Here is a 281037-nt window from a genome sequence, read left to right on the forward strand (position 1 = left end):
AGGAGCCTCTGGGACAGCTTCAAGTGTACCAACATCCGAATTATAGGGGTGCCAGAAGAAGAGAGAGAGCAAGATATTGAAAACCTATTTGAAGAAATAATGACAGTAAACTTCCCCTACCTGGTGAAAGAAATAGACTTACAAGTACAGGAAGCGCAGAGAACCCCAAACAAAAGGAATCCAAAGAGGACCACACCAAGACACATCATAATTAAAATGTCAAGAGCATAATACAAAGAGAGAATCTTAAAAGCAGCAAGAGAAAAAAAGTCAGTTACCTACAAGGGAGTACCCATACGACTGTCAGCTGATTTCTCAACAGAAACTATGCAGGCCAGAAGGGAGTGGCAAGAAATATTCAAAGTGATGAACAGCAAAAACCTACAACCAAGATTACTTTATCCAGCAAAGCTATCATTCAGAATTGAAGGTCAGATAAAGAGCTTCACAGATAAGAAAAAGCTAAAGGAGTTCATCACCACCAAACCAGTATTATATGAAATGCTGAAAGGTATTCTTTAAGAAGAGGAAGAAGAAAGAAAAGGTAAAGATACAAATTATGAACAGCAAATACATATCTATCAACAAGTGAACCTAAAAATCAAGTGAATAAAAAATCTGATGAACAGAGTAAACTGGTGAATATAATAGAACCAGGGGCATGGAAAGGGAGTGGACTGACAATTCTTGGGGGGAAAGGGGTGTAGGGGTGCAGGAAGAGAATGGACAAAAATCGTACACCTATGTATAAGGACAGTGGGAGGGGTAAGGGCAGAGGATGGGGTGGGAACCGGGTGGAGGAGAGCTATAGGGGGGGGAGAGGAACAACTGTAATAATTTGAACAATAAAGATTTAATTTTTAAAAAGCATAGTGATTAATCACAAAAACAATATGTAATTATATATGTGTTTTCCGATGGTCTTAGGTGACCTCTGTGAAAGGGTCATTTGACCCCCAAAGGGTCGAGACCCACAGGTTGAGAACTGCTGTCCTAAGCTCTAAAGCAAGCATGTCAAACTCAAAGGCTAACACGGGCCAAATAAACAAGGTTTAAGTTTATGTGGGCCACAGAACAAACCAAAAGCTTCAATTTTCATAGAAACGTAGGTTTATTTCGATAGAGACATGCTGAATACAAAGGGCTGAAATAAATGAGTAACCATTAACATAAAATAATAGAACATTTTAATAAAAATTCATATCTTTTCTTGAACATTAACTTACCAGATACTGAATGGCTGCACAAATTAATAAGCGTAATGCAAATAAACCTATTTTTCTTGTTCTCCAAAAGTGAAATATTTCCTGATGCACACTCTAAACAAGTCAGTCCAAGACTAATGATGTGGCAATTGGCTGCTAAAATATTCACTGCTAGTATTAGTGGAGAGAAATGGTACACCTGTGCATAAGGTGCGTAAGGGAAATAAATGCAACACGATTATAGTAATCAGTCATTAGTGAATGTTGTAGTTCATTATTAATAACTAGAGGCCGGGTGCACAAAATTTGTGCAAGAGTAGGCCTTCCTTCCCCCGGCTGCCGGCACCTGCTTCCCTCCTGCACCCGGGACCTGGGCTTCCCTCGCAGCCCTGGCTTCATCCAGAAAGACGTCCAATCTAATTAGCGTATTATGCTTTTATTATTATAGACTAGAGGCCCAGTGCACAAAAATTTGTGCACTCGGGAGGGTGAGGGGGTCCCTCAGTCCGGCCTGTGCCCTCTCGCAGTCTGGGACCCCTCGGGAGATAACGACCTGCTGGCTTAGGCCTGCTCCCGGGTGGCAGAGGGCAGGCCCAATCCCTAGGTGCAGCCCCTGGTCGGGCTCAGAGCAGGGCCGATTGGGGAGTTGGGGCGCTGCCCCCTGTCATGCACAGAGCAGGGCGATCGGGAGGATGCGATGCCACCCTCAGTCACGCTCAGGGTAGGGCCGATTGGGGGGTTGGGGCACCATCCCCTGTCACACTCAAGGCGGGGTCGATGGGGAGGTTGCGGTGCCACCCCGTCACGCACAGAGCAGGGCCAATCAGGGGGTTGGGGCACTGCCCCCTGTCATTCACAGAGCAGGGCCCATCAAGGGGGTTGGGGCTCTGTACCCTGTCACGCACAGAGCAGGGCCCATCAGGGGGTTGGGGTGCTGCCCCCTGTCACTCACAGAGCAGGGCCCATCAGGGGGTTGGGGCGCCGCCCTCTTTCACCCACAGATTAGGGCCGATCAGGGGGTTGGGGCACCGCCACTCTCACACTCAGGGCAAGGCCAATGGGGAGGTTATGGCTCTATCCCATCACACACAGAACAGGACCCGTGGGACAGGGGGGGAGGAGGTTGGGACACCCCACCCTGTCACACACAGAGCCGCAGGGCAATCAGGGGGTTGGGGAGCTCCCCCCTATCAGGCACAGAGCAGGGCTGATCAGGGGGTTGGGGTGCCTTCTCCTGTCACGAACAGAGCAGGGCCCATAGGGAGATTGTGGCCCCGTCCCCTGTCACACACAGAGCCACAGGGCAATCAGGGGGTTTGGGCGCTGCCCCCTGTCATGCTGATCCCGGTGCTGGGAGGCATATTACCCTTTTACTATATAGGGTAGAGGCCTCGTGCACGGGTGGGTGCCGGCTGGTTTGCCCTAAAGGGTGTCCTGGATCAGGGTGGGGGTCCCCACTGGGGTGCCTGGCCAGCTTGGGTGAGGGGATGATGGCTGTTTGCAGCTGGTCACACATCCTTCAGGGTAGGGGTCCCCACTGGGGTGCCTGGCCAGCCTGGGTGAGGGGCTGAGGGCTGTTTTCAGGCTGGGGATGACTGAAGCTCCCAACCACTCCTTTTTTTCTTTTTCTTTTTTTTTATTCTGGGCCAGCTTTAGCTTTGAGGCTTGGCTCCAGCTCTTAGGCCTCTGCTGCTGAAAGTAGGTTTCTGGCCTTTGTTTACAATGTTGCGATCCTGCTGGCTGAAGCCCGGGACTAAAGCCAGTTTCTGGGGTTTGGTTTAGCTTCTATATTTGTTACATAGTTGCTTAGAGTTGCAGGTCAGAAGCCTGCAGCGGCAGGCGGGGAACGTTGGAGTCCTCCGTCACTGAAGTAAGCGAGCCTCATGTTAGTTTCAAGCTGCCTGGCTGCCGGCCGCCATCTTGGCTGGCAGTTAATTTGCATATTGCCCTGATTAGCCAATGGGAAGGGTAGCAGTCGTACGCCAATTACCATGTTTCTCTTTTATTAGATAGGATTATGTATAACAGGTTATTGTAAAAATTAAGTTATGAAATTTTTATTAAAACATTTATTAACAGTTTCTTACATACCATTATATTGGCTGGGCCTCAAAAATATTTGATTTGAGTTTGACATGCTTGCTCTAGAAGGCCAAGGACTAGTGAGAGAGAGGAGTCATAGACAGTAAACCTCAGTCCCAGCAACAGAGTCATGACAAAGTCCACAAGGTGACATAAGAGAGAAAGTCTTTGTAAGTTCTCCATATCCATAGGGAACCAACTTTAGAAGACAACCGCATCCCACAATGACCAGGAAAGATTGCTCTTTCCCCTAACCCCTTCTCCTGTGCCAAACCCTTGGTGTGTGTGTGGGGGGGGGGGGGGGGGGCGGGGGGACCGGCTGCAGTGGGAGATGGCGACATAACCACAAAACGAGGTAACTGAGGACTGCCTGTAATTCCATTCACATCCCATAGTGACTGGAAGTAGTCAGATGGTCCCCTTTCTGAAAGGGGAAAGGAAGTATCCTCCTGCCCAGAATGAGAAGAGAACCAGATATCAGGGAGCCCTGGTAATGTGTCTTAGATTTCCTAATTGCATCAACCCAGAGAAGACTAAAATAAAGTTCTCTAGACCAAGCATGTCAAACTCACGGCCCACAACGAATATTTTTGCAGCCCAGTCAATGTAACGGTATGTACAAAACATTTTAATAAACATTTCATAACTTAATTTTTACAATAACCTGTTAGACATAATTATTAATAACAAACTACAACGTTCGCTTATGATTGATTACTATAATCGTGTTGCATTCATTTCCCTGACATGCCTTACGCGCAGGCGCACCATTTCTCTCCACTAATACTATCAGCATATATTTTAGCAGCCGATTGCCACGTCATTAGCCTTGGACTGACTTGTTTGGTGTGTGCAACAGGAAATATTTCCCTTTCGGAGAACAAGAAAAATGGGTTTATTTGCATTATGCTTATTAATTTGTGCAGTTATTCAGTATCTGGTAAGTTAATGTTCAAGAAAATATATTAATTGTTATTAAAATGTTCTATTATTTTATGTTAACAGTTACTCATTTATTTCAGCCCTTTGTATTCAGCATGTCTCTATCGAAATAAACCTACGTTTCTATGAAAATTGAAGCTTTTGTTTTTTTGCGGCCCACATAAACTTAAACCTTGTTTATTTGGCCCGTGTTAGCCTTTGAGTTTGACATGCTTGGTGTAGCGGTTCATCCCATGTATAAAGTTCAGCCTCCTGGAGCCCTTTCCTCTCTGGGCACCCCGCTTGGGAAGGATCCTTTTTAAATTACTCCAGGTCACTTTCCTTCTGTTTATACTTGATCCACAGGGCAATGCATGCATCTTTGCCCTGCTGGCAAGGGCAGTGCAGCTTACGCTTCATGCCTCCCACCTTACTCGCCACCCAGGATGGATAGTCAGCCAATAGCTTGCTTTTGGACTTCATCAGGTGGAATTAGGACATCAGTCCCTATAGACTTCCAAGCCCCAGGATACATAAGCCAAACATTCTGAGATGCACTAGTGGAGGCCTCTATCTCACATGGCCTTAGGCCAATGGAATGCCTCCCTCTTTCTTCCTAGCCCATGGCTAACTCCCCAACACAATCCTCACTCTCTTATATAGACTCAGTGTGGATGACTAGTAACGCTGGCCGGCTGATCTGTAATCTCTTCCCAGCTCTCTTTGAGGTGGATGAGGGAAAGGGCTACTTGGCTACTTTGCTTTCTGCTTTTGAAGCCTTTGCTGAAACACCCAAGATAACCGGAAGAATCTAATTACTATCCTGCCACCACTGTTGTCTGTCATCAGTTCAAGAAACTCTTACTAGACTTGTAATGAAAATAATGAAAATGGGCTAAGGCTTTCCTAGACACACACACACACACACACACACACACACACACACTGTAGCAGACATATAGCAATGACAAATAAAACCTGATAAGAGAAGGTAGAGACCAAGGCTTTAAAATAAGATAAACGCCCTGTGACTATACAGAAGCCCCAGGCATCCTGGGCTTTGAAATAAGTCTCGAAGCAAAGACAGCAGTCAGAGATTTGGCTCCTGTGGAAAGAGATGTAAGTGCCTTCCAGAAGGTGGAGGACGTGGGCAGGTTTTCAGCTTGAAGCCAAGGACACCCCAGCCACTACATGGGAGCTGAACAAAACTATTGCCAAACTTCCGCTTGGGGCTATACCTTTATGGGAAGTAGTTTGCCAAGTGGGTGGGTGGACAAAAATGTTGACAATCTTTAGATGGGAACTGAGCATAGGCATTCCCTACTCAACAGCTGGAATGGCAATTCCCTGAGAGCACCCATGTTTCTGTACACCGTTAATAACCAACTAGAAAATATAATTTATGTTAAAGACGGTAGATTGAATCCATGCATTTATCACTACTAAGTCTCTAAACTCCATTAAAATGACAAGTAAAGAGTTTTGTTTCTCTTTTTTTAAGGTATAAACTAATATGTGCAACCTGAAAGTGTGAAGGAGATAATGCCCTGGGGAGTGCAATTTTGATCAATGGGAGACAGAAGCCAATATACTAGTAATTCGCCCCCACTTCTCCCCTGGTCTCACTTCTCTCAGGATGGTCTTGAGATGAAGTTTGTTTATTGAGGAAGCAGTCCCTAGATCCAGCAATCAGTTTAATGTCATGGCAGCCAGGATGACGAAACATCCTGTTGTTTCTCCTTTCTTTCCTGCTTTAGTCTCCTTGTCACTCTCACCTGCTCCCTGGACTTTCTAATAATAAAATGAGGTTCTGGTTTCTGGGGAACCGAGGCTAACACAACTAACAAGACAAATTTGACTTCATGAAAATTAACAACTCTTGTTTATCAAAAGATACCATTAAGCCCTAGCTGGTTTGGCTCAGTGGACAGAGCGTTGGCCCAGGGACTGAAGGGTTCCGGGTTTGATCCCAGTCAAGGGGACATGCCGGGGTTGCGGGGTTGTGGGCTCAGTCCCCAATAGGGGGCATGCAGGAGGCAGCCAATCAATGATTCTCTCTCATCATTGATGTTTCTCTCTCTCTCCCTCTCCCTCTCCCTTCCTCTCTGAATAAAATATTTTTAAAAATAAAAATAAACCCTTTCAGAAGAAAGTCCATTTTAAACTCATATCTCAAAATTTTTTCACAGGTAAGATGAAGTGAGCATCACTTAGTAAAAGTACACAAGGGAAAGGCACCGTGAATGAAAGCTAGCAAAAAAAAAAAAAAAAAAAGTAGGAGAATCAGACGTTCAAAAACTTCAGATTTTGAAATTATCAGACCCAAAATATAAAATAAATATGTTTAACATGTAGAAATAAAGTAAAATAAGAGCTCTCAAACAAGAGTAATTAACAATGGAAACCCTACTCAGTGTCATAAGATTTTAAAAAATAAAATACTTGGAAAGGAAGAGATAAAACTTATTTGAACGTAACATGAATGTGTACATGGAACACAAAATAATTTACATATCATAAATGTGGAGTATTTATTAAAGTCACTGATTATAAGGTCAATATAGAAAAATTAATTATATTTCTAAATATAGCAATAAGCAATTAGAAGATGAAAAGTTTTTTTGTTTGTTTGTTTGTTTTTATAGGAAGGGAGAGGGAGAAAGAGATAAAAATATCAATGATGAGAGAGAGTCATTGATCGGCTGCCTCCTGCACGTCCCACACTGGGGATTGAGCCCACGACCCAGGCACATGCCCTGACCAGTAATCGAACTGTGACCTCCTGGTTCATAAGTCAGTGCTCAACCACCAAGCCACGCTGGCCCAGTGAAGATGAAAAGTTTTTAAATGATGCCATTAACATTATCATAATAAAACACTAAACACTTAAAAGATGGGCAAGACCATTCAACTGAAAACTCAAGACATTCATAAAAGAAAGTTTAAAAGACCGAAATAAAGCTTAAGGTTCATAAGAATTAATATTATAAAGATGTTAATTCAATGCAATTCCAATCACTATTCCTGCAAATTTATTTTGTGGACATTGTCAAGTTGATTCTAAGGTTTATATGGAAATGCAAAGACCCAAGAATATCTTAGACAATCTGGAAGAATAATGAAGTTATATCTTATACTTTCAGATATAAGACAACTTATAAAGCTACAGTACTTAAAGCAGAATGGTCAAGTATGAAGATAAACAAATAGACCAATGGAACAGAAAAGAGAATAACATACGTGTGGTCACCTGATTTACAACAAAATTGCCACTGCAATTCAGTAGGAAAAGGATGAAGTTTTCAATAATTGTTGCTGAGTCACCAATAATTGGATGTCCATATAGGAATAAAAATAAAGAACCTTGATCCTCAGGCTAATACTACATACAAAAGTCAGTTTCAGATGGAGTTTAAACCTAAGTGTGAAAAAGTAAAATAATAAAGCTACTAGAAGACAAAATAGGATGATCTTGATGCTCTTGAAACATCTAGGAAGAATATACATGATATGAGCTGCATTGTGTCCCTGCCCCCCAAATTTATATTGAGGCAGGATAGTAAGAAGCCAGGAAAATTCCTTGGCAAGTGGAATGGGGATACTGAAACAGACAGCTGATTCAAACTGGGCCCACCCAGCACCCTGACTCGCCTGCCTCCTTCTCCCTTGCATGACCACCCCCTTAAGTATGAAGCCCTCAGGACAATGAGGTTCTTATCTGCATCAAATAATCTTAAGAACAAAGCCTCAGATCTGTTGACCACAAAGACAGAGTTTTGGTCAAATTGGATATAGCATCCAGGCCTCAGCTGTGCTTCAGCTCCAGGCCCAGAAAAACAGCAAAACCAGATGAAGTCATGCCATAGTTGGCATCAGGACCAGATGCAATGACCAATGACCCCCTACCCTAGTGCCAATCAATCAGTAAAGACCAAGACCCTGACCTTATATGCTCATTTTGATACATCAGCATAATAAAGGACATATCTGGAAAGCTGATGAATATTCTCCCCTGAGACCTTCTCTAAAATTTCTGCCTTTAGAAAACAAAGGACCCAGCAAGCTACTCCCTAGAGCACACCTGGGCCTTCCCCTCCCCACTTCTCTCCTCAGGCACATACCTTTGCTTTCTTTCTCCTAAGTTCCAAAGGTTCCCAGGAGACCTGCAACCAGGGGAGCAATGGGCAGCAGCAGCTCCTCCCAAGCTAACCCTCTGAACCTGTCTCCAAGGGCCTTTCTTTTGCCTCTGTAACTTGTTTCCTGAGTCCAAGCTGACTCATTTATCCTGCCTCTGTGCCTTTCTCTCTAAAAGGCCAAGGCAGCTCTCTGAGCAGCCCACCTGAATATTCTCTCCCAGGGCACTTTCATTTTGCACGCTAAACAAACTTCCTCTTGTGTTCGAGCTCTTGGCTCTGAATTCCTTCTTTGTTGAACTCAAGTACCCAGAGCCCACATCACTGCTAACAATATGTTGAAGCCGTAAACCTCAGTACCTTGTAATGTGACTGCATTTGGAGATAGGGCCTTTAAAGAGATATTTAAGTAAAAATGCTGTGGTTAGGGAGCCCCTAATCCAATATGACTGGTGTTCTTATAAAAAAAAGGAGATTAAGACACAAAAGTTCAGCTTTATAAAACATTTTTATTGATTGATTTGCAGAGAGGGGGAGTGGAAGGGGGGAGAGAGAGAGAGAGAGAGAGAGAGAGAGAGAGAGAGAGAGAGACCGTCCAATTTGTTGTCCCACTTACTAATGCATTCATTGGTTGATTCTTGTCTGTGCCCTGATGAGGGGATCAAACGCACAACCTTGGCATATCGGGGCAGTGCTCTAAACCAACTTAGCTACCCAGTCAGAGTTGTCATCTTCATTAGTAATCAAAACACATCAGATAGTTTTTGTGATGATTACCAGAGACAAACATTTTCAATAGTCTCAATACCAGATTCCTGTCTTTATACTCATTCTCTCCATGTAATTGGCTTCTACCTTCACACTCGCCTGAAATTAGTGAGGTCACAGGACACCCCTCTGTATTCAAATATGAAGCCCCTCATATTCTTTCTAGAACTTTCCGAGGCACTTGGCCCCTAACCTTTCCTTCCTCGAATGCTCCTCTCAGGTTTCTTCAAAGGCTCATTCCCACTGCCCTGGACCGTTTCTTGATCTCTTGACCAACCATTCTCCTCCCCTTTCCTTCCCTCTAGCAGCCATGACCAACTGTAAGTAGACATTTATTTTTGGGAGAAGGGATATGGAAGTGGAGGCTGCTCAGTATCTGAGAATTTCCCCACCTTACGAAATCCTTTATGCAGCAGACCTCACTGTAGAAGCCGAAAATGCCAGATACTTGCTTTCCCCGCCCCCTTCTGCACTGGTGCTGACACTAAGCTTGGCTGGGCCAATCAGGTGCAGCTACCTTAGGCTTTTACTCTGGAGTTATTGGTGAAAAGAAGCAGTGTCAATAGAAGAGCGTTTCTGGCAGCTGCAACTCCCTGTTTCCATGGCAGCTGTGGTAACTGTGCGGCGCTCAGGTCCCCAGCCGGCCGATGTCAGTGATGTGAGGCCTGCCATCTAGTGGACAGCAGTGTCCTCACCAGACACTGTTTATGGTTGAGCTGTGGTTATAGCTGTTTAGGCTCAGAGCCTAGGTCTCCAGCTTTCCCAGTGATTCTGTGAGCTATTTATAGCTTAACTTAAAATCAGAATCTATTTCCGTTGCTTGCAACTGAGAACGCTGACCAATATAGCATTTCAGAAAGCTGTCCTCAGTTCTCTTTATCCTATACCACCTAAGACCACACTTATACCTGTATTTTCTAAACTTCTATTGCAGTATTAAAGAATCCATGCAGATTAGCACACTATCATTTGTTATGTTATACTTTAATTTTCCATTTTCATATATTTAATTAGAGGTCCCATTGTGTCTATAAATTATGTCTCTCCAACAATACCACGAACCAGCCTGACTGGCGTGGCTCAGTAGTTGAGTGTCAACCTATGAACCAGGAGGTCACGGTTCCATTCCCAGTCAGGGCACATGCCTGGGTTGTGGGCTCTGTCCCCAGTGAAAGGTGTGCAGGAGTCAGCCAATCAATGATTCTCTCTCATCATTGATGTTTCTATCTTTTTTGCTCCCTCTTCCTTCTTCTCTGAAATCAATATAATCAATAAAAAAAAAATTTTTTTAAATACCATGAACCATGAGAACGATTACATATGAAAGATGCTCTGGCTAGCTTTGCTCAGTGGTTAGAGCGTCCACCTTCGGACCAAAGGGTTTCGGATTCAATTCCCAGTCAAGGGCATGTACCTTGGTTTCAGGTTCCATCCCCAGATCTGGGGGGGGGGGGGGGGGGAGGCAATTAGTCAATGTGTCTCTCTCATGTCAATGTTTCTCTCTCTCTCACACTCTGTCTGAAAATCAATGGAAAAAAATATCCTAGGGGAGGGTGGGAGTACAGGGGAGAGATCAACTAAAGGACTTGTATGCATGCATATTAAGCATAAGCGATGAACGCAGACAACAGGGGGTGAGGGTGAGGGCAAGACTGGAGGGATGAGGGGACAATTGGGGGGATAAAGACACATTTGTAATACCTTAATCAATAAAAAGTTAAAAAATATATCCTTAGGTGAGGATTTTAAAAAAGAATGGAAATAACATAGCCTTACATACTTGATGGAAATGATGGGAATAAGAGAAATTGAAGATAGAGGGGTGAATGGCTGGCAGGCCCAATGTCCGTATTTGAGAGGAGAAAAGGTCTAGACCCAATCAAAGAGTTGGCTTGGAAGCAGAGACAGACCACTTACAGCAGGGGAAGGGCAGGCAAAGCATAGGGGTACAGACTGTCAGTGGGTAGATGTGGTGGTGGGTGCTTTAATTTTCTCTCTGGATGAGGACGCAATGTTATCAGTAGGGAATGATAAGGGAAGAAGGTGTAGGAGGTTGGAGCAGGTGTGGAACAGTCATCCAGGACAGCAGTCTAGGGCACAAGGCAACTTTCCAAAAAGTTTACAGTATGGATAATTTTGAAAGAATCTGTTTCCAGATACTCAATTTTCAAATGCTATTTTCCTAAAATTGATCTTTTTTCCTAAAAAGAACGTTACCTTCCCAATCTCAATTGCCCTTCTCTCACTTTACAGAAGTCATACTTCCCACTCAGCCCAAATCTTAGCACATAATTAGGCAGTATAACATGGTAATTACGATTCTCAACACTGGGGCAAGATTGCCTTGAGCTGAATCTCAGCTTTGCTATTTACCTGCTCTGGTAGCCAGTCTCCAAGATAGCTCCCAAGGATCCTGACTCCTGATATTCATGTCCTTGAGTTGTTCTCTTCCTCACTGAATCAGGTCTGGTTTATATAATTAACTAGAGGCCCGGTGCATGAATTCATGCATGCGTGGGGTCCCTTGGCATGGCCTAAAGGGATTGGGCTGAAACCGGCAGTTCAACACTGCCTGCGGCTCCTGTCTGCCGCTCCCACTCATTCTGGCCCCACTGTGCCTGCCATGGGCTTGTGTCCAGTCAGTCCTGATTGGGAGAGGCTCGCGCTGCCACAGTGGTGCTCGCCAGCCGAGAGCCCTGTGTCTGGCACTCATCCTGCGCTGGTTGTCAGGAGCTACCTGGCAGCTGCTTTTATATCGTTTCTTCCTTGCAGAGCATCTAGGGAGGGGAAGCAGCCACGGTGCCCAAGGCTGACTTCCAGGAGGCCGGCAGTGCTGTCGGGATTGTGCCCGGAGCGCCAGTCCGCCGATGCCTGGCCTGTTCTCCGGAGATCGGACTTGCAGGACTACTGAGGGAGTGAGTGGCTGCTGCCAGGCTGGTGGGCCACTGGGGACAGGTCAGTTAGCTGAGCGGCACTCCCACTGTGGGAGTGCACTGACCACCAGGGGGCAGCTCCTGCATTGAGCATCTGCCCCCTGGTGATCAGTGTGTCATCATAGCGACCGGTGGTAACAGTCACTTAGGCTTTTCTATATATAGACTAGAGGCCCAGTGCATGAAATTCGTGCATGGGGTGGGGTCCCTCAGCCTGGTCTGCACCCTCTCCAATCCTGGACCTCTTGGGGGATGTCCAACTGCCTCTCACAATCGAGGACTGCTGGCTCCTAACCACTCACCTGCCTGTCTGCCTGATCGCCCCTAACTGCTCCCCTACTGATCTGATCGCCCCTAACTGCTCCCCTTCTGGCCTGATCACCCGGGTCGTGGGTGTCTGCGACCGGCCGGAGGAGGGAATCTTGGGTCCTGGGTGCGGGGCGAGGCAGAGGTGGTTAGGGGAGTGTGGCTTGTCCCTCTCCTGGGCCGCAGGTGCAGCTGCTGGCACCTGGAACCGCAGCCGCAGGCGCTGGCACCCAGGACCTCAGGGTGGGCAGCTTGTCCCTCTCCCGGGCTGCAGGTGCAGGTGCAGCCTCTGGTGCCCAAGACCGTGGGGCAGGCAACTTGTCCCTCCCCCGGGCCGCAGCCTGGCTGGTCCCCATTCCTCTCTCGCAAGCTCATTTGTGCCTGGCTGGTCCCCATTGCTCTCTCCCCAGTACTGAGTGTCTGAGCCATTAAGGTGTGACAGCATGAAGGTGTGATGACCATTTGCATATTAGCTCTTTATTATATAGGATGTGTGATGACCAAGGCTGGGTCATAAAGGGCATTGCAGCTTCCACCTTGCTCTTTTGGGTTGTTTGCTCTTGGGAAAGCCAACTACCCCGTCATAAAGACACTCAAGCAGCCTAATAGAGAGGCCATGTGGAGAGGACCTGAGACATCCTACAAACAGTCATTGCCTGCTTGCTCACCATGTGAATGAACTACCTTAGAAACAGATCCTCCAGCTCCAATCAAGTATTGAGATGACTGCAACCCCAGATAATATCTGACCAAAATTTCATGAAAAACCTCCATTCAGAATCTCACAGCCAAGTCATCTTTGAATTACTGATTCACAGAAGCTGTGAGAGAACTGCCTGAAAGCTGGATGAATGGAAGTCCTACAACTAGAGAAATAAAGAAGAAAGCACATTGAGACTGGTAGGAGAGGCTGGTCCTACACCCATATGTGCTGTTTTTTTTAATCAGGAGGGCCATCTCTCTTCGGAGGCTGCCCATGAGGAGCAAGGGGTCCCAGCCCCACACCAGGTCCCCATCCCAGGGTTCCAGAGCTGGGAAGAAAAGTCCCCACAAATACAGGCTGTAAAAACCAGCAGGGATTGTGGCTGAGTGACTTGGAGGCTGCTGGAGTCCCAGGTGTTCCATTTAAAGGGCCGGTGCACAAACTTACTCAGACTCTCAGTACTGGGAAGCTATGGGGGACCCAGACACATATGGGGAGGAACTGGATTGTCTGGCATTAGAGCAGAAACTTGGGGGCAGCTTTCTCTCAAACAGGGGTGCTCACAGGGGTCATTGTTCCTATGCTGGGATCTCCTCCATCCCAGGACTGACTGACAGCCATGTCTCAGTCTCCATCAGCCTGAAGCACACTGTTTGCTCTGCCCTGGAGATTCCCTGAGACCATTCCCCATCCAATTCGAAGCCCTACCCAAGCTGTTTGCAGCAGCTTGTTCATATGAATGGCCTGTCCTGGCTCAGGCTTCAGACTTTGCTAAAATCTCTCAAACAAGCTGCAGCTGGTGACTGCATGCCCAAAACCTATCAACAAAAGGCCCAAGACCCGGCACTAGCACCAGCCTGCCTTGCTTCATAGCTGGGCTTTGCATGGGCAAAGCAAAGTCCAATACAAATAGAAAATAGCAGCCATCTGCAGATCCCTCTGTAGCTCCTGATGGGTGGCCCCAGGCAGTGGCTGACTTTGCACTTCCCTGATGGCCCTAGAGCCAATGCACCTGGTGGACAGCCACCCACAACCACATCAACAATTCAACTAAAGCCCCACTGGCATGGTTCAGTGGTTGAGCATCAACCTATGAATGAGGAGGTCACGGTTTGATTCCCAGTCAGTGCACATGCCCAGGTTGCAGGCTCAATCCCCAGAAGGGGGCATGCAGGAGGCAGCCAATCAATGATTCTCATCATTGATGTTTCTATCTCTCTTTCCCTCTCCCTTCCTCTCTGAAATCAATAAAATTATACTTAAAATTTTTTCAACTAAAAAACAGAACATAGCAGATTACAACTGTAACACCCACAAGTGATACACTCAAGAGGCAGACTCAGTGAACACCAAAGCCCCACTGGAGCAAGTCCTGCTCTATAGGGGTGTTTCCTGCACAGCAGCTTCCTACTGTAGTCACAGCTGTTTCTCACAGCCAATTGACCTGGAGGTCAATTCCTCCCACAGAGTCTTGGCGGGTCAGTTGGGCAGCTCGGCGAGCGATGATACTGGCTGGGTTGTGGTTTGGGTGTGACTGAGGGACCTGAATTCCTCACCTTCTCTGCCCATCAGAGATCTGGCGGTCGCTGTGGCGATGCGGGAGCTGGTGGAGGCCGAATGCGGGGGGTGCCAACCCGCTCATGAAGCTGGCCGGGCACTTCACCCAGGACAAGGCCCTTCGGCCTTTCGAGGAGGGACTGAGGCCCGGTCCCTGGCCACCGGGAACCCCAGCCTCCGAGGCGGTCCCTAAGCCTTTGGGGGTAGCCTCTGAAGATGAGTTGGTGGCCGAATTCCTCCAGGACCAGAATGAACCACTTATATCACGTGCCCCTCAGGCCTTCAAGATGGATGACCTCCTGGCAGAGATGCAGAGATTGAACAGTCAAGTTTCCGCCAGGCACCCCAGAGAGCCCCTGGGGTGGCAGACTTGGCCTTGTCTGAGAACTGGGCCCAAGAGTTTCTTGCAGCTGGAGATGCTGTGGATGTAACGCAGGATTATAATGAGACAGACTAGTCCCAAGAATTCATCTCTGAAGTTACAGACCCTTTGTCTGTGTCTCCTGCCCACTGTGCTGAGGAATATCTGGAACAGTCAGAGGAGGAGCTGTGGCTGGGAGAGCCCGAGGGAACAACTGCCAGTGATCGCTGGTATGATGATTATCATCCTGAGGATGATCTACAGTATACTGCCAGTGACTGTGTGGCCAAAGTGGATGACCCCAAATTGGCTAACTCTGAGGGTACATCAGATGCCTGGGTTGACCAGTTCACAAGACCAGGGAACACAGCTGCCCTTGATATGGAGTCTGATGTCGATTTCTGGGACAAGTTGCAGGCAGAGTTGGAGGAGATGGCGAAACGGGATGCTGAGGTTCACCCCTGGCTTTCTGACTATGATGACATCACGACTGTTTCCTATGATAAGGGGTACCAGTTTGAGGAGGAGAACCCCCTGCGTGACCACCCCCAGCCTTTCGAGGAAGGGCTGCGGTGACTTCAGGATGGGGACCTGCCGAATGCTGTGCTGCTTTTTGAGGCGGCTGTGCAGCAGGATCCTAAGCACATGGAAGCTTGGCAGTATCTGGGCAGAGAATGAACAAGAACTATTAGCCATCAGTGCATTATGGAAGTGTCTGGAGCTAAAGCCAGATAACCAGACAGCATTGATGGCACTGGCTGTCAGCTTCACCAACGAGTCCCTGCAGCGACAGGCCTGTGAAACCCTGCGAGACTGGCTGCGCTATACACCAGCCTATGCCCACCTGGTGGTGCCCGGGGAAGAAGAGTGGCACAGGACTGGGCCCAAGCAAGCGCATCCTGGGATCTCTGTTGTCTGACTCCCTGTTTCTTGAAGTGACAGAGCTCTTCCTGGCAGCTGTGTGCCTGGACCCTACAAACATTGACCCTGATGTGCAGTGTGGGTTAGGGGTCCTTTTCAACCAGAGTGGGGAGTATGACAAGGCAGTGGACTGTTTCACAACTGCCCTCAGCGTTCGTCCCAATGATTATTTGCTGTGGAATAAACTAGGGGCCACCCTAGCCAATGGAAACCAGAGTGAAGAAGCAGTAGCTGCATACTGTCGAGCCCTCGCGCTACAACCAGGCTATATACGGTCCTGCTATAACCTGGGCATCAGCTGCATCAACCTTGGGGCTCATCGGGAGGCTGTGGAACACTTTTTGGAGGCCTTGAACATGCAGAGGAAAAGCCGGGGCCCTCAGGGTGAAGGGGGCGCCATGTCAGAGAACATCTGGAGCACCCTGTGTTTGGCATTGTCCATGTTAGGCCAGAGCGATGCCTCTGGGGCGGCTGATGCCCGGGATCTGTCCGCCCTCTTAACTATGTTTGGCCTGCCCCAGTGACAGTGGGATGGGCTGCCCTGTGAGTGTCTGCCTAGAGGGGTCCCCGCTCTGGATGTGACTCCCTCTCCCCAAATGGGCCTACCAAGGGGGTAGGCTGATGATCAAAAGCGGTACGGCCTCTCAGGAGTGGCCTCAATGTAGGGGTGGGTAGTCTTTGTTCTAGTTCCTACATAATTGTAGGAAAATGAGCTGTATCTCTTGAGTCCCTTGGTAATTAAAGGGTGTACACCTGGCTACAGATCTCTGCATATCATGCCCTTTCTTAGTGCTGCTTTTTGGGTAGGACCCAGAGATAATAGGGTAACTGTTGTCATCAGCTGCCATTTCTCATAGGGTCTACCACATTTGTAATGTCTGTCCCCCCTCCCCCTTTTACTGGGAATTGATAATAGTACAGCTTCCTTGGGCAGTTGTGTGTAGGCCATTCTTCTACCAGGCACCTCTGTGATGACCATAGCCAGGGCGGGATGGCAGGAGTTGGCCTGTTGGACTTAAATGTTGATTTGGCTCAGCAGAGTCAAGTTTTGGTAGGGGTGCTCATCGTTCTGTCATTGGACCTCTCCTGGCTGTTGCTCAGATTCCCTGGGTACGATGCTGCACACAGGAATGCTGGCCTCACTATCTGGGGGTCCTCAAGAGCTGCCAGGGCAAATTGCTACACAGTGTTTGGGTGTTGGGTAGCAGGAAGGCTCACTTGTGGAATTAGCTAGCCTAGAAGGGACCTGATGGGATCAGGCCAAGGGCTGTGCTCTGTGCCCTTTGGTGGAAGGATGACATCGGGACGTGCGAGGTGAGTGCAGGAGTCCTTCCTCCTCTTAGACCTGTGAGTAGGAATTGAACTAGTAGCTCTTCTAGAAAGTTGCTTCAGAAATTGCCGTCTTGCCAAATTCCTAGCAAAGAGATGGTTCAGTGTTACCTTAGGACTTTGCTGTACGTCTTGAAGTGTTTCTAGGGGAGAGTGTAAAATAATCCCTTTCCCCTATAGTACCTCTGCAAGGTGAAGATTGAGGGAAGAGGAGGGAGCCTCTTGGATTCTTCTCACCTGTGCCTTGCATGGGGAGCTACATTAATCTCCAGAAATGACTGTTGAGCCTCTTGCCTTGTCATTAGTAGCTAATGATCAGAAATTTTTTTTTAAACTACGAGGGTCCCAAGGTTCCATTCTGAGATTTATTTTTCTTTGTATGAATATGTGTAAATTATTTTAAAATAAAACTGTAAAATATTTGTAGGAAGAAAAAAATTCCTCCCCCAGACACCAACAGCAATCAAGGCCCTAAAAGAATGTGCACACAGCCCACACAGGGGAGTACCTAGAGTGCCCAACTCAGGTGACTGAGAAGGCTGAGCCATTGGGCCCTACAGGACACCTTTTACACAAGGCAACTCTACCAATTCCAGGAGACATAGCAGCTCTACCTAATACTTAGAAAAAAACACAGGAAAGCAGCCAAAATGTGAAGACAAAGAAACATGTCACAAATGAAAGAAATAGAAGCAAGCAAACTACTGGATACAGAGTTTAAAACCATGGTTATATGGTTACTCAAGGATCTTCATGAGACTTTCAAGAATCTTAGTGAGAATGTCAGAGACATAAAAAAGGACCGGTCACAAATTAAGCATACACTAACCAAAATAAAGAATAATTTACAGGGATTCAACAGTAGAGTAAAGGAGTCCAAGAACCAAATCAATGATTTGAAATATGAGGAAGCAAAAAATACATAAGCAGAAGAGCAAAAAGAAAAATAGAGTCCAAAAATATGAAGAGCGTGTAAGGAGCCTCTGGAACAACTTCAAGCATACCAACATTCGTTTTTAACGGGAGTGCCAAAAGAAGAGAGAGAGCAAGATATTGAAAACCTATTTGAAGAAATAATGACAGAAAACTTCCCCTACCTGGTGAAAGAAATATACTTACAAGTCCAGGAAATGCAGAGAGTCCCAAACAAGAGGAACCCAAAGAGACCCACACCAAGATATCATAATTAAAATATCAAGGGTTAAAGACAAAGACAGATTCTTAAAAGCATCAAGAAAAAAACAGTTAGTTACCTACAAGGGAGTGCCCATACAACTGTCAGCTGATTTCTCAACAGAAACTTTGCAGGCCAGAAGAGAGTGGCAGGAAATATTCAAAGTGATGAATAGTAAGAACCTACAACCAAGATTACTCTACCCAGCAAAGCTCTCATTTAGAATTGAGGGTCAGATAAGGAGCTTTAAAACAAGAAAAAGCTAAAGGAATTCATCACCACCAAACCAGCATTACCTGAAATGTTGAAGGGTATTCTTTAAAAAGAGGAGGAGGTAGAAGAAGAAGATGATGGTGATGATGAAGAAGGAGAAGAAGAAAGAGAAGGAGGAGGAGGAGGAGGAGGAGGAGGAGGAGGAGGAGGAGGAGGAGAAGAAGAAATAAAATATATGAACAATAGCCCTGACTTGTTTGGTTCAGTGGATAGAACGTCGGCCTGTGGACTGAAGGGTCCCAGGTTCGATTCCAGTCAAGGGCATGTACCATGGTTGTGGGCACATCCCCAGTAAGGGGTGTGCAGGAGGCAGCTGATCGATGTTTCTGACTCTCTATCCCTCTCCCTTCCTCTCTGTAAAAAATCAATAAAAAAAACATTTTAAAAAAATATATGAACACAACAAATACATATCTATCAACAATTGAATCTAAAAATAAAAATAAATGAACAAGCTTTAACTGGTTTGGCTCAGTAGATAGCACATCGGCCTGCAGACTGAAGGGTCCCAGGTTCGATTCTGGTCAAGGGCACATGCCCAGGTTGTGGGCTCGATCCCCAGTTGGGGTGGGGGTTGGGGGGGGCGCGTGCAGGAGGCAGCCAATCAATGACTCTCTTATCATTGATGTTTCTATCTCTCCCCCCCTCTCACCCTTCCTCTCTGAGATCAATTTTATATATATATATATTAGCCCTAACCTGTTTGGCTCAGTGGATAGAGCGTCGGCTAACGGACTGAAGGGTCACAGGTTCGATTCTGGTCAAGGGCATGTACCTTGGTTGCGGGCACATCCCCAGTAGGTGGTGTGCAGGAGGCAGCTGATTGATATTTCTCTCTCATCAATGTTTCTAACTCTCTATCCCTCTCCCTTCTTCTCTGTAAAAAAATCAATTAAAAATAATAATAATAAAAAAACAAATGAACAAGAAATCTAATGAACAAAACAAACTGGTGAATAAAATAGAATCAGAGGCATGGAAACATGGAAAAGACTGAGGAATCTCAGAAGGGCAGGAAGAGATTAACCAAAGATCTTATCTATAGACACATATAATAGAGTGGTGAAGGCCTGGGGCGGGGCAGGAACTGGGTGTAGTGGGGTAATGGGGGGAAAATGAGGGTTATCTGTAATACTTTCAACAATAAACATTTAAAAAAATAAAAAATAATAAAAATAAAAGTTTAGAGGAAAAAAAATATATATCATAAGAAAAACACATTGTGGAGAAACTAAGATGGCGGCATAGATAAACACCGGGAAATAGTCGCCTCCCACAACAATTGAAAATTAGCCTAAAGGACGGAGCAAACATCGTCCAAAACAACAGGAAGGCTGGCTGAGTGTAATTTCTACAACTAGAAGAAAAGAAAAGCACGCTGAGAGCCAGAGGAGCTGCGGAGGCTGAGTGCAGAGGTACGCGGCGGCTCGCGCGCGCGGAAAGGGGGTGGCACCTGAGGACGCGGCTGTCTTTTTGAATCACAAGCTCCCGACTGCTCTGAACTCCGGTTCCGGGAAGTCTCTGGGGACCCAGGTCTCATACGGGGAGAGGCGGCTCTCTCAGGCGGCAGCGGGCGAACTTGAGGGCCGCTTTCCCTCAGAGGTGCTTGCAGCCGTTACCGGGACACTGAGACGCGCGACTCCGGGCGCGGAGAATCAGCCATTGCTTCTTTCTACGCCCTTTGACTACCTGAGACCACGCCCCACCCGGGCTGCAGCAGAGGCTTTTGCATGTGAATGCCCCAGAACTTTGCAACCTGATAATTACCTAACTGCAGCCGGGCCAGCCAGACCCGGAACTTCCAAGAGAAGGCCCAAGGCCCCGCAGCGGCTTGCATTGCTTCACAGCTGAGCCTCTTCGTGGCCCGGCTGTGAGGCCTCAGGCAGGGGCTGAATTAGCACCTCCTTAGATCCAGGAGCCACTGTACCCAGTGGTCAGAGGGGGACCATTCTCCCACTTCAGACACAGCTGCTTCCCACAGCCAATTGGCCTGGAGGTCAATTCCTCCCAGTGATCCTACAACTAGCGAGGCACCAAGAGTGCACCAAGAGTGTCCACCCCAGGTAACTGGGGAGGCTGAGCCACTGGGCCCTACAGGACACCTGGCGCGCAGGCCACTCTATCAACACAGGGAAGCAGCCAAAATGCGGAGACAAAGAAACAGGTCACAATTGGCAGAAACGGAGGAGGCCAGACGACTGGATTTAGAGTTCAAGGCCACGTTTATAAGGTTTGTCAAGAATTTTATGGAAACCGCCGATAAATTTAATGAATCCCTCAAGGAATATGGTGAGACCATGGAGGTCATGAAAAAGGACCAATTAGAAATTATGCATACACTGACTGAAATAAAGAATACTTTACAGAGATCCAACAGCAGACAAGAGGATCCCAAGAATCAAGTCAAAGATTTGAAATGCAAAGAAACAAAAAATACCCAACCGAAAAAGAAAAAAGAAAAGAGATTCAAAAAATATGAAGATAGTGTAAGGAACCTCTGGGACAACTTCAAGCGTACCAACATCAGAATTATAGGGGTACCAGAAGGAGAGAGAGGGCAAGATATTGAAAACCTTTTTGAAGAAATAATGACAGAAAACTTCCCCCACCTGGTGAAAGAAATGGACTTACAAGTCCAGGAAGCGCAGAGAACCCCAAACAAAAGGAATCCAAAGAGGACCACACCAAGACACATCATAATTAAAATGCCAAGAGCAAAAGATAAAGAGAGAATCTTAAAAGCAGCAAGAGAAAGACAGTCAGTTACCTACAAGGGAGTACCCATCCGACTGTCAGCTGATTTCTCAACAGAAACCATGCAGGCCAGAAGAGAGTGGCAAGAAATATTCAAAGAGATGAATAGCAAGAACCTGCAACCAAGATTACTTTATCCAGCAAAGCTATCATTCAGAATGGAAGGTCAGATAAAGAGCTTCACGGATAAGAAAAAGCTAAAGGAGTTCATCACCACCAAACCAGCATTATATGAAATGCTGAAAGGTATTCTTTAAGAAGAGGAAGAAGAAAAAGGAACTCTTACCATTTGCCACAGCATGGATGGAACTGGAGAGCGGATAAATACCACAAGATCTCACTTATTTGTGGAATATAATGAACAACATAAACTGATGAACAAGGACTGATCCAGAGACGGAGAGGCATTGATTGGACTGTCGGGCCTTGGAGGGAAGGTAGGGGAGGGTGGGGGCAAGGGGGAAAGATCAACCAAAGGACTTATATGCAAGCATATAGGCCTAACCAATGGACACGGAAAACGGGGGGGTGAGGGGGTGAGCGGGGAGAGGGGGGGTAGAGGGTACACATATGTAATATCTTAATCAATAAAAAATATTAAAAAAAAAAATGAGATCATCTATTAAAAAAAAAAAAAAGAAAAAGAAAAACACATTGTGCCCTAGCCGGTGCAGCTTAGTGGATAGAGTGTTGGCTGGCAGACTAAAGGGTCCCAGGTTCGATTCTGTTTAAGGGCACATACCTCACAATCCCTGGCCCCAGTTGGGGTACATGTAGGAGGCAACCAATCGATGTGTCTCACAGCGATGTTTCTCTCTGTCTCTCCTCCTCCCTTCCACTCTCTCTAAAAAAAAAAGTCAAGGGAAAAATATCCTTGGGTAAGGATTAACAAATAAGAAAGAAAGAGAGCCCTAGCTGGTTTGGCTCAGTGCATAGAGCATCAGCCTGTGGACTGAAGAGTTCCAGGTTCAATTCCAGTCAAGGGCACATGCCTGGGTTGAAGGCTGGAGCCCCAGTAGGGGGCATGCAGGAGGCAGCCAATCCATGATTCTCTTTCATCACTGATGTTTCTATTTCTCTCTTCCTTTCACTTCCTCTCTGAAATCAATAAAAATATATTTAAAAAAAGAAAGAAAGACACATTGTATTGTAAACATTTTTCAAATGTGCTATATATCATAACATCTTAAAAAAACCTTTCTGGCTGGAAAGAAGCTGCCCTTCCCAGGGTAGCTAATCTATATTAATAAAAGGCCTGTGGTCGGGACACCGTAATGCCATCATGACCAAACAAGCAGCGGCTCTCACAGAGGGCAGGGCGGGGGCGCAAGCTACTAGTGGCAGAGAGCTACCAGCAGCAGAGGGCTAGGAGCGGGGGAGGCTGGGGCGGCCAGCTGAGGCAAGTGGAAGCGAGCTACTCATGCATGATTTCATGCGCGCTGGGCCTCTAGTTCCGAAATATAATAACAACTAGCCTACACACATGCCTTTCATATGCAAAACAACCAGTCCAGAGTGTATATCAGTAATGTGAATATATTTAATACCACTGAACTGTATGCTTAATTTTTTTTTTTTAGTCCTCAGTCATGGACATGCTTAGAAAGAGGAAGGGAATGAAAGGGGGAGAGAGAGACAGAGACAGAGAGAGAGAGAGAGAGAGAGAGAGAGAGGGAGGGAGAGAGAGAGAGAGAGAGAGAGAGAGAGAGAGAGAGAGAGAAACACTGATGTAAGAAACATCGATCAGTTGTCTGCCATATGAGTCCCCACTGGGGATTGAACTCACAACCCAAGTATGTGCCTTGATCAGAATCAAACCAGCAACCTTTTGGTTCACAGAACAATGTTCAATCAACTGAGCCACTCCGACTCTTTCTAAAAATCAATAAATAAAAATTAAAAACAAAAAAAAAGAATGAAGTACTGATGCAGGCTACAACTTAGATGAACCTTGAAAACATTATGCTAAGTGAAAGAAGCCAGTCACAAAAGTCCACATATTATACTATTGGCCTGGTGCATGAATTCATGCACATTGAAAAGAAATTAATTAGAAGGTGGCCACTGAGGTGGGACTCAGTGAGACGGTATCTGCAGAAGAACCAGGTCCCTCTGGCAGATGGGGTCCCTCGGTCTGGCCTGTAGGGATGGGGCCGAAACCAGCTCTCCAACATCCCCGAAGGGGTCCTGGGGTGCGAGAGGGCACTCTGCAAAGTTGCTGTTGTACAGGGTGTAGAACGCAAACACAAGTGTGCAGTAAACCAGATTTGGGGCTGACAGTGCCTCAGCAACATCACCCACAGCTGAAGGTGGAATCGGGTGGCCCTTTGAGGAATCGGGCTCCCTCCTCTCTGGTTTCGGGGTGTGTCACCCAAGAACCACAGCTGCCATGTCACTGCAGCTCGGCAGCTCCTGCGTTGAACGGCTGCCCCCTGGTGGTCAGTGCGCATCATAGCGACTGGTCAGACAGTGGGAGGGGCACTTAGCATATTAGCCTTTTATATAGAGAGACTAGAGGCCCGGTGCACAAAAATTTGTGCACTCGGGGGGGAGGGGGGTCCCTCAGCCCGGCCTGTGCCCTCTTGCAGTCTGGGATCCCTCGGGAGATAATGACCTGCTGGCTTAGGCCTGCTCCCGGGTGGCAGAGGGCAGGCCCAATCCCTAGGTGCAGCCCCTGGTTGGGCTCAGAGCAGGGCCGATTGGGGAGTTGGGGCGCCGCCCCCTGTCACACTAAAGGCAGGGTCGATGGGGAGGTTGCGGCACCACCCCCTGTCACGCACAGAGCAGGGCCAATCAGGGGTTTGGGGCACTGCCCCCTGTCACTCACAGAGCAGGGCCCATCAGGGGGGTTGGGGCTACATACCCTGTCATGCACAGAGCAGGGCAGATCAGGGGGTTGAGGAGCTCCCCACTGTCACTCACAGAGTAGGGCCGATAGGGGAGTTGGGGCACCGCCCCCTGTCATACTCAGGGCAGGGCCGATGGGGAGGTTATGGCTCTACCCCGTCACACACAGAGCAGGGCCCATGGGGGGGGGGGGGTTGGGGCACGGCACCCTGTCACACACAGAGCCGCAGGGTGATCAGGGGGTTGGGGAGCTCCCTCCTATCAGGCACAGAGCAGGGCTGACCAGGGGGTTGGGGTGCCTTCCCCTGTCACGAACAGAGCAGGGCGGATAGGGAGGTTGTGGCCCCGCACCCTGTCACACACAGAGCCACAGGGCGATCAGGGGGTTTGAGCGCTGCCCCCTGTCACGCTGATCCTGGTGCTGGGAGGCATATTACCCTTTTACTATATAGGATAGAGGCTTGGTGCACGGGTGGGGGCCGGCTGGTTTGCCCTGAAGGGTGTCCTGGATCAGGGTGGGGTCCCCACTGGGGTGCCTGGCCAGCCTGGGTGAGGGGATGATGGCTGTTTGCAGCTGGTCACACATCCTTCAGGGTGGGGGTCCCCACTGGGGTGCCTGGCCAGTCTGGGTGAGGGGCTGAGGGCTGTTTTCAGGCTGGCGGGTGACTAAAGCTCCCAACTGCTCCTTTTTTTCTTTTTTTTTTTATTCTGGGCCAGCTTTAGGTCTGGCTCCACCTCTGAGGCCTCTGCTGCTGAAAGCAGGTATCTGGTTTGTTTGGGTTCTATAATCGAAACACTGTATCAACTCCAGCTCTGAGATCCTGGTGGACTGAAAGCAGGTTTCTGGAGTTTTGTTTAGCTTCTATATTTGTAACAATGTTTCAAACTGCAAGCTCAGAGGCCGGCAAGGCAGGCGGGGAACGTTGGATTCCTCCTTCACTGAAGCAAGCAAGCCTCATGTTAGCTTCAGGCTGCCTGGCTGCTGGCCGTCATCTTGGCTGGCAGTTAATTTGCATATCGCCCTGATTAGCCAATGGGAAGGGTAGCGGATGTATGGCTAATTACCATGTTTCTCTTTTATTTGATAGGATGATTCCATTCACATGAAAGTCAAAAATAGGGAAATCTATAAAGACAGATAGGAGACTAGGGCTGGGGGGTCAAGGATGATTAGGAATAAAAGACTGATAGCTAGCCTGGCTGGGTTACTCAGTGGTTGAGCTTCGACCTATGATCGAGGTCACGGTTTGATTCCAGTCAGGGCACATGCCCTGGTTGCAGGTTTGATCCCCAGTAGGGGGCGTCCAGGAGGCAGCTGATCAATGATCCTCTCTCATCATTGATGTTTCTATCTCCTTTCCCTCTCATTTCCTCTCTGAAATAAATAAAAATATATGTTTTTTAAAAAAGACTGATAGCTAAACAGTATAGGATTTCTTTTTGAGGTGATGAAAATGCTACAAAGTTGACTGTGGTGATGACTGTGCATATACTAAATTTTCTCTCAGTAAAACTGTTTTTCTTTTTTTCCTTATGTCTTCAGTAAAGCTGTTTTGTTTTGTTTTTTTGTGTTTTTTTTTTTTTAAAGAGGAACAAACTACTGACACTTGCTACAACATTGGTAAACCTCAAAAACATTATGAAAGAGGGCAGGCACCAAAGGCCACATACTGTATGGTTCTACTTATATGAAAGGTCGACTCTGGGGGAAAGAGATGACAGGTGGTCCGGGCAGACCTAGCTCCTGCTCCCATCCCGGCCTTAAGATTAGCCCCACTCCAAGAGACCTCTCCATTGACAGCCGAGCAGGAAGACGGTGTGAGCTGACTCAGCGTGTGGGTGTGGCAGGGGCTCAGCCGGGACTCAGCTCTAGCCACACTTGCCCATTGCCCTCCAGCAAATCGCCTGCTGATATCTATGGAGCAAAGTGTAGGGAGAAAGGCAAAAGGAAGCCAGGAGGAGACCTGGGAGACAGAAAGGCACCCAGGGAGAGCTCGTCTTCATTCCTCCCTCTCCTCCCCGCTCCTAGGCCTTCAGCTCAATCTGCCCACCCGCACTCCCACCTCTGCGAGAGCCTACCGCTGAGGTCAGTCCACGTGCGGTGTACCCGGCCGGGGCGCGCCTGCATAGCGGCCATCCGAAGCCCCGCGCGGGGAGCACCAGCGCAAAAGCTCTGAGAACAGGACGGCGACCCGCACCCGAGCAGAGCGGTCATCCGGCCTCTAGGGGGCGCCAGGCGAGCGTGGCGAGCAGCCCCGGCGGCAGCACGCTCCTCGGCCTCCACCGGTGCTCGGGATCTGAGATCCGGTGAAAAGCAAGTCTTCTGGTTACAGGTTCCGGATCTCACGGGCCCCCGGACGCCCGCCCGCTCTAGGCAGCCACACCGCCTCCCCTGGCCCCTTGAGGTAACGCGAGAACGGACGGGGTCTGGATTCTGGGAGGTTGCGAGGGGAGATCCCGGTGCAAGGGCGGGGTTGCAGGTCGGAAGGCGGCTGGGACGCGCTGTCAGTGCCTGTTGACACCACACTTCCTGGTCAGCGTCCCAGCTCCCCCGCTTCCCCAGCTTCCGGCGCCCTGCGCGGCCCTCGCCCCCCGGGGCGTGGACTAGCCCCCCTCTGGGAGGAGGAACCTTCCCTCTCTCCACCCTTGGCTTTCCCCGCAGGTGAAGCCTCCATGGAGCGGCTCCTGGCCCAGCTGTGTGGCACCAGCGTGTTGCAGCCGCTTCCGGTGTGGGAGGGGGACACCACGGGCCACTGCTTCACCCAGCTGGTACTCGGCGCCCTGCCCCACGCGCTCCTCGCCGTGCTCAGTGCCTGCTATTGGGGGACCCCTAGGTGCGTAGAGACGGGGTGCACATACGTCTGTCCGTGTGTGCCTGCAGACCTCTCCCCGAACCCACATCCGCGCGGCAGTGTAACCAGAATGGTGAGGTCTCTGGAGTAGGGCAGACGTAGAATAAAATGTGAGCGTACCACTTCGCAGCAGTGTGGCTGTTTTGGAGCAAGTTGCTTTTCTTTGGTGAGAGGTTTAAGTCAAGTCATGCATTTAAGCATATAGCGCTAGTGCATTGCACATTTTTTAAAAATACGTTTTTATTGACTTTTGGAGAGAGAGGGGTAGAAATATGGATGAGGGAGAAACATGGACCAGCTGCCTCCTGCACGCCCCCTACTGGAGTTGGAGCCTGAAACCCGAGCATGTGCCCTGACCTGGAATTCAACCAGTGACCTCTTGGTGCGTGGGAGGACGCTCAACCCATTGAGCCACATCACATTTTTAAAGGCCCAATGCATGGTAGAAATCATCACTTTTGTAGATTTTCAGATGTTCAAACACAACTGTCATGAACGAGAGGTATGATTGGGTGAACAATGCTTTTAGCCAAAAAGGGTAACTTGTGTTCTAGTTGTGGGACCAGTTCTCACCTCTTCCATCTATGAAACCTTGGTGTTCCTAGGCTAAGAAAAGCACATGTGCTCAGCTGGAAGCAGTAGGCAAGATTTGAAAAGAGCAAAATTAAACCTTTACCCTGCCTGGGGTTGGAGCTATACGGTGCAATTGATAAACTCACCTTGGTTTTGTACTTAGGTCCTCTATGGCTGTATAAGGCAAAGTTAGTCCTTTTTTTTTTTTTTTTCTTGTGATGAGAACTTTTTTTTTTATTGCTTAAAGTATTACAAAGGGTATTACATATGTGTCCTTTTTTTTTTCCCCGCCCTTGACAATCCCCTGGCCTCCCCTACCCCCCAGTGTCTTATGTCCATTGGTTATGCTTATATGCATGCATACAAGTCCTTCGGTTGATCTCTTACCCCCCTCCCTCCTGCCTCCCAACCCTCCCTGGCCTTCCCACTGCAGTTTGACAGTCTGTTTGAGGCAGCTCTGCCTCTGTATCTATTTTTGTTCATAAGTTTATAATGGTCTTTATTATCCATGAATGAATGAGATCATGTGGTAGTTTTCCTTCATTGCAAAGTTAGTCTTACTCTGGCGACTGACAAGGCAGGAGGGCAAGGTAGTCCCTGCCTTTGGGAGTCCTTAGCCTGATGGATGGGATGTGTTCCTATCCAAGATGAATTAGGGAACTGATGAATCCCTCCTTGGGTAGGAGAAGCTTTGGGCTGGGAGGAATCCAGTTTTGTCTCTTATGCAGAATGAGTTAAAAGAAAAGGAAGGGTTAGTCAGCACAGACACTCACAGTCTACTCAGAGGAGTATCTATTAAAAATTGATACAGTCCTTTGGGAACTCACAGTCTAAGGAAAAGGCAAGAAAGAATATTATGTAATCAATACAAATGGTGGTTATCTCACTTCACTCATCAGACTTTCTGTTGTTTTTTTATTGATTTTTTTACAGAGAGGAAGGGAGAGGGATAGAGTTAGAAACATCGATGAGAGAGAAACATCGATCAGCTGCCTCCTGCACACTCTCTACTGGGGATGTGCCCGCAACCAAGGTACATGCCCTTGACCGGAATCGAACCTGGGACCCTTGAGTCCGCAGGCTGATGCTCTGTCCACTGAGCCAAACCGGTTAGGGCTGTGCATTTCTTAAAAAGAGTTATAAAGATCCAGAATCTCATACAGGAAAGGTCCTCAGAGAGCTTTGGGTCTAGAATCTTCACTGCTCACTGTATTGATGAGGAAAATTAGGTGCATAGAGGGAAAGAGATTTGCCCAAGGTCATGAGACTGGTTGATGGCCAACTTGGAGCCAGTATATCGGCCTCCAAAGTGTTCTTTCCTCTGTTTCCACAGCTTAAGAAACAGAATTATTAAAGGTTGACTTTTAGTCCAATATAAACACCTTCATATTACTGATCATCTGGACTTTTTAAAGGAAATGCTTCAGATTTGAAGCATTTTAATCTGCAATTAAACTTTTTTTTTTTAGTAACCCACCCCTACCAACAAAGGAAATACAGCACAAGGACATGCGGTTAAGGTGAGGGGCTGCTTGAGGTCCCTCCACAATTGCAGACCCTCACCCAGCATCCTGGTCCCAAGGTCCTCTCTTTTTTTAATCCTCACCCAAGGATATGTTTCCATTAATTATTTTTTATTGTCTAAATATATTTTTATTGATTTCAGAGAGGAAGGGCGGGAGAGAGAAATAGAAACATCAATGATGAGAAAGAATCATTGATCGGCTGCCTTCTGCGCACCCCACACTAGAGATCGAGCCGCAATCAGGACATGTGCCCTGACTAGGAATTGAACCCTGACCTCCTGGTTCATAGGTTGATGCTCAACCACTGAGCCACGCCAGCCTGACTGCATTAATTTTTAGAGTGAGAGGAAGGGAAGGGAGGATAGGGGGGAAAGAAAACTAGAGAGAAAGAAAACTAGAGAGAAAGCAATATCAATCAGCTGCCTTCCATATGTGCCCCAACGGTATCAAACCTGCAGCCTAGGTATGTGCTCTGACTGGGAATCAAACCTGCCACCTTTTGGTAACCGGATGATGCTCCAGCCAACTGAGCCACCCGGCCAGGGCTCAGCTCTCTTTTTATATGAACTTTCAAGACATTCTAATATTCACTGTTGTAGGTGTGTTTTCCGATGCTTGATTTTTAATGCAGACAGAGCACCCTTTTGTTTATTAAAAACATGTTTCCCGTGCAAGAATATATAGACAAAACCGGAAAGAGTTTTGTGTTTCAGCAAAAGGAGTCACAGGCATGATTTATCCCACCCTCTACAACCACTGGAAAGACAGAATATTCTGAGGCTTCATAACATTTAGATTATAAGAGTATAAGAGGTGTATGCCAGTCAAATTTTTATTCACCTAATTGTGCTTCGGGTGAACTTAAGGGTTATTTTAGGTAGATATTTCTGTGAAAGTGAATATTCATCCTGAAGTGGTTATCAGTATGAAAATGTAGAACTTTTTTCTAATTAGAGCCTTCATATTTTCTATGACCTTAACTCAAAACTGTGGTGAAAGAATGATCAGAAATGGCGTGGGTAGATTAGAAAATGGATTCAGTTAATCCAGGAAGACTTCCAGGGAGAAAAGGCCCTAGGTTCCTGGGTAAAGTGGGGTAGGAATAAGGTGCATAGGGCAGGAAAGGGATTCAGTTCCCTCCAGGGAAGTGAGTTATTGGAGGTCTGTCTGGGCCCTGAGTCAACCATGATGTGCCTCCTTTTCTGTTTCCCCCCTCATCCCCAGGAGTCCAGATTACAACCTGCCCTGTAGTCCCGGCTGGCGCCTCCGACTCACAGCCTCCTTCCTGCTCTCCATCTTCCCACTGTTAGACTTCCTTCCGGCTGCTCTGCCACCAGGGGCAGGCCCAGGGCCCATAGGGCTGGAGGTGCTGGCAGGGGGTGTGGCAGCTGTGGCCTGGATCAGCCACGGCCTGGCTTTGTGGGTGTTGTCTCGTTCCCCTCATGGCCACTCCCGAGGGCCCTTGGCCTTGGCTCTGGCTGCCTTCCTGCCAGCCCCAGCCCTCGTGCTCACCCTGCTGTGGCACTGCCAGCGAGGCACACTTCTGCCCCCACTCCTCCCCGGGCCTCTCTCCCGCCTCTGCCTTCTCATCCTGCAAATGGCTTCCCTCGTGGCCTACGGACTAGGCTGGGCAGTCCCTGGGCTGCCGCGGGTACCCTGGGAGCCCCTCCTGCCCGAGGGACAGGAACCTGAGATAGCCGAAGATGGAGAGAGTTGGCTGTCACGTTTTTCCTATGCCTGGCTCGCACCCTTGCTGGCCCGTGGGGCCCGTGGAAATCTCCAGCAGCCCCAAGACGTTTGCCGCCTTCCCTACAGGCTGCACCCAACCTACCTGGCCCGTGTCTTCCAGGCACACTGGCAGGAGGGGGCCCAGCTGTGGAGGGCCTTGTATGGGGCCTTTGGACGGTGCTACTTGGCACTTGGACTGTTGAAGCTGGTGGGGACCATGCTGGGATTCTCAGGGCCCCTGCTGTTGTCCCTACTGGTGGGCTTCCTGGAGGAGGGGCAGGAGCCCCTAAGCCATGGCCTGCTCTATGCCTTGGGGCTCGCCGCCGGGGCTGTGCTGGGCGCCGTGCTGCAGAATCAGTATGGGTATGAGCTACGGAAGGTGACACTTCAGGCACGGGGGGCCGTGCTGAACATCCTGTACCGCAAGGCTTCACAGCTGGGTCCCCAACGTCCGCCTGTTGGGGAGGCCCTGAACCTCCTGGGCACTGACTCTGAGCGGTTGCTGAACTTTGCTGGGAGCTTCCATGAGGCCTGGGGCCTGCCCCTGCAGCTGGCCATCACCCTCTACTTGCTGCACCAACAAGTGGGTGTGGCCTTCGTGGGTGGTCTGATCCTGGCCCTGCTGCTGGTTCCTGTCAACAAAGTGATTGCCACTCGCATCATGGCCAGCAACCAGGAGATGCTACAGCACAAGGACACGCGGGTTAAGGTGAGGGGCTGCTTGAGGTCCCTCCACAATTGGAGACCCCCACCCAGCATCCCGGTCCCCAGGTCCTCCCATGCACAGCCTGAGGGAGGGAGTGTGACCTAGAACTTGAGAGCTCAGACTGGAGAAGGACATGGGTGCACATCCCAACTTTGCCAGGTACTAGTTTAATCACCTCAGGAAAGTCACTTATCCTCTATGGGCCTCCATTTCCTCATCTGTAAAATGAGGGTAACAGTTTGCCTCATAGGGTCATTGTGAGGTTCCTATGAGGTAATGCCAGTCACAAAATAAGCCCTAAGTAAACATGGCTCGTTAGTAATATTATTAGTTCATGCAGCCCTAGGAGGAAGGAAATAACCTGTCTGGGACCAAATGAGTTTTTAGTGATGGAGCCAGGCCCCAAGCCTCCTCTCTCCTCATGTAGGGCCCAGAACACCCCATGGCTGCATGTGGAGAAGCCCAGGGGAACCCCAGCTGCCTCTTAGAGGTGGACTCTGTAGAAGGGAGAAGCTCACTTGCCCACCGGGCCAGCTCCAGATGTTAAGCATCTGGCTGAGTCAGTCCTGGGTTTTGCAGTGAATGTAGGGGGGATGGTAGGCCTGGAGGTCCATACAGCACAATTGTCAACATCTTTTTAAAAAAATATATTTTTATTGATTTCAGAGAGAAAGGAAGAGGGGGAGAGAGAGAGAGAGATAGGAGCAATGATGAGAGATATTAGATATCTAATTCATTAGATATCTCCTGCACGCCCCGCCCCCTATTGGGGATCAGACCCGCAACACGGGCATGTGCCCTGACCAGGAATTGAACTGTGACCTCCTGGTTCATAGGTCAACGCTCAACTGAGCAATACCGGCCAGGCAGTTGTCAGCATCTTTGGTGCTAACGGAGAGGGAGCTGTCCCTGACAGCTGGTTATAGCATGAGGCCTTTTTTCCTACTCATGACCGACGAGGTCTCCAAGGCCATCTGTGAAGGCTCCCAGTGCCTCCGTGGCTCGCAGGCTGTGGGTGTATAACAGGATCCAAAGAGTTCCTCTGGCCCTTGCCCATCTTGCCTGGGCCCCTCGGCCCGTCTAACCCCAGGCTGTGGTGTGGCCTCCTGCATCTGTATTCTACCGGCACAGTTCCCATACCACCTAAGCCGTGGGCCAGCCTGGTGACCAGGCCGAGAAGCCCTCATCTCCTGGCTTTGGGAAGCAGTCCTTCCTCCCTCATCTAATGCAGAATGCTTGTTCCAGTGTGGTAACCCTCTGCACTTTCCACCAGCTCATCTCTTAGGGGGGCCCAGCTCTGCCCTGTCCCCAGCTGGAGTGGATGGAAAGTAAAAGACGGGGAGGGGAAGCAACCCAGGGTTGAAAAGGGCTTTAGGGCAGGACTTACAGAAAGAGCTGAGGTGAGGAAGGAAACTGGGGCTAGGAAGGATCCGGAGGCTCAGGGCAGTCAGCATCCTCTACTCCGAGCCTGGGGAAGACGAGGCAGAGGAGACACACGAGCAGTGTCTCCACCTCACACGGCTTTCCTGTTCCCGTCCTTAGCTCATGACGGAGCTGCTGAGTGGCATGCGGGTCATCAAGTTCTTCGGGTGGGAGCAGGTGCTGGAGGCCCGAGTAGAGGCCTGGCGCGCTCAAGAGCTGGGGCGGCTCCGGGTCATCAAATACCTGGACGCAGCCTGTGTGTACCTGTGGGCTGCCCTGCCCGTTGTCATCTCCATCGTCATCTTCATCACTTATGTCCTCCTGGGGCACCAGCTCACTGCCACCAAGGTAAGGATGGGGGGTAGAGGGCAGGGAGGATGGAGGGAGACAGCAGCAAGAAGACAGCAGTGGGATGGGGAGGGGCCTCAGCCGGTGGTTCTGGCTGGGAAGGAGGGAGGAGGATCCCTGGCTGCCTTTTCTGTTCCAACTGAGGGCAGTTCTCTGAAGGGACCGTTTGCTGGGGCCTCCCATAGGTAACCCTTCCCTCTGTGAAGGAATTCCTTTTTTCCTCTCCTCTTTCTTCCCACCTTCTGGTCAGGCCCAAGCTCTGTTAGGTCCCTTTTTTCTCATTTTGATGGCCTTGGAAAGAGGAAAAAATCCATGATCCTGTACTGCTTCTGCCCCGGGCCAGAGGCTTACCACTTAGAAATTCTGAGAAGGTCTGAGAATGGGCTAGGCCTGTGTGCCTAAGGTACACCCTGGATCCCTGGAGGACCATCTGGGATTCTTGGAATGGCTACCTTTGCCAGCTCTGATCCAAGGATTATCCAACCAGCCCCTCAGTTCTGCTGCTGCCCTGTTCTTCCCTCCGCAGACCCGTCCACAGGGCCACCATACGGCAGGCCTTCACTATCCTCCCCGCGTCCCCCCCCCCACCCTAGGTATTCACAGCCCTGGCACTGGTACGCATGCTCATTCTTCCTCTCAACAACTTCCCTTGGGTGATCAATGGCCTCCTGGAGGCCAAAGTGTCCTTGGACCGGATCCAGCGTTTCCTCGACCTTCCCAACCACAACCCCAAGGTCTACTACAGCCAAGGTAATGGGGAGCGAGAGGGTAACAACTGGCACAGGTGAGGAGGGAACTGTAGCCCCCTGGGCACTGCACATAGATGCTACCAAGAGAAGCCAGAGGCAACAGGGTCCAGGTGGAGCAGGTGGCCGTTTCCTGGGGGAGAATCCTCAGACTGAGGCAGAGGCTGAATTAGCCCTCGGCAAGTAGATATGGGACAGGCAAGCTAACGGCCTGCCCCTGGTTTACCCGCCGCCCCAAGCAGATAGGTGGTGGGTTCGAAGGCCAAGTTGAGTGGCTTCTTCCCTGTTCAGATCCCCCCACAGAGCCATCTACGGTATTGGAGCTGCACGAAGCCCTGTTCTCTTGGGACCCAGTTGGAGCCAGCCAGGAGACCTTCATCAGGCACCTTGAAGTGAAGAAGGTTCGTTGTCGTTGGTCAGACAACCTAGGAGCGTCCCCAGGCTAATAAGGAAGATGGGGACTCGGTGACAGATAAGCAGGGATGGAGCCCATCGTGGCTAGATGGCCTTGTAGCTCTAAATACCGAGGGGAAGGCTGGAGAGGTTTTGGTGAGCAGGCTCTAATTGAGGAAGAGATGCCACCTCATTGAATGTCATTCCTCCCCACACAGCTTTTACGTAGTCACATCTCTCTGTGGTCTTCAGACAGCTCACACCCACCCAGTCCAGACCAGCAAGTGTTTTGTCTCCTGGATCATCCATGTCCGCTAGAGGGTATCTAGTTCAGAACCGACCCCAGAGCTGATCCAGCCCCCAGGCTGAGCACCGGGAAGAGACCCAGCAGCTCCTTCTGAAAAGGATTTTGCAAATGAGAGAGCGAGTCCTCTCTTTAGCTTGGCGAAAGGAATCGCACCCTGTGGTTCTCACCACCACATACATTCGCACAGAAGCGCTGGAAAGAACATTCCTGGCAGCACAGTGACTCCTGTTTACCCCAGTCCCCAGTTTTCATGCTCCCCTGACCCCATCCAGCCCCTTGCCCCACATCTCAACCCCGCATTCCCTGGTGGTGGCTGAACCGTCTCCACCACATTCGGCTCAGGTTTCCGGCTTGGGCTGTATATTTTGTTTTTCCTCTTAGTTCAGGCAAGATAAGGCTGGAATTTTTCAAAAGAATTTTACTAATGTGTCAGTTGGGGCTTTTTTGGATGTAAGTGGTAGAAACCCAGTGGAGCTCTCTTAAGCAAACAAGAATGTATAGGAAGGATATGCAGATGAATTGCAGAATCCGAAAGCAAGCATGCAGCTCCGTCTTGGGAGCAGCCCAGAACCAGGCCTCGACTTGCAGAGAGCTCTTTCCTTCTGTCCGCTTTCTCTCTGCTTGCCTCTGTTTGCTCTCTCCGTGGATCCACTCTGCATTGAGCAGAAGATGTCAGGCAGAGAGCCCTCCTACTTGCCGGCGGTAGCCAGAAAAAGGGAGCATTTCCAGGGGAGAGGCTCACGTTGGTTTGGTGCCTACCGGTAGATGAGTCAGAGTCTTGGCTGGCTGGGGAGCGGGGGAGGGGGGGCATCACAGACAGAGCTTCTGGGAGCTCTGCCTCTTCCTAGAGAAGGATTTTTTTTTTTTTCTTTTTGTACAGGGAGATAGCTCAATGAATGTGTGTTACAACTAAGAAATGAAGGGAACGCACCAAATTTTAAACTGCAAATGACAGAAATAGGCACTTCTGAAACACTGCGATTTGCCCTGAGATACAGAAGTCCAGCCACAGGTGGGCTTAGCCAGCCCAGCACCCAGGCCCCAAAGCCTGGCGTCCCTTCCTCCCCTCTCCCCATTCTGGGATGCCTGCCTCAGAGCTTTCCTTGGAATTTCTTAGGCTGTGCCCCTCATGGCGAATTCTTTCCCTACAGACTCACTGGGGCCTAGAGAGAGGCCTCCGTGGGATGGTGAGCAGCCCGGGGCCTCAGGAGGCAGACCCGGCACTTAACTGTGTGGATTTTTTGCAGGGTCTCCTGGTGGGCATCGTGGGGAAGGTGGGCTGCGGGAAGAGCTCACTGCTGGCCGCTATCGCGGGGGAGCTCCACAGGTAAGCAACCTCTGGCGCCCCATCCTCAGCTCTGCCCTCAGCCACGCTCACCTAGCCCGTGCTACCTGGTGGGCCTTTTCTAGGGGCCAGAGCTGCCCCGTGAAGGAGACATAGTCCCTTTCTTGGGAGAGGTTCAGTCTGGAAAGGGGGAAACGCTCAAGAAGAAAGTGAGTTCTCATCATAATCACACCAGAGAGTTACAAGCGCTATATTAGTGAGCGAAAAAATAAATGGAAACATCCAGCATCAGCTGCTCCTTGAGAATATGTGGTTGTGCAGGGAAGGGGTCCAGAGAAGAGCCGAGGCGTGAAGGAGGCTTTCTTCTTTTATGCTTAAGTCCAGGGTAGTGGCCATGCTCTCTTCTGAGCTTCTGAGAACATCTAGATGTGACAGCTGCTTGGCTTCCGTCAGAGAGCAGTGTTCCCCTTCCCCGTCCAGAAAGAGCCCACAGCCTCATTTAGGGCTTCGTGGCTGCCAGTCCGGAGAGCCATGTGACATGAAGGGGGACCCTGTGTAGAAGACAGCAGTCTGGAAAGGCTGCTTGGAGGCAGGGGCTGGGCACGGAGAGACTCCTTCTGGAGCCGGCCCCCATGCTGCCGGCCTGGCTCTCTGCAGGCTGCGTGGACGCGTGGCCTTGTGGGACCTGTCCCGAGGCTTCGGCCTGGCCACCCAGGAGCCCTGGATCCAGTTTGCCACCATCCGAGACAACATTCTCTTCGGGAAGACATTTGATGCCCAGCTGTACAAGGAGGTGCTCGAGGCCTGCGCCCTCGGGGACGACCTCAGTGTGAGTGCCTGGCCCTAGAACCTCTTGGCCACCTGTGTGCTCGTGTCCCTGACACCTCAAACCAGAGACTTACTCTGGGAGGGGGTGGCTTCCACTCAGACATCACTTACCTAGGACTGGCCATCAGGTTTTGCTCCTCCCAGAGTGTGAGCTGGGAGGGGGAGGGAGGGGAACGGGCTCCACACAGCCGCTGGGGGGACCCTGAGTCCCCTGGGGCTAGGGAAGGAGTCCCTGTGAGACTGAGATCTACATAGGTCTGGCCGGTGGTTCTTATTCAGGAGGCCCTCCCTCACCTCCCAGTGGGAAGACTTGGGAGAGTCAAGGTCACTGTAGGGAAGCCCGGAGAGCCCTTTAGGTCCCCCACATCCAGAATACTAAATTTAGGGGGGATGGGATTCCGCATTTCTCCCATGACTTCCCCACCCAACCCCCATATCCCTGCGGGACTGCCGTCACCACTCCCTGTCCAGGTAAATGTGGCACTTCGCTGGAAAGGAGGACCTTTGACTGTGCCCATGGGTCATCCTCTGTCCATCTATTTGCTTGCTTCTTTGTCAAGCATCTATAGCAAATGTCTACCAGGAACTGTTCTAGGCAGTAAGAAAAGAGGAACAGCAAAGCTTTTTCCTTGGACTCACCATCGGGTGGACCACAGGCACCTACTCTGGTGTTGGGACCCCCTAAGGAGGTCAGTCGTGAGGCCACAGGAAGCCTCGAGGCCACTCCTTGAAAAACCTTCACAGTCTTCACATTGAGTTTGCCCATCGCCACCCGTGCCTGTTAGAAAGGTGCGGCAGTGTGACGGAGTGGCTAAGAGTCTGTGCTCTGGTCCTGCCCTCACGAGGTGTGGAACAACCTTGGGCAAGGTGGTGAGTCTGACTGAGCTTTGATCTCCTCTGTGGAAAGGAAATAATACCATCTTCATAAAGTTGTCATGGAGATTGGATGAGATGACGCCTGCAGAGTGCTAAGCACATAGTAAATGCTCAGTAAATGCCGGTTGTTATGGCTTATCTCCTCTGGCTTGCCCCCCACACCTCAGTTCAAGACCAGTCTTTTCAAGCTCCCTGACTCATTTCTATGCAAAGGGATAGGAAATGGGGTAGAAAGTATTGGGGAGCTTGCTCAGAGGCCTGTCCCATCAGATCCTTCCTGCTGGAGACCTGACAGAGGTGGGGGAGAAGGGTGTGACGCTCAGCGGGGGACAGCGGGCCCGGATTGCCCTAGCTCGTGCTGCCTACCAGGTAAGCTACCGGTGGGCAAGCCCAGAGCCTTGGGAGCTTAGCTGGAGGGTGTGGGATATTGTCATCAGCATCTGGTTCCCCCTCACCCATGCTCCTGAGTTGGTAGTTCCTTTACCCCATTCCCCTTTTGCAGATTCAGGGCAGAATTAAAGGCCCTTTAAAAACTATTATGTGCCTTGCCCTGGCCAGTGTGGCTCAGTTGATTGAGCATTGTCCTGTGCACCTAAGGGTCACCAGTTCGATTGCCGGTCAGGGCATGCCCAGGTTGTGGGCTGATCCCAAATTAGGATGCATGCCAGAGGCCGATCAATATTTCTTTCTCTCTCTCTCTCTCTCTCTCTCTCTCTCTCTCTCTCTCTCTCTCCCTCTCTCTCTTTCTCTTTAAACATATTTAAAACATAAAAAAAAATCTATTATGTGGCTTGAGGCACTGGGACCCAGCAAGGCTGAGCATTGGCCCTGGGGCACTGGCCTTATTTGACTAGAGGGAAGTCCACCTCAGGTCTCACCTCCTTCTCGCCTGCTTGAGGAGTAGCGCCCAGAGTTCCTCTGAACCGTCTTCTCTGAGTCCCTCAAGATCACGTCCTAGGAGAGGTCTGGGTTCTGGCCAGAGGACCTGGGACTTGGTGTCCACGGTGCCCCTACCACTCTCTAGGAAAAGGAGCTCTATCTCCTCGATGACCCTCTGGCTGCTGTGGATGCAGACGTGGCCAACCACCTGCTGCACAGGTGCATCCTGGGGGTGCTGAGCCACACCACGCGGCTGCTCTGCACCCACCGCACCGAGTACCTGGAGAAGGCTGACCTGGTGCTGCTGCTGGAGGCCGGGCGCCTGGTCCAGGCGGGTAATGTGGGCTGCCAGGGCCGGAGCCCGGCCAGTGAGGGACCACCTACCTGGGGGTAACTGGGGAAGAGGGACAGATGGATTGTCAAGTGCGGACTCTGCCACCCCTCCGTGTGTGGCCTGGGCCCAGCCATCCTTCTGTCTCGTGGGAGCCCCTGTGCTGCCTTCACAGAACCGATGTGCGTAAACGGAGAGCAGGAGGGAAAGCAGACGCCGCAAAATGCCAGTGGATTGGGGACTTGGGCTTTGTGACCGAGCACATTAGGAACTTACAGTCCCTGGAACTCTGGGAACAGTCTGATGTCCATGGAGAAGCGGAAGCAGTTTTAGAACAGTCTTTTTTATTAAAAAAAAAAAAAAATCCTGAAGGATTATTATCCAGAGGGGCATGACTGTCTGCAGGTTCACTGGGAGAGGGGCAGGAGGAAATGAGGCTCCACCAGAGTGTTGGGAATTTTGTGAGGCGCCAGGAAAAAGCGTGGCGGCACTGAGAGGTGACGCTGGGCGGAGTGCTCACGGGCTGTGACTCTCCCAAGGGCGAACATTTTCTGTCTGTGCTGATTGGGCTCCCGACACAGAGGGTGGACTCGATGGTCCTGCCCAGAGTCTCGGGGTCTCGGACAGAGCCCTGCCAGAGTGGGTGCAACGAGAAGGGTGGTGGGTGAGGGGGCGGGTGAGTTGACACACATTTTTAGAAAAACCTAGTGTATTTCTGGAACAGTCCCCTCCTAATTTCACCTGCTACCTTGCAGGGCCTCCCTCTGAGATCCTGCCATTGGTACAAGCCGTCCCCAAAGTCTGGGCTGAAGATGGACGAGAGTCTGACTCAGGTACGGCCCAGGGATAACAGGAAGTGGCTTGCTCCTCACCACAAGACAGTAGGCATACGGTTTTCACAGAGCTTGCCTGCCTCTCTGAAACACTGAGGTTTTCAGCTGTCATCCCCCTGGCCTCCTTGATCCTTCCAGCCACAGCACAGTCAGTGTGGAGCCCAGAGAAGACGAAGGAGGGACCGGAGGTGGAGGAGAGCGCATCTGGCCGCCTGCTGCAGGAAGAAAGCAAGAAGGAGGGTGCTGTGGCCTTCCGCGTGTACCGAGCTTACTGGAGGGCCATCGGCCTGGGCCTGGCCCTGGCCATCCTCTCCTCGCTGCTCCTCATGCAAGGTAGGAATAAACCCCGGAGCCCTTATCCCACCCACAGCCTAGTCTTCTAGGCCCATCACATCCTTCCCTGTGGACTAATCCTTACAAAGCCCAAGACTCACCAGGCATGGACGACAGCCGAGACAATAGGCCTGTCCCCGGTTCTGAGAGAGTCCCAGAAGCCAGACAGATGCACTCTGTAGCCATCTTCGGATCTGCCCCATTCTGCACATTTGAGATCAAGCTCCCCGCAGACCTGAGGAGTGATAGACCCAGGAAGGAGGCGCACACCGGGGAGGACCTGGAATAGTGGCAGGGTGGCCGGGCCAGCAGGGTGAAGCAGGGGAGAACTAGCCGGGGGCAGAGGATTCGGATAAAGGAGGTGAGGCTCTCACAGCTTTCTCTTTCCTGTCGCCACGCAGCCACAAGGAACGCTGCTGACTGGTGGCTCTCCCACTGGATCTCTCAGCTGAAGGCAGACAAGAATAGCTCCCAGGAGGTGTCAGTCCAGACCCTCCCGGACCCTGCTGGGCTCCTCTCTCCCCAGCTGCTCCTCTTTTCCCCCAGAAGCTTCTAGTGAGTGACTGGGGCTGGGAGCAGGCCCGGCGCTCTCTGAGTGGTTGCCAGACAGAGTGAGAGTTGGGGGGGGGGGGGAGAGTAGGGCTGGTGTTCCCGGGGCTGTCTCTCCGGAGAATGGGGAGAGGTAGTGTGGGGGAGGGGACGGGACCCCCCCCCCCCCCCAGTGGCTCTACTGTTGGAGACCCACAGCCTCCTCCCCACCACCCAGCACCTCAGTGTTGCTGCTGCCCAAAGCTGCCCCCAACGGCTCCTCAGACGTCCGTTTCTACCTCACCGTGTATGCGACCATTGCTGGTGTCAACTCCCTCTGCACCCTCCTCCGGGCAGTGCTCTTTGCAGCGGGCACCCTCCGGGCAGCCGCCATCCTGCATCGCCGCCTGCTGTGTCGAGTCCTTCTGGTGAGGGGATGAGCGGGTGGGCACGGCATGTGGGAGCCCTCCCTATGCTTGGGCTCCATCGAGGGCCCCATCCTGCTTCCTGGTCCTCAGGAGAATCTAGCCCCTCACAGATGAGTGCAGCACTTGACAGCTTGTGACCTGGAAAGGCCGAGAGCAGAGGGGCCGCCTGGGTTCAGACCCAGCTACTTAACCTACAGCTTCCTCCGCTGTCACATGGGGAGAAGGGGATCGTCCTCAGAGTCACTTCCGTCCTGGACTTCTAAAGGGCTGGGGGTTGAGCTAAGCACCCCTTAGTCCATGCGAAGACCCTTTTGTGTTTTACTTATTTATCTATCCATCCCTTTCTCTGCATACCCTATCTCCATTTCCCCTACTTTCCTTGACAAGCAACATTCTAATTGTGTTTAATGTGTATCTTTTTGGGATTTTTTTTGTGTGAAATGCCCGTTTTGTGTTCATGTATTTTTATAAGTGAAATTTTGTTTCTTTCGGTTTATATTTAGGGCTGTTTCTAAGATCCATCCTGGTTGCTATGTGTATATCTATTCTAGTCTTTTGCCTATCCATATACTTAGTATGAGGATAAATTAATTGGTTATGGAAAGTGCTTAGGATAGCCCTAGCCAGTTTGACTCAGTGGATAGAGCAGAGATCCTCAGACTACGGCCCGCGGGCCACATGCAAATACAAATATTGTATTTGTTCCCGTTTTGTTTTTTTACTTCAAAATAAGATATGTGCAGTGAGCGTAGGAATTTGTTCATAGTTTTTTTTTTAAACTATAGTCCGGCCCTCCAACGGTCTGAGGAACAGTGAACTGGCCCCCGTTTAAAAAGTTTGAGGACCCCTGGATAGAGCATCTTCCTGCAGACTGAAGGGTCCCAGGTCAAGGGCACATGCCTGGGTTGCGGGCTCAATCCCTAGTAGGGGGCGTGCAGGAGGCAGCCGGTCAATGATTTTCTCTCATCATTGGTGTTTCTATCTCTCCTCCCTCTCCCTTTCTCTCTGAAATCAATAAAAATATATTTTTTAAAAAAGAAAGAAAGTGCTTAGAATAGTGCCTGGCACATACTAAGTGCTCAATTGGCAATTATTATTAATGTTATTGTTACAAAGCCCATTCTTATCCGTTGTCTTATTTGGACCTCATAATTACCCTGTGAAGTAGGTATTATTGTCCCTATTTTACAGATGAGGAAACTGAGGCTCTGAGAGTGTCAGTGACCGAGGCAAGGCTGTTTCCCCAGAGAGCAGGCTGTGAACCCAGTCCTACGTGGGTCTATCCATTGCCGCTCAGGGAGCAGCTGCCTGCTGTTCTGCTTCTCCTCCGGAGTCAAGGAGGGGACATCTTCAGGCTGTGAAGAAATTCATTTCTCTTACTCTGGCTCTGAGAGATACTTCAGAAAGTCCTTCGACCTAGTCTCCTGCCTTAAGATAGGACTGTCGCCCAAGCAAAGGCAGAGAGTTGGGGGACGGGGAAGGGGAGCGGGGGCTGCCCTTGAGACTGCCTCCCAGTAGTAGTCCGATATCTGGCAGTCACTGAGCCCTTCACCATGCCAGGCAGCCTGTGCTGAGCACCTGGCTGCTATGTATATACCTTTAATCCTACCGGTAGCCCTGTAAGTGCAGTTCCATTAGTCTCATTTTTTTTTTTCATGATTGATTTCTTTTATTTTATTTTAAATACTTTTTATTGATTTTTTACAGAGAGGAAGGGAGAGGGATAGAGAGTTAGAAACATCGATGAGAGAGAAACATCAATCAGCTGCCTCCTGCACACTCCCTATTGGGGATGTGCCCGCAACCAAGGTACATGCCCTTGACTGGATCGAACCTGGGACCTTTCAGTCCGCAGGCCGACGCTGTATCCACTGAGCCAAACCGGTTAGGGCTTTTCATGATTGATTTAGAGAGAAGCACCAATTTGTCGTTCCATTTATTTATGCTTTTTTTTTTTTTTTTTTTTTTTTTTTTTTTTTTTTTTTTTTTTTTAAATATATTTTATTGATTTTTTTACAGAGAGGAGGGGAGAGAGATAGTTAGAAACATCGATGAGAGAGAAACACCGATCAGCTGCCTCCTGCACATCTCCCACTGGGGATATGCCCGCAACCCAGGTACATGCCCTTGACCGGAATCGAACCCGGGACCCCTCAGTCCGCAGGCCGACGCTCTATCCACTGAGCCAAACCGGTTTTGGCTATTTATGCTTTTATTAGTTGATTCTTATATGTGCCCTGATTGGAGATGGAACCTGCAACCTTCGCGTATTTTTTTCATATATTTTCATTGATTTCAGATAGGAAGGGAGAGGGGGAGGGAGATAGAGACATCAATGATGAGAGAGAATCATTGATTGGCTGCCTCCTGCATGCCGCCCACTGGAGATTGAGCTCGCAACCCAGGCATGTGCCCCTGACTGGATCAAACCTGGGACCCTCCAGTCCATAGGCCGACTCTCTATCCACTGAGCCAGGCTGGCTAGGACATCCTTGGTGTATCTAGATAATGCTCTAAGCAACTGAGCGGCCCCGCTGGGCTATTATCCCTGTCTTTGAAATGAGGAACAGGGGCCTTTTAGAGATTGAGGGGTTTCACATCTAAGTGGCAGAGCTGGAATCCCAGCCGCAGTCTGACTCCAGAGCCTGAATGCTACCAGGAGACAGTACTGACTTGGAAACCTGCCCTCACCGCTCTGTCCAGCCCTGGCGATCAGGATGTCCCTCCTGACATCTAACTGAAGCTCACTCACTGGCCTGAAGCCCCACATTCTGGAGAGGGACGTAGGCATGTCTAGCACAGGGGTAGAAGAGTGGCCAGCAGGGCCTTTCAGGGTCACCACTGGCCAGAGGGACAGTCTCTATCCTTCCTACCCTGCGATAGTCTTCCTCCTGGCCCCACCTGTTCCTCCTTTCTGCTCCCAAACTCTGGAGACACTTTACTTCCTTCCAATTCTCTACCTTGGACCTTCCGCACCCCACCACCCCCAGGGTGGCCCCCAACCCCTTTTGTGCCAGACCCTGCCCTTGCCCAACCACATCCCTTCTCCCAGGCACCCATCACCTTCTTCGACTCCACGCCTATGGGCCGGGTCCTAAACCGCTTCTCCTCTGACGTGGCCTGTGTGGACGACAGCCTGCCCTTCATCCTCAACATCCTCCTGGCCAACGCGGCAGGCCTGCTGGGCCTCCTGGCTGTGCTGGGCGCCGGCCTGCCCTGGCTGCTGCTGCTGCTGCCGCCTCTGAGCATCATCTACTACCGCGTGCAGCGCCACTACAGGGCTTCCTCGCGGGAGCTGCGGCGTCTGGGCAGCCTCACCCTGTCTCCACTCTACACCCACCTGGCCGACACCTTGGCCGGCCTCCCAGTGCTCCGGGCCTGCGGGGCCACTGACAGGTGTGTGGAGTCTGCCTCTCCCAACCAGAGCAAGGGTGTGAGGTGCTGGGTAAGGGGACAGAGGATCCCCCTTAAGAAGAAAAGCACATGGGAGAGAGTGGCGTCAGGTCTCCTGAGAAGGGAAGGGTGGGTGAAGGCACTAAGGGAAAGAGGAAAGAGACAGAAGAAAGGGATGGTGGGGCAGAGCAGACCCCTGTGACAGAACGCACTGACCCCTCCGTACCCTCAGGGAGGCCTGTGGGGGTGCTGATCAGCTCCACGAAGAAGGCGTTCTGTGGGGGAGTCTGGGCAAGTGATTGCAACCGTGGGTGGCCTTGCTCTCCCCCCCCACCCCCCCCTCGACCTCCCCCAGGTTTGAGGAGAAGAACCAGAGGCTCCTGGAGCTAAACCAGAGGTGCCAGTTTGCTTCCAGTGCCACCATGCAGTGGCTGGACATTCGGCTACAGCTCATGGGGGCCGCAGTGGTCAGTGCCATCGCAGGCATCGCCCTGGTGCAGCACCAGCAGGGCCTCGCCAACCCAGGTACCACCCGGGAGCCTTCACTCACCTCAGAAGCATGCGACTCCCAGCCCCTGCCCCATTTCCCCCACCTTCCCTCTCGCTGCACCGCCCCCCAGCGTTTTCACCTGCCACTCGGGTCCCCGTGAGTGTGCGTCCTAATTCTCCTGCCCCTTGTTTTGGAGTTGAGGACCCTGAGTCTCAAGAAGTGACTTTACCAGGTGGTGCTGGGTCTGGACTAGATCCAGTCTTCTGGTCTCTGCCCTGCCCTGCCCCCCCGTCCCCGGCGCTCTGCCAGCCCCCGTCCTCCCTCAGAGCCCCTGCGGACCCACTCCACTGCCTGGCATCTAGCGTCCTGTGGCCCCGGGTCTGCTGCTGGCATCTTCCTGCTTCTCCGCGGCCTCCTTTCAATGCCCGCCGTCCGTGGCTTGAGATCCTCCCGTTCGGCCTCAGTCCTCCTCACCCAGCCTCCCCTGGTGCCTGGTGTTCCTCTCCTGCCAGGACTGGTGGGCCTGTCTCTGTCGTATGCCCTGTCCCTGACGGGGCTGCTCTCGGGCCTGGTGAGCAGCTTCACGCAGACAGAAACCATGCTGGTGAGCGTCGAGCGGCTGGAGGAGTACTCCTGCGACCTACCCCAGGAGCCCCAGGGCCAGCCGGGGCAGGTAGGCCTGCACCTGTGCCCAGGCCTGGGCACTGGAACCCTGAAGGACCCTCCCAGTGGCCCCAGTCATTCCCCAGGTTCCTTTCCTTTCTCAGCTCCTCCAATGTCCCCGCACGATCTCCCCTTCCTTCGCTGTGTCCCTCATCTTGTGTCTGTTCTCCCCTCTCTCCTTCACGTGTCCGCATTTCCCCCACCTTCCCTCTCACGCCATCCATTTCTCATTCCCCCTCCTTCCACTCTCTGACCCCCCTTCTCCCCATGTCTCCCCGTCTCACCCATCTCCTCCACCTCCCACCCACGAACCCCACCAGCTAGGCACCGGCTGGCTGACGCAGGGGCGCATGGAGTTCCAGGATGTGGTGTTGGTGTACCGGCCAGGGCTGCCAAATGCCCTGGATGGGGTGACCTTCTGCGTGCAGCCCGGAGAGAAGCTGGGCATCGTGGGCCGCACGGGCTCTGGAAAGTCGTCCCTGCTGTCCGTGCTCTTCCGGCTGCTGGAGCCCAGCTCGGGGCGAGTGCTCCTGGACGGAGTGGACACCAGCCAGCTGGCGCTGGCTGAGCTCAGGTCTGAGGGAGCGAGGAGAGGAGGACCAGACTACCGGCACATAGGGGAAGCCTAGCCGAGAGGCTTTCCATAGACTCGGGGCAGCAGGGCCGATTGTGGGGAGAAGGCAGCTAGGACAGCAGGCAAGGATGGCGAGCTCCCAGTGCTCGCTATCCTCAGGTCCAGGGATGTAGCTGTGGTCTCAGGACTTTAATCTGACGCAGGCCCACCTTTCCAGCTTCGTCTTTCTTGTACTTCCCAGTATACACCTTGCACTCTAGATCAATGGTCACTGCGTCCTGAATCAGAGCCTCCCGGTGCTGTGCCCAGGATAGTCATCCTCTTGGCCCTCAGGCTTGGCAGGTGATGCTCAGGGCACTGGAGACCTGGGCCAGTTGCCCCTGGCAACAAGAGGCCACATCTGGTGCTAAACAACTCCCTCCACCAACCCCAGGTTAGCCTAGTGTCATTTTCTCTGATGTGGAAAAGGTAGGGGAGCTCTGTTCCAAAGCCTATTATTGATCCCAGGCCCTGGCCCTGCCTTTCCTGCCTTCTCTTCTAACTTGTGGTGGTGGCCTTTCATTACAGCTCCACCATATGGTTCCTCAGGACCCAATTCCAGGCCCTCCAATCTTGACACATGCCCTCCCTGCCATTCAGACTCTCTACTCATTCCTCGCCACCACGGCTGTCACAGTGACTGCTGGAGTCAGTGCCACACTGCTACCCCACTCTTTGTTTTGTAGCTTAGTGAGATGGAAGCTCCTTTAGGACAGAGTGTGGGCCTTTGGTTTCTCTCGTGTCCCTCATGGCACCTGCACAGTTCTGGGAACACGCTGAGCAGCGGGGGAGCTGAGTGAGGGTTATGTTCAGGGCTCCTCCCCAAGCTTCTCTGAAGGCGTAGACCTATAGCTAAAACCTGTGCTGGGGGCAGAAGTGACCACATCTCCAGCCTAGACCCATGTCCCTCCTTGTCCCCCAGGTCCCAGCTGGCTATCATCCCCCAGGAGCCCTTCTTGTTCAGTGGGACTGTTCGGGAGAACCTGGACCCCCGGGGCCTGTATGAGGACAGGGCCCTGTGGCAGGCTCTGGAGCAGTGCCACCTGAGTGAGGTGATCGGGTCCATGGGTGAGTTCCAGGCCCGAGCCTGCAGGGTGGAAGAGGAGGGAGCAAGCAGGGAGGGGGCAGAGAGAGACCTAGGACCCAGGGGTGAAGATGCTGTGCCTTGCAGGTGGTCTGGATGGTGAGCTGGGCGAGGGGGGCCGGAGCTTATCACTGGGGCAGAGGCAGCTGCTGTGTCTGGCCAGGGCTCTCCTCACAGATGCCAAGGTAAGGTGAGAGGAGGAGACATTCGAGAGGGCCGGGAAGAAGGCAGGGGCATGTGAGGGGTGAGGGAGTGAGTAGGGAGAAGTCTCAGAGGACCGGGTTAGTTTTTCTTTTAGAGCTGGAGGTGGGGAGCTGTGGGCTGGGCCCCGCCAGAAGGTGGGGGCTGGTGCTTGGGCAGGAGCCAAGGCTAACCTCTTCTCTGTCCTCCTGCCCACCCCCTCCACATGGTCCAGATCCTGTGCATTGATGAGGCCACGGCAAGTGTAGACCAGAAAACAGACCAGCTGCTCCAGCAGACCATCTGCAAACGCTTCGCCAACAAGACAGTGCTAACCATTGCCCACAGGTGTGCAAGCATCCGGCATGAGCCTCCAATCCGGGGACATAGTGTCAGGGACGCCAGGGGCTAGAGCCCTAGAGAGTCCAAACTTCCATGAACCTCAGCTCCTCATTCTCATAGCACATTGTCTGAAGGCATCTGTGGTCCCCAGCACAGAGCCGGGGTAAAGCCTGGGGCAGAACTGTGCTGTCTAGGGGAGGAGAGGGAATGTGGGTCAGCTTCCTGCTTTAGGGCAGCGGTCGCCAACCTTTCGGACCTCACGGACCATCAGTTGGCGAGCGCTGCTTTACGGTCCTGCCCTCCATCCTCCACTGACCAGCTCCTCTCACACAGGCTCAACACCATCCTGAACTCTGATCGGGTGCTGGTGCTGCAAGCTGGGAGGGTCGTGGAGCTGGACTCCCCTGCCGTCCTGCGCAACCAGCCTCACTCCCTGTTCCAGCAGCTGCTGCAGAGCAGCCAGCAGGGAGCCCACTCCTCCCCGTGAGGACCCCACCCCCTGGGTGGCCCCTGTCTCGCCCTCTGCTGGGTGGCTGCAGAGCTGTTTGTTTACATTCTCCTCCATGGCTCTACCTCACTGGCACTCTCCCGGGGGGAGGTGTCATGGGTTCCTCTCTGAGAACCAGGCTTCAGGCAAAGCCCCAAGGGTTCCCCAGAAACAGGCCTCTGCTCAGCCCTCGTCAGTGATGCCAGGCAGGTTTTTCTGGAAAAGGAGTCCACTGATGACTTCATAGTTTTATTGAATAAGATTCCCATCTTACATTCTGTGTATTAAAAAAATAATATTTCTTGTGTGAAGCCGCTGAGGGGTGGCAAGTGAGGACCATTCCAGTCTGAAGGACAGAGGAGGTGGAGGCGGCACAGAAGCCCCACCGCCATCACAGTGCCGTGGTCTTTCCAGGCTCAGGGGGCAGGTCAGGAGGCAGGGGGAGCCCTGCAGGCAGCATGCTGACCTGACATTCTTGGTCCTGGCGTGCGGGGGCGTAGTGCGGTGCAGAGTAGCAACAGGGTCCAGGGGGACAGACACCCCGGCGCCAGGCCCTCAGGGTCAGCAGCACCGTGGACAGGACCAGGGTGGCAGTGAGGGCCCCGAACACCACCACGGCCACCAGGCTAGACTCACCCAGCCTGGCCTCTTGCCTACGCACCACCTCCTTCACTGAGATGCGCAGCAGACCAGCCCCTGCGCTGTGGGGGACAGGCCCCGTGGCAGGCACCACCATAGCCGAGGTGGGCCCCACGGGCATGTCTGCCGTGGTGGCTGGGGCTGGGCCAGGTAAGACGAGCTCACAAGTCTTGCCGCCATAGCCGCTGGGACAGAGACAGTCGAAGTCATGGACCCGGTCCCGACAGCGGGCCCCTCTCTGGCATGGGCGGCTGGCACAGTCATCCAGGTTGATGGTGCAAAAGCGTCCAGCAAAGCCCTCAGGGCAGAGGCAGGAGAAGCGGTTTATGCCATCCAGACAGGTGGCGCCGTTAGCACAAGGCCGCATCAGACAGTCGTCCACATTCACCTCACAGTGGGCACCCACAAAGCCTGCCAAGCAGCGGCACGTGAAGTTGAGGGCAAAGCCCTGGTCATCCTGGCACTGGCCGCCATTCTGGCACGGGGAGCTGGGGTGGAGGTGGGAGAGGGCTTTGATACGGACTCACACCTGCAGGGTAGCCTAGGTCAGCATCCTGACCACTGCCGTCCACCCCCCTCCCAGCAACGTCACCTTGAATCACATTCCGAGCCTACAATATCTCCTTTTAAAAACGGAAATGGAAGTAGCATCCAGCTTCCACATTGTGAGGGTTAAATGAGGTAACCCAACGTCAAGCAGTTAGCATGGGGCCTGGCCCAGAGGCAAGGCTCAAGGCGAGTGTGTTATTACCTTGGTAGGCGCTTAGGCCTGACACAGAAATGAGGGCAGGCCCCGCCCTACGGGCCCATTTCCTCACGCACACGAGGCTAAGGCTGCTGTTAGAACATATTTAGGGGCCACAGGGGCAGCTTTCCTGGGAGGATGAGGGGAGTCCTAGGTCTTCAACCCCTCCCCCTACCCCCCCCCCCCCAACAACAGCCAGAGCAATCACACATTGATCTGTTACATCTCCAGTTCCTGTAGATTTTTGCTGAAGAAATGGCCCAGATGGTATAAAAAAGCTGAGAAACCCCGAACTACGGACACTGGCAAGCTGGGGTTTTATCCTCCGGTGCCCCCAGTGGGGCTTCTGACCTTCAGCCCTGTTACCTCATCACCAGCCTCCCAACAGTCCTGCCTCCTTCCGTCACCAGTTCTCACCTAACCTTGAACTCACCCCACGGGGCCGTACTCACCCTGCCTGCTCACAGGGTCCAGTCTTGCGCTCACAGTCCCGTCCGTGGAAGCCGGGTAGGCACACACAGTGGTACTCGCCGCCCCCGTCATACACGCACTGGCCTCCATTCCGGCAGGGGGACTGCGTGGTACAGATGTGCTCATCTAGAGAGACAGGGAAGGTTCTGGGATAGCCCCTTACATCTGGCACCCAGACCTGCCCAGGCCCCATCTAAGGCTCTGCGGGTGCAGCTCATACTGCCACCCCCACCCCCACCCCAGCTGGTATGTATGGTGGGGAAACAACACTGAATTCGGAATCAGGAGGCTCCTAGCCCTGGCAATGTCAATCTGTCTCAGTGACTTCAAGCAAGTTGTCGCTCACCTATGAGTCTCAATTTGCTCATCTGTAAAATGAGTACCATTTGCCACAGCTGCCTTGCCTATCTCATGGGGTTAAGTTAAGGGCCAATTCAGACAGCAGATAGGTATGACGTCTAAAATGATCAAATGCTGTGTATGGGGGCTGGACACAATAAATAGGCGTGGGCATTCTCCCAAGACACATGGGGTCTCCAGACCAACAGCCGCCCTCTCTACTCCCCTACCTTTGTCACAGAACTTGCCCGCCCAGCCACCATGACAGATGCACTGCCAGGGCTGGTGGCAGGAACCATGCTGGCAGCCAGGCATCCTCACACAGCGCTCACAGTGCGGCCCCTCCCAGCCTGGGTCACACCTGATGGGGAGAAGCACAGGGTCAGGGCTCTGGGTGGGGGATGTGAGGAAGTGGAGCAAGACCAGAGCATCTCAAAAACAAGAAGACATGACAGTCCCCAGGGGAAGCAGGCCCATCCGAGATAGGTGTGGGCTGTGCAGGGTCACGTATGTGGCATCAGATCATCTGACACCAGCATTCAAGTCTTGGTTCTGCACTTTGTCTAATCCTTATGAGCCTTCGTTTCCTGATCTGTGAATTGGGAATGCACTTTCCAGGGATGTGTTGAGGAAGAAGCTACGATGATTGTAAATACTCCCAGTATCAGTCCTGGCATATCGGAGACTCAGAAATGTGTGTTGTTTTTTAAAGAGTGCCCTTGATTCCAGGGCAAAAGCCTGACCTGTGTGTTTTTTTAATCCTCACCCAAGGAGTGAGGATATTTTTTCCATTGGCTTTTAGAGAGAGTGGAAGGAAGGGGAGAGGGGGAGAGAGAAACATTGATGTGACATAAACACATGGATTGGTTTCCTCCCACACAGGATCCGATGGGGGCCAGGGATCAAACCTGCAACCCAGGTATGTGCCCTTGACTAGGAATTGAACCCATGACTCTCCAGCAGGCCTGCACTCTAACCACTGAGCGCCCTGCCAGGGCCTGACCTATTTTTTTTAAACAGCCTTCCATCCTTGAGTCCAAAACACCCCCAGCTTCTCCAGCAGCTTGCCCTGACAGTCATTTCCTCATGTCCATCCAGACACATTTCCCTCCAGCTATTGGATTTGCCCCACCCCCACCCCAGTGAGTCAATTACTCAAATTCATCAAGAAAGATCCTCTTCCATAAGGTCTTCTACCGGGCAACCCGCCCAGCAGCCTTTCTTTTACAGGCCAAACCAATTCTCTTTATATCTTGCCTATCTCTCCCTTTCCCCCAGGCTCCCACTCTCCAGACGCTCTCAAGCTCCAGGCCTTTCTCCTGGTCTTGAGGAGGAATGTTACAGAATTCCTGGGTCAGATTTGGGAGAGTAAAACAGCGGGGAGGCATAAGCTGGAAGAAGGAAGAGTCAAGGCAAAGCGGGGTGGGGGGAGGCCGGCCAATCCGCCCTGTGTGCCGTGGGGGGATGGGGAGGGAACAGTAGAGTCTTAAGCCCCTAGACACACTGCCCTGGGGCTTGACCTGGTGATGGGTGTGAAGGGCTGGGAAAAGAGCAAAGGGTTTAGGAGCACGTGCTCAGAGGTACCTGCAGGAGCCGTCAGGCGCACAGCAGCCGTGGGTCAGGTCACAGTGGGAGCTGCAGACATCGGCTGCAAGAGATGGATGTGGGAGGGGTGAGCCCGGGTCCGGGTTGGGCTCCCTGAGATGCTGGGCTGGGGAGGGTGCGGGGCCCCAGTAATTGGGTGGGCTCAGCTCTGGGGCAGGGCCGAACAGACACTCGTCCGAGGGATGACTTGGGTCTCACCGACCCCGCGGGTCCGAGAGGCTGCAGTGCCGTCTCTGGCCGGCAGAGGTCAACGTGCAAGCGGGGGACGTCGGGAGAGGGCCGCGACCTGCGTCCGGGGTGCGCTCACCTACGGCATGCTGAACCGGTGCCCCCAGGACGCACAACAGGCACATGAGATGCAGGCAGCGGCAGCCGCTGGGCATGGTCAGCGCCGGCCCCAGGAAGGACGGACGGATGGAAGGCCGTACGTGCGGACACCTGTGGGACGGCACAGGCTGGGAGGCGGTCGGGTGCGGAGATAAGCTGCACGGATTGCGGTTCTGAGCGATAGAAGCCGAGGGCGAGAGGGGAGTCCGGACAGAAGAAGGGGGTGAAGGCAGCGGCCGAGCGGGGGCGGGGAAGGGTTGAGCCAGCGAGGGGGTGGGTGACACGGCCCGGAATCAGGCTCTGTGGGAAGAAGCTAAAGGATGGGCAGCGTGGAGGGGCCGGGGCTAGGGGCGCAGCAGAACGGAGGAGCCCGTGGGGATGGGGATCGCGCCGAGGGGAGGCCTTGAGCACGGAGCGGACGCGGGGTCTGGTTCCCAGCAGCGAGCAGTCTCCGACCCCACTCCGGACTTCAAACAGGACTTGCCCCCTTCCCGTCTCAGCCGCGTTCGGCTCGGCCGCGACGCCGGGCCTGGAGTCCCCGAGCGCCCCTCGCCCTGAGCGCCCCTGCCCTCGCCGTCCTCACCTCGGGCTGCGAGGCGGCGCGCTCCGGGCGCAAGGCGAGGCCGGATCCGACGGGCTCCGCCGTGGGGCCGAGCTGGGGCGCGGGGCCGCCCCTAGCGGGCCTCGGGGCCGGGCGCCGAGGCGGCTGCCATGAGAGCCGAGCGCTCCGGAATCTGGGGCTCAAGGCGATCCCGGGCGGCGGCGGCGGCGGCGGCGGCAGCGGCAGCTCCTCGTGCGCGCTCGGGCCGCCTGCCAGGGGCGGCGTGTGCCGGCCGATCCCTCCTCCCCACTCCACTCCCCGGCCTGCCGCCGGCCCGCCCCCGATCCTCCGGCGTCCGCCGCCCACCCCCCTGCGGCGCGCAGCTCACGCCTCTTCTGGGAGCTCAGCGCTCGCCCCTTTCTCCGCTGTCGCTCTCTCCCCTGGGCCCCCACCCTCCGCTGCCACCTAACCTATCCGAACCTGGCTTTCCTCCTCATCGAAAGGAGGAAATTATGGGAATCTAAATGAGAGGAGACTGCAAGTGCCGGCCAGATGTGCGCAGCCCGATTATTCTCCCATCGCGAATCGCAGCCTGGCTGACCTGCGCTTCTCACCCCCGCCCCACCTCTGCTCTCACCAGTCCGCGGCCCATCACGCTTCTCACATGTATCCCACACACGCTCAGGGCGCGGCGCGCTCCCCGCCCTCCTCCTGTCATCAAGCCCACGCCTCCTCCGTTAGTAAATCCTCCATCACCTGCTTCAAATGGCTGCGTCTCTCCTCCGCGCCCTCCGCTCCTTTCTCTCCTCGCTGCCGTGCACAGCCTTCCAGGATCAACCCATGCCTACCTAAGTATCAGCCCCATCCCCCACCCCATCTCTGTCACCACCACCCTCTTCCTTTCCGCGACCGCTGCTGGGACGCCCCTCTGGACTGGGAACGCCCCTGACACTGTAAATGCGCCCCCCGCCACCCACCCCCACCCCAGCTCATTCTCCTGTACCCGGATCACATCCGTTCTTGAGCTCAGGCTAATCGTCCAAACCCAGAGCTCTGACTAGAAGGGGGGGGTGGGGGGGGGGAGTAGGGGAGGACTATTGTCCAGGCTAATGGCTCAGAGACACCTGTGCAAGGCGAGGACAGGAAACAGTTCTCTTGCTTGCGCAGCGCAAGAGGGCAGAGGCTAGCTAGGAACACCACCTAAGCCTCCAGGTCAAGATTTCACCATCTTTAAACTCCATAGATCGGAGGGGGGAATCTCTAGCCCCTGCAGAAGCTTCCTACGGACGCCCATCAGGGACGGAGCCCCTGGACTAGTTTTTCCTGCCGTCTCCATTGAATGCAACAGCCACACCCACCTCATCTCTCTAGCCACTTCCTCTTCCCTAAAGAGCTTTCTGAATTTGAGTAATGCCACAGCTCTAACCATTTATTTTATTTTAATTTGTTTTTCAGTGAAAAATTGCAATCTATGATGTCCGATTAGTGTAGGTCAAATAGATTATGTGACTATCAAAAGTCACCTTTTTGAAGCCTGAAGATGTAAAAAAAAAAAAAAAAAAAAAAGCTAAGAGTATGTTAACTTCCAGCAGGGAGAGACAACCCCGAACATTCCTCAATTACCAGTGACTTTTGTTCTGGATGATGGGATTATAGGTTATCTTTTCTTAAAGATGCTTTTCTGCATTTCCCCCTTTTCCACAATGAACGTGTACAGCTTTATTATTATGAAAGAAATGCAATAACACTATAGATCCTTTAGAACAGCGGTTCACGACCCCTTTGGCGGTGGAACGACCCTTTCACAGGGGTCGCCTAAGACCATCCTGCATATCAGATATTTACATGACGATTCATAACAGTAGCAACATTACAGTTATGAAGTAGCAACGAAAATAATTTTATGGTTGGGTCACAACATGAGGAACTGTATTTAAAGGGCCAGAAGGTTGAGAACCACTGCTTTAGAATGAAGTGAAAAGAAAAAAAATCACCCATGATCCTCCTAGCATGAAAAAAACACTATTGTGGTGGGTTTTTTTGGTTTTTTTTACCTCCGTTCCTACCCAGATGTTTTCACACAGTTCCTGTAATATTGTATCCTGACTTTTTTTTACTCCACATAATGTATTGATAGTCCTCAAAAGCATAATTTTTATGGCTGCATAATAGTCCATTAAGGAGATATATTAACAGCCCTCATGATGGGATTCTCACCATTGGATCCTTACACAATTGTGTTTATTTTTTTGCTATTATAAATTCATTAACAAATATTCCTGAGCACCTATGTGCTACTCCTTTGTGCTGGACATCGTCCTGGGCCCTGGGGACTGTGTCTAGTAGCACCACACGTTTCCATGCATGTGTTTTCTCCATGGTTTGGGATCCTTCCTTAAGGCAGATTCTGAATTGGGGAGCGACTACATCAAAGAAGTTGTGGAAGCCGAAACCGGTTTGGCTCAGTGGATAGAGCGTCGGCCTGCGGACTGAAGGGTCCCAGGTTCGATTCCGGTCGGGGGCATGTGCCTGGGTTGCGGGCACATCCCCAGTAGGAGATGTGCAGGAGGCAGCTGATCGATGTTTCTCTCCCATCGATGTTTCTGACTCTCTATCTCTCTCCCTTCCTCTCTGTAAAAAATCAATAAAATACATTTAAAAAAAAAAAGAAGTTGTGGAAAATGAACAGTTCCTTCTCATGAATGAAATTCATTGACCTTCACTGATGAGACAGTGAAGATGGTTAAAACTTTGGGAAGCTGATAGCATCGGACTCTATCACTTACTACTGCTCCCTCATGCTGTAAAAATTTTAGCACCGGGGTTGTTTCACTCTTCTCACTCCCACTTCTGTCAAATTCTTGGAGATTTTTGATGATTCAGTACCATCCAGAGACAGTTCTTCCAATAAATGCAAAGATGGCCACTACACTTCCTCCTCTCCCACATGACCCTTTGCAGTGATTTTGCCGCTCCTCTCAGCAAGGCGTGGAGTCTGTTTGTCAACCCCTTGAATCTGGGCTGGCTTTATGACTTGCTCTGACTAAAAGCATGCTGCAGAAATGATACAGTGTGAGTCCCCAGAGTCTGGGCCTCAAGAGACCTTGCAGCTTGCCCTTTTGCCCTCTCAGAATACTTCCAACATCATGGGAAGAAGTCCAGTGTAGCCTACCGGAAGATGAGGAGCCCAATGGAGAAGAACTGAGGTACCCTGGCCACCAACTACCAGACATGTGAGGTCCCAGCCCCAGATAAGCTTCCAGATGACCACAGCCAGATGATGATGCCTCAGCAAGACGAACAGAATGCTCAGCTGAGGCCGGCCCATGTTACCAAACAGTGAGCAGATAAATGGTGGTTAAACCACTAAGTTTCGAGGTGGTTTGTTAATATGGCAATAGATAACTGATAAAAAACCAACTTCCCATGTCCTTGATTTCTTCTCCACTAATGAGGAGGATTGTCTCAGCCAAACCTTGTTACTACGAATTCTTTCTTTAAAATATATTTTTATTGATTTCAGAGAAGAAGGGAGAGGAAAAGAGAGATAGAAGCATCAATGATGAGAAAGAACCATTGATCGGCTGCCTCCTGCACACCCCCTACTGGGGGTCAGGGCCACAACCCAGGCATGTGCCCTTAACTGGAATCGAACCTGGGACCCTTCAGTACACAGTCTGATGCTCTATCCACTGTACAAAGCCAGCGAGGGCTTACTACGAATTCTTCACACACTCCATAATCCCAATTTCCTATTATAATCACTCTTTCCTATTACCAACTTGTATCTTTTCAGCCTATGCCCTCTAGTACCTAGACTCAAACAATTCTGTGTACTTAGGTTGTATGCTTTTGCCATTATAAATGCATTTAACATATGTTGAATTTGGATCCACAAGGATCACTGGGCTACATTACAACTTTTGTGGGTCCTATGCACTTCATCTTCATGGCCCTCTTCTGCCACAAAAGAATAGTAAGACTATACTCTATGGTTGCATTGGTGTAAAGACAAGTATAATCCAAGCAAGATGCATTATTCTACAGTAAGTCCTCACTTAATGTTATCGGTAGGTTCTTGGAAACTGTGACTTTAAGTGAAATGACATACCTATATTGAAACCAATTTTACCATAAGCTAAATTGATCTAAACAAGAGTTAAGTTCTTATGGCATAGGGGGGTTTGGGGATGGGTAAAAAGGTGAAGAGGTTAAGAACAAATTACAGATGTTATTACGGAATAGTCATGGGATGTAAAATACAGCATAGGAAATATAGTCAATAATATTCTACTAACTATGTAAATATGCACGATTTATTGGGACGATCACTTAGTAAGTCATGTATGTCAACTGTAACTGAAAATTTTAAAATGATAAAAATAAAATATATTTTTAATGTTCCTATGGGCACCAAAACAAAACATCATTAAACTTTGAAATAAAGAACCAAAACACTTCTAATGTTAAACATTGATATAAATATTAGCAATACATACATTTAAGAAAAATTAATAAAAACAAGTAAGATTATTTTCCAACCTACTTATTCCAGTTCAGGGTCCCAGGTGGCCGGAGCCAGTCCCAGCAGCTCAGGGGATGAGGTGGGGACCCTGGACAGGATGCCCTTCCATCTCAGGACACACTCACACCCACACTCACTCAGACTGGGGAATGTAGATACTCAATTCCCCTCATGCGCATGTTTGGGAATGTGGGAAACCAGGGTCCGCAGGAGAAAACCCATGCAGACATGGGGAGAACATGCAAGGGCCACACAGACAGTGGCCCTGGCCAGGAAATTATTTATTTTCTTTTTCTTAAATTCTCACCCGAGGAGCCCTAGCCGGTTTGGCTCAGTGGATAGAGTGTTGGCCTGTGGACCAAAACGGTCCCGGGTTCGATTCCAGTCAAGGGCACATGCCTCGGTTGTATGCTCCTCTCCAGCCTGGGCCCTGGTCGGAGCGCTCTCAGGAGGCAACCAATCGATGTGTTTCTCTCACATTGATGTTTCTCTCTATCTTTCACTCTCTCTTCCACTCTCCCTAAAAATCAATGGAAAAATATCCTCAGGTGAGGATTAAAAATAATAATAACAATAAATTAAATAAATAAATTCTCACCTGAGGAGATCTTCATGGATTCCAGAGGGAGAGAGGAAGTGATATATATATATATATATATATAGAGAGAGAGAGAGAGAGAGAGAGAGAGAGAGAGAGAGAGAGAGAGAGAGAGATCAATGTGAGAGGGAGGCATCAATTGGTTGCCTCCCGCATGTGCACTGACCTGGGAATGAATTCACGACTTGGGTATGTGCCCTGATCTGGAATCAAGCCCTTAACCTTTCGGTGTACGGGATGATGCTCCAACCACTGAAAAACACTCGCCAAGGTGCCATTTTTTTTTTTTTGACTCATCAACATTATAGTGAAATGATGTCAAATGAAATAATGTTATTTCAGTACCTGCTGTATATTCATTATTATTATTATTTCCATTTTTTTCTTTTGATTTTAAAATACATTAAAATTAAAACATTTTGCAGGTCCCTGAAGGAGTTGTGGGAGTTTTGCACAGTGCCTCCTGTAGATAAGTTGGCCCTGTCTCTCACCCATTGATCTTACCTCCTTTTCAGTGTCCCCTCTCATCACATCTACCCTTTCCTCCTTACCCAGTTTTGATTCCAGGACATCATTCTAATCGGTCCATTGCTTATAACAACTCCCTGGCACCTCTCTCCCATCCTGTTCATCTGGTAAAACCCCTCTTCTGTGTCCTCTCTAGCCTGCACCCCAGCAACTGGACGTGACGGAAAAAAACTCATCTCCAGGCTGACTGGTCTCAGATTCATAGCTTCAAACACCCTTTGTGTTGCCCATCAATATGCATCAATTCTGTGAACTCTCCCGTCCTCCTGATGGCTATTTTTACCTTCTCCTCTCTCCTTTCTTCTCACTCTGCTGGTGGTCTTGCTTCCAACTTCATGGAGAAAATAGAAGCAATCTGAAGAGAACTTCCCCACGTTCCGCCCACCCACTTCCATCTGTGACTGCAGGCTCCACCACTTCTCCCAGGTCATCTGCACCATCAGTTCGCTTGTCTCTAGGGCAGTGGTTCTCAACCTGTGTGTTGCCACCCCTTTGGGGGTCGAACGACCCTTTCAGAAAACACTATCAGAAAACACATATATAATTACATATTGCTTTTGTGATTAATCACTATGCTTTAATTATGTTCAATTTGTAAGAATGAAATTGGGGGTCACCACAACATGAGGAACTGTATTAAAGGGTCGCGGCATTAGGAAGGTTGAGAACCACTGCTCTAGGGGATCATTTTCCTCATCCTCTCTCCCATCTGAAAATAAATGAGCTCTCTCAGTCCCATATTCTCTTCCAGCTCCACTTTTCTGCTCCCTTTACTGAAAACTCTTCAAAAATATTGGTCTGGACTTGCTTGTCTTCACTTTCTCTCTTCTCATTTTCCCGTGAAACCACTCTCATCCCACCACTCTGTCATCAAGGTCACCTGTCAAGGTCACCGATGCCCTCACCAGTGTCAAATCCAACAATTCCTCCTCAGTCCTCATCTCACTGACTCTGTCAGCTGCATTTGACACAGTGGTTCACCGGGCTTCTAGGATCGCTCACTAGCTTTCCACCTACCCTCATGGCTATTCCTCCTCAGTCCCGATTTCTCCCATAGCCCAGGGCTCCATACTCAGACCGCTTCTCTTTTCTACCTTCACTCACTCCCTTCATGATCTCATCAGCCTAATGGCTTTAAATAGCAGCTATAAGCCAAGGACTCCCGGGTTTACATTTCCAGCCATGGTTTATCCTTGAAATCCCCTCTCATGTATCCGACTGCCTACTCAACATCTCCACGTGGTCCAACAGGCAACTCAAACTTAGCACGTACAAATGCAGACGCCTGGTTTCCATCCCACACAGTCTCCCTATGTCACTCTTATCTCCTCTCAGTAAATGCCTGTTTTAAACCAAAATCCTTGGTATCATACTTAACTCTCCTCTTTCTCTCACATCCCATGTCCTGCAAAACCTGTTGGCTCTGCCTTTAAGTTCATCCAGAATTTGACCACTTTTCACAATGTGGCTTCAAGCCCCTTTCCTCTTGCCTGGACTAAGGCAACAGCTTCTTAAGGGGTCTGCAATGATGGAGCAGCCAGGGTGATCCTGCTAGCATGGAGGCCAGCTGAATGTATGTGGTATTCTAAACTGAAACAAACAAAGATCAATAGTGAAAAAGCTGGTGAAGTCTGAATAAAGTCTGGAGTTTAGTTTACACTAGGGTACCGATGCTGGCTTTTTAGTTTTGACAACCTACCATGGTCATGCAAAGTGTTACATCAGGGGAAACTGGTTGGTATATAAGAACTCTCCATAGTATCTTATCAACTTTCCTGTAAATCTAAAATTATTCAAAAATAAAAAGTGTATCTCAACGATAGAAGTCAGACTATGTCACATCTCTGCTCAAAACCTTCCAGTGGATCCCCTTTGACCTTAACCCAGCCGTGGGCAAACTACGGCCCACAGGCTGGATCCAGCCCATTTGAAATGAATAAAACTAAAAAAAAAAAAGACCATACCCTTTTATGTAATGACTAGGGGCCCGGTGCACGAAATTCATGCACTGGGTGTGTGGGCGGGGGGAGAGTGTCCCTCAGCCCAGCCTGCCCCCTCTCACATACTGGGAGCCCTCAGGCATTGACCCCCATCACCCTCCGATCGCCTGATCGGCCCCTTGCCCAGGCCTGATGCCTCCGCCAGAGGTGTCAGGCTTGGACAGGGGACCCCCATCTCCCCCCGATCACTGGCTCTGGCCCCCACCCAGGCCTGAGGTCTCTGGCCCAGGTATCATGCCTGGGCAGGGGACCCCCATCTCCCTCTGATCGCTTGCTCCACCCCCCGCCCAAGCCTGACGCCTCTGACCCAAGCTTCAGGCCTGGGCAAGGGGACCATCATATCCCCCCAATCCCCGGCTCCGCCCCCCACCCAGGCCTGATGCCTCAGCCAGAGGAGTTGACCCTCATCACCCTCCAATCACCAATCACCGGATCGGCCCCTTGACCAGGCCTGAGGCCTCCGGCAGAGGTGTCAGGCCTGGGCAGGGGACCCCCAGCTCCCGCGGTTGCAGGCTCCACCCCTGCCCAGGCCTAATGCCTCTGGCCTGGGCGTCCGGCCCGGGCAGCGGGGACCTGCAGCTGCAGCGGCCCCGCGATCGTGGGCTCCGCTTTAGGCCCAGGCAAGGGACCCCTAGCTCCCGGGACTGCCAGCTTCGACCGTGCCCAGCTCCCATCATCGCTGGCTCCACCCCTACTTCCTGCTATCACTGGCCAGGGTGGCAAAGGCGCCTGATTCTCCGATCATGGCTGGGGGGCAGGGCAAAGGCGGCCCCAGGGCCGCCTTTGCCCTGCCCCCCAGCTCTTAGCTCCCCCCTGGGTTTCCGATCACTGTCAGTGGCAGGGGGCTTCTTCCTGCTTTCCCTTTCGCCTCCCTGCATTGTGCCTACATATGCAAATTAGCCGCCATCTTGTTGGCAGTTAACTGCCAATCTTAGTTGGCAGTTAATTTGCATATAGCCCTGATTAGCCAATGAAAACGGTATTGCTGTACGCCAATTACCATTTTTCTCTTTTATTAGTGTAGATGTTTACTTTGAATTTATATTAGTTCACACAAACACTCCATCCATGCTTTTGTTCTGGCCCTCCGGTCCAGTTTAAGAACCCATTGTGGCCCTTGAGTCAAAAAGTTTGCCCACCCCTGCTTTAACCCCTATGCTCTCCCTGCCTTATTCTGCTCTGCTAAACTAGCCTCTATATCAGCCGTGGGCAAACTACGGCCCGCGGGCCAGATCCGGCCCGTTTGAAATGAATAAAACTAAAAAAAAAAAAAGACCGTACCCTTTTATGTAATGATGTTTACTTTGAATTTATATTAGTTCACACAAACACTCCATCCATGCTTTTGTTCCGGCCCTCCGGTCCAGTTTAAGAACCCACTGTGGCCCTCGAGTCAAAAAGTTTGCCCACCCCTGCTCTATATTGATCCTCAAACACATCAAGTCTGTTCCCTGCCTCACGACCTTTGCAATAGCTATTCCTTCTTCCTGGACTGCTCTTACCCATATATTTTCATCGCTCAAACCCTCATATTTTCATTCAGTTCTCTGTTCAAATTTCATCTTAGTAAATAGACCCTCCCTGATCAATCCATATATTAACCCCGCCCTGACCCTTGGAATATTTCCCTTACCTTTATTTTCCTCCACAGCCCTTTTCTCCACCTGACATAATACCATTAACATATTTATATGTTGACTGGTTCCCCTAGATTATAAGATCTCTGAAGGCAAGGACTTTGTTTTGTTTATTGCTGTAATTTAGTTCTCGATTTATCATTTCATGTCTTGTACTGTTTAGTGGTGAATGTGTACTCTCATTTATCTTAGTTTCTCTTTTTTATTTTTATTTTTTTATTGATTTCAGAGAGGAAAGGAGAGGGAGAGATGAAACATCAATGATTGAAGAGAATCATTGATTGGCTGCCTTCTGCACATCTCCTACTGGGGATCAAGCCCAAAACCCAAGCATGTGTCCTTGTCTGTAATCAAACCTAGGACCCTTCAGTCCACAGGCCAACACTCTATCCACTGAGTCAAACCGGCTAGGGCTCCCTGCTTTATTTGATACTTGGGTCTGCTTCATGGGCAGGGTGAGGCAATTAGGTTGATGATGTGTTCACTGCTGTCTCATAACTTGGAAGAAGAAAAAACTCTTTTCCTGTGGGCCAAGCCATCCCACTTAAATCTCACCACAGCTCCGCAAAGCAGGTATTATTATCACTCCCGTTTTATGGATGGAGAAGGAGAGGATACAAGGGGTTAGGTCACAGAGCTGGTGAGTGATGAAGCCAGGGTTCAGACCAGGACTGTCTTTCCTCTGTGCCTTGCAATCAATCTAGGTGATTGAGCAACTGCCTGGCAGACTGGATTTTCCAAAGAGCTCCCATCCCACATGCACTTCTATTTGTGTGACTTTGACATTCCTCCCTTTGAGAGGCAGGGTCCATCATCCCTTCCCTTGACTTGAGGCAGTCGGCTGTGGTAGACATGACGCTATGTGACTTCTGAGATTAGGTCACAAAGATGATTCAGCTTCCACCTGATTCTCCCAGGACACGTGCCTTTGGAGATCTGAGTTGCCTGGTAATCTGACTGCCCACCTGACCTTACCCTATGAAAAAGCCCAACCAGTCACATGGAGAGGACCTGAGACCACCTGGAGAGAGAGAGGCCCGGACAACCCGCCCACAGCAGCTGCTCCAGCTCCTGCCATTTCATCTTCAGCCACCGATAAGATCAGAACAGCCCAGCTGAGCCCTTCCTAAGTAACTGACCCACAGGAATCTGAGAGATTAGAAAAAAGATTGTTGTCTTAAGCCAGGAATTTTGAGGTGATCTGTTAAGTGCAATGATAGATAACTGGAACAGAGCATGACAATATGTCAGAGGTACTCAGCAGGCAAGTCCCATCTTCCTGGGTTTAAGTTTTCCTTGCAAATAGCATGCCCTAACTCAGAGATTTCTAAGGATGGCTCCAGCCCTGATGTTTGATATTTATCCATACGTTGCCACACACCCCACTGTCCATTTTCACTGCCTCCTTAATATCAGTCAGTACCCCACCATTTTATTATTCCCACAGAAAAAAAATGAGTGCCCCCGGGGAACCAAGAGATGTCAATGGATCTGCTGAGGAAAGGAGGTGGGCACCCGAGAAAGTCTCATAACCTTTTTGGGCCTCAGTTTCCTTATTTGTAAAATGGAGCGAATAGTGCCAGCCTTAATCTCTAACAGGGTCACTGTGGGGGTGGAACGAGACACTGCGTGTGAAGTGCAGTTCCTTTTACGGGGAGGTGGGAGAGTGGGGGCTGGGATGAGTGGCTGCTGAGGCTTCAGGGGTAGAGTCCCGGGTTAAAGCCAGTTTCCTGCCCCAGAGTAGAAGGGGGATCGGTGACAAGAGTAATGATGGGAAGTTGAACTGTGCTGTTCTGGGCTGTGCTGAGGTTTGTCCCTTAGCAACAGTTTCTGTTTAAATATCTTTCAGAATCCATCCACTACTAGGGGTGGAAACCCCTCCATGTAAAAGGCATCATGTATGTAGTCCAGGCTCTGTTTCTGCAAACCTGTTTCTAACACACACAACTTCCCCCTTTAACAATCACCCAAGACAGAGGGCTTGTCTCATTGCTTGGATTTCCAAGAATATCCCCGTCCCAATCACCTGTCTCTGCCAGAGGCCTTACTATTCCCTGAGTAACTGATGCTAAAGCCTTAAGGCCATCCCTGCCTCCTCTCTTGCCTCCATTTCCTTGTTCCGGCTGCTCGCCAAATGTAGGGCGTGGCTATAGGGTTAAGCCTCAGACTGACCTGTTGGCAAAGCCACAAACAAGTCCCGGCTTAGAGGGCACAGTCCTCTTTGCATAATTAGGCTTGACCTTATGACACTCCCTAGATCTTATCTGGGAAGCTAATGGGCTGAGGGAGATGCAGCAAGTGCTGCCAAAACAAGTGAAACTCACAAGAACATTGTAACTATGGTGACCACTACCTTGTTTACCTCTGGCTATAAAATAAAGGCTCAGCTTGCCTGTGGATCTCTCGCTGTGGCCTCAGCCAGGCACAGGAAGATCCACCTAGACCCAGCTTATTCTCTCTGTCTGTCATTTCTTCATCCTTCACTGCCCTCACTCAGGCTTGCGGAACCCTTGGCCGAGCTGGCTCGGCACAGCCAAATTCTATCTGATCTTCCTTCCCCCTGGCCCTGGGGAGGCCATGGGAGTTCTTTCCTACTGCCTCGGCCCTTGTCAACCCCTTCTTCACCACACCCGACTTCTGGCAAGCGTTTGCTACATGATCACTCGGCTCCAGGCCCACCCCTTTCACCTGAGCACCCATCTGCAGGAGGCCTTGAGGTTAAACATTCTGCCCCGCCATCTTTGTCATCTCATTTCCTGTCTCATCAGCCTGGGACCACGCTTAGGACTCTTCAGGCTGTGGTGTCAAGGCAAGAAGATCAAAAGCTGCTTCAAATCCTGGCTTCCCCATCCATAGCTGGGTGGCCCTCAGGACACATCTAACTTCTCTGAGCCTCAAGGTCCTTGCTAGTAAATAGATGGATGTCCTATGTGCCAGGCACTGTTCTAGCACTTTACAGACATGAACTCAGTGAGCCTCACAACAACTCTGTGGAATAGGCACTACGCTTAACCCGTTTTCTAGATGGAGAAACTGAGACACAGAGAAGTTTATCATTGCCCCGTGCTCACGCAGCTAGGTAAGTGACACAGCCTCCTAGCCGTCTGCTTCACAGAGACCCTGGGAAAGGAGACTGGTATGGGCTGTGTGGCGAGAGCCCCCTGGCTGATGCTAATCAACTCTGCTTCATGTGGAGGACTTTGGGAACAGACTGGGCTGGAAGCCTGATGACTTTAGGGTCCTTCCTAAGCCTGCCTCAATAGCGGCCTCCGTTTTGGAGGGACCACTAGACAGATGAGGCTCATTTCCAACTTTGATTCGGAATAGTAACTACTGCTCTCCTTGGTCTCCCCATCCTCAGGATTCCCCACTTCCCTGAGCACTTCTTTTCTGCGTACCTGCCAATAAATCCTTCCTCCACAGCCACAGGGGTTCATCCTTCCTGGCCTCCCCACCCCTTTCCTGGGTTCTTTTTCTCAAGTTCCCCGCCTCTCTCCCTAGCCTCCTTTTCAAACAAAAAGTTGCGTGTGTTACCAACACCAAATGAGGGTGCAGAGACAAGAGAATGGGGAGGAAGAAGAGAGCCTCATTCATTCACGCGTTCATTGACCCACCCACTCCCTGTGAGAGCCCAGCATGATAGTAAGCTCTGTGGTCAGAGCAGGGAAGTGACCCCAGACACTCAACAAGCATTAGTTGAATGAGTGAATGAATTAATATGAATGAAAAAAAGGACTGGGCCTTGATCTCAGGCAGCTTATAGTCTAAGAGGGCAGGCACACTCACTCTCACTGTCCACACACTACAAGTAAACAGGGGACCGGGTGTACCTCTGGGCTCCGGACCCCCTGAAGGCCAAGGGGCATGCAGGCCTGGCCCTTGTCCTCACCAGATAAGGGACAATCACCTACCTGCTTGTTTTGTGCTGCCCCTGTCTCTCCAAGCCAGTTCTTGTCAGCCCAACCAGTGGGGCCCAGGTGGGAGCTGAGTTGGAGCAGGTAGGAAGTCGGGCAGGCCCAAGTCGTCCACCCTTCCCTGGGCTTTCTGCCAGCACAGGGGCCTTTGGGTCCCGAAACAAATGTCCTCCCTCTCCTCCCCCTGCTTGTTTCCTGTCCTCCACCCCCACCCCTACCGCATGCAGGAGTTGGAGCCAGCTGCTGCAGGGCTGAAATCCAAACCAGGCATTGTGCCCCACCTTTTGGCTGTGTTTGACTCGCGTGTACGTGTGTGCATGTGCGTGTGTGTGTTTGTTTGTGTGTGTGTGTGCGTGTGTGCGTGCGCGCGCGGGGGCAGGTCTTATTGTGCGCCTCAGGGGTTGGAGTGCCAGGTCTCAGGCTCTACATGCCATGCTTGGGAGATACCTGCTCAAGGAAAGGGCGGAGGCTGGGCAAGGATAGAGACTGATTGTGGGTTTGGAGGTTAGTTGAAAAGTGACGGAGCGGGACACTTTGCCGGCTGATGCGTCCAGTGTTCAGTCATGTAGCTAGTGTCCAACATGTCAAGTGAGGGAACATGTCCATTTGGGACCATGAGAGTGTGCAGACACGTGTGCACAGGCCTGGAAGGGCAAAGTTTCACCAGAACGAGAATTCTGAGTGTAAAGCACAGCAGTACCAAGATGCCACGTGCTTGGAACCGGCCTGGAACCACCCAGCACCCAGAGGGGGTGGGGGAGGCATCAACAGGCAGGTCCTGTTGCAGCCTCTCTAGCAGCTGCTGAAGGAGCCATCGAAGGTTTACATGAAGTTCCTGGGAGCTGAATCTCCTCTGTTAGCCTCTTATGTATAAACAGTTGCTTCATCTCTTATATTCAGGGCCCACATTTCAGGTAACCATCCGTGATGGAGCAAAGCCCTTCCGATTCAGCAAAGAGACTTGGGTCCGCAGAACCACCCTGCCTCTGCCAGGTCAGAGCGAAGCAGGACCTGACGAGGGAGCCGCAGTGCAGCCCAGAAGAGGGAGGTGAGCTGTTCCCGCTGTACTTTCTGAGCTTCCCCAAGACCCGAAATGGAAGTCTGAGAGGGGAGGCACAGGTTTTCACCTCGGGGCTCCCAGACTCTGAAGGGGGGAGACAAGCCCTGCCTTAGAATTGGGAGAGGCAGAAGCCAGAAACAAGACTTGATATCCTATAAAGATGTATGCGATGTATATTTTAAGTATTTTTTTTACAGGAAATCTTTTTGATCGTGGGTCACATTTACCATTTTAACCACTCTGAAGTGTACGGTTCCGTGGCACCAACATTGATGGCCAACATGCACATTGCTGGACCACCATCACCCCCACCCAGCATCAGAACTTTTTATCTTCCTGAAGTGAAACTCTGTACCCATTAAACACAACTCCACATCGTTTCTTCCCCCAGAACCTGGCAACCACCACTCTACTTTCTGTCTCTATGCATTTGACTACTCCAGGTCCCTCATATAAATAGAATCATACAGAATTTTTCCTTTTGTGATTGGCTTATTGCACTTAACATAATGTCCTCAGTGTCCATCCATGTCATAGGCTGTGTCAGAATTTCCCTTTTGGGGCGGGGGGGGGGGCGGCTAAAATACATTCCTTCGCGTATAGATGCCACATTACGTTTACCCATCCATCAGTTAGTCGACAGTTGGGTTACTTCCTCTATTTGGCTATTGTAATAATGCTGCTATAAATAGCATTATTGCATATATGGGTGTACAAATCCCTGTTTGGGTTCCTGTCTTCATTATCTGTTACGGTTTAAGTGGTTTTAAGAATATTAAGGAATGGAACTTTCAAGGTCATTTAAATTACATTTCTTGGGCTCCCATCAAATGCAACATCCCGAGTTATGAAAAAGACATTTACACATAATAAGGTTATCCCCCAGGGCGGCAGCTGTGGGTTTCTATTAATAGAAGAATCAGGAGCTGTGTATAACTTAAATCTACGGAAGCAGGCTAAGTGATCCCTCTTGACGTTTTGAAATCATTGTCAAAACAGCTATGTAACTAGGGTACAGCATGCCCAATCGGGGTCACAAATAAGAATATAGGCAGTTGCCCTCACTGGTGTGCTAAGTGGTTAGAGCATTGGCCTTCAGACCGAAGGGTCTCGGGTTTGATTCCAGTCAAGGGCACATACCTCAGTTGCAGGTTCCATCCAGGCCCCCTGGTTGAGGCATGTACAGGAGGCAACTAGTCCATGTATCTCTCTCACGTTGATGTTCAATCTCTTGCTCTCCCTCTCCCATCTTTCCACTCTCTCTCTAAAGATCAATGGAAAATTACCCTCAGGTGAGAGTTAAAAAAATATATATATATATATATATATATCTTCCTGGCTTCGAACTATTAGTACAGAATGTGCAACCAAAAAGGTTGCATATGGCTTTAAGACCCTTCTAGCTGTCATGATGAACAGTTCAAAGGTCTATGGAGCTGAGCCTAGGATGGTTTCAACTTTTTTTTTTTTAAGGATTTTATTTTAAGAATATTTTTTTTAGTATATATATTTTTTATTGATTTCAGAGAGGAAGGGGGAGAGAGAGAATCACTGGTCGGCTGCCTCCTACACACCCCTACTGGGGATCAAGGCCGTAACCTGGGCATGTGCCCTTGACCGGAATTGAACCCGGACCCTTCAGTTCCCAGACCAACGCTCTATCCACTGAGCCAAACCAGCCAGGGCGGTTTAAAATCTTTAGCGGTTTCCTCCAATACCTGGAGCTCAAATTTCTGTCTTTGTCCAGGACCCACTTCTATTCCAAGGTCCTTTTCCACCTACATAGTCTGTCACTCCAAGCCCAGACTCCACAACAACACTTCTATTCCAATTGGGAGACTAAGTCCACATAAATAGAATCAGGAGAAAGAACTGTCTTCAATCTGGGTCAAGCAGCTTGTGTTCTGGGAAGTACTTGACCATTTGTGTGCAGGCAGTCCCTGCAGTCACTGCAGCCCTGTGGACACCTAGGCACAACCACATGAAAACTGCTATCAAAATGCAATGAGCCTACCGCAGCCAGTTTGGCTCAGTGGATAGAGCATTGGCCTACGGACCAAAGGGACCTGGTTTCGATTCTGGTCAAGGGCACGTACCTTGGTTGCAAGCTCCTCCTGGCCCAGGCACTGGTCAGGACCAATCGATGTATTCCTCTCACATTGATTCTTTCTGTCTTTCCCTCTCTCTCCCACTCTCCCTAAAAATCAATGGAAAAATATCCAACTTCCTTAAAGGACTTAAAAAAAAATGCAGTTAGCCTGACTCTTCTGCAAATTGCAGCTACTTCATAAAACCCCTAAAGCCTAGAAGAGGTCTTTAATCTTCACCACCTTCCTCACAGTTCTCTTCCAGTGATGGTGAACGAGTACGTGATCGTTGACCTATGAACCAGGAGGTCATGGTTTGATTCTTAGTCAGGGCATATGCCTGGGTGGTAGGCTCGATTGATCCCCAGTGTGGGGCATACAAGAGGCAGCCAATCAATGGTTCTCTTTCATCACTGATGTTTCTATCTCTCTCTCCCTCTCCCTTCCTCTCTGAAATCAAAACATATACATAGGTATACGTGTATCCACAGAGGGAGTGATAAGGTAACTTCCAAGTAAAAACATCTTTATCTCACATATCCTAAAAGTTAAAAACTCTGGAGGACTGATTTCCTTTCTCTTCAAAGGCATGTTTATATTTGCTGATGCTTTCTGTTTACAAAATATGAACTTGGATCACTTTTCAAATTTACATACCATACGTGTGTTTACCTATAGTCCGTGGGCTTTCCTCCCTCTGTGGATCACAAAACAATTTCAGGAAAGGTAGAGAAGAGGTTGGGGAGGGGGGGGGGGGTCTGGGGGACAGTCCTATTTAGAAAAGAAAACCAGCTTCTTCATTTCTTCTTTCAGGCAGACTCCTTTTAGTAAACAGTAAAAGTGGTATTTCAAAAAAATCTGAATTTGTGGTCTTATATTACAATGAACATCACAGTTTGAAAGTACTGTACTGGCAATTTAAGGGGAACCTTAAATTGTATAATGACTGGGAGCCCTTATTTTAAACTCTGCAAGAACCAGTACGATTGTTTCATTTAGTGAGATTTTTATTAAATTAGCAATAATAAAAAGTTGTATGGGATTGAAAGGACCGGATGGGAAATAAAGGTGGTTGACCTGTAGCCTCTGGGGACCTGGGGTCTCTGCAAAGGTTTTATTTGTGTGTGTTGGTGAAGTTAAGTGTTTGAGGCCAGCTCCACCAAGGGACAGGCCCAGCCCCCATTCCCTAGACCCGGGAAATGGGACACCTCTCTGCTCTGAAATGTTGATGAGCTGTGGAGGGGAGAAGGACAGGGGAGCAGATGGAATTCCTGGACAATTGTTCCGGCTGTCACCAGAGAAGACAGGCAGAAGGGAGCACTGGATAATTTACAGAGGAACAGATGCCGAGGCTCCTCCGGAACCATCTGGCCAAGAGGGGCCTGGGCTCGGGGTGGATGTTGTCTTTAGATCCGAGTACACTTCTCCGCGGCCTCCAGCCCACCCCACTTCCTCTACCTGAACTGTAGCTTTCCCAGGAGGACTCTGTCCCTGAGGACCCGCCTCCCGAGTTCCACCTGGCTCTCATTCTACTCCTTTCTTTTCTGAGCCTGGGTTCTCTGTCGCCTACCATTCCTGATAGGGCCACATCTGGCCTTGGGGGCCTGTAAAACATTTTTCTATTCTGTAGTATTTTAAACCTCTCCTCCTTACTTCTATATTCCAAAATTCCTCTATCAGCCCTACCCCAGCCGGTTTGGCTCAGTGGATAGATCGTCGGCCTTCAGATGGTCCCAGATTCAATTCTGGTCAAGGACAAGTTGCTACCTCTTGCCTGGGTTGTGGGCTTGATCCCCAGTGGGGGGGCGGGGGGCGTGCAGGAGGCAGCCAATCAATGATTCTCTTTCATCATTGATGTTTCTATCTCTCTTTCCCTTTCCCTTCCTCTCTGAAATCAATAAAAAAATATTTTTTTAAAAAGGATTTTAAAAAATGTCTCTATCACTCATCTCCATGCCATTTATTAGTTCAATACACATTTATTGAACATCTATGTTGGGATTTGTTTTCGACACTGGGGCTACAGTGACGAGTGAGAAAAAGTCCCAGACCTGTTAGAGTTTGCATTATAGTGGGAGATGGTAAATATACCAAGAAATATTTCATATGTCAGATAACAATAAGTTCTATGAAAGAAAAAATTAAGGCAGGGTAAGGGAGAGTGGCTGAAGATGCTGTTTTAGATAGAGTGGCCAGGGAAGTCTTCTCTGAGGTGGTGACATATGAGCAGAGACATTCATGGGAGTGAATATCTGGAGGAAGAACATTCCCCTCACAGGGAACAGCAAACCTAGAATCCTGAGGCAGAAGTATGCTTAATGCATCAGAGGTTGCCATGCTCTTTAGTCATTTATTTTTTTTTCCAGGTACCTGCTGGGGAATGGGGAATATGAAGATGCAATCAGACAAAGTTTTTGCCTTGAAAGAGCGTAAGCTTAGTGAGGGATACAGCATGTAAACGAATAATTACAGCACAGGTTAACTACAATGAAGTTGCGTGTACTAGTAAATGCAAAAGGAGCACAAATCCAGTCTGGGGGGGAGCGGGGGGGGAGTTGGCAAAGGATTCCGGGAGGAGGTGACAATTTGAGCTCAGGGCTGGAGGCGTAGGAATTGGTAATGCGAGGGGAGAACAGAGCTTGGGCATTTTAAGACCTGAATACACAGGGCAGTTGGGAGCCTGAAGTCCCGGGGAGAGGTGGACAATTAGGCTGGTGAATGTGGAGGAGGCTGCGCCATGCGGATCTCTCCGTGACAATCTGAGAAGCTGCTTTTATCCTTCGGATGATGGGAAAGCAGCGCTAAGACTCTCCCACCATATTTTTGTGCTGTTTCCCCCTATTCTGTGTGTGTGTTTTGGGTTTTTTAAAAAATATATATTTTATTGATTTTTTTACAGAGAGGAAGGTAGAGGAATAGAGAGTTAGAAACATCGATGGGAGAGAAACATCGATCAGCTGCCTCCTGCACGTCTCCTACTCGGGATGTGCCCGCAACCCAGGTACATGCCCTTGACCGGAATCGAACCCGGGACCGTTCAGTCCACAGGCAGACGCTCTATCCACTGAGCCAAACCGGTTTCGGCAAGGGTTTTTTTTGTTTTTTTTTTGAGTACCAGAATATTCCCCCATCCTCCCCGCTACTTCCCTACTGCTACGCCCCCTTCCTCCTCCAGCGGCCCGGCTTCCGAACCCCGCTCCGAGGACATCCCCATCATTCCCCTCCACCCGGGGCCCGGCCGAGGCCACGCCCACCGCCACGCCCCCCGGTGACGCAAGGCGCCCGGTGCGTGGGGATTCCCAAAGCCGTGGCCACTACCCGGCCTGCCCCGCGACAAGATGGCAGCCTGAAGGCAGCGGGCCGCGGAAGAAAGTTTGTTGTGGGCTTGGAGTAGTCGGGCCGGGAGGCCGGAGTTCGGGGAGGCGTGTGGGGGCACCGGCCTGGAGTCGGGGCGGAGGAGGGACTAGCTCCAGGGTGGCGGAGAGGAAATGGAATGGAGGAAGGTTTGGGGCAGAGGGAAAACAAGAGGGAGCTTGGGTAGGCAGCGAGGGACCCTAGGATCCAATGGCAGCCCTGGGGGAGGGGTGCAGGGCGGGGGAGCCTGAGGTAGGCATGCCGGTCCTGGAGAAGCAGGGTCACGATTTGCAGGGGGCATTTTTCAACTGAGAAGTAAAGACACCTGGAGCTCGTGGCCGAGGTCCGACTGCATCAGGCCGGCGGGGGAGCCATGGGGTCTTTCCTGTGGGGAGCACAGTGGGGACGGGGAAGCCTGGAGGGTGCTGGGCAGGTTTGGTGAGGAAGGGACTCCAGCCAGATGACCCTTACAGACTTAGACCAGCCTTTCCACAGTCTCTGTAGGAGCATCTGCCCCAATTTCAGCTGAAGACTCTGGGGCCCCAGGGACTGGAAGCATCACAGTGCCCGCCTGGAGGAAGAAGCGGTAGCGACCTGCCCAAGCCCACCCCCAAAGCGGGTAAGGTGGCCTCCGGAGACAGGCTGGCATGCTCCCCGGAAGCAGGATGCATGGGCTCGGAAGGATGCTGAGAATCACTGACTCTGAGGAGGGCGCTGTTCCATAGAGGTTACCCTGTGCCTGTGGTCCCTAAATTAGTATTCTGCTTAGATTGCATGCTGATTTTTCGAGAGTCGGAGGTAGAATTGTGTGCCTTCACCTGTGCAAGCGAACGTGGGCAAGTAGCCCAGAGATCAGGCTGTAAATATTTTAACACACCCCTGTCACAAGCAGTTTCCTACATGTTCACTATCTTCTTCAGTTTTCCCATCACACCTTCAGTTTGGTATCCTGCCTGAAGTGGAGATTTGTGGGTGACAGGTGGTGGGGAGTCATGAGGAAACAAATTTCTGATGGTGTTCACTGACCATTTAGGCACCTGCTGTTACCAACTCCTGAGTTCACTCTTGCAGCATTTCACTTTCTTTCTCTCTCTCTCTCTCTCTCTCTCTCTCTCTCTCTCTCTCTCTCTCTCTCTGTGTATGAAGGGCTCCTTAGGGTTCTTGGGGGTGTGGATTTGGGGGTAGGTCTGGTCAGAGGAGGAGGAAAGGCAGAAGAATCCAGATGGATTGATGGTAAGAGGTCAAGCTGACTAGTGTAAAGCTCTGGGAATGTTTATTACATAGCTCTCTGAGACACCCCACCCCCCCAATATTTTGAGAACTGCTTTACAGCCTGGACAGTGTGGTGATGGAAGTAAAGGATTGTGGAACTTGCCCTTTTCTCTTCTGGTAGCTTGCTTCTCTTCCTTTGTGCGCTCCCCATCAAGTCACATTTTAAAATAAATCAGTTTCTTAGCCAAACTAAACCTGGCTTTAGAGATAGTGGACTTGGGGTTAAGGTGTCTGGAGCCACGGAATGCAGTGAATATGGTCCCCCCTTGCTTTGATGCCCTGTGGTTATGCCCAAGCCAAAGTTGGGAGTAGGCTTCTTACTGAAGCCAGTTTCAGGGCTGACCTCTGCTCCATGCCTGGACTGGGAGGTCTGGTTTGGTCTTGGACACCTCACTAACCATCTCCTGATCCCTGCTCTAACCGCTCCCTCCCCCCCCCCAAAAAAAAAACACAGGTCTGACTGCAGACACACCAACCCAAATCACTGTCACTGGGCCAGCTTCCATACCTTCAGGTACCTGAAGCACTGATGCTATTTAGCTGTGCCTCCATGAGAAGGTTAGGAACCTTTTCTTTCTGAGGACAATGTGTGGATGCCCCCTTGGAAATTGTGATCAGCAAGGACAGTGTGGTGAGTGTGTGTACAGGTTAAGAGCATTGACTCCAGAGCCAGACTGTGTAGTTCATATCCTGGCTTTGCCGTTTTCTAAAGCTCTGTGACCTTTAGAAATTACATAGATCTCCCTGGCTGGTGGGCTCAGTGGTTAGAGCGTTGACCTGCACACCAGAGGGTTGCAGGTGCAGGAGGCAACCAGTGATGTGTCTCTCACAGCAATGCTTCTTCCTCTCCTCTCTCCCCTTCTCTTCCTTTGTGCTCTCCCCATCAAATCACATTTTAAAATAAATCAGTTTATTGGCCAAATTAAACATGGCAGTCTCTCCCCTCTCCCCTCTCTCCTCTCCCTTCCCTTCCACTTTCTCTAAAAATAAAAAAAATCCTTACTCTTTGGGGATATTTACAAAAAAGAAAGAGTCCCGCAGCCATGGCTCAGTGGTTGACCTATGAACCAGGTCACACGTTCAGTTCCTGGTTAGGGCATATGCCTGGGTTGTGGGGCGTGCAGGAGGCAGCCAGTCAATGATTTTGTCTCATCATTGATGTTTCTATCTCTCTCTCCCTCTCCCTTCCTTTCTGAAATCAATAAAAAATATATATATATATATATTTTTTCTTAATATATTTTATTGGTTTTTTACAGAGAGGAAGGGAGAGAGACAGAGAGCCAGAAACATCGACGAGAGAGAAACATCGACCAGCCGCCTTCTGCACACCCCCCACTGGGGACATGCCCGCAACCCAGGCACATGCCCTTGACCGGAATCGAACCTGGGACCCTTCAGTCCGCAGGCCAATGCTCTATCCACTGAGCCAAACTGGTTTTGGCGAAAAATATATTTTTTTAAAAGAAAAAAATTACATTGCTCTCTATGCCTCAGCTTTTTCATCAATCAAATGGGTTTGGTTATTGTATCTCTTAGGATTGTCTTGAGGGTTAAATAAATTAATATATTAATGCATTTAGAACATTACCTGACCCTCAATATGTATTTGTTGTTATTATGCTAGTCAGATCTCAGCACTAATCTCTGCTTCATGATCAAACCTGGAGTCTCTCTGTGCAGGACCTGTACTGGTTTGGGCTGCTGTTCTGATGCTAGAGAGATGAAGGACAGCTTGTTAAACTATTTAAAGTGTTGTTAAGCCCTGGCTGGCGTGGTTCAGTTCACTGAGTGTGGTCCCATTCCCTGAGAGGTTGTGGGTTCAATTCCCATCAGGACACATGCCCAGGTGGAGGCCTCGATCCGCAGTAGTGGGCATGCAGGAGGCAGCTGATCAATGTTTCTCTCATTTGATGTTTCCCTCTCTCTCTCCCTCTCCCTTCCTCTGTCTCAGATCAGTAAAAACATAGTTTAAAAAATAAAGTGTTAAAAAGCCAGTTACTTCCTGCTGAAGCTTTGAGGCTTCTTTGCAGTTGAGTGATAATGATGATGATGGTATAATAATAATAGTGCTTATCAAGCACATTTTATGTGCCTGGCACTGTGGTGAGTGCTTTAAATGTATTAACTAATTTTTATAACAACCCTATGAAGTAAATACTGCTATTATCCCCATTTTACAGATGAGTAAATAGAGGTACTGAGTGGTTAAGTAATTTGCTCAAGGTTACTGAGCTTGTAAGTGGCAGATCTGGAATTTGATTCTAGACAATCTGGCTTTGGCAATTGAGCCTTTTTTTTTTTTTTTTTCCAGTATGAAGTTAACTTTAAAATATGCCTAGTGGCAATTTGTATCGCTTTGTTTGTTTGTTGTGATGGTTAGATGTATACCCATATTGCAAGTAAAATTTTTTGGTTATTTAAAAAATGTTTTAGGAGCTGAGCTCTTCATCACAGCTCCCTCCTTCCTCTCAGAAATAATAACTGGTGCTGGGACCTTGGTGACGGAGCCCTCTGTGCCATATTAGCCAAATCTGGGCTCTTTCTTCATGATTCAAGTTGGCCTTTGCAAAACCTTGAGCCTGGGTTGGATGAGCAGAGTGACATTAGGATATTAGGACATTAGGGGAGGGGGGGGGGAGAGAAAGAGAGAACATATTAATGTACATGTAAATATAAGGCTCATTTCTGACTTTGATTACCGACATGAGCCATTGAAGTAGCCATAGTGTTAAACTCATGGACAGACTGGATGCATCTTTCTTTTAACAAGCAAGTAACAGCACTGAATACAACGGAAATACTTTGCTTCTGATGCATACCAATGATCAGAAATGGGAGAGATCATGTTTCCACTTGGCCTATGGACTTGGGGATGGGTGTGCAAACCTGAAAAAGAGTGATAAACCAAACCAAGACAGCAAAGGAAAACTGCCAACTTTTCATGTTCTCCTTTAGCCTGTATTTCAGAAGTTCTTCCATGGGCTGAGCTATTATTATTACTATGGTGGGAGCCAAAGGTGACAAAGCACAGTTCCACTTGGCGGTGGTAGTGTCCCTGTTTATTACCGTAATCTTTATATTTTTTCTGTGTTTTCTGTTATCTGAGCTCCCATTTGGAAGAGACAATCTACTTACAAGTTTGTGCTTCTGTATTAAGTACTCACTAGTGAGGTTTTTTGCTTCCAGCAGTAACAAGAGCTTCTCTGTAGGATTTCTGAGGGCACGTTACAGAATTTTGTACCATGAATTGACAGAAAGTAAAAGGAAAAGGGTCATTTGGGCAGAATTAACAATAAATGATATGCAGTTTGTAGTCTCTTTATTTAAAAAACAAAACAAAAGAAAAACAAGCAAGTAACAAACTGCAGAGGAAAGACCCACACAACATGGCGTTTTAAGCAGTTCCTTCCCCAGCTTAAGAGGAAAATGGAAAACAAATGCGCTTCTGCTGAAGCTTGTGTTGCTGAGGAAGACCCTGGCTCAGCACTCAGGTCTTTTCCTTTAGCCTGGCAGGCCTCTGGCAGCCGTGGGGCAGAGGTGTGCCCACGGTGTGGTAGACTGGCTTTCCTTGGCCCTGCATTTAAGACTCACTCTTCCCCTCCTTCTGAGTCATGCTCTGTCTATTTAAGTCACCCTCAGGGCCCATCTTTTTCTTCCGTAAATGACTCTCCACCCTGCCATCAGAGTAGGCACGCGCCTGGTGTCTAACCAGATTTCAGGGAATTGGGGGTTTAGGAATTAGGGCTTTCCTTGGGAATTCCTACCCAGCCCTGTGATGAACTTTTCTGTTTTCAAAATCACCTGTGGCACACGTGATTTTGTCAGTCTCTGCTGGTCTCCTCCATTAACTGAGGAGCCACGTGTCTCAGGATAGTGTACTTTACATCTCGTGTTGCAGGCAGCGTGCTGAAACGCGTTATCTCCGTAGGGTACATCTTTGTGTTTTGGTTGAAGTACTCAGACTTTCTGGATGCGGATCACATTTTAGCAAATGATTAAACTGCAGGGTGAAGTCTGATGGGTTTTGAGTTGATTCTCCTCCTTTATGGTTCTCTTTTACTTGTCTAAATCCATTTCTTCTCAGACACTGCCTATTCATGTATTATCTTTCAATCTACTCCCTTCACATCCTTACCACCACCTTTTGAGTGCCGAGGACCTCTGGGTAAAACCAGGCCTTCATTTCTCACCTGGATTCAGTCTCTTAACAGCACTCTGAATGTACTTCATTCTAGCTTCTGGGCATCTGCAAGGGCTGGTCCTGCTGTCCGGGATGCATTCCCTTCCCCGCCCCCCTCTTCCTTCCCTTTTGGTCCTTCACATCAGTTTAAATGTCACTTCCTTTCAGGACCTCACCCCTTTTAGCGCCCTTCTTCTGTGCTTCTATTTTCACACTTATCCTTTATTGTAATTGCCTGTTTACTTGTCTGACTCTTCTAAGGCTGAGAAGAAGGACTGCATCTTATTCATTATTGCGTTCTCCCATTTAGGATAGTGCAGGGCACAGAACAGGTGCTTTATAATGCACCTGTTATAGGTGCATATAGGACAAATGAAATGTGATGGCAGTCTCTCCCAACTCCAGTCTAGCTTCTCTGCTGAAATTATTTTTCTATTAAAAAAAACCATGTTTCTTCCCTTAGAAATGCCATGGGTTCCCCCTTTTTAGGATACAGTCATAGCCAAAGGTTCTTTACATGCTAGCCCAAACCCAACCCTCTAGCCTGAGTTGCTGCCACTCCACTTCATCTGTCCTGTTCTTCATCACTCCTCCTATTTCCTGCTGCTCCTGAACTTGCTGTGGCCGTCCATTTACTGTATTCTTCTTTGCTTGCGCACTGTACTCTCTTGATAATGCTCACCATGTCTCTGAAACTGCTTATCCCCTAAGACCCAGCTCCCCTGTCACCCATGAGAAGACTGTCCTGCTTTCCGTTCCTCCTCTTGGCCCCCACAGCACTGTGTTTGAACCTCTGTTCTGGAACTTATCTTGTGTGGTGAGTTTAATTGTTCATCGTTTTCACTGAGCTGACCCCCTGTGGAGGACAGGAGATTGGGAGGGTGGGTATGTGGAGAATTGGGAGTGGGTGAGCAGTGTGAGAGAGTCTGATTTTGGAGCTTGGCACACCTGGTTTAAACCCAGACTCTGCCACTCATCAGCTGTGGGACTTTGGGCAAGTGGCTTAACCAGTAGAATCCTTGGTCTTGTACCTTGTAAAGCAGCGGTTCTCAACCTGTGGGTCGCGACCCCTTTGGGGGTTGAATGACCCTTTCACAGGGGTCGCCTAAGACCATCCTGCATATCAGATATTTACATTACGATTCATAACAGTAGCAACATTAGAGTTATGAAGTAGCAACGAAAATAATGTTATGGTTGGGTCACAACATGAGGAACTGTATTTAAAGGGCCAGAAGGTTGAGAACCACTGTTGTAAAGTGAGAGTGACATTATCTTTTATGCAGGGGTATTGAGCATTAAAGGTAATGAGTTTACAGCATATAGCACGGTGCCTGGCAAGTGAAAGATACTCAGTAAATATTTGTCGAACGAACAAATTCCATTTTGAAAAACTCAGTGTATAAGAAAAGGCTTTGTTTTATTCAAACTAGAATAAGCCTTTGGCTTTCTGCCAGGTAGCCAGGAGCATTTTTGAAGTGGGAGTAAAATTGAGAGTCTCCTTTCCTGTGATGAAGCAATAAAAAAGGTGAGGTTGGGGACATCGTCAGTGAGCAGCCTGTTAAAAAAAGATTGTTGATGCTTCTCCCCATGCTTGTGTTGGAATGACTCCTTTGATGGGTCGTGACATGCATTCGAGATTGGTGGTGGCTTCGGTGGATACAGGTGGGGGCAGGCAGATTTGTAATGTAGTTAAGGCTGGGGATGACTGCATGGTGTGTTTGAGGATCCACATCTCCTGGTGTTTTTCTGTTTTGTTTTGTTTTTCTCCTGGTGTTTTATGAACTGAAAAGTGTTGGGTGAAGCTGGTGGAACACATCTAGGCATTGAGGAAGCCAGACTTTTCGGGCCCAGTTTTCTTAGGGCTTTGATGATCTTGTGCCACAGCACTGGCTTAACTTGGATACTCCCCAGAAATGGGGCTGGTAGCTGAGAGAGTTGCTGTCTTCTCTTTGCCTTTTTATTTTTAGTGTAGTTGATGGAGGCAAGGGGGTTGTTCTTAGACACCAGTTCTCAGCAGACACCGAAGGAAGTTGTTTCCAGAAGTCTAGACCTCTTAATTGTATAATGCCAGGTGGTACTCCAGTGTGAGTTTATAATCAGATGAGGAAGGTATGTCTGTGTTTTCAGGAAGACAGCCTTCTTGTCTGGCCCTCCCCCAGCCAGGCACCTCTCCTTTGTGCCCTCAAAGCACTCCCGCTCTCTGATGCTAGTGGCTCTTCGCCTGTCTCCCCCACTAGGGGCAAGGTCTTCTATCTCTGAAGCTGCTAAGGGCTCTGGTCCTTCAATGAAGGCACTTAGGCCCTACGCCAAGCATGTCAAACGCAAAGGCTAACACGGGCCAAATAAGGTTTAAGTTTCTGTGAGCTGCAAAAAACTAAAAGCGTCGATTTTCATAGAAACGTAGGTTTATGTCAAAAAGTATACTATACAATAGAACAAGAGCAATGATAAAATGAATGTTTTCTTACATACCATTATTTTGGCTGGGCCACAAAAATATTCGTTGTGGGCCGCATGCGAACTTCCGGCCACAAGTTTAACATGCTTGCCCTACATAGTCCGAGCTGAGCCATCCGGGTTATTGTGTGACCCCCACCCAGTCCTTCCTCAGGGAGACTAAAGCAAATAGGATTTATCTGGCAAAACCTTTTGAATGCTTAGGAAGGCAGGCCCTGCATAAACAAAAGCGATAGTATTAAAAATAGCGTCACTGATTGTTTTTCAGGGTTGCGTTAATGTGGTTAAATGATCTTCCAGGTGCTTCGCTTCAGCTGTCTCCCTTTTCAGCCTTTTTGTTCCATAAAACACCCCTAAGGACGGGTTAGAAGAGGAGGTGAAACACGCTGGTCTATTTTCTTGCTGAATTAGTCTTTGGCTTCTGGCATCCTCTTTGTTATTTATTAAGCTTCTTTTAGTGCGCCTATAGCCTGCTTTCTTTTCTGGTTGTATCACTAGTCTTATCTAGGTGTGCTCCAAGCTCACAGCCAGGAGCAGTAACCTTGTTAATGCCTAGACAATCAAAAGGATGAAGCCAATAGCTAAAAGTGAAGGACTTTTACCTGGGTGCTACTCCTGGTCTCAGTTTGGGGCTGGCATGTCTTCATTGATGGCCTCTTGATAGGAGTGAAAAGCTACCTTTCATGTTAAACAGATTTGAGAGGAGACTGAGTGAGTCAGCTGGCCTGGCTGTGAGTAGAAGAATGAGACCTCTTCTTTGTTAGTTACTGTCTTAAAAGTGTCAACTGTCTGCTCTCAGTGGCATTTGGAATCCATTAAGGTCATGACAGAATTGTCATGGCTTTTCTGTGCCTCCCTAGAGAAGACAGCTTTCCATGTTTTGACTGGAATTGGAAACAGAGGGCTCTGTCCCAGTCTGTGGTCTTGGGCGAGTCACTTGTCCTTCTCTGTCACTTCAGAATGGGAGAACGCCACCCGTTCTGTGGGCCTCACTAGGCTATAAGGATCCAAGGGCATATCATATCGTGGAAGGGAAAGCTCTTCCAGACGGCAAAGCACAGTGAGGTGTAAGGCTTTTGTCTGTCTGGGATCTGTATGTTTTTATCATAAACATAAGTCCTTGTATAAAATACCAATCATCCAGAAAAATACACAAAATAAAAAGTAAAGAGATCCCCCAAAGATAGGAAACTATCTAACAGTTTTAACAACTGTTAACCATTTATCATGTACCCTTCTAATTGTTTTGTGTCCTTCTAGACATTGCTAATAATGTATTACTTATAAAACTCAATAGTAATACTGGTCTTCAATTTGCTCTGTTCACCTTACAAGCTACCCAATGTCGAGTGTCCCCGTTGGAACCTGCGACGAGCCTGGTTGTGCCTCTTCCCCAGCCTGGGGTCCTCCGGGCTTGCTCCTTGGGAGGTGAACAAGTTTCCCTATAGGTTCAGGCCGCTGTGGCCCCGCGGTTCTCTCTGAGGGACTGTTTTTATTCTGAGCTGAAATTGTACGGCAGGAGTGCCCTTGAGTGGGAATCAAAATGGATATAAGCATGATGTGGGCATCAACCCTGCATCTTACCTGTTTCTCCCCTTCGGTCCTCTGTCATCTTTGGCTGGGAGGAGAGTAAAGCTACCTGATTTTTCAACCTCGGTTTCAGTGCAGAGAACGTCCCTGGTTTCAACCTTGGATTAGGCAGGTCACTTGCTTCTCTACTTTTTGAAAGCAAACCAGACCCAGCTGGTGTTTTTTGTTTTGTTTTTTATTATTGTTATTATTTTGTGGGTGAGGATTCTGAAGATTGCTTGTTCATGACCTTCCTTCCTTCCTTTGTTTCTTCCTCCCTTCCTTCCCTCCCTCCTTCCTTCCTTCCTCCCTTCCTTTCTTTCTTCCTCCCTTCTTTCCCTCCCTTCCCTCCTTCCTTCCTTCCTCTCTTTCCATTGTGGATTTTTCCCCCCATTGATTTTTACAGAGAGAGTGGAAGGGAGGGAGGGAAAGAGAGAGAGAAACATTGATATGAGAGAGACACATCAATTGGTTGCCTCCCACACGCGCCCTGACTGGGGCTGGGGATAGAACCTGCAACCTATATACGTGCCCTTAACTGGGAATCGAACCCGTGACCCTTTTACCCTGATACTCTAACCACTCCTCAGTGGCTGGCCATGCTTTCTTATCAGCCCAGGGAAGAGGTCAGAGCCCACAGGAAGAATTCTTTCTCTTCTAGATGTTTATCTCGCCCTGCATGGTCAGGCCTTGGCCTTTTGAGCTCTGGGGCTGTTGTCACAGCATTATGGGGATCCCAGAGAGTAGGCAATTGGAGGCTTTCCCTGCCTGCGTTAATCATTAACCTGGGCTTGGGAGAAGGGCCAGGCCCCTCTGTGTGGCTAGGGTGGTCACTGGTCTCCCTTCTCTACCCCAAGTCACCTCCTCTTCTGCAGGGCTATCCAGGCAGAAGGGAGAATCCCTCCCTGTTCCCCTGACAGCATGTTGCCTTTCCTTTAGCACAGCAGTATGTGCTGAAGCTCTCCTGTCCTGCTGCCCCAGAGCCATTTCTTGTGGGGTCTCTGGGCTCCACTGCTGTGGCTGCATTGCCTTGATATAGTAAGCAAGGGCATGTTACCTCCCTTAGGGTGGTTCTGCAGGATCCAGGAAAGTGTGATGCTTGTCTTTCTGCCATGGCTCGTTCTGAGAGGCTGGACTGGTCCCTGTTGGAGCCTGGCTATAGCATAGCCTTTATCCTTGCTCTGTGGGTTCCACTGGGCCAGCTCCCTGGGAAGAGCCATCCCCCTGGCCCTTTCAGAAACTCAGAGGCAGCAGTGTGCTGCCCTCCCCTTGACTGGCCCAGTGCTGGGCCGGGTCGCACACTGCCCCATTGTACCGTGCTTTCCACGCAGCTCTTGTTGCAGCTTCTGATCCCTGAGCCAGTTCTCTCCCAGCCCCTTTCCTCAGAGCCTGTGGGTGGTGGTGGGTGGACTCTGCTAGCACAGGCATGGGCTGGGTGGCAGCTGCAGCTGTGGGTGGCTTTGTTCTGACAACCCAGCTTTTCGGGCTCTGGTGTAGCCTGGCATCAGTGTTCGGGGAATAGGTGAGAAAGGAGCTGCCCCGCCTGGCAGCAGCAACCTTTCCACGACAGCTGACCTCTCTGTTGACCGACCAGAGAGCCTTGTTACATGGGGTCAGTGAGCTGGACTCACTGGGTGGCAGGGCGGTGCTGTACCTCTGCCTGGCATGATTTCCGGGTGGGAGAAAGCCCCCGAGGGCCTGATGCTAAGTCCGGAGGAGCCTTGCCTGTCAGGAGAGTGCAGTGTGTACCCTGGGCATTGCAGCTTGGCATTCCTTCTGTTCTCTCTTTGCAGCTCCGGAGTTGGGCTGCTCACAAATCAAGCTGTCTGTTTATATGGAGTGCCTGGAGGGTGTCTGCCATGAGTCTGTCACTAACCGTGCTAACCAGGAGAGCTGGCTGGTTGGGGAGAAGACACTAACCCTGTGAGTCTGACCTGGGCCAGCTAACCTGCTCTCGGAATACCACCAGCGGTGCCTCTGACCTCTCTCCCTCCCCGGAGCCTGGCCACCTCCTCCCCCTGGCTTACCTCATGCCGTCTCCTGTTCTCTGGTGCTTATAACTGGGTTCCCTCCATCTTCCCAGTCTCCTTGCTCTGGGTGGGATGTGTCCCCTTCATGGCCAGGGAGGAGGGTTCCCTAGGCACAGCCACCTGCTCATCTGCCAGCCTGCTGCTGGACTTGGCCTCCCCTCAGTCTGTACCATGCCGCCCAGATCTTTCTTAAAACAGAATTGGGTCGAGTTTCTGTTTAATATGCCTGTAGCACCATGGAGTGGGAGCGTGTCCCTCGGTTAGCCTGCTGTTTCTTTTTCCTGCCTCAGAGACAGGTGGAGATTTTCTTTTAGACTGAACCGTTTCCTTCCTTTTTCAAGAGGAGGATTGAATGGTATCCCCATTAGTCTCACGCCAGGGTCATAATTTAAGATTAGCTGCAAGGTTCTCCTTGGGGTTGGGGAGGTTGAAGAAAACCTTGGCCTGGTTGTGAGAAATTCCCTGGGCAGAAGAAGTGGATACCAGAACCAGGTACCCACCTGAGATGTAGCTCCCATTGGTGACTGTCATTCTGGGAGGTGGAGTGGGTGGAGTTTGACCCCCTCCCCCCAACCCCCACCCAGCCTCCCACAGCTGGAACTTCAGGTGGACTTTAGCCGAGAAGAGCTGGGAAGGGCGCCTTAGCCCAAGGGAGCAGGACTTGCTTTGGATCCCACAGTGGGCCTAGGTGAGGCCCTGGCCTGAGATTGGGAGGCTGGTGAACGGCCCTTTAGGTTTGGAAAGGAGAAGGGGGTTCCCGAGACAACAGGAAGGCCGACTGCTTGGAGCTCCCTGGTGTTATGCACAGGTAACTATTTTATTTATTTATTTTTTTTAAAAAAATATATATTTCTTTATTGATTTCAGAGAGGAAGGGAGAAGGAAGAGAGAGAAACATCAATGGGAGAGAATCATTGATCGGCTGCCTCCTGCACGCCCCCTACTGGGGGTCGAGCCCGAAACCCAGGCATGTGCCTTGGCCAGAATCAAACCTGTGACCCTTCAGTCCGCAGGCTGACCTCTATCCACTGAGCCAAGCCGGCTAGGGCCACAGGTAACTCTTTAGACAGACTATGTCTCCTGCCTCTGGAGGCCGTGCAGTATGGGGTAGGCTGGATAGGGAAACTTGAGACCTGCAGGCCCGCACAGTGGTTCTGTACTCTTGGGCTGGGAGGGAGAAGGTAGTGAGCTCTCTACTAGTGTGGGGTGGGGGTGGGGGGGTGGAGGGGTGTAAATGTGAGAGCTGGTAGATGCTACTCAGACGTTTAGGGACCCTGAGTTAGCAAGCTGGAGGGGTTTGTGGCTTGGCCCTGACCAGGAAAGCCAAAGGAAACTGGAGGGGAGGCTTAGTTCAGGGCCACCCCTCACTTGGTTCTTGCATCTTAGGAGAGGGCATGGGGACCACTGTCAGGTGCTGCTTATGATCTTGGGGATATGTTGGCCCTCTCTTTATAGGAGGGGGGTTGGTTTGGTTGGATCATCAGTCGTCTTTAGCCCCTTTCTTCCTGTCTAGTGTTTGCTTGAATGAAGTCAGGTGATAGACTTGAGGTATTTGCTCAGGTGGGGAGCCAGGTGAGCACTGAAGGTCACAGCCCTAGTTTTGAGTCCTCAGGATTACTCTGTGACAGAATAATACCCACCCATTTTGGCTTTTAAAAACCTGTCAGTCTGTTCCTCTTTGAGCAGGCATGAGGCCAGATCAGGGCCCCAGGCAGCTTGTCCCAAGAGGGTGAGATTGTACTTGCCCAGAGGGGTGGCAGCATGGCTGTCAGAGGGGCAGCAGGGCCAGTCTGGGCACAGACTGGCATCTTCCAGCCGAGTCATCAGCCCAGAACAGAGCCTGCCCAGGCCCCACTCCATGAGCTGCTGGATGCTTGCCCGCCACGCGCCCAGGATTGCTGAGGGCTTTGCTCATGTATTGCAGGAACAGCTGCATGCCGGAAACTGGGGGCTGGTTGCAAGTGGGAGGGGCACCTGGGGCCGGTGTGGGGAAAGCTGAGCCCCAGCAGCTCTTTGAGGACCCGCTCACTGACAGCCCCGGGGGAGGGGGCCTTCCTCATGCTGGTGGAGCCCCTGCCCAGTCACCTGGTTACAGGGCTGGCCCTTGCAGGGGGTAGTCTGTATTTCTTGGGCCTCGTTTGGAGGCAGAGGCTGGCTTTCAGGAGCTTGCGGTGCAGCTTTCTCCAGGCTTACAGAGTTCAGAGACTACGGACAGCTGTTAGCTAACAATTAGCTGTTAGCTGAGGACAGTTCTCACAGAGGAGGCGCTAGTTCCTGTGTGATCAGACATGCATGTTTTAGCAGTTGATTGGGGGCTATGGAAGAGCCTGTATTTATTTCTATTATTTATCTCTTGCTGGATTCCAAGGGAATTAAGGCAGAATACAACAAGGCTAGAGTATGCTAAAGAAGGGCTGGTTTTCCTTTCATTTTAAAAGCAGTAGTGATTGCTGACTTCCGTTAGCCTTTTCTTGGGTGAATTATGAAGAAGAGCTTGAATGATTTTGGTGGTGATGTGGGGCCCTTGGTAATTGAGAAGTTGGGTTCATTGACCCACTTGCTTGATTCAGTGCCAGCTGTGAGCAGAAAGGCGTATCATCAGGTTCAGAAATAGTCTGAGCCCAGATAAATGTCGGGGCCATAATTTCCTGACAAGAGCATGGGCGATGGGGGGTGGGGGTGGGGGTGGCAGGCTGCCTTTCCAGGGCAGGGCAGCTGAACTGGGCAGTGAAGTTGTAGAGAAGAACTTGGAACTGGGGGAGACATCTGGTGAGGGAAGACAGAAGTTTGAAAAGCCAAAGAGCCACACCCGTGTTGGATTCAATTCAGTCTCCCTCGCTGGGCCATGTTGAGGGGGTGGCCTCTGAGCCCTCAGAGGAGGTGCTTGGACCTCTCTTCTGCACCTTTGACTTTGCCCTGGGCCTTGGGGAAACCCAGAGAAAGGATGGCAGAAGGAAGCGAGAGGGCGTCCTTGGCTCTTGAACGTGCACCTTCCTCTGGTGCCTCCTGTGGGTGTTTGGTGGGAGGAGGAGTAAGGATAGTGGTTTGGAGAGAATCAGGATTCTGAAGAATTTTCTCCAGGAAACGACTCCATCTGCAGCAGCGGTGATCCCTGATCACAGTGAAAGTCCCTGGTCACTACACATACTTCACATCCACACAAAAGGAGCAGGTATGAGTCCCACTTCCTGGTTAAAGAGTGAAGCTTGGCGAAGTTTTTGTCCTTTGATTAAAGGATACTGCTCGGCCAACTTCTGGCACACATTTCTCCTTATATCTGTCTCTGTCTACACTCTCTGCTCAGCTGTTCAGGTTCACAGTGCGGGTTCACTGTGCGTGAGAGTACCGTTTCCAATGAAAGCAGATTTTGTTCTCCGGAGGCAGCTAATCATGCCCCATGGGCTGTAATCAGGGAGAAGGTATTTAATACAGGGCAGGTGGCAACAGGCGGCCTGCACTGACTGGCAGATTGCAACATGGCAATTAGGAAGCTATCACCACCCCCCACCCCAGCAGATACGGGGTTGAATCTCTCCTCCAAACTGATTCTGAGTAAGTGAAGAATGAATACTATGCAGAAGAAGGAGGAGGAGGCTGGTTGGTGGGGGTGGTGAGGGGTGAGGAGAGCTGCTTTTTCTTCTCACCTCACCTCCCTGAGGTAGGGAGGAGGGTTTATTGCTGCTCTGGGTATCTCCCTCAGCAGTGCCTGCAGGTCCAGCCCAAGGAGCTTCAGACTAAACTGGGTCAGCCAGAGGTTTTATCATCGGCCTCAGCCTTTCTCCCGGAGCACAGCTGTACTCGTACAAACCAAGCATGTGATCTGGTAGCTGCACATCCTTAGTCATCTGCCCCAGTTCCTTGAAGCTGAGGGAGTTTTGGAGTTAATATTCTTCCCCCATCAACTTCTAGACCTTCCAAGGACCATTTTCCAGAGCTGGGCACCGGGAGGCCCGGAGGCTGCTCGCTTGCTCATCGTGGCCCGTGGCCCATTCCAAACGTCCAGCTGTGTTCCCTGGAGTCCTTTTCTCCATGCAGGGCTGGAGACCGCCTTGGGCTGAAACACTGCAAGGCCACCTGGGAACTCTGGGTGGGGATTGGCCAGTGGAGGCTGTCCCTGGTAGCTGGGCTTTCTGGGGGGTCTGCTCTGCTGCCTTTCAGCTTACCTTTCATCTTCCTCCAGCTTGTGGCCTGGTGTCCCGCGGCTTCTTGTTCTGTCCTCCACACCACCTGGCACCGTTCTCCCCCCGGGTCTGTCCTTCCCTGCGGCACTTCTAGTCCAGGACAGCGGGCGACCAGGCCCAGTGTGTTCCTGTTCAGTGCCGGCATCGTGGGCCCCTAGACGCTGAATCTGGGGCACTTAGCGGATCTCAGGAGTTAAAGCGAGGGCTCCGGTATTTATGGACATGGGGCAGGGAGTGGCACAGACTCTCCCCCGTGGACTTAGGTTGGGGATACTGCAGGCTCCCTGGTGGGCATTGCCCTGTGTTCCCCGTTGGGAGTGGCTCCCCTCTCTGTGACTGACGTGCATGAAGAGTCGGCTCTGGCTGGGAGAGAACCAGCCCATCTCCCCACCATCCGTCCCAGAGTGTCCGTGCCTGCATCTACTCCCCATTTCACTGCCACCCACATCCACTCTGTCTGCCCCCTCAGCAAGCCCGACTGTCTGGCTGCGGAAGCTCCGGGAATATGTGCTGAGGGGCTGGGGTGTGGGGACTTGAGGTCAGGATGAGGCAGGATGAGCTGTGGGATGTGTGGCAATTAGAGTGAGGGCTGCGGAGTGCGGCATGAGGCTGCTCTCCTTACAGGTAGAATTACCAGATACCTGAGCAGTCAGTGTCCTCCCTGCCCATACGCATGTCCTGGCGCCTCGGGGACTGCGTGGGCATCGGCAGGAACAGGGTAGGGAGGGAAAGCAGCAGCTGAGAATAGAGGAGGGTACGTAAAGGGGCCTGCAGGGAAAGGGGGGCTACCCAGCTGACTGGGGATCAGATGGGAGCTGGGGCCTGGATTCTCCATAGAAAAGGAGAGAAGGCAGAGGCGAGCACAGTAGCCTCCCTTGGGTTTTGTAGAATCTCTTTGGCTGCATGTAACACTTATTCCTGTGTTTCTGGCTCTACACACCTTCCCAGCTCAAATACACACCTCCACTTACACCCCCTGTGTGTCAGAATCCAGGTACCCAGGCTGGTTTGGGCTGCCCGGGCCTCTCCCCCAGGCCATAGGAACTCTCACCCTGGGGCCCTCTGGAGGGGTAGCCCTGGGGAACCTGTGGGGGTGACTTGTCTGCTCCCCACACCCCAGGAATGTACTGTCCTTTCAGGCCCGCCCGGATTCCTGTGCAGGGAGTCAGCTCGACACAGCATGCCGCTTGTGCCCTGTGGGGACACGTTCTGCTTCACCATCAAAGGGGTGGAGGTTGGCGGCTCGTGCCTGCTGTCACACCCCAGCTCCCCGAGAACCCCAGGCCAGAGACCAAGCTGTTCAGACAGAGGAGGGAGGCCACTCCTGCTTCGCCGCCCTCCCTACACCCTCACCTTCTCCCTGCCTCAGGCCCTGTTGGAATGTGACAAGAGTCATGGCCAGGGCATGTCCCAACAGCAGGAACACACGCTCTAGCCCGCAAGGCTTCCCTCAGCCCCGAGCTCTGTTTAGGTGAAGGCAGCGGGAAGATTGTTTATGCCCAGAAGGCCACCTAAGGTTACTGCCTCCGCTGGTCCCTGTGGTGGCTGCTGCCCCCCTGCTGCAGCCTGGTTTATTACAGATGGGGGCAGAGCTCAGAACCCCAAGAACTTGGAGGGGACCACAGGTGATTCAGTCCCGCCACCGGGGGCAGGTGAGAAAGGCTTATCCAGTGAGGAAGGGCCACACAGTGTGTCAGCATCACTGAGCCTGGGACCCCAGCATCTCAGCTCCCCAGACTTGGGTGTCTACACCAGGGTTTCTCAGCTGTGGCACTGTCAACATTGTGTGTTGATCATTCTTTCTCGTGGGGGTGTCCTGTGCCTCACAGAATGTTTAGCAGCAGCCCTGGCCTCTACCCACTACATGCCAATGGCACCCACTCCTGTTGTGATAACCAGAAATATCTTCAGACATTTGCCAGATACCTGAGGAGGCGGCGAGGGGGGACCAAAGTCACCCTGTTTGAGAACCATCATTGCTCTAAACTGCCTTTTTTAGATTTCCTCTCCTGTGCCTTCCCCTCCTCATCACAGAGTCTGTTTACCATAGTGTACACGGAGGTAGCCTTTGGGTTCCTTCTGGAGACTGCTAGGAGCCTTCTTTCCAGCATCTTCTTACACCTCTACGAGGCTTTTCCCTGGTATTCTCTTGTGCAGCCCATGTTCTCCAAACCTCTTAGTTGTTTGCAGATGCTGAGAGATGAACAGGACAGATGTGGGGTAGGAGAGGGACAGGACAGGGCCAGGCCTATTTCAGAATTGCGCATGTGTGTAAGCCACGGCCATGAACAGTACACAGACACGCATGACTCTTCATGGAGCAGGCAGGAGCCCGTGCTCCTAGTCCTCTCCCGCCTCCACGCTGCCCCCTCAGACCCTGTCCCATGGCTTTCCTGCCTGACTCTCCCTGGGGTGCCTTCCAGGTCCCAGACTGGGCAGGTGGCCGGTGGCACTGACAGGCGGCTGACACCCGGTTTCCACTTTCTTCCCTTCTCCGGTTTCAGGAGCTTTTGGCAAGAGGAAGTGGAGGGGCCGTGGGATGCGGAGAGCGGAGGGCTAGCGCCCGGACAGCGGAACAGAGCAAGCTGCTGACAGACCGACGGTATGTCCTGGTGAGGCCTGCACCCCCACGTGGCTCTCTCCTGGGGAGGCTGGCAGGTGAGGGGCAGGCAGGTGGCGCCTCTTGTCCGGGGGCTGGTGAAAGGAGACTGATGGAGGCTAGTGGGGCTTGGTCTTCAGGACCCTGTCAAGCTCGGAGACCCGCTGAGGAGCCTGGGTTGGGTGAATACCCTCAAAACCTTACTTTCTGGTTACAGTTATTTTATTTTGCCGTTATATTTTTTAAGGTAACGTTTAGTAACCATTGCCTAAGTGCCAGGTGCTGCTCTCAGTGCTTTACCTAACCCCACAGTCACCCTGTGAGACCAGCGCTGCTCTTGCCCCATTTCAGAGCAGAGGGAGCTGATATGTGTAGAGGGCAGCTTTCCCTTCGAGGCCTCCTTCTGAGCCCACACAGGACAGGGTGGCAGCCTTCACACTCGCCGCCCACTCCTCGGGCAAGTGCATTCTTCCTGGTGCCAGGCCCCAGGTCTTGCCTTTCCCCCCCTCTGTTCCCCTTGGACCCATGCCCCCCTCAGCACTCCCCTGACTCCTTGGGCGCTGACACACCAGCACCCAGCCCTTCTAGTGACCCCAGCCATGCCCGAGTCTGTGGGCCTGCCTGGTGGCTCCTACCTTCGTTCCCCTCACCGTCCTCTTCCTCAGTCCAGAGGCCACTTGCCCTCATTTCTGAGGCTCCTCCTCCCTGGCTTCTCCTCAGCAGGTTGAGGAGCCCTCGCCTCCCAGAATGACCAGTGCGGCCCCTGCTAAGAAGCCCTACCGCAAGGCACCGCCCGAGCATCGGGAGCTGCGGCTGGAAGCTCCTGGGTCCCAGCCTGAGCAGCAGGTCAGCAAGACCGGCACCCCCACTTTGCCTGGCAGAGGTGGGCCTCTGAAGCTGGCCGTCTGGCTGACTTCTCCCGCCTGAGGGGACTCTGGCCCCCTGAGTTGGGGTGAGAGTATGGCATTGCTGGTGGGGGCAGTGGGGGCTCCTAGAGGCCAGCCATGAGCACATGTCCACATGTCAGGAAGCCCCAGAGTCTTGGTAGCTTTGCAGAAATGACCCCACACATGCAGTATTGCTCTCTCTACGAGAGGCAGCCCCCCAGACCGAGGGGCCCTAACCTGCTGGAGGCTGGGACTCATCCTCTACTGGTGGAGGAGAGCCGTCAACCTGCAGCCCCTCGGGGGGCTGTGGGGAGGCGATGCTCCCGCTCCTTCCACCAGACCAGCTGTTGCTCACTGTCCCCGGAAGCCAGGCCCTTCCTCCAGCTTTACTTCGGCTCACGTTTGTTAAAGACATCGGTTATCCTCCCTCATTAAGCTCACTAACAGGAGGAAACGAGTTGGTGGTGGTTTATTCTTGCTACCGGTTTCCTCCCTGTGGCAATGCATGGAGTGCACTTACAGAATGTGAGAGTGTCAGCACATGCTGAGCATCAGGGCACCATGGCCGCCTTGGTCAGAGTCAGGGCAGAGATGCCGTGACTGGCCCATTTCAGCTCAGAGAACAGTGAACAAACAGGCCAGGTATTGTGCTGGGTGCCCTGGTTTTGTAGACGAGGACCCCAGGCTCAGTGAGGATAATATAACCAGCCTGTGGTAGAAACGGATCGACTCCAGGTGTTAGTGGCTCCAAAGTCCATGGCCTGGGTCACCCACCGCATTTTCCTGACCCTGACTGGCGTTTGAAGCAGTCAGTTTTCTTTGGAGTGACATTTCCCTCTTGCCACAGCACGTGCCTGTTCAGTGCTGTGTCTGGCTGAGCCCTGACTCTTGGGCTGTGACCAACATAGGGATTTTGGGAGGGTGGGGTAGGAGGTTACAAGCAAGGAGAGACGCTTCACTCCTCTGTCAGGATGAGCCCAGCGGTTCTCCTTCTCTCATGCACTTGCTCCTCCCAAGCCTCTGTGAGGGCCTGGCTCTGCATGATGGTCAGAGCTCGGGACCCTGCTATCTCTCAGCCGGGTTTCTTCATTTCCCTGGAAGGTCTCTGCCCCGGCCTGCAGGGCTCAGGGTCCCGGGGAACCGCTGAGAGGCTCTTTCCCTGGGAGAGGTGTCATGGGCACCAGGGCTTATTTGCAACTGGCTCTAGGCCTAAGAGGGATTGGAGCTGGTGAGGGTTGGAAGGGGTTCTTGCGTCTTCTAGTTGGCATGGGAAAGTGATCGAGGCTTGTCTGGGCGTTACTGGATTGCCTCCATCTCTGCAGTACACTCACTGCAGCCCACTTCTGCTGTGAGAGTCTTTGGGCTTCAGAAATGGCCCTTCCCAGGGCTTTCTGGAGGGTGGGCCTAGCAGGAGGCCTGTGGCCTAGAGCTGAGCCTCAAGCTTCTGTTCTTTTGTGCCCAGGAGTCCCTGACTGATGCAGAGAGGATGAAGTGAGTATCTGCTGCCCGAGAGTCTGCCCTGCCTCAACTCTGTCCCCTTAGCTCCGGGCGAGGCTGGTGGTGTAGTTGGGCTTTTCCTTGGATTAGGTAGAGGTAAATGTTGGGTTGGGGGGGGGGGGTGGTTTAGGGACCCTGGGAGGAGGCTTGGTGTGGATATTCCTTTGAAAAAACAGGTTTGTTCCATGGGCTGCAAGAGAACCTGGAATCAAGGAGGGGATGGCTCTGAGGGCTTGCTCTTGCCAGCAAGCTCTTCCCCAGCGCCTGGCCCTTCTGTGCCAGCTGCCTCCCTGGAGCCCTTCCTGTCAGCCATGTGAGGCCTCTGGAGAGGGGGCAGTACTGGGCTGGATTTCCAGGAGATTAATAATGGAGCAGGCTGGTAGTGCAGTGGGGAAACTGGAGCTGGGGGCTTGGTGGCTGGCGGGCTTGGGCTGTAACCAGAGACAGACTTAGAATCCCCCCACCCAATTCTGTCTTATTCTTCTCCAGTGAGGGGGAGGGTGGGGGGACGACCATCTACTATCCCCTCTGCCTCCCCCACTCTCCAAGCCAGGCTGTGTTCTCTGGGCCAGAAGGGCTGAGGTTCAAGAGTCCCCTGCCCCTAGTTGCCTGACTTCATGTCATCCCTACTTCCTCCCTGACCAGCCTGGGGCTCCAGGGCTGGCCCTTCTATCTCTAATGCCCCTTTGCCCTTGACTCCTTCCCTGCCAGGCTGTTGCAGCAGGAGAATGAAGAGCTTCGCAGGCGCCTGGCCTTGGCCACCAGGCGCACCGAGGCCCTGGAGCGCGAGCTGGAAATTGGGCAGGACTGCCTGGAGCTGGAGCTGGGCCAGAGCCGTGAGGAGCTGGACAAATTTAAGGACAAGTTCCGCAGGTATGGGAACAAGGGGCTAGGACACACATGCACACATCTCCCCATCATTGGGGATTAGCTGGAAGAGGCCTCATCTGATTCTGGTGAAAAAACTGAAGTTCGGGGAGGAGAATGACTTGCCCAAGATCCCTCCTGAAGGAGAGGCTGAACAGGGCCTGAGGAGCAGGACCTTGGCCCAGGGCCTGCCTTGTATCCCTCTCCAGGCTGCAGAACAGCTACACAGCTTCCCAGAGGGCCAACCAGGAGCTGGAGGACAAGCTGCACACGCTGGTAACCTGTCCACGAGGGCAGTCTGGCTGGCACTGTGCTCACAGCATAGCAGGGGGCTAGGACTTGCCAAGGGAATGCCTTTCTGCCCAGGGGCTTGGGGAGGGGAGCGGGGGCAGTGGTGGGGAGGGGACCGCAGTGTGCTCTGCAAGTCAGGACTGTCTTAATGCTCACACTGTTTCTCTTCTCTCCTCGTCTTCCCCTCATGCTGCCACCGTTGCTGCTGCACTCTCCTCTCAGGCCTCTCTTAGCCACAGCTGGATTTTTGCAGTTGCGTCTGAGTTGTGTGTTTTCTCCCTTGCCCCGGCCTCCTCCTCAGTGGAGATCTGGGATTGCCGGGGCCCTGGTCATTTCCCTCTGCCCAGTCCTGTTCTCTTCCTTATGTGAGGCCTCTTCAGTAGTCAGTGCCTCCTTCCTAGGGGACAGCTGGGAGCCTGCTCTTGGCCTAGGCAGAGGTACTGATTGATGTCACTACTGAACACACAGCCCCTCGGCTGCACTGGCAGCAAGCCCAAGCCTTTCGGGGGAAGGGGCCGTCGACGCAGCCTATGACCTGAAGATCAGAAGGCTGCTTTGGAGCCGGCAGCTCCCTTCCAGCTCATCTAGATAATCTCACAGCCACCCCCACCCCCCCACTCCCCAGCTGCCACCCAGCCTCCTCCCTCCTCCCTCTTCCTAGCCTGATCCTGGAAACACCCACATACATAGGCTTCAGTGCCTGGGTTTGCACGGTTCTCACCTCTCAGGTACAGCCCCTTGCCTGGTGTGTAGAGTTCCCTCAAGGGATGGGCAGCCTCTTACACTGCTGGGCCCAGGTCATGCTCAGAAAGCCCCAGCCCCACAGTCAGCCCGGAGAACAGGAGAGTGTCTGGTCTCCTTCTGTCTGTCCATTGTCTGTCTCTATTCCATCCGCCTTGGCTGCCCTAGCACTTGTGGCTTCCTGTGTCTCGGGCTGGGAGGAGGGAAGGGGAGGAAGGGCTGGCTGGGGCGTGGACTGGGTTCACCACAAGTCTCGTGCTTCAGATCAAGAAGGCTGAGATGGATAGGAAGACACTGGACTGGGAGATTGTAGAGCTGACCAACAAGCTGCTGGATGCCAAGAACACCATCAACAAGCTGGAGGAGCTCAATGTATGTGCACTTCCCCGGCCTTCCTTGCCTGTAGCCGGCTATTCCTGGCCCAGCCCTGCTCCCTGGGGCAGGGCTGGACTCTGAGCCACATTTGTATCTACAGGAGCGGTACCGGCTGGACTGCAACCTGGCTGTGCAGCTCCTCAAGTGCAACAAATCCCACTTCCGTAACCACAAGTTCGCTGATGTGAGTACAATACCTGCCCCAACAGTGTCAGTCCAGCCTTTTTAAGACTCTTCTAACTCCAGTTTCTACATCTCTCTCCATCCCCTTGCCTTTCACTACCCCTTTCTGCTTTGCCTAAATGTCTCCTCGCAAGCCAGTCAACTCTGCCACTGGTTGGTATCCTGTATGCTGTCACTGGCCCATCACTAGGGCTGAGGGTTGGCCTGTTGGTATTTTTGGAACAGAGACAGGGAGAGAGGGACTCAGTTTCAGGATCCCATGCAGGAAGGAGGGGTGGCCAGAGCTATCAGCCATAAGAATATTTAGAGAGTATTAGGCCCAACTGATCCCCTGACCCCAAAGGACAAACTCTAGACCCAAGACCCTCAGGCCCAAGGTTGACGGGGCCGACAAGCAGTGGGACATTCCCAAGGCTGTCGATCAGTACAGAGCCTCAAACTTACGTCTGGTTTGGGCAGAAGCTACTGCTAAGATGGGGAAGATAGAAGTTCGAGAGCACGTGGGCCTTAGCACCAGTTCTGGGTTCAGATCCTGCTGGTGTTAATCAAAAGCTTCAAGTTATTTTAGGCCCAGTGAGCCTGTTTATGTGTGAAATGAGGATGTACCTGGGCGTGCTGCAAGCACAGGAGACAGCAGAGTGCCAAGCACACCGTGGTGCTTGCATGCGGTAGCCGTGTTTTGCCATGATTCAGCCTGTCTTAGGTTGGGATCATTCATGTCTCTCTTCTCTTCTGTTCCTTTACCCCAGCTGCCCTGTGAGCTACAGGACATGGTTCGGAAACATCTGCACAGTGGTCAAGAGGCTGCCAGCCCGGACCCTGCCCCCAACCTGGCACCAGGGGCTGTGGTACCCACCTCGGTCATTGCCCGCGTATTGGAGAAGCCAGAGTCTCTATTGCTCAATTCGGTCCAGTCAGGCAGTGCTGGGCGCCCCTTGGCTGAGGATGTCTTTGTGCATGTAGACATGAGTGAGGGTGCCCCAGGTGACCTAGCCAGTCCCCCAGTCCCTGGCAGCCCCACCCCTCAACCCAATGGGGAGTGCCACTCTCTGAGCACTGCTGGGGGCTCCCCAGATGAGGAGGTGCCTCTGCCGGCCTTTGAGAAGCTAAGCCCCTACCCCACCCCATCTCCACCACACCCTCTGTATCCTGGCCGAAAGGTAATAGAGTTCTCTGAGGATAAGGTGCGAATCCCCCGCAATAGCCCCCTGCCCAACTGCACGTATGCTACCCGCCAGGCCATTTCCCTGAGTCTGGTGGAGGAGGGGAGTGAGCGGGGCCGTCCTAGCCCAGTGCCCAGCAGCCCTGCCTCCACCCAGGCTTCACCCCACCACCAGCCCAGCCCAGCCCCCCCAATACTCAGTGCCCCAGCCAGCTCTGCCAGCTCTGAGGAGGACCTGCTGGCCAGCTGGCAGCGGGCATTTGTTGACCGCACTCCACCGGCCGCTGTGGCCCAGTGCACAGCTTATGGACATGATGCGCTCCCCGAGCTGCAGCGCCAGTTTGCTCTGAGCCCCGCTGACAGAGGGGAGGAGGTTCAGGCACCTTCTTCCCCACCTGGTGAGAGTGGGCTTTTGCTGCCAACAGAACCCAACTCTGGCCTTCCCAGGGAGGAAGATGAGGAAGAGCTGAATCTGCCCATCAACCCTGAGGAAGAACAGCAGAGCCTGCTGCCCCGTGATACTGGCACAGAGACAGGGCCTGGTACTTCCCACACTGAGGGCAGGCCCTGGGCACTCCCCGGCTCCAGCCGGCCCCAGCGCAGCCCCAAGAGGATGGGGGTGCACCACCTACACCGCAAGGACAGCCTGACCCAGGCCCAGGAGCAGGGCAATCTGCTCAATTAAGGCCCCTGCTTGCCTTCCTGCCACTGCTGCACTGGGACTGCAAGGAGACCTGATCCCTGCAGCTCATTGTCCTCTCCCCGGCCAAGCCTGAACTTCCGTCCCTCTAGGCCTGCACAGCTCTGTTCCTTGGACGGGGAGGGCCAGGTGGTGGGCCACACCAGGCCTTTCAGCTGCATTGACTGACTGGCACCAGCTTGCCTCATGGTTTTCCCCTTCTTGAAATAGTTATTCTCCAAAGGTAACATGCAGCCAGGGCTCAAGATCTTTCTTCAAATCAGTCCAGCCCAAATCGGGCTGTTCTGGGGAGCTGAGCGGCTTATCACATCAGTGTTCATCCTCCATCTTCCTCTCAGAGCCATGAGGTGTTGTGTTGTTTTGTTTTTTGATGAGGGGGTGTTATTGGGATTATTAACCTCTAATTCCTATTTTCTATTAACCTTTCTATTTTTTACCTGTTTCCCTCTCCCCCCGAATCCCTTGCACAGCCATTGCCTTTAAGGGGCCTGGCACAGCGTGCCCTCCGGGGTGGGAGAGGGCTGACTCAGGGCTCTCCTTAGCTGTTCCCTCTGGAAGGGAGTGGAGGGCGGGTCTCGGGCCTCCAGCTGGGCTCTAGATGAGGCCTGGCTCCCCTCCTAATCTTGGCTCTAGACTGTTACTCCCAGCTTTGGGAAATTTTCACATTGATGATTTTAAAATTAAATAAAACTATTTTACTGTTATGGACTAATTTGTCTATTACTGACGGGTCTGCTCCCCATCCTTGAGTATTCCCAGTCCCTGTGATGTCCTACTTTTTGCTGGTGATTCTCCCTTGCCCCACTCTGCCTGGGCCTTCCCTGCGCACAGAGCATCAGGCAGTGGGAGAGTGTGTACCTTAGTAACCTTGATGGGGCCCCTGTGTCTCCCCTTGAGGTAAGAGTCCAGCCCAGCTCTGGAGGCAAGCGCTTTACCTTAGTTACATTGTTAGAGGGCCTGTGTGAGGTGTCACCTAGCAGTGCAAGGTCTGAGTCAGACTAGTTTGAGACTTGGGGCCAGGGGATGCTTTGGCTGTGGGGTGGCACTGCCCCCTAGAGGTGCCTAATGGTAATGCCACTTCCTCCCCTACTGCCAGCTCCAAGTGACCACAGCCATACACCAGGTTGTAGAGTTCATAAAAATCTCTTCCGAGCCAGCGGGCTGCAGCCAGAGCTGCCAACAAGTCCAGAGCCATTGCCTTGCGTTCGAGGGCCCCCAAGGCCGGTGCTCATTCACAGCTTCCAAAGCCTCCCATCACACTGCCAGGAGCTGCCAGAGCCCCAGGCAGCCCCCTCCCTCCCAAGCCCCAGGGCCTGACCCTGGTATCGGGCAAGGTGCTGGGACAGAGGCGGATGTAGTCATGTGTGGAAGCCCAAGTGGAGAGTCACATCTCGGTCTCCGCCAACAGACTGTCCCCTAGTCCTGACGTCATTAGCACCATCTGAGAGCTGGGATCTGTGGAAGGCAAGAGGGGTGTTCAGACCACCATCTGTTCCTGCAATGGGGCCTATAAATAGGAAGAAAGTGGACCAGGTTTCCACACCCATCCTCCCGGGTCCCAAGCCTCTTCAGACCTGGCTCCCATCAACCCACAAGGCTCTTACCGCTGGGGCACATCCAGGAACTGCTTCCCCTCGGGTGGGCGGCAGGCTCCCGCCCCCTCTCTCCTTCCTGGGTGTGACCAGGCCCTCCTGCCACCTCCTCCTCCTCTTCTCCCTCAGAAAGGAGGTCACAGATCTGCTGCTGCAGCTCTGGGCTGATGCTGTTCTCAGCCAACACCAGGCTCCGCAGAGCTGTGGGGTAATTCTCTACCATGTCCAGCAGGGTCTGGGGCAGAAAAGAGTATGGAAAAGAATAAACTCGGTTAAGGTGGCTTCCTTGACTCCAGCCTGCCACCCCTTCGTTAAGGCCACGGACCCCTGGCTAACTCCCCCTCCCCCACCCCCAGGCCTTCCCCAAACAAGATGTCTCACCTGAGCAGACTGGTTGGTGAGCCCTGTGCTCTCCAAGTCTAGGACCTCTAAGGTGCGACTGGAGGCCACAGCCACAGCCAGCATCCCTGCCACATGATCACCTTGGGAGACAGCATGCACACACACGTACTCATCTACATTCATGCACAGCCCTGCTAATTAACCCTTCCTCCCAGACAGCTTCCCCATCGCCCTAACATCCTTAGGTCCCACCCCCAGGCCAGGAAACGCTGACAATTGGTAGGTAGCCAGGAGCAGAGCATTGTGATTGGTGAGTGAATGCATGAAGCAAGCTGGAAGTGGTGATGGATTCTTTGATCTACCTGTTGGTCATCTATCTGGTCCTCCACACAGGTGGCTCCTCTGCTACCTCCCGGACCCCCCTCCATTTTCCCTTCCCCAGTGTGGGGGTTACCGTGGCAACCGCTGGTCCCAGGTTCTTGGATGGGGGGTGGGGTGGTGAGAATCTAAGGAAGTTTTCTTGAGCCTCACCCAGGGGGTTGTAGTCCAAATTGAGGACGCGGACCTGGGAGCTGTGGGCCACAGCAATGGCAAGGCGGCTCCAGCCCTTAGGGGTGATGTCAGGGTTGGCACTCAGCGTTAACTCCTTCAGACCTGGGCAACATCGCAAGGAGAAGCCAGGATGGGAAAGTGTCAGGCCCTCTTTAAGCTCCTACCCTGCCCTAGATCTCTGGGGTGTCCCTAGTGGCTGGGAGGCACCCCACCCCCACCACAGAACTCCAGTGCGTTAGAGACCCGGCCCTCCCTGCCCACCAGAACTGGATTTCAGATTCTCCATCCTGTTCAACCCCTAATCCTCCTCCCTCCTGAAAATATTTAAAATACATTCTCACCCACACTGTCAGAGCCCTCCGCTCTGGGCCGGGGCCCCTGCCCTCTGCATTTAGCTTTTCATCAAGGCCACACCAGCCCCTGCCCTTAGCAGGGCCCTGCTCACCAGACTTGGCCCCGTCTGGGGGGAGGAGGCCACAGATGAGGTTGATGGCTTCATCACCCAGCATGCAGTCCCCCAGGTCCAGAGCCACAAGGGCAGGATGGAGGGTCAGGGCTGGGTTCAGCAAGGCCAACCCCGCGTCTGTCAGGGGGCTCCCATGCAGGCTGGGGGGTGAGACCGGAGAGCAGAGGTTACAGTCGTCAGCCCTATCTGTGGGGGAAGAGGTGAGCCCCGAGGAGAGGAGGGCACTCAGGCCTCGGCACTGAGGCGAGGCTTTGGGAAGGGGGAGAAAGGAAATTCCAGACTCTAGACTCTAGTCTAGAGAGGAACGCAGGTAGATGGTTTCCTGGGACCCAGGACAGAGGGCAGAGAAGGGGGTGGGGTGGATTAGGGTGCCTCGGTAGGAGGATGTCGGGCAGTGTTCCTTTTGGGGGACTGAGGAGCTGCCCCAGAAGTCCATGCGGTGACTCGGTGAGAGGTGCACGTGCCCCCCCAGGAAGGGGTGGCTATTCCGTCTGCTTTGGGGTGAGGCTGCGGGTGCTGGTTCCGGAGGAGGGATGTGCCGGGAGGGTGGAGGCAGAGGGGAAAGGCCGGGTGTCAGGGGAAAGAGGGAGGCGGTACAGAGAGGCTCAGGAAGGTGCGCGGAGGAAGGGGCGGCAGGCAGTGCGAGGAGGGACCCCTTTCGGGACAGCACACTCACAAGAGGGACTGGATGGAGCGGTTGGTCCGCAGCGCCTCCGCCAGCTGCTTGATGCGGCTGGGGCTGGACACGACGCCCAGGTTAAGGTTGAGCTGCGCCAGGGACGTGGCCCCGGCGAGGGCCCGGCAGATGCGACCGAAGTCGCGGTCGCAGAGGCGGCAGCCGCGCAGGGAGAGCAGGCGCACGGCGTTGTCGCGCAGGCCGCGGCAGATGTCCCGCACCTCGGCGCCCGACAACGGCCCCCCTGAAATCTGGATGGAGCTGGGCAGCATGGTACCCACGGCGGGACCTCCAGTGCCGGGGCCGGGGCCCAGGCCGCGGGCGAGGCTGGTAGGGCCCCGGGCGCGGTCGGGGCTCAGGTCGGGGCCCGGGCTGGGGTCGCGGCCGGAGCGGGCGCAGCGGCGGCGGCAGAGGCGCAGGAGGCTGCGGAGGCGGCGGCGGCGGCGGGGGAGGCGGCGAGGAACGCCGGGGCCCGGGGCGGAGCCGGTCGGGGCGGCGGAGGCGCCGAGGTCGCCCGGCGGGGCGGACCGTGCCGTCCGTGCCTCGGCTGTGGGCCGGGACGCGCGATCGGCGGCCGCCCGGGCGCTGCTGCGCGCTTGTCCTCGTCTCTAGCGGTTGCGGCGGCCGCTAAGGGGCCTCGGCTTAGGACGCGCGGGACCGGTCACCGCTCGGAGTCCGCGTCCACTCCCTCCCTCCCTCCAGCCCGGCTCCCCCTACCGCGGCCGCAGGGAGAGCCCGAAGCGGGCCAGCGGGCAGCGGGCAGCCGGCAGCGGGCGACGGGCGATGGGCGACGGGCGACCGACGACCGGCTGCAGCTCGAGCTTCGGCTCCTGCGCCGAAGCGGGCGGCGAGTTCCCATGGCAACGTCCGCGTCACCGCGCTCGCCACGCCCCTCGCCCCGCCCTTGCCCGGCCCAAGCCCGGCGGGCCCACGAGGTCAGTGCGCGCCGGGTGGTTCCGAACCGTGGGGCCGCTCGTCCCTTCGGCTTCGGTCGCGCACGGGGCGCGGGGCGCGGGGCCCGGCTACAGGTAGAAAATAGGTGTCAGGGTGGAGGCCTGCGACCGACAGGGGTGGGGAGGGAATGGGGGCACGTGACATGGAGATGGTTGGTGTTTGAGACCATAAACGGGTTCTTTTGCCTATTCTGCCGTCGTTCCCCATTCCTAAAGATCAGACCCTGAGCTCATATTGTTCGTATTGTGGCCAAAAAAATATATCATTAAGACGCATGTTAAGGTTTAGTGCTAAAATAGCCAGAATGGTCAAAAAACAATTGCCAGCTGCTGTGAGTTTTTAGGAGCAACCGGAGAGGGGCGTGTGTGAACAGAGAGAGAGAGAGAGAGAGAGAGAGAGAGAGAGAGAGAGAGAGAGAGAGAGAAGGAACGCTGACTCCTCTAGGGTTTGTGTGTGTCTAGGTTACTCAGAACCGAGCTTTGCCCCGTGAGCCAGACAAAAGGAAGTGGGCCATCTCAGCTCATGCAAAGTTCTTCTGTTGAAAGTGTCTTTCCCTTTTTTGTGCTAATCCACATCCCCCACCCCCCCCCCCCCACCCCCACTTAGGGTTCCCAAAGTTGAGCCATTGGAGAGGGGTGTGGCTGTTAAAAACCCTCCCATTCTGAATTCCCACTCAGTTTATAACAACAGCAGGGGCCACATTGTCTTGTATGACTCAGCAGCTCAAACTGTCCTCGGACTGCATCAGTTCGCCTTGCCAGACTGAAAGGTCCTTGACACCAAAGACCAACTTTCTGGCTTCTTTTATACCCTTTACAATAGCTTTATTTCATAGATTGGGCAAATGGGGAGAGAAGATAAAGTGGCGTGGCTGAGAACGCACAGATGATCCACCGGAACCAAACATGGCAATAATGAGTGACATTTCCAGCTCTCGGGGGCTGGAGCTGGGAAGCAAGGCAGACCTCACCTCCCATGCAGAATTTAAGGAGCGCCGAAAAAACTCAGTAATCAAGATGAGTAATATTTTAATGCAGTATTTAAAAATTAATGCAGCCCTAGCCAGTTTGTCTCAGTGGATAGAGCGTCAGCCTGCAGACTGAAGGGTCCCAGGTTCGATTCTGGTCAAGGGCACATGCCTGGGTTGCAGGCTTGATCCCCAGTGGGGGGTGTTCAGGAGGCAGCCAGTCAATGATTCTCTCTCTCATCATTGATGTTTCTATCTCTCTCTCCCTTTCCCTTCCTCTCTAAAATCAATAAAAAATATTTTAAAAATTAATGCAAAAAATCCATGATGAACAAAATGTCAAGATTGTAAATAAGATAATGTGTTAGTCTTATGATCCTGTTGTTGTTATTGTGCAGTGGAACAGTGGTTACCAATCAGCCCAGGGTTCCCAGGCCTGTGTAGCCCTCAGGCCCCCACCAGGTGATGTGCACAGGTGACTGTGGCAACACTGGCTTTAGATGGAGTTGTGATTTTTAGTCTTAGAGCTTTAATTAGCTTTTTACTCTCGGTTCAAAATAAGTGAGTATTTGCTAAGTGAACATAGGGGTGACATTTTCCCTTATCTTTGTTTCCATACGACTCTTCACAGCATTTCAATTTATAAAGAACTTTAGTACACATCATTTCATGTAATTCTCAAACAAACAAAAAATCCTGATTTTTTGGTGGTGGTGTTACCCTCATTTTAGGAAAAAAGGAACTAGGCCTCCGATTAAGTTCCTAACCCAGCAGTATCAAGCCGGCCAGTGACGGAGCTGGGCTTCTGACCACCCGCGACCCAGATCCCACCGCGAGCTGCCTCACCAGGTTGCTTCCTACTCTCTACCCAACCCTCTGCTTCCACCTTCTCAGCTCTGTGCTCTCATGTCTGTCTCTGCCATTTTCCCAGGGGGTTGTGGATGTGCTTGTGTGAGTAAGTGTGTACAGTGATATGTGTGTTTGCTTCTGTGAGTGTGTACACATGTGGGCGTGCACGTGTGTGTTCAGGGTATGAGGACACGTGGCACAGAACAGAAAATGTGGGAAGGAGGACTGCGGGTGCTGCGGTAAGGCAGAGCGCCCCTCTAACTTTCTTGGACTCAGGATGGCATGTGGAGAGCTAGCACAGCCCTGCGAGCTGAGTGGACTGACCCCATCCTCCATCCCCCGGAGCTATTGCCAGGTCAGTGGCAGGCCACCGCCCCTTTTGTTGAACAATATGCCATTGTATATATACACCATATTTCAATGTGCCAGTGTATATATATATATTGTATATATGTATACACATGCTCAACCTTGATGAACATCTAGGTTGAGTTTTTATCATAAATGGTTGTTGAATTTTGTTAACCAATGTCACCTCAAAAAGTTCAATTAAAAAATTGCATCTGGCAACGAAAAGGTCATCTTTGACGGCTCCAGGAATGGCTCAATGGGGAGTGGGTGTCGAGGAAGTGGAGGCAGGGAAAGAGCAGGCGTGCCTAGACCAATTCCAGCATGTCATAATTTTAAGAGTTTCATCAAAAGGTTGATGAGACTTGGGGACTCAACAGGGTTAAGTCATACACATAGTCACCTGTTGGGAATGGCTAAAGCCATTTCCCCAAACCTGAATAGGAAACTGACTGTGGCTGCCAGACAGTTAAAGGGCATCTTAATCTACATGTTATTGCCTCCTACTGGCCAAACACCTGAACAGCCATAGGCCATTCCCCAAACTGACAATGCTTCTGTACCCTTTGAAACCTTACCCTTTGAAGTGTATTACCTCCCCCTTGCCTTAGGACACTTTGTGTTAATAAAAGCAAGGGTCCTAGACAAGGAGGGAGTCTTCAGTTCCTTTAGCTGAAGGTCCTCTGACCCCCAATGCTTTTCAAAATTATATCTCATCTCCGGACTCTTTATTAGTCTCTGGATTTCTATGTCATCTACGCTCAGCCCCTTTTCCAGATTCCTGAACCCTTCTTGATGCTGGGACATGAACCCCGGCATAAATGGACGCCCGAAGTGGGACAGGAGCGCCAACAATAAATGGCGTTCCAAACTGGGGCTTTCTGAACCCTGCAAACACCAACAATACAGGTGAAGGGAAGAAGAGATCTCAGGCAGCGGCGGTGGGAAGTGTCCTTCCCTTAGAGGAGACAGCATGCTCTTCAGCAAAGGGAGTCATCTCTCCTGAAGTCCTCTGTAAATCTCACCTGCTGGTCGCGTGGGTGTTTGGACAATAGAAGTTCCTTTTCCATCTGTGCATGTATGTATGATGTACTGCCCGCCTTGTTCCAGAAGACTCCGTTGGCCCGGTTCCGGTCTGCCATGGAACACCTAGACTCAGCCTCCCTTACACGACTGTAGAGGACGACACAGGTCTGTACGTAAGCTGCCGGTTTCCAAAGCTGCCGTAGGCTATCGGAGCACAGAAGCAAGGGGGATTGGAACGGGAACACGCAGACACCGTCTTTCCCTCCTGGGGGAGCATAACTCAGCAGGTGCAGTCTTAGGGCTCAGCTGCTCCTACAGGCCTGTTAGCCAGCTCAAGTCCTGCCCAGCCTTAGGTCGTGCGGGTTAATGCTATGTCCTGGCTCTGTGGGCCTCTCCCCTCCTGCTGCGCCAGTCCCTGGTGAGGGTCCCTGACAAGCTGAGAGACCCCATCCCCCAGGCATGCCTCACTGTGCCTCTTTTTTTTTTTAATTTAAAAAGTTATTTAGTTACTTTTATTCCACCCATTTCTCCTACTCTCCCACCCTCTTCCTCTGGCAACCACCAGACTGTGGAGACCACCCCTGTGTCTGGCTGCAGGACTTTGTGACCTTGATGTCCCATGCCTCCTATTTTAACCTCAGCTGTCCTGTCTGGACAGTGTTTAGGGGTCTGAAGAGAATGCTGTGTCACCTCAGCAGGCCCCAGGCCTCTTGAACAAACTCTACCTTTAGAGCTTTTTTACCCAGGGGACGTCCAGATTTATAGCCAAGAAACCGCCTCCCCCCCCCTTTTTTAAAAAATATATTTTATTGATTTTTTTACAGAGAGGAAGGGAGAGTTATAGAGAGTCAGAAACATCAATGAGAGAGAAACATCGATCAGCTGCCTCCTGCACACCCCTCACTGGGGATGTGCCCGCAACCAAGGTACATGCCCTTGACCGGAATCGAACCTGGGACCCTTCAGTCCGCAGGCCGACGCTCTATCCACTGAGCCAAACCGGCCAGAGCGAAGCCCCCTTTTCAAAGGTCTGCTGAGGCTTTAGCTTTGAGATATATATATATATATATATATATATATATATATATATATGTATATATATATATATATATATTGATTTCAGAGAGGTAGGGAGAGGGAGAGATAGAAACATCAATGATGAGAGAGAATCATTGATTGGCTGCCCCCTACTGGGGATTGAGCCTGCAACCCAGGCATGTGCCCTTAACCAGAATCGAACCTGGGACCCACAGGCCGACGCTCTATCCACTGAGCCAAACCAGATAGGGCTAGTTTGCTTTTAAAATGTCTTCTCAGGGCCTTCATTTCCTCATTATCAAAATTAGAGATATTATATAAACACTCTCAAGGTCTAGGATTCTGTATTAATCAGGTTGGAGTACCTTAACAAAATACTGCAGGCTGGGTGGCTTAAACAACAGAAATTTATTTTCTCACAGTTCTAGAGGCCAGAAGTCTGAAATAAGGTCCAGCATGGTCAGCTCCGGGTGAGGGCTCTCTTTCTGGCCTGTAGGTGGCCGCCTTCTCCCTGCGTCTTCACATGGCTGAGTGCTGGTGCCTCTTCTCGTAAGGGCAAAGCCCTATTGACCTCACTTAACCTTTGTCGCCTTCTCACACGCCTCATCTTCAAATACAGTCACATTGGGGGTTAGGGCTTTAACGTAAGAATTTTAGGGGGACACAAGCATTCAGTCCATAACAGATGCTATGGTTGTTCTGAGGAAGAAATTGAGAGGTAGTATTTTTATATTTCCAATAGGGTGGGGCAGACGGGGGCGGGGGTTAGGGGGAGGTTGGCCACATCTGCTGAATGAGGGGAGAACTTGGGACTGAAGATGTGCACTTCTATTAAAAGTGGTTATCCTCGCTCCAGACTACTTTGGCACCCTCTGTGGATAGAAGAGAAGCCAAGACCCAGGTGTAGAGGGCGGGGCTGGGAGCCAGGGCTGGACCTGCCCCTGGGTGTCCAGGAAGGCCTGTGGATACTATTGGGGACCATACTGGCCAACTAAACATGACTGAGAAGAGTTAGTGTTGCTGACTGTGCTGAGGTTTATATATTAGGATGTGGGCTCCTATCAGGATACCAGCTAAGAATGCAGTCAGCGTGGAAGGAGGAGAGATGCCATCAAGATTTAAGCATTAATTTGTAGGATTTTAGAAATAGAGAAGGAACTGTCAGTGGTATCAAGATGGCAGCTTCACAGTGGCAGCCTCAGGGGCCTGGTGGGGAAGAGGTGGCCTGAGCTACCAGGCACAGGGAAACCTCTGAGTGTTTCTGAGGCAGGCGAGCCTCAGGTAGATGCAGGGCGAGCCTCAGGTAGATGCAGGGTGCTGGGGCCGCCCCTTCCCCAGGTGCTAAGGGCACTGCTGACACTGAGGCTGAGTACCTGTGAGGCCGGGGTAGCCAAAATAAACGGGGTGTCAGGATCAGGACCTGGAGTGGTGGTGGGCCATGGAAAGTGGGCTGCAGCTGTCAGGAGGGGCGCACTGTAATGTTGGAATTTTTCCAAAAGTGATGGTCAGGGGGCCTCAGGCGAATGAAGGGCACATCTTTCTTAGTCCCTTTATTAGGAAGGCAAGATGTTGACCTAGGTTTACTAGGGTAAAAAAATTTTTTTTTCTTAAGGAGTAATAGAAGTGTAGTGGAGAGAGGTAAAAAATTTTATTTCTGTTAAACCAGCGGGGCAGATGAAATAGGTGGTGGGGTGGATGGTGCTGTTTGGGTCGTGATTTTTAAAATATATATATTTTTATTGATTTCAGAGAGGAAGGGAGATAGAAACATCAATGATGAGAGTCACCGATCAGCTGCCTCCTGCACGCTTCGCACTGGGGATTGAGCCTGAAACCCGGGCATGTGCCCTGACTGGGAACTGAACCATGACCTCCTGGTTCATAGGTCGATGCTCAGCCACTGAGTAGTTGTTTTTAAGAGCAACCAGCACTCTTGAAGAGGAAGGACAGAACTCCCGAAGAGTTTGTTCCTCTGGCTCCAAGATAACCCAGGCAAAGCCAAGTTTGGCTTCAAATGAGCTGACACGGGAAAATTATTCCCACACAATGGCCCCGGTGTGTAAGGGCCTTATAATGACATGGGGTTGAGCCTGGAAGTTTTTGTTCGATTGTCACTGCTCCACTGGTGTCCCCGAATCAAGCTGGTGCACCGCTCCACCAGACTTAGGGTTCTTGTGTTTGAGGCCTCCCTGCTGCTCCGTGGGTCAGGTGTCCTCTGCACCCAGGGACAGGTGCCATATTCAACCACTGGCTTCAGGGTAGCCTGGGCTGTCCTACCTTCCTCCTGACTGTCCCACCTTCCATCCTGAGGGTATACGTAAGGGAACGTATGACATCACCACCACCGACAGAACAGCAGAGAGCACAGGAAGCAGGGTGGCAGGGAGGACCACTGGAAGGGTAGCTGCAGTCCCAGGCTTCAATCAGTATTTTAATTACCGAGTCTATATTTAACAAGACAATGTGGGAGAAATAAAGAGGAAGGAAGGGGTGGGGAGTGAGAGGCCTCAGAGGCGCTGACCCACTTTCTGCACTGGCTGCAGAGCCCTGCAGTCCTGGCCAGGGTTCCTGGCCTCGTCCTCTTCAGAAGCCCCAACAGGCGTCGAAGGAGGTGCTTAAGCGGCTACAGCTCTCTGGCAGCTGCAGCGCAACAGAGACGTGTCTTCAGTTCTGTCCTTGACTCTTCCTCCACTCTGCAGCAGGGTTACAGGGGCTGGCCAAGGGTTTCAGGTGCGTCAGTGTGACCGCAGGGTCACCTCGACGGCCTTGACTGTAGTGTTGAGCACGGTGGCTGGAAGCCTCGCAGCAGGGAGTACAGCGGGGATGTCTCTGGGGACCCTCTGCATGGGTGGGATGTTGGGGCCCTCCAGTGTGTCTAGGATCCCTGAGAGGAGGAGGAGGAGGACGGAAGGTGAGCAAGAGCTGGCTGGATCCTGCCCTAGGCAGCTGTGCTTCCCTCCCCCCACGCCCTAGCCTCCTGTCACTTACCCTCTACCACCTTGTGGTAGGCAAAGTGCAGATAGAGCAGGAAGAGCATGTGTAGGGCAGCGAGGGTGCCACAGAGGAGCAGCCGCTGGGTGGGGCCCACAGTCCGTGACACCAACACTGCCACCTAGGGCCACAGGAATACAGCTTAGAGCAGCGGTCGCCAACCGATGGTCCGTGGGGTCCAAAAGGTTGGTGACCGCTGGCTTAGAGGGCCTGGTTCCAGTGAGCAGAGTGGAGAAGATACTCCTCCCCAGATCAGAACCATCTTCGGGTGCTTCTCCACAACTGAGAGCCTTTTATGAGGTTCGGCCCAAGTTCTGGCCTTTCCCCAGCTCCCCGGGAGGATAGCCCACCCCTGGAAATCTCCTGCCCAGCTTACCATACGCAGGGTGGACAGCCCCCCCACCAGCAGCCAGAAGAGGTAGAAGAGGGCGTGGAGGTGGATGTTGTAGGTGATGAGCAGGACAATGCAGTGCCCGAAGAGGCCATAGCCCTAGGAGGGATGGCGGAGAGGAAAACCTCAGGGTAGGGTGGCCCTTGGACCTGCATGGGGATCCTGAGAAGTAAATGGTCCACCGGCCAGCTTCTCCCATTCCAGGCCCTGGAGCCCCAGGACAGATGCAGACCAGGGCCTGGCTACTGTTAGAAGGTCACCCTTGCCCACCACCATGCCGGACTCCTTACCAGCAGTGCCAGCATCTGGAGCATGGTGATCTGGGCGTTGCACAGGTAGGCGAGGAAGTAGATGAAGGATGAGACACCCAGCCAGTAGCCAAAGCAGGTGCCAATGGCTGTGCCCATCAGGGTGCCCTCCCGCTGTGGGGTGAAGGCTCTGCTTAGTCCTGGGAGGCCTCTGGTCTCCGCCTTACCCAGGGCTATCCTCAGGGCTGCTTCTAACTCACTCCAACATTTTCTCCTTGGGCAGCTTTCAACTCAGCCACCCCCCAAGGTCCTCTGTCCTGCTTACGATAATGGTGTCCGATGTCTTCATCCCGTGGAGGAGAATGGCAACCAGTGTGAAGACCAGCATGAGAGGTCCGTAGAGCTCACCAGCGATTTTCTGTCAATATACCAACTCATTCAGGCTGGAGGGTACAATGGCTCTTCTGCTTGTTCCTTCCTAGGTTTTGCCTGGTGACCCCTCCCTCTGCCCTAGCACCTCCCCTGGCTCTTCCAGTCATGCTACCCTCTATTCACCTGGGGGAAGTTGACCATCTTGATAGGGATCATGGACTCCAGGAGCCTGGGAGAGGAGAGATGAGAGCAGAGGCAGCACTTATGAGGTTCTGGAGGGCCTGAACCTTATTCATCTCTCTAACTCCAGAGAACATGCTAGACGGCAAAGGGAGAAGAGGGCAGTAAAGACAGACGGGGGATGAGGAAATCACTTTGTTGCCCGAACAATGCTTCCAGGAAGGACCACCTTTGATGCTGTGCTGACTGAGGCAGCAGCAAAATGGAGAACCAGGGAGCCCCGCTGGGCGTGGGAGAGGGTTTGACAATTTACCTATTTGAACTGCTCTCCTTTTAAAAGGCAAACCTCAGAGAATGCCCAGATTTCCGAACGGTGATGGCAAAGCCCCGGGAAAGGTTTTGAAGGTGGTACTTGAGGGAGCCAGTGTGCCTCCTGCCCCTCTCCTGATTGTCATTCCTCCAGGCACTGCCGAGCATTTTCTTGAAATGTATTTGAAGCAGTATGGAAATTCCAGGCAGAGGGAATACAAGTCCCCATTCTCTGCTTCAGTGGCTAGCTCCTAATAATACCTTGGAATTTGACTAGATTTGACCCCCTCTGGGAAACCCACCCTCTAGCCTACTCTGGGTCAGGCGTCCCCCACATGTCCCTTCGTAGCAAATGAGTGCTGTGCTGTAACTGCACTCACGGGCAGGCTCCCATTTGTCTTCCCCACTGACGCAGACACAACTAGGAGTGTACGCAGAGAAGAAGCTTAGCAAGTACTTGCTGAGTGTACTGGGTATTTGCTCAGTACTGGTTAAATTAAAGGATCAACCAGGAACCAAACCAAGATTAATTCCAGTTCTTGAAAAGTCATTCAACAACTACGTACTGATGCTCTGGTGCAGGGAATAAAATGATAAACAAAACGGAGCCTGCTTTTGAGGCCTCTGGGGAGACAGGCCCAAGAATAAGGAGGCACAGCACTGCTTAAACAAACGAGGCGCCCGCCCGCCCGCCCGCCCGCCCGCCGGGAGCTTGACATGCTTGGTAAGCGCCATCTGTTAGAGGGAAGCACAGACCTCCGTGGGAGCACCAGGAAAGGACAAACTGGGCATAGGGTTGAGGAATGAGAAACAAAGGAAGCAACATTGGAGCTAGGTTTTGAGGGAAGACGAGTGATTTCCTAGATGGAAAGAAGAGGAAGGTGGTGGGGTAACACCACGTCCTGTTCCGGGACTGGTAAGAGGAATGGTGTAGCTGGAATGCAGATGTGATGACGAGGGCTGGTGGTGTCAAGAAGAGGGGGGTTCTAAGGGCTTGGTCTCTGGCTGTAGTTTACATGTGAGGAGGGCAGCGTCCGCCAGGAGAAGGATCCTCACCTGCTTCGCACCTGGGCAGGCTCCACATCGAAGTAGGGTCTCAGGATGTCGATGTTGGCATACAAGCTGAAGGCCCTGGAGGCTTGTCTCTTCCCTGCCTGCCACATCTGAAGGAAGGTGGATGGCTGTTGTCAGACTGCTGGCTCTATGCCCTCTTCGTATTTTCTGTTGGATGTCTACATGGTTCTACGCCAGAACCTGGGGCCTCCTAGGTGCACTTTCCCACCTGCCAGGGATCGTCTTGCTTACCTGGTCAGCCACCTGCCGGCTCAACTGTCCCTTAAAGCCCTTCATGCCCAGGAATTCCCCATCCTCTTCTTCAGCAGCCGCGGCATCAGCATCTACTTCTTCCTCACGCAGGCGTTGGTGCAGCTCACCCATATCCTCGAAGCTGGAGCCTGAAGTATCGTCCATGTTCTCCATGTCGATGACAGCTGAGCCCCCACCCTGTGAAGACAGTGAGCTCCTAGAGCGCAGGACCTTTCTGCTCCATCCATTCTGTCACCCCAGGGCCTGGGGCTTTGTTCTCCCACGACTGGGGACATGGCCTGGAATCACCATAGACCGTGCATTCTCGTCCACTCCTTGGCTCTCGGAACCCTGGTTCTCTTTTCTAGCCGGAGAAACTGACTACTCCCTGTCTCCCACACATGTCTTTCTCCTACCTTCCCTACCAAAGCCCAAAGGACTGCAAACGCGCCCACTTCCTTCGTCTTTCCCAACCCCGAACAAGCCTGTGCACACAGTATGGTTTCAGCTGGTGCAATACTCCCCCTGGCCCCGACCGATCTCCTAACCTGTCCCGAAAGAAGGCGGGTGGGGCCCGAGGCCCTCCGGCCCGAGTGCACGTCCGGCCCTTTCGGGCCAGCACCAGTGCCCCTGACTGTCGGGTGCCCCGAGACCCAAAGGAGAGGGAAAGTGCTGCAAACGGAGCAGACTTCTAGGGCCCGGGGAGCGTGCCCCCGGCACTTCTGACCACCGCCGTCCCTAGGGCTGCTGGCAGCCGGAGCCTTGAGGCCATTACCTGGATGTTTTCTTCGAACCCTCCCCATTCCGGGCCAGTCCCATTGCGGGAGCCGCCGGCCGGCGTCGCCGTAGTTGCCATGTCCCTCGAGGGCTCCCGTCGCTGAAGCCCGCGCTGCTCCCGCGCGCGGAGGGCGAGCAGGAGAGACGTGGGCCTGAGAGGAGGAAAGGTACAGGGGGAGAGAGGTGGGATCAACCGGACCGCAAAAAAAAAGAAAAAAAGAAACCCGGATGTTTGGCTCAAACTGACTTCCGGAAGCTGGGGACGTGGACAGAGGGCAGAGTCTCGCGATATTTAATCTTCCAGGCGGTGACGCGTTGCCTCGGAGACGGAGGAGGGCGACTGGAACGTACGCACGGGTTGCATCCTGAATCACGTGGAGGGGGCGAAGATGGCGGCGGCCCAGGCGGTGGAGGAGATGCGGAGCCGCGTGGTGCTGGGGGAGTTCGGCGTTCGCAATGTAAGTTAAGCTCTGTGGCCTGGGAGTCGGGAGGAGAGAAATGAGGGACGGGAGTGGGGACGGGCTTAGCCTGGCTGCCCCTTCGCGGACAGACGCGTGTCTCTCTCTTTTAGGTTCATACCACCGACTTTCCCGGGAACTATTCGGGCTACGATGATGCCTGGGACCAGGACCGCTTCGAGAAGGTGGGTGGAGCTGGCCATGTCGGAGAGAGTGTGAGGTCGGACCTGGTGGTCTGAGCAGCCTGTGCCTCGGAAGCTGTCCCTGGGGGTTGACTCGGTTCATGAAACGTTTATTGAGCTATGTGCTAGGAGCTCGGTGCACACATGGCTTCCACCCTGTTCTGCGAGCAAGATGTTCAGTCTTGTTGGAGAAGAGCGTGCATCAACAAATGATTTCAGTATAATGTAGAAAACGCGGTTGTTAGCAGGGAGGACGACGGGGGATGGAGTGGGGTAGGGTAACCCGTCCCGCAGAAGCGCTTAATCTAGAATGGAAGGGAGGGTAGAGCAGTGGTTCTCGACCTTGGCTGCACATTAGAGTCGCCTGGGAATCTTTTTAAAATCCTGATTTCTGTGCTTCATCCTCCGGAAATTCTGTTTCTTTGTTACTAATGTTGTGGCCTCACCCCACAACAAAGAAACAGAATTTCCGGAGGATGAGGCCATGAAATCAGGATTTTCAAGATTCCCAGGTGATTCTAATGTGCAGCCAAGGTTGAGAACCACTGGGATAGAGGAACGAAAGATTTCGTTAAAGAGATGACATCTGCTTGAGCCTAGATTAGAACCATGAGCAGAAGCTGAGAACAGCGAAGGGTGAGGAGAAACTGAGGAGCTAAATTATAAGGGCTGTGGGAGCCGTACTGTGGGAATGCCCACGCAGTTCATTATTGCTAGAATATAAAGTGGATGGCCCGGTGGCTGTGGCTCAGTGGTTGAGCGTGGGCCCATGAACCAAAAGGTCACCGTTCTATTCCAGGTCAGGGCACATGCCTTGGTTGCAGCCTCATCCCCAGTAGGGAGCGTGCAGGTGGCAGCCTATCGATGTATCTCTCATGGATGTTTCTATCCCTCTCCCTTCCTCTCTCTCTAAAAATCAGTGAAATATTTTTTTAAGAAGTATAAAATGGATGGGCATGAGTGGTGGGCAAGATTGAAATGTGTCTTAGGGACTGTAGGTGACAGAGCAAAGGGGAGATAGACAGTATGTTTGGTGATTGCATTGGCATGGGTTGTAAGTGGGGAGTGTAAAGTGACCTAGCTTGGGGAACTCTTTGATGAATGCGGACGTCATTCACTGATGAGAAATAGATTGGGGGACTGATGATGCATTCAGTTTCCTGCAAGTAGAGAAGTCTGTCAGGCTAGTAGAATATATGTTCGAATTGAGATACGAAGTGAGAAATTTTGGGAGTTGTCAGTACAGATGTTTGCTAAGACAGTGCGGTTGAGGTCACTCTGGAGGGGAAACTTGGGATAATGTTTACAGAGTAGGTAGAAGAGAGTGAGTGAATTTAGGATTCATCAGAGAAGGAAGAAAACCAAAAGATATGTGCTCAGAAATCAAGGCACTAGTTTGAAAAAGTAGTGCTAAATACAACAGAAAAGGCTAACAAGATAGGGGTTTACTGTCAACTGGACTAAGCAGTATGGAAGCATGTTTTCTAGAATAGTCTTTCTGCATGGTCTGGCTAGAAGCCATAATGCAGAGACACACAGAAACAACTGGTGTCCTTTGATAGATGATTGGATAAAGAAGATGTGGTACAGTCCAGCTGGTATGGCTCAGTGGTTGAGCATTGGCCTGTGAACCAGGAGGTTATGGTTCAATTCCTGGTCAGGACATGCCAGGGCTGTGGACCGGATCCCCCGTAGGGGGTGTGCAGGAGGCAGCTGATCAGTGATTTCCTCTCATCATTCATGTTTCTCTCCCTTCCTCTTTGATGGAAAGCAGCAATTGAACAAACAAGAAAAATAAATAAGCCGAAACTGGTTTGGCTCAGTGGATAGAGCGTCAGTCCGCAGGTTCAGTTCCGGTCAAGGGCATGTGCCTGGGTTGCGGGCACATCCCCAGTAGATGTGCAGGAGGCAGCTGATCGATGTTTCTCTCTCATTGATGTTTATAGCTCTCTCTCCCTTCCTCTCTGTAAAAAATCAATAAAATATATTAAAATAAAGAAAAAGAAAAATAAAACTCATAGGTACTGACAACAGTATGGTGGTTACCAGAGAGAAGGGGGGGGTGGGTACGGTGAGAGGATAGTAAAGGGTAAAGGGGTCAAATATGGTGATGGAAGATGATTTGACTTTGGGTGGTGGGTACACAATGCAATATACAGATCATGTATCCAAGTGTGTACACTCGAAACCTGTATGATCTTATGAACCCGTCACCCCAATAAATTTAAAAAAAAGTTCTCACTACTAAGATTTTGGACCAAAAAACATTGCAAGAACGAATAAAGAATTAGGGGAGAGCCCTAGCTGGTTTGGCTCAGTGGATAGAGCGTCGGCCTGTCGACTGAAGGGTCCGGGTTCAATTCTGGTCAAGGGCACATGCCTGGGTTTCGGACTCAATCCCCAGTGGGGGCGGGGGCGGGGCATGCAGGAGGCAGTCCATCAATTGATTCTCATCATTGATATTTCTCTCGCTCTCCCTCCCTCTCTGAAATCAATAAAAATACATAAAAAAATGGGCGAGAAAGGAACATCTAATGAGGGACATCTGAGCAAAGAGGTTTTTGGATGAAAAAGAATGTTAATAGTTTAAGGGGAATACCCATGGGGAAGGTAATTGACTATACAGAGAGCAAGCTTCATTTAGTGTTTTTCCTTTTTGTTTTTTAGAATTTCCGAGTGGATGTGGTACACATGGATGAAAATACATTGGAGTTTGACATGGTGGGAATTGATGCAGCCATTGCCAATGCTTTTCGGCGTATTCTGTTAGCTGAGGTACTGGGGGCATGGTGGCAGGGGTGAGTTGCGTGGGGAAACCTTGCCATTACCTCACTTGTAGAATTGTCTCAAGGTTTATTTTTCCTGAATTTTGCTGAGCAGTTCTGCTCATTTGTAAATTTTTCATCAAGCATTCTTACAGGAAGAGGTCTTTCCCTGTGTCAGCTGCAGGGAGTTTATGTCTTGGTAGATGATTCTCTTTTGTTGGGCAGGTGCCAACCATGGCTGTGGAAAAGGTCCTAGTGTACAACAACACATCCATTGTCCAGGATGAGATCCTCGCTCATCGCTTGGGGCTCATTCCCATTCATGCTGATCCCCGTCTTTTTGAATATCGGAACCAAGGTGAGGGCTTGAGAAAATGAAATTTTGGGAGAAGGGGAGTAGCTCTTTTCTGCAGAGTAGATTCTGAAATCAGACTACCTGTGTTCAAATCCTGGATCGACTATACTGTATAACCTTAGGCAAGTTACTAATCTTTGGGTACATTAGTGTTATCTCTGAGAACACTTGCCTTTAGTTTAATGAATTTGTTTTAAGAGGATTAATTGAGAAATGTAATGCACTCAGTATGGTGCCTGGCACTCAGATGTGCACTAGTCCTTCGAGAGCTGCCACCTCCTCTCTTTGTGCAGGAGATGAAGAAGGCACAGAAATAGACACTCTGCAGTTTCGGCTGCAGGTGAGGTGTACTCGGAACCCCCACGCTGCTAAAGATTCCTCTGACCCCAATGAACTCTATGTGAACCACAAAGGTGAGTGTTGGTAGTGTGACAGAGGGCCTACCTGTTGGGTGCTAATTTTAGGGACTGAGGTCTTTTGATGTGCTTCTTCTTCCAGTGTACACCAGGCACATGACATGGGTTCCCCTGGGGAACCAGGCTGACCTCTTCCCGGAGGGCACCATCCGACCAGTGCATGATGATATCCTCATTGCTCAGCTGCGGCCTGGCCAGGAGATTGACCTACTCATGCACTGTGTCAAGGGCATTGGTGAGAACCCCATGAGCTGCCCTGGGGAGGAAGGCAGTTTGAATACAGTGGGGTGAGGTGTGGCTGAGGGACTCAGCTAAGATGTCACTGACAGGCGTTTGGGAATGTCAGGAAGGGTTTTCCCACAGGCTCTGATTTCCTTCTAGGTAAAGATCATGCCAAGTTTTCACCTGTGGCAACAGCCAGTTACAGGCTCCTGCCGGACATCACACTGTTGGAGCCCGTGGAAGGGGAGGCAGCTGAAGAGCTGAGCCGGTGCTTCTCACCTGGTGTTATCGAGGTGCATGAAGTCCAAGGTATATGGTACTTGGGATGCTGTTCAGGCCAGGGCCTAAGGTGTATTTTCTTTGAAAGTAGCAGAGAGAATGAAAGCTTTGGGCTCATGTGTTTATAACATGGTTTGTTTTCATTAGGTAAAAAGGTGGCCAGGGTTGCCAATCCCCGGCTAGATACCTTCAGCAGGGAAGTCTTCCGGAATGAGAAGCTGAAGAAGGTTGTACGGCTGGCTCGGGTTCGGGACCATTATATTTGTGAGTATCCAGTTTGCAGGGAGTGGTCGGGGCCAGCTCTTTGGTGCTATAGCTTCCTTGCAGAGTTCAGATGTAAAATCTAGCAAGCAGTCTTGGCTAAACTGTCTGTTTTGGTTCCCAGTCTCTGTCGAGTCAACAGGGGTATTGCCACCTGATGTGCTGGTGAGCGAAGCCATCAAGGTACTGATGGGCAAGTGCCGGCGGTTCTTGGATGAACTAGATGCAGTGCAGATGGACTGAGGCTTGCAGACTGGGCTTGGATGCTCCCGAGGCACGCTGGAGAGTTGGGTTCTGACCTGCTGCCACAGGACTGCCGTGGAGAGCCGAGTGTGACTAGGTGTTCTGAGTTGTCTGGGACAATTCCAGCTTTATTCTAGTCAATACATTTTGTTAAATGTGTCACAGAATGTGACTTTTATGCCTTTATAAGGCCTCCATGTAAATAAATTCACATCCAAACAAAAAGTGTTTTGTCTGAGACCACTTCAGGTAGATTCACAAATATGCGGCCTCAGGTCAAATAGGTTTGGCGCTGACAGCATGCTGGTCTCAGATGTCACTGCAGGTTAGGGCCAACAAGGCCTACATGGGAAGTGACAAACTGAGGTGTTTTCTGGGGACACGGTCAGAAAATACTGTATGCCACTTAACCTACCTCTTGGACACTTGAGGAAATGGCTGATAGAGAACCACGTGAGTGCCTGGCCAGTATGGCTCAGCAGTTGAGGGTCCTCTCAGGAACTAAGGTCACTGGCTCAGTTCCGGCCAGGCTACACACCCGGGTTGCTGGCTCGATCCCCAGTAGGGGGCATGCAGGAGGCAGCTATCAATTACTCTCTCGTTGATGTTTCTCTCTCTTTTCCTCTCCCTTTCTCTCTGAAATCAATACAAATATATATATATAAAGAAACACATAAGGAAGAATAGCAATTCCCTTTGGACTATCAAGGACAGGTCCCGAGCCACCAGTGACAGCGCTGAGCGTGGTGTGGGCTGCCTGGTCTACCTGTGATCTAGCCTCACAGAGCATGTCCATCAGTTCTTCCTGTCCACTCTTACGGGACAGTGACCCTGAAGTACGTCACTAGTTTGAAACAGTCAGATGGGGCTTTCTGTATGAAATTGAGATTTTTTTTATTACATGCAGATGTGCTTTAGAGTTATGTTTCTACAAAAAGGTTCTATAAACAATAGAAAACTTCTAGCATGAAGTCACAAGATGTTAAAAATAGTACAACACAATAAATACAACTATGCCCTCCACAGCCCCACTACAGAGAGGAGGAGACAGCTAACAGGTTTGGAGGGAACCATGCTTTGAGATGGCCTTCACAGTTGACAAGCCCAGAGTACCACCCCCGGGACGTGGGACAAGTATGTGCCATAGAAACAGCTATACCAGACACCAGTCCTGTTTCCCCAGCTTCTCTCTTCCTGAGCCTCCCCTGCCTGGGGGCCAGCTCCAGCTAAAAGCTGCAGCTTCAGCCCACACTGCTCCACTCAGTCCTCACGGAAACCCTCGTCAGTGGATTGATGACAGCCCTCTGTCATTTTGCAGAACACATGGACACACTAGTTTCTGTATGGATTAAGCTTGTCTATGGCCAGCAATGACCTCAAGGCTAGGGTCCTGCATCCATGTGTCCTACGCTTAGAGGACCATCCAGTGATCTCTAGAATGGACTGGAGACTCATATTAGGAAGGCATATTTCCTTTTGGAAATGGCCCATGAGAGAAGTGGCCAGGGACCGGAAAGGCCATGAGATTTTTGAAGGCACCTGGACTCAGCTAGTCCTACGAGACCAGTGGCTTTGCTAGCTGCTTGTCACAGATGTAGCCTAGTTGGTCTGGATTATCCTTAGATGCCAATGGCATCACGTGACACTAGATAGGGTACTGAGGCTCTTGTGCCTGAGTAGACCCTGGGGCTGGGGAAACCACATTGAGAGGTCATTCAAGGAAGGGCATGTGTGAGCTCTAAGGGGAATGTTAGCACTACTGATGCTGACCCAGCCCCGGTCCCTGAAGGTACACTTGATACTGCGTCCAGAGCTTAGCAGGAGCCTATACCATGGATCCCATCAGCTGACCAGATTCTTGCTCAAACAATGAGGAAACTGGCCAAATTCAGCACTCAGCACCTGACCCACACATGCCCCTGGGAGATGTGGAAGGCTTCCTGCCAGCCCAGCAGCTTGGGGACTCTATGGGACTTGCAGCGGTCCAGGAGAAACTGGTACAAGTCGTTCAGGGCTAAGCCCTTGCCACAAGGCCGGCTAGTTGCAGTGTTGGGTATAGCACCCCTAGTTACCACTCTGCACATGTGTATGGCTGCATGGGGGCGGGAGAGCTTGGGGAGAAGGGCTGCTCTGCTCTAGCTTCTCTCTCTTGGAAAAGCCAAAACTCCAAGTAGAATGGGATACCTGGGAGGTCTAGACAGCGTGGTGTAAGCCCTATCTCCCTTTTTGGACTTTAGTATTATTACTTCTAGCCCTGCACAGGGCCCACTCTCCAGCTCCAGACCTGGATCTCTCCAGGCTGACCATGGTGGTAAGTGAGGTGGCAGTGGAGAGGGGCCTAGAGATTAGCTACAAAGGAGAAGAGATGACAATAAAGGCCAAGGAAGAATGCCCAAAAGCTTGATTCACGGTTCAAAGATGGTGGCCAGGCCGCCCTCCTCTTTGTCTAGCACCTCCGTCTCCAACACTGGTTTTGGTTTTTTGAAAAGTGATGGAAGATTCTTAATGTGAACTTCTTTCCGGAACTGCTCTCCCAAAGGTTTCTGTGGAAAACAAATGAGAAAGAACTAGTGCTGGACCCTGATAGTGGGTTGTTTTAAAGGTAATCTCACCATAATGGCCAATGAATACAGCTGGTTTCTGGGTTGCCTGAACACATCATCTAAGGCCGCAAGGTGGTTGGGAGCACAAAGGAAGGTGCATGACCTACCCCAATACAGCCAGCAATGAGGCGTTTGAATTGGTCCTTCCTGCGCTTGTCAGCAACTTTCTGCAGAGAGGGGTTCAAAAGCTTGCAGTCAAACTGGTCCAGAGAGTCTTTCTGTATTTCAGGGATCTGCTCCATAACAGCTCTTATCTCCAGGTACCTGGGACGCTGAGGAGTAAGGATAAACCCACTAAATGGAGTAGGTTTGGGCTCTGCCACTTCCCCCATGCAGCACTAGCAACTTGGCAGCTGCCTACACTCAGAGTAAGGCCCGGCTGTGAAGGGTGAAGCCTGGCTGTCCTGCCCGACTCACCAGTGCCTCGTAGATCTGGAAAGCCAGGTGCACGAGTGAAGCCATGCAGCCTTCATGCTGCCCGTGCGTCTGCAAGCCCTTCAGCACACTGCTGAAAAGCCATGTCACAGCATCTGCGAGCAGTGTCCCTGTCAGCACCTGGGGAGACAGCTATATTGAGGGCCAAAGTGGGACGCTGAAGGCCCCAGCACCCCAATTCCTCCAAATGATTCAGCCAATCCTTATGACCCAAACCTTGAAGGGGCAAATAACCATACTTGTTTGAGGAGGGGCCAGCACAGCTGGGTAGTCGTCCTCTGGCAGGACAGAGTATCCCTCCAGGCCAGGGAATTGAAGGCTGTAATCAATAGCGCTGTACAAACATCCTAGGAAAAGGATGAAGGATTACAATGGGAAAGTAAGCACAACTTTCTCTGAGCATTATGTATCAGGAGCTGGAGTTTTAATAGTAGGTGAGCAGGAAAATAAGAGAAGTAGGCTTATTTCCTCTCTATGTAGATCAGACAGTCAAAAAGAAAAAACAACCAATATAGAAGAGGAAACCTACGTATAGGAAGGAGACGGAGCTCGGGCCTGCTTCGAGCTTTTCTGAAAGCCTTTGCCCACAGCAACAAGGGAGACAACATGGCCTTGAGCTTTTCCCACTCTTTTCTCAAACTTCAGGAACCAGGAACTTAACTCATATAAAGGAGTATTACCCCAAAACTTTTCTGAAGGCATCACAGAGTGAGAACAGTGGAAGCTGGCTCCACAGCTGGAGAAGGAGAAACATCACCTTGCCCTCCACCCACCTCGTGCTTCATTAGGCATTTGCCCAGGTCTGTAAGCTCTGCCATGGCCGAGGGGGTTACCTCTGTGGCCATCATCTCTTCATCTGTAAGCAGAGAGCAGAATGTTAACTCCAGCCTTCCAGAGCAGAGCAGGCTCTCCTGTCCTGACAGAAGCTCACAGAATGCAGGAGAGTTCAGTAGCCTGGGCTGACTGGCGGCTGGGTCAAGCCTCATGAAAGGGTACAGAAGCCATTGCCCATGGCAGATCTAGAGAGCCATCTAGCTGTACATTTGGGAAACGGTGGGAAGTGAGGTTTTCTGGATGGTTACTTAAAAAGCTGCCATTGGTGAGGAACTTGTCATTGAACAAATATATGAAGACCTACTGTAGTAGACACTAATTTAGTTACTGGGGATATCACAGGAATAGCACAAAGTCCCTTCCCTGGTGGGAGCTGACATTCTAGTGAGAGACACAAATAATAAATGAATTCATAAATAATAGGTGACATCATAAAAAAACAAAAGTAACATCAGATAGTGATAAGTGCCCTGAAGAAAAATAGAGCAGAGGATTTGCTAGCTGGTTTGGCTAAGTGGATGGAGCGTCAGCCCATGGGCTGAAGGGTCCCGAGTTCGATTCCGGTCAAGGGCATGTACCTTGGTTGTGGGCTTGATTCCAGGCCCTGTTTGGGCACGTGTGGGAGGAAACCAATCGATGTTTCTCTCTGTCTCACTCCTTCCCTTCCACTCTCTAAAAATCAATGGAAGCCCAGCAGTGTGGCTCACTGGTTGAGCATGGACCTATGAACCAGGAGGTTATGGTTTGATTTCCAGTCAAGGCACATGCCTGGGTTGTGGACTTGATCCCTGGTGGGGGGCGTGCAAGAGACAGCTGATCAATGTTTCTCTCATTGATGTTTCTATCTCTCTATCCCTCTCCCCTCCCTTCCTCTATCTAAAATCAATAAAAATATATTTTAGAATAAATAAATATCAATGGAAAAATATCCTTGGGTTAGGATTAACAACAACACAGAAAAACAGAGCAGAGAATATAGCATGGTTGGAGTTGCTATTTTTGATAAGTTGGCCATGGAAGACTTATTGGAGGTAACATTTGAGCAGAGACCCAAATGAAACAAGGGAACAGGCCATGTATACAGTTGGGAGGAAAAATCAATCCAGAGGAAACAGCCAGTGCAAGGGCTCTGAGATGGAGTATAGTTTGGAGGAATCCAGCAAGGCGGCCAGCAGAGATGAAATCTAGATGTACAACATCCCATCCACATCAGACCCAGGGAAAGAGTTTCTACCAGAACCGACCTGGCTACAGAAGGGACAATATTTAGTAGTCTAAGGGTAGACCTCTTAAGGGCCATGCAACAGACTCACCATCTCCATCTGCAGGGGGAGCAGTACTGTGGTCAGCACCTTTCTTTGAAACACAGCACACCGCTAAAGCAAGAAAGCAGGGTTATTGGCTTGTTACCACCAGACAACAGCCATCTCAGGCCAACAGATCCCAAACTGTCTCTGGGGAGAAAGTGAGGTACTGTCCAGGAACATCAGCTTCACCAACAGAAATGAAGGCATTTGACCAGACTTCTAATCCCTCTTCAAGTTAGATTAACTGGAGGGAAATTATAGAATTCTCTGAGACTAAGTGACCAGGAGAGGATACCTGATACATCTTTGGTCTACTCTGCATCACAAACAAATGAAATGACCCAAAAAAGAAAAATGAACCACCTTTATGTCCAAGAATTAAAAACTTCCCCCTATTTTGACAAAGCTAGAAGTTATTCCTACCATTAATCTGAATTCCTCCCGCTATTTTAGACCATTTCCTCGTATTCTGGCCTTAGTATGAACAAATACAATTCAGTTTGCCATTCATAAAATGTTCAGAGGTTGATTTAAGGACTACCTTGTTTCTACCTAGTGAGTTACTTCTCACCAACCTGTTAGTCTTTGCTGCAAACACGCCTTAATGGGGTGGGTGGGTGACCAGTTCTTTCTCCAGAAAAATTCTCTACTTCCCCTGGTTCCCACGTGCCACTTACTGATTAGGTCCATGACTTCTCGGGTTAACATCCTCACCAGCTGCTCCTCTAGCATCTCTTGAGACTCTGGGTTTTCCTCTGAAGTCTCATCTTCTCCACTGCAGAACACCAGAGGGTCAAGGTTCCATGAAGTGCAAAAAAGCGAAGGGTAAGAAATGCAGGGACCCTAACTAAACTGTGCCCTGTTCCTTCTGGCGTGCTTCTGGTCTGCATTCCATGCACATGTTGGGAATGGACAGCAATGATCCATTGAAGAACATGACTTGTGACTATATCCAGTTGGCAGAGTACTGGATCAAAAGCCTAAATGGCTAAGATGTCTCAGCATTCTCCTAAGGCAGCTGAAGGTACCCCCTATGAAGTCTGAGTCTTATCTGAGTCCGCCTAAAGGTCATGGACAAGCCACCTATCATTCACCTAGGCTGAGAATGACTATAACCCACTGCTGTTCTAGCCCTGGGACAGCGGAAACTGCCTCTCCCCTCTGATCTTCCCCCACCCCAGCTTGGCTCCAGCTTATCCATCAAGGAGAAGAGATGCTCCTTACCACAGCAGGCTCCTCTGGTTGATGATTTGCCACTTTTGGGAAAGCCTCTGGGAAAACAAAAAGGAAGGAAGTGCTAGTACTGTGTAGAAGGTTGGAGCAGATAATATCTAACTAAGGTCTACTTCATGATTACAATTAGCCAAGGATGACTGCAGGCATCAAAGACAGAGCCTTGGAGGCCCACAGGCTAAAAAACCAGGTATGGTTTCTGTAACCTCCCACACCCCTAACGAGGGCAGCAAATTACACATCTTTGCTTGGAAAGGATCAACAATTTTAGAATTCCTGAGTCACTCTGGACACATCTGTTCTCTACCCAGCTGGTCCCTTGCTTAATTCCAGAGACAGAGAAACAGAACCAGGGGAGGCACTCCTCTGATCACCTTTCCTAAGGTAACAGGAAGTTAGGAGCAGACGCTGACTCTGCAGGTGTTTTGTGGGCAATTAAACCAGTTTAGTTCTTGGGGGGCTGCTTAGTCCACTGTAGCAAGGACGAGCTGGTTGCACAGACATCCTGGTAAGGCTAGGAAACACTTCCAGAAGCTCCTGACTTGCAAGACTCCTGAGAGGCACGCACCTTTCCTGACCAATCTCTTACCATGTGGAGGTAGGTGAACAGAGGTCCGAGGATGGGAGACACGAGGGCTTCATAGTGCTCTGGGGGGCAGAAGAGCACCAGCGGCTTCACGAAGACCCATGCCACAACAGGTTAAGAAGCTTTAGTACGTGAGCACATGCCTTCTCATTCTAAAGCACCCTTATATGTCAGGCAACAGGTCGAATCCTTGGGCAGAGTCAACCGACAAAGGACTTGTAAGATGCCAAGAACATCCTCATCTCCAGGCTCTTTTCTGAAAACCTACGCTGGATACTCATTTCCATGATATAGTTTCACTGTCCTTTCTACCAGGCTGCATGTTATAGGCACTGAGTTGTCTGAAAGTAGGGCAGAAAATAGGAGGGACATTCTTTTTTTTTTTTTTAAATATATTTTATTGATTTTTTACAGAGAGGAAGGGAGAGGGATAGAGTTAGAAACATTGATGAGAGAGGAACATCGATCAGCTGCCTCCTGCACACCCCTCACTGGGATGTGCCCACAACCAAGGTACATGCCCTTGACTGGAATCGAACCCGGGACCCCTGAGCCCACAGGCCGACACTCTATCTGCTGAGCCAAAGCAGTCAGGGCAGGAGGGACATTCTTGCGATAAACTCTCTTTCACTATTCTTATAATGCAGGGAAAAAAGATACTAAACAAAAGATTAAAAAAAAAAATCCAAATAACAATGAAGTATGAGAGTGCAATTTCAAAGAGGAAGCACCTGACAAAATATACAAAAAGGATGAAAGTGAGATGGTAGCCCTAGCTGGTTTGGCTCAGTGGATAAAGCATCGGCCTGCAGACTGAAGGGTCCCGGGTTTGATTCCGGTCAAGGGCATATGTGCGGGTTGTTGGCTCAATCCCCTGTAGGGGGCATGCAGGAGGCAGCCGATTATTGATTCTCTCATCATCGACGATTATTGATTCTCTCATCATCGACGTTTCTCTCTCTCCCTTTCCCTTCCTCCCAGAAATCAATAAAAATGAAAGAAAAAAAAAAAAAGGTGGCATGGTAAGGATTTGTGCCTAGCAACGAGCTTTCAAGGCCCCCTGGACTGCCTTCCCATTATTTACTTCAATCTTCTTGTCCTTTTTTTTTTTCTTCAATCCTCACGAAAACAATATATATATATATATATATAAAAGGCAAAGTGACTGACCATATGTCCAACAGACCGATCAGCTGTTACATATGATGCGCACTGGCAATTTAAAAATAAATTGCATGCATGTGAAATACATATAAAGCTCTCGCTGGCGCCAATCACTCGTATGCTTTGATCTGTCATTGTCAATCATGAATCTGGTTGACACTCCTATTAGAAAGGGCAAATGGCGACATTACTAGTAAAGTATTTCTTCTAATTAATTTCCTTTCAGTGTGCACGAATCTGTGCACTGGGCCAATAGTATATATAAATATTTTTGTTAATCCTCACTGAACGATATTTTCCCATTGATTTTTAGAGAGAGTGGGAGAGAGGGAAAAACAGAAACATTGATGTGAGAGAAACACATCAATTGGTTGCCTCCTGCATGTGCCCTGACCAGGGCCCGGGAGGGTAGGAGGGTGGGGAGGAGCCTGCAACCAAGGTATATGCCCTTGACTAGAATCGAATCTGGGACCCTTTGGTCCACAGGCTGATGCTCTACCATTGAGCCAAACCGGCTAGGGCACCGAAGGATATTTTTATTGATTTTAGAGAAAGAGGAAGGGAGAAGGAGAGAGAGGGAGTGACAAGGAGGGAGGGAGAAACATTGATGTGTGACACATTGATTGGTTGCCTCCCATATGTGCCCTGACTAGGAATCAAATCCGAAACCTAAGTATGTGCCCTGAGTGGGAATCGAACCTGCAACTTTTTTGGTGAACGGGATGATGCTCAACCGAGTCACCCAGCCAGACAATCTTCTTGTCCTTTTAACATGGTTATTATATTATTATATTATATACTTAGATATAAGAGTCCATCTATTCCATGCAGCTCAGCTCTGCCTCCTCTGGTGCCTATGAACTGTTCCTGTACTCAATCTTCTGGGTTAGCTAGGGACTTTGAAAGGATATGAAGCATGGGTCTGAGTCGGTAGTCAGGAATATTGTTCAAATTGACGAAGGCTGAGCTGAGGAGCTGGGTAGCCAGGTGCTCCACGCTGTAAAAGTCCTGCTGCATGGAAGGGCCTGCCTTCCCCAGGATATGGAAACTGTAAGGAAAATGATAGGCAATGACACATTCAACATCTACTCCTGCCAGCCCGACTGCCCTGGGAAATCTCTGTGCCATGGATTTTTGGTAGAGAGACTTCTAGTCTACAAACAATAAGACTTCTCAGCTAGAAGAGCAATTATATTTACTCCTTAAGAGAACTTTAACATACTTAGTATACTTCAAAGATGTGGACTTAATCTTTTATTAAAAGTGAAAATAACACCCGTTGCCTCCCACTCTTAAGGAAACTTCTTGATAGCAGGTTCAGCATCTTTTGAAAGCCAGTTGTTGGTATCCGTTGGTACCCAATATCAAGTAGCCTTCATTATTTCCTAAGTAATACAGATTTACAATGGAGAGCCTCTTGTTAGCTTGGCTGATTAGAGCTCTGGGTCAGTGAGGCTGAGGCTGTGGCAGTGTACAGAGCGCCACTTACCTCCCCGCCCCACAACTCGGACCTGAAAGCAAAATCTGGCCAGCTACCTCCCAGTATCCCATAAAAGGCAGGCTTTGCATCGTGAGGGCTGAGAAAATGCATCCTTTCCACTGTATCTTCTGCTTTGGTCTCATCATTTTATGTATCAGAAAGAGACATGTTGGACATGCTAGTAAACTATCAAGTCACAGCTAGGGCTGAGGCACATGAGACAATTATAAAAGAGCAAATGTAAGAAAACTGTTCATTTTGACTTGACACTAGAATTAGTTTCTTGTCAAAATTTTGCCTCATCTTACCTGGCTCTAATTCTAGATCAAAAGTCCAACCATGGCCATTCCTACACAACACATGTCTAGGAAGAGAATGTGGAGGCTGCATTGGTTCATTACCAGTTCTCATAGAGGGTGGAGAAGAAGCGCTGCATTCTTTCCAAGACCGTTTTGAAAACAGGAGAGTCGTTCAGTTCCAAGAGAGGCTGCGGTAATCCTACAGAGAAACACAGGTCAGGCGCACGCTGCCCCACTGCCGAGTCTCAACTTACCCACACAGCGTGATCACAGGCAGATGTGGTTTGGGGGTGGGGATGGGGGTGGAGAGCGTTATAAATGCCAAGCAGCGGCCAAGTCTTCTACCAGCTGGAGGTGCCAAGAGCTCTACTGTCTTGGTAGGAAAAGGTGAAAGCTATTTACGGACCCAGGACTTGAGACTAGACCTGGATACTCCAACTTTTGCTTGGGTTTCTCCAGATGGGACTTGTACCAAAACACACAATGACAACTCAAAATGGTCTCTCCGTAAGGAAGGGGGGCCTCCCTTTTTAAGTGTGGAACCTCTTTCTCAAGCTAAATTTTATGCAAAGCCCAAGATAACAACAGATCAACATGAAAACCACTTACCTAGGTATAATAATTGCCTTATATACTTCTAATCAGAGGTTATTTTATATGTCAAGTCTTGCTCATGGTTGGAAGCTGCCAGAAGGAACTGTCCATTCTAGTATGTTTTGGTTGGCCATATATTCCTATAGCAGGAGTTCCTGGTTTAATGTGAATAACTGAATGCAAGGGTGTGTGTGTGTGTGTGTGAAGCAACACCTACTTTTTATAATGGCAAAATATTTCTTGGCAGTTTTATTTTTACTGGTTTCTGCAACATGGACCTTATGTGTAGTGGTGCCAAAGGAAATGGCCCAGGACCACGTAGGCCAAGACAGACATAAGTTCTGGAAAGGCCAACTAACACCCTTCCTCTCGTTAACATGCTTACTGGATTGCTTATCCACAGCTAGGCCCAAGGTTATGGCTGGGAACGAAGGGATACTGTGGAGGTAGTGACAAAGCTCAGAGCCAGCATGAAGCTTCAGAGACAGGCACAAGGTTTAGACAACTATGCATGTCTCCAGCTCTAAGTTCTAACCATCAGGGCCTTGCTCTCTCTTGTTCCAGCCATATGAGTCAGACCTCTCTATTTCCTGGACATACCAAGCTCGTTCCTGCATGCCTTAGCATCTTGTATCTGTTTGCCCAGAATGCTCAGCTTCTCCTCTTGTTACCTCTTACTCATCCTTCAAGCCTCCACTGGGGGGCAATCTTCTGACTCCTCCCCAAGACAGTCTCTCAATCATTTCCTTCACAGCACATGTCACAATTATGACTGCACAGTTATTTGCTAGTGGGAAAAATGAGTTAAAGCAACATTCTAATCCAGGAAACAGGGCTTAGAAAGTATTCCTTAAAATTTTTTGATAACATATTACTGATAAAAGCTATCTAAGCTTAATTGTTTTAATAATTTTTTCCTATACATAAAAGGCATAAAATTATGCTAATATACTTCAGGTCAAAAAACTATGGTTTATTTACAATCTAAAGGCTCTAACACACATCACTACCTGGAGGGTTAATGTGGGGTGGGGGTGCTGGGGGGAGACACTGCCGCTGAAGACTTTCTCTGTATGCTTAGACAATGACGTAAATGCCTGTGGGAACTGCATACATGCATTTCTGAACAAACGGTGGTCAAGGTAGTGCCATGACCAGAAGGAGACACACGGCACACCGAGGCTGCTTGAGGAGCCCATTAGAGATAAGGTGAACTTCAAGGAAAAAAAAAAAGGCTAGATGTCTTACCTAAAATAGCAGATTTTTCCACTTCAAGCATATCCAGAGCCTTTGTGAAAGGCTCTACCATTTTGGCTAGCATTTCTGGTGCATATAAAGTATTGTGAGTTCTAAAAGAAAAAAAGGATGCTATATGAACTTTTCCTAGTCTGTTGCAGAAGGCAAGAGTGGGTTTCACCTTGTAATTCAGTGGCACTACACTTCCACATAGACAAATCTCCCTGTCACCACTACTCCTGGCAGTGGGGAGAAAACACAGTATGTACATGTAAATGCTTCCCTGGAAAAGAGAATAGACTTGAAGCTATTAAGTACAGCTGTATAGTACACAACCTCAAAGCAATCGAGATGAAAACCAAATTCTGAGATAGCTAGACAAGATCACAGTCTGAGGCTAGGAAGCAAATTCCTTTAAAACTTGAGGCTGTGCCTTGGCACTCCGTCTTCTGACTGCCAGTGATACAGGATGCAATGTCAGAGGCATTGTGGATGCACAGGGAGGAACACAGAGCGAATGGTAACATGCTCCCATTTTTCAAATGTTGTCTCCATTCCAAGAACATGGACCCTACAATGCTCTGACAGTTGTTTCAGCCCCCTGGAGGAACATCCAGTTCCCAAAATGTGTGCCTGTTCCCCACGAAAATGACTTACCTGAGCAGTTACTGGCTTTGTATGACTAAGCAGGAATGACTGTGGGCTTGATCTACCTGTCATCTACAGTAGCCCTCTAGCTGCCATCTATGGTATAGCCCTGTGGTCGGCAAACTGTGGCTCTCGAGCCACATGCGGCTCTTTGGCCCCTTGAGTGTGGCTCTTCCACAAAATACCAAGTGCGGGTGCGCACATACTGTACGATTGAAACTTTGTGGCCCGTGCGCAGAAGTCAGTATTTTGTGGAAGAGCCACACTCAAGGGGCCAAAGAGCTGCATATGGCTTGCGAGCCGTGGTTTGCCGAGCCGCAGTTTGCTGACCACTGGTAGGCTCCTCTAACCTGCCACCTATGGTATAGCCCCTCTACCTGCCATCTATGGTCTATAGACCCTCTACTGCTATCTATAGTAGTCCCTCTTGCCCACAGCAATGGTACTACTGAACAATCTACAGCCAAAGAGCATAACTACCTATTTTTCTTTTAAAAGTTAATTATAAAACATCTCAAACATACAGAGAGCTACAAAATATAACAGATAGTAGCAAGGTTACATATTTAAGATGCACATTCAGACCACGCTTATTAAAAAAACACAATCCTCAACATTCTTCTTTTTTTTTTTTTTTAATTTCAGAAAGAGATGGAAACATCAATGGTGAGAGGGAATCATGGGTTGGTTACTTCCTGCACGCCCCCTACTGGGGATGGAGCCCGCAACCCGGGCATGTGCTCTGGCCAGGAATCAAACCCGTGACCTCCTTGTTCATAGGCCGACGCCCAACCACTGAGCCACACCAGCTGGGCTCAACATTCTTTTTAAGATCTAACCATGTACACTTGATAATACATTCACTTACGGTAAACTGCATTTTAGAATGTCACGTAATAAGTTACTTCCAGGTTATTTCCCTGTCTTCCTACTAAAAGCTAATTAATTGTCTCCACTCTTTTGCTTATACAAACAGCCCAGCAATGAACTTTTCTGAAGAGGTCTCCCTGTGTACACATGTGATGGTTTCTCTTGAAAGGGCGAGGGCTACGCCCTCTATCTTACCCCGGATCCTCCATTTTTGGGCAGCCGCCATTAGCCATGTGCTCAGCAAGGAGCTTCCTCCCGGAAGCCCAAGCCTCTGCTAGCCACACCTAGGATTTCTTTAAACTAACCAATCAATGATAATCAAGGGAAGTGCGCACCATAGACACAACCACATCCTGTGTAACAAGACACCGACTTGCGCCTGGCCAATCGGCAGGGCCCACAGTCCTCTCTCCTCCCCTTACTCCAACCCCCCTATAAAACCCCTCTTCCCACAGAGCTAGCTCTCTCTCTGCTGCTTGCCGCTGCATTGGTGAGTGTGGTCGGGGAGCCGAGCTAGCTCGAATAAAGACTCTTTGCTTTTGCATCGGACTCAGCTGGTTCCCTAGTGGTCTTTTGGGGATCCTGAAATCTGGGCATAACATTCTGTGGTGGGTTTAAACAGGTAGAATTACTGGAAACTGGTCCTTTGCAACTCCTGGTTTGCAAATACCTTCTCCCAGTCGGTGACCTGACTTGCTTACACTAACATTTGCAATAGGCTTTACTTTTCTTGTGGTAAAATCATATAACATAAAATTTACCATTTTTAAGTGTCCAGTTTAAGTGGTATAAATACACTCACACTGTTGTGCAATCATCACCACCATCCATCCCCATAAGTATTTTCATCTTCTAAAACAAACTCTATACATATTAAGCAAAAACTCCCCATTCCTCCTTTCCCTGAGCCCCTGGCAACCATCATTACACTTGATCTCTTCTACAAACTTCCAAAGATAAACACCCCAGTATGGTCAGACAACCCCAAAAGTCTTCATTATGATCTTTTGCCTGCATATCTCTGTCAACTATGTATGTTAAATGTTAAGTACCCTGCACCATCAATGTAAAAGAAGCATGTATCTCTCCACTTTACTTTGTATCCAACCCTAGAGATTTCTCTTGCTTTACTTTCTCTGCTCTTAACCTGCCACCAATGGATTTCATGTAATCTTCCTTATGTCTTCTCCTTTGATTCTAATGCAGTGGTTCTCAACCTTCCTAATGCCGCGACCCTTTAATACAGTTCCTCATGTTGTGGTGACACCCAATTTCATTGTTACAAATTGAACATAATTAAAGCATAGTGATTAATCACAAAAACAATATGTAATTATATATGTGTTTTCCGATGGTCTTAGGCGACCCCTGTGAAAGGGTCATTCAACCCCAAAGGAGTCGCAACCCACAGGTTGAGAACTGCTGTTCCAATGTCTAAAATAAACTGCAAAATTGCTACTCCTTGGAGCATCATATCTCAATCCTTTGAGATTTTGCTTCCCTGACTGGCCCCAAAACCTTGGCTCAAATAAACTCTTTAAACCTTTCTTTAGGTTTGAAATTTCTTTCAACAATTATTTCTTTTTTTATGACGAGCTTATTTCACTTAGCATAATGTCCTTAAGGTTTGTCCATGTTGTAGCATATTTATTTAATCTTCACCCGAGTATATTTTTTCCATTGATTTTTTTAGAAGGAGGGGGGGAGGAGAGAAAAACATTGACATGCGACACATCGATTGGCTGCCTCCTGCTCGCGCCCCGACCGGGCTGGAGATGTGGAGATGGAACCTGCAACCGAGATACATGCCCTTCGGTCTGCGGGCTGACTCTCTAATCACTGAGAAAAATCACCCAGGGCACCATTTACTTTTAAAAGCTGCAATGAGCCATCTTTTTAGTTCCTGAATTGAGTCTTATTTGGAAGATGTCTGATACGATAAAATGATCTCTGATAATATCAGTTTCCTGAAGAAATTAAGTTTGACAGAAAGCTGATGGACTGTTTCTTATTCTTTGATTAAAGTGTGGTGTGATCCCAAGAGAAAATTTAGAAAACAGAAGGGTTAGTGCATCACATGTCAAATGTCCCTGGAGCTACAACAGAATCTTGTATTCCTTGTATTCTCCTCCTCCTCAAGAGGTGGTACCAACACAGTGGCCGCACCTCTAATGCACAAGAAGAGGAGGACTCAGAGTACATACTGCTCTGATACCTCTGACTCCAGGTCAGTTGTTCAGGGGCATCTACAACACCTAGTAATATTCAAGCTCCTGAACTATCACCTTTCCTGACACACTGGCAAGTTAGAGCTCTCTGGTTCCACATTAAGAGGGACTAGTTACTGCTTGGCAAAGAAAAAGACAATTAGGTAATAAAAGTTTTAACTTATGGATAATCTGTACTTATCTGAAATACAGGGAAGGGCAAAAGTAGGTTTACAGTCGTAATACAAATAAGTAATACACTAATCCTGTCTAATAATAGACAAACATGGTAATTAACCATACCTCCGACATGCTTCCCATTGGCTAATCAGGGCAATATGCAAGTTAACTGCCAACCAAGATGGCGGCCGGCAGCCAGGCAGCTGAAGCGAACAGGAGGCTTGCTTGCTCCAGTGATGGAGGAAGCCAAGGTTCCCCGCCTGCCGCTTCCGGCCTCTGAGCTGCACTGTAAGAAACAATGTTGCAATTATAGAAGCTAAACAAACCCCCAAAACCTGCTTTCAGCCAGCCAGGCCTCAAAGCTGGAGCTGCAACAGTGTTTCAATTATAGAAGCCAAACAAACCCAGATACCTGCTTTCAGCAGCTGAGGTCTCAGAGCTGGAGCCGAGCCTCAGAGCTAAAGCCAGCTCTCAGTTGCAGTGACAGCCATAGAAGGTAAATAAATCCCAGAATAAAAAAAAAAGAAAAAAAGGAGAGGTTGGGAGCTTCAGTCACCTGCCAGCCTGAAAACGGCCCTCAGCCCCTCATCCAGACTGGCCAGGCACCCCAGTGGGGACCCCCACCCTGAAGGGGTATGACAAGCTGCAAACAGCCATCATCCCCTCATCCAGGCTGGCCAGGCACCCCAGTGGGGACCCCCACCCTGATCCAGGACACCCTTCAGGGCAAACCAGCCGGCCCCCACCCATGCACCAGGCCTCTATCCTATATAGTAAAAGGTAATATGCAAACTGACCCTAACAGCAGAAGGACTGGGAATGACTGGTCACTATGACACACACTGACCACCAGGGGGCAGACGCTCAATACAGGAGCTGCCCTCTGGTGGTCAGTGCGTTCTCACATGGGAGGAGTTCTGCTCAGCCACAAGCCAGGCTGATGGCTGCCAGTACAGCAGTGGTGGTGGGAGCCTCTCCTGCCTCCTCAGCAGCGCTAAGGATGTCCGACTGCAGTTTAGGTCTGCTCCCCGCTGGCAAATGGACATCCCCCGAGGGCTCCCGGGCTGCCAGAGGGATGTCTGATTGCCATCTTAGGCCCAATCCCCTGGGGAGCGGGCCTAAGCCAGCAGGCGGTCATCCCCTGAGGGGTCCCAGACTGCGAGAGGGCACAGGCTGGGCTGAGGGACCACCCCCTCTCCCCCAGTGCACAAATTTTTGTGCACCGGGCCTCTAGTTAATAAATAATAATACAAGAATAGCCCTAACTGGTTTGGTTCAGTGGCTAGAGCATCAGCCTGTGGGCTAAAGGGTCCTGGGTTCGATTCTGGTCAAGGGCACATGCCCGGGTTGTGGGCTCAAGCCCCAGTGAGGGGTGTGCAGGAGGCAGCCAATCAATGATTCTCATCATTGATGTTTCTATCTCTCCCTTTTCCTTCTCTGAAATCAATAAAAATATATTAAAAAAAGACAAGACAAGAATAAACTGTTCCAAGTTCTCAAAACTGTAAACCTACTTTTGCCAACCCCTGTATTTTTAGTATCACCAGCTATGAGTATAATCTCTATGCTAAATAAGACTTCACACACTTAAAGATTTCAGCAGAACATACAGAAGATAAACAGAAACAATGTAACAAACTTCAAGCTAGCAGAAAAGCTGCTATTATAAACAGATAATGACGACAAGGTACCTTTTGAGAACTGGCGAGTTCTGCTCCCCATATCTGTCCTCTATCCAACCCACTAGAAACAACATCATCCAACACAAATACAATGTAAACCACTACAAATTTTCTAACCAGCCAAACTTAAAAAGTGAAAAGAAATAGGTTAAATTAATATTTTATTTAAACCAATGCATAAAAAAATTTCAACATGTTAACATTAAAAATTATTAACAAGCTATTTTATACTTTTTTTTGTAATAAGTTTTCAAAATGTGGCGTGTATTTTATACTTACAGCTTATCTCAATTCAAACTAGCCACAGTTCAAGTGCTCAACAGCTAATTACAACAGTTAGTGGCTAACACAGTGGATAGCATAGCTCTAACACCTTTTTTTTGTTTGGTTTCTTTTTGTTAATCCTCACCTGAGGATATTTTTTTAAATATACTTTATTGATTTTTTACAGAGAGGAAGGGAGAGGGATAGAGAGTTAGAAACACCGATGAGTGAGAAACATCAATCAGCCGCCTCCTGCACACTCCCTACTGGGGATGTGCCCGCAGCCGAGGTACATGCCCTTGACCAGAATTGAACCTGGGACCCTTCAGTCCACAGGCCGACGCTCTATCCACTGAGCCAAACCGGTTAGGGCTGAGGGTATTTTTTTCCATTGATTTTTAAAGAGAGTGATAGGGAGGGGGATGCAGAGAGAGAAAAACATCAATGTGAGAGAGACACATCAATTGTTTGCTTCCGCACACACCCCAACCAGGGCCCAGGGTTGAGCCTGCAACTGAGGTACGTGCTCTTGACCAGAATTGAACCCACGGCGCTTTTTTGCTTATCAGGCTATTTGACAAGGAGTTGAAACTCCCAGCTCCAACTGGTGGAAATGCAAATTGTAAATTAATTAATATACCACTTGAGAAAACTATCTGGTTCTATTGATGTAAACAGAAAATATGAATACCTTATAAAACAGGAATTCTACTCTTACATGTAGAGTTCTACATCTAACTCAACAGAAATTACGTGTATACCAACAGATATTTACAAGAATGTTAACAGCAGCATTGTTTGTAATAAGAAAACACTAGAAACTACCCCAAAGTCCACCAATGCTACATGGATAAGATTCAACACATTCACACAATGGAATACCACACAAGAAATGAGAATGAACAAACCACAACTATGTGCAACACCACGATGACTCTCACAAACGTAATATTGAGCAAGACAAGCCCGACAAGAAGTGCATGCTTCTGACTCCATTTATTAAAGCTAAAACAACCAGGCAAAACGTTAAACGTCAGAATGAGGGGTACCCTTGAGAGGCAGGTAATGATTTGAAAAGCTGTTGGATAAGGTTGTTTCTTGATCTGGGTGTTGACTGTATGTATGTATCTTGTGAAAATCCACCTACGTGCACTCTTAATTTGTGCCCTTTAATTATATATATATACTTTGTCCTTATGTTATACTTCAAGATAAAATTTACTATAAAAACAAGACAAAACTCCAATAGCTCCAGCTGCACACTATTCAAGGAACCTAAATGCTCCTTAATTACAGTCAACATTTTCAAAATACCTTTTGACTGACTTCCCAGAAACACTGAACTCTTAAAAAACATCAAGATGACAAGCATGCTGTTCTTGTGGCCTCGTCCAACCAGGAATGAACCGTTTCCAGGTGAGGTTCTCACCACATGGACTCTGGCCACAGCCCTAAAAAGGCTGCTGGGTCTTTGAGTCTGTTGCATCTGACTTCATCACTTTCACATTTCTCTAAGCTGAAGAACCTTTTGGTTTTAAAAACATCAGTATGGAAGCAAACCTTTCCTTGGCTATTTTTCCCTCTCAATATGCAAGCCATACTTCTTTATGATTGAAATCTCTTTTCTCCTTTTGAAATCAAAACAAAACATTGCCTATTTCCACAGACACATCCACAGTGACAACTCTTTCAGACACTCCTCTTTAAACCGTTGTCAACAAACTCTTTAAACCTTTGATTCTTAAGCTTATGGTCTAAGCCAGCCGTGGGCAAACTACAGCCCGGGAATGAATAAAACTAAAAAAAAAAAAAAGACCGTACCCTTTTATGTAATAATGTTTACTTTGAATCTATATTAGTCCACACAAACACTCCATCCATGCTTTTGTTCCGGCCCTCCAGTCCAGTTTAAGAACCCATTGTGGCCCTCGAGTCAAAAAGTTTGCCCACCCCTGGTAAGCTGTCTGTTGCCAGCAGTGTGTCCCTGAGACAAGAGTAATTTGTTTTGCTCAGTTGAGACTCCACTCTTACACCCTGTATCAGAGGCCAAAAAGCATTGTAACAAAGCCCTAACCTGTAACTCAGGAGTGCTGAGATGCAAGCATCGAATTTTGCTTTGACTAATTAAAACTGAATTCTATCCAAAGCCTATCTTGCTCTATGGAGAGCATCTCTGAATCATCAAACATACATCAAGTAACTAACAAGCCTAGACTTGACCTACTTCCATTTGAGTAGATTAGCTCATGTAATTATAACAGTGATTCTGAACCTTTATTAAAAAATCAGGTTTTTATTGATATTTTAGAGAAGAAAGGAAGGGGGGGAGGGGGGGAGACAGAGAGAGAAAACAAAAAACAAAAAAACACTGACCGCCTCCTGCACAGCTAGTTCCCAGGCATACGCCCTGACCGGGAATCGAACCAGCAACCTTCTGGTGCATGGGACGACACTCAACCAACTGAGCCACACCGGCCAGGGCGACTCTGAACCTTTAATGTGTACAAGAACCACTTTGGAATCTTGTTATAATACAGAGTCTGATTCAATATGTCTGGGGTGGGACCCCATCCTGCATTTCAAACAAGCTGATGCTGCTGGTTTAAGGATCTAGCTTTAAAAAATAAACACCTAGGAAAGGGAGGTGGAACATGTATCATGCCTTCCTTTGGCATGATCAGCCACCGGATGTTTGGTCCATTTGCTATCAAGAGTCACTGCTGATAAATTCAGATTAGCTCATTTGAATACCACCCAGAGAAGCATCACTACAGAAAGCAACTGTCCTGCTTCCAATGAACAATTTCTTTAGTGGCAAAAATTTAGAACAAATAAAACTTAGCAAGTTTAAAAGTATGGATGAGGCATAAAAAAGTAGAAGAACACAGAGGAGGTTGAAATTGAGAAAAGCCATTTTGGGATTAGCATCATGTGTTCACTTGGAATGTGAGACAATGCAAGTGAGCTAATGTTATTATTATTTCTTTTATCCTCACCCGAGGATATGTTTTTATTGATGTGAGAGGGAGGGAGGGAGGGAGGGAAGGAGGGAGGGAGAGAGAGAGAGAGAGAGAAAAAGGGAAGGGGAAGGGAGGGAAGGAGAGGGAGAGAAACATGGATCAGTAGCCTCCTGTATGTACCCCAATTGGGGACTAAATCTGCAACCTAGATATGTGCCCTGACTGGGAATGGAACCTGCAACCTTTTGATGTACAGGACGATGCTCTGAGCCACCTGGCCAGGGCAAAACTAATGTTATTTTTTTTAAAAAAGGCCATGCTGGCTGGGTAGCTCAGTTGGTTAGAGCCATCATCCCAATATACCAAGGTTGCAAGTTCAATCCCCGGTCAGGGCACATGACAACCATCAACGAATGAATGCATAAATGGGTGGAACCACAAATCCTGTTTCTCTCTCTCTCATAAACACACACATACTACAAAAAAGACCCCGCCCCACTAAAAAGAAGTGAGTCCTCATGCCTCATTTACGACCACCATGATCTGAAGAAATAAGACAGGTTTAACTTTTTAAGATTCTTAAGGTAAAAAAATAACAACAAACAGAAAACATAAAAACATTATTCCAACTCACCTTACAAGGGCAAGCAAATTGTCAAGAAGTTTCAGAATCTGTTCTGTGCAGGGGTTACGAAAGATTGGATTCCCAGTGGGCGAATAACCCACTACAAATCCCCCAGCTTTGGCCTCTTCAAGGTCAGTGGGCCAGCAAGTTCGTTTCACAACACCCAGAATGCTATACACACAAAAGCTCATCTACAGAAAACAAAAATGAAAGGTAAACATAAAAGGGAAGAAAAGACAAAAGTGCTATTAGATATTTGCAAGGTTATGGCAAAGGTGATACAGAGACCAGAGAGAAGGAAAAGACCCCTGCCACCATCCCTGTCTCTCTTTTTTAATTCTTACCCGAGAATATTTTTCCCATTGATTTCCAGAGAGAGTGGAAGAGAGGGAGGAGGAAGAAGAGAGAAAGAAACATCGACATGAGAAAGACAAATTGATTGGTTGCCTGCACAAGCCTCTACTGGGGCTGGAGAACCTGCAACCTCGGTACATGCTCTTGACTGGGAAATTGAACCCATGACGCTTCGGTTCACAGGGCTGACGCTCTAACCACTGCGCTAACAGGCCAGGGCCCTTCTGTTCAGGTCAAGACCTTCCACTGCCATCGTCAAGTGCAGTGGCAGGCTCTAGAAACTCCCTTCCAAGGCTGAGATCCTCTCGCAGGACCCCAATGAGAAGGTGGCTTGGACATGCTTCAAAAGAAAGTGTTTCGACAGGCAACATGTCATCTTGTTGTTGAACTGACCCAGCACCCTTCAGCTTAAGCCTTGACAGCTTTTGCCCTAATCCCCACGCACAGTACTCTCAACCAATTTTCCAGGTTAATTAATACAACTTTTGACCTAATGGAGCCAAGAACAATGCTTATTTGAGTAGCAAAGAACTGAAAAATCTCAGGTTTGCAAGTTAGTCCATTTAGGACTTTATATGCCAGAGAGCAATGGCAGGAAGGACTCACCCTGCTGACCTACTTCTTCATTATACCTTCAGTCTTCAGAGCTATTTAGAGATCCTTAAAGCCAAAATAATGACTTAACAGAAAAGACCATCTTGTGCTCGCTTCAGCAGCACATATACTAAAATTGGAACAATACAGAGATTAGCATGGCTCCTAAAAAAAAAAAAATAAAAAGAAAAGACCATCTTGCCCTGGCTGGTGTAGCTCGGTTGATTGGAGCGTCATCCATGCACAGAAGGGTCATGGTTCGATTCCTGGTCAGGCACATACCCAGGTTGTGGGTTCAGTCCCAGTGAGGGCACGTGTGGGAGACAGATCAATGTTTCTCTCTTACAAAGATGTTTCTGTTTCTCTCTCTCTCCCTTTCTCTCTAAAATCAATAATAATAATAATAAAATTTTAAAAAAGTATTGCCAGTAAATAATATGTGACTAAAAATAGGAAGGAAGGAAGGAAGGACCATCTGTTCTGCTGTGAAAACTAACTCAGGAATTCAGACCAGCCCTGGCTGGTTTGGCTCAGTGGATAGAGTGCTGAAGGGTCTGAATCTGGTCAAGGTCCTGTACCTCAGTTTTAGGCTCAATCCTGGTCCTGGTCAAGGCATGTGCAGGAGGCAACCAATCAATGTGTCTCTCTCACAATTATGTTTCTATCTCTCTCTCTTCCTCTCTGAAATCAATAAAAATGTTGTTGTTTTTTTTAAAAGAAAATAAAAATATCCTTGGGTGAGGATTAACAACAAAAAAATCAATAAAAACATATTTAAAAACAAGAAAGAATTCAAGACAAAAGAAAACAGCTTAGGAAAGTGAATAGTCCCAGATTTCTAACCCATATAGGAAAAACATAAATGACAACACCCCTACTCCTACCCATGGTCAATTCAACTTCCCATTCCCAGAGGAGGTTTACTCACTCGTGCACGGTTTAAGCCACAGGAATCCTCCAGGCCAGGGTCACAGCTTTTCCGATCTGCACCCACATAGGCAATAAATGCATCAACATCTGACAGCACTCTGAAGGATGGGGGGAAGACGAGCTGTACCATGACTTTAAGCAAGGACAGTTTCTTCCACAGAGCTAATAAGCTATGAACAGTTGTTATAATGGGAGGAGTTTAATCACATTGTCAGCTTTCACTTGAAGGTTTAAACTTCTCTTCGCACTTCTAAATGTTATTAGCAACACGTTTAAGAATGCAGGTTTGCCCTAACTGGTTTGGCTCAGTGGACAGAGCATTGGCCTGCAGACTGAAAGGTCCCAGGTTCGATTCCGGTCAAGGGCATGTACCTTGGTTGCGGGCACATCCCCAGTAGGGGGTGTGCAGGAGGCAGCTAGTCAATGTTTCTCTATCATCAATGTTTCTAACTCTCTATCCCTCTCCCTTCCTCTTTGTAAAAAATCAATAAAATATATTTAAAATATATTTATATTTAAGAATACAAGTTTGATGGTACCTTCCCCTCTTCTTTCCCCGTGTGCTCTCTCATGCCTGCCCCTTTCCCTGCCCGGCCCCCTTTCCCTCCAGGCCCATTACCTTTGCCTTTCTCTTTAAGCTCCAAGGGCCCTTCTCCTGCTTCTGTAACATGTTTCCTGAGCCCAGCTGGTTCACTTCTACTGCCTCTGTAACTTTCTAAGTAAACTTTCTCTTATTAGAAAAAAAAAATACAAGCTTGAAAATGCTATGTGGGCACTCTGTGTGGCTCTGCGGCTCCTACTATGTTCTCATTTCTGGCTGTTCTCACTTCTCTACATGTACTGGTGCTGCAACGCAGACGTATCAGATGTCACTGTGGTTCGATGCCCTGACCAAGAATCAAACCACGACCCTTCAGTGCATGGGATTACACTCCAGCCAACCAAGCTACATCGGCCAGGGCAAGATGGTCTTTTCTTTCTCTCTTTTTTTTCCAGAGGCGATGCTAATCTTCTCTGTATCGTTTCAATTTTAGTTTACGTGCTGCCAAAGCGAGATGTCCATATAATCCATTTTTACTCATTTCTTTTCCCTCCCTACACCTCTGTTTAGCAAGGGGATATTTTTAGCAATTAGAATACAGGCTGCTTTTAGAGACCTTCATATATCACTGTGTCATTACATCTCGATATCCTTACACTCCCACTCCAGACATCGCGCTCCCTCTCTCTCTCCCGTCAATTACAGCTGACATTCAATATTAGTTTGTATTAGTTTTCAGGTGTGCAGCATAGTGGTTAGACATTTATATTAATTACAAAGTGCTCCCCCCGTAAGTCTAGTACCCGACTGGCACAATATTACTGACTATATTCCCTATGCTGTGCTTTACATCCCCATGACCGGGCATAGCTCTTAAAATAGAATGGGTGCTTGAGTGCAGTGACAGTCAGTGGCAAAGGGTCTCCTCTACCTGTGCATGTCTTCAGAAAGCCAGATGCTGGCCACTGGTGCCATCAGCTCCTCTAGGAACAACTTCTGACGCTCATAGTTCTTGAATTGGTTGCTAATGAGAACCAGGGCTTCCATGAGGGCACACTTTTCCATTTGTGTGAGGAGTAGCTCATTGGAGAGGAGTTGCTTTACGTGGTTATAAAGCATGTCAAAATTGGGCTGCAGATCAGAAAGGGAAAAAACAAAACAAAAAACTAGAGGTGGTGAAGGTCTGATTTTCAGGGAGAGGTGAGTCGCTCAGGAGGTGGAAAGAGGCCCAAAGCATCCCTAGGAAGGTCAAGCCTATAGGACTGTCCTTAGTAATTTGGATAGAATGCTCTTTCGCCTGGACAAGCAAGGCAATTTAGGCAGAGGTGATTGTCTTGAATATTGAGGTAATTGCAATTTCCCATACTGCAATTGTGAAAACAATCTGTCTTTTTTCTACATCAAGTTTTACAATATCTTCGCAAAGATCAGCTTGTTTTATTTACACACACACAAACACGCACACAGACACACACACATACACAGACACACACACTGCTTTGTGTTCAGAGAAGAAATTTCTGGTTATTTTGTAATCTGAAATAGTAATACATTTCTTCTTAAAACCCTCCAAAAAAAAGATTGGGTTCACCCGGCCGGTGTGGTGGTGGTTGTGTTGACCTATGAACCAGAGGTCACCATTTGATTCCTGGTCAGGGCACAGGCCTGGGTTTTGGGCTTGATCCCCAGTAGGGGGTGTGCAGGAGGCAGCCAGTCAATGATTCTCTTGCATCATTGATGTTTCTTTTCTCCCTCCTCCTCCCTTCCTCTCTGAAATCAATAAAAATATGTTTAAAAAAAGAAAGGGGTTCACATCTGGCTTCTACCATCTGGCAGTAGCAGGTAAGAGCATCACAGAGTAAAGAGGTGTACACTGATGGGAAAACTTGGTATCATCCATATGGAAAATTGTTTATTTTGAGGGAATAGTTTGCATTTTTAACTCTACTAATAAGTAGGAGAGGAACAAGACACTATTCAAGAATGCTTATCCTGCCCTGGCTGGTTTGGCTCCGTGGATAGAGCATCAATCTGGGGACTGAAGGGTCCCGGGTTCGATTCCAGTCAAGGCCACATGCCTGAGTTGCGGGCTTGGTCCCCAGTAGGGGCCGTGCAGGAGGCAGCTGATCAATGATTCTCATCACTGATGTTTCAATCTCTCTCCCCCTCTTCCTTCCTCTCTGAAATCAATAAAAATCCTATATAATAAAAGGCTAATATGCAAATTGTCCCCTTGACTGGGAGTTCGACCAGGGGGCAGGGCTGGCCAGCCAACCCTGCCCCCCCAATCAATCGGCCCTGACTGGGGCTGGCCCCCCCCACCTGTGCACAAATTTGTGCACCAGGCATCTAAAATTAAAAAATTACAAAATGTAAAAAATTAAAAAATGCTTATCCTAAGCAAAGATATAGTTCCTTGTTTTCTAGTTATGTGAGTATAAATAGAACTGAATTTACAAAAAAAATATAACCGAACTCAACAGGACTCAGTGACTACTTAGCAAATCCAGTGGCTTACCAACACGAGCTGAGGGTAGTCTCGACATATCTTGATGATGGAGGAACAAGCATGTCTTCTCACATTCCTCACTGCCCGGGTTCTGGGGGCCTGGGAAGAAATATTCAACAAACACAGAGCCACTTTCAATATAATATAATTTACAGATGCTGCTTATTATCATGTAAATACCTCCCTCCAGAGGCAAATTCAATCATTTTTTACAACTGTGAGAGTATAATAGAGTCACATTTATAGTCACCATGAACACACATATCTACTGTTTGCCCTAAAGTATCTGCAGTACAAAAGACCTTATCATGACCATCTCCTGCCTGTACCTAACCCTTCTTATTAGACTAAATGTTAGGTATTCATACTTTTGCTCCCAAGAAGTAGAATTTATTGAATTAATGGTCTTACCTTACTTTCTTCGACAGTTTCAAAAGTGACAGACGAAAATAGCTACGGGGAAGGAGAAAAAGCCACTCATCAGTACCAACTGAGTTCTTTTATTTTTTATTTATTTTTTTTTAATATATTTTATTGATTTTTTACAGAGAGGAAGGGAGAGAGATAGAGAGTTAGAAACATCAATGAGAGAGAAACATCGATCAGCTGCCTCCTGCACATCCTGTGCCCGCAACCCAGGTACATGCCCTTGATCGGAATCGAACCCGGGACCTCTCAGTCCGTAGGCCTATGCTCTATCCACTGAGCCAAACCGGTTTCAACTGAGTTCTTTTAAACAGTAGATACAAAGTTTCCAACAAAATCCCAAAAGTGTTACAATACGGTAACGAAAGGGCTTTCAATTGCCATTACAAAGTTTCAGATGTTTGTTTTCTCAGATAAGTAGGAGAGGCTTGAGATTCACAATCTTACCAGCAAACACTTTATAAAGAATCTCAGAACAATCCATGCCATCACACACACTCAGCTACAATGATGCCTCTTCCTTCTCCACGGTTAAAACTTCAGTGATCATCCTTCCCTAACTCCACCTTAACTTCCCATTTACTTTATATTTTTAACCCTCACCTGAGGACAACTTTTGTTTTAAATTCATTTTTAGAGAGAGAGAGAGAGAGAAAGGGAGAAAGAGAAGACAGAGAAACACGGTCCTGTTGCCTCCCGTACACACCCCAATTTAAGTATGTGCCCCAACCAGGGATCGAACCTACAACCATTTGGTGTACGGGACTCCAAGCAACTGAGCCACCAGGCCATTTACTTTTTCACGCCCCCACCCCTGTACCCCAAAGACTTTTTCACTGATTTTGAGAGAGAGAGAGAGGAGGAGGGAGAGAGCAACATTGATGTGAGAGCAAAACATCGACAGGTTGCTTCTGCATGCCCCCTACTAGGGCTTGAGCCCACAACCCAGGCATGAGCCCTGACTGGGAATCAAACCCACAACCTTTTGGTGCATGGGATGATGTTCAACCAACTGAGGCACACCGGCCAGGATCCCATTTATTCTTTAACCCAATGCAACCTGACTGCTGCCCTAGTCACTATGACGCAGTAACACTCTAACAATGGTCTACTTAGAAACTTAATGGACATTCTCCAGTTCTCCATTTCTGTTGTGACAAATGAGTTCACCTTTTCAAAGTTCTACTGGCCTTTGTCACATAACATTTTCTCCACTTCTCTGGCGTTTCTCTCTCTCTCTCTCTCTCTCTCTCTCTCTCTCTCTCTCTCTCTCTCTCTCTCTCTCTCTCTTTTCCTTTGGGGCTTCTCATTCTTGCCATCCTCCTCCAATGATGGTGATCTCCGGGGTTCCTTGCTTGAGGAACATGTCTAACTCTACCTCTCCTCTTCCCTAGTGCTTCACTTCTCCTCTTGACACTTCTATAATGACGATGCCTTAATACTAGCTTGTAATTTTCTAGAGTCTAGATCAGGGGTGGGCAAACTTTTTGACTCGAGGGCCACAATGGGTTCTTAAACTGGACGGGAGGGCCGGAACAAAAGCATGGATGGAGTGTTTGTGTGAACTAATATAAATTCAAAGTAAACATCATTACATAAAAGGGTACGGTCTTTTTTTTTTTTTAGTTTTATTCATTCCAAACGGGCCGGATACGGCCCGCGGGCCGTAGTTTGCCCACGGCTGGTCTAGACCTTTAACCTCAAATAGCCAATTTAGTGTGAGGTCTCTCCACCTAGCTATTGTACACATACCTCAAACATAGTATTCCAAAACAGAATTCACTCCCTTTTCTTCCTTACTCCTACTCTCCCTCCTGATCCAGTATTCTCCTTCAGGTGGGACTCCATTACTCACCTAGTCACCTAAACTGGAAACTCAAAAACTATCCATACTGACCTCTCACAAATCCCCTCTCAATCTGAAAGCACGTTCTGATCCCTCCTTTTAGGTCAGCGGTTCTCAACCTTTGGGTCACGACCCCTTTGGGGGTCAAACGACCCTTTCACAGGGGTTGCCTAAGACCATCAGAAAACACATCTATAATTACATATTATTCTTGTGATTAATCACTATGCTTTAATTATGTTCAATTTGTAACAATGAAAATACATCCTGCATATCAGATATTTACATGACGATTCATAACAGTAGCAAAATTACAGTTATGAAGTAGCAACGAAAATAATTTTATGGTTGGGGGTCACCACAACATGAGGAACTGTATTAAAGGGTCGTGGCATTAGGAAGGTCGAGAACCACTGCTCTAGCTACTCTTTCCATTTCTCAGTGTACGTGTCTATAATTGCATGCCAAATAGGCACATCTGTATATATGCGTTTCCTCCCAAGCAGAGCGCTCTTAAAGGACAGGCTTTTCTACTAGCAGGGTTTCTGATCCACAATAAGTACTGAGTAAATATCTGGTAAATGAATAAACGGCTGTCTGTTTATTAACTTGTCTCACACACTTTCAAAAACAATTACATACATTAGCTTAGAAATGCCAAAATAAAGTTTACAAAGCAGATGGAGTTTACCTTAGAGAAGACCTGGGGCAGGAACTCTGGTCTGTAGGTGACAAACGGAAAGAGTGCTGAGACATCAGTGAGGACACAAGACAGAATGAGAGGGTCCTTAGTGTCAAAGTTGAGGACTATCTGCAATAGCTCTATTCCATCATGAACAGGGATTTCCTGTAATACAGACATGAAAAGGCGATTGACACAGCTGATAACCACTTTTCCTTCGGACTCTAGTTTATAAATACATAAGACAGTTGCCACATATGGTTTGGTATACTACTTTCTAATCCTTAAAATTCAAAGCATCACTCCATGGTATTAAAATTTTTCAGCTCTAGCCGGTTTGGCTCAGTGGACAGAGAGCGTCGGCCTGTGGACCAAAGGGTCCTGGGTTCGATTCCAGTCAAGGGCATGAACCTCGATTGCAGGCTCCTCCCTGGCCCGGACCTTGGTCAGGGTGCAGGCAGAAGGCAACCAACCAATATGTTTCTCTCACATCAATCCTTCTCTCTGTCTTCCCTCTCTCTTCCTCTCTCTCTAAAAATCAGTGGAATAATATCCTCAGGTAAGGATTAAAAAAAAAAAAGTCATATATGCCACCATGTACTATCTTAAAGATATAGCATCTCCTACTATTAGAAACTTAGAATATTTCTAGTTCTTCACCATTGTATATAATGCTAATATATATCTTTGCAAAAAAATGTTGGCTACATTATCAATTATTTCTCTTGAATAAGAGACTTTTGGGGGTGGCTGGAATCATTGGGTCAAAAGTTATGAATATATATATAAGTCAAGCTGCTTTCCTTCTTTACAGGTTTTATCAATTGATTCTTGATCCATTAATGTGCCCTTTTTACCATGTTCTCAGCAGCAATGAATTTGTTCCCTAAAACTTTAGTTAGGAAAAACAAAAGTTTATTTAATTTGCATTTTTTCAATTACTAATGAGGTTGATTTTTTCTGTATTTATTAACTACTTTAGTTTCTCCTCTGTATATTATATGATATCTTTTATCTATTTCTCAATTGGATTCTAGCGTTTTTATCAACTTACACAAAAAGCTTATTGTTAAATATTCCAGACCTTTAAAAACGGTCTAACACTTTAATGACCCTCCATACAACTACTTAGAGAAGATGTTACTGATACTATGGTTGCTCTGTGCACATAACCTCCTTTCCAGCCATAAGGTGGCCACCATCCTGAATATGGTGTTCATAAATTCATGGATTCCTTCATTTTTGTATACTTTTACCTCAAATGTATTCACTTTTGTGGCTTGATGTTTTGGGTCAACATTATGTTTATGAGAATCATCCTTATTCATCATATAAGCCTAATTGATTTTCACTGCTCTATTACAATCTATTCTATACAATATATTGCCAAATTATTCTCAAGTGATATCAGTTATATTCTATTCGTGATGTTTAAGAGAGATAAGCTTTTTAGAGTAAGGATATCAATCCCATCCATATTTATTGCAGATACTATTCCAAGTTTGCCTTTTAAAAGTTTATTTTGTAAGTTAAAAAACATATGCAGTTAAAACCATCAATTGTTTTATTACTTTCATTGTTTTTGAACTTTCAGGGATCTTTCCCTAAACAGTTAATTTTCCCTAATGCTAATTACTATTGTTACTGTTGTTGTTAATCCTCACCTGAAGATTTTTTTCCAGTGATTTTTAGAGAGAGTGGAAGTGGGGGGGTGGTGGTGGGGAAACGGAAGAGAAACATCGATGTGAGAGACACACATGGACTGGCTACCTTCCACTCGCACCCCGACTGGGACTGGGGATGGAACCCTGTAACCAAAGTGCATGCCCATGGCTGGAAATCGAATCCATGATCCTTCAATTGGTGGGCCGACGCTCTAACCACTGAGCAAAACCCACCAGCGCCTAATGCTAATTATTAAATGACCAATTCCTCTCATTTCTTGTATATACTCCAGGTTGTTTCTGGGCCACTTTGCTCAAATGAGCTGTGTCTAATGCCAGTTCTACACTGCTTTAAAACACTGTAGCATTAAAACATAAATAAATACAATAAATTACTGCAGCTTTTATATTTTATTATCTGAGGCAAACCAATCCTCATCTTCCAAATGTGATTTCCCCCCCTCCAAAGCTCTTCCTGACATTAATCCACTGCGAAAGCCGCTAAAAGGCTCTGCCCAATGCACTTGGATCCATAGTACCGGGAATACAAGCCCAGCTAATGCCACTGGACAAGATGAACAGTTTTTCAAAGAAGCTCTTGGACAAAATCTTTCACATGATAAAAGCTGATCTGCTCCGAACGACCCAGGGTGAGAGGGGGAGTGAGGGCAGAAACAGAGCAAAATCACTAGATTAGCTAATACTCTGCCAAGTCTGAAACTGACAGCAGTGAGTGGGAATGTAACAAGCTGAGGTCTGGGACTGGCATGCTCCTGGGACATACAATGTATCATAGCTTCAGTAACAAGTAGGTGAATAGTTTAATATTTTCAAACACTCATCTCTCTTGATTAGGAATGCTTATTCTTACCCATTTGATTTTGGTCTTAGACTCAGGTTTACTTTTTCATTAACAAACCTAAATGCTATCATCTAGGATTCCCCTGAGGAAAAAAGAATTCAGTGCCATTTGTTTTTCTCCCCACCCCTGGTTATGAATCCTACCGAATTTCTAATTGTTACCTATGCTTTGTCCCTAGCCCATATCCTTCTTGTATATACATTCCAAACCTTTTTTTGTACTTTTTAACCAACTAGTATTTGGTATTTTGACCAAATACCAGCATATTCAAGGACGTACTGTAAAATCCAACATACAACCAACCAGGTGCTCCCCTCTCCCCCAATACTGCCAGTCCTTTCATACATCTTAAAACAAATACTTGACAAACCCTGACTTCAAGCAGGATCATACCCATACATCTGGATCCATTTCAAGGTGCCTAACTTAAATGCTAGGAGCCCTAGCCAGCTTGGCTCAGTGGATAAAGTGTTGGCCTGTGGACTGAAGGGTCCCAGGTTCGATTCTGGTCAAGGGCACACGAGTAGGTTGCAGGCTTGATCCCCAGTAGGGGGCGTGCAAGAGGCAGCTGATCAATGATTCTCCCTCATCATTGATGTTTCTATCTCTCCCTCCCTCTCCCTTCTTCTTTGAAATCAATAAAAATATATTTTTTAAAAAATGCCAGGAAAGAAAACAGCAGGGCCATTTCCCTTGATTTAATAAAGGGCTTTCTTGATTTACCACACTTACTAATACATAAGTCCCATCTAAACTTGAAAAAGGACTAACATAGTGAAAAATATAGGACCCAAGTAGGGTTCCCATGTATATTTTAGAACAAACTCAGAATGCCATCATTTCAAACTGAAGTGAATCCATATAAAAACAGATGACCCTAAGATCTAATTTGTTAATATGCCACTTGTAAAAAAAAACAAAAACAAAAACCACACACACTAAAAAACCACAAAAACACACACGCTATATCCCCCTTTCTTCAAGATTCTTTCTATAAGTAACCTGGAATACACTAAAATATAATTACTGCCAAATGAGTGATCAAATCATTTTAATCTAATAAGGTAATGTTATAAGAGTGATAGGTGATATGAAGTATAAAAAAACAAGATCTGGCCCTGGCCAGGTAGCTCAGTTGATTAGAACATCATCCCAGTATTCCAAGGTTTGGGTTCTATCCCCAGTCAGGGCACATACAAGAAGCAACCAATGAATGCATAAATAAGTGGAAAAACAAACTGATGCCTCTCTCTCCCTCTCAAATCAATAAATAAAAATTAAAAAAAAATTATTCAGAGAAGAGAGACACTGACCCTCAAACTTGAATATCCTGGTCTATGTGCCATAAATTGAAAAAGATGCTTAAGGTTTGGAATAGTTATCCTACCTGCGGTTCACTGTAGTATCAGGCTCATATTATCCCCTTCAAATGAATACTAAACCTTGTAGAGCTTAGCGTCAGAGAGACCTGAGTCAGCTCTGCTATATGCTAGCCACTTGAATTCGAATGTTCTTTAACCTTCCTGAATCCGTTTCCTCTTCTGTGAGATACACATCCACAGATTTTCCTATCCCTCTGCCAGTCTTAAAAAGATGAGAATTATCACACAGTCAGCATGGGAAACAGTTACTTACTTCTTTATCTAGTGTTCGAAACATCTGGTGGATCACACTTTCCAAAAAAAAGGTCATGGCTTCCCAGTGCACAAATGAAGGTGAGAAGATGGAGCAGAGGCCGCCTTCTCCAGTTCCAGCTATAGGAAAACAGGGTTTTGAAACACACGCACACACGCGCACACACTCACACACACACACGCACGCACACTCACACGCACACACACGCGCACACACTCACACACGCACACTCACACACGCACACGCTCACTCACACACGCACACACGCACTCACACACACACGCACGCACACGCACGCACGCACGCACACACTCTCACACACACACACACTCACACACACACACACAACAACTCCAGGTAGGATCACAGAAGACACAAAGACAATGAGGCCTCAGAGACTACTTGGTAATTTCCCAGTTGAAGGAACAGAATAATCTAACCCCTCAGTCTAGAAAAAGAAAAAAAAAAAAGGAAAAGGAGTCCCTATCCTGCTTACAATGAGCTGTCTGAATTGAGCTCTCTGAGCCTTATCTATAAAACCACTTTGAGTACTGAATAAGAATCTATATATATAAAAGGCCAAGCGACCGGCTGACTGGCCAATCAGCCAACAGGTATGACGCACACTGACCACCAAGGGGCAGACACTCAACGCAGCGACTTTGCAGAGTGCCCTCTCGCACTCCAGGACCCCCGGGGATGTTGGAGAGCTGGTTTCAGCCCAATCCCTGCAGGCCAGTCTGAGGGACTCCACCTGCTGAAGGGATCCTGCTCACTCTGCAGATGCCCCACGTGAGGCCGGCTGGGGAGGGACCAATGGAGGTTGGCTCCAGGGTGTGTCCAGCCCGTCTTGCCCAGTTCTGCCCCAACAGCCACCTTCTAATTAATTTCCTTTCAATGTACATGAATCTGTGCACCAGGTCACTAGTATAGATATAAGCATCAAGAACAGCCCTAGCTGGTTTGGCTCAGTGGATAGAGCTTCGGCCTGCAGACCAATGGGTCTCAGGTTCAATTCCAGTCAAGGGCATGGACCTCGGTTGCAGGTTTCTCTCTGGCCTGGGCCCTGGTCAGGGAAGGTGCAAGAGGCAACCAATCAATGTTTCCCTCATATCAATATTTCTGTCTTCCCCTCTCTCTAAAAATCAATGGAATAATATCTTCGGGTGAGGATTAAAAAACAAAACAAAAACAAACAAACATACAAAAAAACAGTGCTTGACCAATTAGAGACAATTGATAAATATTAAGTTCTCTCTTCCTCCCTCTTTATAATCTGTCCATGGGAATCTAAGTAATTAAGATATTTAAGACCATAAATAATCCTTCCAACAAAGAGCTGACATAAGATCAAAAAAATACTGCTTCACATGCAGTAGCCTCTGAACAATTGCAAGGGCTATGGCTAGAGAACTGTGCCACCTCCAAGTTCACAAGTGTCATCAAGCCACATCACTCACACAGCAGGCACAGGCAGAAAGATTTACACACTTTCCTTGCTTCCATTAGTGCTCCCATTTATTATCTTCATCTTGATGCAACATTGAGCCTCTGCAAACATTCGAGTTACCTGATACCAAGGACCTTCAGAGTCAATTGTGAATATGCAAAACAGAATGCTAAATCCCATTGTCAGGTAACTAATGTACATGGTAATTGATGATTACCATGGACCTTTCTAAAGCAGTTATTTACGGCCCTTTCCTGCTTTATTATCCCTGTTGCCTATGCACTAATGACAAGACAGAAGATTTAGAGAACAAAGAAATTACCTTGCTTATGCATTTGGGTAGAGGGGGGTGATTTTGATTTTATATAAAGTGGCATTTCCCAGAGGTTTTGAGGTGGCTAAGTGGGAAGTCCCTGTACTGCTCCTCTTATGTCTGAATAACAGCACATTCTTTCTGAGTTTAGGAGTGGTGCTATGCAAAGCTTGGTTGAAAAGCTTTAAAAAGGTCTAGACATGCAATTTAAGATAGTACCTGAAGTAAAGTAAAAAAATCAACAATAAACAATTAGTTGATTCTGTGAAAAAGGAAAAACAAAGGCAAAACTGAACGTGGCTTTATCTAATTTAACCAGATTAAAAATGTAGTGTTATCTGCTTTCTCAGTGTGCAAATGGAGTCTCACTCCCTAGAATGGAACTGGGCAGTGAGCAAAGCTATTTTTGAATACTATTAGCATATTGTTTTGAAGTGTGACTCAGAAGGTTTATTTTCTATGGATAGCTTTGATACAATATTTCACTAATGTTAAGATATTAAAATTTAAATTACAGTTCAACGTAACCCATATGGCTCAGTTGGTTGAAGCATTGTCCCATGTACCGAAAGGTTGCGGGTTTGATTCCCATCAGGGCACATACCTACACTGTGGGTTTGATCTCTGATCTGGGCACCTACGGGAAGGCAACTGATGGATGTTTCTCTCTAACATCAATGTTTCTCTCTCTAAAATGAATAAGCATGTCCTTAAGTGAGGATTAGAAAAAAAACAACTTACAGTTTATGGATCCAGTATCAACAGAAGTTGACAGCTGATACTTTAGCCATTCCCCAGCCATCTGGAAACTAGTCTTGGGATCCAAACGACATGCTAACCTCATTACCTCTCCTTGTTGGGCCCGGGAGGCTGCCAAGAGAAAGACATGAGTCGATAACTGGTATATAATAGGTACTTAGTTAATGTTCATTCATTTATCCATTCCAGGGGGGAAATGTTGGAAGAGACTCTTGTTTTGCAGACTTGTGCTTTGAATGTAACAAATGTTCAATGAAGCTTTGTTAACAAATCCAGACATTTTAAAAAACAAATTATCTCTGGAAGGTGCCCTATCAGTTAGATCCCGTAAATGGCAAACAAAAAATGGTCTCCCATTTCTGTTGGAATGAAAAGATGAGGTTGGTACAGATATAAAATGGAGACTGCTGTGGAAAACAGCCTGGCAGTTCCTCAAAACATTAAACATGAAATTGCCACATGATCCAGTAATTCCCTTCCTAGGCATACACCCAAGAGAAATAAAAACATATGTACACTAAAAAACTTGTACACTAGTGTTATAGCAGACTAGAGGCCCGATGAAATTCATGAAATTCGTACAAGGGGCTCGGCCCTTGTAGCCCTGGCTTCATCCGGAAGGTCGTCTGAAAGGATGTCCAGAAGATTGTTCGGCTGTTCGATCTCATTAGCATATTATGCTTTTATTATTATAGATTATTCTAAATAGCCAAAAAGTGGAAACAGCTCAAATTTCCATCAATTTATGAATGAATGAGTAAAATGTATATATTCATAAAATAAAATATTGGCAATATAAAGTAATGAAGTACCAATACATGCTATACCATAAATGAATATTAAAAACATTAGGCTAAGTGGACGAAAGCAGTTTCAAAAGATCACATCTATAATAATAAAAGCGTGCATCGGGCCTCTAGTATTGTGTAAATTCCATTTATATGAAATGTTCAGAATATAGAAAGTGAATTAGTGGTTTCCCAAGGCTAGGAAAAAAGGGGATTGGGAGCTGACTGCTAATGGGTACGGAGTTTCTTGGGGTCATAAAACTGTCCAAAATTTATTGTGGTGATGGATGCACAACTCTGAAAATACTAAAAACCATTAAATTGTATACTACAAGTGGGTGAATTGTATGGTAAATGAATTACATCTCAATAAAGCCAGCTTTGCCCAGTGGGTAGAGCATCAGCCTGCAGACTGAAGGGCCCCGGGATCAATTCCAGTCAAGGACATATGCCTGGGTTGCAGGCTCAATCAACAGTAGGGGGCGTGCAGGAGGTAGCCGACCGATGATTCTCTATTATTGATGTTTCTATCTCTCTCTCCCTCTCCCTTCCTTTCTGAAATAAATAAAAATATATTTTAAAAAAATCAATCTCCAAAGGTAGTGTGTGTGCATGCACCTAGGCTTGAAATCAGTGCAATCCCAGCACCCTCTGAAATGTGAGACTAAACAGGCAGCTGTTCAAATTTAGGGCTCTTTAATATAGAACCCCAAGGGTCATGCACCATGATTCACAACACTAGATGCCATTCTGAGACGACTGGGAGACATTCCAGGTCACTTACAGTTGAAGAAAGCATTGAAGTCCTCATCGCTATCAAAATCAAATCGAGAGTATTCACAGCTGGGGCTATCTGTTTTAGAAGGAAAGCCCATCTGGAAAGAGAAAGATAGTTGGTATAAGGGATGAAAATGGACCTATTAAGAGTCTTGAACTCCCGGAATTCAAGCATTAAGAAGAGTTAGGGTTTACATGAGACATTTTATGATAAATAACTAGGTATGGTCCTTCCACCATGTGAGGACACAGTGAGAAGATGGCCACTATGGACCAGGAAGTGGGTTTCCATCAGAACTGAGTCTGTCGGCCCCTTGATCATGGACTTGCAGCCTCTAGAACTGTGAGAAATAAATGCCTCTTGTTCATGAAAAAATAAATAACTGCTTCTGGTCTATCTCACGTCAACAATTTGGTCCCAGTTCCAATAATCCTAAGAGCGGCAGAAAAGAGGACGTCTACTTGATACTTTCTTTCAGGTTCCTCAAAGAGAATTAAATTATGGAATTTATTAAGGGTCTGAGTATAAAAATGCCTCACGACAGAGGGCTAACACAGCATGAAGTAAGTAAAAAAGAACTGAAAACTATCTGCTACTTAAATGCTGGACCCTGGGAATAAGCATGGAACTTTTTCTTATGTTTCATTCAAAAAAGGAATAAAGACTATGGCAAACAATTAGGACACATTGGTACGTGCTAGGTGAATTCCTTGAAGAAATAAAGGGACTCTTGAATGGGTCCCATTCTCTAATTTTACAAACCAAGATTAAGCATCTGTACTAGTAAGAGTCCTTAGCAGATCTCAGGGAATTCATAAGCAACTCTACTGAGATAGTGAGCAGTCTGCTTTCACTCTCCCTCTCTTTTTACTCATCTTCCTCTCATTTGACCTTCATATCAGTACTTCCTATTGGAGCCTTCTTCACTCGACCCTCCTTCCTGCTTTTAACCTCTGAAAAGCAATTACCTCATTGTATGGTCATGGCCACTGCTCTTGTCCTATCGCTTCTTTTATCTAGCATCTAGCCCAATATTGGTATATAAGTGCTCCAAGATAGAAACAGTAGATATTATAACCAGTATGGACTGCTTTCTTCTTGTGGAATAAGAGAATATGCCCAAGGAAGGGATGGCAGTAACCAAGGCAGCATTGTCAATGGTGCCAATTTAAGCCACATTATGTGTACTTATCTATATTCCACCTGTTCAGGTTTCCACTGCATACCTTGACCACGTTTGTCATAGAAGCACGAAGATATTTTGGTATCATTGCTAATAGCAAAGGGTCACGGGACAGGATCTCATGCCGAAAGAGGGCTCCCCAAGTCATTTGAGTTGAAGAGCGTAGAAACTAAAGGGGGGAGAAAAAAGTAAACCTGTTTAAGGATTTGGATTTTATATAACCAAGATTATTACTTAGCTCAGTAATTATCAACTATATTTTCTCATGAAAATAAACCTCTATAAAAACTTTGAACTGCCCGTACTGTAGTACATCAGTAATGACCACTCATTATGAACCACACATTAATAAGACTGTGGGTTAGGTGAAATTCCTGGAGTGTTAACCGAAATCTACCCCTTTCTCGTTTATGCAAGAAAGGTTGTAGGAATGCCAGGGTAGTATTACAAGAAAAATCTTGAGTTGGATGCAATTAATTTGTATTAAAATATCTTTAGTAGTCAATTGCCTGGAATATACCTCACATCTGATTGAGCATTATCAAAATAATGTTAGCTGGGGGAAAGCTGCTGACCTTGATGGTTTAATGCTGGTTCAAGAAGAAGATTCAGCAAGTCTCTTAATGATACTGTAGTTATTTTCTAAGGCCGTACGAGTTATGTTTTATATATGAGCTGCTGATTACTTTAGGCCATAGTGCTTTGTTTTGGCTTACCTAACTCAAATTTCAAAAAGTTACCTGCATAATGTTTACCTGACTTGGATGCGTTGTGAAAGCAAGAAAAGATTCCAGGTATTTTCCAAAGTTTGCTGGTGTTTCTACATTAGAATCCACACCCTGTAGGACAAAAAGTCCATTACATTAATGATGTTGATTAGGGGAGGGGAGTGGGAAGAGTGGAATAACAAATACAGATAAGTTAAATCCTCCAAAATTTCAGTTTTGAAATGACTGTATACTTCCTTGTGGTCTAAGAAAGACCTCATTTCAAGGGCTAAAAAACAGGAAAGCCGCTTTACTTCCTTAATCATAATCATTAAAACTCATCTGCCCATGACAGGTGTGGCTCAATTGCTTGGAGTATCATCCCATACACTGAAAGATGGCGGGTTTGGTTCCCGGTCAGGGCACATACCCAGATTGTGGGTTTGATCTCTGGTCAGGATGCATATGGGAGGCAACCAATCAATGTCACCTTGATCTCTCTCTAAAATAAATAAAAAAACAAACACACTCCGTAGTCAAATAGTAAAACAAAAGAGTATTCATTTCAGAAATCACAGAAAGATATCCATATTATTTATTTCTGAACTATTCACATCTCTGTGACCCATTAAATAATCACTCCATGGTACATGTCTTACATCTGAAGCTCTATCCTCTATCTATTCAAGCTACCAAGAAAAGGTATAACATAAAAGATAAATGTCTGTCCCAGTATTCTATCTTTCAAGTTATAAGACCAAGTATTAAATATTTCCATAAAGATAGGTATTTCTAGGTAAATCAGACTAAAGTTTCCTTTAATGATCCAACAATAGATCCTTTAAATTTGGTAAAAGGATTCTTATTCAAACCCATGTTTCATAATCTAATAGGACTTTAAGGGTTAATGTACTCAGCAGACTGATGTTTTGTAAGTACCAAAATTCACAAGAATAACATTATTGAATTATGGAATAACATATGTGAATGTTTGCTCTTATTAATAGTAATTGATTTGTTAAAAGAAATTTATATCATTTAAACTCTGTTAAAAGAATTTAATCTATAGAACCACATGAAATAATCTATACGCAATGCTCCATATGAGGCTAAAATCAATGGCACGTGTCAGCCCTAACACAAATATAATTTTCTAAAAGCTCTCCTCACCTGGCCAGCATGGCTCGGTGGTTGAGCGTCGACCTTGAACCAGGAGGTCACAGTTTGATTCCCGGTCAGGGCACATGCCCGAGTTGCGGGCTCAACCCCTAGTGTGGGGCATGCAGGAGGCAGCCGATCAATGATTCTCTCTCATCATTGATGTTTCTATCTCTCTCTCCCTCTCCCTTCCTCTCTCTGAAATAAATAAAAATATATTTTAAAAAATTAAATTAAATTAGAAAAAATAAAAGCTCTCCTCAACTGGCCCTGAAATGCTTCAGAAAGTAAGTGCTCACCAGCAATGCACAAAGCTGATTGCCCAGAGCACACAACACCTGACAAAGTCTTTTCAGGAAGACATAGTGTTTTTCTACCAAGCCTCCTCCGTCAGCAGTCCTGTAAGATGAGAAAACAGTGTGATTAGTTGCACATCAAGAGAACCAAAGAGATTCCCATCAAATGGCATTGTATATGGTCTATATTGCAACATTTAAATTTGTTATTAAAAAACAAAACCAAAAATACCCTCCAAACACTGAAAGAAGGACGGAAAAAAAAATAGCGTTCAATGCAATTTCATCCATCAAGAGACACTCTAATTTGGGTAATTTATATGGTCCTTGAATATTCTGGAATAGTGACATAAACTCTGAGCGTGACTCCATAGAAGAATGTATATACTTCTATTCATAAAAAGCTGCACAAAGCCCCAGCCGATTTGGTTCAGTGATAGAGCATCGGCCTGCGGACTGACGGGGCCCAGGTTTGATCCCAGTCAAGGGCACATGCCCAGGTTGGGGGCTCGATCCCTAGTAGGGGGCGTGCACGAGGCAACCAATCAATGATTCTCTCTCATTTGATGTTTCACTCTCTCTCCCTCTCCCTTCTCTCTAAAACCAATAAAAATATATTAAGAAAAAAAGAAGGAAAAAAAAGATGCTCTACATATCATCAGAGAAATGCAAATTAAAGATACCACTGTACACCTATTAGAATAGCCAATTATCTAACAATAAAAATAGCAAATGCTATCAAAGGTGTGGAGCAACAGAAACTCGCATTAACTGCTGGTAGGAATGGTACACCCACTTTGGAAGACAGTTTGATAGTTTCTTACAAAACTAAGGATACTCTTACCATATAATCCAGCAATTGATATAAATTCATTGGTATTTACCCAAAGGAGTTGAAACCTTGTGTTCACACAAAGGCCTGCGTTATGTTTATAGCATGTTAACCTTGGATGTTTATAACAGTTTTATTCATAATTCCCCAAACCTGGAAGCAGCCAAGGCGTCCTTTGATAGGTGAATGGATAAATAACCCTGATACATCTGACATTGGGGTATTATTCAGTGCTCATAATCCATAGAACGTACACCACGTAGAAGAGTAAACGCTAAGGTAAACTAGGGAGTGTGGACGATTGGATGTGTCAGTGTAGGTTCATCAGTTGTAACAAATATGCCACGCTGGTTAGTGAAGTTGCTAATGGGGGAAGCTGCTCAAGTGTTGGGATGGGAGGTGTATGGGAAATCTCTGTACCTTCCCCTGAATTTTGCTGTGAACCTTAAATTGCTCTAAAAAAATAAAGTCTTGCCTGGCAGGCACAGCTCAGTGGTTGAGCGTCTACCTGTGAACCAGGAGGTCACAGTTCGATTCCTGGTCAGTGCACATGCCCGAGTTGCAGGCTTGATCCCCAGTGGGGGGGGGGGGGGGGGTGAGCAGGAGGCAGCCAATCAATGATTCTCTCTCATCATTGATGTTTCTACCTCTCACTCCCTTTCCCTTCCTCTCTGAAATCAATAAAAATAAAAATATATTAAAAAAATAAAGTCTTTAAAAAACTATAATAAAAGCATAACTTTGTCTAATTTTTTAGTTCAAATCTGCAATCCCTTATCTGCTCTTTTTAAACTCACCCCCCATGGACACAGACAGGAAGGGGGTGAGGGCCTGTGCTGGGGGGTAGGAACGACCAGGGAGAGGTCAATGGGGGCAAAAGGAGACATATGTAATACTTTAAACAATAAAAAATTTAATAAAATAAAACTGACCTGTTATGATGTACAACTATTACAGTAATAAGAATTAATAATGAACAGTGGGGACAGCAGCCATATCAGCTGTGTTCTGGAGGCAGTAGAGTATAATGTAAAAAGCGTAGGCCTTCAGGTAAGCAAGACCTAGGCTCTAGTGATATTGAAGGGCAGGATGGCATTACGGTTCCAGTGCAGGCTTTGGAGTCTGCTTGCTTGGGTTAGAATCATAGCTTTGCTAACCAGTATTAGTAGCACAGAGATAGGACACCTTAGGGTGAATGTCATGGTCTCTATAGAACTAATGGGTCTTGGAGACAGAACCTATAGTGGCTACTCAAAAGAAATGTCACTCCTTTAATTAACGGGACCCCTTAAAAACAGAGCTGTAGTCTCCATAGGAAAGAAAGTCATCATAACTGTATTAGAAGAGGATGTAGGAGATTTTAAGTAACACATATGTGTCGCACATCTTTTCACTTATCCTTGGGACCAAGAATTAGTGAAGAGTATTGAAAAGAGGGTGTTGCAACAGTTTCAACTATTTGTAAGACACAGTTCTATGTGACTCCCTGGTAAGAAACACATTATCAGGAAATGCTTTAATATTTTCCAGAGCAGCCCTGGTTTGGCTCAGTGGATAGAGCATCGGCCTGCGGACTGAAAGGTCCCAAGTTCGATTCCAGTTGGGGGCACATGCCCGGGTTCTGGGCTCGACCCTCAGTGGAGGGCATGAGGCAGTCGATCAATGATTCTCTCTCATCACTGATGTTTGTTTCTCTCTCTCTCTCTCTCTCTCTCTCTCTCTCTCTCTCTCTCTCTCTCTCCCCCCCCCCATTCCTCTCTGAAATCAATACAAATATTTGGGGGGAAAAAATCTTCCAGAACAATTAGAAGAAAACAAGCAGAGTCATTATTTTAGGACATTGACTATGTTTATAGGTTTATGCACACATTTCTCATTGAACACATTGTTCCTGCGTTTTCCAAGAGCCTCAACACTTCAGGTATTAATTACTCTGATAAGAAGATCAGGGAGGAGTGTCTGAAGTTCTATAACCAGGCAGGCCCTGGGACCATATCTGCAGGGTACATATCTAAGCACTCTCAGGCCTGGTCACCAAGGAGACTAGGAGGCTTGGGATCATCAGAAGCAGACAAAGAGAATCATGGAGATGAGTTGTCTGGGGGATAATGGGGAAAACTGAAAGTGAGTGGGTGCTGAGTTAGTGGCCACGACTTATTTCCAGTATAAGGTCTTCAAAAAGATTCAATAGTCCCTTGAAGGTTGCCTGATTTTTTTTTTTTTATTGTCTAAAGTTTTACATATGTCTCTTTTTCCCGATTGAGCCATTCCCACTCCCGAGAGCAAGCCCCCACCGCCCCAGTGTCTGTGTCCATTGGTTATGCTGATATGCATGCATACAAGTCCTTTGGTTGATCTCTAACCCCAAGGTTGCCTGATTTTTTAATTAGAAACACTATCAATGGACTGCTAGCATCTAGACAGGAACCTCAGATATATCCAAGTATGATACAGAATAACAAAGGAATTAGAAAAAACAGAAAAGTAGATACTCACTGTGCAGCAGAGAGTATATAATGCATAGCAACATCTCCAAATAAGACCATTAAGGGCTTCCGGTCTTCCAACTTGCCCTAGACCCAATTTTAGGAAAACACAGGTAATAGAAAAACTATATTATTAAAAGCCTCCAAGTACTAACATCTTCTTACCTATCTAATCAAATATACTGACTTCATAATTTCTCTTATAGCCCCCAGATTGACTGAACACCAGAGCAAAGCCAGCTTTTTAAAACCTAATCTGGATAAAACTTATATTTTTAAATGTGTGGGCAATAGTGCTGATATGAAAGATAAATAAGTTACATCTGATGATAGAGTTCCTATGGAGAAAAGAGTCATGGTCCTTATTGTTAGTCAAGACAGATAAAAAGCCAGTGCAGCCATCATCTAAGATTCTTTGACACAAACACTGAGTTTTAAACTTTATTTCTTAAGTGTGAAGAGGTAAGATTCACAGCTGTTTCGAGAACCAAGTAGCCTGACAGACCTCTGTATATTCTGCTGATAAATCCCCAGAATATTGGCAAACTGTTGTCCAAAGGGGTTGAAGGGCCCTAGCTGGTTTGGCTCAGTGGGTAGAGTATCAGCCTGCAGACTGAAGGGTCCCGGGTTCGATTCCGGTTAAGGGCACATGTACAGGTTGTGGGCTTGATCCCCATTAGGGGGAAATGCAGGAGGCAGCCGGATCAATGATTCTCAGTCATCATTGATGTTTCAATCTCTCTCTCCCTCTCCTTTCCTCTCTGAAAATAATAAAAAATATATTTAAAAACAAAACAAAACAACAACAAAGGGGTTGAAGGTAGGTAGTTAGTTGGTATCAAGGAAAAAACAACACCACCCAAACCTTTAAATGTCTTTCTGCCACAACAATTAAGCGCCCCCCTCAGAGACTGCACGGATAAGCGTCAGTTGGAAGTGGTAACTTACTTTTCTGCTCACTGCAATGAGAAGACACTCGGCTGCTCCCAGCTGAAGCTCCTGCTCGCTGAGCAGCAGGCACAATACCTCCAGGAGCCTGCAGTTCTCCGCAGTGATGTGGCTCATGGACACCCAGTCAATGTAGCCTGCCAGGGTGTTTAAGGCTGCAACTCCTACTCGACAGTTTGCTTGAGCCTGAATGAAAAGAAATAACTTTTTGACCAATAAGTCCTCACTCACAGACAAGAAAGCAGTGGTTATACACCTGAGCTCCTTCTATTTTCTAATTCTAAAAAGAAAATGATTTTTTTAAAAAAGTACTCATGTAACATCACGTTTTTTTCCTGATGAACACATTCATTTCTCAAACACCAGCAGTCTCAATATATCAATAAGACCATATTGATATGTGAGTCCATTATATTTCCTACAAGAAATCTCAAATATTGTAATTTTAACTTCCTTCCACCTTCGCTCAATGATCAAATAAACCAAGTCTGAGGTCACCCTCCACTAGGTGGATACATCCTGTACCTGAAAGCCTCAAAGAAGTCTCCTTCCAAAGCCACAAAGAGCTCTTACCTTTGGCTCCTGAGAATTATCTGTCTTCTGAAAGAAAAGAAGTATAAGGATCCAATGTTTTTAATGAGCAAAAGGCTATGAAATAACTTTCCATCCCCATAATCAAGGTCCTCAAATAGATTCTCAAATATAGACTCAACTTTCAATCTTGGAAAGAATACAACTTTACTAAGAACATATAACTGATATTCCTCCTAAGAAGAACAGGTTACTTTAATTTTAGCAATATGACAAAAAGTTATTATTTAAAGAGCTTACACAAATTTGTTAGAACATTCAGAGCCACAAAGACAGTTTCAAAGCGCATGATTTACAAAGAAATACAACCAAAAGATGAACAACAAATAAGGCTCAATATTGCTAGTGATGAAAGAAATACAGTTTAAAACAAAGTATTAGCATGTTTTTTAAATTAAAAAAATAAAAAGACAAATTATAATTGGCAAAGGTATATTGAAATGATATAATGCTAATGGAAAAAAGCAAGAAGCAGAATTAAATCAATATAGCCTGGGGAGGGGGCGGGAGTGGGAAGGAGGGGATCAATGGCGGGGGTGGGGGGGGGGACATCCATAATACTTTCAACAATAAAGATAAATTTTAAAAAATTAAATCAATACAATTTATGACCACATATGGATGGACATATAGGGAAAATATGTACACAAAAATATTAGATGCTAAACAGATCAAAATAATGTCTTTTCAGTAAATATACAATTATAACTGATTTTTTACCTTTATATCCCAAATTCTGTAAAAATATTACATGTTTATAATTTACAAGTATATAAAAATAATATTGTCCCGAGGAACTTCTGAAATTAAAATTAAGAGTAACTCCTGAAGACCATTAAAGGAAAAATAATACAAGCAGGAATAACAACTTGTAAAATAGATAAAACTTACCACCATTAGGACAATAAAGAACTTGTTTTACAATTCCTTTTCTCAATTATAAAAAATATTTTCATAAAGAACAAGTATTAAGCCTCCATTAGTAGTGTTCATGTAGATGTGTTAATGGGGTAGAACCCTCTCACCAGCATCTACTAATGCTGCCCAAGGAGGAAAGGGACCCAAGTGACAACAGCCAAGTCCAGCCTTTACTCTCCACTCCTACAAATCCTTCATTCCTGTTTGGATCCTCCACGCCCCTGGGACCAGTGCAGGAGCCAGGTGATGGGACAGGGAAAGTGAGCCTACTCATCCCATCACTGTTTACCATTCAACCTACTCTCCAATTGGGAAGGTGAAGGGCTGGAAGCAGACAAGCAAACTGAGAAGTTCGAGGTACAAGACATGGCTCTTGGTGTGCTCTGGTCCTGGGCACAAGTGGTGGCACAGATAAAGAAAACGGAAAGTGGGGCTAAAAAACACACACCACAGTAGATGTTTCTAACGTGTGTCAGATTATCGCCAATAATCTGTCCTGGCAGGTTGGCTAGATTTCCAGGGCAACTAAGTATCCATAATTTGTTCTCCTCCTAGGGGTTAAATCTCCCAGGGAAATGAAAAAGAATACCTCAATCACCCTCAATACACCTAGGTTTCTAAATACAAGTTTATTTCCTTGATATTTTCTTTTGAAAAATCTTGGGGAGAAATTTTTGGGGAAAAAGTCCACTCTAGTAAAAAGAATGGGGCTTGAATTCTATGAAAACCATTTATTAGGGGGGTCTTTAATAATTACCCTCTGAGCCTGTTTTTCTTATCTGTAAAATGGAGACAATATTTTCTGACTCTTAGGGTTGGTTTTGAGGATTAATAATATATAAAGTACAAACAGGGCCAAGGTGGGGCAAAAGTAGGTTACAGTTGTTTTGGAAAATAATTAATAAATAATAATACAAGAATAAACTCAGTTTCTGTACTCGCAATTGTAAACCTACTTTTGCCCCATCTTGTAATGGTATATATTAGGTATTCACTGTTAGTTCCTCCCCACCAAAGCAGCTCATAGCACCTTCTCCCACTTGTGTTAATGTCTAGTGCTTCTCTGAAAATAGATCCAATGAAGCTGTTAGAGGCATAAAAAATACACAAAAAAAACCCCCACTAATATTTAATTCAACCTATTTTGTGAAATAAGTACATATGAGAATTCTAGATCAGGGTTTTTCAACTCAGTACTTTTGACATTTTGAGTTGGATAATTCTTTATTGCAGGGGCTGTGTATTATAGAATGTTTAGCAGCATCCATGGTCTCTACCCACTAGATGACAGTAGGAATCCCTACTTGTGACAACCTGGGGGGCTAAATTGCCCTCTGGTGAGGACATTATGTTAGATTAACTTTTATACTGCCTTCCTCTGAAGGCTCTCTACTAACAATGAAAATGGTTAGAAAGAGAGTACCTGGCTTGCCCTTTTCTGCAGGAAGGGACAATTAAAATTAAGAGTAATTCTATCTCATCAGGAAGAACAAAATACCAAGAAGCACGCAGTCAAGATGAATAAAACTTGGCAGTTTACACTACAAATGGGACCAACACTAAATGAGACCTTAAATTTCAACCGGGATACTACCCTGACCTATTAGATATCTGGGCTTTCAAATATTAAGAATTAACCTTCATTGTTATACTATTTAAAAACATTTCTCACTATAAAAGGAATTATTTTTTCCCAATACACTTGGAAACTAAACTCACTGACCCGAGTTTCTTAGAAAATCAGTTCTTAAACAAAACAAAAAAATCAGTTGTTTTTTCTGCCACCTTTTCTTTTTTGCCCATAAAATGGCCTCTTCTTTTGCTGAACTAGACACCTCAGTTCCTTGTTCATTTGAACGTTAAACAAAAAAACACTCATTACAAAACACAACTTCAGGGAGGTGGGCTATTCCTTACCACTTGCCGGTACTTGTTGACATTTTCCTGAAGTGTGTTAAGTAGAAAACTGAAGATCCTTTCCATGTTCTGGGTTAATGTTTGCTGGATGTCCCTTCTTCTCTGAAAGGGCAGCGTATGAAAGGTCACTACATCCTCTGCCAGTCGCAAAAGGATGAACATCACTAATTCTGTCTGTGTTTCCTGCATTAACAGAAATAAGCTAGTTACATTAAACATCTTTTCATTATAGGTTTGTCTAAAGGCTCTTTTCTGTTGACAAAGCAAACAAATAAACAAAATCCCGCCCTGCCCTGACTGGGTAGCTCAGTTGGTTAGAGCATCGTCCCAATAAGCCAAGGTTGTGGGTTCAATCCCCACTCAGGGCACATACAAGCAGCAACCAATGAATGCATAAATAAGTGGAACAACAAACCAATGTTTCTCTCTCTCTCTCAAAGCAATCAATAAAAATAAAAATAAACCTCTGAAGAACAACAACAAAAAAAAGAAAAAGGTACAGCTGTATTTCATACCCCTTGTTTGGAAAGAGTGTCCAATTCTATTAGCATGTCAGGCCAGTGCTGTGGCCACTCCCGCTTAATCATTTCTACTACAATTCGAGACAGAACGTCTTTAATATGGTTCTCCTCTTCTAAGATGTTCAGTGTTCCCTGAAAAAGAACAAGAGTTATTAAGAGGTCTGCAAGATTGAATTCAAGGGAAAAACTGGGCCATAAAAGTGGGGAAACTCATCAAGAGGCCTGCTTTTAAACTAAACAGAATAAACCAACCTGTTTTCCATGTCTGAGTCACTTGTCCTGCGTTCTTGCTAATTACTCTCCCCACTTAAAGCTTAAGTGAGGGTTGCACTAGCTTATAAAATGGCTGTCACACAGAGTAAGGAAGACATCATTGTTCTCCTTTAGGAACTGAAGAGAATCTCATATTGATTGTTCCGTTTTGTAAGAAAGCCAGGGTGAAGAATATGAAATAAGTACATTGAGGGGCTGAAATCTGGAGAGTTAGGAGGCGCCCGAAATATTTTAGCAATAGTTCTAGTATTAGGAAATAGAAAGACTGCTACTGGGACTCTCCTTTGTTTGATATCAAGATTAATGATGCCCTGGCTGGTGGGACTCAGTTGGTTGTAGTGTCATTCCCAACACCGAAAGCGTGTGGGTTTGATTCCCAGCCAGGGCATGTGCAGAGGCAACCACTCAATGCTCCTCTCTCACACATCTGGGTTTTTTTGTTTATTTTATATATATATGTACATATATATATATGTATATATATATGTGTGTATATATATATATATGTGTGTGTGTGTGTGTGTGTGTATATATATATATATATATATATATATATATATATATATATATATATTTTATTGATTTCAGAGAGGAAGGGAGAGGGAGAGATGGAAACATAAACGATGAGGAGAATCCTTGATCGGCTGCTTCCTTCACGTCCCCTACTGCAACCTGGGCATGTGCCCTTGACTGGAATTGAACCATAGACCCTTCAGTCCACAGGCTGACGCTCTATCCACTGAGCCAAACCAGCTAGGGCTATTTGTTGTTTTACCAAGTTTTCCCACAACTAGCAAAAATACAAATGCTAAGTTAATTAATAGTTTTGAAGGGAATTTTTTTTCCTATTAAAGGCACCAGGCTTTGGGGATGAACAGAGGTAGAGATTCCACTTTTTATGACCTTTGTAAAAAAAAAGAAAAAAGGTTGTGGATCTTAAACATGTTTAAAGTCATATTCTAACTCCTGGAACAAATTCATTCTGCATATTTTTACTATTACTATCATACAGTACATTTGTGATGAATTATGATTTGTTGTGATGATGGTTCTTTTTACCTTGAATGTAACATTTAATATCATACAAAGCATGCTAACATATGAGGAACCATTGAGTTTTTACACAAATGCTATATGAAGAAGTCACTCTGTCTAAACTACCTTAGAAACACAAGTCTTCCAATCAACCATTCCTTACATTTTCAATCAGCTCCATGACACTGTTCTTCAGATAGACCTTCTCCAATCGAGACATGCTGTTCCACCGAAACCTGGCCACCAAAATTTATAAAGTCAACAGAACAGTCAACATTAAAAGTCTTCTCTTTATGAGACTAGCTTTGATTCTTGTGTTAGATTATGTTGGCAATTTCACTAAGAAATTATGCTTTTGATTAATTTGCTTCAAAGAACAGACAAAACAATCTACACTTAACCAAAATAATAACAACAGAAAAATTCTTGGGAAAGAGTTTTATACAGGCAATGATCTATTAATTGGAAACCAGAGGATTTGTGCACAGATCAGCTTTCGCCTTGATTTTCCTGACAGACAAAAGCAAATGTATTTACCTGGGACATCTTCAACAATACAGTTGTTTTTTGGAAAATACAATTTAGACATCACTAATTCCATTTCTGTGATGATTTACAAAGTCTTTTCTAAAAAAACTTTGAGGTCTGCTGCCATATAATAGGAACTCATTAAATGCTGGCTGAATAACTCAGTTAATATTTATAGAATGCTTAGTATGTACTATGCACTTTTCATGGACAAAGAAACTGAAGAAGAGAAAGGTTAAGTCCTGAATGAGAACAGCATGAGATTGTGATAACCCCTAGGGGACCAATCCTTTCTTCTAGGGGACTGTTCTTTTCTGCTCACCTAAAGAGCATCTCTATGAGTTATGTAAGAAATAAAGATTAGCTCTCTCATGGGCTTCAGTGGTAACATCCAAAAGCTCCTTACTTAACAACGTGTTCCAGGATCTGAAGGCCAAAATGTCTGACGATGGCAATTTGTGTTTTCTCAGCCAACCTCAAGCCACAGGGGACACAAACAGGGCACTTTTCTTTAAACTCTTCACAAAACTGAAAGAAGAAAAGTTAACATTTCCCTTAGGAGCCAGGAGTAGGGACTAAAAAAAGCATCATCTTAACTCAAACCTGAGCTACATTTTAAAGATAGAAAGTATAAATCAATTATGATGAGTAAAGACTGATAAACATTCCTTTCACTTTCATAGTTCCAGATATCCCATGCAATATCCGACTAATGTTGAAAAAAAAATCTGACCTAAAAGACTAAAAAATTATGTTATGCCCAACCAGTGCAGCTCAGTGGTTGAGCATCGACCAGGAAGTCAGGGCACATGCAGGGGGTTGTGGGCTCAATCGCCAGTGAGGGGCGTTCAGGAGGCAGCCAATTAATGATTCTCTCTCATCATTGATGTTTCTCTCTCTCTCTCCCTCTCTGAAATCAATAAAAAAATATTTTTAAAAAATTATGTTAGAGATACACCCCTGAAGCAAATGGGGGTGAAACAACAATTTCTAAGATATATTTTAAAAACTTTTGGTGGAGGAGTGGGAATAAAGCAAACGTAACATCTTTATAACAGCTGAGTTTATGCAATAGGTATACACAAAACAACTGCAGTATTCTCTCTACTTTTGTATCTATTTTTAATATTTCATAGTAAAAACAAATACAACCCAACTGTTTGATTCCAAATTCTGTGGCATACATCTACGATATTGTCAAGTTTCCTCTAAATGATGCTCACTGTGCATCACTTAAACTATGTAAACCATTTTTCCTACTGGTTATTTCACTTCTCATAGCCCACATACACTGCCCGATGCGGGAATATGCCCAAATTGCATGAGCATCCCCACTTGTATGAGCATCACAAGTCAGTCCCAGTAGCACAGCCGGGGACTCAAGAAAACTACTTTCAGGAAATCAAAGCGCCCTTGTATTTTAAAATGCAAAGTAAGTGGTGGAAGTTCATCATCGCGCAAAACAGCCTAAGAATGTCACGCAATAAGAAGCATGAGGACGTGTGAGAATTAGCCCAAAATACCCAAGACACACAAGAGGGTAGAAAGGGGTCTAACGTTTTAAGTAAAGGGGCACTATGGGGGCTGGAGCCTATTTAGGGCGGGTCGGGAGAGGGCTAGCGGGGAGACCATAAAGAAGGTAGGTAGCTGGCGATGAGTACCGGATGGACACGTGCGCCAGGGGAAGGCGAGGAGGTGAGGGGCTGGGGGGAGTAAGTGCAGCCAGCTGTGGGAAGGGTCAGGGTCGTGGTGCGAACATCAGTGAACAGAAGCGGGGATCGGGGGAGGAGAGGGCAGTGGGAAGCGGTGGTGAGAAAAGACCGCCAAAAGCAGCGAGTGGCCAGGGCGTCCCGGGAAAAGGGCAGGCGCGGCGAGCAGAGTAGGCTGGGAATGGGAAGAGGCGCGGAGGGCGGCGAGGGAAGGTCCCTCCGGGTTGGGGAGGGAGGTCCAAGGGCCACGTGAGCAGGAGACAAGCAGGGTTATGAGCTCAGGGGGGGTCTCGGGGCAGGCCCGGGGCGCCAGACCCCAGCTACCTTGAGGGCTTCCAGCCGATAGCGCTGGGTGGAGCTGGGGTCCATCATGACCGTCACCGCTTTCACCAGCTGCTCGCACAGCGCGTTCACTTGATCCATCGCCATGGCTACTGCCACGCGCCGCGAGAGCGCACGGTGGCTGGCCGGGAGCGCGAGGTATAGACAGCTCCCTGGCCGGGACCACACGCTAGTACCGGGCCGCGGAGGGCTGGGGAGGGAGGGGGGACAGCAGGAGGAGTAGCTGACGCTCCGGCGGGGAAAGAACCGCCGCTGCACACGCGCCCGACCCTCCACTGCGCACGCGCGGGCGGAAGTGGCGGCTCCCTTGTGACGGTTGCCCCGCGGTGGGCGGGGTAGGGGACGGAAGAGCTGCGGTGCGCAGGCGCGACAACGCCCTTCGCCGCGGGCGCGCGGTCCGATCTTGGTTAGCGGGGCCAGCTGTGGGGTTGGTCGGTGTTGCCGGAACCCTCGCGGCTGTGCGGGCCGCTGCCCCGACAACGGCCCTCTGCGACTCTTGGTCCTGACGGGGATCAACCTCTCGACACTGACTGACCGGCTCTGGGGAAGGGGACAGATATCCAGGACCCCTTCATCTTCCTCTAGACGCCGAGCCCGGCATTTTCGGCGTCCACCGTTGACAGTTTCGCCGGGCGTTTGCCACATTGGTAAGAGAATTCGGAAACTTTCGGGATCACTGCTAACAAGCTTTTTGTGTTGCTTTGGGTACTGGTTCATGATGTAGCAGTGGCTGGTGGCAGCATCGGGCCAAAATGACATGAAATAGAAATGCGTACGGAGAGATACGGGCCTGGTATTCTGTGAGAGGGTGTGCGTGTGCGTGTGCGTGTGTGCGTGTGCGTGTGTGTGTGTGTGTGTGTGTGTGTGGGGAGGGGGGGCGGCGGTGGGGGGGACTTTGTCTCCATAGCTCTTAGCCCTCCCTCTTCGCTTGTGCTTACCCGCCTCGGATGTACTGTCACCTGATGGGCACCAGACTTGTGTTGAACAGATTGGGATAAGTCGGGGTATTTATTTATTTATTTATTTTAAAGAGATGTTAAGACTTTTTTTTTTAAATATATTTTATTGATTTTTTTACAGAGAGGAAGGGAGAGGGATAGAGAGTTAGAAACATCGATGGGAGAGAAACATCGATCAGCTGCCTCCTGCACGCCTCCTACTGGGGATGTGCCCGCAACCAAGGTACATGCCCTTGGCCGGAATCGAACTTGGGACCTTTCATTCCGCAGGCCTACGCTCTATCCACTGAGCCAAACCGGTTAGGGCAAGTCGGGGTATTTAAACATTGCAGTGGCGACTTTGTGCCGCTTTGATCACCCGAAGCGCTATGTGACTTCACGGTAGTCTAACCCTTGTTCTGAAAAGAGGGTTTTGGCCGCGAGTACGTTTCATGTTCCATCTTTGAAAAGCTCTTGCTTTCTCCAGCGACGTGCGCGAACTGTTTATAAACGCCAGCAGCTTCGTGATCTGTGAAAAGTCCGCGCGCCCGTGTTTGTGTTTGCATGGCCAGTGGTATGTTCGCTGGACGTCAGCTCCGCTTCGGGGGTTTGGGTCTAACGCGGCGCGCACATCTGCTGTCCTGCCCGCCTGGGGTTTCCTTTGTGAGAGAGAAAAGGCATTTGCTGTTTCTGTTCTGGCATCGGTTCCAGCGCTTCGCAAAAGGCACTTCCAGGCAAAGTGGTTCGTGGCCTGGTACGGCTTTCACTTATAAATGTGCAGGGCACCACATCCTGCCCGTTTGGGGTACGTGGAATGGGTAAGGAATGAATGCCTCAGACACTCTGATTTTATAAGGTCGCTGTTTTCTTTCCACTGATCTCGCAGTTTGTAGCTGCATGTCACTTTTTTCAAGGTGAATGTTACTTGTTGACACTTTTTAAAAAAGAATACAGTTGAGTGCTTACTCAACCGTAGAACCTGTGTTTCTCATATTTAAATCATATGCTTTAGGTTGGTGGCTCTCCGTCTTTGCTGCATATCAGAAGTGCCGGGGAAGCTTGTTAAAATCACAATGCCCAGGTCATATCCATACCAATTACATTAGGTGTCTGGTGGTAGAGGCCAGTGTCAACGTTATTTAATGTTCCTAGGTGATCCCAATCTTCAGCACAGTTGGGAAGCCATTTCATTAGTTTCACATTCCTTCTTCCAAATTTCTAACATTGTTAAATGATAATATTAGTTTGTATCCACTATCGAGTATATAAGGTTTGTTCTTCCAATCTACTATCCAATGGCATGTAGTAGTTTTTTCAGACATGTCCATGAGTGAGTAGAAAGTTGCCAATTAGAACACTGCAAAATTATTGTTGCAGAAAAGATTCACTGAATGGGTGCTTAGTTGAAAGTTTGACGAAAATCAAACAAACAGGATATTAGCCACCTCAAAGTATCTTCCCTAAGATTAGTTACAAAAGGAAAAAAATAGTAACTTTACAGTGAGAAACCTGGCAAACACTCTCTCAACTAAATGATCATGGTTAACATCACCAATAATAAGACATATTGACATTGTGTACCTCCCAGTATGATACCCTGAGAAGAGCACATAACTTTCGTGATATTCTTGCCCAAAATGCATAACTTCAGTCTAATCAAGAGAAAACATCAGACAAACCTAAATTGAGAGATATTCTCAAATTAACTGACGCTTCAGAAGTGTCAAGTTCATGAAAAACAAGGAAAGATTGAGGAGTGTCACAGATTGGAAAAGGCTAAGCAGACATGACGAAGATTGGATCCTAGAACAGAAAAAGGACATTAGTGGAGTAATTGGTGAAGTTCAAGTAAAGTATGTAGTTGAATATTACACCAATATTCATTTTTTAGTTTTTATAATTGTGCTATGTGAAATATTAACATTAGGGGAAACTGGGTATAGGAGAACCCTACTATTTTTGCAGTATTTTCGTAAGTCTAAAATTATTTCAAAATAAAAAGTTAAAGCAATTCACAGGAATGCTATAATGCTATATATCATTTTCTGCTTTTCTTTCCCCTGAATTTATACTTGAGACTTATCTATGAATTAGGTTGTGCATTGTGGTTTTAATTTGCATTTCCCTATGACTAATGATGTTGAGCTCATTTTCATGTGCCTGTTGACTATTTGTATACTATCTTCTTTTGTGAAGTGTTCAGTTCTTTTGGGGATGAGTATTTTTAAAGCTTTTAACACTTATTACCTTCCTAAAATTGTACCAATTTATTATCTTCCTTCTAGCAGTAGATGAAAATGCCTCTTATATTCTTGTTAGTTTCTATGCTCTCATACTCATGATGGAAGAATGGAAATAACACTTTTCCTTGGCACTTTAGATTAGGTCTCTTTTTTAACTGTCTATAAAATATTGTCTTCCAGGAAAATGGCTAATGGACAGGACCGGGTAGTTGCTCTAGTGGACATGGACTGTTTTTTTGTTCAAGTGGAGCAGCGGCAAAATCCTCACTTGAGGAATAAACCTTGTGCAGTCGTGCAGTACAAATCATGGAAGGGTGGTGGGTATGTATCATAGTTATTGTAACTGTCAACTACTGTTCTAATCTGTAAGAATGCAATGCATGGCCCTATGCTAGGCATTTTTGAGATGTCTGAACTGCTGTGTTTGAAATTAAATAGTGGCATCTGTGCCCAAAAAGTTTCTATTATTATATGTATAGCCTATTCATGATAAATCTTAATTATTTGTGCCTGTGTCAGGTAATATTTTTCTGTTCCTTTCTTTTGGTAACCTTAGAATAATTGCAGTGAGTTATGAGGCTCGTGCATTTGGAGTCACCAGAAACATGTGGGCAGATGATGCTAAGAAGTTATGCCCAGATCTTCTTCTGGCACAAGTTCGTGAGTCTCGTGGGAAAGCCAACCTCACCAAGTAAGAAGGAAAGATGATTTGAGGGGAATGGAAGGGTTGGAAATATTATTCCATGAGGCTAGGATCTGATTTTTCTAATTTGTTTTGTGTAAATAACATCTGAAAAAGTTATCTTTGGTCAGCCAACTTTTCTATGGGACTGTTTCAGGAACAGTTCAGTCATTATAACCTATAATAATTACTGCCTTGACATCCTTTCAGTTTCTTATTTAAAAATGGGTTGTTATACTTAAAACTTAATATCAAATTACATGTTTGCAGGCCAAGTCTGAAGTGTTTGAAGTAACTAAATTGACTGTGAAACTAAGAGTTTACCAGAGAAGACTTAGTCAAACTGGCATTCTAGTGCAATATCTAGAATTATTTGCCAGAATGAAACAGTTTCAAAGGAGATTTACCTTCTCTGTTTTTGAACTGAGCTGTCTCTTTCCAAATTTTAGAAGGTTAGCTAGCCTTGGAATGAGAGACATGTACAAGCATAGCCAAGTTAGAGGTAGGTATAAGCCCAAGCCATTATAATAATCCTAATAGTATGCATTGAGCTTATGTCATATGCCAGGCACCAGGTTAAGCTCTCCATAGGCAATGTCTCTTAAATCTCACATTGCTATGTGGTATGTTTTAGTAGTACTCTCCCCCATACACACATCCTCCCACACACAGACAAGGAAAGAAGTTTAGAGACATTAAATAAGTTCCTACAGCTAAAAAGTAGAAGACTGAATTTTTTTCTCTTTCCAGTATCCACATTCTCACACTACATTATACTGTGTGGTGTGATGTGTAGGGATCATGGTTTGACTTGGGACTTGAGATATTCCTGAATTCACCTGTGAATTGGAAGTCTAAAGGTAGAGTGTCATAGCCAACCACATATTGAAGTTATCACCAGAAAAGATAGATTTGACCGGAGCTTAATACTTTAATCATAAATTAAAATTAATTTAGTTAGTGGACATAATGTAATTTCCCAGAAATATAGTTGACTTCAGAGTGTGATTTTAAAAAGTCACATGCCACCAACTTTAAACTTTTTGAAAGGCAGTTTTAGAAAATTTAGGAGAGAATTTATAGGCCAGAGAATTATTAAGACTTGATCATTTAAAATTATTATTTTAATAATTGACCTGAGATACAAGATTATAAAAATTAAAATATGATTTGCAGAAATGTATATACACTAAGTTTATTAAATATTCTTAAAAATACTTGAGTAATTTGCTTAAGAGGCTGTGAAGGAACACTAACTACTGCAATAGAGTATCCTTTCTTTGCTCTGGCCACATAGATCAGTTGGTTAGATGATCATCCCAATACACCAAGGCTGCAGGCTCAATCCCTGGTCAGGGCACATATAAGAATCAACCAATAAATGGAACAGCAAATCAATGCTTCTCTCTCTCAAATCAATCAATAAATGTTTAAATTCTTTCAATTGTCCTTTCCTTGCTCTGTTTGTGGGTGAGTGTACGGTGCTCGCTCTCTCTCTCTCTCTCTCTCTCTCTCTCTCTCTCTTTAATATGTTTTTATTGATTTCAGAGAGGAAGAGATAGAAAAATCAACAATGAGAGAGAATCACTGATTGGCTGCCTCCTGCATGCCCCCTACTAAGGATTGAGCCCACAACACAGGCATATACCCTTGCCCGGAATCAAACCCTGGACACTTCAGTCAGTAGGCAGATGCTCTATCCACTGAGCAAAGCCAGCTAGGGCCTCTCTCTCTCTTTTAATATATTTTTATTGATTTCAGAAAGGAAGGGAGAGGAAGAGAGAGATAGAAACATCAATGATGAGAGAATCATTGATTGGCTGCCTCCTGCATGCCCCCTACTGGGGATCCAGCCCACAACCTGGGCAGGTGCCCTGAACTATGGCCTCTTGATTCATAGGTTGACATGGAGCTCTTTTTTATTTGAATCTGACTATCCTCTCTCCAGCCCAAATAATGACTGAAAGAAAAAAAGCTGTCTTTCTCTAATTCTTTCATTTGAGAATGTTTTAAAACAATAATTATACCAGTTTTGATAGATGTTTTGGTGAAGTGCAAATATTTTCATTTTTATGATAAATAAAATAGGTTCAACAGGAACAAAGAACTTATTTAAATTCCATAGCAAGTCCAAAGCAAAGAAAACATCCACATATTGCCTAGAAAACTAGCTACATTGGCCAGAAAGCTGCTTGTTAGGATTTGAATAGACGTATATGGTGAGATTGGTATCCCCTAGCAGAGGGTGTCTGCCTGCCCAGACACATTACCACATTCTAGGAGTTTATCTTCAACTTGATAATTTGAATGTTAGTATATTCAGAAGTGTTTGGACTTTATTGGTTTTGTGTGTGTGTGTGTGTGTGTGTGTGTGTGTGTCTGTAGCAATAACCAGCTCACATGTTAATCAAACTGAAATATAAAATCCACACGTCACTTTGCTAGTTTATAAATAAAAATACCAGCCTGAGAAAGACAAGATACTTGGGTTCACTAATCAGTGCAGTGTTCCCTCTAAGTTACCTCTTATTTGAAGACAAAGGTCAAAGCAGAATACTATGTGGGTGTATTTCATATAGAATACTATATGAAAATAACAAAAGGAATAGTAGATGATCATAGTAAAATATTTTCTAGTTAAACTAGTTTGAAGCATTTCTTTTCTCTTTAGCGAGATACTTGTCACACAGATATGTTCATGGTCTAGATCAGTGGTTCTCAACCTTCTGGCCCTTTAAATGCAGTTCCTCATGTTGTGACCCAACCATAAAATTATTTTCGTGGCTACTTCATCACTGTCATGTTGCTACTGTGATGAATCGTCATGTAAATATCTGATCTGCAGGATGGTCTTGGGCGACCCCTGTGAAAGGGTCGTTCGGCCGCCAGAGGGGCCGCGGCCCACAGGCTGAGAGCCGCTGGCCTGGAAGCTTTCTACCTTGGTGAGCTGGAACTGCACTGCAAATGTTTGCCTCCGTGGTTCTTTTTCCTTGCTTTGTTATTGGCCACCTTCTGCCTTATCAATTGGGTTACCATCTAGTCTCTGACAAGCCAGTCTTCTCTTTAAGGAGTTGTTACCCTGGTTATGTATGTTATTATTCTATTATGAGGGGGGATGTGGCCCACAGTCTCAATGTTGCCTCCACTTAGTGCCTACATGTATAATCGTACTTTTTAGGTACCGGGAAGCCAGTGTGGAAGTGATGGAGGTAATGTCTCATTTTGCTGTGATTGAACGTGCCAGCATTGATGAAGCTTATGTAGACCTGACCAGTGCTGTACAAGAGAGACTGCAAAAGCTACAAGGTCAGCCTATCTCAGCAGACTTGTTGCCAACCACCTACATTGAAGGATTGCCCCAAGGCTCTGCAACAGCAGAAGGGACAGTTCAGAAAGGTACTTCATAGCGTCATTTGCTTCTGCTTCCTGCCTTTGGAACCTGCTTTGCTTGGTCACACTGATACTTCTTGGATTGCTTGAAAGGAAACTTAAACGACAACCTGAATGAATCACAAGGACTCACATAGAAGGATATGCAAATTCTCTTATCTTTCCAGGTATATGGATGTTTAAAAGCGTGGACTCTGTATGAAATCAAGTTTCTCTTCCGATATGACTAGGGCAAGTTAGAGTTATCCATTGAAGTCTGACTGAGCACTTTCATCATTTTGAAAGTTAATTTATATTATTGTAACTTGGTTTCTTTATCAAAAGAAGGGTGAATTTTTTTTTAAGGGAGACCTCAAGTACCGGGAGTTGAATCACTCAAAATTTCTAATCAGTTCACAGCACACTGTCAATGAGCTATGCAAAGGCCTCTCTCATTTAATTTTACTTCTTTTCCCCTTCATTGTGATTGCTCCCACTCCCTCCTGACCTCATACACCCTTTTGCACCTACCAATATATCGGTATTTGGCATATCTTCTTAAGTATGTATATGTCTTTATAATTATACAATGTTGCTTTGTGTATGTGCTTTTTACATTTTTGCTTTTTAATTACAGTAGAGTATTATATTTATAGAGCTCATTCTTTTTCTTAATTTTCTCTCAAAATTAAGAAAATGGTTGATTTTATAGCTCTGTCTGTATAGCTGTGTGTTTTTAGAGAGAAAGGAAGGGAGAGGGATAGAGAGATAGAAACATTGATGAGAGAGAAGCATCATCAGCTGCCTCCTGCACACCCCCTTCTGGGGATCTAGCCTGTAACCCGGCTTACCTACCTGGCAAAAACTTATAATTTGCATGAAATGCTTTAAAAAGAAAATGTACCCCTAACCGGTTTGGCTCAGCGGATAGAGCGTCGGCCTGTGGACTCAAGGGTCCCAGGTTCGATTCCGGTCAAGGGCATGTACCTTGGTTGCGGGCACATCCCCATTAGGGGGTGTGCAGGAGGCAGCTGATCGATGTTTCTCTCTCATCGATGTTTCTAACTCTCTATCCCTCTCCCCTACTCTCTGTAAGAAATCAATAAAATATATTAAAAAAAAAAAAAAGAAAATGTACTTGCTGGTTAAAAATATTTTCTTAGACTAGAATAAAATTAGGGCAATAAAATATTTGCTTTCGTGATAATATTAGATTATGGTGGTTCTAAATACCAGACCTAAGCGAATCTGGGTCTTACATTTTTAATCAAATATTATGAAAGGGGAATTCTGTGGGATTTCCCAGAGAAAATAATTCTTTCTGTATCTAGAAGCTTTTCAACAGGGTGTTCAGACATTTTTCGTAGACATTTTCTAGTACTGTTGATCAAGGCTATATTCAAAACAGTGTATCTATTCTCCCCTTCATTTGTAACATGTACTTTTAAAACTATTATTTTGTAACATTGTTCTTATTCAGAAGAGCTCTTTCACTGAAAAAAAAACAAAACACCACTTTAAATATTGGACATTAGTCAAAAGAAACTGTCTGGGTACAAATGTGTAGCAAATTAACTTCTTGGGGGTAAAAATAAGGCAATCTGTTATTACTTGTAGAAATAATATAGATTTCTCCAGAAAAACCTCCAAGAGAGTTTAGCTTATTTCTAGTTACAGTGGTTAATTTGCCATGGGTTTCATGTTTTAAAATAAGATACGCCTTTAACATGTTGTGCTGAAGGGTAGTAGAACTATCTAGGGAAGCCTGTGGAAATAACCATTGAGAAATTACTTTATTCTCTGATCCTGATATAGGAGAGTTTATCAAGCTGGAGTCGCAGATCCTTTAGTTCTATAGGGGAAATAGAGTGTAGAATAAAAATGTGCCGCTTCAAAGAGGCAAAGTTGTGGTACATAACCATTTGACGATGAAACATGCCATGATTTCTTTTTTGTTTGTTTGTTAATCCTCACCCAAGGATATTTTTCCATTGATTTTTAGAGAGAGTGGAAGGGAAAGGGAGAAACAGAGAGAAACATGATGTGAGAGAAAGACAGCAATTGGTTGCCTCCCACACATACCTAGATCAGGGCCAGGGATCAACTGAGGTACATGCCCTTGACAGGAATCGAACCTAGGACCCTTCAGTCTGTGGACACACTATCCACTGAGCCAAACCGGCTAGGGCATGATTTCTTTATTATTCTAGGACCAAAGTCAGAAATGTAATGATCATAATAAGGAAGGTTGTCTTTGGTCTTAACTTTGTGTATCACGTTCTTTTAAAAAATACGTTTTTTACTTCAGAGAGAGGAACGGGGAGGAAGAAAGAGAGAGAAATGTCAATGATGAGAGAATCATTGATCTGCTGCCCCCTGCACATTGCCTACTGGGGCATGTGCTCTGACAGGGAACCCAACTGTGACCTCCTGGTTGATAGGTCGATGCTCAATCACTGAACCATACCAGCAGGGTGTGTGTATCACATTTTATTGTGTAGCTTATTTAAGTAAACATTTGAAATTTCTTTTATAATGCTGTAAGTCATTGGTTCTTTGTTTTATTTTTTTGTTTTGTTTTGAGGGCTGCATACTCTTTTGAAAATCTGTTGAAAGCTATGCACCCTTGCTTGTCTCAGAAAAACATATATACACGTAAGACAATTTAGTGTGCAGTTTTCAGGAGATTCACAGATCCACGGAAACCCACACACCTCAGAATAAGAACTTTTACTATAAATTACATTGGTTTTTGGCTAATACTCATTGAGCAGCTCTCTGGCTGATGATGGAACATACCTTTGTTGGTGGTCAAATATTCACTCAGATGGACATGCTCCTTTTTTTCTAGACTTATCTTTCTTATCTATATACATTTTTATTTAAAATGCTAGTGTTGCCTAGTCAGCGTGGTTCAGTGGTTGAGTGTCAACCTATGAACCAGGAGGTCATGGTTCAATTCCTGGTCAGGGCACATGCCGGGGTTGCAGGCTCAGTCCCTAGTGTGGGGTGTGCAGGAAGCAGCCGATCAATGATTCTCTCACATCACTGATGTTTCTGTCTCTCTCTCTCTCCCTCTCCCTTTCTCTCTGAAATAAAAAATATATATGTTTTTTAAAAAATGACAGTGTTTATAAAGAAGTCTGAGGTATCTGTTGCTTTAATATGGCCAGTTTAAATATTAAGCTTTCAGATTCAGTGATATATTATGTATAGAGTTCAGAATATTGCAATGTCTAGTGAATGGTTTATGATTGCATGGCATATTCCTGAGCCTTCATCTGATATGTACAAGAAAAAACTGATAACAGAAATTAGCTGATCTAAGTACATATAACCTTTACCATTCTGATTCTTAATGGGTTCAAAGCTAGCAGTCCTGCTAAGCATGCTGCATTTGCAACTTGGTATTTTCTGTTTCCGAAACAGTTGTGTGTGTGTGGAAAGTTTAAGTAGTAGGATTACTTAAAAATAGTACTGAAAAATTGCCAGAGTAAAAAATTTCCCTTTAGGGCCATTTTGTAACTAGTTTGTGTTCACTAAGGAACTCATTTGTTCTTTCCTCCTTTGCTTGCTCTTAATTCATTTCTTTCTTTTTAAAAAAATATATATTTTTATTGATTTTAGAGAGGAAGGGAGAGGGATAGAGAGAAACATCAATGATGAGAGAGAATCATTGATCGGCTGCCTCCTGCATGCCCCCCACAGGGAATCAAGCCCTCAACTCCGGGCATGTGCTCTTGGCCAGAATAGAACCTGCGGCCCTTCAGTCCGCAGGCTGACGCTCTTATCCACTGAGCCAAACTGGCCAGGGCCACATATTAAATAGCTTCTGAATGCATATGACATGAAACAGTGATGTATTGATTTCTTTCTTTCTAAACACATATTAAGTAGCTTCTGAATGCATATGACATGAAACAGTGATGTATTAATATAAACTATCATATATAAACTGTCAAAGGTAAAAGTTTTAGAAGTTAAGAGTCCTTGCTCACTTTGAAGAAGTAAGCTGCCATGTTATGAGAGGGCCTTTGACGAAGACCCCATGGCTAGATTCTGATTGCTGCCCTCTGCTGACAGCCAGCAAGAAAACAGGGGCCTCAATCCTACAAGCTGCAAAATGATAAATTTTGACAACAACCTGATGGAGCTTGCAAAGCACTAATCAGCTTTCCAAGGGATTTATTTCTCTTTTGTAGTTATGGTCCCTGGAGTTATGGAGTCTAGCTAGAGGTTTAGCAGTCTAAGCCCGAAGTTTTGGCACAAGTCAGCAATGCTCACTCTTATGCCTGTTCTATTCAACATTGTACTGGAAGTACAAGATGGTCCGTTCAGGACAGAAGAGGAAATAGAAGGAAAAAGTAAACTTTCTTTGCAGGTGACATTACCATGCTTATAGAAAAACCCTAAAAAGTCCTCCACCACCAAAAAACACCACCACCACAAAAATAAAATAAGTGAGATTAGAAAGGTTACAGGGGAAAGGTCAATCTAAAAATCAATTGCATTTCTATATAAAATTTTAAAATGAGAAATTGAGATTTTCAAAGCAATATTATTGGCAATAGCATTAAAATCATGAAATTATCAGAGAATGTAAATAATACATGTGGAAAACCAGGTCAGTAAAAACATCACTGAACCCGGCTAGCGTGGCTCAGTGGTTGAGCGTCAACCTATGAACCAGGAGGTCACGGTTCGATTCCCAGTCAGGGCACATGCCTGGGTTGCTGGCTCCATCCTTACTGGGGTGTGTGTAGGAAGCAGGAGGACAGTAACTCACAGCTAACAATTTTCTGGCCCAACAGTCAGTGACTCTATCATCATTGATGTTTCCATCTCTCTCTCCCTCTCCCTTCCTCTCTGAAATCAATAAAAAAATATTTTCAAAAAAGAAAAGGAGTCCAGAAATCCCCACAATTTCAGTAAGTTGTTTCACAAAGCTATTACTAAATACTAATAAATGGTTGGATGTTATACTTAGTGTTCTATGGGGTGCAGTAGACAATCATTTTATAGACAATAAAACCAAAGCTTAGAGAATTATGTAACTTGCTCAAAGTCACACCATAAGTTGTGAAGCCAGTATTTGAATCGGTCCTGACTGTGGAATGTGTTCTTTTTACAATTATGCTAGACTTGTTGCATATGAGAGCTAAAGGACTTTCGTGGGACACCCTAAAGTTAGCTAGAATAGTTGAAGAGGATCTCATGATAGATAAGACTTGAGATAAGCCCTGAAGTACAGATAAGATTTATTTAAGCAAAGGGGAGAACAGGACAGAGTTAAGGAGTAAGAGTAGGGAGATAGAATGTAATGTCTTGAGGTAGAAACATGGCATGTTCAGGAAATTTAAGGATATAACAAATTTGGGATTAGTGGAAGATAAATTTAAAGGGCAGTGGGCCCTAGCCAGTTTGGCCCAGGGGATAGAACATCGGCCTGTGGACTGAAGGTTCCGGGTTTGGTTCCTGTCAAGGGCACATGCCCAGGTTGCGGGCCTGATCCCCAGTGGGGGGTGTGCAGGAGGCAGCTGATCAATGATTCTCTCTCATCATTGATGTTTCCATCTCTCCCTTCCTCTCTGAAATAATAAAAATATATTTAAAAATAAATAAATAAAAAGGCAGATGGGCCCTGCTGGTGTTGCTCAGTGGGTAAAGTGTTCGCCTGTGCACCAAAGTGTCTTGGGTTCAATTCCCAGTCAAGGGCACATACCTGGGTTGCAGGTTCCATCCCCAGCCCTGGGTAGGATGCATGGGGGAAGCAACCAATCAATATCTCTCTCAAATCAATGTTTCCCCTCCCCCGCCCCTCCTCCCCATCCCCTACCACCCTCCCTTCCACTCTCTCTAAACACCAATGGAAAAAGTATTCTCAGGTGAGGAGTAACAAACAAAAAAAAGAAAAGAAAAAGGCAGACAGTTGTCAGTGCCAATTTATAGAGTTGATTATTTTGTAGGTGTGAGAGAGTCAGTGACAATTTTGAACAGGCATTTAAGATCGATAACATTGGTATTTGAGAATGTTTAATTTGTGGAGACTGTGTAGAAGGCATGAATAAAGAAAACCTGAATAAAATAGGATGGTTAAGATGGATATGTGAAATATTTTGAAGTAGGCTTTCACTAAATAACTAAATAATGAGGAATAAAAGAAAAAAACAAAATTATTTGTTTTTTAAACTTTCATTAGAAATTGATCTCTCTTGTAAGTACCAGTCTTCAAAATTGGCTGCCATTTCTGTGAAAACCTACATATATCTAAAGTACCTGAAATTGAAGCATTCCTGCATTGGATAACACAAATAAAATTCTGATTTAAAAAAATTTCTAAATGTGACCTCTCAACTTTTTCAGAGGAGATGCGAAAACAAGGCTTATCGCAATGGCTTGATTCCCTTCAGTTTGATAACACCCCCTCTCCAGACCTACAGCTCACCGTGGGAGCAGTGATTGTGGAGGAAATGAGAGCAGCCATCGAGAGGCAGACTGGGTTTCAGTGTTCAGCTGGGATCTCACACAATAAGGTGAATGCTAATGGCGGATTTCAAAGAGAAACATAGATCCTGTCCTTAATATAGCACGGATAGATATAAGTGGGGCATTGAAATCATTACATATATACTTTGCAGCGGGTTTCTGTTTGTTTATTTATTAAAATATTTTTATTGATTTCAGAGAAGAAGGAAGAGGAAGAGAGATAGAGAAACATCAATGATGAAAGAGAATCATTGATCAGCTGCCTCCTGCTGCCCCCTACTGGGGATCGAGCTGGCAACCTGGGCATGTGCCCTGACTGGGAATCCCAGACACTCAAACCACTGAGCCTGGCTGGGTTTCTATTTAAAATTCATGTTGAGGACTAAGTAAAAGCCTAAGTAATTCTTTAACATGAGAATCAACATTGAACATGTACTTTCTTAAGAGCCCTGGCTGGTTTGGCTCAGTGGATAGAGCATCGGCCTGAGGACTGAAGGGTCCCAGGTTCAATTCCAGTCAAGGGCACATGCCCGGGTTGCGGGCTCCATCCCCAGTGGGTGGCGTGCAGGAGGCAGCTGATCAGTGGTTCTATCTTATCATTGATGTTTCTATCTCTCTCTCCCTCTCCCTTCCTCTCTGAAATCAATAAAAAATAATAATTAAAAAAAGTAATTAAAAAAGGCCGAAACCGGTTTGGTTCAGTGGATAGAGCGTCGGCCTGTGGACTGAAAGGTCCCAGGTTCGATTCCGGTCAAGGGCATGTACCTGGTTGCGGGCATATCCCCAGTGGGAGATGTGCAGGAGACAGCTGATCGATGTTTCTCTCTCATCGATGTTTCTAACTCTCTATCTCTCTCCCTTCCTCTCTGTAAAAAAACAATAAAATATATTTAAAAAAAAAAGTAATTAAAAAAGAAGCAAGCTGAAAAATTTGCAGAAAATGCTTATTTATATAGTTGCATCCAAAGTATTTCCTTAATGACTGAACTATCTAGAAAGTAGGAGGCTAGTCTTTGAATCTATCTATTTTCTTTTTATTTCCAGAATATTCCAGTATTATCTGATTTCTTTTAAGTTTCTTTTTTTTTAGATTTTTAAATTGATTTTTAGAGAGAGAGGAAGGGAGAGAGAAAGAGAAACATCAAGGTGAGACCAGAACATTGATGGGCTGCCTTCTGTACACCCCCTACTGGGAACCGAGACCAAAACCTGGGCATGTGCCCTGACAGAGAATTGAACCGGCAACCTTTCAGTGTATGGCCAACACCAGCCAACTGAGCCACACTGGCCAGGGCTTATTACAGTATCTCATTTCTTATGTGGAGTGACCTAGGTGTTTTATGCTTTGCCTATTCCCCCATTCCTAGTAAGAGAAATGAAAGAGTAAAGTTTTATTAATTTGAACACTATTTTGATTTATGGGATATGGGCAGTTTCAATCCAGGGGCAGAGTAACTGGTTTTCTGATTAAAGTTCAGTGAGGGCCTGGGGTGTTCTTCCCCTTCTGACTAGGCTCAATAATTGGGCAGTGGCTGAGTATTGGTTACTACCTTCTCCCCCCTCACTCCGATAAGAGGGAAGTTGACAAACTACCCAGAAGAATTTGGGTGTTTTTGTTTTGTTTGTTTTTCTGCTTGGGTGGAGGAAAACAAGTCTCAATGTAATAATTTAAACCAGACTAAGTATTGCCCAGTAAAAGTTCCAGAGAATCCCTCCAATAAACTTAAAGAATCATTTTATACTTTCCCCAACAATTTAAGTTGTGATGTGGTACCCCTGAAGTATCTAATTCTTTGAAAGAGTTCTCAAGAATTTAAATCTGTTTTCATTTTGAAGTTCTGTGTATAGTATAAGATGTTTACTGTTGGAGGATGATTCTGAGCCCAATCATTATGAGAGGTACTAAATTAGGGCAATATGTATTAAATCCAGGACTCATGGACTAACCATTAATCAAGAAATGTAAATAGCCTGGCGTGTAGCTCAGCGGTTGAGCATTAACCCAGGAACCAAGCAAGAGGCTGCTGGTTCAATCCCCTGTGTGGGGCTTGCAGGTGGCAGCTGATTGATGATTCTTCTCTCTCATGGATGTTTCTACCTCTCTATCCCTCTCCCTTCCCCTCTCTCTAAAACACATTTTAAAAAAAAGAAATGTAAATAAATGGGTAAAACAAATTTGTTTCATCGTTTTCATATGAACACGTTAAGAAATGCATCATAAGTTTCTTCTGCAGCTTCTCTGCTTTTTACCCTCTTGAAGTGGGAGAACGGGGGTGGAAATTACTAAAGGAAAGCCGATAATGGAAGATCTGGAAAGAACTATGTGGATAATGATGGTGGGTCATGTTTTCCACTAAGGGTGTTGTGCCCAACCAATGTTTAGAGAGGTTGAGTTTCTGGTTTTGTTTTTAATGTGGACACCATTAGTTACAGCCCTTAGCTGTGCCTGCATGTGTATGTGTATGTTAATATTCACCAGTTTTCTGTGAGGGTGTTGACAGCAATGAGGTTTTTACACTTTCCATCCTCCAGGTCCTGGCAAAACTGGCCTGTGGACTACACAAGCCCAACCGCCAGACCCTGGTCTCACATGGGTCAGTCCCACAACTCTTCAGCCACATGCCTATTAACAAAATGTAAGTATTTGGGGAGCGCCTTAACTTTCACTCAGAGACATCTGAAGGCATTCCTCTGGTTGTAGTTTCTTCTGTTCCTTAAGGATTGGAGCCATGGAAAATAGGTACTAAGGAGGTGGGAGGGAGATAACACAGAAAATTTTGAGAAACACACAGACTTTTTTCCTTAAAATCAATTCTGGATTATCTGTGGAAGATACTAAATACTGAATTTTCAAAAATGAACTGATTTTTAGATGTATGTTTAACTTCCCTCTAGACTTTTTATTCAAATCTGTTACTAAATAACAAAATAAATAGGAGTTCTACTTCTTCTAATATCATATCAAGGTATTCAGGGCTACTGAATTGCTCACAAACTGAGGCATGAAAGAAACCAAACAAAGTGAATATCTAGGTCAGTGATGGCGAACCTATGACACGCCTGTCAGAGGTGACACGCGAACTCATTTTTTTGGGTTGATTTTTCTTTGTTAAATGGCATTTAAATATAGAAAATAAATATCAAAAATATAAACCTTTGTTTTACTATGGTTGCAAATATCAAAAAATTTCTATATGTGACACGGCACCAGAGTTAAGTTAGGGTTTTTCAAAATGCTGACACGCCGAGCTCAAAAGGTTTGCCTTCACTGATCTAGGTTGTGCCTACCAATTATGTGTCCTTTACAAGGGTTTATAATATTGTTGAAGGGACAAGACAGGGCAGGTCAAAGCAACTGTGAGAGTGTTATCATGAGAGTGTATGTGATTGCTAAATGAATTGTACAGGGAGTTACCAAAGTTCATAGAAGAGTAGTTTCAAAAGGATTTATGAAAGAGGCATGGGATTTGGCATAATTTGGAGAGTCAGATGAGACTAGAAGAGCAATAGCGATTTGGACAACATTTGAACACAAAGAGGGAAAAAGTATGAGGTATTTTTAGTGAACTGGGACATAAACTAGTTTAGCTGGATCATATTAAGGAGGAGAAGTGATGAAAAGGTCAGTTGAGAACAGATTATAGGAAGCCTCTAAGGCCAGGCTGATGATTTTTTACCTTATTCTTAAGTATAAAAGCTTTTAGCTTATGGATTTGTTTGGGGGCTGCATTTAGTAAGGTCTACTCTAGGCCTATCTTTAGGTTAATTTTAATCCCAAAATGGGACAGTAGATTCTATACAATTGAAAGTTTGCTATATGATTGGCTTAATGACGAATTAATGACTTTAACCTTTTATTTTTGCTATTGTTAATCTTCCCAGGTCCTAACTCCCAGAATATCTGAATTCCCAGAATCATCTAGTCTTATACTAGATATCAATATTCTACAGGACCTGTATGTGCTCTTATTTTCCCTGAATCTTCTGGAGAGCTACTTACACAAGCAAAATGTCTTTGCTGCTAAATAGATATTTAGGATGTGACCTGGAAATCTCTGTCTTTTTTGTTAGTCGTAGTCTTGGAGGGAAACTCGGGGCCTCTGTCACTGAAATCCTGGGGATAGAATACATGGGTGAACTGACCCAGTTCACTGAATCCCAGCTCCAGAGTCATTTTGGAGAGAAGAATGGGTAAGTGATTGCTAATACTTTTCAATCATAGCTCTTATTATGAGAATACTAAGTTCAAATATAGACCAAAGAATTTAGTAGTCTAGGTCTACCTTTAGGTTAGCATTTGCTCCTTGAGGTAATTTTATTTCATTTTGCTTCAAAATATTAGATAACTATGAAAAAAATTAGATAACTATGGCCTGTCAGTCTAGAGTAGTTTTTTCATGTACCTAAATAGGTTGATAGGAACTGTTACTTTGAAGCTTAGATATATACAAGTACATCATCTATGTATGCTAAGATGCTGATATTCACTTAAAATCCTTGTATTTAGGCTTAGTAAGTACCAAAAAACTTGGGGATATAAATCAGTGGCTTGCTTGGCACTTTTCCAAAAATACAAATAATGTCTTGGTTTTGAAAGCGTAACCAGCATTCCACTCCTTGGCAATATATTACACTGGAGTTCATTGGGAAGGGCAGGGATTCTGTTAGAGGTAAGGTATACTTAATTTTGGACAAACGTTTCCTTTTTCATGAAGGTGATAAAAGGATAGTATAATATAGGTATTTTGTTTTGTTTTAATAAGAATAATCATTTGTTTTCACCTTAAACTTTTTGGCTGGTTTTATTAGATCTTGGCTATATGCCATGTGCCGTGGGATCGAACATGATCCGGTTAAACCCAGGCAACTACCCAAAACCATTGGCTGCAGCAAGAACTTCCCAGGAAAGACGGCTCTGGCTACTCGGGAACAGGTCAGCAGGCTTTTTTTTTTTTTCCTTTGTGGGTGCCAGAACCAACGGTCACCAGCTGCCCATATACCAGCACATTATGCTTCCAAAATCTTGATGTCAGTTCCACATGTAGAGCAATCAAGCTGCCCAACGTGCTCATGATAGCACCCCCTTTTAGGCTGGTCTTCTTGGCAGAACATTGCCTCTCTCACGGGGGTTAGGTTTGGGTACTGCAGAAGTTTAACAAGTTAGATGGAAACTTTATGCTGTAAAGTATGAAGTAAATAGAGTTCTTTTGTGTGTATTGAAAATTGACTAGTTTTAATGTGATTTATTATTTTTTGTTTTCCTCCTGAAAAGAAATAAAATAGTAGGTGAAAACTCGGGAGGCCTAGGCTATTGTGTCTTAAGTTTGTGTCTTTTTTTTTACTCTCTTTCTTCTCAGAGCTGGAACATGCCTGAAATTCACCTGATGGCATGCCAGCAGGAAAAGAAAATGAAAAATTATAACTAGGGCAGGTCAGAGTACTGAACATTTCTATGATGTTGGTCCCTTGGTTATAGGGAAAACTTTCTTGTACACTTCTGTTTGGGGGAGAGCTTAACAAATCTACCATCTAGTTCTATAATAAACTACAATTTTAAAATGAAAGATTAAAATATCAATACTTTTTTTAGGTACAATGGTGGCTTTTGCAGTTAGCCCAGGAACTAGAGGAGAGACTAACAAAGGACCGAAATGATGTAAGATTTTCTTTCTTTATTCCTGGGGTGAGCTTTGGGATTTAACATACCAGTTTAAATATCTTACCTTATGGAGTAGAAACAAAGATACAAAAATATACCAGCTAAGAACTTTTAAGGAATCTTTTACCTGCTTCCATAAAAGTCAACATGATCTTCGAAAGCCTGGATCTGTAAACATAAGACCTGATATTCCTGTCTTCCTCATTACCATTTGCCTCTACTTTTTTGTGTATGTCCTTTTTTTCTTAACTTTCAAAAAATGTATTGATTTTTAGAGAGGAGGGGGGAGAGAGAAACATTGATTTATTGTTCCTCTTATTTATGCATTCATTGGTTGTTTCATGTATGTGCCCTGACGGGATCGAACCCATAACCTTGCTGTATATCGGGATGATGCTCTAACTAACCGAGCTACCCAACCAGGGCTTTGTGTATTTCTTTATCTAACTACTTCTGCAGACCTGAATATGCAGTGGATCTTTATCAGAGTACAGAGCCATTAAGCAGGACATTTAGAAATTGGACTGTAAATTATTGGACTTAAACATAGTCCAATAATTTACAAAGAAGCACTGACAAAGAAGTACTGACAATTGCCCTGGCTAGGTGATTCGGTTGTTTGGAGTGTCGTCATGAACACCAAAAGGTTGTGGGTTCAGTTCCTGTTCAGGGCACATACCTAGGTTTCAGGTTCAATCTCTGGCCAGGGTGTGTATGGGAGGCAGCAGATCAATGTTTCTCTCTCTCCCTTACTCTTTAAAATCAACAAAAACAGTTTTAGCTCTGGCCGGTTTGGGTCAGTGGTTAGTGCATCAGCCCACAGACTTAAGGGTCTTGAATTCAATTCTCAGTCAAAGGCATATACCTTAGTTGCAGGTTCAATCCCTGGCCACCTGGTTGGGGCTCAAGCAGGAGGCAACCAACCAATCAATGTGTGTCTCTCATGTTGATGTTTCTCTCTCTCATGTCTCTCTTTTCCCACCCCCTCCCTTCCACTCTCTCTAAAAATCAGTGGAAATAATATACTCATTCCTTGGGTGAGGATTTTAAGAAAACCGTTTTAGAGACAGTGTTAAGTCAAAGACCTGACATCTGATGATTTGTTTCTCTATCTACTCTCCTAAAAAAACCAAACCCAGCTTTATTGATGTATATTTTACATACCATAAGATTCACTTGTTTTAAAAAATTCACCCATTTACAGTATACAGTTGAGTGGTTTTAGTATTTTCCAGTTGTTCAACTATTCCACAATCAGTTCAAGAACATTTTCATCACCCAAAAAAGAAATCCTATACCTCTTAGCAGTTACTCCCCCCGTCCTAGGCAATCACTAAGTTTCTGTCTCTATAGACTTACTATTCTGGTCATTTCATATAAATGGAATAATATAGTATGTGACCTTTTGTGAGTGGTTTGAAATCTTTAAGTTAAAATAATATTTTTAAGGTTCACCCACATTGTAGCATGTATCATTATTTTATTCCTTTTTATAACTGAATATTCTATTGTATAGATATTACATTTTGTTTACCCATTCATCAGTGAGTGGATATTTGAGTTGTTTCTACTTTTTGGCTATTATGAATAATGGTGTTGCTATGGGCATTTATTTACAGATTTTTATATAGACATCTGGTTTTCATTTCTCTTGCTCCTATATAATTAATACCGAGAATTCCTGGGTCACATGGTAACTCTGTTTAGCATTTTGAAGCTGTTGCTGCACTCTTTTATATCCCCAGCAATATAAGAGAGTCCTAATTTCTCTATATCCTTGTTATTGTCTTTTTATTTTATTTTATTTATTTTTTTAGCCCTACTAGTGGGTATAAAGTTTGTGGTTTTCACTTGAAAACCTTATTGTCCATTTTCTTATCCTTTGGGGAGAAATGTCTGGTGAGATCCTTTACCCATTTTTTAAATGGGTTATCTATTGCATTTTAGGAGTTATTTTTATATTCTGAGTATAAATCTCATCAGATATATAACAAATTTTTCTCTCCCATTCTCTGGGTATTCTTTTCATTTTCCTGATGGTATTGTTTGATAGGCCTTTCCCTTTTGAAACATCTGGGAGCCCTACAAGTCAACTGTATACAGTCAGGAACTACCCAAAACTACCTGTGTGCCCCCTTTTAGCTGAATGGTGGGGAATGTTTGTTCTTTGCAGTTAATAAAGAGAGGTATGATCCCAGTTTATTGTTGTGAGCCTATTTGACGTTGCCCACTAGGTGTCGCCCGTTCTCATCTCTACTAGTATAAGCCTCTGGGACTTTCTTCCCACTTTGCAGCGCAACTCAATAGGTAGGGATGCCTGTAAATTAATCTGTCTTTAAGCTTAAAAGGACTTTATCCCCAAAGAATTCTGGACATAGAAGATCATATCTCTTTACTTTAAAATATTCTAGCCCTAGGTCAGTGGATAGAAGGTCGGCCTGCAGAGTGAAGGGTCCTGGGTTCGATTCTGGTCAAGGGCATATGTCTGAGTTTCGGGCTCGATCCCCAGTGGGGGGTGTGCAGGAGGCAGCTGATCAATTATTCTCTCTCATCACTGATGTTTCTCTCTCTCTCTCCCTCTATGAAATCAATAAAAATATATTCTAAAAATAAAATAAAATATTCTAGTGGTTTCCCTTCACACTTAAGTCTCGTGTGGATTTATTTCATTTTATAATGACCAATATGATTTGGTCTCTTGTTACGTCTCTAACCTCATCTCCTATCCTTTCCCCCTTACTCACTCCGCTCTAGTGTCCGCTCCACTGGCTTCCTTCCCTTTTATTTAACACAACAAGCAAATTCTCACCTTAGCACTTTAGTACTTGCTGTTTCTTCAGCCTGGAGAAGCTTTGCTTATATTCTTAAAATTTGCTTCCACAGTTTATTTAGGTCTCTGCTTAAATCTCACCTTCTCGAAGAGGCCTTCTCAGCTACCCTCTTACATCAGCAGCCTCCAGCACTCTCTGCCTTATTATGCTTTTTTTGATAGCCCTTTGTAGTCACTTTTATTACAGGTCTACTTGTTTAGTATTTGTAGCTCCTACTACAACATAAGATCCATGAGGGCTGCCCAGCTGGTGTCGCTCAGTGCTTGAGTGTCAACCTATGCACCAAAAGGTCACCAGTTTACTTCCTAGTCAGGGCACAAGCTCGGGTTGCAGGCTCAACTCCCAGTGGGGGACGTGCAGGAGGCAGCTGATCGATGTTGATGTTTCTCTCTCATCATCATCAATGTTTCTCCTCTCCTCTCTTTCTCTACAAAAAAAAAAAGAAAGAAAGAAAGAAAGAAAGAAATCCATGAGGGCCTGGACTTTTGTTCTACCCTGTATCTCTGCCTATATGAAGTAGGCATTCAGTTATACTTGAATGGTTTAGTCAACAGACTCCTTTTATAATTGCCAATGTGTATTCTTTCAGGATATACAACTCTGTAGGAATTGTATTTCAAAGTATACAAAAATACAAAATTCTATTTTTACTCCCAAAATAGTTGCTACTCTTGGCTTGTTTGCCTTAAGGGTATTCCTTCTCAGTAACATCTTTTGATTTTGAGGGTGTCCCAGTAATAGACTTTTTACCTTCTTATATTTCTGCCTCTTGACCTTTGTTTCTTAGTTTGCTTTGCAGCAGGAGCATTCAGATGCTTAGACTTCACTAGAAAAGTGAACCAATGATCTTGCTGTCTGGAGGCAGGCTCACTACACTGGATCTTCTAGTGATGGGCTATAAGAAGGGGGTGCTCGTGAAAACTTCTCTCTTATTAAGCATCAGAGCAGATTAAAGAACAAATCCACTACTCCATCTTGACATCCTAGCTTGGATCTTCCATTCAAACAGTTAGTTATAAGAGTTCTTCCTTCAGCCACAAAATAGAATATAGTACTACAGGTATTTGTTATCATCTTCCTGCATAGACACCATAAAAAGAACATTCAGGAGAGTCCATTTTATTTATTCTCTCCTCTTTGCATCACCTGTCAAAATTTCCTAGATATCCTAATAATCATCCAAATTGTATCTTCTTTAATTTCTTCTTATCCACCAAAATAGCACAATTCTTTTTTTAATTTCAAATTAAACTTGACTATTTCCAAACCATTCTGTCACCCTGGTTCTTTTAATGTTCTCTCACACAGTTCAGTATACAGAATCCAGATGCTCACGGTAACTTTATTTCTGGTCTTAATCCTTTTATACCCACAGAATGACAGGGTAGCTACCCAGTTGGTTGTGAGCATTCGTGTACAAGGAGACAAACGTCTCAGCAGTCTGCGCCGCTGCTGTGCCCTTACCCGCTACGATGCTCACAAGATGAGCCATGATGCATTTGCTGTCATCAGGAACTGTAATACTTCAGGAATCCAAACCGAATGGTGAGTTCCTTTCTAGCTCATCTTTTCAGAAGAGACTTATACCCTGTCTTGCTCTAAAATTAGTGGGTAATAGAAACTTTCCAGCCAGGGTAGTTGTGACTCTGGCTAGCAGGACCTAATACTGAGAGCAATAGTCATGCACAAAGGAGAGAAACACAGTAGAAACACCAGCAAAAAGACAGCTTAGCCGCAACTTTTTTGCCTACACTTGGTGCAATCCAATTCCCAGGGGTAGGTTTGAGAGACAGAGTGAGTCAATACTATCCTTACCTGTATCATTTGCAATAGTCAGGGGAATGACCAATTGCACTTGGGGGTACAGAATTAAAGTTTCAAGAACACAGCACACTTGGGAACTTCTTTCTCAACTACTTGATTTTTCTATCTTAAAAGCATCTTCCTTGATAATGAAACCCACACTCATTGATAACCTCTATCTAGCATCCAAACTCAGTTACAAGCTCCATGGTACAATACCAAATGTCATGTTAAATAAACTTTAGTCAGTCATGAAAAATAACCAAATACATGATTGGATGGTGTTCATTTACTATCCAGATACTATTTTCAATGTTGGAATCCTTTAACTATTTAACAGCCCGTTACATTTTTTAAAAAGTATTCCAGTCTGGCTGGTGTGGCTCTGTGGTTGAGTCAACTTATGAACCAGGAGGTCACTGTTTGATTCCCGGTCCCGGTCAGGGCACATGCCAGGGTTGTGGGCTCAGTCCTCAGTAGGGGGCATGCAGGAGGCAGCTGATCAATGATTCTCTCTCATCACTGATGTTTCCATCTTTCTCTCCCTCTCCATTCCTCTCTGAAATCAATAAAAAATATAAAAGAAATTTAAAGAAAGGAAGCCTGTCAGTGTTAGTATCAGGTGGTGCCCTTTTAAAAACAAAATGGGTGAGAGGTTTTTAAAAAAAATTTTTGTCTAAATTTTCTGAAGCTCTTTGTTACCCCGAGTAAAGTTTCTTGCCCTATCCCTGAATTACAGCAGCTCTGCAGCAGTATCGTATGAAAACAGTAAAATGTAGCTGTCAGGGGATTCAGCTTACACATATGTGACTGGTTCACCAAGTCAGCAATTCTCAAGATGGTGTCCTAGATCAGCAACATCAGCATCATTTAGGAACTTGTTAGAAAGGAAAATTCTCTGTCTATCCCAGGTCTATTGAATCTACATTAATCTGATACACCCTAAAGTTTGAGAATCAATGCAGTAATAATTACCTCTTGTGGCAGAATCAGAATCCCAGGCACTTATAATTCAAATCTGTGACCTGGTGCTAATCTTGTTTTTTGTTGTTGTTTTTTTTCTTTCCATACAGGTCCCCTCCCCTCACAATGCTTTTCCTTTGTGCTACCAAATTCTCTACCTCTGCCCCTTCATCTTGCACAGACATCACCGTCTTCTTGAGTAACGATTCAAGTCCTCTGCCAAAGGTACCAATTACCAGCCCAGAAAGTAAGACCCAGGGAAGTGGCCCTACGGTGACAGCCACTAAGAAAGCAACCAATCCTTTGGAATCCTTTTTCCAAAAAGCTGCAGAAAAGCAGAAAGTCAAAGAAGCTTCACTTTCGTCTCTCACTGCCACTACCCAGGCCCCCAAAAACAATTCACCACGCAAGGTCTCATTATCTTTCCAGACCAGCGGTACTACAGGAATCGAGCCCTTCTTTAAGCAGAAAAGTCTGCTTCTGAAGCAGAAACAGCTTAATAATCCTTCCATCTCCTTCCCTCCACAAAATCCACAGCCTAGTCCTAAAAAGTTAACAAACAATGTTCCAGCAGAATGTCCAGATTCTGCCCCTGTCTGTGAGGAGGTTTTGAAGCTAGAATCCTGTAAAGCAACTCCTGCAGAGATGGATTTGGCCCAGAACAACCCCAGTGGGCTTGCTTCTCTAACTCCCCAGTCTGCTCTGGAGGGGGCTCAGAAGACAACCACTATCCCGAGTCTTCTGGCTACTGAGGATCAAGTGTCCTGTGAGAAGTGTGGTTGTCTGGTACCTGTGTGGGAGATGCCAGAACATATGGACTATCATTTTGCACTGGAGTTGCAGAAATCCTTTTTGCAGCCCCACTCCTCAAACCCCCAGGTTGTTCTTGCCAGTTCTCCTCAAGGCAAAAGAAATCCCAAGAGCCCTTTAGCCTCCAGTAACAAACGCCCTAGGCCTGAGGGCATGCAGACATTGGAATCATTTTTTAAGCCATTAACACACTAGTGCTGCCCTCAGGCTTGCTACAAGGTTTTTAATATTTTATTTATAACCTGGGAAATGGAAATATGTTCACTTTTCAAGGAAATTCATACCTTGATAAAAAATTTTCTAAGAAAAATAATGCACTTAAATGCTGAGTTAAGGCTCCCATCTCTTCGCCGGCATGGATCCTGATTTCATTGCTGACAGAGATGTAAAAATTCATCTTCCAGAGATACAACTGCTTTCAGTTTTTAATTGTTAAGTGTTTAGGGAGGCAGTCATATAGTTAAAAATGTGTGGATCTTGGAGCCTCAGAGATCTGGTTCCAAACCTGGTTCTGCCTCCTAAAGGATATGGCGCTGAGCAAGTCACTTTCCTCACTTTTCCTCATCCCTGAGATAATGAGCAAAATAAAAATAATGCCTTACAGGTTACTGTAGATTAGGAACAATTTATTAAAGTACTGTAGCACAGAAAAGGAACTGAGTAAAAAAAAAGTTTTTTAGAAAATTTCCCCTTATCTCTGTGACAGGGGTCACTCAGTAAATACTGAATTTCATACAAGCAAACTGTATGATAACCAGTTTTAGCCATTGGCCCTTCTACCTCTTGCATCATGTCCTAATGTACGGGACTGTTACTGCACCACTTCAGGAACTCTGTTTAATCATGACTTCGATAAGTCATGATCAGAACTAGATCAGCTCTAGACCTTTGCTACTCTGAATGTGCTTTTCAGGAGCAGCAGCAGCAGCAGCTTCATCAGGGGCCTTTTTAAAAAAAATATTTATTGATTTCAGAGAGGAAGGGAGAGGGACAGATAGAAACATCAATGATGAGAGAGAATCCTTGATCAGCTGCCTCTTGCACACCCCCTACTGGGGATCGAGCCTGCAACCCAGGCATGTGCTCTTGGCCGGAATCGAACCTGGGACCCTTCAGTCCGCAGGCTGACGCCCTATCCACCGAGCCAAATCAGCTAGGGCAGGGGACTTGTTAAAATCATCTCAGCCTCACCCACCTCAACTGAATCAGAATCTGTATATTAACAAGATTCCTCAGGCTGTATCTTAAAGTTTGAGAAGTACTGATCTAGAAGATACCAACAACCAGCCAGGTTTGTAGAGAGCATTTACTTAAATTCTAAAGTACAGATTTAAGGGGTAGTACTTGGGCCTTCAGGGTCACTGGGTGTTCATCTCTTTCCTACTAAAGTGACTATTTAGCTTAAGGGTTTTCAATTATTGTAGCTTTTTTGCACTTGTCCATGTTTATAGTACTGTATTCTTAGCTCTGTTCTTATATGTGGAAAGTCAGCTTTTCTGATATGGGGGAACCTTGAATAAAACTGAAGATGAAGGATAGTGAAGACATTGGGGGGGGGGGATGGGAGAGAAGACAGAAAAGGGTGGGGGAATGGGAGATATCTGTAATACTATCAACAATAAAAAATATATAAAAAACTGAAGAATTGTGTTTTGTGGTGGGGGTAGTGGAGAAGTAGGGAGAATGTGTACATATCCCCCCTCCCACACATACACTCAAACCAACTGCTTTTTAATCTTATAAACTGGGGATCTGTATTTACTTTGAAGATGGGGGAAAACATTTGAAAACCTCTAGGTCTAACAGAAAATTTATTCCTCCAAAAATAGTTTCCTTTTTTTATTGCAGTTAAATATCTAATAAAAGACAGTATTCACTGTATACATGGTCCTTTCCCTACTAGATCTGCAGTTTCTTGGAGGTAAGAATTCTTCAGAGTCTTGCACATAATAGATGCTTGATATTCACTAAATGAAACATAGTAAAAAATTTTAGATAGTTACTAGAACTGGAGCAATCAAAATATACATACTACTTGGGGGAGGGGGGGCAGAGAGCTGCTTTATGTACCTTTTTATCCTGCATGTCCCATTGACATAGCAGAGTGGTTCCTGAATATGTCTCATTAAGTACTGAGATGATTTTCCAAAATTTCCTTTCTCAATCCAGGAAAAGTTAAAAAAATTTTTTAATAAAAAATAATTTTAATTTAAAAAACATTTTTGTTCTTTAACAGGTGATTTGTGTATAGGTTTAATATTTCAAATCCATTTATGACCTAAGTGAAATTGTTTTAATTCAGTTGTTTATGACAGGTTTTGAAAAGTTGCTTTGATATAAGGATGAATTATGCCAGCATGTGATCATTCTGCATCTGTTGTTGATAAGCAGTCAGAAGCCCAACTGGAGGGTCCTGCTGGGGGCTTACCAATAGGAACATGTGGAGAAGCAACAATGGTAAGGGGATATCCTATATAATAGAAGCCTAATATGCAAATCAACCAAACAGCGGAACGACTGGTCACTATGGTACACACTGACCACTAGGGGGCAGACGCTCAATGCAGGAGCTGCCCCCAGGCCAGCCAAGGTGGGTGCCAGTGGGAGGCCCCTCCCCCACCCCCATCACCCCACAGATCAGCCCTGATCGCTGGCCAGGCCTAGAGATCCTACCTGTGCACAGATTTCGTGCACTGGGCCTCAAGTTTAGACTATAAATACTGAGAGTTTGTGAGGACTATGAGAGTTTTGGTTTGGGTGAGACAACTATTAGCTAACCCCGTGGTCGGCAAACTGCGGCTTGCAAGCCACATGCGGCTCTTTGGCCCCTTGAGTGTGGCTCTTCCTAAGCCTTAGGAGTACCCTAATTAAGTTAGTAACAATGTACCTACTTATGTAGCTTAAGTTTAAAGAATTTGGCTCTCAAAAGAAATTTCAATCGTTGTACTGTTGATATTTGGCTCTGTTGACTACTGAGTTTGCCGACCACTGTGCTAACCTAAGAACTCTCTGAAGTCACTTGAGACATGTGCTCCTACTTGTCCACAGTGGTGTTAAGCCAGCCGTGGGCAAACTACGGCCCGCGGATCCGGCCCGTTTGAAATGAATAAAACTAAAAAAAAAAAAAAAGACCGTACCCTTTTACGTAATGATGTTTACTTTGAATTTATATTAGTTCACACAAACACTCCATCCATGCTTTTGTTCTGGCCCTCCGGTCCAGTTTAAGAGCCCACTGTGGCCCTCGAGTCAAAAAGTTTGCCCACCCGTGTTAAGCCCACGCAGGGTTTTGCCCTGGCTGGGTAGCTCGGTTAGTAGTGGTCGCTAACCGGTGGTCCATGGACCACTGGTGGTCTGTGAGGTCCCAAAGGTTGGTGACCACTGGGTTAGAGCGTTGTCCCAATACACCAAGGTTGTGGTTTGATCCCGTCAGGGCACATTCAATGAATGTATCTTAAGTGGAACAACAAAAAGATGTTTTATTCCTCTCTCTAAAAATCAGTAAAATTAAAAAATCAACCCATGCAGGGATCTCAGAAGTGATAATCCTCATAGCAGCTTAGCCCTCCTACTACCTAATGTCCTTGCGCCCTAGCAACATGCTCCAGCAACAGGGGACTCTGACTTTTATGCTGGCAGCTGGAAATCAGCTTGTTGGTGGGTCGATACCCTCCCAAGTGCCTCCTGGTAGTGTGATTAACCTGTCATTTGTTTGATGTACATTATTTCTTTACTTTGCTTATTAAGAGATATTGTATGCTACTGGCTTTTGAAATCATAACACCCACAGCGAACCTGTGCTAAATAAGTAGCTGGCAAAAACAAAAGTCAATTTCTGAGCATAACTTTGTTGTCTCCCAAAAACAAAAACATTTTTTTGTGTGCCAAATATAACCTTTCCGTATAGCTCAGCAATTGTACAGTTGGAAGCAAACCTTCTCTTAGTTCCCAACACGGGAAGGTCTTCAACGGTAAGGCTTCTTCGTGACAAGTGAAACCAGTGAGCAAAAAAAGCAGCTGAGCTTGAGAGGTAGGGAAGCTATCACTTTAATACCCTGGAGACAGAATGCCCCTGGGGACCTCAGGCCACGTTTATCATTAAATTTCATTTTCCAAGGTCGGTGCTCAAAATGCAGTCCCTGCTTTTTGTAGTTGATTTTAACGTTGAGCCCTATTTCTCTACCCATAGACTGTGATAATCAGGTACTCTGAACACAGAAACAGGAAGGTACTAAAGTTTGGCAAGGTGGCCCTCAAAGCTCCAAGGAGCCAGTTTAGGCTCCATAAACCTCACTTCAGGCTATTTTGCATTGCTAGGTAAAGCATGAGGAACAGATTACCATGTCTCTAAATTCTACTCTTCATTAAGTAGCTGGCATACTAATCTCTGACACAGTAGTGAGTTCCTTACCATTAGCAAGTGGCCAATTCTTTAAACCCTAGTGCCGGGGAGCACAATCACACTCCTCCCGTCTTTCGTCAAAAGTGCTGGGAGCGCTATTGCGCTCCTCCTGCAGTGTCACTATTACATGCTAGTAGTTCGCTCTTTATTGACAGATGGCACCTAAGTGCAGATTACTTATGATGCTGAATGTTTGTAGTTCTAAAATTGACCACTAGCATTTATCTGCCTAATTTTTTACAGGTACTATGATTTTATGAAGGTTACTCAGATTTTGTAGCCCTGAAGCTTTGAAATGGTGTCCAATTCTAAGTCTGCTTTTATTAGTGATGATGATATTGCTAAATATGTCAATTCTTGCTGTGAAGATGATTTTGTGGAAGATATTGGAGAAGGGTGTCCCTCTATTTTAACATTACATGTTTTGTTCAAATTTTTTTTCTACTAGTATTTTATAATACCATCAGCAAACAATATATGTCAAAGATGAAAACAAATGTAGTAAAGGTTTCCTTAAGTTTTTGAATATGTAACTTCATTTACTTGCGATCATAATTTTTTTCCTAACCTGCTGTAAAATCAGCAGAAATGCCTGGGCAATTTTAGCACACTTCCTAGGATATTGGTTGGCACTCAAAGGGTTTAAGTATGAGGTGGTTACCTATCTCAGCTCAAAAGACAGCAGTTTCGCTTTCTATTCTGCTCACTCAAAGAACTATGCAAAACAGCTCAGAATACTTGATCACAATACTGGAACACTGATCGCAGGTGGGAGAGAGGAAAGGGAGAATGGTGAATGAGGTATTCGATGAGCTCTTTCCCCGTTCAGGGTTCAGCAGTGTTGGGGTTTCACTTGTCTCTAATCCCAGAGAGGAATCTAGTTCTGGAAGTTGAACCTGTGTTTAATAAGCACAGTGTGTTCAATAAAACATTTTTATTCTGTACAATATATATATATGTGTGTGTGTATTTAAATATATATATGTATGTACATATATATATATATACGCAAAGAAACTTCAACCAACAAATCCCTGAGTCCATGGGAACCCAGGACACTAACAAAGGGAAAGGAGGGAGTCCATGTCCTAAAGAGTAGGAAATATGGCAACAACTTTCCCTTCTCTCCAGGTTCCCAGCAACAGAGGGAAAGGGATAGTCACTGCAAATTACTAAAACAAGAGGACTTATGTAGGAGCGGGAAGCAGGGTGGGGGTGGTGGAACGGGAGCTGTGGGTCAGTGTGGGAAAGTAAAACATACGGCTTGCTCCAGCATTAAAACCAACAGGTCACTCCTGGCCGGATAGCTCAGTTGGTTAGAGCACTGTCCTGATATGCCAAGGTTTCTGGTTTGATGCCCAGTCAGGGCATATACAATAAATGCATATATGAGTGAAACAACAAATCAATGTTTCTCTCTTCCCTTCCTTTCTAAAACCAATTGAAAAAAAACACACAAAAAACCAACAGATCACTGCAGAAGAGGGGACAAAACTGATTGACATGCAGCTGACCTTTGGTATACCAAGCCTTAGCTTGGCAGCCCCACGCCTGGGCCAGCTCAACAAGTAGCACCTGTGGGGCCTATGAGAAGAGAAACGGGGGAAATGGCCCTTGAGTGAAGAAGGGAAGGGCCATAAAGCTGAGGAATAGGCTGCATGTCTCAGCACAGGATGGAACATTGCCATTCACTGTCCCTGTGCCATTTCTTCAGACCCTAGGCCACCAGATGGCCAGGAGCCTGAGTAGATGTCTTCTGTCCACAGTCAGGTAGAGATGGGCAACTTACATGGTCTTCAGAAGAGGTATAGAAAAAGGAGTGTTTTCGAGGACCACTCCCAGTTGTGACAATTCCTGAAGTGCAGGGACCACACCGGTGAATCATGCCCAGTCCTGACAGTGGGGCCAAGGTGGCAGCGGTCAGCTCCCTCCGGAGACAGTCATGGGGTTTCCAGGGTGGATGAGCCAACGAGATGGACACACAGCTGCTGAGCACTGCCCTGAATTCTCCTGTCTTCTCCCTCAGGGCTTTCCCTCCCTGGCCACACCAAGCTTGGCACCTTTCCAGCATGGTGGCAGGGAGCACCCCTCTCCCTAGCCTATTAACACACAGAGCCGCCAACAGGGGGCAGCGTGGCCAGAGGCATCTTATATTGTAGGGACAGCAATAGAGCTGTGCCTGCTTGGAGTTCAGAAGCCCACGTTGGCCTGGGCTTCTCCCGCTGCAATGGCTTGCACATCTGTGACATGGCCGATGCCCTTGGTGACACCCTCCCGGAACAGCAGCTTGGCGCCCACCTTCAGGTACTCTGGGTGTTTCAGGAAGCGGAAACGTACCACTGCCTTCTCCCCTGTCCGCAGCTTGTCCTGCAGCAGATATGCGGTCACTGGCCCTGGTAATGCCTCGGGTCCCATTCTCTACCAGCCTGGGTTCTCCACCCTCTGGGGCCTATCAGGCATCTACCCACTCTAAATGGGTCTTTGCCCCTTTTGTGGGACCAGGGAGTTCTCTATGAGTCTGGGGCCAGGCCTTTTGGAAGGAGAATTCTGACTTTTCCCTGGAAAAATGTGCACAGCTGGGTCCCTCTCACCTTGGCATGGATCTTTTCCACCACTGCCGTCTGGCGGACATTGCCCACGTGTACTGTCACTTGGAAGCCTCGCCGGAAGGTGGTGGCATGGAACAGTAGGACTATTTCTGCCTCGAACACTGAGCAGATGGTGGGGTTCATCTCGGGGCTCACCATCACCATGCCCTGGGGAGGACAGCCCCAGACCTCATGTCAGTCTCTCACCCTGACAGCTCCCTGTTTCCTCTTCCTCTAGGACAGTGGTTCTCAACCTTCCTAATGCCGCGACCCTTTAATACAGTTCCTCATGTTGTGGTGACCCCCAATTGCATTGTTACAAACTGAACATAATTAAAACATAGTGATTAACCACAAAAACAGTAATTATATATGTGTTTTCCAATGGTCTTAGGCAACCCCTGTGAAAGGGTCGTTCGACCCCCAAAGGGGTCGCAACCCACAGGTTGAGAACCGCTGCTCTAGGACTTCAAACACAAGACCTCAGAAGGCAATATCCAAAGCTCTCCTCTTAGGAGGAACCCTCCTTACCTACCTCCCAGGTCCTCTAACCCTTCTAATGATTTGTATTTCTAGGGTCCTGGACACTTGGGTTGGACCGCAGTGATTCACAATTAGTGATCTGTGCTTTATGAGTATTCTAACCCTTTTCAAACACAGAGTCTGTGTAACCAGCTTCCTGGGGGAGAGACCATGTTCTCTCTGAGTTCCCCTAACACAGGTGCTCCCCTGTGTCCCCTCTCCAACCCACCCTCCCACCTCACCTTTCGAAGGAGCGCACGGTCAAAGTCCCCGAGGGCCAGTGTGGCAGCCTGACCAGCTCGCAGTACACGACAGGCAGAGCGGTTGCGCTGGATGCTGCATACTCTCAGCTCCAGGAAGCAGCCATCGTCCGTGGGGCCCACCACCAGCTGGTCGCCCTCACGGCAAATCCCACTGCAGCCCAGAGGGCGGATGGCACAGCGTCAGCCCAGGCTCCCTTACTTACTTCGCTGCTAGGGTCACTCAGAGCATTCTTTCCCCTCTATGGGGGGTCCCTCAGGAGGGGAAAAGAGACCCTAAATTCTGACTTAGGGAAAAAATCCTAACTTGGAGATAGAGGAGATGGCTGCTTGCCCCAGTTCAGAGTTCAGATTCTGCAGGGTAGTACCAGGAAAGGCAGTGACGACTGGCAGAGGTGTGACACTGAACATCTGATCCTGAAAGAGCAAGGCAGCCCCTTGGGTTTCATCCTCTGCTTTGCAAAGTCTTAAGGGCCCTCTCATTTCCCTACTTGAAAATGAGGTCAGCTGAATACACTCTAGTTTTCTTCCTGGAGCCCAAGACCCACACTTCTCCCTCAGGGGCCTGGAGATGCCCTGTAAAGCAGCAATACTGTTTCTTCCCTCACAAGCCACTGGACTAGCTTTCTCCAGCTCTTCTGATGGTGAAAGCCTAATCTGAAGATAAGCACAACTTTCAGCTAAGCTCTGTTCAAGTCCAGGGTCTCCTTTGGACCATGATGTCTTCTAGTGTCTGGGCATGTGAGGGCTGAGTGGGGTGGGCAGCAAGCAAGGAAATTCACCTGGAAAGTGTCCCTCCAACAACTGTCCCCACCTCTGGTACTGTGTAGATTTCATCCACCTGAAGCCAAAGAAAATTCTATCAATGGCCTGTGCAGGTGCAAAATCTCTAAGTCTCTTAAGCAGACTCGGGGCTTCGCCAGAATTAGTCCTTCCTAGTTCCCTGGCTCACTGCCTGTTTGGGTGGACAATTTACCTGAAACTCTGTCAGCTGCTGCATGAGTTCCTCCTGCTCTTTGCTGTTGGTGAGCGGTGGCAGGATGTTCAGAAAGACTTTGAGCAGGTCCAAACTCTCTCCAGACACACTGGACAGGGTGAAGATAGGGGTGACGCTGTAGAGGGAGGCATGAGATAGACAGATGAGGAAAGTTCTAACAGGAGGCAGAGGCTAGAGCCCATTCATGGAAAGGTGAGCTTGTATCAGGGTGGCTAGGCCCCTCCTGATAACCTTCCCAGGAGCTTCAGGCCCTCTCTCTGTGAACCAGCCAAGGACCTATCCAGAGCCCAGGGGGGTTGGTGAATGCCTGTCACAGCACTTTGTCTCCAGGGTCCCAGGCATCAGCAAAGCTCCAGGCTGGCTTGGGGAAAGGGTCGGCTCTTTAGCAAAGACACCCTCCCACACTCCAACCTGCAAACCACAGAACTGAGCCCGACTGGTTTGGTCCCGAGGTGGGACATGCTGTTCCCAGGCCGGCGGCAGCCTTCCTGTGGATCAGGGCTCTGGAGTGAGGAAGGCTTACTTGGGCGACTGGGCAAACTGCTGGGCAGCGGTGACGGCATCATCCTCGGAGATGACCAGCATGGGGACTTTGTGGCAGCCGGGCTGCTTCAGGACCCGCTCTAGCTGGCGTACTGTCCTCTCCACTGTGGTCTTGGCGCACAGGTCCACCTTGCTGACCACGATGAAGAAGGGCACTTTCAGGGCCAGGGCCAGTCCCAGATGTTCCCTTGTTGTGCCGGCTGCCTCAGAGAAGGAAGGCAGGAGTCAGGAGAGAAGAGTGCGGATATGGGAGGGAGGAGAGGGAACAAGAGAAAAGTTCATCTGGCTCCCAGGTTGGAGGAGACCCAGGGTAGGAGAAAGTCAGCACCCCCTTCCAGCCACATCCCTGCCCCAATGCCTCGTACCAATCCCAGTGTTAGCACTAACGAGGAGCAGGGCACAGTCAGGGCAGTAAGAGGTGAGGCCAAAGATGGTGGTGTGTAGGTACTTGTGGTGGCCGGCCAGGTCGATGAAGGTGATCATCTTGGAGCTGCTCTCACAGATCTCTTCTGCCGTCCGTGAGTCACTGTAATTCACCACCTGGCCCAGAGCCCAGGGCTCTCAGTGCCCCTGCCAGCCTCCCCAACCCTTTCAGGGTTGCCAGGACCTAAACCAGTCCCTGGGTGACCCTGCCTCTTAACCCTGAGCCCCATTTCTGATTGAATTCAGTTGATTCCCCATGGGTTTTCTAAGGAGGACAGAGCTTGTGCACTGCCCTCAGGGCTTTATCTACTCTACTCCAAAAAGTCTCCACACACTCCCTCAGACTCTGTCCCTCCCCACTACCCGCCCATCCTCACAGTCTGGCCCCACTGGGTCCCGCTGACTGCATGCACCTCTCCCTTGCTGTTAAAGCCCAGGATCTCGAAGCTGATGCTGGAGGTCCGGCCAGACTGAATCTCATGCAGGTGGCGGAACAGGTTGAGCCGAGCCCGGCCCCGGCCATTGTCCAGCTCTCCTTGGGTCAGGACTCCAAGCAGAGTTGACTTCCCCGAGTCCACATTCCCCAGGACAGCCACACGAAGGTCCAGAAACTGTGGATGAATTGTCAGAGGTAAGGGCTCCAATCCCCTCTCTCTCTCTACTGAAGGTTGGGTCAAGGGCAGTGCTGCTCCCTGGGAACCAAATGATGAACTGGATACCCCTAGGGTCACAGGCCCGGAGACAGCCTGCCACCACAGGGTCCTCAGGGGGCACGGGCGTGAAAGGCAGGGAAAAGTGTGCTCACCTGCTGGTTGTCAGGGACCTTTCGTACCAGCACCTCTGTGATCTTTCGGGGCATGTCGCTATCATAATCCACCTCGCGCTCGCGGAGAACAGTGATGTCCGCCCCGACCCTATCACAGCAAGGCCGAAGCTGCCACATCGCGCCTGTATCCCCCACCCCCAGCCTTCCCTCCTGGCCCTGGGCCAATGGCCTTCCCACACGTCCCAGAGAGCTCCCAACGCGTTACTTTCTCTCCTACCACCCTCCACTCTATCCCATATCCCATATCCACGTGTTCAAGATCCCTTTAAACAAACACGTAAACAAGTCTTAAGTCAAAAAGCAAAAAAGCCTAGGTTCCAATGTGGAGGAGCTCAGAACTAGCCCTCCCCACTTCAGCCCTTTGTCAAGAGAAGGCGGCAAGAGGAAAGTATCTTCTTGGCCCTAAGGCCCTAGGCGACTGGATGCGCTTGGGTTCTCCCCAGAGTTAGGGAGGCGAGAGCTGCGGGGGGAGGGGAAGCATACTTCTCTGCCATCCGGTGCAGGGTCTTGAGGGAGGCCCGCATCTCCTCCTCAGCCAGCCCCACCAGCAGCCCATTGTCCTCCACCCCAATCTGGTAGACGGCCTCACCACGGCCCTCCTGGAGCCGCCACTTCATCTGTGTCACCAGGTGCTCAAAGCGGTACTGGGATGGGTTCACCAGCTTCAGCTTAGGGCAGGCGAGGGATCATGAGAAGGTGAAGTCAGAGATGCTCCTCCAAAACCCACATGCTCACCACCTGTCCTGCTGTAAGGACCAGGACCTTCCCTTCCCACTTCCCCCCTCTAACAGAGAGTCCCCCCCAATAAAATGAGGTACAGAGCCCTTACCCTGAACCACATCCCTAAATTACTATAGATCATGAAGTTGGAAGGATCTCAGAGAAATCGCCATCCCATGCCAGCAAGGACAACCTGCACCTCCCCAGCCTAAGACTCACTTTATATTCGATGTTTCCATCTTCAGCCTGAAAAGAAACAGAAAGCGGTTACCAAATATGGTCCAGACCCAACCGCTACTTCCCCGATTCCTGATGGCGCCCAGGCAACAGCTAACTTGAGAGAGCAGGAAGCCCCAGTGGCAAAGGTCATTGGCAGACAAGCCCTCTACCCAGCCCCAATGTGACTTCTCCCAAGAAAAGGCCTCTAAGAACAATCACCCATCTAAGCCAGGAACAGAACCCTGAGTCCCTCCTTGCTTTGGTCACTGGCAGCATGTTCTTCCTAGAGCAGCGGTTCTCATCCTGTGGGTTGCGACCCCTTTGGCGGTCAAACGACCCTTTCACAGGGGTCGCCTAAGACCATCCTGCATATCAGATATTTACATTACGATTCATAACAGTAGCAACATGACAGTTATGAAGTAGCAACGAAAATAATTTTATGGTTGGGTCACAACATGAGGAACTGTGTTTAAAGGGCCAGAAGCTTGAGAACCACTGTCCTAGAGGCAAGATCACTCCTTCCTTCTCTTCAGGCCCTCAGACTGCCGTCCCCAGAAATCTATGTCTCCGCTGTGTCTGGGCTGTTGAGGCCATTCTCTGCCACTGGTCGGGGAGACACCATTTCCTTCTTCCCCACCCTTCTCAGCTGATGTCATCAGGAGTAAGAGAATGCAAGAGGTTCTGGACCAGGGCCAATGACTGCACTCAGCACTGGTCATTACAAGCTCAATGAGAGAGGAGCTGAAATAAGAGAGGGATAGGGCTCCAAAGTTGGGGCTGAAGAGAAGAAACTCAGAAAATATAATTAAGGGGACAGACTCACCGTGGCTTTTATCTCCTACCCCCTAACCCAGGGGTGGGGAACCTTTTTTCTGCCAAGGGCCATTTGGATATTTATAGCATCATTCGAGGGCCATACAAAATTAACAACTTAAAAATTAGCCTGCTGTATTTGGTCAAACAATTAACTCACCCCCAATGCCTTGGCAGGACCAGACCAAATGATTTCTCTGGCCTCATACGGCCCGTGAGCTGGACGCTCCCCACACCTGCCCTAAATCTTATGTCTAAGCTGAGGTGGAATCCTGAGTCCACTCGTCTCCTCTACCTCTTCCCTATATAAGTGACCCAACAGAAGTATCCTATTGCCTGAGCCTTCCCCTCTCAGGTGCAAAAGGATATGAGATTTGCTGGTTCTGCCTGTCTTGCATTTCTGCACTCCTCCTCATTGGCGATTTCTCTTTCTCCCTTTCTGTCATCATTCCATCTCCTCAAGGCCCTCTGACTCCAGGCTCTAATAGGCCTTCACCTATCATCTCTATTTCATGGAGTATAAGGGAGATCTTTACTCATCAACAAAGGCCTTCCTTTTTACCATTTTGATGGAGATGAAAAGTTAGAATGAATGGCTTCAGAAAAGTGGTACAAGGATGATCCAAAGTGTGGCCCCAGGACCAGCTGCAGTAGAACCACCCAGGAACTTGTAAATGCAGATTATCAGGCCCACCTGACCTACTGAGTCAGGAACTCTACTGTGCTAAAGTTTGATAACCACTGCTTTAGGCTCTTCTTCTGGGTCCTTCTTTGCTAAGATGGACAAAGTAGCATTATTCTCTGCCTTAAGGTGTAGATGAAGCAGGTATGTAGAGGCTGCCTTCACATCCTCCTAGGACAGGCAAAGGGCAGGATTACCTGACTGACTGTTCTGGGGTGTGTGTGTGTGTGTGTGTACTCAGGGATAAGGACAGAACATACTGCTCTTTTCCCCGGTACTCGCCTCCTCCCCATGGAACAAGTGTAGAAAACTCTGCCTCTCCATCCCAGGACTAGTCTCCCTGCTCGTAGTGCAGCACAGGCATGAACCTGGGCATCCATTCTGATCACCCCAGGGGATGGGAGTGGGATCTCCCTCCCCCACTTCTCCTCCTGGCATTACCTAGATCAGAATAGGGGGATCCTCCTCCCCACTCCTCTCCGGGGTCCTGATCCCGGAGGAGAGGGCCAGTCTCTCTATCCCTCCTTCCAGGGGTCCTGGGACCGGAAGGAGGGGTTCTACTCTCCCCAGGGGTCCTGACACCGGAAGGGGGTGTCAAGTCTCTCCGTCCCGCCTTCCCGGAGTCCCGGGACCGGAAGAAGTGGTTTCTTCTCAACCCGCCACTTCTCAGGTGCTCACCTCGGGGGGCAGATACGGGGGGTTGTTGGCTTTGCTCCCTCTGTTCTTTCCGTTCTTCTTCTTCCCCTTCGGGCCCCCGCAGCCGCTGCTGCCCCCGGCGCCCCTAGCCTTGAGGGTTCCGCCCATGGCCGGGCCCCCTCCGGGCCGGCAGCAGCCGCCGAACAGCTCCGATACCCGCGAGTCCATTCGCCGCCGCCGCCAGCCCCCCGCCCGGCCCCTCCCCCCCGCCACTACCGCCGCCGCCGCCCCTACTGCCACCGCCGCGTCGGGCCAGCCAGAGGAGAGCGGGGTGGGGCCCTGCCCAGGCCACGCCCCCACCCGTCTCCGGCTCTAGGCGCGTCAGAAACAGCCGCGGTGCACCACGGGATATCGAGTCCTCAAGCCCGAGAGCTTCCTCCAAAGAGGTCGCCGCCGTCCTACAACTCCCAGGAAGCATCGCGGCGCAGGGGCCGCAGGTGGCTTCGGGGCGTAGACCAGGAGCGCGCCTTTGCTCGCAAAGGTCTAAGGGAGCTGTAGTCGGTTCCCAGTCTCCGCGCTCTGAACGGGTCTTTATCTAAGAAGGCCTTGGGGTGGGGGGTCAGCGGAGGGCTTACTTCGGAATCCAGCTTGGAGGACACTCTTGGGTGTGGCCCCTTAGCGCGGTCCCAGGCAACAGGTTTTAGACCTGGAGAGTTGCAGATGCACGGCGACCGGTCCCTCCAGCCTGCTGGCTCCGCCCCACCTCTGTTTCTTCCCCGATGGTCGGCGTGCCGTCGGGGTGAGTCAGGGCGAATGCCAGGGCGGAGGCGGGTGATGGTTAGCCTAATTATGGCTGTTATTGTTACGATGATTATGCCGCCTTTACACAGCAGTCACTGCTTTATTACCGGCTGGCACCCTCCGGGGGCTGGTTTTAGCAGCCCAAGACACCGCGGTAGCGCCAACAGGAGGCCCGAACCCATAAACCAGCCTTGCTGCCCGAGGGTTACAAGGATGCCCGCCGCGAGTATTGCTCCTCCTTCTTGTTTTGAAGCAGAACCAATCGTGGAGAACCGAGTTTAGTTTTAAAACATTCAGGGCTATAGGAGGGGCGGGCTCGGGTTACCTCGACCACATCGAGGGCGGGGACGTGGCCGAGAATAGAAACTTGGCGGAGGGCCCCAGAGGATTGCTGCTGACTTTTGACTTCCTTGCCAAGTCATCCCTCTTGCTCTTTAGAGCTCTGGCAGCCAGCGAAGAGTAAACATTTAGCGACATAAGCCAGTGTGCAAGACACTGGAAAAGCAGAGTAGAGAAGCAATTAGTGTTGCTGGGTTGGGAGTCAGGACGCCAGGGTTCAATTCCGAGCCCCTGGCTCTCTCATGACTCACCATTCATTGTATGTCCACTTCCCCTCTCTTAACAAACAGCGAGATGCTCACAGGCAGCCAAGAAATAAAACAGCCCACCCCTCCAGACCTCAGTTTAACTTGGAAAATTAGAAGCAGCAACAGTGGCTTACCTCTGGTGATCCTTTCAGGAGTTCAGACGTGGTAGAATCCATGGCTTCCCCCCAAGACGACAAGGAGGGTGGCAGATTACTAATTAGAGTTGCTGCCCACCTGGCATAACTCCCCCAAACAGTGGGAGCTGACGGGCCAAAAGCTGCAAAAGACCTTAGCCGACCCAGCCAGTTATGTGGTCTTCAGTGGTTGAAAGCACATTTGACTTCTCAACCCTGTTCAGCTAAAGGAAGTTTATACTGCAGAAGTCAACCTTAGCCAGAGAAACTGCTACGTAGAGGCTGAGACCCAAAAACTCAGTGACAGATCTCAAGAAGGATGGGGATTGGAAGGGAGAGCTAAGGCCATTCCCATTGTCTCACCACCAGCAGCTCTGGGCTCTCATGATAGCCAGGGCTTGCTGCGCTTGCCTGATAACACTTGTCTTCTCATCTTCGTGGATCGTTCAACTCCTCCAACACACAGTTTCACTTTACCCATCCCAATACCCTGTCTCCTAAATGGAGGACTTTTGAGAGTTGGGAGAGGATAACTAATTTTGATATCCCATTCTTTTAAAAAATTTATTATTGATCTGTTTGTTTTTCAATATCATTCATACACTTTTTTCAATATCATTTTTTTTATCCTCACCCGAGGGTATTTTCCATTGATTTTAAGAGAGAGTGGAAGAGAGAGAGAGAAAGAGAGAAATATGGATGTGAGAGAAACATGGATTGGTTGCCTCCTGCACTCGTCCTGGAGCCTGTAACTGAGGTATGTGCCCTCGACCGGAATCGAACCCAGGACCCTTCAGTCCCCAGGCTGACGCTCTATCCACTGAGCCAAACTGGCTAGGGCAATATCCCATTCTTGAACAACCTGGCTTACTACAGACAGGAGTGAAGGCTGGCAGAGAAGTAGGCTGAATACAGTTGTCTGTCCAGGAGGGGATCAGGGTCCTGGGAGAAGGAAGGTGCTATGTGTTTAGTTTCCTGGAGGAATTACTTGTGAGATGCTTATGCTGTGGTTGACTGGAATATATATGTATACACACACACATACATTTTTTTTCCCTGGGATGTAATTAGTCATTTATTCTGTGTATAGTGCTTTTACATAAGATTTTAATTTTTTGGAATTTACCTTTATGTAGGATGTGTGGTAGGAACTAATTTGATATTCCCCCCTCTAATTGGATAGGAATTTGTCTCAAGTTCTTTGCTTTTTGTTGTTGTTGTTAATCCTTACCCGAGGGTATTTTTCCATTGATTTTTTAGAGAGAATGGAAGGGAGGGGGAGAGACAGAGAAAAAAACATCCATGTGAGAGAGACACATTGATCGATTGCCTCCCACACGGTCCCTGACAAGGGCCAGGGATTGAGACTGTAACCAAGGTCTGTGCTCTTGACTGTAATTGAACCTGGGGCCCTTCAACCCATGGGTTGTTGCACTATCCACTGAGCCAAACTGGCCAGGGCTCAAGTTATTTGCTTTGAAAAGTCACCCTCATAATATACTAAGATTTATATATACATGGATCTGTTTATGGACTCTCTTCTGTTTTATGATTTGTTTGTTTATTCCTGAGTCAATACCACAATATTTTAATAATAGTAGTTTTATAGTATGTTTTAAAAAATATTTTTATTGATTTCAGAGAGGGAGAGGGAGAGAGATAGAAACATCAATGATGAGAGAGAACCATTGATTGGCTGCCTCCTGCATGCCCCATACTGGGGATCAAGCTGGCAACCTGGGCATGTGCCCTGACTGGGAATCGAACCGTGACCTCCTGGTTCATAGCTTGATGCTCAATCACTGAGCCATGCCGGCAGGGCTATAGTATTTTATTTTTTAAGCGATTAACATTTTTTTAAATTAGTGTTTATTTTGTAAGTGAAATTCTCAAGAAACTTTAAAAAGTTCTGAAGGCCTAGAGATAACCAGGTTTCAGATAAGATTATAGGCAGGTGCTGACTGTTGGGTTCTTGGTTGCTAACGCCTAAATTTCATTGTGCTTAATTCTGTACTTCCCATGATTCTTCTAGTTGAGGAGTGGTGAATTCCTCTGACTTTCGGCATACATCAACATTTACCACAATAAGAATGATAAGAAAAACAGTGGCAATATCCATTATTGTCATTGCAAAGGGAAACATTTTATAACCCAGGGAGAAACTTGCCACAGCAAATCCAAAAATCAAAATCATTAATCCAGTAAAGAAGAAAAAGTATCATTTGCAGAATATATTTGGACATTTTCCTTGGATTATTCTCTGCAACCAAGTCTGCTGACTATAAACTTGAGATGTTGAGATCATGATGAGTTTAATCTTGTATTTTTTAAAAATCCTGTTGAAAGTGTTACATATGTTCCCCTTCCCCCGCCCCATTGCCCCCTCCATCCTTCCCCTGCTGCCCACCCCAGGCCTTCACCACCCTATTGTCTGTGTCCATGGGTTATACATACAAGTTCTTTAATTGATCACCCCCACCCACCTTGTCTCAGAGATTCCACACTCTGTTCCATGCTTCCATGCCTCTGGATCCACTCTGTTCATCAGTTTATTTTGTTACTTAGATTCCACATGAGTGAGATCATGTGATACTTGTCTTTCTCTGACTGACTTATTTCACTTAGCATGATACTCTCCAGGTCCCTCCATGCTGTCTCAAAGGGTAAGAGATCCTTATTTTCTACTACTCCATAGTATTCCATGGATCAGTGGGACAGTGCTCAATTCTGTACTTCCATGATTCTTCTAGTTGAGGAGTGGTGAATTCCTCCGACTTCCGGCATACATCAACATTTACCACAATAAGAGTGATAAGAAAAACAGTGGCAATATCCATCATTGTCATTGCAAATCATGAGCAATTCGTTTATTGATGGGCACTTGGGCCATTTCCAGATATTAGCTATTGTAAACTGTGCTGCTATGAACATAGGGGTGCATCCATTCTTTCTGATTGGTGTTTCAGGTCTCTTAGGATCTATTACTAGAAGTGGGGTCCCTGGGTCAAATGGCAGTTCTGTATTTAATTTTTTGAGGAAACTCCATACTGTTTTCCATAATGGCTGCACCAGTCTGCATTCCCGCCAGCAGTGTACTAGGGTTCCCTTTTCTCCACATCCTCGCCAGCACTTGACATTTGTTGATGGTAGCCATTCTGACAGGTGTGAGGTGATACCTCATTGTCTTTTAATTTGCATCTCTCTGATGATCAATGACTTTGAGCATTTTTTCATGCCTCTTGGTCATCTATATGTCCACTTTGGAGGAGTGTCTATTTAGGTCCTTTGTCCATTTTTTAATTTGATTGTCTTCTTTTGTTAAGTTGTATGAGTTTTTTATATATTTTTTTATATGAACTCTTTATCAGATGTATCACTGCCAAATATATTCTCCCACACAGAGGGCTCTTTTCGTCTTGTTGATGTCTTCTCTTGCTGTGTAGAACCTTTTTATTTTGATGTAGTCCCATGTGTTTATTTTCTCCTTAGTTTCCTTTGCCCTAGGACAGTGGTCGACAAACTGCGGCTCGCGAGCCACATGTGGCTCTTTGGCCCCTTGAGTGTGGCCACGAAGTTTCAATCGCACTGTAAGTGCACGCCCGCGCGTGGTATTTTGTGGAAGAGCCACACTCAAGGGGCCGCAGTTTGCCGACCACTGCTCTAGGAGATGTATCCATAAACATATTGCTACGAGAGATGTCTGAGATTTTGCTGCCTATGGTTTCATGTAGGATTTTTATGGTTTTCTGACTTACATTTAAATCTTTTATCCATTTTGAGTTTATTCTTGTGTATAGTGTAAGTTGGTGGTCTAGTTTCCTTTTTTGCATGTATCTGTTCAATTTTCCCAACACTGTTTATTGAAGAGACTGTTTATTGAAGAGTGTTGTTAATTGTTATCAATTAAAAAATGTTAATCGGTCTTATGTCATTGGATTGAGAGAAAGCTATGCTGATGGGTGAAAATGGCCTGTTTATTGAAGAGACTGTCTTGACTCCATTGTATGCTCTTGCCTCCTTTGTCAAATACTAATTAAATGTAATGGCTTGGATCGATTTCTGGGGGGTCTCTGTTCTGTCCCATTGATCTATATGCCTGTTCTTGTGCCAGTACCAGCCTGTTTTGATTATGGTGGCTTTGCAGTATAACTTGATATCTGGTATTGTGATTCCTCCAACTTTGTTTTTCTTTCTCAAGATTGCTGCAGGTATTCAGGGTCTTTTTTGGTTCCATATAAATTTTTGGAGTATTTGTTCTAGATCTGTGAAATATGCTGTTGGTATTTTAATAGGGATCACATTGAATCTTATCTTGTATTTAATGCAGCTCTTGAACAACCAGAAAAGTCAAACTCCTTTTAAAATGAGATGCCAAACACAGCTCTTTGTGTTTCTCTTATAGGAGATAGGATCTTGTTTGGATAATTGCAATAACCTGGGTTCTCATGGAAGGCCATTTTCACCCATCAGCATAGCTTTCTCTCAATCCAATGACATAAGATCGATTAACATTTTTTAATTGATTTCAGAGAGGAAGGGAGAAGGAGAGAAATAGAAACATCAATGAGTGAGAATCATCCATTGGCTGCCTCCAGCATGCCCCCTGAAACCCAGGCATGTGCCCTGACCAGGAATCAAATCAGGACCTCCTGATTCATGGGTCGACACTCAACCACTGAATTATACCAGTCAGGTCTTTTATAGTATGTTTTGATCTCTGGTACCTACTTCCTGAAACACAACCTTTCTTGGCCTCCTTGACTTGACACGTCTATTTCTATTGATACTTCTCTGGCAACTCCTCAGTCAGAGAGAGAAACATGGATGAGAGAAAATGATTGATTGGTTGCCTCCTGCAAGCCCCCTACTGGGGACTCAAGCCTGCAACCCAGGCATGTGCCCTTGTCTGGAATTGAACCTGGGACCCTTCAGTTCGCAGGCTGACACTATCCACTCAACCAAACTGGCTAGGGCTTTTTTATTTATAATACAGATTTTTTTTTATTGACTTCACAGAGGAAGGAAGGACAGAGAGAGAGAGAGACAGACAGACATTGATTGGCTGCCTCCTGCATGCCCCCTACTGGGGATCGAGCCTGCAAACTAGGCATGTACCCTTTACTGGAATCGAACCCGGGATCCTTTAGTCTGCAGGCTGACACTCTATCCACTGAGGAAAACCAGCTAGGGCTCCCTGGGTGATCTTATCCAATCCCATGCTGATGACGCCCAAACACTTATCTCTATTCCTAAATATCTGTTCAATGAAACGGCAAACTCAACCTATCAAAAACTGAACTCATCTTTTCTCCTTATCCACACCTCCAAAAAACTGATCCTACCCGTGTTCTTTTAAAAAAAAAAAAAGTCTTAAAATGTTTTTTAATTGATTTCAGAAAGGAAGGTAGAGGGAGAGAGAGAAACATCAATGATGAAAGAGAATCATTGATCAACTGCCTTCTGCATGCCCCACACTGGGGATGGATCTGCAACCTAGGCATGTACCCTGACCCAGAATCGAACCATGACCTCCTGGTTCATAAGTTGACACTCAACCACTGAGCCGTGGTCGGAAGGGCTACTCTAGTGTTCTTTCTTTGAATGACACAACTGGCCCTAGAGATGCTGGTGTGAAAAACCTGCTTGTCTTCTTGAAAGCCACTCTCTAGCCCTCCTCTTCTTCCTGGGATCAACCACCAAGTAATGCTCATTGGACCTCCTCAGTATCTCTCTAGAGTTCACCCAGTTCTCTCCACCGACGGTGACCACTCAGCTCAGGCCGCTTTCACGATGCGGTTGGGTAACTGTAGTTGCGAGCTCTAACTGGTATACCTGCCTCCTCTCTTATCCTACCTGTAATCTAATCTCTACACCACAGCCAGTGTAGAGATTAAATTTACATTTAATGCTACTCCCCTACTTAAACCTTTCAAAGGTTCTCCATCACTTACAGGATCAAGTTCAAACATGGGTTATAAAGCCTTGCCATGATCTGGCTCCTGTTTGTCCACCACAGCCTTAACTCTTTATAACCTGATTTTTTTTAAATTCCTCCTCCAAGGACATTTTTTTTTTTCTTCATTGATTCCAGAGAGAGAGAGCAAGGGAGAGGGAGAGAGAAATATCGATTTGTTGCCTCACACATGCGCCCCCACTGCTCATCGAACCTACAACCTGGGTATGTGCCCTGAGCCGGAATTGAACCTGCGACCCTTCGGTGCACCGGGCGGCGCTCTAACCACTGAGCACACCATCCAAGGCCTGAATTCTTTTCATTCCTTGAATAGAGGATGTTCTTGTCTCTAACGTTCTCCAAGATGACTAGGTCCTCCTCCTTACCTTTATTCACCCCACAGGTCAGTTTCTTGGGCACATTGTCTCTGGACTACCCCTTGCTCCCACCTCGTCTAGGTTAGGTGTCCCTGTCCTTCACCTCCACTGCCAGTGTGCTGTATGATTCATGGCGTTGCATTGTCTGCAGGCAGTGAGCCTCTGGAGCACAGCCTCCGCCTCGGTCTGGTTTGCCACGGAGCGTCCAGCACCTAGGACAGGGCCTGGCACCAAGTCGGCGCACAATGAATAGCGAACGCGGGGGGCGGAGGGTGCGTGCGGGCCGGTGTCCTCTGGGAGGCAGCGCTCCGCGGCGGAGACCAGGGCGAGGGTGTGAGGGAGGGAGCGCAAGGCTCAAGTCCCACCCCAGCACAGTCGGCCCCGTACTGCTGTGGCGCCGCGTCGGCTTCCGGCCCAACCTGCCGGAAGTGGAAGCACAGGCTTCCCATAATGCCTCGCGGCGCGCCTATTCAAACCGCACGGCGGAGAGGAGGTCGCGATGGCAGCTCCGGAGCCGGAAGTGCGGTCCTTGACCGCAGCCCCAGGTAAGGCAGGGGGGCCGGATCCCGGGGTGCCTGGGGGACCTGTTCGCTCCCCGCCGCCGCCCCCTCCCGTCATGTGTCCCCTGGCCCCTTCTCTGGCCTGTCTTACCTTTCCCGGTCCGCATTTCTGGTCTTCCCTCCCGGCTCTGGCTCGGCCAGAGTGACTGCCAGCGCCCCACGGCCCCGATCCCATTGGTTCACCCCACTCTGCCTTCATCTGGGCGGCGTTCTGGAGCCTGCTGGGCTACACGTTCGTTCCGCTCAGACCCGGGCCGCCGCTGAGTCAGCGTCAGTCCCCGGCCTCGGAGTTGCGCCCCCGCCCCGCCTTCTCGCCAGCCCGCCGTCACTTACATCACTGTAGGCGATGGGGTTAGGAATCGTCCCACCTCCACCCACACTGGAGTTGGCGAAGGGAGTGTGCACGTGTCGGGGTTGGGGTGGCTAACAGGGGGCGAGAAGGCTGCCTTTGGCCTTTGAGTTTGTAACTTTTCTCTTTCTTGTCCCTCTGCGCGCCCGCCAGGGTTGGAGTGGTATGAGGAGGCGGAGGACCCCCACGCCCCCCACATCGAACTCCTGGACACGACCGCCGCCCAGGAACTTCCCAGCCGCCCCGAGCCTTTTCGCCCCCGCCATGGCCTGGTGCCCGTGGTGTTCCCCGGGCCTGTCAGCCAGGAAGGCTGCTGTCAGTTCACGTGTGAATTTCTAAAGCATGTCATGTACCAGCGCCTGCAACTCCCTCTGCCCTACGAGCAGCTGAAGCACTTCTACCGACAGTCTTCTCCCCAGGTGGGCTCAGCTTTCCGAGGGAGCTGGTGGGGAGGCTTCCTGGCGGTTCCGTGGGAGGAAGGTTCGGAAGGTCCAAGGAATCTGCAGGATGCGTCAGCGTCAGCAGCTGGGAGGAATGTGTTTCATCCCGTGGTCTCAGTCCCTTCGATCGTCTAGCCCTCCCCACTGTTGCTCTTGTTTTCTTTTTCCGAAACCCTGATTGTGCTACATTTGGACTTCATGGATTGACCCTTTAATTTTAATGTCTTTTCTCTCCACATTTTTATTTTTGTCTCTTTGTTTTTATGTTCTACTTTCTGGGGGACTTCTTTGACTAATTTATTTATTTATTTAAAAATATATTTTATTGATTTCAGAGAGGAAGGGAGAGGGAGAGATAGAAACATCGATGATGAGGGAGAATCATTGATTGGCTGCCTCCTGCATGCCCCCTACTGGGGTTTTAGCGTGCAACCCTAGCATGTGCCCTGACTGGGAATCAAACTGTGACCTCCTAGTTCAGTGATGGTGAACCTTTTGAGCTCGGTGTGTCAGCATTTTGAAAAACCCTAACTTAACTCTGGTGCCTTGTCAAATATAGAAATTTTTTGATATTTGCAACCATAGTAAAACAAAGACATATATGTATTTAAATTAAATCTTTATTGTTCAGATTATTACAGTTGTTCCTCTTTTTCCCCCCCCCCATAGCTCTCCTCCACCTGGTTCCCACTCCACCCTCTGCTCTTAACCCCCCCCCCCCCCCCACCGTCCTCATCCATAGGTGTACGATTTTTGTCCAGTCTCTTCCCACACCCCCCACACCCCTCCCCCCCCCCCCAAGAATAGTCAGTCCACTCCCTTTCTATGCCCCTGATTCTATTATATTCACCAGTTTATTCTGTTCATCAGATTTTTTATTCACTTGATTTTTAGATTCACTTGTTGATAGGTATGTATTTGTTGTTCATAATTTGTATCTTTTTTTTTGAATGTGTATTTGATAATTTGTATCTTTACCTTTTTCTTCTTCTTCCTCTTCTTAAAGGATACCTTTCAGTATTTCATATAATACTGGTTTGGTGGTGATGAACTCCTTTAGCTTTTTCTTATCTGTGAAGCTCTTTATCTGACCTTCAATTCTGAATGATAGCTTTGCTGGATAAAGTAATCTTGGTTGTAGGGTCTTGCTCTTCATCACTTTGAATATTTCTTGCCACTCCCTTCTGGCCTGCATAGTTTCTGTTGAGAAATCAGCTGACAGTCGTATGAGTACTCCCTTGTAGGTAACTAACCATTTTTCTCTTGCTGCTTTTAAGATTCTCTCTTTGTCTTTTGCTCTTGGCATTTTAATTATGATGTGTCTTGGTGTGGTCCTCTTTGGATTCCTTTTGTTTGGGGTTCTCTGCACTTCTTGGACTTGTAAGTCTATTTCTTTCACCAGGTAGGGGAAGTTTTCTGTCATTATTTCTTCAAATAGGTTTTCAATATCTTGCTCTCTCTCTTCTTCTGGTACCCCCATAATTCGGATGTTGGTACATTTGAAGTTGTCCCAGAAGCTCCTTACACTATCTTCATATTTTTGGATTCTTTTTTCTTTTTGTTTTTCCAATTGGGTGATTTTTGCTTCTTCGTATTTCAAATCTTTGACTTGATTCTTGTGATCCTTTAGTCTGCTGTTGGAACTCTGTATAATATTCTTTATTTCAGTCAGTGTATGCTTAATTTCTAGTTGGCCCTTTTTCATAACCTCGAGGGTCTCACTAGATTTCTTGAGGGTCTCACTAAGTGTATCGGCGGATTCTAGAAAATTCTTGAAAAACCTTATAACCGTGGTTTTGAACTCTATATCCAGTAGTTTGCTTTCCGCCATTTCTGTCATTTGTGACCTGTTTCTTTGTCTCCTCATTTTTTTTTAAATATATTTTATTGATTTTTCTCAGAGAAGAAGGGAGAGAGATAGAAAGTTAGAAACATCGATGAGAGAGAAACATCGATCAGCTGCCTCCCCGCACATCTCCCACTGGGTATGTGCCCGCAACCCAGGTACATGCCCTTGACCGGAATCGAACCCGGGACCTTTCAGTCCGCAGGCCGACGCTCTATCCTCTGAGCCAAACCGGTTTCGGCAGTCTCCTCATTTTTTATGCTTCCCTGTGTTGATAGAGTGGCTTTGTGTGCTAGGTGTCCTATAGGGCCCAGTGGCTCAGCCTCCCCAATTACCTGAGGTGGAGAATCTTGGTGCACCCCTTCGTGGGCTTTGTGCACAGTCTTGTTGTAGTTAAGCACTGACTGTTGTAGGTATCACTGGGAGGAATTGACCTCCAGGCCAATTGGCTGTGAGAATCAGCTATGTCTATGGTGGGAGAACGTCTGTGCTGGAGACACCATTCTGGGGCAAGACTTGCTTCAGTGGGGCTTTGGTGCTCACTGAGTCTGCCCCCTGAATGTGTCCCTTATGGATCTGAGGAGTTGTAATCTGGATGGTCCCACTCTGACCACTGGGTACACTGGCTCTTGGATCTCTAAGGAGGTGCTAATTTAGCCTCTGCCTGAGGCTACCCAGCAGGAGCTATGGAGAGATCTGCAGATTCCTCTTCTTTGTTTGGGGTTTGGAGGTGCCCAGATGAGGCCCAGCTGTGAAGCAATGCAAGCTGCTGTGGGGCCTTGGGCCTTCTTTTGGAAGTTCTGGGTCTCTCTGACCCAGCTGCAGTTTGTTAGGTAATTTTCAGATAGCAAAGGGCCAGGCCTTTCATATGCAAAAGCCTCTGCACACAGCTTGGGTGGGTCGGGGTCTCGGGATCAACAGGGCGGAGCAAACAGCTATGGATGCTCCTCAGTCCTACCCTAAGAGGCCCTGCATCTCAGTGTCCCGGTAATCGCCGCAAGCACCTCTGAGAGAAAGCCGCCCTCGAGTTCCAACCGATGCCAGACAGTCCAGTTTCTCCCTGTATGAGTCTGGGTCCCCAGAGACCCAGAACAGGAGTTCAGAGCAGCTGGGAGCTTGAGACTCCCTCCTGATTGAAAAAGACAACCGCGTTCCCAGTTGCTAGCCCTCTCCACGTGCGCCTCCGCACCTCTGCACTTTACTTCCACACCTCCTCTGAGTCTCAGTGTGCTTCCCTCCCTCCTTCTAGTTGTAGAATTTCCACTCGGCCAGCCTTCCTGTGATTCTGGATGATGTCCGTTTTGTCTTTTAGTTGTATTTTTGAAGTAGTTGTGCGAGGCAGCAGTTTCCGGTGTTTACCTATGCTGCCATCTTGGTTTTCAGATTTATATTTTTGATATTTATTTTATATATATAAATGCCATTTAACAAAGAAAAATCAATCAAAAAAATGAGTTTGTGTGTCACCTCTGACACGGGTGTCATAGGTTCGCCATCACTGTCCTAGTTCATAGATAGACGCTCAACCACTGAGCCATGCCAGCCGGGTCGCATGTTCCTTTTTTTAATTTATTTTTAAATTTTATTGGGGGTGACATTGGGCAACATGAACATATGGGTTTCAGGTATGGAGTTCTAAGTTACAAAATATGTATATAGCACCATGTGCCCACCGCCCAAAGTCAGATCTTCTCCTGTCACCTGTATGGTCCTTTTTAATAGCATCCTGTTTTATGTGTGTATGAACCTCTCTTACCTGAAGATATCAATTACTGTATTTTTGAGGTTTTCCTATGTTCCTTGCCGTGTCTCTGTTTCTTTCAGATTCCTTTTCCTATTTGTTTTGGTCTTTGACTTTCATGTTAGAGGCTTTTAGTCTGTGTCTGCTGAATATTTAAGAATAAGTCATTGAAAGCTCTGTATGCATGGCTGGGTCTTGTGAGCTGCTAAGACTTTAAGGATATTGGTGGCAGCCTAGTGGTCTCTTTGGAAGACTCCTATAAAGTCTTCTTTCTGAAAGTTTTGGGGTGTTTTTACTGTAGTTGATTTCTAATTTCATTCCACTGTGATCTGAGAAGATGCTTGATATGATTTCCATCTTCTTGAACATGTAGAGACTTGTTTTGTGTCCTAACATGTCTATTTTGGTGAATGACCCATGTGCACTTGAGAAGAATATATATTCTGCAGCTTTGGGGTAAAATGTTCTATAAATGTCAATGAAATCCATCTGATCCAGTGTGTCCTTTAGAGTCACTGCTTCCTTGTTAATTTTTTGTCTGGAAGATCTATCCAGTGAAATCAGTGGGGTGTTAAAGTCCCCTGCTATAACTGTATTGTCAATCGCTCCCTTAAAGTTCTCTAGAAGATTTTTTATATATTTAAGTGCTCCTATATTAGGTGCATATATGTTTACTAGGATTATATCCTCTTGTTGGATCAATTCCTTTAGTGTTATGTAGTGGCCTTTGTTGTCTCTTGTGATGGCTTCATTTTGAAGTCTATTTTATCGGATATGAGTATTGCTATTCCAAATTTTTTTTCTTTTCCATTTGCATGGAAAATTTTTTTCCATACTTCACTCTCATCCCATGTGTGTCTTTTGTTCTGAGGTGGGTCTCTTGTAGACAGCATATAGTTGGGTCATTTTGTATCCATTCAGCTACCCTATGTCTTTTTTTTTTTTTAAATATTTTATTGATTTTTTTACAGAGAAGAAGGAAGAGGGATAGAGAGTTAGAAACATCCATGAGAGAGAAACATTGATCAGCTGCCTCCTGCACACCCCCTCTTGGGGATATGCCCGCAACCCAGGTACATGCCCTTGACCGGAATCGAACCCGGGACCCTTCAGTCCACAGGCCGACGCTCTATCCACTGAGCCAAACCAGTCAGGGCTACCCTATGTCTTTTGATGGGAGCATTTCATCCATTTACATTTAAGGTTATTAATAGGTACTTATTTATTGTCATTTTAATTCTGTATGCCTAGGTTTCTCTCTATTTCTTCTCATTACAGCAGTCCCTTTATCATTTCTTTTTTTTTTTTTTTAATATATTTTTATTGATTTTTTACAGAGAGGAAGGGAGAGGGATAGAGAGTCAGAAACATCAATGAAAGAGAAACATCGATCAGCCGCCTCCTGCACATCCCCCACCGGGGATGTGCCCGCAACCCAGGTACATGCCCTTGACCGGAATCGAACCTGGGACCCTTCAGTCTGCAGGCCGACGCTCTATCCACTGAGCCAAACCGGTTTCGGCCCCTTTATCATTTCTTATATTGCTGGCTTGGTGGTGATATACTCCTTTAGCCTTTTTTTTTTTTTTTGTCTGGGAAACTCTTTATTTGACCATCTATTTTGAATAATTGCCTTGCTGGATATAGTAATCTGGGTCTCAGATCCTTGCTTTCCATTATCTTGAGTACTTCATGCCATTCCCTTCTGGCCTGTAGAGTTTCTGATGGGAAATCAGGTGTCAGCCTTATGGGAGCTCCTTTGTAGGTAACAGTTTGCTTTTCTCTTGCTGCCTTTAAGATTCTCTCTTTTTCTTTAATTTTTGGCATTTTAATTATGATGTGTCTGGGCATGGGCCTGTTTGGGTTCTTCTTGCTTGGGGCTCTCTGTGCTTCCTGAACTTGTGTGACTTTTTCCTTTACCAGGTTCGGGAAGTTTTTTGCTATTATTTCTTCAAACCCGTTCTCTGTCCCTTTCTGCCTCTTCCAGCACACCTGCTATTCGAATATTGTTATGTTTCACATTGTCCCACAGCTCCCTTAAGCTGTCCTCCTGTTTTTTAATTGTTTTTCTCTTTTTGGTTCTCTGATTGATTTTTTTCAACTCTGTCTAATAATTCACTGATTTGATCCTCAACTTCCCTTAATATGTTGTGTATTCCTTCCAATGTGTTCTTTATTTGTGCTATGTCATTCTTTATTTCTATTTTCATCGTTACGATATCTTTTCTCATGCTATTGAGCATCTTTACTATCATTGTTCTGAACTCTATATCAGATAAATTTCTTATCTCCATTTCATTTATCTCTTCTTCTGGAGAATTCTCTTGTTCTTTCATTTGTGGGTTGTTTCTTTGTCTCCTCATTTTGGCTGCCTGTTTGGTTTTGTGACTCTGCATTAAGTAGATCTGCTATGCCTCTCAATCTCTGGTGCAGGACAGTGTCAAAAGCTGTTTCTGACTAGATCAGGCAGAGACTCAAATCCTCCAGAGACCACCTCTGCCTACAGACTTGAATTGCCCTCAGGCAATCATCCACCAGTGTGGCAACAGTTTTTTCAATGGGGTGGGGCAAATGCTTCTGCCTGGTGGCTACTTGTTATTCTCAGCCTCTTAATGGGTCTCAGAAACTCTACTGTGAAGCAAGGTTTTTTCCAGCAGAGTGGGTCAGCTGTCATTCCCCCCCCCCCCCCCCCCCCCCCCCCCCGGCAAAACCGCCTAGGTCAGTGGTTCTCAACCTTCTGGCCCTTAAATACAGTTCCTCATGTTGTGACCCAACCATAAAATTATTTTCTTTGCTACTTCATAACTGTAATGTTGCTACTGTTATGAATCGTAATGTAAATATCTGCTATGCAGGATGGTCTTAGGCGACCCTTGTGAAAGGGTCGTTTGACTGCCAAAGGGGTCGTGACCCACAGGTTGAGAACCGTTGGCCTAGGTAGCAGTTGTCCGTGTAAAGATGACCTCTGCTGCATGAGGGAATGACTCAGCCTAGGAAACTGGGATGTCGCTTTCTGAGCTCTAACCCCAAAGCCCCCCGATCCTGGCTTCTGCTTACACAGCTCCAGTCCACTTTGCCTTCCCTCTGCTGGAGCACAAGATGGGTGGCTTGATGCAATTTTGTGCGTTGGCCCTTTAAGAGGGTGCCTGAATTTCCAGCCATCTCTCCCTGGCGCAACCCCACTTTTCACAGCCAGAGGTTATGTGGGTACTCTTTTCAGTTCTGGTGTTCTCTGCTGGGGGGCCAAACTTGGGGATTAGATTCCAGAGTTCTCACTGGCAACCCCCGACAGCTGAGATATCTCTCCAGAACTTCAATTGTCTGTGGGAGCCTGGCCAGCCGTTTCGCGCCTCCACCCCTCTGACCTATCTCTATGCCGTCTCCACTTTCCGTCCTCACTTATCAGGGTTCTCTCCAGTGAGTCTTCCATTGATTATCCAGGAAGTTTTTCTGTATTTTAGTTGTAATTCCAGTTTGTCCTGGGAGTGTGTCTATGCAGCATCCACGTACTCTGCTGCCATTTTTATTTATTTTTTATTTATCATTTTAAAAAAATATATATTTTATTGATTTTTTACAGAGAGAAAGGGAGAGGGATAGAGAGTTAGAAACATAGATGAGAGAGAAACATCGATCACCTGCCTCCTGAACACTCCCTACTGGGTATGTGTCCGCAACCAAGGTACATGCCCTTGACCGGAATTGAACCTGGAACCTTTGAGTCTGCAGGCCGACACTCTATCCACTGAGCCAAACCAGTTAGGGCTATCATTATTTTTTAAATTATTATTTTTATTGATTTCAGAGAGGAAGGGAGAGGGAGAGAGAGATAGAAACATCAATGATGAGAGAGAATCATTGATTGGCTGCTTCCTGCACACCCCACACTGGGGATCAAGCCCGCAACCTGGGCATGTGCCCTTGACTGGAATCGAACCCAGGACCCTTTAGTCCGCAGGCTGACGCTCTATCCACTGAGCAAACCTGGCTAGGGCTCTGCCGCCATTTTTAATCCCCGGTTGGAAAGTTTTCTCTCTGGAGGGAGGAATTTGGCAGGCGATCTAAGGGCCCTCATGTTTTCACTCAGTCCCCATGCGATCACTCTTGCCTTTTGCAGTGCCTGATGGGCAATTCCTGGGCCTTCCTGAGGTTCTGCTGTGTGAGGCGGTTTGCTTTTCACGGGAGTCCCCTCTGTCAACACTTGAACTCTTTCATCTGCTTTCTGTCCTTCAAAAATTGGTTGTTGCTTTTGGCCACTGCTGTCTAATCCCAGGTCTCTGCTCAGGGCTATCCTTCCCTTTCTCTCCGCTCCCTTCCTCCTGCCTCCCTCCTTCCTTCCTTCTCTCTTTTCTCTTTCCTTTCATTTAGCAGTATTTCATATGGGAGCACAAATAAGCATATGTTCAATTTGCCATGTTTAATTGGAAGACCAACTCCAGAATCACCTTTATTAAACTACACAATCCTCATTCCTGTTATCACTCCCATTATAGCAAAATTTGCCACCTACTATGCCACCAAATCTTAATGGTGTTAGTTGTTTATTTCTGGATGTCCTCCTACTTCTGAACACTGTCTTTAGTGTTCTAAGTGTGGGGTGGTTATGGTTTTGTACAAAGAATATATTTTCTTTTTTGATACATTGCCCTCTGATAAAACCCAGTGCCTTCGCTCTGGCAGTTCATTGAACTGGAAACCCAGTCCCATAGTCTACTATATCCCAACCAACAGGGTTCTTCAAAGGTCACTAGCTTTCCCTGCCTTGCCTTCTTTCTCACCAGTCTGTCTCCATAGGCAGAGGACCTGGTGAAGAAGAAACCTTGGGCCATCCCTGAGGCAAGCAGCAGGAAATGCCAGCAAACCCTCGAAGAACTGGAGAGCGTCCTCAGCCACCTAGAGAGCCTCTTTGCCCGGACCCTAGTACCACGAGTGCTGATCCTCCTTGGGGGCAGTGTTCTAAATCCCAAAGAATTCTACGAGCTTGACTTGTCCCGCTTGGCCCCCAGCAACGTGGACCAGAGGGTGAGCACAGCAGCTTGTTTGCGCCTTATCTTCCGCGCCATTTTTATGGCCGATGCCTTCAGTGAGCTTCAGGCTCCTCCACTCATGGGCACCATTGTCATGGCACAGGGGCACCGCGACTGTGGAGAAGATTGGTTTCGACCCAAGCTGAACTACAGAGTGCCCATACGGGGCCACAAACTGACCGTGACCCTGTCCTGTGGCAGACCCTCCATCCCGGCCACCGCCTGGGAGGATTACATCTGGTTCCAGGCACCAGTGACATTGAAAGGCTTTCACGAGTGAAGAGGGCCGCTTCTTAATCGTGAACACGTGGCTAAATTATCTTTCCTTCTCTGGCACCAAGTCACCCGGCTCTTGCTTGGAAGTGGAGTTGCTTCCTGACGAGAGGAAGGTTCTGTCCTGGCCGCCTGCCTCCCCTTCTCAGACGTCCTGGTGAGCTGATGGTGTGACTGGGCCTGTAATCATCATCACTGAACAACATCTCTGTGAATCAGAGGTTGACCGGGTCACACTTGACTGTTTGGGGTTGGAAAGCAAATGTGGGCCCATAGACACTATTATGCAGGTGCCTTTTTCTGTGGCCTTTCCGAATTTTTACCAGAGGCATAAATGTTGGTGTGACTCATGAATTTAAATATAAAATGAATGAATATATATTAAATTTTCCCGAAACTCTTGGCTTAAAGAGACTTTCCAGGCTTGAGGCTAGAGTATTTTGTCTTTCTCCCGAGTCTCTTATTTATTTATTTAATTTTAGTTTTTCACCACCAGTTCTCTCTCTGCATCAGCCCCAGGCCAGTCTGGGAAGTTAAGTGACTTGGCCAAGGTTCTGTAGCAGTTTGATGTCAGTTGGGACTAGAGTCCTCACTAGCTAACCCCTAGCCCCACATTCTTTCCTTGTCACATACTGGTTTTGACCCTTAAAACGTGTGCCTGGAGCAGAGGTCACACGGGGGAATGGGGCCGAAAGACTAGGCCCAGAAAGAGAACTGAGGAGCTTTGCAAAATCTGATGTCACTGTAGGCTGAGGCCCCAGGATCGCCCTTTGGGGTCCGCTCCCTGAGGCCACATGTCCTTGCGGAATTCAGCCCTGCCTGTCGCTGTTGGCAGTACCTGCTTATGTCTTGGAAGCTGAATACATAGTCCTCACCCTGCTGGTGTTGGAGATAGGAGTGTGTCTATAAATGGGGACAGTATAAATATAGACTATTTTTTATGTTTTAAGAAGAATGTTTTATGTTTTGTCAAGAAGAGAAAATCGTTTATATTTTGTGCTCTCTTTTAAGCACTTCACATACATTTTATCTAATCGAACAGCCTTGTTTTTTGACATTGTCCCCATTTTATAGGTGAGGCTTGGTTAGATTGAATAACTTGCCCGAGAGTGGAAACCGGAATTCAAACCTGGCACCAGAGGCTGAATGCTTTACCCTGCTGGCATCTGTGTGTTTTACTGTGAAATGATTAATGAGGATTTGCCCTGCCAAAGGTGGATTGGAAAGCTGCAGGACTCCCCTTTCTGGCTTCATATTGTGTTTCCCTACATGGGACCGGACAGTAATAGGTGCGGAGTAAATATGGAATCAATAAAAACAAAAGGTTTGGGTTCTTTTCTGTGCTCTGACCGCCTGAAGCATATTCCACCAGCTAGAATTTTGGCTGTTTTTCCTACCTTACAGAATAGGAACGGCCATATCTCCCGCTGGGGAAAGGACAGGCTGAGAGAGGGGTCTGGCTGAACTGAGGGAGAGTTGAAACGGAGTTATAAATTATTTTGAGGTGGAAGACATTAACCCATGTCAGCTCCCTCGAATACTGATTTTAAAAGGCTTCGTAAACAATGTCTGGACAACCAGAACAAAGTCATTATCTGGGTAATTTAGACACTCATTTCTCCATTAGCTTGGCATTGGGGCCCAGGTCATTTTGATTTCATGAGTCTTCTCCAAAGGAATTCAGAAATTAAAAGATCAGTGTGTGCATATATATAGGTATTTTGTATGTTGTGTCAATTTTATTTATTTAATTTTATTTTTTCCATCACCACTTCTCCCCTCTATACCTTCTTCCACCTCGTCCACCTCCCCCTGCAAGGATTAGTTAATATTAACAATAAATCCCACCTTCCCCGACAACAAGCTTGCTAAGGCACCTGATTTTTTGACCTTGGCTGGGGCCTAAGAAGTAGCCAGTCTTTAGCCCAGGAGGTGAAGAGCCCCAGCTGCAGTGGGCTTCTGCCCTTTCGTGTGTTGCTACCATTTGGGCTGAAGAGCAACTGCTGTGGGGCCCAGGTAGGTAAATGGGTGGTAGCCGATGGGAAAGTGAAGTCTGTAAATGTCACCCTTTGTACCCCTCTTCACACCCCTTACCCAAGGTGCCTTATGCCTTGCCCCATTGCCTCGGCCTTCATTTGCCGCTGAGGTGGAATAGTACTACGGAAGGGGTAAAGAGAGGCATCTGAAGGTTGAAGAGAATGAAATGGATGGACCCCATCACGTGAGACCTGTAATTGGCGGCGATTGTCTTAGATGCCTAGCCTTTTAGTGCCAAGAGCATTTGAAATTCTTTTCTCCACAGGTAATTGAGGCCAAGAAGGGACATCACTGAAGTGAAATAGCACAGCTGGTGTCACTGTTGTGTTGTTTCTCTTCTCAAGCCCCCATTACAGTCACAGTGAGGCCTCAGTAAATGTAAACTATATGGAAGGACTCGGGAAAGGCAAGAATATCTACAGAACTGGGCTGCATTGGGACCACTAACCTCACACTCTTTTAGGGGAAACCACGCGGATGCCGGGAGAACTGAACACAGCCTGTCACCCACTCGGGAAAGGAACGGGGCGGGAGCTAGAGAGCACCCAGGCTTTTGGGATGGCTCCGAGGGGATCAGGGCTGGCCCGAGGCCCCGGAAGGGCAGGACCACTGGCTGGGCGCAACCCGACTTCCTGCCCGAGGGGAGGGCGGGGCTTGGGTCTCCCTGGAGACGGCTTCCCCTAGCAACCTGGAGGACGTTGAGCCGAGCGGCTGCCGACATGGACGCGGACAGTCTCCTGCTGTCCCTGGAGCTGGCGTCGGGCAGCGGGCAGGGCCTCAGCCCGGACCGTCGGGCCTCGCTGCTCACGTCCCTTTTGCTGGTTAAGCGCGACTACCGCTACAGTCGGGTGCTCTTCTGGGGCCGCATCCTCGGCCTCGTGGCCGATTACTACATCGCGCAGGGCCTGAGCGAGGACCACCTCGCACCGCGCAAGACCCTGTACAGGTGGAGGCCGAGGCCGCTGGCGATTCGGGAGGGAGGGCCACTGGGGGCCTGCAAGGAAGGGTGGGTGGTGGTGGGAACCGAAGGGGCGGGGGCTACGGGGTCAGGGAAGCGGGTGGAGATGGGATTTGCAGAGGAGGGAATGGGGGGGGGGGCGGGGGGGAGGACCCGAGGGGCGGGGAAGTGGGTGGCCGGGGTCTGAGGGCGGGGCTCCGGGAGGACACTGCTCTGCTCGGGGCAAAGGGACGCGGGGAACTTAGAGACGGGCGCGTTTTCAATAGAGTCTAGGGCTCTAGGCCGAGGACGGAGGCAGAGCGAGGCGGAAGTTGCTGGATAATGGAGACCTGGCTTAGAAGCCGGGCAGCCTGGTGCGGGCGTGTCTGGCTTTGGTAAGAGTTGAATTTGGAGAAGTGTCAGAAGCACCCCCCCCCCCCCCCGCCCCCGGGGTTGTGTGGAGCTATTTGGAAGCATATCCAGAGCCCATCTTCCGCGGAAGTGTCTCACAGCCCGAGGCTCCCTAGGAGGTAGCGAAGGACTGTGGAACGGGAGGAAAGGGATTTAGAAATGGGGAAAATTACTTGGACACCACCATTCAGGACCATGCAGCTGCTTTTTGATTATCCCAGCGTTGATGGGGATTCAGTGTTACAGAGCAGTCTGTTAGGCGCAGGAAGTTGGGGACTTCATTTATCTGTCCACACATCAATCTAGCACTGGTTGGATGCATCCTGACTTGGGGTTACAAAGAGGGCTGAGACCAAACCCAAGTTATTCACATCTTAGGGAGGGAGACCGATGTGTAACCTGGCAATTACAGAAAAGTGTGTTAAAACCAGAATAGAGTTGCTATTTCTTTTTTTAAAAATGTTTTTATTGATGAGAGAGAGAGAGAGAGAGACATCGATAGGCTGCCTCCTGCGTGCCCCCTACTGGGGATTGAGCCCACAACCTGGGCATGTGCCCTGACCGGGAATTGAACCAGAGACCTCTTGTTGCATGGGACCAACTAAGCCACACTGGCCAGGGCAACACTAGAAGAGAGTTGTACACAAAGGGAGAACAAGGTGGGCATTCCCCTAGAGCAGTGATGGCGAACCTGTGACACGCGTGTCAGAGGTGACACACCAACTCATTTTTTTTGGTTGATTTTTCTTTGTTAAACGGCATTTAAATATATAAAAGAAATATCAAAAATACAAATCTTTGTTTTACTATGGTTGCAAAGATCAAAAAATTTCTATATGTGACATGGCACCAGAGTTAAGTAAGGGTTTTTCAAAATGCTGACACGCCGAGCTCAAAAGGTTCGCCATCACTGCCCTAGAGAGCAGTTAAAGAAGATCATTACGGAAGTAACTTCCTTGCCCTCTGAAAGATGAACAGATCTTCAGGAAGGTGTGGGGGAAAGGCATGCCAGTTAGAGGGAACAGCTATGCAAACTTGTTGGCTGAAGCTGGCTTGGAGTGTTTGGGGAACAGCAGGTCGGTAAGCATAACAGTGGCAGCAGAGGGTGTTATGTAGAACTGGATGGAGAAGCCGAGAGGTTTGAGCCTTATCTTAGGCTATGGTGGGGGAGCCATGGAAGGGCTATAAGCAAGAGCCTGCTTTGATCTGAGTGGGCAGAATGGCCACAAGTGGGTAAGCATTTAGAAATCTATTGTAGTGTCCAGCTGAGGGAATTGAGGAGGAGAGGGCCTGGGCTAGATTTAAGTGGTAGAACTGTCAGGATTTGTGACTGGGGGAGGTGAAGAAGAGGTCAAAGCTGACTCCTTCTAGCTGATGCCACCCACTGGGGGAGAATTCAAGAAGCAGGACAGCCCTAGCTGGTCTGGGTTAGTGGATAGAGCATCAGCCTGTGGACTGAAGGGTCCTGGGTTTATTCCGGTCAAGGGCACATACCTCAGTTGCAGGCATGATCCCCAGCCCTGGTCAGGGCGCATGTGGGAGGCAACTGATCGATGTGTGTGTCTCATATCAATGTTTCTTTCTCTGTCACACCTCTCCCTTTCCACTCTCTCTAACTATCAATGGAAAAATATCCTTGGGTTAGGATTAGTGTTGTAAATGTTTCCCTCCACGTCCCGCGTGGTTCAGGGTTCAGGATCTGGAAGAGGAGCCGCACACAAATGAAAGAGAAAAGACATGAGATAATTTGGGAATATTGGGGGGCCAGGCGGGTAAGTCCAACTCAAGAGGAAGGACTTGCACCGGTGCTCAGGCCGGAGGACAGTTTATAGTCAGAGGTAAACAAGGCAGTGGTTACCATAGTTACACAGTTCTTGTGAGTTTCACCTGTTTTGACCATAGTTACACTTCTTGCACTTCCCTCAGCCCATTAGCTTCCCAGGTAAGATCTGGGGAGTGTTATAAGGTCAAGCCTAATTATGCTAAGAGGACTGAGCCCTCTAAGCTGGGACTTGTTTGTGACTTTGCCAGCAGGTCAGTCCGAGGCTCAACCCTATATCGGTTCCCCACAGTTTGCAACAACAAAAGAAGCTGATCGAATCAAAGGAGGGTAGACCTAGTGACTTGGGTGTGTGGTGCCTGGGGGGCAGAGTGGTAAGGAGGTGTATTAAAGTACAGCTCTGGAGTCCAGAAGAGAAATTTGAACTGAAGATAGAGATTTGAGACTCATTTCATTTTATTCCATAAGATTTTCTTTCTCCAGCACTTACTGTGTGCCAGGCATTGATCTAGGCACCAGGAATTCATTGGTAAATGAGACAAAGTCCTTGTGTTCATAAAGTTTACATTATAGTGTGTGTGCAGGGGGACGGGAGGCAGACAACAAATAAGCATGTATTGCTGTCAGCTGGTGCTAAGTGGTAAGGGGATAGAGAGAGCAGGAGTGGTTACCCCTTTAAATAAGGTGGTCAGGGCTGGCCTCTGATAAGGCAACATTTGAGGAAGACCTGAAGCAACTGAGTGAGCTGTGTGCTTATTGGAGGGAAAAGAATTCCAGGCAAGTGCAAAGGCCCTAAGGCAGGTGTGTGCTTAGTGTGTTTGTGGAACCCATATAGGCTGCTGTGGCTAGAGAGGGGTGAGGAAGGGGGCATTGTGGGAAATAAGGTCAGAGAAGTAGGGGCTGGAGACAATCACGCAGGGCCTTGTGGGGCATTGTAAGGACTGGGCCCAAAGGGAAGTCATAGGAAGGTTCTGCACAGACGCATGATCTGGCTTAGGTTTTAACACCAGGAGGAGTGAGTATGGAAGTTGGGGGCCAGTTAGGAGGCTACTGCAGTAACCAGGCAAGAGTAGACGATGCCTTGGCCCAGGCGGAAAGCAGTGGAGGTTGTGAGAGATGGTTGGTTGGATTCTAGATTAGTCACTAGCTAGGGTTTCGGGAGTCAGTTGGGTGAGACTCCAGAGGGAAAAGAGGGGTGAGAACAGATCCCTGGAAATACTTGAGGCACTGGAGCAGGGAGAAGGAAATACCAGAAGAAGTAGGAATGGAAATGCATTTGTTGTCTTTGAGGGCAGCCCATGGATAACTTTCTCCTAAGCAGTTTCTTGGGGTGGTGGGGGGATGGGGGGCAGAGATCACGCAGCACTGGACAAAGGGTGAAAGTGGGGGGAGGAGGGCTCCCAGAGGGCACGTTGTTCTGAGATTATTGTTCAGAGTTGGGGCAGAGGAGGAAGGGCTAGGAAAGGGGCATTTTCTAGAGGGGCATGGATTTGAGGGCTGTTGTGTGAGAAAGCGGAGAAGTTTTTAAATTCAGAAGGAGGCCATAGAGAGTGAAGGGAGAAAAGATGAGCAGAGAGCAGGCTGGGGACACAGGGCTGAGTGAGAGGGGTGGGAACTGAGAAAGAAGGGACTGGGTGGCTAGTGCTCCTGGAGACCTCCAAGGAGGTCTGGAGCCTGAGGAACGGGGCAGATGGCCGTGCTGTGGACTCAGTAGGCAGACTGAGCATGAATTAGGGGCCCGCCAAAGCAGAGGCACCTGTAATTGAGGAAAATTCAGCTTCCAGAACTCATCCGGAACCTCATAGTCCAGATATCTAGGAAGAAGCTCTTGGCATTTCAGCATACAGGGACCTTTGGTGACCTTTAAAACAATAAAATTGAATTTGCATCACATATGGGGGTGGGGTGCACCGTAGACACGTAGGGCTTCTAAGGGGAAAGGTGTGACTCCCAGCAGTGTTTCTTGGGCCTCACCCTTGGGAGGAGAGGAGGTGGCAGGAAGCCCGAGTGGGAGGGGGAGTTGGAAACCAGGGCGCTGTGGATGTTGTCGGCAGCCTGAACTGCATGGAGTGGAGCCTCTTGCCCCCTGCCACAGAAGAGATGATGATGCAGACGTCTGTGGTGAAGGGCCGCTTCATGGGGGACCCCTCCCATGAGTATGAATACACCGAGCTGCAGAAGACGAGCGATGGTGATAAGGTCTTTGAAGAAGAAATAGTGGTGAGTGGATATGAGAGGAGGAGGGCCTGAGGGAAGAGGGCGGGGGCATCCAGAACCAGCCCAATAGAAATACGGTGACAACAACATAACAACACCCCCTGAGCAGCAGTGTGGCTCTGGGGCAGGGGCAGGGAAGAAAGGGTCTGGGCTGAGCTCTGGGGTAAGGGCATGGGCACAAGGTCTTACATTTTGTACCATTTTTTGTTTTCCTAGATAATACATTCATATAGTTCAAAATTCAAATGTACAAAAAGGAATATAGTAGAGTGTCCCTCCCAGCGCTGTCTTCCAGTCACCCAGTCCTTTTCCTGGGGGACAGTAATGTAACCGTTTTGCATGTGTGTGTCCAAATCTTGCTACTCAAAGTGCAGCCTGGGTCAGACACATTACTATGCTCTAGGCCAGGGGTGGGCAACCTTTTTGTGAGTGCGTGCCAAAACCAGCAAAATCTCTGACTCAAAATTCTTCTGCGTGCCAACCCTAATTTTTTGAGAACATGTTACGCCTACTTGATATCTCTTAAGGTGTACGCATGTGAAGAACCTTGAAGAAATAATAAAACTCATTCGAGTGACAAAAACACAGTATATGATGATGAAAAATACATTTATTTTTTAATGTATACATGTACACTAATAGTCCGACAGAAAACTTTATGACTCCGTTTGATATTATCAGTGGGACTTTTGCTGCTGCATCACTGATGACAGAGATTTTACATCAGGTTTATATTTTGTGACCTTCAGAGATATGTACAAGCTACTAAGTCGATATTAAGAAAAAAAAATTGCCGGAACCGGTTTGGCTCAGTGGATAGAGCGTCGGCCTGCGGACTGAAGGGTCCCGGGTTCGATTCCGGTCAAGGGCATGTACCTGGGTTGCGGGCACATCCCCAGTAGGAGGTGTGCAGGAGGCAGCTGATCGATGTTTCTCTCTCATCAATGTTTCTAACTCGCTATCTCTCTCCCTTCCTCTCTGTAAAAAATCAATAAAAAATATATTAAAAAAAAAAAGAAAAAGAAAAAAGAAAAAAAATTGTAAATGGAACATTATAAGAGAGGGTTTCGCGTGCCAGCAAAAGTTACTGGCGTGCCATATTTGGCACGCGTGCCAGGGGTTGCCCACCCCTGCTCTAGGCGTTTGAAATGCAGAATAATGGGGGATGGGGGATGAGGATCTGCATTTTAGCACATACCCAGGGGATACAAATTCATGTTTAAATGTGAGAAGCTCTGTCACCTGAGACAGCAAATACCTTACCTCCACATAGTCTCTTGTTATCTTCCAAACAAAACAAAACAAATGGCAGCATGTTATACACACAGTTCTGCACCTTGCATTTTTTACCCACAATACATTTTGGAGATCTTTCCATATCAGTGCCTTAAAGCTCCTCCCCACTCTTTACCATGTGCGAATGCAACATAATTTAACCCGTGATGTTTTCATGGAAATGGAGGTTTCCAAGGTTTGGCTTGGACAAGCAGTGACCTTGTACATACGCCATTTCCACGGTATGCAGTCTGTCTGCATGACCAACTCCTGGAAATGGAAGCTAGGTCAAGAAAGTAAGGAGCCCAAGTCTTGAAACTAGACAAACCCTGAATTCAAAACACAGTCTTTGCACTTGAATCTAGGTGATGCCCAAAGACTGGGTCCAACACCCACCCCTTCCCACCTGACAAACTTAACTTCCCTTCAGTTTTCTTTTCTGTAAAATTTGGATCATCGTATTTGCTCCCCAGGCTTGTGCAGATTAAATGAGATGACATTTTTTGAACCCCCTAGCCTAGACACTTATTAAATATTAGTTTCCATCTCCCCCTTTGTAAAGAATTCCAGTTGGTAGCCCATGGGAAATGGGGGGCTGAGTGACTCTGGGGGCCCTTGGTGACAGGTTTTCCCCAACGTCTCTATGAGATCCTTTTGCTCAGGGTTGCCCTTGACATTGATTGTAACCAAATCTCATCGGCATAAAGATGTGATAATATGGGGTGATGCTTGGGAAATATGGGGTGATGCTTTGTCAAGTCAAAGAGTAGGGTATGAAACTATAGAAACTGTGATTCTAATTGTGCTTTAAATATATCATAAAAAAAGGATAGAAGGAAGTATACCAATATGTTATCACTAATTATCTTTAGGAGGTAGGATTATGAATGGTTTTAATTCTCAGGTATACTACAAAATATTTCTGATTACCCAAGTAGTCTACAGTAAGCATGATCGCTTTTATATTTTCAAAAGGCAAAATAATCAACATTTAGATCTGATGACAAGATGGTATGCTTCTGGAAGGGTACAGAAACCATTAACTGTGGCTGCCCCCAGTGAGGGCAATTGGGGACGAGGGATGGGTTGAGAAAGACGGCTTTTTTTTTTCTTCTAGTTTTAAATACTGCACCACCAGCATGTATTACTAATTTTAAAAAGAAAGAAAATCTTGACAGGAGGAGAGGGAGGGCTCACCCAGCATGATTTTTCATGGACCGGGTATCTACACGGTGGTGACCCAGGCTAGATGGCTGTGCAGAGGGCTCTGCACCAGGGGTGAGTGGGCACAGGGCCCTGGCAGGGAGGCTTGTCTCCTGTCTCCTCAGATCCGGATCAAGGAGGAGACTCGCCTGGTGTCCATCATTGACCAGATCGACAAGGCGGTGGCCATTATCCCCCGAGGCGCCCTCTTTAAGAGCCCTTTTGGACCCACCCATGTCAATCGGACCTTTGAAGGTGAGTTCTGTGGTGCCTCTCTCACGGGCAGGAGGGCATCTCTTCCCGAGCACAGACACACATGTGGGAGTCTGAGCAAAACTGCCCACCTCCTCAGAAAAGCAACAGCCGTGACCACATCAGTTGGGAGGATGTGTCCAGTGACCTGGCATCGGTGGTTGGCATGGCGGACCCAGTCACTGGGCCCTGCCTCGTTTCTGCCTGCGGGTGGGAGAGCATTTGGCCACCTGGCTCTCAGGTCTTTCCGTGGGTCTGGCCTCCCTGCCTTTTCCCACCTTCCTCCTCATTGGTCTCTCCTCATTGCAGGATCTGGGCCAAATCTGGGTGGAGGGAGCACTGTTCCCTCTTCTCCCTTCAGTTCTGTCAGTGGTTGTCTGAGTCATTTGCAAGCTCCTCCCCGTGTCCCCCATGCACAGAGGAAGTGAGCTGTGGGGTTCCCTCCCCACCTGCTACCTCTTTTTAGGACTGACCTTGTCGGAAGCGAAGAAGCTCAGTTCCTACTTCCACTTCAGGGAGCCGGTTGACCTGAAGAACAAGACCTTGCTTGAGAAGGCAGACCTAGACCCCTCCCTGGACTTCATGGACTCCTTGGAGCATGACATCCCCAAAGGTAATAGCCCATTACTTGGAGGATCCTGGATCTGCCCTCAGGCCAGAGCAGGAGGCCATGCATCTGCCATTCTCCTCTGAGAGTGGGACCAAAGCCTGGGTAGGAAATGGTGGTTGAGTGTGGGGCTTCCCCAGGGTCCAATACAAGTTTCAGCTCATAGGAAGCAGTGGGTAAATGTTTGCACACAAAAGGGTTGTCTTCCATACGCCTTCACAGACAAGAAGTCTCTCAGTGTCTCCTGATTTTCATATCAATCTTGAATAGAGATGTCCGTCCATCTGTCAGTCTGGGGTTAGATCCGGTGTTTGGTACATAGCTGGTGCTCAATATGTAGGTGCTGACTGACTGAGTGTCCCCTGCTAAGGATAGGAGTTCTGTATATTTGCCTCCTGCTATGTGTATGGGACTTTTAAATCTTAAAACATACAGCTTCAGAGGCCTTCCTATGCTTCGGGACACACCTGGCCCAGGCATGCACCTTCGGGTGGTTGGGCCACAGACCCATTTCCATCACCTGAGTACATGCCTGGGAAGACGCTCTTGCTTGGATGCCGGAAACCAGGGCAGGTGCCAGGCTCTGGGCAACCTGGGGCGCACCCAAGACACTGACTCAGCACCTCTAACTCTTCGTCTGCACGTCTGCATTGCTGAGACCTGGAGGGATTTGTTGTTGATGATGGCAATGATGGTAACACATAAAAGCAGAGGCGCTGCTTACTGTGTGCTGGGCACTGTACTCAGCCCTTTCCATACCTTCTCTCATTTTAAGATTCACAGCCAACCTAAGAGGTAGATATTGTTACTATCCCCATTTTATAGATGAAGAAACAGGGGCTCAGAGAGTTAAACCCAAGGGCACAGTGTCAGAGAAGGAGACTTCAGGACTCTGGCATTAACTGTGGTATCAAGGAGATGGTGCCCCCCCCCCCTTTTTTTACCCTCACTCGAGGATATGTTTTACTGATGTGTGTGTGTGTGTGTGTGTGTGTGTGAGAGAGAGAGAGAGAGAGAGAGAGAGAGAGAGAGAGAGAGAGAGAGAAAGAAACCAATGTGAGAGAGAAACATCACATTGCCTCCTGTATGCTCCCTGATTGGGGATCCAATCCAAAACCTTTTTGGTGCATGGGATGATGCTCCAACCGAGCCTGCCTGTCAGGGTGATGGTGTTTCCTTTTACCATGTTAGGCGCCCAACCAGTCACCGGTGACTGACACTACATTTGAGGAGCAATGAGGCACCCAGTTGGGCTGGAACTCAGGGTGGAGGTGGGATGGCAGTAGTGGTTAAGGTGAGGGCTCTGGAATTAGACAGCCTGGGTTGGATCCTGAATCTGTCACTTGCTAGTTGTGTGACACTGGGTAAGTCCCTCAGTTGCCTTGTGCCTCAATTTCCTCATTTTAAAAAGGGGGATAATGATATTTTCTACCTCACTGGGTTGTTATGAGAATTAAGAGTTAACACATATAACACAAAATAATTATAACAGTGCTGAACGCATAAGAATTCACATAAAATTATATATATATATATATATATATATATATATATATATATATATAGTGTGTATTCTTTTTTTTTTTTTAAATTTTTCAGAGAGAGAAGAAGGAAGAGGGAAAGAGAAAGAGAAACATTGATGTGGCTGCCTCCTGCATGCTCCCTACCAGAGATAGAGCCCATAACCTTTTGGTACAGGAGACGACTCCCAACCGAGCCATACTGGCCAGGACTTATTGATATATTTTTAGTGTCAAAAAGGCCTTAGAGGTGGGCAGGCCTAGGAGGGCCTAGAGGGCCAAGGGTAGGAGGCCTAGATCAAGGCAGTAGGGGCTTCTGGTGTCTTGTGAACAGGTCTGTGATAATAAGGGAGTGGTGCCCGGATGGATGGAGAAGTGGCAAGCCAGAGATCTGGAGGCATTTCAGAGCTACTGCAATGCCCAAGGGGCCAGCAGTGGGCCCCAAGTGGGTAAGGGCTGCCAGCAAAGAATGGCTACGCTGGCCTTGGCCACATGGGGGTGCTCGAGGCAAGCCTCCCTGGGCATGGAAAGGGATTCCTGGACCTGTAGGGAAGATAAAGGTTTATAGGGGCTGGGGCATTTCTCACCCATGAGACACCCTTTCCAGACTCCAGTTATCTCCTCCAACTCTATGCTCTCAGCCGCACATCCCAGGGGGTGGGGGTGGGGGGGATGGTTGATAAAGGGAGCCAGGAATGTTGTGATGGTGGGACCCAGCACCAGGGGCTGAAGGGTGGGGGAGAAAAGTACTGTTAATACCCCTAATCTGGGCGCGGCAGCCCCACCTCACAATTCAAGGTGAGCCTGGAAAGCCCTGCTTGGTGCTGGCTTCTCAGCCCTCTCACCTGCAGCTGGATGGCCAGGGCCAGTGGGTGAGGCCCCGTTCCCATCGGGCTGGGTGATCAGAGGGGCTAGCACGAGAGTACCTCCCACCCTTAGAGCCATTTCCTCTGCGACGGGAGGGCAAGGAGGGTGCTAGGGCCTTTGCAGTCAAGACCAAAGCTGGCTAGATGGGCTGTGGGGGTCCAACAGTCTTCCTATGGGAATCCCACCAGCCCTGTCTGCCCTGCCGCTTGGGGCAAAGGGGACACAGAAGGCAGCTGTCTCCCTGCAGCAGGGGGTATAAGATAGGGAGCATTCGGGGTCTCCCTAAAGGATGCTGGGGCCACCCTGTTATGTCCAGTCAGCAAGTGACTTTATCAGGCCCCTGGGAGGTACAGGATCTGGGCCTGGGAGGTGAGTGGGTAGCAGTGGCCTGAGGCCCTAGACCTTCTGCTCTAATGGCGGACCTCAGGGCTGAAGGATCAACTGATGGTTTCACATCCCAGTCCACTCCAGCCTGTCGCTCTTTCCTCAGTGCCGGGGCCTTGGGAGTTGAGGGCTCCTGGCATCTCCTGTGTGTGTGGGCCTGAGGGGAGGGATGCTCTTGGACTGACCTTGGGAAACCTCACAGCTCTGGGCCTCCAGCTCCCTTCCTCCCAAAGCCACCACCAGAAGCCTCCAGGAAGCCAGGCCCGGTCCTTTCTCACGACGGCTTGGTGGGGGCCATGGCGTAGGATGGAAGTGTCGTCAGGGAGAGCGGACACTGATTTCGCTCCCAGACTCCCTCCCTTATCTGCCAGTTAAAGAGCAGGAGAGCTGCTGGGAGGCTTCTCTGCCAGGCAGACAGCAGAGAATGGGCTGGGCTGCTGAGGCGGCCCAAGGAAGAGTTCCCTGGGACAGCACTGGCAGGCGGGATGGAACTTCCTGCCCAGGAAAGATCATTAATTCCTTCCTGGGCCTGAGGCAGTCATTCAGGGACTTCGTGTCGCTTGTGAGCAGGTCTGGCACAGGTCGGCCCTGTCCCTGGGACTCCTGCTCTGTGTGTGTGTGCCCATGGAGGTCAGGTTGGAGATCAGCCCGGGGCCAGGCTGGGGCCAGGATGCCCTGCTGAGCTGTCCTGTCCTGCCCTGGGTCTGCAGTTTTGTGGGAGTGAGTAGCTTTGGGGGCAGAACCATCCTCCTGGTGGATGCAGGCAAACAGCTAACAGTTGTGAGTTTGGGCTGCAGCCAGGGGAAACGGAGTGCCAGGTCAGGAGGCCAGATTTTTAGATAGTTCCCTGCCAGTCCGTGCTCCTTAACCTTTCACTTCATCAGCAATAGCCACTGAGCAGCTATTACGCGCCAAGCACTGGGGACATCATTGGGAACAAGACAGGCACCATCCTTGCCTCATGGAGGTTTGGAAAGATAAATGAAACAGATGAGAAGTGGAAATGTAAAGTAGAAGGTGCCTCACCAATGAGGTCAGTGTCCTGTGCAGAGAGGGGCAGGCAGAGCAGCAAGGGAAGCAGAGCAGGAGGGGTGGAGGGCAGGGCTTCTCTCCTTGCTCCACTCTGCACTGGAGCTGACGCCTCTCTCAACTGGGGGAGCCCTCAGCAGCAATGCCCAGTTCAGGCAGCAGAGGGCAGCAAGGGGCCTGCCTGCCTGGAAAGCAGCCTTTAAAAATGTGGTGGTGGTGCTTGGGGAGGCGTTGGGGGGACAGGGGAGAAGGGGGGACAGGAACATTGGAGAGTTGTGGGGAACATGGGACCCTCGATCAGCCTTCTCTTGGGGGTGTATACAGGTGGCTCCTCCTACCCGGTCCCTTGGAAGCCTGGCTAACAGGTGCTCGGCCTTCTGAACCCAGGTCCTGACCGTACCAATCAGACAGGGCACTCTTCCGCCTCTATAGGACCCTGCCCACCCCCCAACCTCTAGGGCAGTGGTTCTCAACCTTCTGGCCCTTTAAATACAGTTCCTCATGTTGTGACCCAACCATAAAATTATTTTCGTTGCTACTTCTTAACTGTAATGTTGCTACTGTTATGAATCGTAATATAAATATCTGATATGCAGGATGGTCTTAGGTGACCCCTGTGAAAGGGTCGTTGGACTGCCAAAGGGGTCGCGGCCCACAGGTTGAGAACCGCTGCTCTAGGGGGTTTGACCATACCTTGTGGTCCTTGGTGGTGTCTGCTCTGAGACGGAACCCCATGCCTATTTTTGTGTCTGAGACAAGTTGTATGGTGCTGGTTTGAGGGGTTTAAGCTACCTGCTGCCCCAGACAGCCCTGATCCCCAGCCTGGTCCACTGTCCCCATCAATGGAACCTCAGTGCTTTGCTGCCTTTCTTCCTGGAGGGCAGGAGAATTTAACTGAGAGAAGCATACTCTCGCCTGAGGTTTCCGCACTAGCAAGTTGGGTGAGAGCCTGGGGCTCTGGGCACCCAGGACTTCCTGCAGATTGCAATAGGCCCTGCTCCTGGTTACCGGCGTGTTCCCCAGCATAGCCTCTAAAAGCAGCTTGCAGAACGGAGTGGGTGCCAGGGGGCAGGAAGGGAGCTTTGGGGAGACTGGGCTGTGAACTGAGAAACCAGGGCCACAGCAGGCGGCTTCTCCTGGAACCCCAGAGGGGCAGAGGCAGCAGCAGCTGGCTGGGCCCAGCCTTTCCAGCAACAAGAGAAGTGGGTGAAGGTGACAAGCAAGTGCCTGGCTTCCCAGGTAGACACTACGTGACTCCTGGCACGTTGAGAGTCTGTGTGTTTCCTGGGCAACCAGCTGAGCCAGGAACAAGGAGAGGAGGACAGGAGTGTGACAGGAATGCAAGGGAGGGAGGGAGGCAGCGTTGTTGGCTGGCCCCTCACATGCCGCTTCCACACTTGGCCAGCACCCTTCCGCCTGCTTGGCGCTGCTGTTCCCCTGCCCCCGGGGGTCACTGCATTTCTCTAGCATCCCTACCCGTTTCTCCTTGCTCTCTGGGGTGGGAGTGCGGGGAGCCCTGCTAACAAGCCTGGGCCCCTCAACTGCTAAAGGAAAGAGATGGCCAAACCCTAGGTGGGCAGGTTGGTGTAAGGTTGGGACCCAGCCCTGGCTCAGGGTGTGCCAAGATGCTGGCAAAAAAAGAAGAAAAAAAAAAGATGCCGGCAATAGTGAACCGATGAGTGGTCAGGCTGGAGGACACCAGGACCCATTTATCCAGAGCAGCATCTGGCTCAGGCAGCTGCAGGCTGCCCTCCCTGGTGGGCAGAGCCTGCTTTCTTAGTTCAAGGGGACTGCATGGCTGTGAGCAACGACAGGGAGGGACTGTCCCCAGATGACGCTCTGGGCACTGGGTGGGGGTGACGAAGGGATGTACCTTCCTGGGGTCTGTGCTTCTGGCCAAAGGCTGAATGCAGTGCCCTGGAACCTTTTGCTCTGGCCTGTCCCACTCCCATTACCCCCTAGACATGTTTTCTGAATGACTGACTAGGAAAGCAACAGGCAGGGCCTTAGGCCTCTTGGAGCAGGTCTGGGAGGTGGAGGACTTCAGGTGCTCAGAGAGGAAAATTGTAGGAGCCACGGGAAATACTCCCTTTCCCTGACCAGGAAAGCACCCGTCCCCCTTCCTAGGCAGTGCCCCAGCCAGAGCTCTGGTACCCCAGGGGGACACTCTTCTTGATGTTGTCTGGCCAGCACTGTGTGGGTCTAGGGGAGTGGAATCCCTGTAGCTTCTACTTCATCATCTCTTGCATGGGTGGCAGCCCTTGGTGCAGGCCTCTGAACAGGGCTGTGGTGGGCTCCCCGCCAGCCTCTCCCTAGGCAGGCCAGGGCCAGCTGACCTACATGCACCAGAAAGCTCTGGCTTGGATTTGGGCAGGTGACGGCACCCTCAGCAGGGCTGAGCTGTCAGGGCCAGGGGTTCCTGGTGGTCAGGGTGGATACAGGGTGGCCCCTGGTGGGTGGAGACTGAACTGCGAGGCTGCTGGGTGTGGAGTGACCAGGGTGGGCCATGGTTGGAGGAGGCCTGTGGGAAGCTGGGGCAGCAGGAGCCAAGCAGCCAGGCTGAGCTGGCAGCCGATGAAGGCCTCAGCACAGCTCTCAGTGCATCACTGGCTGGTCCGACACCAAAACCTTCAAAGCATTTGCCTTTCTGGCAGGGTCTGGAGCAGAGCTGCGGCTGGGCCCGGGAGGGGCCTTGGTGCGCAGGGGAATAGAAGCTCCAGATCTGCATCCAGAGGCGATTTTCCCAGGCTCCTTCCTCCCACACAGCGGCTCCCTCCCTCGGTTCTGGAGATGGATCAGGTCCTTCCCGCCAAGTCCTCATGGCCGCACAACTCAGCCCTGGGCTGGGCTGCTCCTGTCTGGGGAGCAAAAACCAGGGCAGGACCCAGGGTAGACAAAGGCTCATTAGCTGTAGCCCAAGTCCCCTCCCGCCACCAGCTCCAGTCTACCAGCAGCCAGAGAGGGCTATTGAGCTTCAGGCCGGAAATGGTCAAACTTCTATGTGAGCCCCTGGTCAGGTCTAATCTATCTCAGAGCAGAGGCTTCTGGGACTGGGTACGAGAGAGCAAAATAGCAAGTGGGGGAAACTGCACTAGGACTGAAGGTCACTGGTGATTACCCCTAGCAGAGCCGGGAGAAAGTCTCCCCAAACAGGCTCCAATCCCCCCTGCCTTTGGATTCAGCTTCCTCCCCCACTCAACCTTTAACTAGACTTGCTGACAGGAACAAAATGCACTCCTTTTGAGTTTCACCTCCTTTCATTTCCGTTGCCCTCCCCCTGGAAGTGGTTTTAATGAACAGTGAAATGGCTAAAAGGCAATCAGGAGGAGTAAAGCGCCGGGATAATTAAACCGTCTTCCCTTTTCTGAGTGGGCCCTTAGCACCTGGGCCTGGCTGCCCAGGGAGCTGGGGCCTTGCACACCGGGCAGAGCTCTGGCTGCACAGCACTCAGGCCTCACTTCCCCCCCAGGGTCCTGGAGCATCCAGATGGAGCGAGGCAACGCCCTGGTGGTGCTGCGCAGCCTGCTCTGGCCCGGCCTCACCTTCTACCACGCTCCGGGCACCAAGAACTGTGGCTACATCTACGTGGGCACTGGTGAGAAGAACATGGACTTGCCCTTCATGCTGTAGGAGGGGCCCGCCAGGGACTTCGTATGTAGAGCATCAACATTATTTTCATACATTTCAGTGAGTTTGGTCTGTTTGTTCTGTCTTGCCGCTTCCCCATACTCCACCTCCATCTGGTGTCCAGGCTCTGAGGAGAGGCCCAAGGAGCCGGAGACCCAACTCCAAAGCAAGTGGCAGAGGATCGGAATGTGCTAACAGGAGAGAGAATGGCGGGTGGAAATGGCTGTGGGAGGTGACGGCCAGAAGCCCTTTGAGGAAGGCAGCTCCTGGACTCACATTGGAGTTGTACACAGGCCAGGCAGACCAACTCGCCTCCTTGCAGCCCCCAGGCCCCAGATGAACAGCTGTCAAAACAGAGGGTGGGAACCTGCTCAGCCCATGAACTCCCTTCAGTTGCATTATGCAGCCCAGCACGAGATCGGTGACTGCTCAGTAACTGGCCGGAAACAGGCCCAAGCCCCCACGCAGTGAGCACACATCCAGTGGGTGAAACATGAGCCTGGTTTATGACATTCGTTGAGCAAAACTCCCGTCCCCTAGCACAGAGTATGGCCGCAACCAGCCATGAGACCATCGAGGTTGCCAAAGAACCCAACTGCCCTGCCTGCCCCCAGCTCCCAGCACTGCTGCTGGAAGGCGGAGGGCACTGAAGGTGGCCCCCTGCCCCTTGTGTCCTTCATGTTGGAGGGGCCAGGCCAGCCGTGGGAAGGGCAGGAGTGCAGGAGCTCTGGCCAGGTTCTAACCATGGTACAGCACCAAAGGCTTGCTTGAGTAGCGGACGTTGTCTTTCAGGAGGGGTGATCCCACAGCCATGCGCACCTTATTCCAGCGGTGGCCTTTATTGTAGATGGGCTTGACGGAGCGGCGGGACCAGCGGGTCAGGTACCTGTGGAGGGAGGACCAAGACGTGGCCGAAGGCTGGGGGCCCGGGCTGGAGCTGGGAGAGTGGGCACTGCCTCCTCAGGCCAAAGCTGTGGCTGTCCAACCAAACCCTTTCTCTAGTTTTCCTTCCTTGAGGAGCAGGGGCTTTTCCTGGGAGCAACCGCTGAGTGTGCTGTAAACAGATGGGCTGGGTTCTTGTTGCCGTAAGCGTGTGTGGCCAGGGTCAGGCAGCCCGGGGCCACGCGCTCCCTTGATCTTTATGAGTTGTCAATGTTTATGTGTATTTGCTGGGGGAGGAGGTGGAGAAAGAGGCTACTCAGAGAGCAGATCATTCCTCTGTGGCCTCAGCCATGGGGAGAGGAGTGGCTGATGTAAGGGCCTGGAGGAATCCTTCCCTCTTCCCCACTTGGCTCCTTCTGCCACCCCAGCCTTCAGGGAGCTCCCCTGGGCAGCCATAACTGGTGTAGGCCCCTGCCCCTCACTCAACCCATGATGGGAGCCAAGGGTGAGGGCCCAGGGGGGTAAGTAGGAGAGGTGGGGAAAGATGGCTGCCTCCCAGTCCTTTGGCCTCCTTTGGGGGTGGCCAGGGCGCTGATGTTCCCGGAACAGTGGCTCATGTCGGCTGGGGCCGGGGTTTACTCCATTCAGAGTGAAACTTGGATCCTGTCCAGAGAGGCCCACCCTTTATCCTAAAAGCTCAGCTATGGCAAAGGCCAGGATCCTCCCTGCCTCCACTCTAGGCTGCGACTCAACACAGCCAGCTCCAAAAAACCCTCAAATGATAGATTTTTTTAATTAAAAAAAAAAAATACACTTGGATGAACATTTTTAGATAAAAGCAAAAAAATGATTGCTGATTTATACATTTCAACTGAGTCTTCTGCTCTCAGCCCTGTGCAAAGAAACAGCTCTGAGTGGAGTAAGAGCTGGGGGAGGTGCTGGCCTAAGTGTGAGGCAAGCGGGCAGGAAGGACTTCTCTGAGTCTCCTGTCACTGTCAATGTCAATGTCAATGCCCCAACAGGGAGGGAGGCTTCTGAGGAGTCGACAGGCCGAGGGACTGCTTTTCCTATGGCTGCTGGTTCTGGGGCAGCAGGAGAATAAAGGGTAAGGGAAGGAATACTTGGCAGGCCCTGGGCTAGCATCTCCCAGTTTCCAGAGGGGATGGGTAAAGAGGTAGGATATGGGAGCTGGTTTCCCAAAAAGAGTGCTCATTGGAATGTCAGGACCCCAGAAGATCCTCCAGGCTGACCGGGTTCTCCAGAACTGCTCCCCTAGAAGTGTCCCCCCCGCCCTGGAGAGACCCGAGGAAGCTGGGCTTCAGCTAGCCCTGGGCCTGATACCTGTGCCACATGAAGCCGCCAGCTGGTGGGGGAGGGGTGCCTGGGTGGCCTCCAGCAGCTTTTGGGGAAGATTCCAGCTCTAGGAAGAACTAAGGGTCCTTCCTACCACTCCTGAAGGGGCAGAGGAAGGAGGAAGTGTGGCTCCCCTGAGCCCAAAGCCCAAGGGCCTCTGGACAGAATCATAAAGTCCCTCGCAAGGGAATCAACCTCCATCGCAGCCAGGACTCTGACTCCCGCTCTCGCTCCCCCACCGTGGCCTTTTGCAACCCAAGGGCCCCCACACATCATCAATCCTGTGTCACGTTAAAGGACACCGGATATGCGGGAGGGAGCCTGGCCTCACTTCAAAGGCCCGAGGGCAGGATGGATTGTGTCCTTAGGCCTGCTGCTAAGTCGGGGGTGGGGGTAGGTTCAACCCCCAAATGGTCCATAGCATATTTGGGAAGACAGAAAGCGGTTACTAGGTCCTGATCCCCAGGACTGCGGGCAGACAGCCCAGCTAACCATGTGGGAAAGGCAGGTGGAGATACGCATGGGGCCAGGCCTGGTGGTGAGGCATCAATGAAGACCCAGCTCTGGCCCTGCACTGCCACCCCAGCAATTTGTGGCTGGTATTTGCCTAAACTCATACCCTCGTGCCTGGGTTCTGTTAGGGATCAGACTAGGAGGTTTGCTAGGGGGTGGGTTAAGTCTTGCTTTGCTTCAACCATCTTTGGTCAAGTCCAGTGGCAGCTGGACAGGTTGAAAGAGGGAGGAACCACTGATAGAGGAGAACAAGAATAAATACCAAAATCAGTTTTACAGACCTGGCTCTACTCTCAATAAGGGGGTATTACAGATCTAGGAGTATGAGAGTGTGGCAATATCAGATATGGGGGAAGGGAAGGAACACAGAACAGGATGACAGCGTTAGACAGGTCTGCTCCTACACCAGAGGGTGCCACCCTGCTTAGGATGAAAGGCTGATTGATTAAGGATCTAGGGGCCTTCCTCTTCTCTAAAACCTCAGGACCTCCTGGGTCAGCATGTGCAGCTGTGCAGCCTAAGTATACAATTCTAGGAGCGCCATTCACAATCTAGTCTATGTGGATACTGCCTGCAAGTTTTGCAGTGTATGACTTGCAGCTATTTAAAGTGATCCCACCCAGAGAGCCCTCCCATTTTTAAAGCCTCATTTTGCCCTTTAATAAACCCAATGCTGGGATACTACAAGAAGTGCTCTAACATTCCCATAGCAACCTAGTATGATGTCATAAACAGGGGATTAGCACATTCTAATGCCCAACCAGCAAACCTCCTTACGCTCTTGCCTCTGTGCTAAGTGCCCTATTAGGGAGGGAAGAGGAAAGAGGGCTGAGGGCAGCAGGGGAGGGTGATAGAAGCATGTGCACCGTCAACTGCAGCCTCGGTGGGACCAATGGGGGTGGGTGCTCAAGCTGGAGGGACAGCCAAAGAACACTCTGGCTTTCCTGGGCTGTGGGATGAGCTCCAAAAAATGGCTTTCTCGGCAGAATATAGTGAGAACTGGGGGCCTGCAGAATGCTCAGGGTGTTGACACCCTAGTGTGCTTACCGGTTGAGTTGAGGTTTCTTTTTTGGAACAAATCCTTCAGGAAGCAGAGGCCTGTGATCTGGCAACAGACCTGAGTGGAGGGAAGAGCATATAAGGAGATGGTCTCTGCAGCCCCCTCTGCAGCTCTTGGGGGCCGCAGGGAAAGCCAAGGGGGTAGAAGGCTGGCACTGAGGGGATTATAATGAAGACTCTTCCAGGAGGGGCTACAACATGGGGCAGCTGGTGGGGGGGTGGGGGTGTGGCACCTACAGCCCCAAGGGGAATTCTACCTGCTCGGTGGGCCATCTTCACACACTCCTCAATCTTGCGGTGCTCTTCCTGGCACAGGCCTGTGATCTTTCGAGGCAGCATGCCTCCGTGAGGCCGGATGAACTGACTGAGCAGCAGAACATCCTAGAAGAAACAGAAAATAGGAGGTGAGGGTCACCGGGGTGGACTTTTGATGCTGGGAAGCCAGGCCACGTGACTTATAAGGGAGGCTATTGACTCTGGCACTCCAAGAGGTTGAGGTCTCTATTGGGCACTGACCTGAGACTACTCCCTCCACACAGAGCTTTGCACACTGGCCTACTACCTTCTCCCTTACAAAAGTTAAATCCAACTATTCCCCCCCCCCAAATTTATTTCTTTAAAAATATTTTAAAATTGATTTCAAAGAAGAAGGGAGAGGGAAAGAGATAGAAACATCAGTGATGAGAGAGAATAATTGATTGGCTACTTCCTGTACACCCCACACTGAGGAATAAAGCCCACAACCTGGGCATATGCTCTGATCGGGAATTGAACCGTGACCTCCTGGTTCATAGGTCGACACAACCACTGAGCCACACCAGCTGGGCTAAATCCCAACTTAATAAGATTTTCTGACCCCATTGGCAATCCCAAGAGCTTTTTAGCTCCTTGATAAGATAATCTTTTTTTAAAAAAATATATTTTATTGGTTTTTTACAGAGAGGAAGGGAGAGGGATAGAGAGCTAGAAACATTGATGAGAGAGATACATCGATCAGCTGCCTCCTGCACACTGCCCACCGGGGTTGTGCCCGCAACCAAGGTACATGCCCTTGACCGGAATCGATCCCAGGACCCCCCAGACCGCAGGCCGATGCTCTATCCACCAAGCCAAACTGGTTAGGGCAAGATAATCTTTTGATAGAGAATAGAAACTCTTCAAGAAGTGTTAACAATCTTTCCTTCACCTGCAGTATCTTTCCTGGTGACAAAAGGTCTGTTATTCTCCCAGGTACAGAGTATGCCATGTATGTCCATACAAGGAGAAAATCTTCTCTTTCTGCCCACAGAGCCTCTGTGCCACAGGCCAGAACACATGCGGACAGTCCCTCCACCTTGTGCCATTCCCTCTGAAGGCCAGTCAGGACACACACTGAGGAAGGGACCGAGGCTGTGGAGTTAAACCCCCATCTTCTAAGCCCCAGTGACCAGATGTGGACGGACGCTCAGGCTTCCTCTGGGCCATCGGGCGGCTTTGAAGAGTCAAGGGAACAAGGATAAACAGCCAAAATCAAGACAAGAGACCACTTCTTACCCCCAACTCTCACGGGATAGTTGAGGGGGTTAAATAAAAGCCACCACCTCCCCTCCTCGCCCCCCCTCCTCCAGGAGCCTGGCATACCCGTCTTAGCAATCATGTCCACAAACTGACTTGCTGCCCTGGCAGGCGCCTCGCTGTATAACCGCAGATTTGTTTTAATCACTGGACAGCTCCTGAGGGACCCAGACCCCCCAATTCCCACCCCTGTAATCTTCCGAATCTGATGAAAAGAACTTGGATTGGATTATCCAGGGCTAATAAACTGGGCTCACTGCCCTATCCTCCCCCATTGCCAAGGAACTTAACAGCTTTGTGCAGCTCAGGCTAACGGTGTCCTGAGTGGAAAGGGGTAAAAGGAAAACAACTTTAGCCTTTACCTCGGAGGGGATTGGATTTCTTCTGCTGGGTAAACAGAGCCAAGTCTATTTCCTGGAAACGGCTGGTAGGAAGAGTGCCCCATGGTGGTCAGGCAGGTTCACCTCCCCATCTTCAGCTGGGATTCCAAGTGTGGCCACAACCCCACCAGCTTCCATGTAACAAGAAGCTGTGAATACTGCCCCGTGGCCTGCAAGCTTCCTATTACTCCAGGCGGCCATCAGCAGCAAGGCCCAGGGCAGAGTGAAAGAACACCCCCTCCCCACCCCTGGTGGCCTAAAGCCAAGGCTCCCAGCCCGGGAGATTAGTTGGGTCATTCTGTTCAGATCCCATGGGCATGTGGCCTCTCCTGCTCTTACCACCTGACCGGGATCGCTGCCCTTAGTCATCCCATCCCACAGAGGGGCACAGGGACAACGGGCAGGTCAAATTGGCCCCGAGCCTGAACCACCTGAAACCTAAAAATAGGGTGCTTAATGCCACCAACAGAACGCTGAAGGACAAGTGTGAATTTCTCCAGGGTCGTGTCCTCTCCCCCAGGCCCTCCCCATTGCTAGAGAATGCAGAGTAATAGTTGGGATCGTAGTGGGGTTTGTAGCTCCAGAGTCTGATAATTAGCTGGGTGACCTGAGGCAAGTTCATTAACTTTTCCCTGCCTCAAATTTCCTTACCTGTAAAACCAGGATGAAAAAAGTACCTACTTTACAGGGATATTGTGAAAACTAAGTGAATGAAGATGTGTAAATGCTTACAACAGTGCCTGATGCAGAGCATGTGCTCAGTGCAAGGTGCTTATTATTCACTGTCATCACCCTGTGGAAGCAGATGAAGGGGTAGAAGAGCTGGAGCAAACGGGTCTCTGTAGCTCCAACACAGAGACAATACCGTGTCTCCAGATCACAGCGAGGTCTTTCCAAATAGTCTCTCATTATGAAAGAAAGCAAGCCAAACTCAGATCCTGATTCCACCCTCTTGGGAACATAACCCTGCAAGACTGGGGTCCGGGGCTCTGGTGGTCTGATTCACACGCAACCAGACAATGAACTAAATGATTCTTAACCCTGGCTGCACATGAGAATCATCACCTGGGGAGTTTTAAAAAATAATGATGGCCAGGCTTTACCCCAGACCAACTGAATCGATGTCTGGGGGTGGGGCCTGAACGTTTTTTAAAGCTTTCCTGTAATTCTAATGTGCAGCAGGGCTGAGAGCCACTGGACAAAATGCTTGTCTCTGGTGGCGCCATGGGATGCAGCAGTGGCCATGGGGGAAGGGCTGGGGGCGGGGATGCTGCTTGTTAACCAGGGAATATGACCTCTGTAACATGCAGAGCCCCGTGTCTTTGCACACTCACCTCATAGCCATACTTGTGCTTCAGGTTCCACCGGCAGATGGGGCACTGGCCAGAGGGGTTAGGGGGATTTGGACTTTCCCGGGGAGTCTCTGTGATACGGCCTTCGATCTAGGAGGCAGAGAAAGAAAGCCAGTAAGGGAGAGGGCCGTGCGGTCACTAATCCTTGAGCAACTCTCCAATCTGGTGGGACTGCTGGTGTAACTTCATCTCTGGGAGTTTTGTGGGAACAGGTAATAGGTCTTGGCTGGACCTAGGGTGGTGGTTTTGCAGTGGCTATATATTGGGCCCTGCAGTGTCCACAGAGAAGTGACTTGGTAGCCTTCAGGGCAGTGGAAACTGCACTTACTGCTGGTGGCAAGAGGGAGAGGTTTGCTGTGTCAGCTGAACGCTACCTTTCCTTCCTCACACAAACAAAAACCACCTTTGGGAAGAAGTAAGAAATGCACATGGTAAAAAGTTTCAAACTGCGCAGGGATGTAGAGTCCACAGGAAGTCTCCCTCCCATCCACCTATCCTTCTGAGGAAACGGCAGCTTCCAGCTTTATCTTACAGAGCGAAGTCTGTGCCAGTGGTGCTTAGCCTGCCATGATTTTGTCCACTCTTCCCCATGGGACGCTGGATAATGTCTGAGGCATTTTTAATCGACCGTCACAACTGGGGGATGGGGTGCTATTGGCAGCCAGCAGGGAAGCTGACCATCCTACAGTGCACAGGACAGCCCCTCCCAACGAAGGACTGGCTAGCTAGCCTAGGATGCCAGCCAACAGTGCCGAGACGAGCAGATATCCGTGTGCACTCCTGCTGCCTCTCTCTCTCCTCTTTTAAAAACACAGTTGGGAGAATACATTCCCGTCTTCCTCCTCGCTTCCATTATTTTGGATGCCACCTTTTCAACCATGCTGAGGCCACGTGCAAAATGACCTCTGCTGTGGCTGTTGGATCCTGTGACACAGCCTTGGAATTACTAAGTGCAACGGACCACTGATGTGGGAGTCAGCTCCAATGGCAACGGGAGTTTAGAAAGCCTTGCTGACTGACGCCATGGATTAGGAGAGCGAGGCTGGGACAGGGCTCAGAGGCTTTGGAAGGGAAGCAACACTGTCTCCTGAGGCAGAGCTGGCAAACAGGAGAGGAGCTGGAAGCAATGCTTGGTTGTGCAGGGCACTGCTACCTACCTTTCGGCCAAGGCCAGAAATAGAGAAATGTGCTAAGGAAAATATGTAGGTGTGAACAGGCTTGAGAGGGGTTCAGGTGATCTGTGGGAGAAGAGCTAGCATTCACTGATTCCCCATTATATGCCTGGTTTTGTGCTAATCATGGTTCACACGTATCATCTCATTTAACCCCCACAGCCTAGGGAGGGAGGCATCATGATCTTACTTTATAGATGAAGAAAGTGAGACCCCAGAGAGTGAGCAATAAATACCATCAGCCAAGGCAGCGCCTCTCTAGCCATGGATGGCTCCCTCCCCCAAGCTCCTCCTAATGCCTCCATGTCTCCATGTTCATTCTACAAATAGCGGATTCATGCCCCACGTGAAACACAGTCTTCACACTCAGAAGCCAGATGTGTTTTCTCTCCAACAGCAAGGAGTTCACAGGCTAAATGCTTGTTTCAGCTTTGAATAAGGAAATAAACAAGGTGCCCTGAGGGGGTGGGGGCCCTCTCAAAAGAACTATTTTGAGGTTAAGGAATGCAAAAGCTGAGGGAGCATTCTGGGGAAGACCCAAAAAGGGAACCCGAAAACCTTGATCTGGGGATAAGACTGCTTGGCTGGCTGCCAGAAGGGTTAAATCCCTGGTTGACATGGAAGCTATACAGGCTTCTAGGAGCTCTGTGGAGTGGCTGCGGATTGCTTGGAGGCATGGAAAGCCATGTGAAAACAACGCTGTCTTTTAGGGATTATAGGATAATCTAGGCCCCATGACTCCTGGAGGAAGGGAGGTGAGATGGGCCCAACAAGGGAAAGGGGGAGTGGGTGGATCAAGTCATTCCAGCTTTCTTACCAACAGACAAGTTAGGGTGCTAGCTAGTAGCCCAGGGTCCAGAGAGTGTCACCTTTTAACTGCATCACTTAAGGAGTAGCTTAGTCATTCTGGGCAGAAAGGAAAGGAGCGGAGATCCAGGATCCTGGCCCTGGATCAACTTATTCTGGCTCTTTAGTCCTGCCACTGCCTTCGTTTCCCCTTTGGAAAATTAATTTATCACCCTCCAAAGAACATATCAGTAAAGACCTCTGAGATCTTGTCATCCACATGGCTATTTTAATCAAGTAACAGATGCTTCAATCCAGGTACAAGTGACTGTTCCTGATTAACCACACAGCTTGAAAAATAGTAGATTGTGAGATTTATGGTCACAGAGGGAGCTGATCCTGGAGCTAGGAGTCCAGTTTGGACCTCCCTCCTCCCCTCCCTCAAAGAAGCAGCCAGGCAGCTCCAAGTGTTAAAGAGGTTATAAATGGCCAACTTGATGATACTTACTATAGTTGTCTTCCCTTTTTGGATCTCCACCACTACAGAGATAAAGGGGAAAAATTAGGTCAACCATTTAATAAGGAACAGGGAGTTTCAAATAATAGCTCAAATTCTACAGCAGAAAAATAGAGCCTTCAATCTGCACTCTCCCACAGTCCCCACCTCGAAGAGAAAGCGTTGCAGGGTTCACCTCCAAGTGCCAAGGCTCTATGCCCTTGAGTCTGGGTGGGGGCAAGCCCAGATGCCCAAGTAATATAATCTCTCTGGGATTAAGAGTCTCCACACTGTTTTTGCCTTTCTAAACCAAGATTCATCTTGGTGCTATCTAAAGAAATTGGCAACATCCTGTCCTACTATGGCTAGCAATAATGACCTAAGAGTGTGTGTGTGTGTGTGGTGGTGGTGGTGGTGGCGGCAGCAGAAGCATGCAAAAGACCTTCAAAAGTACCCACTGTATGTGTCCTTTTACTAAGAGAATCAGACAAACATAATTTCTGACCTTATTAGTTTACAATCTAAGATACAGCACTGAACTAACACTGCTCCAATGGCCCTGGGCAGATAAGCAATGAGACAAGTTCACTCCTAAAAGTTCATTCTGGGAACCTTGTGTTAAAACTATGAGGACAACTGTGTGAGTTAAATCCTCTTCTATTCTCCACTCCTCCTGCAGGGTTGCATTTTGTTATCCACTGGAGAGGTGTGATAAAAGAGGTGGGAGTGCCCTGGCTGGTGTGGTTTAGTTGGCTGGGCGTTGCCAGGTGCATTTCGGTTGCCAGTTGATTCCCAGTCAGGGCACACACCTGGGGTTATGGACTCAATCCTTGATAGGGGGTGTGGAGGAGGCAGCCAACAGATGTTTTGCTCTCATGTTGATGTTTCTCTCTCCCTCCTTTTCTCTCTCTCTAAAAATCCTATATAATAAAAGGCCAATATGCAAATAGACCGAAAGGTGGGACAACCAAACAACTGGTCACTATGACGTGCGCTGACCATGAGGGGGTGCGCGTGCAACATGGCAGGTGTCAGCAGCAGGCAGCAGAACGAGAAACATGGCATTGGCAGCGGCAGGACGGTGGAGCAGGTGATTGGGGGGCACCAGACCAAGGTGGCGCATCGGTTGCTGTCACTGGGGCGAGCCTCTGGTGGATACTGAAAATTCTTTGCTCCCATGTGCCGTAGTCCTGCCCAATGCTCGCACCCGCTGCTGGCGCCTGGCGCCGGCCCTGATTGCTCGGCGCTGTCAGCGGGTGTGAGTGGTGGCTGCCCGCCCTGATTGCCCCTCAGGGCTTCTCCACCTTTCCCTGCTCCTGAGGGGCGATCAAGGCTGGCAACCGCTGCTCATACCTGCTGCTCACACCCGCTGCTGGCACCGGCCCTGTTCGCATCCGCAGCCAGCGCCAGAGCCGCAGCTCATACCCGCTGCTGGCGCCTGGTGCTGGTCCTTATTGCTTGGTGCCATCAGCGAGTGTGAGTGGTGGCTGCTGGCCCCGATCGTCCCTGAGGGCTTCTCCACCTCCCCCTACTCCTGAGGGGTGATCAGGGCAGCAGCCACTGCTCACACCTACTAATGGTGCCAGCCCCCCCTGCACCTGCTGCTGGCTCCGGCCCCAGTCGCTCCACGCCATCAGCGGATGCATGCAGAGCTGGCTCTGTCAGCACATGGGAGCAGTGGTAGTGGGAGCAGGGCTGCGATGGCACGGGCCGGGGGGTGGGGGTGTGTGTGTGGAGGATGGGTCCAGCCCGCCCCTGTGCCCACTGCAGCCTCGTGGCCCACAGTTCCTGTCAAGGTGCATGGATTCGTGCACTGGGCCCCTAGTCAATAATAAAAAAAGAGGTGGGCATTAGGGGCCTGCAGATACTGCAATTCCAAACTGAAAGGGACTCCCACAGCTCTTTGCCTCTAGGTCTGGCAGTCAACAGAGAACCTGAGGGAAAGACAGTAAGTCACACACACCTGTCAGGCTGTACATATTTCTGACTAAGATGCTGAATGACAACTTCAACAATATGCAAAGGAAGAACCAAGCTAAAGGCCCACATTTGGCAAATATAATCAAATAGAAAGTTCTTGGAGATCTTTGCTTGTTCTCCCATTTCTTTAGAAAGAGAGAGCCATAGCTGTTAGCATAGGAACTGGCACACAGTTCCACACAGATGCTCAATTAATGTGTACTAGCTCTCAGGGAGCAAAATATTCGTCATGGTCCCTTCTGACTGCTAATTACTGTAATAGGAAACTTGGGCCCACATAACTGCAAACTGTCTCCACACATACTAAAATCACATGTTAACAGCAGCGTGGCCACCACAATTAGTTTTACTCAGTTCTAGCCAAGGCAAGATTACAGATTAAAAAGAGCCTAAGGTTCTTAACTTTGACAATCTAGTCAAAGTTATGGATCTCTCCTTAGCACACATACAATTAAACATGAATTTTAATAGGCTCACAGACCCCTGAAGCTAAATATACAAATAGTAATATTGATTTTCTCTCAGTGCTGGTAGTAGGTGATTTTAGTTTCTTCTTTATGCCTATCTGTATTTTCTAAAGTTTCTAAAATAAATGTGTCCCGTTTTTGCAATAAACAATAAAAGAGAAAGAATATGTCTAAGGGAAAAAATGAGGCAATTCTAACCCAACTAGAGTCCCACAGCAGCATCTGTGATCGCTGAGCTCTGTGACTGACACCTAATTGGACACAGACTGCCTGGAATTGCTTCCCATTTGTTTCTGGGCACGGCTATTCATAAAGACTCATTACTTCTAAATAACCAATCTGAGAGTGTCCTTCCATTTCCAACTCCAGACACACAAAGTTGTAACAATGGAAGAAAGGCCCCGAGGCTTTCTCCCAAACATTGTAGTTACCAATCAATTCACAAAGACAAACTAGGTTTCTCCCTGTAAAAGGAAATGCGTCACCCCACACACGGATCAACTTGTTCAGAACAGAGACCAGCCTAAACGGGATGTGGGTGAGACTCAACCTGGTGCGCAGTCTGGAGGCCAGCACAGTTGCAAAGGGACCGTCACTGTAATGTGTCAACCTATAAACATGGGGGCGCAGAAGAAGGGCACAGCTCCAGCCCAGTAGGGCTTCTAGGCACCCCAGAAACATTGCACATTTGTAAAAAACTAAGTAGGATGGAGGGTGACCAACTTAGAGCAACAATAGGTAGGAGGAAAATTTTTAAGAATTAAGATCAGAAACAAAAGGAGAACCATTCTGATACCACTTGAGTCAGCACTAGAACAATGCCCTGAAACAGATAAACATGTGGTTCCCTTCTCCATGGAGGCACTTGAGTCCTAATCATGAGGTAAACAAGTCTAACAAAACACACATCACTCCCCGGCAAAGAACCAAACCCTGAAGTCATCCCACTGGCCCCTGGAAAAGAGATCAAAGACCATGGCAAGCTCCACTTCACAAGCTCCCCACACAGCAACTCTGAGCCAGTGAATCATCTTACTATAAGCCAGTGGGTAAAACATTAGGCAGATGCTTATCTAATAGAGATAATTTGTGAAACCAGAAGGAATGACCTGAGAATTCACATGAGATTGAGATTAATCAGTGCAGTGTCTCAGTGCTAGGGCAGAAGGCCTGGCTGGAGCCTGAAGAGGCTCTGATAGATTTTAAGCCTCTCAAAACAGGAGATAGGAATCAAAATAGTATTGATTTTCAGTGTGCATACAAAAACATGTCAAAACCAAACAAAACCTGAGATCCATTTTGTCCCTGGCCGCCTCTCCATTTAAGAGAAGTGGGGGTGGCTAAGAAAAGCTGGACTAAGAGATTCAGGCACTAACAGAAAACTTGTTTAGAAAATGATGGAATCACCATCGTGTTCTGAGAAATGGTTATATCAAGTAAACTCAGGAAAGAAATGAAGCTGTTTTCTAAACTAGAATCAAGGGCCAAAGCCTTCAAAGACAGGCACTTCTCATACAAATCAAATAATCTGTTCCACAGGAGGCAACACATTTGCTGAGCACCCGTGGAGGTACAGCCAGCTCCACCTCTTGTGGAGTTACAACAGACTAGGAAGACAGTCTTTGCCCTAGGGGAGAAAAGGGAACTAAACCAAGTATGGGAACTTCACTATAATAAAGTCCATGCCTCGTAAAGAGGTCCTTTGAGTGCTTCAGTAAATACTCGTCTAGGACGGAGTCCAAGATAACTGAATTGTAACAGTCCAGAGCAAACAGCATTGCGGTGAGACTGCAGTGAGCACAGAAAGACCTTGATGGCCACATAAACACAGACAGTGAACAGCCCAACTGTTTAAGTAAAGGAGGAAGTGAGGACAGATGAATGACGAGGGGTGGAGGCGCTGCTACAGAAAGTGCCAGAGACCAAGGTCCTTCTTGGAAAGGTCCATGGAAACCGAGTCCCAAACAGTATGAGGGAATGGAGTAACTGGATGGCAGGATGGCTAAGAGGTGGCAATGAGAGTCTTAGAGGGTCAGGAGTAAAGTGCATGTTTGAGATGTGTGTCTGCACTTCTGGTCATTAACTACTTTTCTCAAACTCCCTCCTCTCTCAAGCACCACTCTCTTCTGTTCATCTTTCATTCCACCATGGAAATGTTCTGATTCTCTCATCATCTCCCACTTTTCCCTTGGACCCCTGAGGGAATGTCCCTCTGCACTATGCTTCAGGATGAGTCTTATTGCTGCAATTCTATAAAGCTCACCTCGCTCACTCCTCTCAAAGCTTTCGGCTATAGGGCTGCCTTGTCTGAAATGCTATAGCTAACTGGAAAAGATGAAGAAAATTCCCTTCAGCCTTTACTCATTTCAACACTTTCTGATCAAGGTGTCTGATAGATCATTATAATCTTATATAATAAAAGAGAAACATGTAAATAGACCATCCCTCCGCTACAACCACCAGCCAATCAGGAGCAAGCATGCAAATTAACCTGACAAAGATGGCAGTTAATTTGCATACACAGGCGCTGGGCGGAGAGCAGAGCAGGAGAGCCAGTGGAGAGTGGAGTGGCTTGGGGAACTTGGCTCCCCAAGCCACCAGACAGAGAGCAGAGAGGGAGAGCTGGCGCCTTGGAGGACTTGGCAGAGTGGGAGGCCATGGGACAGAGATAGAGCAGGAAGGGAAAACCAAGATCGTGGGGAGCACCAGGAATTCTGGGAATAGTAGTTTTGGTGGCAGCCCCAGGACCAGAAGCGGAAGCCCACAGCGCGGGGAGCACCAGGAATGCTGGAAATCGTAGTTCTGGTGGCAGACGGATCTCCTAGATCAGTGATGGTGAACCTTTTGAGCTCGGCATGTCAGCATTTTGAAAAACCCTAACTTAACTCTGGTGCCGTGTCACCTATAGAAATTTTTTGATCTTTGCAACCATAGTAAAACAGACTTATATTTTTGATATTTATTTTATATATTTAAATGCCATTTAACAAAGAAAAATCAACCAAAAAAATGAGTTCGCGTGTCACCTCTGACACGTGTGTCATAGGTTCGCCATCACTGTCCTAGACACTACAGCAGTGGTTCTCAACCTTCCTCCTGCCGCGACCCTTTAATACAGTTCCTCATGTTGTGGTGACCCCCAATTGCATTGTTACAAATTGAACATAATTAAAGCGTAGTGATTGATCACAAAAACAGTATGTAATTATATATGTGTTTTCCGATAGTCTTAGGTGACCCCTGTGAAAGGGTTTGACCCCCAAAGGGGTCGTGACCCACAGGTTGAGAACCACTGCACTAGAGCAAAGTGAGCCTGGAGCAAGCTACTGTTGCGGTGGGGATGGAGGGAAAGCAAAGGTGAGAGACATAAGTAAAATCATATGTCTAGGAAAAATTAAAGGGAAGATATCCTAAAACTCCCAGGAAATCTCCACCAATGAAGCAAAGAAAAAAAAAATGCCTCTATTATTCTGTGAGCAACAAACCAAACTTAGTTGGGGTCTCAGACAATTCGCTCATATGATTGCAAAGACAGACAGAAACTCCTGGATTAGAGAGGGCTCCCCTGAGGGCTCCCAGATTGGAGAGGGTGCAGGTCGGGCTGAGGGACCCCCACACCCCCCAGTGCACGAATGTCATGCATCGGGCCTCTAGTAAATTCAGATAAGCACATGCTTATTTTTCTTTTTTAAAATATGTTTCCTTCATAAAAGCTCTTAAGAGTGATAAGGCAGTGCCGAGACCGGTTTGGCTCAGTGGATAGAGCGTCGGCCTGCGGACTGAGGGGTCCCAGGTTCGATACCGGTCAAGGGCATGTACCTGGGCTGCGGGCACATCCCCAGTGGGAGATGTGCAGGAGGCGGCTGGTCGATGTTTCTCTCCCATCGATGTTTCTAACTCTCTATCTCTCTCCCTTCCTCTCTGTAAAAAATCAATAAAAATATATTAAAAAAAAAAAAAGAGTGATAAGGCAGGAATGAGGTCTAACATAATCTTTGCTAAGGAGAGCAGTGCCAACCATAAAGACACTAAATGGTCTTCAGCAAGTTAGCGATGTGGGCTTTCAGGGAAGGGAGGGACCCACAAGGAGACCTGCCATGGAGTACTGAGGCGATGCTACTGGGGGAGGGAAGAGCAGTGGTTTTACTCTCAACTCCGCCACTCACTGGCAGTGTGATGTTGAGCAGTTACTGAACCCCTCTGGACCTCATTTGTAAAAATGTCAGTAATATCTACCTCTAAGGATTGCTGAGAAGATTAAACAAACGTAGGTGAAAAACCTGGCAGTGTTTGCATCAGGCACTTAATAAACCACAATTTCCATTTCTGTGTTCCTTCCATAATAATATGTGTTTTGGTTAATTCTCACCAGAGGATATTTTTCCAATGATTTTTAGAGAGTGGAAGGGAGGGGGAGAGAGAGAGAAACATCAATGTGAGAGAGACATATGGATTGGTTGCCTCCTGATCCGGGGCCAGGGATCCTGCAATTGAACCTGGAACCGAACCTGGGACCCTTCAGTCCCAGGGCCAGCACTCCAGCCACTGAGCCAATCCAGTTAGGGCCTATTTTTTGGCTTTGTGTGTCCCTCTGGTCAAACTTTAGACCAGGTTTTCTCAACAGCAGCATGACTCACATCTTATGCCAGGTAGTTCTTTTTGTGGGAAGCCGTCATGTGCACTGTAGGATTACAGCAGCATTCCTGGACTCTACGCACCAGATGCCAGGAATATCAGTTGTGACAAGTAAAAATGTCTCTAGACGTTGCCAAAAGTTCCTTGGGGAACATAACTACCCGCAATTGAGAACCACCGCTTTAGACTTAGCAAGTCTTTACAGGCAGGAGTCCTGGCACTGAGTACCCATGAACTCGGACTAAAATAGTATTATCTGATACTTTGAAAAGGAGGATGCTTGAATATTTCCAGCAAGACGTTCAGCTTCCTCTCCACAACTTTAGATTCTAAGTGTACAATATTATTTAGGTGTCATATATACCAGCTGGGACCAGACAAAATTAGGTATATGTGTAATATTTTATACTTTATACATAGGGGATAGAATATCAAGGAAAGCTTTTTTCATTGAAATGCTTTGGAGCCCTGGCTGGGTAGCTCAGCTGGTTAGAGGCCATTGGATTTGTTTCGATACACCAAGGTTGCGGATATGATTTCCGGTCAGGGCACATACAGTAATCAACCAATGAATGCATAAATGAGTGGAACAACAAATCGATGTTTCTCTCTCTCAAATCAATAAATAAAAGATTAAAAAAAAATAAAGGCTTTGGAAACAGGTGGTTGGTTCTTCTTTGTTTAAGACGACATCAATTCAATTTAGCTTTTAGGTCTGACAGTGAGTAACAAAGAAGAACAACCAACCCAAGTATTTATGGAGAGGAGAACTTCAAATACCCACCTGATTATACAGTCAGTCCATCATTTCACAAACTTTCCAACAGAAAAAACTGAATCTAAAATATTCCTTTGTAAAAAAACAAACCAAAACGATTGCTCTTGGTTATCCTCTGGGAACATAGCAAAGCACTGTTTTCAACTTTGAATTTCATAAAGGATATGTAAGTTGCAGCCATTAATGTTTGACACTTGGTAGACACCCTCAAAAATGTTATGGGTAAATGCTGGGTTTTCAGCGTGGGAATAAGGTGCAACACCTTTCCAAGTCCTTTTATTAGCAGCATGGTCTCTTTGGTGTCTCTCTTTATTAATGGATTAGTTTGCCTAATGTTAACCGGGCAGTCTCGGGATTCTGCTGTTCTTTCTAGCACATGTTCCATCTTCCCTTCTGAGCTAAGTTTTTCACACATACCTGCTATTTCCCTTTCTTCCTGAATCATCTCTTTGATTTCCCATTCTATTGAAATTGCTGTTTGAAAGCTAAAAAAAGAGATCTCTCCCGAAACACATCCAACAGCCTCTTCCTTAGGCTCTTTTTGAACTTTCCTGTCCCCTCTGAAAACAATGACCACTCTTTTCCTCCGGGTATGTCTCGGTTTTGGTTAAAGGATGTGCGGGTCAGTACTGTGCCAGCATCTTAAAGCCCGCACCGCTCATCCTTTCCTGCTTCCAGCAGGGCACAAAGGAAGGCTATGTCTTGAAAGACCTTGTTCACTCTCCGCCAGACCCCATCCTTTTATAAGCCCATTCAAGACATCCTTCACGAAAACTTCCCATTGGGGTTGCTGTTTCCAGCAGCCGAATCTCCCCGCCCTTTACCGCAGCGTGCACATCTCATCTCCTGAGAACCTAACTTCTCAGGAAAAGGGCTGTATTTTTTTTTCCCCCCCTCCAGAATCCCTGGACAGCCTGAAGTAAAGCACTTGGCTAGAATACATGTTTCCCCATAAGCCAGTGGTTCTCAACCTTGGCTGCACATTAGAATCACCTGGGAATCTTTTTAAAACCCTGATTTCTGGGCCTCGACCTCCGGAAATTCTGTTTCTTTGTTACTCGGGTTGAGAACCACTGCCCTAGGTCCTTCCAGATGTAAGAGTAGTGAAAAGCCGTAATAGCATTCGGCATGTGCCTCTGTTCCAGCTGTCCCATAGCCTTTCCTCTCGGGAGACGAGCGGCCGGGCAGACAAAGCCGCCATCCGATCACAGCACTTTCAGGGGAGAAACTGGGAGGGGAGACGCTCGGGAAGGTCTCCAGATGTCCCTTCCGCACGACCCACGGGCACTTTAATGGAGCGGCGGCGTCCGGAGACTAGGAAGGGAGACTTACATGTAGACCCTACCGGAAACTTCCCTCAACCCCGGGACAGGCAGGTCTCGCTCCCCGCCCTCCCCACCCGCCCCTGGCCCTGCCCGTGAGGACGCTCGCCAGGGGTGGGAAGTCTTAGATCACAGCACCCGGGGCTGGAAGGGGCTTTCTGGCGCCCTGGGCGCGTCAGCATCTCCGCCGTCGGGGAACCGCGCGAAGGGGAGGAGGGGGCGGCGGCCGGAGGAAGCAGCCCCCGCCGCGCTCCTCTTCCGCTCCGGGAAGTCACCGGGAACCGGGACTCACCTTCCCTGAACCCGCGATCCGGAGGCCGAGCCCAGCGGGTCGCGGCAGGGCCTGCCAGAAGCCCTCGGAACAGCCTCCCACAACCGGACACCAGGGCACTGAGGGCCGCCATCTTGAAGACCCACGATGACCTCTTGGGCACTTCCGCTTCCGGAACGGCGCACGCGCAGCCGCCGTGGAGGGCGGGAGCGGTGCAGGTGGTGGGCTTCTCGCTCTGTTACCCCCGTCACTTCCTTTCCGCTCACCTTTCTAGCTCCTGGCCAAGGGCAGAGGCCTCTGTGCTTCAGTCCAGGCTGTGCTTCCGTCCGAGGAATGGGGGAGGGCTGCTCGCTTCCTCGCTGCAGTCACACGCACTGCTCCTGCATCCCGAAAGCTTTTCCTTCTCTGCAAGTCAGATGTGGATTTTCAGCTTCTTGTGGCTGGAGCCAGGCCTGTACGGGAGAGCTGAGATGGTTAGGAGCTCTGGTTGTGGAGCAGCAGCTATCAGGCAAACCTAGGATAGAATTAATGTTCCCCTCCCCCACCCCAGCTTCCATTCGCATCTTTGGCCAAGGCCTTTGCACAGCTGTTTTCCTCCATCTGCTCTTTGCCTACCTGGCAAACTCCTACTTATGTTTCAGAACGCAGCTCACACTTCCCTTCCACAGTGGGGTCTTCCTTGAAAACCTCCCTGTTACCGTTTCTCAGCACCAGATACCGCTCCATCTTAGTACGTGGCATAACTGCAGTTTTGCATTTGCTTGTGTGGTCTATGTTCCCCCATGAGACTGTGTGCTCCGTGAAGGCAAGGACATGGTTTATTGCAGATCTCCAGCACATAGCACGGCGCCTGGCACATAATGAGTGCAATATGTGGACAAAATGGGGCCGCATTCTAACCTGACTAACTCAGGGAAGGCCTGCGTAGTGGCCTTGCAAACCCAGGGACTTAGAGTAACCACAAAGGATGGTCTAAAATGAAAACTTTTTAAATTAAAAAGCAGTTTATAGTAGCCATGTCCTATGCTGGTATCTTTTCTGACGAAGATCAACTTTGATCTTAACTGAGCCTATTGCCTTTTTGCATCTAAGATAACATACCTTTGTAACTTCCTCTTTTCTGGACCCCTCAGGGCACAACTAATGCACCAGAGCAGGGACCACAAATTCCCTCATTGTTATCTGTTAATTGTTGACTGTTAACTATCCTGTACCCACCTATGTAAAAGAAGCATGTGCCTATCATTTTTTATCCAATCCCAGAGGATCACGCCCCCCCCCCCCACCCCCCAGCTTTGCTTTCTCCCGTCTCCCTAATATATCATCAATGGATTTCATGTAATCCACTTACGTCTCCTCCTCTGATTTTAATTTATAAAACAAGGTGGAAAACTGCCATTCTCCAGAGCATTATCTTATTTCGTTGAGATTCTGCTTCCTGGCAATTGTGAACAGTTTGGCTCAAATAAACTCACAAAAAATTCTTTACAGGTTTGAATGTTTATTTTATTTATTTTTAACATTTTTATTGATTTCAGAGAAGAAGGGAGAGGGAGCAAGAGATAGACACGTCAATGATGAAAGAGAATCACTGACTGGCTACCTCCTGCATTCCCCCACTGGGGATCGAGCCTGCAACCTGGACACGTGCCCTGACTGGGAATTGAACCATGACCTCCTGGTTCATAGGTCAATGCTCAACCACTGAGCCACACCAGTCGGTTGGTTTGAATGTTTCTTATATTAACAAATATATATTTGTTAAGTGAACGTAGAACCTATTTTCTAGGGTGGTTGTGAAGATTAGGTGAGATAAAACATAAGTGCACAATAAACATAAGCTAATGGAGATGGCCTTTGTGCTACATTTCACAAGTTTGATGTACTTGCTTAATAAGGAAGTATATAGTATTGAGGAGACCAAAGCTAGGTAATAGGGGTGGGACTATGGGGGTGGAGCTAATAGAATCAGGGAACCCAATTGGGTGAAATTACTAGGACAACCCAACTGGGAGGGGAAGGAAGCACACGTGTGGGAGACATGAACTTTACAATGTATGAATATTGCCAAGGCAGGCAGCTTGCAGATAACCAATCACAAGGTAGTGAAGCATAAAAACCAATCCCAAGGATGTTGCTAAGACAAAATTATTTGAAAAGACCAACCAGGAACTAGTAAGGCTGGTTCGGATGGGCCTTTGGATGCCAGCAATCATGTCACCCAAGTAGGATTCGGAGGTAAGCCCAGGACGAGCTGCCACTGCCTACTGCTCTCCAAGTAGCAAACTTGGGGTGACTGAAGCCAAGGCAATGGCTCCTCTTCCCCATGGAATCCTCCTGGGTTTCAGCACCGAATGTTAGGGTCACCGAAGGAGGAACACATGAGGCCAAAGTGGTAAGGGAGTATAAAGTTATTAGGTCATTTGGATACCAGATGGGCTGAGCCTCAAAATGGTGCCAGCATCTCAGGACAGGGAATCAGAGGTTTTAAAGGACTCTAGGCGGGCCTTTTCTGGGTGGAGAATTCTCTGGGTGGGTCTGGATCCTGGGAAGGTCCGGAGGTGAAATGGTCTTAGCAAGTGGAATGTGGTCTTAGCAAAAGGGAATGTCGGTTGTGAAGTGGTCTAAAGGTCAGTTTCTAAGGGAGGGGTATCGATTCAATTATTCGATCAGACCTAACAAACTTCTCTCAGCAATATATCCAGGAGTGTAACTATTGGGTGATAGTGTACATATATACTCAGCTTTAGTAGATCCTGCCAAACTGTTTTCCACAGCAACTGCACCAGTTTATCCTGGTACCATCTGTATAGGAGAGTTCCAGTTGCTCTACATCCTTATCAATATTTTTTGTATTATGATATTTTTTGTACTTTTTATCTTGATCATTCTGGTGAATGTGTATAGGCTCTCATTGTGTATTTAATTTATGTTTCTCTTATGGCTAATAGATGTGAATCAGTTTATGAGCCATTAGATATCCTCATTTTAAAATGTTTGTTCAAGTCTTTGGCCCATTTTACATTGGGTTGCCTGTCTTTCTCTTATTGATTTGTAGAGTTCTTTATATATTCTGGATACTTGTCCTTTGTTGGATATCTGTGCTGCAAATGTTGTCTCCCTCTCTGGGGATAGCCTTTTCATTCATCTGTAGTATATTTTTTTGATAAGCAGTATTTTAAATTTTGATATAGTGCAATTTATAAGGTTTTCTCCTTTATGGTTGGCATTTTTGGATTTTTATTTAAATATTTTTCTCCTTCAAGCTCATGAAGATGTTCTTCTGTTTTCTTCCAAAGACTTTATTGTTTTACCTCTCATATTAGATCTAAACCAGGGGTGGGCAAACTTTTTGACTCGAGGGCCACAATGGGTTCTTAAACTGGACCGGAGGGCAGGAACAAAAGCATGGATGGAGTGTTTGTGTGAACTAATATAAATTCAAAGTAAACATCATTACATAAAAGGGTACGGTCTTTTTTTTCAATAGTTTTATTCATTTCAAATGGGCCGGATCCGGCCCGCGGGCCGTAGTTTGCCCACGGCTGATCTAAACTCATCTAGAATTGTTTTATTATGTGGCCTGAGATTGGGATTAAGATTCTTTTATTTTCTTTAGAGATATCTGACTGGCACAGCATCATTTATTAAAAATACTAGAGGTCCAGTGCATGAATTCGAGGACGGTGGGGGCCAGTTGGCTTGCCCCCGATCGGGGTGGTGGGGAATGATTGGGGGTGGGGCCGGTGGGGGGGAGGGGCTGTGAGTGGTTGGCTGGCTGGCCCCGCCCCCTGGTCCAACTCCCCATCAAACTCCCGGTTGAAGGGACACTTTGCATATTAGCCTTTTATTACATAGGTTTATACTTTCTGCCTGGCTGGTATGGTTCAGTGGCCGAGCATCAACCTATGAACCAGGAGGTCACGGTTCAATTCCCAGTCAGGGCACATGCCCCAGTTGTGCTCTCAATCCCCAGTGTGGGGCATGCAGGAGGCAGCCAATCAATGATTCTCTCTCATTATTGATGTTTCTATCTCTCTCTCCCTTTTCTTTTGTCTCTGAAATCAATAAAAATATATTAAAAAATATACTTCCCCCCATTGCTTTTTATCTGGTGTGGACCTGTTTCTGGAGTTTCTATTTGGTTCCATTGGCCCTTTAGCACCATTTTTAATGGCTGTCTACTATTTCATGGTCTGGAAGTTCCATAACTTACTCAACCAATCCCCAAATGCTAGGCATTTAGATTTCCTTTAATTTGAATGTATTTTCTAAGATCTATCTTTCTATTCCAAAAATAGTATCTTCTATTTCATCATTGAGTCTCATACCCTTCTCTCCAGTTGTGTATGTTGTACATTTTTGAAAAATATAACTGCTGTAGAATAAAAGGGAGTGAGGGCTCTTTTCTGCAGGCTGCAAATGGTAGCTGCCACCCAATTGAAAAAAATTATTTATTTATGAGAGAGAGAGAGAGAGAGAGAGAGAGAGAGAGAGAGAACATGATTTGTTGTTCCACTTATATATTATGCATTCCTTGGTTGATTCTTGTATGTGCCCTGACGGGATCAAGTCCACAACCTTGGTGTATGGGGACGATGCTCTGATCAATGGAGCTCCCTGGCCAGGGCGAAGGGCTTTCAAGAGCCAGAGTTTCTGGGGCTGTTGGCAGAGTCACTCTCCTGCATGTGAAGAATTATTTCCAGTTCCAATATTGATTCTGGAACGTGAAGAGCAGCAATGACACTGTATACACATCTATGAGAGAAGGGAGGCTGATGAGCACTTCTTATCCTGACGAAATCTTCTTTCTACCCCATCTCCTGAGGTTTCCACACATTTCCACATCCCCTTGTTTCCACACATTTCCTTTTTTCCTCTACCCCTGGACCTCCTTCTCCTTCTCCTTCTCCTCCTCCTTCTTCTCCTTCTCCCTCTCCTTCTCCTTCTCCTTCTCCTTCTCCTTCTCCTTCTCCTCCTCCTCCTCCTCCTCCTCCTCCTCCTCCTCCTCCTCCTCCTCTTCCTCCTTCTCCTTCTCCTTCTCCTTCTCCTTCTCCTTCTCCTTCTTTCTTCTTCTTATATTTTTATTGATTTCAGAGAGAAAGGGAGAGGGAGATAGAAACATCAGTGATGAGAGAGAATCATTGATGGGCTGCCTCCTGAACACCCTGTACTGGGGATCCAGCCACAACCTGGGCATGTGGCCTGACCGGCAAACAAACTGTGACCTCCGGGTTCATAGGTCGACGATCAACCACTGAGTCACGACAGCTGGGCCTGGACCCTATTCTTAAATTGGGAAGTAACACAAGTTTCAAGCAACCTGCCCAAGTGAAGATATTCAGGGTAACGTTCACAAGAAAAAATCCAGAAATGTTTATTTTGCCAAGACAAACTTAAAACTCCCAGCAGAAATGATCTGGTCTAGTGAATTGCTTCCTTTTTTTTTTTTTTTTTTTTTAAAAAAAATGTGTTTATTGATTTTTAGAGAGAGAGGAAAGAAGAGGGGGAGAGAGACAGAAACATCAATGATGAGAGAGAATCATTGATTGGCTGCCTCCTGCACACCCACACTGGGGATCAAGCCCACAACCCACTTCCGGCCAACAGGACAGCCTGCTCAGGCTAGAGGGAAGGCAAGAGTTAGGAGGCCATGGGCGGGTCAGCCTGTCTATGGCTTCGGGGCTGAGGAAGTTTTGGTCCCAGCTGTGGATGAATGTGCTCTTCCAGCCTTCCTCCCACCTCGCCTAGGAAGAGCGGGTCAGAGCCAAGAGCCACACAGATGTTCACCATGAATGAGCAGCAGCAAGGGAAAGGCGCGGGAAGGTGGAGAGAGCTGATCTGGTAGAGACCACGATGGGAGGGAGCAGCAAGAGAAACCAGGAGAAAGGACTGGTGGAGTGAGTGACTGTCAGGGTTGCTTTCTCCTAATTAATGTGGTTTCCTTACGCACCCCCTGCTGATTCCCAGCTGGCGGGAGAAACCATAACAACATGTGGCCGGCCCTGACTGGGCCGGGAGCTGAGGCTGCGAGCCTCCCAACAAGAGTCTGGTTTCATTTTCAGCCTCTGCCCCTCCTCCCCAACTGGCTTTGTGCAGATGAGGAAGAGACAGGACCTCAATGGGGAGAGAAGGCGGTGTTGTGGGGATGACCAGAACTGCTTGTTTTGGGCTTCCTGGTTGCTCACCTTGGTTTCCCATGACCTTTAAAAAAGGGCAGTTTCTGCCTGTTTGGGCTGCTGCTTCCAGACAGGTCTGAATGGGGGTGGGTGAGGAGGCCTTGGACGACGAACCCCTGCTCCGCGGGGGGCCTCTCGGCAGGTGTGCCCTGTTTGAGCAATGGGCCTGGAACAATCGTGGTGTGTCTGCAGGCCTTGCTCATTCCGTGCTTTTCATCGATTTTTCCGAGTTGCTTCTTTTCCTCACTAAGGGCTGTAATTCTGTCCAAGCTATTCATCTTATCCCCGCCTTTGTTCATTGATTCATCTCACCTGCCGGTATCCATTGAGCAGCTACTATGCGCCTTTTGTAAACAAATGATTATGTGTAAGGGGCGTGTGTGGGGAAGCTCTCCCGGGGCAAGAGCTCTTGTCTGACAGAGAAGCATTTTGTAAGCTAGCTGATGGCTCAGGGATGTCTTTGTTTTCTCCCACCCACTCCCCATCCCTGCCCTGTTTAAAAAGAAACATTTTTAAGTAGTAAAAGAAAACACATGCAGAAGAAGTACATCAAGACTGTATGACCCATATAACAGATTAATTGTAAAACAAAACCGACTCATTTCTATACTGGATCGTGAGGGACCATGTTGTTGGGAAGCGGGTAGGGAATACAAAAAATGGGTGAAATTGATGAGAGGCAGTTTCAGGGACCTTCAGAACCTAAAACCTTTCCGGAAACTGCAGCCAGAGGAAAGAGGCCGCAAACGAAACTGCTGGAGGGGAGAAAGCCTGTAGGGCCCATCGTGTGCATTCCCTGGGCTTCGCCAGGCCCCTCTCCAAGTGAGTGCACCCCGGTCGGGACCCCCAGCGCTTGGCTGGCATTCGCCTCACCCCCAGCTGCAGCCTGTGGCTGGAGCCAGTGAGAACTGCTCAACTCAGTTTCCTCCAAACTAAGCGAGCCCTGCAGCCGGGGCCGGATGCCCTTTCTGAAAGGGTCTCCATGTCCGCGTCAGGCTGAGGAACTCGTCACATTTATTTCTCCCGGTGCCTGAATTCAGTTCTTGCATCAGGAGGAGATTTTAACCATTTAGAGCACTTTTGAACTGTCGGCACATTTCTGCTACTGGGTACCAAATGGCAGCCTAGGCAGATGCTGTCCCCAGTACGCACAGGGGGACACAGACAGAACAAAAGGAGAGCACTGCAGGCTGAAGGCCAGCTCCGCTCTACCCAGCAGGCACCTGAAGGCAGAGAGCTTTCCGGGTCTGCGTTTCTTCACCTGTGAGGGGTCCTGTCTGGTTCTAGAATTCTGATTCCATAATCACTCCCCGAATGATGGAGGTCGGTCTTCAGCATCCTCCCCCACTTCTGCTCTCCCCTTCTAGCCATTCAATCCCAAATCCATAGCAACACTTGTCTGAGCTCCAATCTCTGACGGTCTACAGAAATTTCTATGAGGTTCTCCCGAAGGAGCTTAAATATGCACCATGTCTAAGTAAGACCACCACCTTCCTGATAAAAGTCATCAATACAACCCCTCTCTTTCTGTTACTCAGGGGCGCCATTGGCTGCCCCTCCTGCATCTAATTGCCAAGGTGTCATTGTTAGGGTCACCGAAGGAGGTACCCACGAGGCAAAAACTGGTAAGGGGGTATAAATTTATTAGGTCATCTGGATACCAGATGGGCTGAGCCCCCAAATGGTGCCAGCCCCCAGGGACTGGGAGGCAGAGGTTTTGAAGGACTCTAGAAGGGCTTTTCCTGGGCGGAGGATTCTCTGGGAGGTCCAGATCCTGGGAAGGTCCGGAGGGAATGGTCTTAGCTAGTGGAATGTGGTCCAAGCTACAGGGAATGTCGGTTGTGAAATGGTCTAAAGGTCAGTTCCCAGGGGAGGGGGAATCAAATCAATTATTTGGTCAGACCTAACATTCATTCATAAATGTCACAGATTTCCAAGTAACCTCATGACTTCCTTCCCTTCCTTACCATTTCAGTGACCACCGTCTTCCACTATGCCAACTTCCCCATTGCCTTCAGTCTCTCCATCTCCAAGCTACTCTGCTGTCTCTAATTTTTCCAAGCCCCTGGTCGCTTTCCTGCTCAATGGCATCTCATCTCCCAGAGCTGGCCTCTGACTCTGCCTTCTGAAGGAACTCCTAATGGACTAAAGTCAGAGGCTGCTGACCGAGAAGACTGAAGTCCTAACGCCACAGCCTTCCATGCTGTGGCATCCCTCACCTTTCCCACTTGTCTCTCCTTTTCACACACACATTCTCAAAACCTACCCCATGATTACCTTTCTCCCCTCCGTTGCTCCCACCGTGTTCTTCAGGGGTGTCCTCCCTCCTTCCAGGGTCTGGCCCCCTTCTCCTTTGTCTGAACCTCCTCCATCTGACATTTCTGCACATTCTCTCTCTCCTTCCTGCCACTTGCTGCTATTCTGCTCCTGCCCCTGGCTGTGTAGAACAGGACTGCATGCTGGTCACATTTGCCAGGACTCTCTGAGTGGTGACGGCCACCCAGCTTGCAGAAGGACACTTGCCATCTCTTAGATCTAACCTAGGATGCGCAGGGTTCTGGGGGGCCTCGGGGCAACTGGAGCCAGAGACTCAGGAAACAGGAGGCTCTTCCTCTCCTCTCGTTCTGTTTCCCTCTGGCGTTTGGCTGTATTCACTCGGTGCGTTCTCTCTCCATGAGGCTGCCAGCGGTCCCAGCTTTGAGACAAGGATAGCGATACTAAGATGAGCAGGCCCCCGGGGAGTGACAGAGAGAAGTTCCAGGAAAGGCAGAGGAGTTTCCCCAAAGAAGGGAAGTGCTGTTTCAAGAAAAGGGGAAAGTGCTGGGCAGAAAAATGAACAAAAATGGTCATACCCTGTGTCAGCTAGGAGTCGGGTCAGCTGCGCAGGACAGGAACCCCCCAAAAGCAGTGATGTAAATAAGATGGCAAGGGACTCTGGAGGCAGTTAGAGACCCAGGCTCCTTCCAGCGTTTTGCTCTGCCACCTCCTAGACCAGTGGTTCTCAACCTTCTGGCCCTTTAAATACCATTCCTCATGTTGTGACCCAACCATAAAATTATTTTCGTTGCTACTTCATAACTGTAATGTTGCTACTGTTATGAATCGTCATGTAAATATCTGATATGCAGGATGGTCTTAGGCAACCCCTGTGAAAGGGTCAATCGACCGCCAAAGGGGTCGCGACCCACAGGTTGAGAAACACTGTACCTAGTCCTAGATGTCAGCTTGAGCTCCAGCCATTCTGCTCAGATAATCCAGGGAGGAGAAATAAACGAAGGATGGCCTAAACCAGTGGTTCTCAACCTTCCTAATGCTGCAACCCTTTAATGCAGTTCCTCATGTTGTGACCCCCAACCATAAAATTATTTTCGTTGCTACTTCATAACTGTAATGTTGCTACTGCTATGAATCATAATGTAAATATCTGATATGCAGGATGGTCTTAGGCGACCCTTGTGAAAGGGTCGTTCGACCGCCAAAGGGGTCGCGAACCACAGGTTGAGAAACACTGGCTTAAGCGGTCATCTGTTAAGGACGCCTCCTGGAAGTTGTATGTACTTTAACGTATATCCCTTATATTGCCAGGACTTAGTTATATAGCTATGCCTCGCTGTAAGGGCTCCTGGGAAATGCCTTCATTCTGGACAGTCATGTGCAAAGCTGAAGATCAGAGGTGCTACTTATTACACACTAGGGTGACGGGGACAATGGATGTGGGGCCATTAGCAGCTTGTGCCATGATTCATGAGATGCTTTGAGGGGACATTTGTGCATTTCCCTGAAGATGGGGGACACACTGCTATGCAAGGTGACCTGCCCCATTCTTGGGTAGCCCAAACCTGCCCCTCTGTGACTTCTACATGCTGGCCCTTGCTCTACCTTCTAACCCTCTTCTGAACTGTGGCATTTAGGTTATTGGAAGACAACATGGGCACCCAGGTCTGTTTTGGTCCAATCATCCTTACCTTCTGTTTTTGTCTCCTAAGTTCCTGCCCTGGTGGGCAGCTGGCCCCATGCCCCAGAAGTTTTGTGACCAACATAGGATATATTTGGGCATTGGCACCCCTATTCCAACAGTGCACATCTGTTAATGTGGCCGTAAGAGGGAGAAAATGTGCCATTTCAGGTCTGATGGTCCTGTTGTCAACGAACCTCCCGCTTATCCTCAGGTAGACATTACGGTGCCAAAGCCCTCACATTTGACGATCTGCTCCCTGGCAGACCCACCCCAAAGCGTCCATGACGGTCGCCATCTTGCTCTCGTGGATTTGCTTTCTCTTCTAGCTTCTGCCATGGTCAGGGGCCACATCCTTTCCATCTTCCATGTTCCCAGGGGGCTGTTTATTTGTTGCCCTCCTTGGTGTAAGTTCATTTCCCTAAGTGAGGTGCAAGGCCTCTCAGAGCAATGGGGAGCACCCTGGCCTGGAAGTAGGATGCAGTTAGGGTTCCTGAGAAGTGGGCTCTGAGACAGAGGTGCGCAGATGGTGGGTGTTGCAGGGAGTGCTCGCTCTTAGGACCGACGTCTGCCAGAGGGAAGGCAAGGGAAGGGAAGGGAGAGAAGGGAAGGGCCCAGCTGCAGTGGGGTCCCAGTGGCATTTCCCTGCCTCCTGCAGTGAGTTCTGAAGTTGGGATGATTCTTTGGGGTTGTCTCAAGTGGGGACAAAAGAGCCACCTAAAAAAATATTTTCATTGATTTCAAAGAGGAAGGGAGAGGGAGAGAGAGATAGAAACATCAATGATGAGAGAGAATCATTGACCAGCTGCCTCCTGCATGCTCCCTAATGGCGAGGGAGCCCACAACCTGGGCACGTGCCCTGACTGGGACCTCCTGGTTCATAGATTGATGCTCGACCACTGAGCCACGCCGGCTGGGCAAGAGAGCCACCTTTTTATATCCCCGTGACATTCAGCCAATGGACGCAGGCAGATCGCCCCGTTTTCAGTGTCCACAGGGGTTGGCAGCTCGGAGCTTTCTGCCGATAGTGCTCTCAGTAACTGGGAAAAGAAGTCCTTTATGCCCGAAACGGGCTCTGAACAGTGCGCCATGGCGTCCAGCACGGAGTGGAGGACATGGGGGCTCTAGAGTTGCCACTGACCAGCGGGCTCCGTCTGGGCCAGTCCAGTCACCTGGCTGCGCCTCAGTTTCTCTTATAAAATATGATGTCTGGGGAGTCTCCGGGTGAGATGGGCGGAGGGTGGGCCATGATCTGGCGGTCGGATGTGGAAGGCGCGCTGCTAAAAGGCTTGATATGAGTCCAGAGGTGATCCCCAGGTCCTCCCATAACCCCCAGCCTCTCCGGGCTGCTGTGGGTGTTGTTGGAGGACCAGGAGATCACTTGGGTCCCAGGTCAGGGATGGCATCTGGGTGAGAGGGCGGCTACCTTAGAGGCCTGTCAGCAGGGACCCTGGCAGCTCTATTATTTGGAATGATTTTCCCGAGAGAGCTAGAAAGGCCAGTGGGGGGCAAAAGCCACAGAGTCTTGTAGGTGACTGAACGTTTGTGACCCCTCCCCGCAAATTTACATGTTGGAGCTCTAACCCCCAAAGTATTAGGAGATGGGGCCTTTGGGAGGTGATTAGGTTTAGATGAGTCATGAGGGTGGAGCCCCAATAATGAGATTAGTGCCCTAATAGGAAGAGGAAGAGCCACCAGAACTCCTCTCTCTGCCTCGTGAGGATACAGTAAGAATGGGGCGGTCTGTAAGTCAGGAAGTGGTACCTCTGCAAGAATGTAATCTGTTGGCACCTTGATCTTAGACTGCCCAGCCTCCAGAACCTGAGAACTCCAGCAGCCTGAAACGACGAAGACAGTGGTAGTGGGAGAGGAAGGAAGGAGACCTGGGGAGCCACTGCTGGTGAGTGGAGTCAGAGTCCTGGGTCTCAGTGCTGAGTCTGCCTCTGAGTCTACCCTGGGGCCTGGCCTGGCCTGCTGTGGACTCCAGTGACCTCACCTGAGAGGGGAAGGTTGGGCTGGGAGTCTCCGAGGTCATCTCTAACTGTATGTTTCCATCACCCTAGATCAGGGGTCCTCAAACTATGGCCCGCGGGCCACATGCAAATACAAATATTGTATTTGTTCCCGTTTTGTTTTTTTACTTCACAATAAGATATGTGCAGTGTGCATAGGAATTTGTTCATAGTTTTTTTTTTAAACTATAGTCCGGCCCTCCAATGGTCTGAGGGACAGTGAACTGGCCCCCTGTTTAAGAAGTTTGAGGACCCCTGCCCTAGATCGACAGTACTTTCTTTGCATCTCCATCCTCGGGACTAGGATGGGCAGAAGCGAGAGGCTGGGGGCCAGGGAGGCTAAGCTGCCTCCTCTTTTCCTTCACTCTGGGCCTACAGAAGCCGCTGCAGGCACCTCAGGAAGACTATCTTGAGGTGGAGGTGAGGAGGGCTGGGGTTGGAGAGCAGGTCGGGGTGGCGAGAAGACGGCAGGGGCTGGGAAAGGGCAGTCATGACACTCCCTCAATACTGTCCTTCCTGGCTTGTGGCAATTTCTGTGAGGTTTATTGCTGACTGTTTCAGGGCGGATTTATTAAAGTTAAGGGTATTAATAATAAAAGAATATAAAGTAGATTTTACCTCACATGGATACTCATGACCATGTGGTATGTGCGTTGTGCACAACTCTCTCTCTCTCTCTCTCTGTGTGTGTGTGTGTGTGTGAAAGAGAGAGAAATTCTGTTATAACTTGATGCTTGGAAAAATGGCAACCCTTCCCCGCCCTTTGCTCAGTTTCTGTCTGACCCCTGAGAAGGTTTTCAGTTGTATTTATCACCACCAGCTCTCAGGCCTTGGAGAGTGAGAACCCTCCCCTTGGGAGGAAGTGGAACCGGCCTCTCCTCTCATGCCTTTGGGTCCCCTTTCTATCCCATCGGACCTTTCACAGGGACCAGGTGCCTGTGGCCCTCCTGTCTGGGAAACTGCATGCAGGCTCGAGTGGAGGCAGGGAAAGGACGGGGTGGCTCTTAGCCGGGCGCCTAGCTCCTGGTGTCCAGGCCAGGCAGGCCTTGGGATGCCTGTGGGGGCCCAGGGTACTTCAGGGTCCACGTCACAGCCCAGCGGCTCCGCCTGCTGCTGACGTCCTGTGCGTGTCACCTGCCTCAGGCCTCCAGGCTCCTAAATCTGAGGGTCTCTGGCCGGTGGCATTACCCCGTGTTCTCACACAGGTCCTGGGAGGCAGAGGAGGGCAGGCAGAGGGCTTCTTCCTTCTGGAATGAGCTCTCAAGCTTCAGAGAGGATAAGTGACTTGCCTGAAGCGATACAGCAAGTTAGAGGCAGAGGCTAGTCAATCACCTGACCTGCCATCTAGAAACAGAGGGATTGTAGGGTTTGCTTTCTCTGGTGGAGGTGGGAAGAGCTGGGAAATTCTTGTTGGGGGATCAGGTGGTCCTGGGTGACAGGATTTTCCTCGAGGTCCTACCCATGGTGACCTGCTGGGACTAATCAGTGCCTGCTCTGCTCCCCCCGCCCCCCAACCCTGGAATCTGCCGTGGGAGCTGGTGGGGAGGAGGGAGCAGAGCCCAGGGAGGAGGGAGGGAGAGGCCAGGACAGGGGAAGGCAGAAAGGGAGGGAAAGGGCTTGGGGACAGAGGGAGCTGGAGAACGAACAAACAAACAATGTCCTGGAAAATAACTTGTTTCCCCTTTCCAGGCTCCCTGCCTGCCTTCCCCACTGGAGACAGTAATTTAGAATAACGAGTCATAATTTGATAACGTTCTCTCCCCAGCCTACAGGGTAAACAAGGATCTCCCATGGAAGGAAGGAACGCATGGCCCAGGCGTCTGGCACCCTCCCCGGGGCCTGGACAGGGGTTTCCCCCTCCCAGAGCTGTCCCTCTTCTACTGGGTGTGCTAGAAACACATGTTCGGGCCCTTCCACCCCCACTGTCTACTAAGGCTTACATTCTCCTGGTTTCTCCCACCCTCCCTCCTCTTCCTCTCAGCCCTCGCTGGTAATGGCCTCACCCTGAAGCCTGCACACTGTTTAAATATTTAAGCCCATCTATTATTTCCTGTTTATTATCGGTGTAAGTCCCGAGTTCATTCATGGTGCATGTGTCCTGCTGCATCTGTCTCGGAAGGGGGAGGCCTGAGGCAGGGCCGCGTGTCCACCCCTCCCTGGAAACGGCCTTGCTCAGGCCTGAGGTCAGCAGTTTCACCAGCTCTGGCTCCGGTTTTACCTTTTCCCACGTTTCTTTATTGTGGTAAAATGTGCACGACATTCACCCTCTTAACCATGTTTGGATCATCTGTATTAGATGCAGTCAGACCATTGTGTAACCATCGCCACCACCCACCTCCAGAAGAACTGTTTTCATCCCGAGGAACTGAAACTCTGAGCCCATGAAGCATGAACTCTCCATCCCCTCTCCTCCCAGCCCCTGGCAACCACCACTCTACTTTCTGTCTCTATAATATTGACTACGCCAAGTACCTCATGTAAGTGGAAGTATACGGTTTATTTCACGTAGCATAATGTCCTCAAGGTTTATCCATGTTGCACCATCGGTTAGAATTTCCTTCCTTTTTAAGGCTGAATGATATTCCATTGTACGTTTATTCCACGTTTCGCTTATTTAGTCATCTGTCGGTGGACACTGGATTGCTTCCCTGTGTTAGCTATTGTGAATAATGCTGCTATGAGCATGCGTGTATAAATCACCTTTTATTTTTTATAAGAAAAGGCTATCTTTTATTGATTGCTTACTATATGCTCAGGACTGTGTAGTCTTCATTACTTAAGGATCTGAGGTACCTCTTGGGTGGCATCAATTCTGTCCATTTTATGGATGAAGAAATTGAGGAGCCAAATAATTTGCCCAAGATGAGGAAAGGGGAGAGCGAGGACCAGCATCTGCCCATGATCTAACCACGACCTCTTTACTGCATCGTGTTGATGATGGGCTTGGAGGAGGGGCTTTGGGGTATATTACCTTTCCCTGCCTGACTCTCTGCCCAGTGACAGAATCCACCCTCTCCTTTGCACGATTCCATGTTAGAATCACCAGCAAGGAGCTTTAAAAGCAGACACTGCCCTCACTTCTCCT

At 48.0% G+C, this 281037-nt stretch overlaps 12 protein-coding genes, 1 long non-coding RNA gene and 1 pseudogene across 24 annotated transcripts; 7 read left to right on the top strand and 7 right to left on the bottom strand.

Moving 5' to 3' along the window:
• The first annotated feature begins 14645 nt into the window (after positions 1-14645).
• Positions 14646-16414, top strand: LOC308520893 (peroxisomal targeting signal 1 receptor-like; annotated as a pseudogene). The gene has a single exon. The product of its transcript is annotated as a peroxisomal targeting signal 1 receptor-like (transcript).
• A 10299-nt stretch (positions 16415-26713) lies between these two features.
• On the top strand, positions 26714-48754 carry ABCC10 (ATP binding cassette subfamily C member 10). The gene is made up of 22 exons (XM_081095068.1): positions 26714-26800; positions 26930-27101; positions 30443-31655; positions 33195-33422; positions 34016-34172; positions 34460-34569; positions 36116-36195; positions 36811-36982; positions 38128-38226; positions 38882-39071; positions 39823-39900; positions 40039-40233; positions 40635-40788; positions 41000-41189; positions 44242-44585; positions 44938-45107; positions 45585-45745; positions 46056-46309; positions 47271-47416; positions 47520-47617; positions 47848-47960; positions 48288-48754. Exons 2-22 carry the CDS (start codon positions 26941-26943, stop codon positions 48439-48441), a joined length of 4467 nt encoding a protein of 1488 aa, XP_080951194.1. The 5' UTR covers positions 26714-26800; positions 26930-26940; the 3' UTR covers positions 48442-48754.
• Positions 39395-41178, bottom strand: LOC308521909. The gene is made up of 3 exons (XR_013996201.1): positions 40335-41178; positions 39809-40115; positions 39395-39698 (listed from the first exon to the last, which is right to left on the bottom strand). It is a non-coding gene; the product is annotated as an uncharacterized lncRNA (long non-coding RNA).
• DLK2 (delta like non-canonical Notch ligand 2) lies at positions 48675-53958 on the bottom strand. Of its 4 annotated transcripts, none has more exons than XM_081095067.1 (6): positions 53865-53958; positions 52548-52678; positions 52220-52283; positions 50866-50996; positions 50278-50422; positions 48675-49568 (listed from the first exon to the last, which is right to left on the bottom strand). In XM_081095067.1, exons 2-6 carry the CDS (start codon positions 52621-52623, stop codon positions 48833-48835), a joined length of 1152 nt encoding a protein of 383 aa, XP_080951193.1. In that variant the 5' UTR covers positions 52624-52678; positions 53865-53958; the 3' UTR covers positions 48675-48832. The 4 variants fall into 4 exon arrangements, with proteins under 4 accessions (XP_080951193.1, XP_080951191.1, XP_080951190.1 ...); XM_081095065.1 differs by lacking the exon at positions 53865-53958 and adding an exon at positions 53151-53416 and having other exon boundaries at positions 52548-52695; XM_081095064.1 differs by lacking the exon at positions 53865-53958 and adding an exon at positions 53151-53389 and having other exon boundaries at positions 52548-52740.
• A 37052-nt stretch (positions 53959-91010) lies between these two features.
• Positions 91011-98515, top strand: TJAP1 (tight junction associated protein 1). Of its 2 annotated transcripts, none has more exons than XM_081094964.1 (8): positions 91011-91108; positions 91826-91951; positions 93455-93483; positions 94201-94362; positions 94566-94632; positions 95653-95760; positions 95864-95947; positions 96696-98515. In XM_081094964.1, the coding sequence occupies exons 2-8, from the start codon at positions 91853-91855 to the stop codon at positions 97791-97793; spliced, it is 1647 nt and encodes a 548-aa protein (XP_080951090.1). In that variant the 5' UTR covers positions 91011-91108; positions 91826-91852; the 3' UTR covers positions 97794-98515. The 2 variants fall into 2 exon arrangements, with proteins under 2 accessions (XP_080951090.1, XP_080951091.1); XM_081094965.1 differs by lacking the exon at positions 91011-91108 and adding an exon at positions 94870-94899 and having other exon boundaries at positions 91832-91951.
• Positions 98516-98934: 419 nt separating this feature from the next.
• LRRC73 (leucine rich repeat containing 73) lies at positions 98935-102029 on the bottom strand. Its single transcript, XM_081094975.1, has 6 exons — positions 101437-102029; positions 100740-100900; positions 100274-100396; positions 99782-99882; positions 99413-99635; positions 98935-99263 (listed from the first exon to the last, which is right to left on the bottom strand). Exons 1-6 carry the CDS (start codon positions 101706-101708, stop codon positions 99193-99195), a joined length of 951 nt encoding a protein of 316 aa, XP_080951101.1. The 5' UTR covers positions 101709-102029; the 3' UTR covers positions 98935-99192.
• A 6966-nt stretch (positions 102030-108995) lies between these two features.
• Positions 108996-113412, bottom strand: YIPF3 (Yip1 domain family member 3). 3 transcript variants are annotated; one of them, XM_081093637.1, is made up of 9 exons: positions 113190-113412; positions 112415-112612; positions 112166-112272; positions 110804-110849; positions 110574-110666; positions 110291-110422; positions 109986-110099; positions 109607-109730; positions 108996-109502 (listed from the first exon to the last, which is right to left on the bottom strand). In XM_081093637.1, exons 1-9 carry the CDS (start codon positions 113268-113270, stop codon positions 109354-109356), a joined length of 1044 nt encoding a protein of 347 aa, XP_080949763.1. In that variant the 5' UTR covers positions 113271-113412; the 3' UTR covers positions 108996-109353. The 3 variants fall into 3 exon arrangements, with proteins under 3 accessions (XP_080949763.1, XP_080949764.1, XP_080949765.1); XM_081093638.1 differs by having other exon boundaries at positions 109607-109761; positions 113190-113411; XM_081093639.1 differs by lacking the exon at positions 109607-109730 and having other exon boundaries at positions 108996-109493; positions 109977-110099; positions 113190-113411.
• Positions 113346-118589, top strand: POLR1C (RNA polymerase I and III subunit C). Its single transcript, XM_081093640.1, has 9 exons — positions 113346-113649; positions 113763-113834; positions 116499-116606; positions 116822-116954; positions 117245-117364; positions 117450-117602; positions 117749-117898; positions 118016-118132; positions 118254-118589. The coding sequence occupies exons 1-9, from the start codon at positions 113581-113583 to the stop codon at positions 118370-118372; spliced, it is 1041 nt and encodes a 346-aa protein (XP_080949766.1). The 5' UTR covers positions 113346-113580; the 3' UTR covers positions 118373-118589.
• A 657-nt stretch (positions 118590-119246) lies between these two features.
• Positions 119247-171241, bottom strand: XPO5 (exportin 5; the record flags this gene model as incomplete). The annotated part of the gene is given in 33 exon segments (XM_081093641.1): positions 119247-120915; positions 121083-121247; positions 121393-121530; positions 121650-121757; positions 122184-122266; positions 123558-123620; positions 124229-124326; positions 124776-124822; positions 125374-125457; positions 127433-127437; positions 127440-127582; positions 128416-128512; positions 130156-130256; positions 139589-139770; positions 141456-141555; positions 142930-143129; positions 144517-144606; positions 144919-144960; positions 147471-147626; positions 151623-151741; positions 154127-154255; positions 155717-155807; positions 156937-157062; positions 157649-157732; positions 159058-159157; positions 162383-162459; positions 163321-163506; positions 163894-163920; positions 166747-166929; positions 167262-167399; positions 168739-168811; positions 169510-169631; positions 171137-171241. Coding segments are annotated over 33 exon segments (3600 nt in total). The 3' UTR covers positions 119247-120777.
• A 3278-nt stretch (positions 171242-174519) lies between these two features.
• On the top strand, positions 174520-198552 carry POLH (DNA polymerase eta; the record flags this gene model as incomplete). 2 transcript variants are annotated; one of them, XM_081093932.1, is made up of 10 exons in its annotated part: positions 174520-174656; positions 174892-175026; positions 178196-178413; positions 184750-184919; positions 187405-187508; positions 188902-189063; positions 189682-189805; positions 190463-190528; positions 194738-194907; positions 196239-198552. In XM_081093932.1, the coding sequence occupies 10 exons, from the start codon at positions 174520-174522 to the stop codon at positions 197131-197133; spliced, it is 2181 nt and encodes a 726-aa protein (XP_080950058.1). In that variant the 3' UTR covers positions 197134-198552. The 2 variants fall into 2 exon arrangements, with proteins under 2 accessions (XP_080950058.1, XP_080950059.1); XM_081093933.1 differs by lacking the exons at positions 174520-174656; positions 178196-178413 and having other exon boundaries at positions 174909-175026; positions 188944-189063.
• A 3679-nt stretch (positions 198553-202231) lies between these two features.
• GTPBP2 (GTP binding protein 2) lies at positions 202232-210805 on the bottom strand. The gene is made up of 12 exons (XM_081093934.1): positions 210615-210805; positions 208439-208465; positions 207983-208167; positions 207479-207587; positions 207087-207284; positions 206616-206790; positions 206231-206450; positions 205687-205822; positions 205493-205551; positions 204693-204864; positions 203932-204096; positions 202232-203707 (listed from the first exon to the last, which is right to left on the bottom strand). Exons 1-12 carry the CDS (start codon positions 210798-210800, stop codon positions 203531-203533), a joined length of 1809 nt encoding a protein of 602 aa, XP_080950060.1. The 5' UTR covers positions 210801-210805; the 3' UTR covers positions 202232-203530.
• Positions 210806-218879: 8074 nt separating this feature from the next.
• Positions 218880-229079, top strand: MAD2L1BP (MAD2L1 binding protein). 2 transcript variants are annotated; one of them, XM_081094124.1, is made up of 4 exons: positions 218880-218969; positions 219487-219752; positions 228155-228382; positions 228491-229079. In XM_081094124.1, exons 1-4 carry the CDS (start codon positions 218924-218926, stop codon positions 228665-228667), a joined length of 717 nt encoding a protein of 238 aa, XP_080950250.1. In that variant the 5' UTR covers positions 218880-218923; the 3' UTR covers positions 228668-229079. The 2 variants fall into 2 exon arrangements, with proteins under 2 accessions (XP_080950250.1, XP_080950249.1); XM_081094123.1 differs by having other exon boundaries at positions 218908-218969; positions 228155-229079.
• Positions 229080-231376: 2297 nt separating this feature from the next.
• Positions 231377-252446, top strand: RSPH9 (radial spoke head component 9). 3 transcript variants are annotated; one of them, XM_081094126.1, is made up of 6 exons: positions 231377-231643; positions 235880-236045; positions 238646-238775; positions 239239-239385; positions 246649-246830; positions 251902-251971. In XM_081094126.1, exons 1-5 carry the CDS (start codon positions 231417-231419, stop codon positions 246807-246809), a joined length of 831 nt encoding a protein of 276 aa, XP_080950252.1. In that variant the 5' UTR covers positions 231377-231416; the 3' UTR covers positions 246810-246830; positions 251902-251971. The 3 variants fall into 3 exon arrangements, with proteins under 3 accessions (XP_080950252.1, XP_080950251.1, XP_080950253.1); XM_081094127.1 differs by having other exon boundaries at positions 231394-231643; positions 246649-246774; positions 251902-252446; XM_081094125.1 differs by lacking the exon at positions 251902-251971 and having other exon boundaries at positions 246649-246870.
• Positions 247290-266327, bottom strand: MRPS18A (mitochondrial ribosomal protein S18A). Its single transcript, XM_081094129.1, has 6 exons — positions 265828-266327; positions 256366-256397; positions 253882-253989; positions 250871-250994; positions 250602-250671; positions 247290-247692 (listed from the first exon to the last, which is right to left on the bottom strand). Exons 1-6 carry the CDS (start codon positions 265937-265939, stop codon positions 247545-247547), a joined length of 594 nt encoding a protein of 197 aa, XP_080950255.1. The 5' UTR covers positions 265940-266327; the 3' UTR covers positions 247290-247544.
• Positions 266328-281037: the final 14710 nt, after the last annotated feature.

The sequence above is a fragment of the Myotis nattereri genome, assembly GCF_964212035.1.
Source record: "Myotis nattereri genome assembly, chromosome: 6".
Classification (NCBI taxonomy): domain Eukaryota; kingdom Metazoa; phylum Chordata; class Mammalia; order Chiroptera; family Vespertilionidae; genus Myotis; species Myotis nattereri.

Coding starts and splice junctions, on each gene's coding strand:
- ABCC10 (XM_081095068.1), top strand. CDS start 26,941: ATGGAGCGGCTCCTGGCCCAGCTGTGTGGCACCAGCGTGTTGCAGCCG. Junction 27,102..30,442: donor TGCTATTGGGGGACCCCTAG/GTGCGTAGAGAC, acceptor CCTCATCCCCAG/GAGTCCAGATTACAACCTGC. Junction 39,072..39,822: donor CGGGCGCCTGGTCCAGGCGG/GTAATGTGGGCT, acceptor GCTACCTTGCAG/GGCCTCCCTCTGAGATCCTG.
- DLK2 (XM_081095067.1), bottom strand. CDS start 52,623: ATGCCCAGCGGCTGCCGCTGCCTGCATCTCATGTGCCTGTTGTGCGTC. Junction 52,284..52,547: donor ACCGGTTCAGCATGCCGTAG/GTGAGCGCACCC, acceptor CATCTCTTGCAG/CCGATGTCTGCAGCTCCCAC. Junction 50,423..50,865: donor GGGCAAGTTCTGTGACAAAG/GTAGGGGAGTAG, acceptor CTGTCTCTCTAG/ATGAGCACATCTGTACCACG.
- TJAP1 (XM_081094965.1), top strand. CDS start 91,853: ATGACCAGTGCGGCCCCTGCTAAGAAGCCCTACCGCAAGGCACCGCCC. Junction 94,900..95,652: donor GCCACAGCTGGATTTTTGCA/GTTGCGTCTGAG, acceptor CTCGTGCTTCAG/ATCAAGAAGGCTGAGATGGA. Junction 95,761..95,863: donor ACAAGCTGGAGGAGCTCAAT/GTATGTGCACTT, acceptor TTGTATCTACAG/GAGCGGTACCGGCTGGACTG.
- LRRC73 (XM_081094975.1), bottom strand. CDS start 101,708: ATGCTGCCCAGCTCCATCCAGATTTCAGGGGGGCCGTTGTCGGGCGCC. Junction 100,901..101,436: donor CGCTCCATCCAGTCCCTCTT/GTGAGTGTGCTG, acceptor CTCACCCCCCAG/CCTGCATGGGAGCCCCCTGA. Junction 100,397..100,739: donor CCCAGACGGGGCCAAGTCTG/GTGAGCAGGGCC, acceptor GATGTTGCCCAG/GTCTGAAGGAGTTAACGCTG.
- YIPF3 (XM_081093638.1), bottom strand. CDS start 113,270: ATGGCAACTACGGCGACGCCGGCCGGCGGCTCCCGCAATGGGACTGGC. Junction 112,613..113,189: donor GGTTCGAAGAAAACATCCAG/GTAATGGCCTCA, acceptor CTGTCTTCACAG/GGTGGGGGCTCAGCTGTCAT. Junction 109,762..109,985: donor GGCTGTCCACCCTGCGTATG/GTAAGCTGGGCA, acceptor CGGTTGGCGACC/GCTGCTCTAAGCTGTATTCC.
- POLR1C (XM_081093640.1), top strand. CDS start 113,581: ATGGCGGCGGCCCAGGCGGTGGAGGAGATGCGGAGCCGCGTGGTGCTG. Junction 117,365..117,449: donor ACTCTATGTGAACCACAAAG/GTGAGTGTTGGT, acceptor TTCTTCTTCCAG/TGTACACCAGGCACATGACA. Junction 118,133..118,253: donor GGTTCGGGACCATTATATTT/GTGAGTATCCAG, acceptor TTTGGTTCCCAG/TCTCTGTCGAGTCAACAGGG.
- GTPBP2 (XM_081093934.1), bottom strand. CDS start 210,800: ATGGACTCGCGGGTATCGGAGCTGTTCGGCGGCTGCTGCCGGCCCGGA. Junction 207,285..207,478: donor AGGTCCCTGACAACCAGCAG/GTGAGCACACTT, acceptor ATTCATCCACAG/TTTCTGGACCTTCGTGTGGC. Junction 205,823..206,230: donor CAGTTTGCCCAGTCGCCCAA/GTAAGCCTTCCT, acceptor CTCCCTCTACAG/CGTCACCCCTATCTTCACCC.
- MAD2L1BP (XM_081094123.1), top strand. CDS start 218,924: ATGGCAGCTCCGGAGCCGGAAGTGCGGTCCTTGACCGCAGCCCCAG. Junction 218,970..219,486: donor GTCCTTGACCGCAGCCCCAG/GTAAGGCAGGGG, acceptor CGCGCCCGCCAG/GGTTGGAGTGGTATGAGGAG. Junction 219,753..228,154: donor ACCGACAGTCTTCTCCCCAG/GTGGGCTCAGCT, acceptor CTGTCTCCATAG/GCAGAGGACCTGGTGAAGAA.
- RSPH9 (XM_081094127.1), top strand. CDS start 231,417: ATGGACGCGGACAGTCTCCTGCTGTCCCTGGAGCTGGCGTCGGGCAGC. Junction 231,644..235,879: donor CCGCGCAAGACCCTGTACAG/GTGGAGGCCGAG, acceptor TGTTGTCGGCAG/CCTGAACTGCATGGAGTGGA. Junction 238,776..239,238: donor TGTCAATCGGACCTTTGAAG/GTGAGTTCTGTG, acceptor ACCTCTTTTTAG/GACTGACCTTGTCGGAAGCG.
- MRPS18A (XM_081094129.1), bottom strand. CDS start 265,939: ATGGCGGCCCTCAGTGCCCTGGTGTCCGGTTGTGGGAGGCTGTTCCGA. Junction 253,990..256,365: donor AAAAAGGGAAGACAACTATA/GTAAGTATCATC, acceptor TCTGCCTCCTAG/ATCGAAGGCCGTATCACAGA. Junction 250,995..253,881: donor AGCACAAGTATGGCTATGAG/GTGAGTGTGCAA, acceptor TGTTTCTTCTAG/GATGTTCTGCTGCTCAGTCA.